Source organism: Eubalaena glacialis, chromosome 3, assembly GCF_028564815.1.
Source record: "Eubalaena glacialis isolate mEubGla1 chromosome 3, mEubGla1.1.hap2.+ XY, whole genome shotgun sequence".
NCBI lineage: Eukaryota > Metazoa > Chordata > Mammalia > Artiodactyla > Balaenidae > Eubalaena > Eubalaena glacialis.
The window spans coordinates 46,512,405-46,800,762 of NC_083718.1; the positions used below are offsets into that span (position 1 = coordinate 46,512,405).

General features: G+C 36.9%; 1 protein-coding gene across 1 annotated transcript; it reads left to right on the plus strand.

Moving 5' to 3' along the window:
• Nucleotides 1-17,407: 17,407 nt before the first annotated feature.
• KCNK2 (potassium two pore domain channel subfamily K member 2) lies at nucleotides 17,408-171,069 on the plus strand. The gene is made up of 7 exons (XM_061185607.1): nucleotides 17,408-17,456; nucleotides 20,348-20,658; nucleotides 61,517-61,634; nucleotides 97,463-97,623; nucleotides 99,849-100,035; nucleotides 114,910-115,049; nucleotides 170,752-171,069. The coding sequence occupies exons 1-7, from the start codon at nucleotides 17,408-17,410 to the stop codon at nucleotides 171,067-171,069; spliced, it is 1,284 nt and encodes a 427-aa protein (XP_061041590.1).
• Nucleotides 171,070-288,358: the final 117,289 nt, after the last annotated feature.

The following is a 288,358-nucleotide window of genomic DNA, read 5'->3' on the forward strand; positions in this document are numbered from 1 at the left end:
TATCTATCTATCTATCTCTGTCTATCATGTTATTAAGCATTTTTTTGGTAATCTAAGTAAGCTATGTAGATTCACATGTGCTCATGCAAAGAGAATTAGAGAAATGAGATTCTACATGAATCATTAGAGTCAAAATACCACATTTATCTGAAATACCTGAACTATCCTGATAAATGAGACAAAAAGTGTCAAATTTGCATTTTTAAAAGCTTATGTATGTATTTAATATGGATGGATCCAAACAAAGAAAATAAATAACTGGATTTCACATAGTTCAGAAAATTCAGAAACTGCCCAAGTCCTAGACACAGTACGTTTGGCTGCATCGCCTTGGTGATGAGGCTGCAGAATCCAATGTCTAGAACAGTGTTTGCTTCCCTGGGTGATTCCAACAGGCTTGGACTTGCTCACTATCTTCTAGGGACCTCACTGCTCAGATACTGAGCTGCTCCATAAAGGGGTGCAGGTAACTGGGAAAGCCATGGCTTGCTCTAGATACAACTGGAACTTGGGTCAGGGAAGACGAACAAAACTACTGCTGAGTCTGGTCTTCCAGGAGCTGGAAAACAGAGGCCACTTTGCTTTTCTTAAACATGAAGGCCAAGCTTCATTGGGGGCAGGGTTGTTTAATATTCAAGAGTTCAGGCTGAAGTCCATCTCTGGTAATTGTATTGCTTATATTTAAATTCCTTTGCAATTTCAAATAGAAAAGTTCTATCTTCCTCTTTCTGCTATTGCTCGCCCCCCATATACCCTCTTTATTTATTGTGTTTGTGGGTTGTCAGTATTGTGGTTCAGTGTTTAAATATTAGCTGTGTTTTATCAAACAGATTAGGTTATTATTTGATGTGGGGAAACTTTGGAAATGAAAGGTGATAAAGGATTACAAATTTGCGGGTATTGCAATATACCACTTATTTAAAGTAGTTTTAAATTAGGGGATTAGACATTATATTATCAAGGCTTTGCATTCTTACCCATAGAGATGTATCTAATGCTTTAAGCAAGTATTTTTAAAATTTTGTGTAAACAGAACTTTGAAAATGGAACAAGATTTTTAGAGGTACTCTAATTTGAAGAGGCGCTCAGATAAATCCTCTTACAAAGCCAGGGGCTGCCATTTATTTTATCTGTCTTCAAAGTTTGGATTTTGTACTTGGGTATCTTCAAGTACACATACCTATGAACCAGAAGTTACACAGAAACTTAGTGTGTCCTTTAAGTTTTTTCCAAAAGACTTTTTACTGGTCGTTAGGCATAGCTAGATTTTTAGGGGGAAAAAAAGAATGAAAAGTGAGAAATGAACTCAAGCATCTAATTCCTGAATTGAGATGTATTAAATATATTTATTGGAACGTTTAGGACCTCAAAACTAAAGTTCTTTCCTTAGCAGTAGTCATCTGGTTATTGACTAGAGGTAAATTATGACTCAATGTTTCAGTTTCATATTAAATGAGAATTAAGTACCCAGGAGCCAAATGATTAAAGGGACTTTGTCTAGAAAATGCTTTTAGGAAATAGTGCATGTAATTAACTAGCAAGTCTCTTCTAAGCCACTGCTTTGTCTTCACAAACTCTATACATCCTTATTTGATGGGAAAATTTGGACAGCTTGCATTAGCAACCCATGTCCTGTGTTAATAGCCATGTCTGGCTATTAATAAGTTATATGTCTTTGAAAGAAAAATTGAGAGGAAAGGAAAGAAAGATATCTCTTCTGAAATTTCAAGAGAGAAATCCCCACCTCCTTTTCTTGCCAGTGCTCTAAACTGGGTATGAATTTGGTGACTGCTGGGCAGTTTTTGGAGTGGATCTTTGGGTCAGTGTGCACAGTTCATGCTTTGCTTATTATTTCTAATCCCTGGCTCTTAACTCAGGATTTTTTGCTTTGACAAAGCAGTCAGTAGAGAGGGATGGCCAAGGTAGTCGGACAGAGTAAAAAGACGTCAAAGAGACTCTTTGCTTCATATTCATAGGACTTTCTTTCATTTTTATAACCTAAGGCAAATATTAGATTTTAAATGATAAAGAATTTTACTCTAAATTTGATCAGGGAAAATGGATCATTCTGAAAAAGCTCTGCATATCTCAACATGGATAAATCTCGTCAATGTAAGTTTTAAATGAAAAAAAAAAAAGCCAGTTGAAAAGAATTCATTTAATATGATACGAATTATGTAAATTTTAAAATACTTTATATTTTTATGGCTACATAGGCACATGAGAAGGATACACTTACAGTCACAAGAAGGATGAGCACCAACTCCAGGAAGGCAGTTATTTTAAGGGAAGGAGAAAGAAGAAAGGAACGGGGTGGGCTGGGGTGAATTGGGACTGTGGTTGTAATCTGTTTTTCTTCAAAAAAGGAGAAAAATATATCGGAAGCATATATGGCAAAATGTTAGTACTTTTAAAATCCAGGTTTATGCTATTTTAGGTTCTCTTGGAATATTTAATACTTAAAAATTTGCAAAATTTTTATAAGTAAAATGTCTCTGAGGTTGCTGAAGTACTGGAGTTCATTTTAACAAGCCTTTATTGAGAATCTACTATCTATTAGGCATTAGGGAGGGTGACATGAGGATGACTCAGTCCCTACCCTAAGGAACTCACTGGTAAGGGAGAAAGAGAGATGTAATAAATACCCACAAAAATCTGTGGTAATCACAATCATGTTAACATAATGGTTTCTAAATGGAATGACTGACTCTGAGATGACTTTACTAGCTGAACGTTGAGAAAATCTAGACCAGGTTAATGACGCCAAAAAAAAAATATCATTATGAATTGAATTTAAAAATAACTTATTTTCATATTTAATATTTCAAATGGATTGCTAACAAAATATTCTCAAAGAGAGGTCCTCAACTATAACTGGCATATGCTCCCATGTAATTTATTGGGTTGGCCAAAAAGTTCGTTCAGGTTTTTCCATAACATCTTATGGAAAACCTGAACGAACTTTTTGGCCAAGCCAATATTTAAATAAATATTTATTATGTACCTTAGCAGATGTTTCCTTTGTATTCCCTTCTAGGTCTGTCTTTATGATTCATTTTTTTTCACGGAAATGTTGTTTTCCTAGCTAGATAAATCTCTACAGAGAGGTTTTTGTATTTTTACCACCCAATCCCTAGAGCTTTAAGTATAACCCTATATAAACAATAACAATGGTTCAATTTTTATTGAATGCCTACTGTATGTTATAGGAGCATAGTAAAAGAGTACTTAACCCTGAACTCAGAATTCAGGGTCAAGGGTAGCAGGAAAGACATGGGGAGCTAAAATCTATATTGCCCAAAATATGTGGATACAGTATATGAAGACTGTAATGCCACATGTGAAGATGGTGCAAATGACATCCATCACTTCAGGCAAAGGAAACACTATAGTTAATTACCAAGAAGGTTGGCAAGGCATTTTGGAATCTGAACAGCGCACTATTGGTTCCCCTTCTTGAGAAAATATTAATGGAAAACAATAAAGTTTTTTTCTACCCAACTTTCATCCAAGGAAAAACTACCACAAAACAGCATTCTGCTGTTGGGGTAGATATAAAAACAGGAAAAAAGGCAGTTTGTTCTATTCATAGCTGTGCTTGGTGACTAACAGATTTTCATCAAAAATTGTTAAAAATAGAACAGTAAATATTTGACATCTCAATTTTAATTAAAATGAGCGTAACATGATACCAGGGTGAGAAAAATAAGAGAGATCCCTGATAAATTTGCAAAGAGGGAACAGGTACAATATCTGAGTCACAGGAGTAAATACACATGACACCTGTTGGCTCAATAGCAAACTCCATTCCTAGGACCCTTATTGTATTTATATGTTCTTTGCATACATTGGTCCCCTTAGCAACCAAACAACTTGGGGTTCCGAAAGTTGTACCTGAACCAAAAACCTGTTTGTGGAAAAGAAGAGTTTTATCTGTCCAGAAAACAACATTGATAACAATGAAAGGGAAAAAAAAATCAAGCAAACCTGGAAGCATTTAAAGCAATCATAGTTGCTAAGGAGATAGAAAGTAAAGTCAACACAATTTAAGGGCCAGTTTCAGATAGCAACAGTCCAAAACGTTGGGGCCATAGCCAAAGGGAGATCTGAGTATGTGCATGATAAAGAAAGTGGCAACACCACATCTATAACGATGAGAAGAGACCTTTAAGTCTGTTTCTGGGCTCCCAGTACAGCCTTGTGAACCCACCTACTATTCCCTTCCTAATCCAACTGGATCTCACTTATCCACCTTTGTTGGCTACATCCTGGTACGGACTTCTCTCCCATTAGGTGGAATGGGAAAGGCTTCCTGCCTGGGAAGAAGCTGCCTGAGTTGCAGAGTTCTCTTCTTTCTAGAACAGAAGTGCTGGAATTTGACTCCATCTTTTGCAGCTGTCTTTTCCTTCCTGAATCCCAGTTGCTCATTTGGTTCCTAAAAGCCAGCTTCCAGGTGTTTGCTGGCCAAGCCCCAGAAGATTAATGACCTCTTCCTTTTTGTTTCACTTCTTACCTCAGATCCATCTTCTTTCCCTCTCTCCATGATTTAGTGCTATCACTGGGAATAATACTATTAATAGCGATCATTGTTTACTGAGTTCTTACTCTATTTAGGGCACTGTTCTAAATACTTTTCAAGCATTAGCTCTTTTAGGTCTCATTAACAAGTTGAGGATGACTACTTTTCACCCCCATTTCACAGATGAGGAAATAAGGCACGGCTAATAAGTGGCTGGGCCTGGACTTGAAACTAGGCAGCTCACAGTCTTTACCAGTGACTATGCTGACCTTCATGTGAATCTGTGTGATAATAGAATTATATGGGATAATAAAGGACATGGAAGAAATACAGTGACTTTCAATGTACTGAAAATACCTTCATGTGAATTAAATGCTTTTTGATGATAAATGTCACAGTTATGAAATCCTTCTTTGAAAGTCATAAGAGCTGGTGATTTTGTGTGTGTTGGGATGGTGGTGGTCTTTTATTCATACCGATTCAAAAAACATTTGCATACCTACTGTGTGTTCTAAGAAATCAAAAAGAATTCAGATGAGATAGTTGTCTTCAGAGAACCTTTAGTCTAGTAGAGAAAGCAGGACATAGAGACAAATGTATACACAAGAGTAAAAGGTGCTATGAATTTATATAAGGATCCATAGGCAATTGTGATCAAATTTATCAGAGGTAAAGAACACGGAAGGTTTCACAGAGGAGAATAGTTAGGGTATATGATCAGGCAACTGTCCTGATCAAATTAAATTAATTGTCTAACTATATTTTTTATTTTCTAATATCTAAAGACCCAGATTTCACAGGAACTTGGGACTTCATCATATCTTGTTCTTATTCAAATTATAGTTACAGGGATTATGTAGTAGTGAAGTTTCTATGCTGGCTCCAATTGTTTTCCCAATGGGTGCTTTGACAGCTCATAAATATATTTGCATAATTGGCTGTGTTAGTCCTGGTGTGATGTTGACATGTGACTCTCAAGGTTTGAGAAAAGCTTTATAGAGATTGTGACAACCCGGAATTAACATTTTGCCCTCAGTTATTACCCAATTGTGCACATTAATTATCTCATGGAGGGGTTTGTGGTGATGATGGATGAGAAGGTCTGTATTTTGAGTGGCTGCTTAGGAAAGGTCACGGTGCTCTCTGTATTGTCTAGCTTTAAAACATTTCAGATGTGATTTCCAAGCTGAAAGCTGAACCAACATAAGAACATTCCATGGTAACTAACCTGCATCTGTTGGACTCCACTAGCAAGCTGTTGTAGGGCTAGAGCCAGATCCCCATCTGAAGCATCTAGCCATGTGGCAGAAGTAAACAGGTATTAAGCTGAAACCTGAGAGAAAAGTATAATTAAGGAAATTTCATCAGAAATGAGTTACACCATCTCAGAGGAGAAGAAACAACAGTGTTCAAGATACATTCTTTCAAAAGAGGGAGATAAACTTGAGAATCCACAGGAAGTGTAAGTTACTTCATCTTATGTGCAGTGCACTCATGCATGTTTGGGCACAGAATTGTGGGTGAGTGAGGGGTTGCTTCTTCTGTAATATAGCATAGTACCTGGAGCTCCAGGAAAGGGGAGCTTATGCAACAGAAGAGAATTCCCATGTGTGATCTAGCAGGGAGGGTAAGTATCAGTGAAACAAGGCAGCAGAGCCAGGACTAGGGTGAGGCTAGTGAGGCCAACTTGTGCCAGTGCAGGGTTGGATCCTCTTTATTTAAAATTTTGAACTTTTTGTTCACCATGAATTTTTCACATTAACATTGATTTTAAAAACTATTGTATTAAAATATTATTTAGCTGTGTTTTTGATGCCCCTTTAAATTTTGTGCCCCAGGGGAGTGCCTCACTAGCCTTACCCTAGTGCCAGCCCCACATGACTACAATTGAAGTGAGATGTTTCAGCACTTACCATAGCCTAGTAAGTGGAATCATTGCATTTCATTGCAGATATGACCTCACAGGGCATCTAATGTTACCTGAACCCAGAGGCTGAAATCAGACAGCCTCAGGACCATGTGCAGCCTACAGATATGTTTTATTTGTCATTATCATGTTTATTTTTGAAAATTGATTTAGTGGCCCCCATTTTGAAATTGAAAGGTTTCTTCTAAAACAATTTGGATATCTGACTTCTCTTGGAAAATTGGAAGGTCTAACACACTGGATCTATGTTCTTTCATGGCAGTAATCAACTAAAGATGAGTAGAATATCTCCTCCAGTTCACTGGTTCACTAGACCCACTTCGTGCATGTATGTTCCTGCCTGATGCTATAGGCATAGCGATTCTGAGCCCTAATTAACTGCAGGATTCTTTCAATAATACCTCTTAATAATGGGCTTTCATTCATTTAATCAGTATTGATTTTTGTGCCTACTATACGTAAGATATTGTGCTAAGGAATAAGATGACAAGATCCCTTCTCTCTTGGAACTTGTTTTAGTCTCATAGGCAATGTTATGGGTTGAATTGCGTCCCCACCAAAAGGTATATTGAAGTCCTAACCCCAGTACCTGAGAATGTGACATTATTGGGAAAAGGGGTCTTTACAGAGGTAATTAAGTTGAAATGAGGTTATTAGGATGGGCCCTAATCCAGTATGACAGGTGTCCTTTAAAAAAAGGAGAAATTGGGACAGAGAGACAGACACAAACAGGGAAAACAATGTGAAGACATACAAGGAGAAGATGGCCATGGGATTGGCGATGTATACACAAGCCAGGGAATGCCAAGGATCACCGGCAAATACCAGAAGCTAGAAGCAGCAAGGAAGGATTCTCCCCTAGTTCTGTCAGAGGGGGCATGGCCCTGCTGACACCTTGATTTCTGATTTCTAGCCTCAAGAACTGAGATCAAAATTTCTGGTGTTCTTAGCCACCCGAGTTTTTGGAACATTGTCACAGCAGCCCTAGAAAACTGATATAGGCAGTGACTAAATAATAATCTGAACAAGTAGTTTAATAACAATTGTGACCAGGACAATGAGGGGAGAGTACAGAGTGCTATGAGAGCGTATATGTTGGGGTAGTGGGCTGATCTTGTTAGGAGGTGAGGGAGCATTTTCTGAGGAAGGTATGCTTTAGCTGAGGTCTAGAGAAATAGTATAAGTTATTTTCTAGTAGTGAGGGAAACAGGCACAGTCTAGCGTAGAAGGACTGGTGTTAAGGCTCTAAGGAAAGAAGAAGTAGGGGATACTCAAGAAACTGGAAATGAGAAGAAAAGCTGGTGAGCTGGGCCCTATATAGTAGTTGTATTGATTTACCAGCTGTGTTACTGTGGGGAAGTTACTTTAACTTCTCTGAGGATAATAACCTCTTATGGTTGTTATGAGGAGTAAACGAAGTAGTAAATGAAATGGTCTTGAAAGAAGGGCTGGCACAAATGCCTCGTTAGATGTTACCTATTGTTATGATTCCTGTTCTTATTGTTACTGTTATTATTCACAGGGCAAGGATTTTTGAGGCCCTGGGAATGCCCTTGGCCTATTAGCCTCTATGGTGAAGGCAGTGGGAAGTTAGTGTATGCTTTTAATCAGGGCTTCAGTTTAACCAGATTTTATTTTAAAAGCTTCATCTGGCTGCAGTATGGAGAATGGAACAAAGATCAGTGGAGTTGAGGCCACTGGTGAAGGTCCTGGGGACGGGTGGTGGTGGTGGTAGTCTTCTCGCCTTGATCACTTTGTAGAATTTGGAGAGATCACACAGTCATCTTAACAATTTAAAAAATTCTACCAAAAGCTGCTTTCTTCTTTGTTTTAGAGCTTTCTTATAGAACAAACATGCCTTGGGTGATGCATGTGTTTTTAATCGCAATTCTTCCATAAACTTAGTAGATGGCCTTGAGCGAGGGGCTTGGATGTGCTCATTTAATCATAGACACAAAAAGGTATGAGGGAAAGCTAGATTCTATACATAAATGGTGAAATTAAGATCTTTGGTTATTGAACACATTAACAAATATCTTTAGGAGATTCCAAATCCTCACATTCTCTATTTCCTTTTTTATTGCCTTTATATCTTGTGACTTAATTTTAGAAGAGAAATTGAATTGATTTATTCTTCATTGGTGTCAGAATTTGTAGTCTCAGGTGAAGGCAAAATTCTGGATTGGCAAACCTTCACAACAAATATAAGTTTTAAATAAAGTACTGGATGTGCTGAAAATTCAGGAGGTAATGAAAGCCATCAATAAAAATTTTAATTCTAGTTCTCTCTGGATTTTATGCCTGATTTTAATAAAAAGCACCACATTTGATATAATTTGTTTGCCTAATACTGGCAGACTTAAAAAATTATCTAATGAATTCATTGTTAGTCTAGATACGTATTAGCAAAATGTTCATTTCCTAGTGATAGTTCGTGATACTCAGCTTTGAAAGGAGAAAGAAAATCTGGAGTAGAATTTCCTCTTTGTAAACTAAGTAAACTCTAATGTTTTCTGAATTTAATCTATTATAACAGAGTACCATTTTATAAGGATTTCTTTACTTTACAACACCCTTAGTCAATCTTATTCCCTGTTGAGCAAAATTATATATTAATATTAGCTTACTTTAATAATTAACACTTAAGTGTACACTGATTAAAGAACTGATGTTTATATGCAAAAGTTGGATGTTTTGACTTACATAAATTTTTAAAACTGAAAAGAAATCCCATGGGACTAAGAATTACCATTATAAAAGAGATTCTTATTTACATTTAAAAATCTTATCTTTCTTCATATTTTTGTGTATATGTGTTTACTTTAAAGTAAGCAAATATATAAAGCCATTAAAAAAGATATTGCTGAGTGTTATATATTTTAGAGTGACTTTAATTTTCACAAAATGAACCTCTTGAGTTTGATTGATTTTGCGAAGTTTTATGAAAAAAAATGACATTTAAAAAAATGTTTCAGGGTGAGGTACTTTAATCTGAAACCTCCTCAGTAACTCAATGATGTTTTACAAATAGACATGCACATGGTTTTACTAGTGTCATTCTTTCCTTATTTTAACTCCATGATTACAAAGATTTGGTGTGTCTTCTTTGCTACTGTATATCCCCAAAGGCTAGAAAAATGCCTGTCTGATACACAGAAGGTGCTTAATAGTGAGAGTGAATGGTGATATGTACCAGTGCCTGCTGTGATTGCCAACCACGGTGGCAGAGGGCCTGAGCTGTCATCTAGCCCAATCTCTTTACCACTGCAAAAACCGCCTCTGTGACTGTGAGCTATCAGAGCAGAGTGAACCCAAATTCTGCTTTTCCTCCAGGATTCGTAAAGTGTGCTCCCTGGACTAACAGCGTTAGCATCACCTGGGAACTTGCTATTCATGACAATTCTTAGGCCTCACCCCAGACATAATGCCTCAGAAACTCTGGCACTGGGCTCAACAACCTGTGTCCTATAAGCACGCCACACAATTCTGATGCACACTCAAGCTTGAGACCTACTGCTTGAGACAATGCTTGTATGGGCACTTCTAACACCTACCTCTTTGCTTCCTTTGCTATTCTTCTAATGATGTCCAACTTCCCTTCTGATGGACATATTCTAATTTTAGGTTGATGAATACTTCAGAATGAATGCATTTTGGCCTTTGAGGAATTGCCTTCTTAAAGTAACTTGCATAACTCAGGTCTGACTGACACTTTCTAAGCTTACTTGGAATTTAACTCTTAGAGGTTGTATTATTATCTATTGCTGCATAGCAAATTACCCCAAAACTTAGCACCTGAAAACAAGAAACATTTTTGGTCTCACAGTTTTTTTTTTTAATTTTTTTAAGTTGAAGTGCAGTTGATTTACAATGTTGCGTTAGTGTCTGGTGTACAGCAAAGTGATTCAGTTATTTTCAGATTCTTTTCTATTATAGGTTATTACAAGATATTGAATATAGTTCCCTGTGCTATACAATAGGTCCTTGTTGTTTATCATTTTATATATAGCAGTGTGTATCTGTTAATCCCAAACTCCTAATTTATTCCTCCTCACCTTTCCCCTTTGGTAACCATAAATTTGCTTTCTATGTCCGTGAGTCTATTTCTATTATATAAATAAATTCATTTGTATCACTTTTTTTGGATTCCATATATAAGTGATATCATATGATATTTGTCTTTCTCTGACTTACTTCACTTAGTATGATAACCTCTGGGTCCATCCATGTTGCTGCAAATGGCATTATTTCACTCTTTTTTATGGCTGAGTAGTATTCCATTGTGTATATATACACCACATTTTCTTTATCCATTCATCTGTTCATGGACATTTAAGTTGCTTCTCTAGCTTGGCTACTGTAAATAGTGCTGCAGTGAACACTGGGGTGTATGTAGTTTTTTGAATTAGAGTTTTCATCTTTTCCAGATATATGCCCAGGAATGGGATTGCTGGATCATATGGTAGCTCTATTTTTAGTCTTTTAAGGACCCTTCATACTGTTCTCCATAGTGGCTGCACCAGTTTATATTCCCGGGAACAGTGTAGGAGGGTTCCCTTTTCTCCACACCCTCTCCAGCATTTATTATTTGTAGACTTTTGATGATGGCCATTCTGACCAGAGTGAGGTGATACCTCATTGTAGTTTTGATTTGCATTTCTCTAATAATTAGCGATGTTGAGCATCTTTTCATGTGTTTGTTGGCCATATGTATGTCTTCCCTGGAGAAATGTCTATTTAGGTCTTCCGCCCATTTTTTGATTGGGTTGTTTGTTTTTTTTGATATTGAGTTGTATGAGCTGTCTGTATATTTTGGAAATTAATCCCTTGTTGGTTGCATTGTTTTGCAAATATTTTCTCCCATTCTGCAGGTTGTTTTTTCATTTTGTTTATGGTTTCCTTTGTTATTCAAAAGCTTTTAAGTTTAATTAGGTACCATTTGTTTATTTTTGTTTTTATTTCCGTTACTCTAGGAGATGGATCCAAAAAAATACTGCTACGATTTATGTCAAAGAGTGTTCTGCCTATGTTTTCCTCCAGGTGATTTCACAGTTTTTGAGGCTCAAGAATTTGGAAGGAACTTACTTGGGTGGCTTTGGCTCAGGGTCTCTCAAGAGGCTGCACTCAAGGTGTTATCTAGGACTATAGTGATCTCATGGCTCGAATGGGGAAGGAAGCCTCCAAGCTCACTTACATGGCTGTTAGAAGACCTCAGGAGATCCACTTCCAGGTTCACCTGGGCCTCTCCTCAAGGCTGCCTTATGACATGGCAGCTGGCTGCCACCAGAGCGAGAGATCCAAGAGAGAGTGAGAGAGCACACACAAGAGGGAAGCCACAGTCTTTTTATAACCTAACCTTGGAAGGGACATCCCATTGCTTGCGATGTATTCTGTTCATTAGCAGCTCACATTCAAGGGGGCTGGAGGGTTTCATAACACAGGGCATGAATACCAGGCGGCAGGAATCATTGGAGGTCAACTTAGAGACCCCATATAGGTAAATCATTTCTCACTTTCTCCAGTTCCTTGCTTTGTAATGTTTTGATTAGGACTTTCTAGTATCAGAAATCTCAAGACAAATTTGGCTTATACAAAAAGAAAATTTGCATGGCTTATGGTGTAGTTTGATACAGGTGATTGATAAAATGTAGTCACAAAGAACTGGTCATTTTGGTTCTATTTGCTCTGTACTGGCTCCATTCTCAGGTAGCTTCTCTTCTCTTATTGTCATAATAGTCTCCAAGACTTTCAGGTCTTGGCTGAGACCCAGGACACACATGACACCAACAATCAGGGATGAGTCCCACAAGAAACATAACAGCCATAAGAGGGGAAGGTAAGTGTCCCTGGAGGGACCACATCAGGCAGGCATTTCACTGAAGTACTGTCTATACTTTTGTCTTCTCTAAGTTTGCATGAACTAGAACCTCTTGGAAAATGCCCACCCTCTTCCTCAGCATTCACTCCCCACACCCGGTGCATCACAGAGGCCTGTTGATCTACTGCTGCCACCTCTCATATCCTCTCTTCCACTCCCATACAAGTCACCATGAATCTCTCACCTGGACTAAAGCAATAGCATCTAAACTCGCCGTCTACATGCTTTCATTTGTGTTCACCTTCTGTCTGTTCTCCATGTAGCAACAAAAGTGATTTCTTTTAAATGTCATCTGATGTAGTTAGTGCTCTGCTGAAAATTCATCAAAGTCCCATTAACTAAAATCCAAGGCCTTATGACCTGGTCTCTGCCTGCCTTTCTAGCTTGATCACTCTCTATCACCAATCCTCACTCTCTGAGCTCCCCAAATTCTCCAAGCTTCTTCCTGCTACACGTTCTTCCTTCTCCTGAGGAAGCTCTTTCCTTACATTATGCCTCTTCCTCTCCACCCACGCTCATCTTCAGGGCTCAACTGTAATGTCACTTCTTTTGACAGGCCTTCCGGACCCTCCAACATTATATACTCTTGTACTCTGTACCTTCTACTTATTGCATTGATCAGAATTTTAATTTTAGGTTTGTTTAGCACCTTCCCTCTCTAGACCATAAGCTGAATGAAGGCAGCAACCTTGCTATATCCACAGAGCTCCTGTTTGTTTGGTACTGGGTAGGCACTCAATAGATATTTGACAAAAGTGATTCATTCTTCCTCATCTTAGACCTGTGCAATTGTGTTATCCAGAAGATTAAATAAATGCCAAGATTTATTATAGAGTTGGAATTTGTTGGTGGTCTTGCTAGGCCGGGAGCCCCCTGGTTCGTTGGGTTAGGTCAAGCACAAGAGAGAATGAAATTCTTTTGAGGACCTACAATGTTAAACACATATATGTGTTTAATTCTTACAGCAATCTCTTGTGGGTTCAGTGTAGTATCCCTATTTTGTAGATGAGGAAACTGATGGTCAGAGAGACAAAGGGACTCCCTCAAACTCACATTGTCCACAAATGGCAGAATTAGGATACCCACGGAAGTCACCTTAACTCCAAAATTCTAGGTGTGAATGGAATTATGGAAAAGACAGTGGCATGCTCTTTTTTTCTTTACTTTTTGTTTTAACTATGAGTAGGCCAAGGTCAAAAAAGAAACTGAATATGCAAGTGAAGTCCTGTAGATTTCTTGCTGCTTGTTGGAGCATAACAGCAACTCTGAAAGCACTGGAAGGAGGGGAGTATAGAATTTGGGGGCGCTAAATCTTTTTATTACATATTTCAGGTTTTCCTGTCCATTAAAATAAGGTTAAAAGGTGTTGAGTAGCCTGGGTCTGGCAGCATGAAAGAAATAGAGTCCATCTAGTTTTTCTATGACAGTTTGGTGGGATTTATATGTATGAGAAATGCAGACATAAAATTAAACAGGATAAACCATCCCATTTCCTTGTTTCTCCAGTTGCAACGATACACAAACTAGTCTATCCCCTTTTTTCCCTCTTACTTCAAACACAGTGAGTAAGTGCAAGGTGGCTCTTAAAGGGGTAGGGGTCTTTAACTGAGGGGGCTGTGAGGGGCTGCAGTAGAAAGCAGGGCTAGAGTCAGTGTGGGGACTAGTTTCTTGGTTCTTTTGAATAATTTGTGAGGTTGAGGCTAGCTTGTTGGAATGATTCCTGCTAATGCTACAGTTTGGAATTTTGTTTGTTTCTTTTTCAAATCTTATTTTAATGTCTCTGTAAAGTAAATCCGTGGCCCCCTACCCTCAGCCCTCTACATATATGTGTGCCTAATGTGAGAATAATGCAAGGGGAACATGGAGGACCACTGCCGCATGTGACTTGATAGAGAAAAGGAGGGAAAATGGCAAATCAGCATTTGGGATTGGTGGTGAGTCTTACATCCCATGAGGAAGGGATGCACTACACAGGCATATTTAAACTATGAGTTAATCCCACACTTCAGTAAGTATTAGCCAGTTGGACAGAGGACCAGTGCTTAGCAAAGTGTGGCTAAATTTGCAAAAGACCCAGATGGAACAAAAAAGAATCACCGAGCAAAAGGGGAAAAGTAAAAAAAAAAAGAATACTCAAAGTGTTTGGGATCATTTTACTCAGAGAACAAAAAGCCTGTGATAGGGTAGAAAATGATTCTGTAAGTGGTGGATTTATCTCATTTCCTATAAATGTAAGATACCTAGTTCCAAATATCTAGAAGGAGTCCAGATAAATGATGTCTGCAATCGCACTTTCATTCAGATGTTTATCAAACATCTATCTAGCGCCAGTCACTGGTTACTGTGGATACTATGGGGAACAGAAAGACATGGTTTATGCCCTAACTGAGCTTACAGTCTAGTTTAAAGAAGCACAACACAATGTGACAAGTGCAAAAATAGAAGCATAAATTGTCCTGGGAAGCAAATAGTGAGACACCTGACTAGGATTCAGGAGAAACTTTAACTGCTGGGTGATCTGGAAGATAATACCTGTGATGGTTAGTTTGATGTGTCAACTTGGCTAGGCTATAGCACCCAATTATCTAATCAGACACTTACCTAGGTGTTGCTGTGGAGGTATTTTGTAGATGTGGTTAACATCTACAATCGGACTTGAAGGAAAGATCACCCTTGATGATGTGGGTAGGGCACATATAATCAGTTGAAGGTCTTATGAACAAAAACTGAGGTTTCCCAGAAAAGAAATTCAAGACTGAAGCATTAACTCTTGCCTGATTTTCCAGAACTACCCTAGGGATGGACTTGACAGCCCCTGTGGTTGTGTGAGCCTATTCCTTAAAATAAAATTTATATACACACGAATACATCTTATCTGTTCTGTTTCTCTGGAGAACGCTACTGATGCAGTGTCTTAGTCATGTAAAGTTGGGGAGAGGACTGCGGAAGGTGTGTGAGGGAAGATGACAGTAGCCAGGGAGGCCAGGAATGAAAAAGAGAAGCCAGATCAGGAAGCACATTACCTGTGACCCAGAGAGTCTAAAAGGGTTTTAAGTCAGCAAGTGAGAGAATCAGACTCACATTTTAGAAAGGACATCCGATTATACTATTATTGAGAGCAGAAGTCGAGAAAAACATGTTTCAATTCCAGCAGGAAGGAATTCCTAAGAAGGAGGACATTTTTAATAGGAGAAAGAAGGAGACAGCCGGCTGAATCTATTCTGGAATTTAAAAAGTAATTTGGCATTTCAAATCGTAGACGGCCACAGCCTCGCGAAAGGTTTACAACGTTCTTTTTACAATCGACAGTCTTTCTGTTCTACCTTACCTCCTTCACGTCTATAGCTTTCGCTACGAAATTCTCCTGGTAAGTGGGGAAATACTCCAATCTGACCGAGCAGCGGTTCTGGAAGATAAACTCACACAGCGGTGGAGGTGGGAGGGTGGAGGTCAGCAGGGGATTCCCGCTGCGAAAGTGGGAAGGAAGAAAAGAGTTTACAAACCAGCTGAAGTTCCACTACATCATGTGTGCGGTGAGAAGACTCGCTCATTACAGCTTCAGCCCGTCCTCTGTGCGCTTTCTCCCCTTCCTCTGAGGGTTCGGTTCCCGCACCGGGGTCGCCAGGAGTTCAGCTGTCCCCGCGCGGCCGTCTGCTAGTCTGGGCGGGGTCTGGTACCTGCCAAGCTGGGATCCTAATGCGGAGGTGTGCGGGGAGCGCCGAGTTCAGACTGAGGTCTGAGGTCTCCCACCCCGCTGCTTTACCGACCACCTTCGCAACCTCTGTTCCCAGCAAAAGGGGTCTTGCCCTGGGACCGAATAGATTTTTTCTTCCGTTCCCTTTGCCTCCCTAAATGTCTTCGCCCTGGCTCCCGGTGCTTTCCCCATTCGTGCAGCACTCTGCCCATCAGAGCTAGCTGCCTAGGTCGAGCACCCTTGGAGATGGGGTGGTGGTTGGTGGTGACTTGATAACCCTTATCCAAGCGCAGACTGGAAGAAATCAGCATCCTTATTACCGCCCCGCGGAGGGAGGGCAGGATGCCCACGTGCTGGGGTCCCCGCTCCCCAAAGCTCGGTCCCACACCCCCGCGACCCGACTTGGAAGGAGATGGGCTGGAGCCCGTTGTGCCCGATAACGTGAGTGAGGATCTAGGGAGGGGGCAGGGTTAGTGGAAGCGGCTGAAAGGAGGAGAGACTGCAGGTGAATCCAAGGGCTATGCCCCCAGGCGGGGAGACGGCTTGAGGGGTACTTTGGAAGAGGCGGGGGAGACGCAGGCGAGGGTTGGGCTCGCAGGGGGGTGCGGCGAGGAGGGCCCAGGCGGTGAGACGGGGTGGGGGGTGGGAGGGGTGCGAAGGGGAGGGAGTTCCAAAAGGAGGGAAAGGAACTAGCGAGGGGCGAGAGGAGCGAGCCTGGAAGGGAGAGCGGCGGGGGGCGGCCGAGCTGCGGGCTGGAGGGCGCCGGGCGCGCTGAGACCGTGCCACCTCCACCGCACCTCCACCCCCGGGGCACGGAGGGCTCTGCCTGGGAGACGCACAAAGACATGCGAAGAGGGGCTGAGCGAGGCTCGCGCACAAAGACGCCGGGGCGCACTGCGGCTCGGGCTGCACCCGCCACCCCCGCGCCGCGCAGCGCAGGGGCCCGGCCAGCGCGGAGCCCGGGGAGGACAGCGCTGCGGCGGCGGCGGCGGCTGCTGGCCGGCGCGGGACCCGGGTCGCCGGCGCTCTCCTGGTGACCCGGGCCCGGCCGCAGGCGCGCGCGGGGGCGGCGGCGCCCCAGCCCAACTTGGCCTCGGCCTCGCCCTCTGCCCGGCCCGCCGGTGTCCCCTCCTTCCCGCGATTCCGTTTCTTCTCACGCTCCCCCCACCCTCCCTCCCGCGTCCAGCCCCGCTCTCCCCACCTTGTAAAACAAAGCCGGGGAAAATGCCTGCCCGTGCAGCTCGGAGCGCGCAGCCCGTCTCTGAATAAGAAGTGAGTACAATGGCGTGTTTGTAAAAGCTTCAAGTCCGTCTTTTTCAAAAACCAAAAAACCAAAAAACAAAAACAAAAACAAAAAAAACCAAAAACATTGTGAATGCTGCATGCCTCATGCTTCCCAGCGCCTCGCGGGAGAGACCCGGCCATAGAGCAGGAGAAGGTGAGACCCCCAGGTACCCCCTTCCCCACCTCCCGCCGCGGGCTTTCAGCCCCAGCCAGTCCGGGGAGGGCTGCGAAAGCCCCGCCGGCGGCAAGCGGACGTTTTCCACCTTCGTTTACCGTCCAAGGTGTTGGGTCATAATCTGGGGTTGGAGGCAAATCTATCCCCGGATCCTCTCCTGGCTGCTTCTCCCCACTCTCCCGCTGGTGCCTGGGGGTTTTGCATCTGCCTTGGGTATGGGTTTGGGACACTTGGGGGAGTTTCCGAAGGAGGAGGAGGGTCAGCTCTTGGGAGTAGCCGACGGGCAGGACGCATGGTGACCCTGGTCACACTTGTTGCCCGTTGCGTGGTGGTATAGGCAGTGGTGCTGAAAAAAGCTCATTTCTCCTGGTATTGAGTCGTCAGTTGTGGCCGGGAGCGAAGAACACATACCTGGGTGAGGATGGGAGACCAGGATTAAGAGGACGCTGTGAGGTGCTGGGGGCAGAGAAGGGAGGTAGTGATGGTGCCGGGAGAGTGTGTGGAAGGGGTGAATCTTTGATTCCTTGTTCTAATGAGCTTCTCTTCATGATCATACATCAAACGACGTGGAGATGGAAACCCAGAGGGTTCCCCATATTAGACTGAGGGGAAAGGCTGTTGTTTTTTATTTTGGTATTTCACTAGTTTCTGCCCATTCTGCCTGCCAAATGTGCATTATATATATTTCTGCTAATTAAAAAATAAGGCAATAGCTTAAAAGAATTAAAATCCATCAGGAAATGTATTAGCTTAATAACACACAGACACAATCTTAAAAAAAAAAAAAATCTGTCCCCTTTCCCCCAAAGCATGTTAATACCTTAGTTTAGCACTGCAATCTAGGAGTAGGATTTGGGAGCATCAAGGTAAACAGTCTTGGTGTTTTCCAGTTCTGCGGACCAGAAACCAGTGATGTGAAAAATCAGAAATATGAGAGCCCAGAGAACTGGGGAGGAAAGACTTGGAAAGCTTCCTTCAGAGAGATAATATGGAGCTTCTCTGTGATTTTCTGTTATTTTTATTCCAAAGATGGCTTAATTTTAGATTATGACCTTTATTTTTCACTGAGACTCACTAAGCAGCTTGCAGGTGGGGTGGAGTGGCTAGACAGCAGATGACAGTGATTTTAGCTGTTATCAACATTTCTGTTAAAATGTTTCAAAAAATTAAAACATTAAACATGTATCCAGTGCTAATTTTTGGTGAAGTTGCCTTTATGAATATCACATGTTAAAGGCGTCCGCTAGTTTGTGTCTTTATTTGGAGCAGCTGACTGTATCAGGAGGAAAATGTGTACATACCTGTTATAGCAGGTTGAACCATTGGAAATTGCTGAAATGAGTTGTACGTATGTGGAATCTCCGCTTGGAGCCAGGGGTACAGTTAAGTCATCAGAGGTCCGACTTCTCCTCAAAGTCAGAACCATTCAGAGTTTTGCTGATTGAGGAGCCCTCTGTTATCTGTCATCATTATACAACACTGCTTACTTAGGTCTGGTGCTTCACATAGCTTTGCTTGCAAAGCTTCTTTCTGATGGGCAACAGATGATTTATTTTATGAACTCCAGCTGTGGTAGTCAAGAGGGCAGGGTATGTAGCCATGTGAAAATTGACACTTATTATTTTCGAGTAATTTCAGGTTCCTGTAGGGTATTTGGATGCAATTTCACAGATTATTTCTTATATGCTTACTTAAAAGTGTCTTTTAGATTAGGTTATCATTTTATTAAACCTGTATTATATACACTAAAGTAATTTTACTTATATCTCTAACAATTACGGATGTTAAGTTGATTATTATGGTTGAGTTGATTTTTTTTTTAAATCTCCCATCTTTCAGCCTATTCTATTACCCCTTTTGGTTCAGTGTTGCCTTTCCAATCAAATATTCTGTAGTAGATGGCTTATTTTCCCCTTAGCAAGTGGAAGTCTAGTATCTCTTGAATTTTCTAAAAGGAAATCCATTAATGATATTTTTGAACAGCTAAGATGAATAATAAATGGATTTAGAGTCACCTCAGAATATATGGGAATTTGTAAGAGAACACATAAATCCACTCTAATGGAGCAATTAGCTCTGTACAGAGCATGTAGGGTCTAAGGTGTGAGACAATGTTTTTAATTTTTTTTCTTAATAATGTTCACTGTTGAAGGAACTTGTCATCTCTTGGCTGCACCTATGATTGTGTGCCAGAATGGGTAGCAATACTTTTGTTTTTTTAAAAGATGTCCGAGATTGAATAACAAAATACAGAGAATGATTAATCATGAGCCCACTTTGGAGGACAGCAAAAAGAAATGATTGAGCTGTTGAGTGGTTTATTTGCCATCATGTTTTACCAGGTAATTACTAACGTTCTACTTCGAGCAACAATGTTTGGATCGCAAATTCACTTACAATTCCTTTATTATAATGAATTTTTAAATAAAAATAGATAACGTTCTTTACACTGATTGCTTGTGGTATAGAGTGTTAAGTTCTTGAGAACAGGAATAATCCATTAGCCTTCTTTATGAGCACTCAAATATCTAGCTTAGTACCATCAACTCTTAGGAGTTCTGTAAATGTGTTGACTAGCACGTTGGACAGATATAAAATTTGAAATTAATTAGGAAGTCCTCAGGCATTCTTTTTTTTTAAGGTTCTTAGTCCGCTTCCTGTTTTTTTCCTCCCATCGGAAACCCCAATAGCAGCAGAGAGCTAAGACCCAGCCCCTTTTCCTTGAACCCTTATATACTTCTGGTTTAGGCTCCGGAGCTTCCACCAGGAGAGCAAGCGGAGTTCAGTCCACCTTTGCTGACCCCTGAAAGAATCCGAGCCATCCCCCTCTAACCTCCTTCAACCTAACCTCCATTCTCTATTGTTGGCAGTGGCGGCCCCTGACTTGCTGGATCCTAAATCTGCCGCTCAGAACTCTAAACCGAGGCTCTCGTTCTCCACGAAACCCACCGTGCTTGCTTCCCGGGTGGAGACTGACACGACCATTAATGTTATGAAATGGAAGACGGTCTCCACGATTTTCCTGGTGGTCGTCCTCTATCTGATCATCGGAGCCACAGTGTTCAAAGCGTTGGAGCAGCCTCACGAGATTTCCCAGAGGACCACCATTGTGATCCAGAAGCAGACGTTCATTTCCCAGCACTCCTGTGTCAATTCGACTGAGCTGGACGAACTCATCCAGGTAACTGGCACCCAGGAGTTGTTATTCCGTTTCCTCTGTGGGCAAAGACAAGTAAGAATAAGAGGCAATAACTCAGTACTAGGCCCTCCGATGTGCCTGTGGGGTCGTCTCCCACTTTTCTCCTTAGTGTAGACCTCTTGGCCACGGTTTCTTTTTCTCTTTATTGCACTCCCTCCCTCTTTTATTACTTCTGCCATCTTTTCTTCTCCTTTTCCTTTATTTCTCCCGCTCCCTGCTCCTTCTCATCCTCTTCTGCTCTTGTGTTTCTCTATTTCTGTCCTGTTGTCACCCTGCTTTCTTTTCCTTTGTCTTGTCTTAGAACTGCCAGTGGACAGTTCTGTGAACACAGGGTTACCTTGCTGGGGGCCCTCAGGGTTAGAGGACCACTGCCGACTGAGAAACTTTGCTGTGGCAAATGAGGGGAAAATATAAGGCAGAAAAAGTGCAGTAATCATGGCAGTGGCTATCATAAGATAGAAAAGATGAGTTTGTGGTGGATGCATCTCATGGCTAACAAGCCATAGCTCACTTCTTTAATCTAGCCAAAGTATAACTCTGATAACTGCCTTTTTCAGGTGTCTGGGGAGAAGTGATTAATCATTGCTTCTCTAAACCCCAACTAAAAGCAATTTACTAGCAACACAGAAAAATGGAGTTTTTGAATAAAAACTAATTTAGTTTTAATTTACTCTATAATAGCAGAACAGTATCCTTATGGAAAAACGTTTTTTAAAAAAAATTTAATCCCAAAATGATTTAAAAATTTCAGTTAGGCTCCTTGGAGATGGCTATATTTTTGTTGTAGATTTCTTTTGTTTAAAACAAATCATTGGTCCAACCAAGAATCTTGGTCAAGAAGAAAGCCCTAGAATTTTCTTTCAAGGAGAGATCTGACTGATGAAAACATTTTAATTGTACATATATTCATTTTCCTATAGAGCCTATTTTTCTTACCAGGTTTATGTCAAATGGGATTGAAAACCATCTGTGAGTCATCAACTGAGCAGTTTCTTCCTCATCTTACGTTTGGTTTTACATCGTTTGAGTGAGTTGGAATAGTCGATTGAGGGAAGAAATTATTATTGATTTTTATCCAGTTTCTTGTTCTACGACCTTTTCTCTTTTATTCCCTCTTGCCATGGATCCCCAAATGCTACCTCTGTCCTCCATAGCCCTCTCTATTTATAGAATACAAGTTCTCGTTCAAGTTTTATTGAAAGCTATCAAAGCTAGTACTCTCTGATCCTCATTTAGCTCCTACCACATTCAGACACTTCTGCATCTCACCTGTTTGACTTAAATTTTGGAAAGGTTCTTCAGATAATTAGATACTGAATTCCCTACTATTTGTAGATGATGGTGCCATTTTCAGTATTGACAGTGAACCTGCCAAATAATATTATCAGTCCAGCCACCCCATTGTCTGTTCCTGCATAAGATCACTTCCACTTCACTCTTGATTTGTGCCCATCATCCTTAGAGGTCCTAAAAATCTTTAAAGAATCCCCACTTCCCTTGGGTTTTAGAAGAAGAGCTCTATGTTATTTTGGTGGAGGGAGCATGGAGTCGTGGTAAAAGCCTAAACTGTGGGATCGGATAGGACGTTTTAAATTCCATTTGAGTACTTTCCTAGAGGTGTCATCTTGAACAAGTAATTTTCCTCTCTAAGCTTTAGATCTATCTAGAGTGAGGGAAGAATACCTATCAAGTAAGGTTGCTGTAAGGAGTAAAGAGATAATCCATGGAAGGCATTTAGGTGCTCAAGAAGTGTTAGGTTTATTTGCTGTTTTTGTTATTTTTCCTTCTCTGCTTATCTCTTAATTGGGTGGAAGCATCTGATTCAGGTAATTGCATACTTACCATCTCAAGTGAGGTTGTTTGTCTTGGGCAGGAAAAAAAATGCTACATTGTTTTTGGAATGAACACAAACAGAGCTCAGTATATGACCTAATTATTTTTCTTTTTGCTCTACACAGGCAATCCATTTTAGCTTTATTAATATTCATTGCCGATTGAGTATCTTTGCTTCTTAAAAAATCTTAAGGATTTTGGTGCTTATTGAGTGTTTTTAAATGCAGAGGTTTGCCTGTTATTTATTGTCATATCACTCACCTTTATAACCCTATGGTTTTAATAAAATATTTTTTTCTCTTTGAACATAATTTCTTCTTGTAAAAGAAATCTTTATAGTGGCATGGCTCCAAGGATCAAGATCAGTGTCTAAATAGGGAGGAAAGCAAATGAGCCAGGATTCATATATTAGAATTACATTTCATTAGTATGGTTCTCATAAATTTCCAAGTGTTTTTCCCATGTTTATTTTCCCTTTTAATCCTCCCTTAAAACCTCATGAGCGGGTATATTAGGCAGAAATATCGCAGCATTAAGGATTAGGAGGCTAAGAAACCAAATGATTTACCCAGATAGTATCTTTAGGATGAGAGTTCAGGTCTTCAGAATCTTGGTCTGGCTTTATTCCTAGGAGTCTCCACTCTTCCAGGGCTTTCAGTGCTGAGGGGAAAACAGTTGGAGAAGTTAGAAGTTCAGTCCTCGTGTTGGTGGAGAAGGAATTCTGGATTCCTTTTGTGAATAGTGGGCAAAGAGGAGGAAGTGGGTAGTCAGGCAGAAAGGCCAGCGTCAGGTACAGTTAACCTAATCTGGCCTCCAGTTATTAATTACACCTCTGGGTGGGTGATGGTAACCTCATTCCATGCTGTGGTTGTATCACAGGGTAGCCTAGGTTTGGGGGCAGGGTGGGCGGGGTGTGGGGGGAGATTGGGAAATGGAGCATTAAGGCGCATGAGAGCAACTTCCTTTTCTGCTATCGAGTCCCATCGTGTGTGTTCGATCTAAGTGCTGTTTGGTTTTTTAAAATATTTATTTATTTATTTGGTTGCACCAGTCTTAGTTGCGGCACGCGGGATCTTTGTTGCGGCATGTGGGCTCTTAGTTGCGGCACATGGGATCTAGTTCCCTGACCAGGGATTGAACCCGGGCCCCCTGCTTTGGGAGCATGGAGTCTTAACCACTGGACTGCCAGGGAAGTCCCTAAGTGCTGTTTTTGACAAAGACCCTCTAAGGCAAGATTGAGGTGGTGGCAGAGATATCAAGACAAAGAGATCTTTTCTGGGATGAAATATTTTGAAAACTTTGACTTGTCAACTTCCATTACATTTGTTAGTGTGATGCCAGTACAGAAAAATATATGGAAACCTTTTTAAGTTTCAAGAGTCATGAATACCATTAACAATAGCCAAATTTTAATGAGCACTTACTATGTGCGAGGCACTATTTTAATCCCCTTTCCATGTATTAGCTCCTTTAATTCTCTTAAACAACCCTATGAGGTATGTGCCTTATTATCTATATTTAACTTAGGTGGAAACTGAGAGGGAGCTAATTTTCCAAGAGCTAATTTTCCAAAAGGTAGAGTGCACTGTTATTCAAAGCTAAATGGACAGACTCCAGAGCTTATGATTTTAGCTCCTATATTTACTGCCTCTAAAAAAATTTAATAAACATTAAAGTTTGCTGTCCAGTTCCCTGTTATTCTGTATATTAGAGTGTAATGAATATCAAATTATAGTCCTCTGTACATCGTGATTTACATTATATAACATATCTCTCTCTCCATATATATGGAGAGTATATAACCTGGATTTTAATATTCTTTTTGGACAACACTTCCTGGTTTTCTCCTGTTTGAATGTCGTAAACCAGTAGAGGCATGGTTATATTAGATATACCTGGTTTTAATCTAGTTATTTCCATGTTTGCTGAGTCAATTCTGAGATTAAAAAACGGGGCAAAAATCTATGATCTATACGTTGATAATAAAAACATCTTATGGGAGATTTGACTTTTGTTTTATCGTTTGAGCTCTACGCCCCTGTGAGGTAGGTAGGGAAGGTATTCTATCCACTTTTTGGGTGAAGAAACTGACACATTTCACAAGGTCATGTGGTGGCCTCAGGTCTAGATCTTTGGAGTCTTCCAGTTGAGGGGATTATATTCTCTGCACTGTTCCCTCGTCTCAGTTTTGTTCTTACTGCTTCATTCAGTGACATTTATTGAGCACTTCCAGTGTGTTGACCTTTGCGCTGGGTACTGAGCCAAGTAAAATGATGGGGAAAAACATGGCTTCTCTTAAGGTACTCTCTCCTTCAGAGTCAATGGAGGAGACTGCTATAAACGTAGTTATAATAGAACTACTTGCAGACTGGAGCTGGGCTACTGAGGACGAAATTAACCACCCAGTGAGAGTTGGGAAGACACAGAAGAAGAGGTGAAAGGGAAACTGGATTTTAAGTGTGGAATCAGTGCTCTCTGGAGGAAAAATTGGAATCAGTAGATGTTCTAGGCAGAGGGCATGGTGCAACTGAATTGTCTGGGTGTAACTGAATTGTCTGGGTGTGAGGGGCAGCGGCATGAGCAAGTCTAACAGAGTAGAGAAAGGCCTCTTATTCCACAGGAAGGAGGTGGGCTTTACCCTAGGCCTATTCCCCTCCAGCTGGAGTAGATGCACCGTTGAAGGCATTGGTTGTATACCATGGGATACTTGGAGCTACATGCCTTCCTAGAATGCCAATGAACTAGACTTAAAAAAAAAAAAAAGAAAAACATTGTTTTATACTAATTCTGTAAGCATGTATTCATTCATAGATATTTATTGAATTCTTGTTGAATTCCAGGTGCGTTGTCGCAGGCACTGAAATACAGTAGAGAATAAAACACATGAAAATTCTTGCCCTTGGCGAGCTTGCATTTTACTGGGGGAAGATGGTATGTTAGTGATAAGTCTCAGGAGAAAAAAATAAAGTAGTGAAGAGGGGTTGGAAATGTTGGATGGTCTTGGTGATTAATTTTCGATAAGGTCACTGATAAGGTGACTTTTAAGTGAAGGGCGTGAGGGAATTAGCCAAGGGGCTGTCTGGGGAATAACACTCAGCAGAGGGCCCAGCATATCCCAAAGATGAGAGCATTCCTGGCCTGCAGAGGAACAGCAAGGATGCTGGGAGGGCGTGGTAGAAGATGATGTCAGGCAGGTAATGAGGGCCAAGTCCTGTAGGGCCTTGTAAGTGAGAATCAGGAGTTTGGCTTTTTAGTACAGATGAGTGTTCTATTCTGGCTTATGTTTCACCAGGATCACTCTGGCTGCTGAGTTCAGAATAGACTGCAGGAGGCCATGGGCAGAAACAGAAGAAGCAGTTATGAGGCTGTTGTAATAATCCTGGTGATGGATAAGGGGAGCTTGAAGTAAGGTTGTTGTAGAGAAAGTTGTGAGATATGGTCAGATTCTGGATATATCTTGGAAGGAGAGCCAATGAGACTTATTGACGGACAGGATGGGCGGGGCAAAGGTGAGGAGTCAAAGATAACCCTGACATTTTTGTCCTAAGAAACTAATAAAAGAATACAGTTCCCATTTTTCTGAGATGAGGAGGAGTGCAGGGGGACCTGGATTGGGGGTGATGTCAGGAGCTTAGTTTGGGGCACTAATCGTGTCCATTAGACGGGCTTCGATTATTGAAGAAGATTCACAGGACCCCACATAACAGTGCTTACAGATCTATAGCGTAATGTAGGAACATGGTGCAGTACAACAACAGCACCCAAATAAGGATCTGCACCACAGGCAGGGGTCATATCGCAGCATGGGGTCTGGCGGGGCCAGGAGCCAGCTGGACTTGTCCTCCCTCTGTAAGGCCATGCCAGGCCATACTCCTCTCTTGGATCAAGAACCACCAGTGTGTGCACAGAACATCGTGGGCCAGGGAGACCAGAATGGCGTCTTGGCTGGAGTTTCTGGTCCCCCGCTGGTCACATAGGCATTTTCTTGCTATATAACCAGCCTCAGTGGCAGTGCTTTCCAGGAGTCTCTCTGAGACCAGGTGCAAATCATCCATCACAATGTTATCCATAAATAACGCTGACAAGCTGGTGCTAACCTCCCTGAAGCTCCTCAGGTCATGGTTATAAAACAATACTCTTGATCAGAGTGTCTCATGCCTTTACCAAGGGACAGTGTTGTGTGGGTACTTTAGCCCAACGGCTCAGGCCAATTCCAGGCCAGCACAGTCAAGTTAAATTTGAGATGCCTGTGAGGACATCCAAGGGTAGATGTTGAGTAGGATACTGGAAATGCGAGTTTGGTCTTTGGGGGAGGGGTCAGGCTAAAGATATACTTTTGGAAGTCATCATTAAACTGAAAGCATTTAAAGTCAAGACGTTGGATGAAATCACCTGGAGAATGAGTGCAGGTTGAGATGAGCAGAGATTCTAGTATGACCCCAGGAGCACTTCAACATGTAGAGGTTGCTGAGGAACAGATCCAAAGTCTGCATGAATGACTGATTTACAACCTAAGATTTCAAGGATGTTCCTCTTGTTTTAGCAAGCTGTATCACCCTATGCCCCCAGACCTCTTAAGGTTTCTTTTTTCTTTGCCTGTAGGAACCCTTTAAAAGAAACATTTAAAAAGTATGTCTCTAGGCATGGGAGCCACTGAAAGTGTTTGAATAGGGGAGCCCAATTATGTTTTGGATTATGGCTCTCTTAATGGCAAATGGGATGGTTTAGCATATGAAAAGCGTGCTTAGAACTGATTGTATATGGTGGTGAGTGATACTATCTGATTGTGTATACAATGGTTTGGTGGCTGTTATTCTAGTTTGTATAAGCATCCAGGTATATTAAATATTTGGCTTCACTTTTGGAAAGCGTATGTTCATCTTTGATCATTTTATTTATGGACACAAAATCATGTTGTCCAGAAAGCATCTAAAAGGGCTGTCTTATCAGTGATTTTACTTTTCCTGTTCAATATTTTGGATGAATTTAGACTTTAGGAACCCGATTCTAACAAAAAAATTGCCTGAAAAATATTTAAACATCCCATAAATACTTTACGTCCTTTGGGTTAATCTCTGGAAAAAGCATTTTTAGATGGCGTAATGTGTAAACTTCTAGTAGCTTGGATTATTTTAGCAGATTATCTAGGAGTCACTTAAAGGACTGGGCTTCAAGGGTGAGGATTACTCAAGAGTGCTGTTTTCATAGTTAGAAGAGGGAGTTAGGTATCAAGGGTGATACAGAAGTCTTAAAGAAAACCTTGGCAGTTTCCAGTTTTCCTGGGACTCTCCCATTTGCTACTTTCTTAGTAGGATAACTTATGTTTGCCTCCCATCCCAGCCCCTATTTTCATGCTATCTTGACTTTCAGAGTGAAAGAATGAAAAGGGAAACACTTTTTCCATGTGTTAAGTACATCCAGTAACAATTGAGATAGTTTCATTCACTCTTTTCTAATTATACTTAGGTTTTTATTATAAAACATAAAAGTAGTTGTCAGAAAATGATTTTATCTCCAAAGGATATATGAAACTTAACTAGTTAATATTGGTAAAAAAAATAGTAAAGTGCTATATGAATATTATATATCAATAAAATATCACCCAAACTGATATGATTAAAAAGGAATATTATTTTAAAATAATGGCTAGGACATTATTTGATAGCTGGAATGGTTATTGCAGAGTGAACAAAATTATTCTGCATATACATTGTAATACATTTAAAAATATTTTTTGGCTGACAATTTCTTTGGTCTAAACTTAAAACATGGCTTAAATGTAAAGCTCAATAAAATAGTATTAGAGTGAAGTTTGACTAGTATCGATCTGTCCATAGCAATTATGATGGTGGCTCTAAAATTCTTAGAGTTGTACATTCCATATTTTCATTTTATCATATATTTGAATACCGTTTTGCACGTTAAGGTATATTATATTATTTAATTCACACATCCCCTGACATGTATATATTAATTCACATTTGCAAAGTGAGGAAACTGAGGCACAGACAGATTAGGTGCTTTGCAGTTCAGAAAGAGACAAAATGGTACCTTGATTAGATTCTTCCTTGTGACTCCATCTCCAGGGCCTTTTGCTTAGATACTTAACACAGGAATGTGTGTACCACAATGTCTAGTGATAGTAAATACCCAATAAATATTTAGTTCAAGGCTATATCTCATTAAAAAGTACTTATGTATGTATTCTATTTTGTTTGGTCAGGAAACAGAGAGGTTATTCTTCATCATCCCCCTTTTGTAGATAAGGGAACTGAGGCACAGAACGTTTAACCCCAGGTCACTCAGCCTTTTTTGGCTTGAGATGCTGAAAGTGGCACAGCGAGCATTAGAGTTGCAGAGCTGTCGTTCAGGTGACTCTATAGCTCGTTTCCATTGTTCCAAAAGGCCTTTTTAGGAGTGATGTTATTTTGTTGTGTTTTCTCCCTGGGATCCCCTTTTATCTAACCCCACAAACTAAATCAGATTTCTGACTTGTGCACCTAGGGTACACTTGCTTCATTTTAAGTTGCTGGTGCATCTGGCACATCCATGCTGTAGTAGCAAAGACCAGCAGCAGAAGATGCAGCAGGTCTGTAAATGTGAAGGCAGAATATATACTTGTGGAAAATGAGAGTACAATTATAAGGCCACAATGAGCAACTAAACTATTATGCAGAAACGTGTGTGGTTGGGCACTAGTCATGCTGAAGCCTGAGCAGGGGAGGAAAGCCTGAGCAGGTGAGGTCAGGGAAGGTGATTTCAAGCTGGAGGATTCTTACCTGAATGGAAGAGGTGGACAGGAGTGGAAAGAGAAAGAGCGGAGGGAAATAGTTATAAGAACACACTAAGTTAACATTCTATCTATAGGATTATAGCACTTTTACTCCTTTCTTGGTTTCTAACATTCACAAAGTATTAATAGTGTCTTGTACAAAATCCAGGTGATACCAGAAGGTATCAAGAAGAAAGTACGATCTGAAATCCTTCCCTCCAGAGTTGGCCAAGACCTCTCTTTAGGCATTATACACAAATGGAATAGACTGAAGGGTGTGTGTGTGTGTTGGTGTATACACACACATATGCATCTGTCCACACAGAATTGTACACACATGGGATCACATATGCATGCCATTTTGCCATCTCCAGTTTTTGCTCACCATTGTGTAGGGGATGATTCAGGAATATTCCAAGTCTTCATGTTAGCTATTGTCTGAAGGGTTTTGACATAGAGGACCTGACACAGAGTACTACCACTCCCCACATCCCTTGTGGTGGGGGACTTAGATTCCCTTATGGTCCTTTGGTCGAAAAGCTTCATTCTCTTAATAAGTGATGAATAGAAGAAACCGAAGTATTGACTGAAGAGTTCAAGTATGGAGTATTGAAGAGTATAGAAGAATAGAACCTGTGGCATTGCAAAAGAGGAGAAGTACTCATCTACTTGTAGATCTTGTAGTAGTAGAACTGCTACATCCTGAAATGTTTTCATTTCAGGAAATAAATGATGGTTCCTTTCAGTCGTGCTATTGGGATCCTCCTATTTTGTTATTTATTAAGTATTCACATAGGTTAGGTAATATCCTTTTCAGTAAGGGAATGAGATGATGTTTTCTAACTTTTTCAGCTATTTCCCTGCCTTTCATTTTTATGAACATTTGAATATCTTGGCTGAATCAAGAATAGTAGTTCATCTAGCTTAGTATTTCTTACTCTTAACTATCTAAGGAACATATAAAAACAGTGCCTCAGTTCCCTTTATAAAGCCAGCTTTAAAAAGGACAACTGTACCCAGTGCCTCATGACATTATGAAAAATCTGTCATGGATCTAATATTCATAAGCTTAATTTATCTAAACGGTTTGAATATAACCACATTTCACCTTGTACCTTCTCTTGAGATAAGTGTCTTACGTTCTACTCAATAAAGTTTTTCTTTTTATTTGCTCTTTTATAAAATTACATCCTTTAAGTTTTAAGCCATTTGCTTAGCAAATTTAGCAAACAAAGTCATGAAATTCCCTTCTACGGAGAGGGACACTGTCTTTTTTATCTTCATCCCCTACCGCATGTAGAATTCATTCTTCCTCAACTCTGTATGCTTTTGTAATCCGTGATATTGTGTGTCTTGGGTCTTTGCCTTTCTGGTAGTCTTGTTTTTTCATCTCTTCCTTAGCACTTACAGTGTCTTCTTGATTATTTTACTTATCCTTTTTTGAACTGCTTTCTGCTCAGTTAACATTTTGAGAAGTGTCAATTAGAACTGTGGGCAGTATTCCAGAAGAGGAGGAATCATAATGTAGCACAAGAGTGGCTTTCTGTTTTAATTCTTTCCTTGTCCTTTTTTTTCCCTGTTTTATTTCTATTACCTCTCTGATGATGCCTAGTGTTTCTATGTTGTTGTTGTTGAATGATGTCCTCAGGCAAAGAATTGCAGTGACTTGAGGCTTCTTGTAGGTTACTGAAAACACTATTTGAAAAGGGTAGCCTGGGTTATTTTCTCCCAAATCCATTAGTTTTCACTTGACAAAGATGAGCCTCAGTTCTCATTTGTGTGCCTCTTTACCCAGGCATGTGAGATTTTAAAAATTTAATTGAACATCAGGCATTTCACAGATCATGGTAGTATTTCCACACTTTGATATTTCCATTTTTAGTGTAAAATTAAAACTGCAGAACAGATACTTGGATTTACATTTATCCCTTCAAATATATATTTATTATACCTACATTTTTTAAACTATTAAAACCTTTTCTTTTAGACCTGTAACCAAACATACCCATTTTTTTTTATTTTCCCATTTTTACAAAGAACATTTTTTCTCAGTCTTTAGTACATACTTTTCTATTTATGACTACTTACATTTTGCTAATTAATTTTTCTCTATGTCCTTACGTACTCCCTTATAATAGCTTTTGGATCGGCAAAGCATACTTTCTCTATGCAGTACTGCTTTATTTTTACCCCGTGATTAGTTGACTTGCATATGTGTTCAGAAATATTCTTTATGTGCTTTCACTCTGTTTTGCTTTTAGTTTTTCTCAGAAGACTCCAGTTTATTTAGAACTTACTGTTACGTATAAGTTAGAGAACTCCAATTAGTCTGTAATTAGTCCTCGGTTTATAGTAATGTTAAGTGAAAGTGCCAATATTTGCAGACTGTTAAAAGTATGTATTTTTTTAGGGGTACCTAAGGAATCAAAATTTACCAGAGGCTTGTAGAAGTAAAATGTGTTCTCTAGTGATGTAGCAATTCAGGGAACTTTGGGAAATAAGTAAAGCAATGAATGTGAGTACTGTGAAAAGGGAGAAGAATCTCAGTAGACACCGTTACATGGCCACATGGGTTGCAGTGATGCATATTTCAGGAAAAAGAGTCTTTAATTCTTAAATTTTCCATTTTTAGGGTCTCAAAATAGTTTCTTGGCTGTTGTAAAGTCCCTTTTCTACAGTTATGCATCTCTTCTTATTTTGCTAAAACTCACTTAGAGGAGTATGGGGAGTCATCAGAAACTCGTAATTGCTAAAACAGGACATGTTCCTTTTAGGCAAATGAAAAGTTCTCCTTTCCTATCACTGTTATTCATATACTATAGAGGGTGATTTGAAAACATTTGACTTAAGTGACAGGTACAATAAAATGAACTCCACTCTCCTTGGACATACGTGCGATCAGCACAAGAGTGAAACTAATGGTACCAGGGAAGCAGATTCTGAGATTTATGGGTGAAGAGACACTGGTTTGTGTCCATTTAGACGTTTTGGTGTTAACCCCGAGAGCAGAGGTACCTCACTTCTCCTCCATATTTGAAGGGGAGTCCTTAGGGAGGTTTTGTGTTAACCCAAGAGTCACCACCCCATGGGTCTGTGGTGCTGTGTGTTTCCCACAGAGTGATAGTGTGGTCAGGATTCACTAACAGATTTCCAAGCAAGGCAAGCCCAAATGGACTAGAAAGGAGAAACATCCTTATTAGATGGATTTAGGATTCTTATCTTTTATTTTGCAGGGGAAGTAAAGGGAAGGTCTTATTTTCCTTAAGATAGCCACGGAGATGCATACAAATTATGTTCTTTAGTGGGCAGCATATTTTCACATAGCAGCATCTCAGATGATCGGGACCCAGGTGTTTGTTGAGCAAAGAAGAAGCTAGTGAATATGGCAGAGGTCTTCTTAGCTTTGACTTTAAAGCTTGCTCTAGTGCTTGTGCTTTTTTCTGGTAAAGTAGAATTTACAATGTTAATTACCTACCAGTCTGTAAGGAAATTTAAATGTTGCTGGGTGCAGTTCTGAAGTTCCTGTTGCATGAGGGAGGGGTTAGTGAGGGTTTCTTTGAACACCTGTTTTTCTCTTGCTTCTCAGGAGGTAGGCAGGCTGCTGCTATTTTCCATTTGTCCTAGTCCATGAACAAATTATCAAATGATTTATTCCCAGTTTTTATTAAATAAAACTTTATAAGACAAAATTACATTTTGATAAGTCAAAGTAACTTATCACTCGTACAGGAAAACAAAATTGATTTGCAGCATAGTTTTGTGAATCTGAATTTTTTTTGACATTTGGTTGGACACACACTGGACATCCTGAGTTCTCTTTCTGCATCCTCACTCAGAAACATTTTTGCATTCATCTATCACATTCAGGTAGCATATCAGCTATTAGAGAGACCTGAGGTAAGATGGTGTAAAGACGTACTCATCTAAAGGAAGAGGTAGTTAAAATGCACATTCATTCATTTATTCATTCTGCATGTAATGTTTTTCAAGAGGTGTAGTTTTAAGCAAGGGGAGTCATCAACATAGAACTATACTGACAGAGTCCTGCTCTCATGAAGCTTCTATCCTAGTGGGAAGTGACTAAAAATAAACTAAGAAGTAGCTGAACAAGATAATTTCAGGAAGTACAAATGTTCTGAAGACTAAAGAATGACCCAGTGAGATGGAATGATGGGAGCGGGGCTCCTCTAGAAGGGCTGTGTTTTCTCTGAGCTGGTGACCTTGGGATGAGGTTTGAATGAGGGAGTCAGTCATGTAGAGATCTTGGGAGGAAGCATTTGAGGAGGACTAGGCAGCAAGTGCAAAGGTGGGAGCATTCTTGGTGTGTCCTAGGGCCTATGCAAACACCGGTGTGGTTGGCCCATCATTCGTGAGTTGAGGGAAACAGGCCAAAGCCTCATAGGTCTTCATTAGTGGTCTAGGTTTTACATGCAATGGAAATTGACAAATAGAAAGTTTAGAAAGAAACAAACATATCATAATTGTGCTAGGCAAATAATGTGGTGACTTAGGGGGATTAGAAAGATTAGTTGGAGAAATTTTAATGAAAGTTGATTTTGTGAAGAATTTTAAACAAGGGGGGACAAACAGGGTTTGGGCTAGTAGGATAGGAGCCCTTCAGGAAGATGTGCTCAAGGGCGATCCTAGAAATGTGTGTACTTTTGGGGGAAATATAAGGGAGAGGGGAGATGGCTGAGTGTTCTGAAGCTGATACTAGATATTCAACTTAATGTGTCTAAGATTCATTGAAAAGAAGATCATTTTAATGAGCATAGATAATTGCTAGATGATTTGCACAGGCTCTGTGTGGCAGAAGCCCTTTATTTTATTTTTATTTTATCAAAATACATTCTAGTATCCACTTTAGGATACAAGATGTATATTTTATTACCTTTAAAAATTATTTTTTATTTAAAATCTTCCACAATAGTGGTATTTCTAGGCATGTTACAGCTTACATGTTACCATAAATAATTGTGTAATTAGCTTTTCCTTGATAAATAACGATTTCCTTTTTTTTCCTCTCTGGTTAACAAGTTCCAAAGCTTCACAGCAGTGTTCATTTCTGGAAGATGTTTTATCAGATGATGACATTTGGCTCTTGATTTGAGCAGGCCTGAAAGATCTATTACATGAGGCTAGTTTTAAATAAGTTGGCTTAATTAAAATTGTAAATAATCTTATTTTATGATAATATCATTCCTGAGGCGTATTTTTCATGGACAGCTATATGGTGCTATTATGCAAAAAATAATGCAAAACTATTTTTTGATAGGACAAGACATCCTGCTTTATTCTCTTTAGTCAGTACCTCATAGCCTTATTTCTTGATCCATAGAGAACTTGTGTGTATGTTTGTGTGTTTGTGTCTGTGTTTTATCCTCTGTGATCCTTTCCTTATGCAGGATTAAATTGTTTCAGATAGCCTTCTTGTTAGGGACCTAATGAGATTCCTTTCTTGAGGGAAAAGAAAAAAATAAATTAATCTCATATATAAACTGAACTGGGATATGTGTCTTTGAGTCTCAAAGAAAATGCAAAGAGCAAGCAAAAGTGGTAACTATATCTGAAAGTCAGGGAATTTCTGAAAAGTGTCAGCAAAATTTTATCATAATGTATTTTGTATTAATTGCATGCAACATTTTAAGGAATAAACTAATTGACTTTGGAACTTGGAATCTACAGTGCCTAGTCAAACTCTGTCATTTTAGAGCTAAGAAAATAAACAGTTCAGTAATTTTTCTAAGAGCCTGCTACCAGTTAGTAAAAGAACACTATTGGATCCGTGAGTTCTAGCTCCCTACACTTTATCCCCCACCTCCCAATTTCTCCTTTTTCTTTCTCTTAAAAATATAAGCATCTTTCCAAGATCAGAGCTGCATTCTAACATTTTTTATTTTGTTGAAATAAGTAGTGCAGATATTTTGTTTTCTGCCCTCCAGAGCTGCAGTCTGTATACAGTCTGTATACCCATATAGATGACTCATTATTTTGCATCTGTCCATTGCTTGCTGCCTCTTATGGTGAATGAATGAATGGCTGGCTGGCTGGCTGGCTAGATGGATGGATGAATGAATGAATGAAAAATCTCAGAATTTTAGGATTAGGGAGAATCCTTCTGAATCTTGAGAAAAATTAAAGTGAGTAGTGTCCTTTTGAAGGTTCTTGCCACCAAAATTGCCAGATAAAGTTATAAATAGATTTTTAAAAAGATTAATCCTTTTAATTAGGGGATGATAAATCAAAATGAACTAGGAAGGAGAAGCGAGACAACTTAGAATTTAAAAAAATTTTATCTGATAAATGAAAGAAAATTCCATGAATGTTTACATGTTAAGTGAGTATTTATTGAATGCCTATTATGTACCTGGCACTGTATGAGACTATGGTTTCTTTTTCTCTCAAAACTGTACTTTATAATACATATTATTTTATATCCTAATTGTCTCACTTCACAATATATTATGAATCTATATCTATATCTTTAACTATAGATTTATGAAATCCTTTTTAATGGCTTTATAGTATGCCATTTTATGGATATACCATAGTCTTTTAAGACTATTCTCCTATGTCAGGGACTTAACCTTTTATTATTATTTTTTTATTGTGGTAAAAAGTGCATAGCATGAGATCAACCCTGTTAACAAATTCTTAGGTGTGAAGTGCAGTATTGTTAACTGTAAGCACAATGTTGTACAGCAGATCTCTTGAACTTTTGCATCTTGCATGACTGAGGCTCTATATCCATTGAGAAAGCAACTGCACTTCCTTGCCCCCACCCAAACCCTGGTAACCACCATTCTACTTTCTGCTTCTGTTGAGTTTGACCACTTTAGATACCACAGGTAAATGGAATCATGAAGTATTTGACCTTCTTTGACTAGCTTATTTCACTTAGCATAATGTCCTCAAGGTTCATTCAAGTTGTAGCATGTAACAAGGATGCCTTTTTTTTTAAGGCTGAATAATATTTCATTGTATGCATATACCGCTTTTTTCTCTATCCATTCCTCCATTGATTGACATTTAGATTGTTTTCACCTCTTGACTAATGTGAACAATGCTGCAATGATCATAGAATGTAGATATTTCTTTGAGAATCTGTTTTTGATTCTTTTGGTTAAATATTCAGAGATGGAATAGCTGGTTCTATCTTTGATTTTTGAGAACCATCCATACTATTTCCTATAGTGGCTGCACCATTTTACATCCCCACCAAAGTACCGAAGCGTTCAGATTTCTCCACATCATTGGCAACACTTGTTATGTTCTATTTTTTGTTTTTTTGTTTTGTTTTGTTTTTATAATGGCCATCCTAATGATGTGAGGTTATATTTCATTGTGGTTTTGATTTGCATTTCCATGATTAGTGATGGTGAGCATTTTTCATGTACCTGTTGGGCATTTGTATATCATTTTTGAATAAATGTCTATTTAAGTCTTTTGCTCATTTAAAAAATTTTTAATTTATTAATTTTTTTTGCTGTTGAGTTGTAGGAGTTCCTTATGTATTTTGGATATTAACCCCTTATCAGATATATGGTCTTCCGTTATTTTCTCCCATTCTGTAGGTTGCCTTTTCACTCTGTTGATTGTTTCCTTTGCTGTGGAGAAGATTTTTAGTTTGATGAAGTCCCACTTGTCTATTTTTGTTTTGTTGCCAGTGCTTTTGACAACATTTCCAAGAAATCATTGCCAAGACCAGGTTTATGAAGTTTGTCTCCTATGTTTTCTTCTAACAGTTTTATAGTTTCATATCTTATGTTTAAGTCTTTAATCCATTTCAACTTGATTTTTGTGTATGATGTAAGATAAGGGTTCACTTTCATTCCTTTGCATGTGGTTGTCGGTTTTCCACATCATTTGTTGAAGAGACTGTATTTTCCCTGTTTGTGGTCTTGACACTCTTGTTGAACATCATTTGATCATCTATGCATGGTTTTATTTCTGGGCTCCCTCTTCTCTTCCGTTGTCTATATGTCTGTCTAGGTACCAATACCATACTGTTTTGATTAATGCAGCTTTGTAATATGTTTTGAAGTTAGGAAGTGTGAGACCTCCAGCTTTGTTCTTTCTCAAAATTGTTTTGGCTATGCAGGGTCCTTTGTAGTTCCATACGAATTATTTTTTTATTGGAGTATAATTGCTTTACAATGTTGTGTTAGTTTCTGCTGTACAGTGAAGTGAATCAGCTGTATGTATACATATATCCCCTCCGTCTTGAGCCTCCCTCCCAACCCCCCATCCCACCCCTGTAGGTCATCACAGAGCACCGAGCTGAGCTCCTTGTGCTATACAGCAGCTTCCCACTAGCGATCTGTTTTACACATGGTAGTGTATATATGTCAATGCTACTCTCTCACTTTGTCCCACCCTCCCCTTCCCTCACGGTGTCCACAAGTATGTTCTCTATGTCTGTGTCTCTTTTCCTGCCCTGCAAATAGGTTCATCAGTACCATTTTTCTAGATTCCATATATATGCATTAATATACAATATTTGTTTTTCTCTTTCTGACTTACTTCATTCTGTATGACAGACTCTAGGTTCATCCACATCACTACAAATGACCCAATTTTGTTTCTTTTTATGGCTGAGTAATATTCCATTGTATATATGTACCACATCTTCTTTATCTATTCATCTGTCGATGGACATTTAGGTTGCTTCCATGTCCTGGCTATTATAAATTGTGCTGCAATAAACACTGGGGTGCACGTATCTTTTTGAATTATGTCTTTCTCAAGGTATATGCCCAGTAGTGGGATTGCTGGGTCATATGGTAGTTCTATTTTTAGTTTTTTAAGGAACCTCCATACTGTTCTCCAAAGTGGCTGTATCAATTTACATTCCCACCAACAGCGCAAGAGGGTTTCCTTTTGTCTGCACCCTCTCCAGCATTTATTGTTTGTAGACTTTTTGATGATGGCCATTCTGACCAGTGTGATGTGATACCTCACTGTAGTTTTGATTTGCATTTCTCTAATAATTAGTGATGTTGAGCATCTTTTCATGTGTTGTCGGTCATCTGTATGTCTTCACTGGAGAAATGTCTATTTAGGTCTTCTGCCCATTTTTTGATTGGATTGTTTGTTTTTTTGATATTGAGCTGCATGAGCTGCTTGTATATTTTGGAGATTAATCCTTTGTCAGTTGCTTCGTTTGCAAATATTTTCTCCCATTCTGAGGGTTGTCTTTTTGGCTTATTTATGGTTTCCTTTGCTGTACAAAAGCTTTTAAGTTTAATTAAGTCCCATTTATCTATTTTTGTTTTTATTTTCATTAGTCACCTTATCTTGGACAAAGGAGGCAAGAATATACACTGGGGAAATGACAGTCTCTTCAATAAGTGGTGCTGGCAAAACTGGACAGCTACATGTAAAAGAATGAAATTAGAACACTTCCTAACACCATACACAAAAATAAACTCAAAATGAATTAAAAACCTAAATGTAAGACCAGACACTGTAAAACTTAGAAGAAAACGTAGGCAGAACACTCTTTGACATAAATCGCAGCAAGATCATTTTTGACCCACCTCCTAGAGTAATAACATACGAATTTTAGAATTGTTTTTTATTTCTGCAAAGTATAACACTCAGAGTTCAATAGGGATTTCATTGACTCAGCAAATCATTTTGGGTAGTATGGACATTTCAATGATATGAAGTCTTCCAATATATGAACACAGGACATGTTTCCATTTATTTCTGTTTTCTTTAATTTCTTTCAGCAAATTTTGTATTTTTCATTATACAAGTCATTCACCTCCTTGGTTAAGTTTATTTCTAGGTATTTATTCATTTTTGATGCCATTATAAATGAGAATGTTTTCTTAATTTTTTTGATTGTTCACTGTTAGTGTAGAAACACAACTGTTTCTTCTGTTGATTTTGTATTCTGCCACTTTGTTGTATTTGTTTATTAGTACTAACAGTTTTTTTGTGTGTGTAATCTTTAGGATTTTCTACATATAAGTTCATGTAATCTGGACAGAAATACTTTTACTTCTTTCTTTTCAATTTGGATGCCTTTATTTCTCTTTGTTGCTTAATTGCTTTATTTAGGACTTCTAGTACTATGTTGAATAGAAGTGGTGAGAGTGAGCATCCTTGCCTTGTTCCTGATCTTTGAGGAAAAACTTTTTTTTCATTGTTGAATATGATGCTAGCAGTGGGTTTTTCATATATGACCTTTATTATGTTGAAGTAATTTCCTTCTATTTCTAGTTTGCTGAAAACTTTTTGTCATGACAGGGTGTTGAATTTTTTCAAATGGTTTTTCTTTATTGAGATGAATATATGATTTTTATTCCTTGTTCTCTTAATGTTATCATGTTGATTAATTTTTGTTTATTGAATCATCCTTGCATCCCAGGGATAAATCTCACTTGGTCATGTGCATGATCCATTTAATGTGCTATTAAATTCAGTTTGCTAGTATTTTGTTGATGATTTTTGCATCTATATTCATCACAGATATTGGCATATAATTTTCTTTTATTGTAGTATCTTTTTCTGGCTTTGGTATCAGGGTAATGCTGACTCTGTAAAATAAGTTTGGAAATGTCCTTTTCAATTTTTTGGAAGCGGTTGGGAAAGATTGGTGTTAATTCTTCTTTAAATGTTTGGTAGCATTCATCAGTGAATCCTCTGGACCTGGGCTTTTCTTTGTTGGGAGGTTTTCAATTACTGATTCAATCTCCTTAACTAGTTTAGGTATGTTTAATTTTCTGTTTTTTCATGACTCAGTCTTTGTAGATTGTTTCTAGGAATTTATTCATTTCTTCTAGGTTATCCAATTTGTTGGGTATAATTGTTTATCATAGTCTCTTATAATCATTTTTGTTTCTGTGGCATTGGTTGTAATGTCTCCTCTTTCATTTCTGATTTTATTTATTTGAGGCTTCTTACTTTTTTTCTTAGTCAATTAGCTAAAGGTTTGTCAATTTTGTTTATCTTTTCAAAACACCAACTCTTATTTTTGCTGATTTTTTCTGTTTTTCTGTTCTCTATTTTGCTTATTTCTGCTCTGATCTTTATTATTTCTGTCCTTCTGCTAATGTCGAGCTTAGTTTGTTTTTTCTAGTTCCTTGAGGTATAAAGTTAGGTTCTTTATTTGAGAGCTTTCTTTTTTAATAAAGGTGTTTACCACTATTGACTTCTCTCTTAGTACTGCTTTTGCTGCATTCCATGTGCTTTGTTATGTGTGTTTTCATTTTTATTTGGCTCAAGATATTTTCTGATTTCCCTTTTGATTCTTCCTTGAACCATTCGTTGTTCGAGAGTATGTTGTTTAATTTCCACAATTTGTGAATTTTCTAGTTTTTTTTCTGCTACTGATCTCTAGTTTCATTCCATTTTAGTTGGCAAAGATACTTGGTATGATTTCAGCCTTCTTAAATTTTGTTAAAACCTTTTTTGTGACCTAACATGTGATCTTTCCTGGAGAAGGTTCTGTGGGCGCTTGAGAAAAATATGTATTCTGCTGCAATTGAGGGGCATGTCTGTTAGGGTCTTTGGTTTATAGTGTTGTTCATGTCCTCTGTTTCCTTACTGATCTTCTGTCTGGATACTCAGTCAGTTATTGAAAGTGGGGCACTGAACTCTACTACTATAATTGTGGTTGCCGTTTATTTCTCCCTTTAGTTACGTCAGTGTTTGTTTCATGTATTTGGATGCTCTGATGTTAGATTCATACATACTTATAATTGTTATATCTTACTGGTGAATTAACCCTTTTTTCATTATATAATACCCTTATTTGTCTCTTGTGACAGTTTTTGACTTGAAGTCTATTTTTCTATGTAAGTATGGCCACCCCTACAATCTTTACCATTCACGCGAGAATATTTTTCTATTCTTTTATTTTTTAGTCTATGTATCACCTTAAATCTAAACTAGTTTCTTGTAGACAGCATATTGTTGAATCTCTTTTTAAAAAACAAACAATTCAGCCACTCTACATCTTAGGTGAGAACTTACTATTACTTTTTTTTTTTTTTTTTTTAAAGTAACTGTGTGGTGATGGATATCTTTTTTTTTTTAATTCTTGGTTTTTTCAGCACGTACTTTAAATTTATTTATTTATTTATTTATTTTTGGGTGTGTTGGGTCTTCGTTTCTGTGCGAGGGCTTTCTCTAGTTGCGGCAAGCGGGGGCCACTCTTCATCGCGGTGCACGGGCCTCTCACTGTCGTGGCCTCTTGTTGCAGAGCACAGGCTCCAGACGCGCAGGCTCAGTAGTTGTGGCTCACGGGCCCATTTGCTCCGCGGCATGTGGGATCTTCCCAGACCAGGGCTCGAACCCGTGTCCCCTGCATTGGCAGGCAGATTCTCAACCACTGCGCCACCAGGGAAGCCCTACTATTACGTTTTGTTCATTGCTTTCTGTTTGTCTTGTAGCTTTTTGTCACTCTTTCCTCTTTGCTGTCTTCTTTTTTTTTTGCTGGTTTTTTGTGATGATATGTTTTGATTTCTTTCTCTTTTTCTTTTGTATATCTTCTATACATATTTTCTTTGTAGTTTCTATGGGGCTTGTACAAAACATCTTATAGTTATAATAGTCTATTTCAGGGTGATAACAACTTAACCTCAATTATGTACCAGTACTCACACACACATGCTTTATATATTGATGTCACAAATTACATCTTTTTTATTTTGTGTGCGTTAATGTTTTTGTGGTTATAGTTATTTCTATACTCTTGTATTTTAACTTCTATATCAGAATTAAAATAATTATGCACCACCTTCAAATATTCTATATTTGTTTACATATTTACCTTTAAGAGTGAAGTTTTTACTTTTATATGCTTTCTTGTTGCTCTCTAACGTCCTTTCATTTCAACGTGAAAGACTCCCTTAACATTTCTTGTAAGGCAGCCTGAGTGGTAATGAACTCCATTAATTTTTGTTTAATCTGGCAAAGTCTTTATTTATCTTTCATTTTTGAAGGACAGTTTTACCAGATATAGTGTACCTGGGTGGCATTTTTTTCTTTTAGCACTTTGAATATATTTTTCTGCCCTGCAGGTTTTCTGCTGAGAAATCTACTAATAGTCTTATGTGTGCTCCCTTGTATGTGATGAGTTACTTTTCTCTTGCTGCTTTCAAAATTCTCCTTTTGTCTTTGACTTTTGACAATTGGATTATATGTCTGTGCATGGGGACTTCTTTGGATTCACCCTATTGCTAATCTTTTGGACTTCTTGAATCTGTGTGTTTATTGTCTTCCCCAGAATTGGGATGTTTCTGGCCATTATTTATTCAAATAAGCTCTCTGCCTCTTTCTTTCTTCTACTTCTGGGTCTTTGGATGTATACTGGTCTGCTTGATGGTGGTCCCTAAATCCCTTAGACTCTCTTTACTCTTTTTTTTTTTTTTTTTTTTTTTGCCACGTTGCACAGCTTGCAGGATCTTAGTTCCCTGACCAGGGATTGAACCCAGACCCCAGCAGTGAAAGCACCAAGTAGTAACCACTGGGCCACCAGAGAATTCCCTCTCTTTACTCTTTTTCATTGTTTTTCTTTTTGTTCCTCTGACTGGATAATTTCAAATCTCTTGTCTTTCTAGTCCCTGATTCTTTTTTTCTGCTTGATTGGGTCTGCTGTTGACTGCTTCTAGAGAATTTTCCATTCAGTTATTGTATTCTTCAGCTCCAAAATTTCTGTTTGGTTCTTTTTTTATACTTTCTTTTTGTGCACATTCTCATTTTGTTCATGCATTGTTTTCCTGAGCTCACTGATCATCTTTATGATAGCTATTTCGTATTCCTTGAGGTAATTCATATACATTTGTTTCTTTAGTGTTTGTTTCTGGGGATTTATGTTGTTCCGTTGATTGAGCCATGCTTCCCTGTTTCTTTGTGTGTGGTGTTACTTTGTGTTGTGATCTACACATTTGAAAAAACAGCCACCTCTCTCATTCTTTACAGACTGATTATGTACAGGAAAAAACTTTCACCAGTCTGCCCAGCATGAGATTTGGTGGGCCTCTCAAACCTTTTCTGTGGTTGCATAGTCTCTGGACTTGTGCATATAAATTTCCAATTAGATGGATTTGTCTGTTTGTAATCTCTTGCTACCTCTGGAGTCTAGTACTGCAGGTTTTCTAGAGCTATTGCAAGCCTTCCAGGTCTCTTTTATTCTCAGTGTTCCTAATGTTTCTAGAATATACTGCATCCCATCAGTGCTTTGAGTTGGATGAGATAGAAACCAGTCCTTTGGGTAGCCAGTCCCAAAAAGCTGGAGTGTCAGACACATGCTCCACTCTTTTCTGTCCGCTGAGGGAGAGAGCGTTAAGCTGTAATAGACTCTGTCACCTGTATCATGCATCCTTTGGGGGCAGAAGCAAGCTGCAAGCTGCCCAGCTCACTTTGGTTCTCAGTGTCCTCCAGGCATCTAGAGTGTACAGAGTCCTGTAAGTGCTCTAAGATAGGCAAGACAGAAACCTGTCCCTTGGGTGGTACCCCAAAATCCAGAACATTAGATGCATGTTCCAGTTTCTTTCCTCTCTAAGGAGAAGCCAGAGGCTGGGTTTTCTTCCAGTTGCACCACACTGAACTGGCAAGTGCCATGAATTTTTCTACGAGCTTTGATGTGGTTGGGTTCATGCTCATTTGAGGTTTAGGAGCCTCTTAACTGATTTCTGGGTTTCTCACTAAGGGAACTAGTCTGTGCATTGTTGAATTGGTACCTCTTTCTGGGGGAGGGGGAGAGGGTCTTGAGATTTCTATTTCACCATCTTGCTGATGTCACCCTACTTGAAGCCATGGACTTTAAAGCCATGAACAATTCAAGTAAGATTTTTATAATTATAGCAGCAATAAATAAGTAAACTAATAAACATATAAGGTAATTACAAATGAAAAACCACAATTCTAAGTGTTTTGAAAAAATAGAGAGTCACTGCCTGGGCTAATTAAATTGGCAGATCAGGGAACTCAGATATTTTAGCATGGACCTGGAAGGTAATAAATAGCTATACATAGACACATGAATAACTGGAGGAAGGCATTCCAGGTAGAGAGGAGAGCAAAAGCAAAGGCCCAGAGGTAGGCATATTCTTGGCAGAGAGGCCATCTGGTTACAGGGGATGAATGAAGGGGAAATTTATATTTAAAAAGGTTAGAGGAGTAACAGGGGCTCAGATCCAATTGGGCCTTGTAAATTGGTGTTTGGGATCTTAGATTTTACTCAGAGTGAGTTGCAGGACCATGAAAGGACTTGGAGCAGAGCAGGGACATGATCTGACTTGTAACTTAAAGGGATCACTGCAGTTGCCCTGTGAGGAGGAGAGTGTAAGTGGATGAAGTTGAGAATCCACTGCAAGAGCCCAGTAGGGAGATAGTGGTGGCCTGGGTGAGGACAGAAGCAGTGAATGTGATGAGATGTGGTCAAATTGGGATCTTTTGAGGGTAAAGCTAACAGAATTTGATGTGAGTTGTGAGAGAAAGAAGTCGAGAATGATTCATAGGTTTGGGGCCTGAAGAAGTAGAAAAATAAAGTTGCCAACTATTGAGATGGGAAGAACTCATGCGGAACAGTTTCAGGAAGGAGCTTAGGAGTTCAATTTGGCATATGATTGGTTTGAACTGCCTTCCAGACATCCAAGCAGGGAACAGTCCAGGATGAAGAATACCTTTGGGAGTTATCAGCATATTGACAATATTTAAAGCCTTGAGTTTAAATAAAATCACCTGAGAGTGTGGATGGATAGAGAACAGAACCATGGGCTCAAAGGTGAGGGGGATGAGACAGCAGTCAGGGCGACTGGAGGAAAGCTAGAGTGTGGTGTTCTGTGAGCTAAGACATGTTGCCAGTGGGGAGAGATTAGCTGTGTCAAATGCTACTGCAAAGTCTTACTCTCTTTACCGTGACCTGTAATGTGCAATTAGTACTCTAGTCAGTCAGCTCATGTTAGTGATTTTATATGTACTTAGAAATCAGTAAGCACAGCATATGCCACAAATAATTCTTGAGCAGTTAGCATTATGCTAGACATATAGGCCATATGTGACACAAAGATATAAGACAAGGCCTGATGATCATTTGGGATACATTATATACATGTGGACAAAATAAACAAGATGTTCACCCAGCTTCAAACTTATGAATGGACTATTTTTTTAAAAACTTCATTTATAAATATATTTACTACTTGGAACTTTCAAAGTGTTATCACATAGAAATAATATTATAAATGATAACTATGTCTAAAGCTAGGCAACCAAAGATGTAATACAGCTAAATGGTAACACCAAGACCTGTGACTGATTTTCCAGGTTATTTTATTATTGTTTTTACTTACTTTGAACTAGTGATCCATTTAGATTCTCTATGCCTCAGCTTTTGTGGAAGATAAATTATATGTATCTGATTCCTGTCAAATGATACCATTACTGATAGTGGTCACAGGGTTATTTTTGTGAGATGGTGAAGCATCTCAGGTCTTGCACTGCTGGTTCCCAATAGTTACTTAAGGAGAGGTAGCTGTCTAGAGGACATACAATAGATGCACAGCAGGTGATTAAAAATGAAAAAGTGAGTGAGGCTCAGGTGTATTCAGTCATCTCTTGATGCCAGCACTCTTGCCCCTCCAATGCCCCCTCTGGATCCTCAAGAGACTCTGTGTTGCTTTACTGTGACTTTTCACTCCTCTCTCTCTCTCTGCCCAGTTTAAACATAGCCTATCCTGCTCATTCTACCAGCATAAACACATTCTTGATTTGAGGGAGTTTGGGGGCAGGAGAAGTAAAGCTCACTAAGGATGTTTAGCCCAACTTGGTACCTTTCCAGGCATTAGACCCATCCTCCGGCAAAGACTGCCCTGCTAATGGCATCTTCACATTTTGGGCCTCTGAGCAGAGGAGATCCTCTAGTCTTGTGCTTATCATGTAGATTTTGGGGCATCTTTCCTTTCATAGGTTGCTGTGCTCTGAAATGCTCTTGGGATTGGTATCTTTGTGTGAATGAAGATGAACAATGCTGCATATGTGAATGACGAATGTAGAAAACATGAGGAGAGATGCCAGGCTCGTTTTCGGTGCTGAAGTGTGGTGTGACACTCTTAAGTCAGGCTGAGAGGTGCCCAAGGGAAGGATTTAATTGCATTTTTGTGCAGTAACTACGGGACAGGTGTCAAAGGGTAGCTCAGTCATTCCAGTTGGCTTGAAAAAGTATAAGAAATTCTATCAGGTTCCTATTTTTCAACAAAATGGATTTCAACCAGTTCAAATTTGCTGTTACTGGTAAGTATATGGGTGTGTAATTGAGAAAGATGGGGGAAACTTGGAGTTTTAAAAGCTAAGAAGCTAAGACAGGATGAGTACGAATCACTACATTTTGGGAAGTTATTCATATATTGTTTTTTCTGTCTTGATTCTGTGACCTTAAGAGCCAAGAAATATAAACATATTAAGCAGTTTTGCATGACTTCCTTTTCTCTGCATAATGTTAGCAAGTCATTAGTAAATTTACTCTGCAGTGTATTAAGAAATTTTACCTGGATCCCAAAAGCACAGACATTTCTTGTAGGTTTATTAATGGCAATGTGTCAATTCAGCTGCAGTGAGAAATACGTAAATTTTACAGGGCCTAAAACAGAGGAACTGTTTATCAGAATATTATTGGAATGTTTTAGTATTGTGATATTTTGCCTTTATTGGTGACTAATTTGGGGTGTGGGAAGTTTGGTTTACCTTCAATACAAGTTGGGTTAACAGCTTACTTTGTTGGTTGTGAGTGTGTATACAGACCTTAAGATTTTCAATCCTTGTCATGATCTTTTACTATATATTCAGGAAGGGCAGGAAAAAAAATTCACTTGTTTTCAAAACCTCTAATAAAAATGGGATTGCCTTTCTGTGGAAACCTGAATAGTTTCCCTAACTATTTCCCCTGTGATTAATTTTATATTGGTATAAAGCATATTTTTGTTTAAACTGGTATGTGTTATGGAAGTATACACTTAAGTGTATTGGAAAATCAAATGAGTAGAAACCAGTGACATTCTATTGAAAAGGCCAACAGAATCTCCAAATTTGGGAATTCTATGGATGCGTGTAATTGACACTGTAAAACTCCCTTTGTTCTGTTTTGGGCTATTTTGTTTTCTCATCAGTTTAGAACTTCAGGCCTTAAAAACAGAGCATGAATAAATGTTGGTTAGTGTGGTGTGCCTGGGCAAACTGGTGTAAAAATATTGCCTAGTGCTATGTCTCCTTGATCTCACTCTTCCAGCTACTCAAATCCTATTTTAAGGATAACTTCTTTCAAAAGAACTTCCTAGACGGAGTGACTATAACTCGCTAAGTTCCTATCTTATTCTTCCAGAACTGTCTCTTTGTTATCTAAACAGCCTTTATCTTTTTTCTCTTCTACTTGCCCTTTTGTTTCTTTCTGACTTCTTGTTCTATCTCCTTCTCTCTCCAAAGTTTCCTTTACTTTTATTAACCTCTCCCCACCCCCGACTTATGCTGAGATGAGGTGGAAGGGGGATGGATAGAAATTAACATTCTGATAGAATATTAATACACAATGTAATAATATGGAACTTAGGAAAATTCATGGAAAATAGCACAGCTGGGGGAGTGCAGGTTTCAGTCTGCTTGCTTTACATGTATTTTTTTTGGCTCCTTCTGAGCTGCAAGGACTCAGTGGTCTTGACCATGTTTTATCCTTTCTACAGCGCAGTGTCATTTCATACAGGCCTCAAAGAATAACAGAATTTCACTTTCCAGTTCGATCCTTGTCTGATGTATAAATCATCTTTATAATCACCTTGCAAATGGTCACTTGATCTTGGATTCTGTTATACAAATTCATTTAATGATAGAAGAGTGGTATGTAAACTATTTTACATGTAGCTACTCAGCGAGATATTGATGACTTCAAAATGCCTTAGAACATGCTTATGTTAGATGAAAATAGTTGAAAGCACATTTATTATGATAACTATTAAAACCAAAAATTGAATATATGCATGTTGTAAAAACTGTTTTAGGAACTGCGAGTGATTTTTTTAATTCTTATTTTTCCAAATGTTCAATAATATATATATATTACTTTTATGATTAATAAAAGCTTCCAGAGTGGATAAAACAAGGAAGATGACCCTCATACCTTGCGGTGTGTCTCTTGCTTCTGGCGCTGGTGATAACATCCACCTCCAGCTCTCTGTTGGTTCTGACTTTGGATTTTAAGCTTTTGTTTCTACTGATAGGAAATAAATTTACACTTTCAAAAGAGCAAGAAAAAAGCTGTACACTTCATTAGTCTGTATAAAAATAGCTTTGACATGTCATGGCATTATCCCTAAATAGAAGGGAAGTCTTGGGAAGGTAAGCGAGATGTTTACTTTTAGAGGTGCTTTCTAAAATCTGGTATGTGGAAACTGCTTCCTGTAGGTAATACTATCCTTTCTAAGCTATAAGAATTAAGCTTTTTGTGTTTTTTACAAAAAGGATTCTTCTTTATAAGAAGTTTCTAATTAATGTGTGGTTAAACTTAGGTCATGCATTATTTGGAAACACATTCTAAGGACTTTGAAAGCCTATTTAAGAAGATAAGAAATGTGTTTTCATTCAAATTGTTTCCAACAAAAACAAAACATTAAAAATGTACTGCATATTACCTTTCTGACTTAAAAGATATACTCTGGGGAAACCTTGAAAACTTCCTTCTTTACCAGACTCTAAATATAGAATGATGTAATCACCTGTGTTCTGTATAAAATATGCAAATGTACTGCTCCATCATTTTTCTACACATGAAATCAGAAATATATCTTTTAAAAAGGAAAAGATTATTGATGTTAGATTTAGAAATCTGACCTTTGTCAATACTTATTACAGTTCATTTAATTGTGGAATAAAATTTGGGGATTTATTTTTCTATTTTGGATTTACATAGGTGCCTCTAATTCTCCTAAACAAAAAAAAAAACCAAAAAAAAAAAAAAATGCCATCTCTGTATAACTATAGAATTTCTGAAAAACTAAGTTCATTTATCAAACTGGAGGCTAGAATGTATGAAATATTGGATATCAAATGATGAATATACAAATTTACTTCTACCAAATGTAATCATCTTAAATAGTAGATAATAGCCCTTGATTTCTGAGATACGTGCAAATGTTGGACATAACTTGAATTTCCCATAAGGATGCAGTGGTTAGTCCATGTTTTCTCACAAAAGCAATCTCAACCATACAGGGTTTTACTTAAACTAACACATATATATCCTTCACTGTAAGCAAGACCATAGTAGATTAATTTGCTATTAACAGTTTCCTGCTATGGGCATTAACTTTATTTTTTTAATTTTATTATTCTTTTTAACATCTTTATTGGAGTATAATCTCTTTACAATGTTGTGTTAGTTTCTGCTGTATAACAAAGTGAATCAGCTATACGTATACATATATCCCCATATCCCCTCCCTCTTGCGTCTCCCTCCCACCCTCCCTATCCCACCCCTCTAGGTGGTCACAAAGCACTGAGCTGATATCCCTGTGCTATGCAGCCGCTTCCCACTAGCTATCTGTTTTACATTTGGTAGTGTATATATGTCCATGCCACTCTCTCACTTCGTCCCAGCTTACCCTTGTCCCTCCCCATGTCCTCAAGTCCATTCGTTACGTCTGCGTCTTTATTCCTCTCTTGCCCCTAGGTTCTTCAGAACCGTTGTTTTCTTTTTTTAGATTCCATATATATGTGTTAGCATATGGCATTTGTTTTTCTCTTTCTGACTTACTTCACTCTGTATGACAGATTCTAGGTCCATCTACCTCACTACAAAAAACTCAATTTCATTTTTTTTTATGGCTGAGTAATATTCCATTGTATATATGTGCCACATCGTCTTTATCCATTCATCTGTCGATGGACACTTAGGTTGCTTCCATGTCCTGGCTATTGTAAATAGTGCTGCAATGAACATTGTGGTACATGACTATTTTTGAATTATGGTTTTCTCAGGGTATATGCCCAGTAGTGGGATTGCTGGGTCGTATGTTAGTTCTATTTTTAGTTTTTTAAAGAACCTCCATACTGTTCTCCATAGTGGCTGTATCAATTTACATTCCCACCAACAGTGCAAGAGGGTTCCCTTTTCTCCACACTCTCTCCAGCATTTGTTGTTTGTAGATTTCTTGATGATGGCCATTCTGACCAGTGTGAGGCGATACCTCATTGTAGTTTTGATTTGCATTTCTCTAATAATTAGTGATGTTGAGCATCCTTTCATGTGTTTGTTGGCAATCTGTATATCTTCTTTGGAGAAATGTCTATTTAGGTCTTCGGCCCATTTTTGGATTGGGTTGTTTGTTTTTCTGATATTGAGCTGCATGAGCTGCTTGTATATTTTGGAGATTAATCCTTTGTCAGTTGCTTCATTTGCAAATATTTTCTCCCATTCTGAGGGTTGTCTTTTTGTCTTGTTTATGGTTTCCTTTGCTGTGCAAAAGCTTTTAAGCTTCATTAGGTCCCATTTGTTTATTTTTGTTTTTAATTTCCATTTCTCTAGGAGGTGGGTCAAAAAGGATCTTGCTGTGATTTATGTCATAGAGTGTTCTACCTATGTTTTCCTCTCAGAGTATTATAGTGTCTGACCTCACATTTAGATCTTTAATCCATTTTGAGTTTCTTTTTGTGTATGGTGTTAGGGAGTGTTCTAATTTCATTCTTTTACATGTAGCTGTCCAGTTTCCCCAGCTCCACTTATTGAAGAAGCTGTCTTTCCTCCATTGTATATTCTTGCCTCCTTTATCAAAGATGAGGTGACCATATGTGCGTGGCTTTACCTCTGGGCTTTCTATCCTGTTCCATTGGTCTGTATTTCTGTTTTTGTGCCAGTACCATACTGTCTTGATTACTGTAGTTTTGTAGTATAGTCTGAAGTCAGGGAGCTGGAGGAATAGGGAGCCTAATTCCTCCAGCTCCATTTTTCTTTCTCAAGATTGCTTTGGTATTCGGGGTCTTTTGTGTTTGCATACAAATTGTGAAAAATTTTGTTCTAGTTCTGTGAAAAATGCCATTGGTAGTTTGATAAGGATTGCACTGAATCTGTAGATTCCTTTGGGTAGTATAGTCATTTTCACAATGTTGATTCGCCAATCCAGGAACATGGTATGTCTCTCCATCTGTTTGTATCATCTTTAATTTCTTTCATCAGTGTCTTATAGTTTTCTGCATACAGGTCTTTTGTCTCCTTAGGTAGGTTTATTCCTAGATATTTTATTCTTTTTGTTGCAATGGTAAATGGGAGTGTTTCCTTAATTTCACTTTCAGATTTTTCATCATTAGTGTATAGGAATGCTGGAGATTTCTGTGCATTAATTTTGTACCCTGCTACTTTACCAACTTCATTGATTAGCTCTATTAGTTTTCTGGTGGCATCTTTAGGATTCTCTATTTATAGTATCATGTCATCTGCAAACAGTGACAGCTTTACTTCTTCTTTTCCAATTTGAATTCCTTTTATTTCTTTCTCTTCTCTGATTGCTGTGGCTAAAACTTCCAAAACTATGTTGAATAATAGTGGTGAGAATGGACAACCTTGTCTTGTTCCTGATCTTAGAGGAAATGGTTTCAGTTTTTCACCATTGAGAACGATGTTGGCTGTGGGTTTGTCATATATGGCCTTTATTATGTTGAGGTAAGTTCCCTCTATGCCTACTTTCTGGAGGGTTTTTATCATAAATCGGTGTTGAATTTTGTCAAAAGCTTTTTCTGCATCTATTGAGATGATCATATGGTGTTTATCCTTCAATTTGTTAATATGGTTTATCACATTGATTGATTTGCATATATTGAAGAATCCTTGCATTCCTGGGATAAACCCCACTTGATCATGGTGTATGATCCTTTTAATATGCTGTTGGATTCTGTTTGCTAGTATTTTGTTGAGGATTTTTGCATCTATGTTCATCAGTGATATTGGCCTGTAGTTTTCTTTCCTTGTGACATCTTTGTCTGGTTTTGGTATCAGGGTGATGGTGGCCTTGTAGAATGAGTTTGGGAGTGTTCGTCTCTCTGCTATATTTTGAAAGAGCTTGAGAAGGATAGGTGTTAGCTCTTCTCTAAATGTTCGATAGAATTTGCCTGTGAAACCATCTGGTTCTGGGCTTTTGTTTGTTGGAAGATTTTTAATCACAGTTTCAATTTCAGTGCTTGTGATTGGTCTGTTTATATTTTCTATTTCTTCCAGGTTCAGTCTCAGAAGGTTGTGCTTTTCTAAGAATTTGTCCATTTCTTCCAGGTTGTCCATTTTATTGGCATATAGTTGCTTGTAATAATCTCTCATGAGCCTTTGTATTTCTGCAGTGTCAGTTGTTACTTCTCCTTTTTCATTTCTAATTCTGTTGATTTGAGTGTTCTCCTTTTTTTTTCTTGGTGAGTCTGGCTAGTGGTCTATCAATTTTGTTTTTCTTCTCATAGAACCAGCTTTTAGCGTTATTGATCTTTGCTATCATTTCCTTCATTTCTTTTTCACTTATTTCTGATCTGATCTTCATGATTTCTTCTGCTAACTTTGGGGGTTTTTTTTGTTCTTCTTTGTCTAATTGCTTGAGGTGTAAAGTTCAGTTGTTTATTTGCAATGTTTCTTGTTTCTTGAGGTAGGATTGTATTTCTATAAACTTCCCTCTTAGAACTGCTTTTGCTGCATCCCATAGGTTTTGGGTCATCGTGTTTTCACTGTCATTTGTTTCTAGGTATTTTCTGATTTCCTCTTTGATTTCTTCAGTGATCTCTTGGTTATTTAGTAACGTATTGTTTAGCCTCCATGTGTTTGTATTTTTTACAGTTTTTTTCCTGTAATTGATATCTAGTCTCATAGAATTGTGGTCAGAAAAGATACTTGATATAATTTCAGTTTTCTTAAATATACCAAGGCTTGTTTTGTGGCCTAATATGTGATTCCTCCTATGGAATGTTCCATGTGCACTTGAAAAGAATGTGTGGCTACATGGCTCAGGAGAAAATGGAGAAAAAGAAAGAAAGAAAAATAACTAAATAAAATAAAATAAAAAGTTATTAAAATATTAAAAAATTATTTAAATAAAAAATTAAAAAGTAATTAAGAAAAACAGAAGAGAGCAACTAAACCAATAAGCAAATACACCAATGATAAAACTATGATAAAACTATACTAATGATATAAACTATACTAAGATTAATATAAAAATCAAAACTAGTCAGTTGCATACAGCAAACCCCAAGTCTACAGTTGCTCCCAAAGTCCACCGCAGCAATTTTGGGATGATTCGTTGTCTCTTCAGGTATTCCACCGGTGCAGGGTACATCAAGTTGATTGTGGAGATTTAATCCACTGCTCCTGAAGCTGCAAAGAGAAATTTCCCTTTCTCTTATTTGTTTGTACATCTCCTGTGGTTCAGCTTTGGATTTGGCCCTGCCTCTGCATGTAGATTGCCCTCTGGCATCTGTTCTTCGCCCAGAAAGGATGGGGTTAAAGGAGCAGCTGATTAGGGGACTCTGGCTCACTCAGGCCGGGGGGAGGGAGGGGTACGGAATGCAGTGTGAGCCTGCGGCCACAGAGGCCAGCGTGACGTTGCAACAACCTGAGGTGCACCGTGTGTTCTCCCGGGGAAGTTGTCCCTGGATCACGGGACCCTGGCAGGGGTGGGCTGCACAGGCTCCTGGGAGGGGAGGTGTGGATAGTGACCTGTGCTTTCACACAGGCTTCTTGGTGGCTGCAGCAGCAGCCTTAGAGTCTCACGCCCGTTTCTGGTGTCTACGCTGATAGCTGCAGCTCGCGCCTGTCTCTGGAGCTCATTTAGGCGGTGCTCTGAATCCCCTCTCTTCACGCACCCTGAAACAATGGTCTCTTGCCTCTTAGGCAGTTCCAGACTTTTTCCCGGATTCCCTCCTGGCTAGCTGTGGCACACTAGCCCCCTTCAGGCTGTGTTCACCCAGCCAACCCCAGTCCTCTTCCTGGGCTCTGATCTCCGAAGCCCGAGCCTCAGCTCCCAGCCCCCACCCACCCCAGCTGGTGAGCAGACAGGCCTCTCAGGCTGGTGAGTGCTGGTTGGCACCGATCCTCTGTGCGGGAATCTCTCTGCTTTGCCCTCTGCACCCCTGTTGCTGCGCTCTCCTCCGTGGCTCCGAAGCTTCCCCCCTGCCAGCCCCCCATCTCCGCCAGTGAAGGGACTTCCTAGTGTGTGGAAACTTTTCCTCCTTCACAGCTCCCTCCCAGAGGTGCAGGTCCCGTCCCTATTCTTTTGTCCCTGTTTTTTCTTTTTTCTTTTGCCCTACCGAGGTACGTGGGGAGTTTCTTGCCTTTTGGGAGGTCTGAGGTCTTCTGCCAGCGTTCAGTAGGTGTTCTGTAGGAGTTGTTCCACATGTAGGTGTATTTCTGATGTATTTGTGGGGAGGAAGTTGATCTCCACGTCTTACTCCTCCGCCATCTTGAAGGTCCTCCTCGTATTAACTTTAATTCTGCAGTAATAAGTGTTACACTCAGTGAAAGTTAGCATGTTTTTACACACTGTTAATGAAAACATAAATAGCATTCTCTTGTATGCTAATATGGAATTGCTATTTTATAGGCCAAAAAGTGCTTGGTTATTGGCAATTTTATATGGTTCAACCAGTGTTATCATTAGCTGAGAGTTGCTACTGGAATATTTTTGTGGGGCAGTATGCTAATATGGTATGGTTTTTAGGAAGTTGTTTGCTTCCTCGTTGGATTGTCAACAGTCCCAGTTGATACTCTGACAGAAGTATTTGACAGAAATATTATCTCATGCAAGGAAGCCTATAGCACTGCTTTAGTCTCCAGAATACCAAGAAAGGACACAAATGTGAAGAAGATGGTTTTGGTTTCTGGGGATTTTTCTCAGTGCTACAAAGGATGTTATGGGCTGCCTTTGTATGTAAGTTTGCAGTGAAGCCCTATAATGCTACTTCTTGGCTGAACTTAATTTAATATGTATAATGGCCCAAGAAGCAGCCCCAGTGATTAGGACTACAGTATGTCACTGACATTAGAAGAGAAGCTTCTTATGCAAAAGATGTCTATAAATAACATTTAAGACAAATATGTTTGGCTAATAAAGATTTTCTGAAAAGCACCTAGGAAATGGATAAACAAATGTGACTACTCATTGATTCAAATATGCCGATCGAGGTTGCCTAGGATCTCCCAGTGCTGTATTTGAATTCTGAGCCTGTAAGAGTAAGGGCCATCTTGAGACACTCTCTGGTTTTATTAGCAGCACTTTTCAGAGCAGTTCACATCATCTGGCATTAGATAATCATGATGTTGCTGCATAGCCAGAAGGTTAAGGATAAGATGCATAAGGATCCTGCAGCCTTTACCAACAGTCCTCAAACATTGCTGCATATTATTGATGGTTGATGATGATTTTTTGTGGTGTAACAATAAATAACAATGATACCTACATAATATCTTCCCACAAAGTCATTTGGCAATAAGAGCATCATTATTTTGCTTTCCTTATTATGCATTCTTCACGTCAAGATAGTCTTGTGTATATGGTTGAAATGGTCAGATGCAGTGTTGTGAATGTGTGATTTGACTTCTTTCCGAAAGGCTAGCCTCCACTCAGGATGAAATTAGTTCTTCCACAAGGAAATAGTGACCAAAAAAGATATAAAATTGTGTCTTACAGAAATTTGGCAAGAGAATACTTGTTCCCCTTTGAGGAACTGTATAATTATACAGATATCAGTATAATTATAATTGGATTTAGCTACTATATCAATTTATTTGAAATAATGTCCTTTTTCAGAGGAGAAGAAGTGAGATCAATCTTAAATATCCAGTTAAAAGAAGTTGTCATTGAACCAGTTACACATACATCTTTGATGTAGCCCAGTTAGATGCCAGTGCCTTGTACCTGCAGTTTAGAATTCTTATATCACTTAAAATTTTCAAATTATTAATGTGACCCTACTTTTAGGATTATAGGTATGATAGCATATTTTAATGAAATCTTGGTTATGATGTTAACAGAGGAGGAATTCATGGAAGGCATTCAGAACAGTCTGTATTGTTCTGGTGAACATGAACATCTGAGCATCTGAGCAAAGGGAAAAAAAAACATGAAATCAGAACTTGTATTTTAAGATCCACAATATAACCTACTCTGAAAATAATATATTCTTCAGGCCTTCCCCAGGGTTACTTACTTTATAATATCTTTTCCTTCAATGAAAAAATAGCTAGTCAAGTACTTTATAACACATGCTAAAGTTGTTCCTAGGCATTGGACACACAGGGAAATTTTAATGATTGTCATTGATTGTCTTGAGTTCCAAGGCTACACTAGTCTCTTACAATTACAAATAAGTGTGTCTTATTGTTGTTCGGTGTTAAAACTCGATATAGTTCCAAAACACCAGATGACATCGAGACAGAAACTTCTTACAATTCAAGAATACACAAATTCACATTAGAACTCAGTGAACTTTGATTCTAAAGCCATCATTGTCATGGAAACCAAGATTTTTTATAATTACTTTTATGAGTAATTTATCCTTTATCCTCTCTAGAACTATAAGCCTCTCAGAGCTCTATTTCTTAAGTTTAAGCTCCTATTCTTGACTAGAATCGTGTATGCAATTGCCTTTCCTTAATGTACATTCTATGATTGTCAATTAACTGAAAAGCAAAAATTGAGTGTGAATCCAATCAAGGGTATTTTATACTATTTCTATTGTATGTTAAATTTGGAAGTCCTCCCTTAATCAATACTTCAGGATTAAATGCCTAGGATCCCACATTCTCTTTACCCTAACCTAAAAAATTCAACTTATTCATAAATTATGAACATGACTTGATTGTCCACAAAAGTTACAGTTAGTGGAAAAGTGCATTTTTATTACAGATGAAGTGATTGTTACTTTAATCACATAATATGGCACATACAGAAACAGTTCTCATGAAGACATTTTTTAAGTGCTCTGATGGCCTGAATTGACGTTGAAATTGTAGGGACTCTTAGATATGTCAGTGCACTTGTCAAGGGCATCCAATTTCCTGTGGATGTTGACCAGGGGACCTCGTACAAAAATATAAAATAGGGCTTCCCTGGTGGCACAGTGGTTAAGAATCCGCCTGCCAATGGATGGGACACAGGTTCGAGCCCTGGTCCGGGAAGATCCCACATGCCGCGGAGCAACTAAGCCCGTGTGCCACAACTACTGAGCCTGTGCTCTAGAGCCCGTGAGCCACAACTACTGAGCCCACGTGCCTCAACTACTGAAGCCCGCGTGCCTAGAGCCCGTGCTCCACAACAAGAGAAGCCACCGCAATGAGAAGCCCGTGCACCACAATGAAGAGTAGCCCCCGCTCTCCGCAACTAGAGAAAAACCTGCATACAGCAACGAAGACCCAACGCAGCCAAATAAATAAATAAATAAATAGATAGATAGATAGATAAATAAATAATCCTCTTTAAAAATAGAAATTTACAAGAATCTTCCAGAGAAAGGACCTCACGGTAGACTCATTCTCATAGTGATTTGACATATTCCTGGTTCCATCTCAAGCCTCTGTTGCAATAATCACAGCTCTGTGATAACTATTTACAACCCACACATTGCCAGACATTACTGTCTCTAAGTCTACATTTGCTTCTTTTGGGTTTAAATAATTTGTGGAACTTATCCAAATGTCTGGGTAATGCTGAACCTCATCACTGACGAGCAAAAGAATAGGCTAAAATGATGATGCTGGCTATGGAGGCTATATTAGGTCAATTGTTGGAGGAATTAGCTTGCTTCTACTAAATAAAATAATTTTACTTAATTGGGTGGAGTCTAAAGACATGCCTTATCTTTTCTCATCTGTACCACCCATGTTTTCACTTCTCTGTTGTTTCCCCATTGTCTAGCACCATAAAAAATTGATAAATTTTTTTTTGAATAAATGAATGTGTTGAAGAAATGCCTATAAAATATAAAAATATACTTTTTAATTAAAGTACAGTTGGCATACGGTATTATGTTATCTTCAGGTATACAACATAGTGATTCAACATTTAAATACATTACAGAATAATCGTCATGATAAATCTAGTAACCTTCTGTACCATACAAAATTATTACAGTGTTATTGACTATATTCCTTTTGCCATATATCACATCCCTGTGACTTATTTATTTTATGAGGAAGTTTGTACTCTTAATCTCCTTTATTTCACCCAGCTGCCTGCCCTTTCCCCTCTGACAACCACTAGTTTGTTCTCTGTATCTATGAGTTTATGTTTTGCTTTGTTTGTTTTGTTTTTTAGACTTCATATATAAGTGAAATCATATGGTTTTTGTCTTTTTCTGTCTGACTTATTTCATTTAACATAATACCCTTTAGGTCCATTCATGTTACAAATGGCAAGATTTCATTCTTTTTGATGGCTGAGCAATATTCCATTATATATGTATCCATCTGTTGATGGATCCTTAGGTTGCTTCCATGTCTTGGCTATTGTAAATAATGTAGCACTGAACATAGAGGTACGTATCTTTTTGAATTAATGTTTTTCATGTTCTTTGGATAAATACCAAGAAGTGGAGTTGCTGGATTGTATGGTAGTTCTGTTTTTAATTTTTTGAGGACTCGCCATACTGTTTTCCAGATTGGTTGCAGAAGCATATATTAGAATCTGTTTCCTATTAAGCCTGGCATTTAAGAGATTTATAAAATTCTAAAACAATGCCTCTCTTCTCACTAAATCTTTGCCTTGGAAACATAATTATTTTTCATAAAAGTATGTTAATTTATTTTAACATATAATGGGCTTATTGTAATTTTTACATGAATTAATCAAAACATTTTGAAAGTTAGAAATTCAAAAATATAAATATCAATAGTTATAACTCACATTCCAATGCTCCTTGATGTCTACAATAATTTTTGAGACCATAAAGTGGTTCTGAGATAAAAAAATTTGAAAGTTGCTGGCTCAAAGAATGGGCAATATATACTTGTGTATACAACAGCAATAACCAGTTATAATATAAAATGGAAAAAAAGTAAAATATCTAAAAATAACCTTACAGTTCTATGTGGAGTATAACAAAAAATGGTCTATTTCAGAATATGAAAGGAGACTCAGTAAATGGAGATTCACACCATGTTCTTTGATGGGAAGTTTCACTATTATAATAGTGCTCATTTTTCTTAATTAATTTATAGATTTCACATATATCCAAACAACAGAAATATATTAAACCTGTGAAAGTGAAAATTTCTATAAAATTTAACTAAATGATTCCTAAGTTTATGCAAGAATAATAGGTTAGTAACTGCAAAAAAACATTTTTCAAAGAAGGATAATCAGGGAGACCTGCCTTATCTGATATTATATTTACAGTAGAGAGTCAAATAATCAGTTATCTCAAAACCAGCTTCATTGTGTGTTGTACATATATGTGTATATATGTGTATTTGTGTGCATTTAATATATGATAAAGGAAACATTAGTGTTCAACTTCACTCACTAAAGGATACGTAAATGTAAACAATTCTTATCAGTTTAGTAAAGATAAAATATTAATATCAGAGGTAATAGTATTGCTAAGCATTTGTAAATTGCTGGGGGGCAATTATAAACTGTAACAACCTTCTTGGATAGCTACTTGCTAGTATACATCAAGTGCTTTAAAATATTCATAATCTTCAATGTGGCGAATTTATTTCTAGCAATCTCTCCCACAAAAATATTCAGAAATGAAAAAATATTTATATGCAAATGTGTTTATAGCAGCACTTTTTATAATAAGACAAATTTTAGAACAGCATTTATGTCTACATATTGGGCAATGATTAAGTAAATATGGTAATGACAAGGAAAACCGCATATAGAATAATATTAAATAAAAATAGAGAATACATTTCATATAGTTCATAAATCCAGCTATGTAAAATGTGTAGCAGAATGCCAGGAGCAGATACCTTAATACATGAAAAATTTTTATTATCCTCTTTATGCCTTGCTGTATTTGCCTAAGTTTTTAAAATAATGAATATATATCATTGTTAAAGTAAATAAAAACATTACAATTCAATTAACTATTGAAGTTTCAATTTATAGTTTAAGACGAGTCAGACAACAGATTTTATATTGCATTTCAGCTCTGGATTACCTGTTCTTTTACATCTGACAGTAACTTCAGATAGGTACTGTCATTAACTTGCATGTCATTTACATGTCATTAACTTCAGATAGTGCCTCCATTTTTACAGTGTAGTTTTTGTCCATTTGCTAATAAACTATATAACTTTAAACAAGTCACTTTACCTTTCTTGGTCTTTAATTTCCTTGCCTATCAAATGAAGGTCCTTCCAATTTTAAAATCTGGAAATTAAGTGGTAAAGATTTAAAAACTGTATTTCCAACAGAAATGTCTTTTGCCACCATCTATATGTCTCTCTTTTACTACACATTTTCTCCTAACTTATTCTCTTCTATGTTTGTGTTTCTGGAGCTCCCTCTTCCCTCCCTAACATCTGATGATTGAGAAGGGATTATAATATCATCTTTCTGCCTGTCTCCCAGTACTACTCAAAGCAGCATCCAGATTCTAGTGTTCCTATATGAATATTGTTGACTGTCATCTACAGGTCATTGATGATACTCATTGTCATAGAATTTATAAAAATCTGTAGAGATTCTAAGAATCTCGATATAAATGAACTGACTCAAGCTTGATGATGAAGTGCTGTTGTCTGTTCCTTGTCATTTTAGCCTGTTTTGTTGGACCTTACTGATATTATACTCTCCACTGCTATACACAACCCAGGCTTGGATACCTATGTTTACCATTCAAAATGACTAGCACTTTGGAAATACTTGTTTTTTTGTTGAAGCTATTATATAGTATTTAAATTGTAGTTTGCAATCTGATATTTTAACTCTGTGGTGCTTACTAAAAATTATTGCTATATTTAGTTGTTAATTCAAATAAGTTGCTAAATATGGTACTGGATGATGATATGAATGCATATCATAACACAATAGGATAAGCTTTATGCAGATTCATTCACTCGATATCAAATATAATTTTCTTATAATTTAATGTATTAAATTCTTTAGTGTAAAGTTTTAATCTATATTGTATACTTTAAATGGAAAAGCAAACCTCAGAATTGATGCTCTTTGTCTAATTGGTCATCTGGGGTGGAATATATGCTGTTTGATGCCTCCATGTGATTCATGTGTACTGATAAATTTCTTTTTAAACTTGCAGCAAATAGTGGCAGCAATAAATGCAGGGATTATACCTTTAGGAAACACCTCCAATCAAATCAGTCACTGGGATTTGGGAAGTTCCTTCTTCTTTGCTGGCACTGTTATTACAACCATAGGTAGGAGACAACTTATTTTGTTTTTTAATTTTGGTACAGCTTGTGAGCTAAAATTCACTTGTTTGAATTTTTTTTACAGTTGGTCAAAATGGTCTACTTAAGGTAGAAAACTAGATTTTAGTAAATTGATTTTGAAAAGAGAGTTTAAAGGTTTGAACAAAAGAATGATGGAAATGAATTAGTTATTGTTTCAGAATACTGAGTTGTTTAAAATCCATATGAAACTCGAGAGCAGTTCATTTGAGTCATTTGACTAAAGGATAAGAACATCAAGAAATAGCTTGAAATGATGATTTTTTGGGGGGACAAGTAGTTTAAAATTTTCCTGCATCTTTGATTCTTTAGCACAGAAAGAAACGATTTGAGTACAATTTTGACATTCTTTTCATGAAGTTCTTATTTGATATCACGTTCTTCAACTTGTAAAATTTAACATTTGAACAGATTGTTCCTATTCTTATATGCTTGTCTATTATGATTATTTCAGGCCTTTTTCATGCATTATGTTTTTCCAATAACACAAATGTATAAAAAATTAACACTGAAATATTAAGATTACAAAAAAATGAAAGTTTAAGCCCTTGCCCTTTTACCTTTTAATCACGTTGTATGTCATACTGTTAAAAAGGGTCACAGTGGAACATGGTCTCTTTGTTGGGATTGACTGTGCATCCACTCAGCACCCACTAGGCAGCAGAATGGGTACATGTAGATGACTTCTCTTCTGTTAGTTAGTCCTTCAGTGCCCAAGAAATAGCCAGAGGATATAAATGCAGACCCCATAGTGAAAGCCATGCTTGCCATGCCGTGAGGATTGGGAGGAATTACAGCTGTCTTGTTTCATGGAAGGAGGTGGGTTTAAAGCATAATTTTCAATGAAGAGAAGGAAATTGACTCATCACAATTATGAAGAAAATATGTGTGCAAAGGGAATTCTCCCCTTCCACACATGCTTGTGATGAGATTTCCTCTCATGGGCTTGACCTCTGATTTGGGTGTGTGAATTAAGATTCTAAAAGTTTTAATTTTATTCTTCGATGTCACTGATAGATTATGAAGTGTATACAGTTTTCAAATGAGTACCTTATATCTAAGTCCTAAATAAGTGAACATGGACAATTTATGGATGAACTCTTGCTTAGACTTTTCCTTTGAGAGGAATTTGTAGTGTCCTGTCATTATGTGAATCCACTGTAATGCCTCTTTGTGCTGGAACACTTGCCAGTGAAATAAATACCTTAGCATGTTGATTTTTGCCTTTGTTAAGAAGTCAAAGAGCTATGTTTACTCTTACATCTCCATCAGCTAGGTCAAAAGTTGTGTGGCTGCGAAAATCTGGAAGAATGGCAACCTTGATATCTAACCATAATAACAGGTTAACTTTGGAGCGTAGACATCTTGGCCATTTCTACTATGGAAATAACTGTTTATTGTGTAAACTACTTAGAGTCTGGAAGGAAAAAAAAGCTCACAGACTGAGTGAGAATGGTTTGTTTCTGCCCAATGAAAACTCAAATGTCCACGTTATAACTCATCATGACCACCACTAAATTATTCTCCAAGAGACTTATTATACAGACTTAGTGTTGCATCCTATGTTTATAAACAGTCTCATTTTTTGAATCCCAAATTCAGTAAGTTTTGCAGACATATACTTCAACACATGAAAAAAATAAACTTATTACCAGCCTTACCCCCAAATTACAGCCATTAAGCACAGTAGCTGATTATTTAGGTTGTTTAGGTAGCTGCCTGACAGCCCAAATCTCTTACTGTTCTATCTCAGTCTTAGGTGGATTAAGGCATTCTAGGTCACCGACATTTACTCCATGGTCTTCTACTCCTAGGTCAAGGCCATCTCCTCTGACCTTGGACTAGATTATGGTCTAGGGCAAGGTAAAAATTTTGGCCTCTTTCATATGTCTCCATCTGAGAGATATCCAAGTCTTATTTAATAAAATTCAAAGTGTAATTATTAATATTGCTAATGATAATAATTGTGTGATCTTTGAAGTGGTTTTTAGAAATCATAGAAATTGTAACCTCTAGCACTAAGCTACACTGTATTAGCTGTTTAAAAAATAGAACTTGAGACAGTCTGGGAGAAAAAGTTGCAGTTGCTCTTGTAGGGTGTCTGATACAGGCAGTGCTTCATGGAGCTGCATTGGCTGAACTGTCCCAGAATTTTCTACTCAGTGTTAACAATTTGTCTAAGAAGCCAAAGTGACCCTTATTATTCATTAGAAATATGCCCAAGAGAAGTTCAGTTATACAAAATAGAAAATTAAAATTTAAGACCTAATTTTAGAGAATCTCTTCATATATCTACACACTGTTTTCAACATCATACCCTTCCAAGCCCTTCACAAATTCCATTTCACAGTTGCACAGACTAACATCCATTCCTGACTATTCTTTTTCTCTCATTCCTTGCTTCCAGTTCATCAGTCAATCCTGTTGGCTCTGCCTTTAAAGTAGATCTATAATTTAACTACTGCTCACCATTCAAACTGCCACCATTTTGGTCCAAGCCAGCATCATCTCAGTGCCAGCATCCATGTAGAAAGAAACCTTCTGCTCAGAAATATTCTCTGGATTCCAACTCATTCAGAGCAAACACCATACCCCACTGCTTATCACACCTAATAAGATGCAAGTTCTGGGATTTTTATGTGTTTGAGTCTTTTCTGTATCCCCAGTGCCTGACACATAGTGGGTGCTTAATAATTATTTTTGGAATTAAAAACAAATGGGGATTCTAAATGATATGAACTGCACCTTGTTGGAAATTACATAACACTAAATTGATAACTTATTACACTAAATTCTTAGCTCTTTAAACAGGCTTCAGTACTAACTTTTTTTGTTTGTTCATTTACTTATTCAAAAAATAATAAAACATGATCAGTCTGCTACTATAAAGATAAAAGATAAATTACTTGAGCCCAGGTGGCACACAGACCGGTCAGGGAGGCCCGTGGGCAGATAGTCATTTACAATATAGCATGCCAGGTGCTATGGCTTAAGAGCATTCAGTGGGAATGTATAGGAGTGACGCTGTACATAGATACTGGGGTAGGTGGGTAGGTAAAAAGGGAGCAAGGAATACTTCCCTTTCCTTGATAAATGTCCTACTTGAGATTGGAAAAAGAATTAGGAATTTCCCAGATGAATAAAGGTAGAATGGGAGCATTCCAGGCATCAGGAGTTCATGTGGGAAAGATTAGGGGTAAGAGAGAATATGGTCTGTTTAGGAATTACAGGTCATCTAAAATTGTTGTTTGTAGTTGAAGGGATTCATCTTTAGAACCATGTAAATCATTAAGTCAACGTAGTAGCTCCTATTGGATCTATGCTACTTTTGCCACTGCTGGGAGTGTAAAAGGAAATAAGAACACAATTTGCAATCAAATTTGGGAGATAAAATTTACAATTAGGAAATAATGGAATAATAACAAAAATAGGTCTTGTATAATCAAATATTACATGGAACAATGGTTTCAGTGCTATAAGAATTGAGAAAAAGGAAAGAACATGTGGGCTGGAACGGGGAGGAAAGGCTTAATTAGAGAAGTTGGATTTGAACTATGCTTTGAAGAAATTGTTTTGGTTTAGATTGATGGAGGGGAAAAAGCCTCCCAGTCTGTGAGATAGCTAAGCAAAAACACCAAGAGAGAATGAGCCTGACTTATTTCAAGGATAGAAAAGTAAGTATTTGAGTAGACCAGAGGAATTGTTTAAAGGAGTAATGGGAAATATTATTGACTGATTCACATGGGAAGAATACAGTTGAATATAATTTGGTTTTTGAGAATTTTGGATCTACTGTACTAAGAACATGGATTTTTTGGAAAGCGAAGTGACAGGTTAAAAGTGACATTAGAAGATGCATCTGTCAGGAAGAGGATACGTGGAGACTGACAGTGAGGGAACAGTTAGGAGACCATTTCTGTGATCCACGGAAGGGGAGTGAGAGTGTTGACTGGGAGGATTGGAGTTGGTGTTGAAAGATGAGATTAGGACAAAAGGTTGAAATAATTAGATGCGGGAATCAACAGGCCTTGGTGACTAATACAACAAAGAGAGAGGCATCTAAATGTTGACTATTGAAATGAAATGAATATCTAGGCAGCAGGCTGGTAGTTCATAAGCAGTCCTAGTTGATCCTGTGAAGAAAAAGGAGTTTAAAAAAATGGCCAAGATTTTATACATGGTGTTATATTAGGAAGCTTCATTTTAGTCGTTTTCCCACCTCAATTTTTATTTGTTGGTTTATTCTTTAATTCAGACAGACTAGAAAGACAAGGTGGACAGGCTCCCTCCGGAGCTCACATTGGGGTTGAGGAGACCCAACAATCAGTCAGTGCACTTAAAAACAAGACCATTATCAATGGCAGTAAATGCTCTACAAGAAGTTCATGTGCGTGATCAAGAGTAGGTAGTGGAGCCGGAGCAGGGAGCGGCAGGTGCTCTAAAGCAGACTGATTCAAGAGCTCTCAGAGCAGGTGACAGTTAAGTGGAAGCCTAAAGGATGAAAAGAAATCAGCCAGGGAAAGAAGAGTGCAAAGATGAGTTCAGGCAGAGGGCACAGCATGGCAAAGAAGAAGCGAGATTAGCAAGATGAACAGGGGCCAGTGGATGTAGGACTTGGTAGGTCATGACAATAGCCTCAATTCAGTGAGAAACCACTGAAAGATTTAAGCAGAAGGGAGTCCTGATGTGACTCAGGCTGCAGTTCAGAGGGCAAAAGGGAAAGCAGGAAGGCGAATGAGAAGGTTATTGCATTACTCCATATGAGAGAAGATGTTCACTTGAACTACGGAGGTGGCAGTGAGGAGGATGAAAAGTGGACGGATGCATGATATTAAAAAGAGAGTTTATGGATGGAGATACACTTATCTCTGAGAATGGGGCCATGGGTGGGGGTGGGGTTAGTGTTTTAAATTTTATTTTAAAGAATAATAAGAAATCACTTAAACTCTAGGAAAGGCTGTTGGCAAAAATGATGTAATGGAAAACTGTATTCTATTTTGAGGTCAATTTAAAGATTAGAATAAGATGTAAGGTGATTTTATTCCCTGAAGGCATTAAAATATAATAAAATTTTCCCCAGTGGATAGTAAATTGGAATGCCAGGGACAGGATTTGCCCAAACTTATCACTGAATCATCCTGATCTCTGAGTGTCAGAATGCAAATAACAAGACACCGCTGTGGTCTACAGCAACTTTAAGATCCCAAAGCATCATGTTAGGTCTTATGGAAAACTTCCTTGGAGTAACATTTCTCGTATTTACAAAGCACTCTTGTTTTCCACCCCTTGAGTTATAGAGATTGGATTCAGGTATATAGTTTCTGTGTTTAGTTTTTCTGTATTTTGAACCAGCCACTGGGACTTTCAGTTTCCTTTTACCTAGATTGAATTATTGAATTGCTGAAACTGTTACGACAATGGTCACAGATTTTCTGCCAACTCTTATTTTACCTGTTTAGCATAATGCTTAATTATGCATTAGAAAACAGGGGAAAAAATTAAAGAAAGATTAGAAAAAAACAGGGAAAAAAATTAAAGAAAGTTTTAACAAACAGTTCCAGATAAAAAGAAGAGGTCAATTTTGGAAATGCCAAGACTGTACTGAAAACTGTAAAGCCTATGCATATCTTTAGCAGAGAGTCTAGGACCTTTCTGTTGGTAAAAAAGCTATAACTTAAAAGGTGAGGGAAAAGGTGTAAGATCTTTTTTGTTCAATTTTGTAATCTCATGAAACCACTGTCTGAACTTGGAAATGAACAGACTTGAAGCAGTGGTGTAGAATTTGACAGTCAGCATTTTCCCAGGGGATGATGTCATTGCAGCTTTGGGTATTGGGTGCTATCTTATTAATTTGGTACACTCATAATTCTGTGGCATTTCACTAGTCTCTTGGCTGTTCTCTGAGAACTGCATATTGGATTTTGGAAACACATTTTAAAGGAAAGTTGAGCTTCCTTCAGGCAGCTTAAAAGGCAGATAATCTTGCAAGGTGACTTCCAGCTCTGACTCCATAATCTCATTGCATTTTTCTTTATGCCAGTTTGTTAAAGTAGATAATTCTTTTTCCAAAATCTGTAATTCTGGTGTTGTGCAGTTGAAATACAGAAGTTGAAATTAAGAAATTGTTTTGGGTCTTTGATGCGCTGTTTCTCTTCCCATCCACTAAAATTAATGAAAATAAAACCTATCTCAGGATATTAACATAAATTCCTACCATTCAGAACCTTCACATAGGTTTATTTTCTAAGTTAAAATGCATTTATTCTTCAGAGAAAATGCCTTCTGAACGGTAGTTAAGATTGCAGAGTGCAAAATTATATTTGATAGGCAATAAAGCAGAATTATTGCATAAATAGTATTATAGACTCCAAATCTTTTCTCATTACGTATGTATGTTAATCAGCACAAAGAGGTTTAATTCAGAGCACCTAGTACTCAGAATCCTGTGCTAGTTGGACAGTGGTTTGGGAGCATTAAGGATGTAATCTTCCCAGGAGTGAGGCAGTGTTTTTATTATTATTATTATTATTATTTGGTAGTAGAACACAGAGCAAGAAAGTATAGATATAAAAGAAACCAGAAGTGCCAGTGAGAGGAGGGCTGGCTATGGTATCTGCCTAGTAGTCATCCACATCTTGGGTGTGTTCAAGGCAGGAATTGCTTGCATTCTGTAACAAAATATACTTTTATATATTTTTGCCTACTTTTGAAAAGTTTGCGATAACATATTTTCAGTCTTCGGGAAATCAGTCACTGTCAAATGATGTGATCATGAAATTACCCCAAAATTGGAAGCAAAGAATTGTCATGAAGTTCATGCCCTGAATAAATACAGAATCTATTTTTAATCTTGTCATTTCCCCCTTCCCAACCACTATATGAAATGTAGCACGCTTGTCATAGATTATAGATTTTATAGAGCATCTGATTGACCACTAGATATGCAAGTATTGCTCGGAATGTGATTAAAACTAGGTGAGATGATTATCAGAAAAATATTTTTGTAATTGTCTCAAGTATTGCATTTGATAGGGAACAAACGTAATAACATTTGTCTGGGCCTGTCTACTTTAATCTAGTAATTATGCTACATATTTGTTTTCTTCCCAATCCTTTAAAAAAAAATCTAGACTTGTGCAATCTTACTCTTGGAAAATTGGCATTGTTATTTATGTGGTACTGTAAAAATAACATGGTATTTACAAAAGAAGTACCTGTGCCAAATGAGGTTCATGTGTAAGTATTGTGGTTTGTGTGCACATAAGGTACGATGCAGATAATGACTAATTCTGAACACAAAGGAATTCCATGCAGCCATCTCTTGGTTCTAAAGTACCACTGGGGAAAATATTGATATTATGAACTTTTGAAAGTCACAAGTCATCAAAAAATGCAAGTTAATTACTAATCTTAAACTTCTTCCCCTTCTAACTTTATTTTTAAAGCAAAAACAGCAAACGTGGGCAAATTTGGTTGATGTGTTGTACCTCTCCTCTTTAAGCTTAAGTTTCCCTTACCGGAGATGCTAACAAAGAGTGAAATTCCCAAAGGCAAGCAGCAAGAGAAGGAAAAAGAAAGAAGGGGTATGGAATAAATCATAATCAGCCTAAGTAGCTCCTGTTTAAAGAGTGCAGGTTTTAATAGGTAATTTCAGTGGTACCTGTAGATAACTTAATGAAAACTCTGTTTTTTGTTCTTTGTTTGTTTTTTTGAATAAGAATTAGGTGATTTAATATATAACAAATGAGACTTAATCTAAAACATAGAAAAATGAAGGATTATTCAATTAATGATATTGAGGTAACTAGTTCCCAATATGGAAAAGATCACTTAGAACCATGCCTTATACATCAACATGAATTACAGTTGAATTCAAGAGTTAAGTTTTTCAAAAATCACTCCTTGGGAAAGTTAGAATAATTTGATTACTTAATATAGATAGAGATGAGTTATGATAAGCTACCCCTGGTAAGCTAAAAACCAACAGAAAAAAAAATCACAGAAGAAAATATGTATATGACCAGGTACAAAAATTGAACCCTCCGTATGCTTCCTGACACACATACACATGCAGTCACCAAGCTGAAACATCAAAGTAGACAAAGCAGTTTGTACTATGAAAAAAGATTAATATACATCACATATAATTCTAAATAGACTTATAAAAATATCAAATCATCATAGACAGTTAAAGGACAGATTAGAAATTGGAGGTGATTTAAACTATATGTTGCCTTAAAAATCTAAGAGATATATATATATATGTATATATTATTCTACAAAATTTACGAATCTAAAAGCTGTATGATGCCAAATACTTGTGAGAATATTATGAGAAGGGCACTTTCCTATATTGCTGGTGGCATTGTAAATTGATATAACCTTTTTTTGGAAAGCAATTTGGCAATGTGTTTCAAGAGTCATAAAAATGTTCATACCCTTTAACCTAGTAATTCTACTTCCGGGAATCTATCCTAAGGAAATCATCCAAAATATTAAAAAATACTATATACTTGACAATGTTTATCCCAGTTTAATTTATACTATATAAAAATGGAAACCACTCAAACTCTCCCACATAAAGGCTATGCTTTAGTAAATTATGGTCCATTCACTCAATGGAATGTACATGAATATAAAATAGTGAGTATTGTAATTCATTTGTACTAACAATTCTCATGGTAAATCCTTTTCTGTGAGATCAGCTCATGTCCTACTTACTTAATAAAACTAACAAAGATGTCATGCATCATCTTTTTAACTCTTGGGAAACTCTGTTTTAATATCATTTGATGCATAAAAAAATAGATGTAGACATGACCTCCTAATAAATATTATACTGCAAGTAAATAAAGTGCTGTACATATTCATGCAGACACTTAACCTAGTTGTACTTACATAGTACAGCTTAGAATGAAAATATTGCTCCCTATTTTTTTCAAAGGAGTGAGTCAGTAGAAGGAACATCAGATTTCATTTCACAAAATTTAAGTTTAGGTTTCTGCCTTTGCTACTAGCTAGGGTTATATTCTTGAGCAAATCACAGTTCTTCTATTATCCTTAATTTTCTTATTTGTCACATGGGGCTAGTGTTTCTCACAATCAGAACTGTTGTGAAGGTTAAATAATGTATGTAAAAAGAGCTTGTACACTGAATGGCAGTATACTAATTTAAAGTAAGCTAACTTTGTTACTAAAGTAATTTTTATTAAAATTTATACTACATTTATTTCTATTACTAATGTTAACAAAGAAAGAAAATACATTCTTTCCTAAAGCTTTAATCCACACATTTTAATTCTTATAATATATATAATGTTGCCTTCACATAATTAAGGTTTGCTCAAACCAGTTATTCTCACAATGCTAAGTGTTAGATTTGACTAGTTTCATCTAGTTAATTTGTTTTGATCTAATGAAACAAGTTGATTTTAATGATATCTAGATAATCCAAAATGTGATCATCAGAATGATATATAATGAAACAAGGTGTTACTCTTAGTTGAGTAGAATAAAGATTAATATTTTTGTAAATCTTTTTTCTATATGATTTTTTTAAAAATCTATGCCTCTATATTAGGATCTGCTAAGTTATTTTCTGTAGTAAACAATCCTCACATCTTGGTGACTTTACAAAATAAAAAGTTTATTTCCTGATCACATTGTACGTCCTGTGTGGGTCAACAGGAGGGCCCTGCCCATTGTTCTTGCTCATAAGAAGGAGACCATGGGAAACTGAACACTGGCTAATCATGCTTCATATACGTGCACACATTGTTTTTACTCACGTGACATTGGCCAGACCAACTTCAAGAGTGTAGGTGGGGAAATGCTATCCTACCTTATGCTCAGAAGAACCAGGATATTTTGTGACAGCTCTAATAACTTCCATAAACAAATATACTAATTAGGTACCTCCTTGAATGTTATTTGATATACAAAGTAATTAAACATTATAATAAAATAAGTAATTAACATTATAATAAAATATAATATTTTGTGGAATATATATATCTGTTAGATTTTTAAGGCAACATATAATTTATATTTTAAGGCAACATATAATATAAATTAAACATTATAATAAAATAAAATAGTTTATATTTTAATTTGCTTTCTCAGACTATGTCTCCTTAACTCCATCACTGCAATAGGATTTTCATTTTTCACATCTAATATTGTGCTAGTGAAGGAGATTGCTTTCCAAAATTATCTCCCTATACAGTGGTTTCATCAGTGAAACTATCTCAAAATGAAAATAAAAATCAATATATAAAATTCTAATTTTAGCTTCTTGGCAGAGATTTTGCTGTCACTGGTGATACTATATAGGGATTCCATTAGCATTTAGAGTACAGTCACCCCTTGATATCCAAGGGCGAATTGATTCCAGAACTCTCACAGATATCCAAATCCATGGTTGCTCAAGTCATATAAAATGACATAGTGGGAGGGAGACGCAAGAGGGAAGAGGTATGGGGATATATGTATATGTATAGCTGATTCACTTTGTTATAAAGCAGAAACTAACACACCATTGTAAAGCAATTATACTCCAATAAAGATGTTAAAAAAAAATAAAATGGCACAGTGATTGTATATAACCTACGAATGTCTTCCCATTTACTTTAAATCATCTCTAGATTAATTATAATACCTAATGCAATGTAAATGCTATGGAAATAATTGTAAACACAACGTAAATGGTATGGAAATAGTTGCCAGCATGCGGCAAATTCAAGTTTTGCTTTTTGGAACTTTCTGGAATTTTTCTTTTGAGTATTTTTGATCCATGGTTGGTTGAATCTACTGATATGGAACCCGAGGATATGGCGGGCCAACTGCATTTTAGTAGTGATCACTTATCATGATGATACAAAAACAGTCAAACCGTTTAGGAAAGTAAGTTAAACGACTGAGTTTACTTTTGATGTAGAAGCAAAATAATGCAGGGGTCAGCAAACTATGACCCTGTGGGCAAAATCCTGCCTTCTTTCTGTTGTATAATTATTAGAACACAGCTACGTCCATTTATTTTAGTATCGTCTTTGGCTACCTTCATGCTATAATGGCAGAGCTGAATAGTACAACAGAGGCAATATGGCATGCAAAGCTGAAATTTTTACTATCTGGCCCTTTACAGAAGAAGTTTGCCAACCACTGGACTAAAGAAAAGAGTGTAAAGCAAGGAAAAAAATACAATTTGTAAATAGAAGACCTGGATTTGTCTTGATTCTAACATTATTCACTGTGTGATTTTGACCAGATCATTGAACTTCTCTGAATTATTTCATGTGAATAGTCCAAATGACTTCCTAGTAGGTGAATAATAATAGTTGTGCTTGCCATCTCCCAGGATTTTATGAAAACTCAAAGGATAATATATTTCATAATGCTTAATTAACTACTGTGCAGTTAAAATTGATCATTTTAAAAGAATATTCTGTATTTCTCCATTTTTCCTCATTGTCCAATAAAGATTGAAGTGAGCTTTGTGACTCAATTCCTATGAACCTCTGGAAGGGTAACCCTCAAGGGCTTATAATCTTGTTTTCTGGAGAGAGGGCCCATAATGTATTTCGGATTCTCAAAATGGCCTGTCATTCTCAAAAGGGTTTAAAGCCATTGGCTTGAATAATTTCTGCTTTAATTTTCAGACTTATAGAAAGTAACATTTTGTAGCACTCCAAAAATTGAGAAAAAAATACCATATTAGAAACATCATAGCAATATGCTCATGTAGATGCTGGCCAACTAACTGCTTAGAGAATTGAGTATAGTGCTCAGAAAGAAACCATGTGAAAATACATTTCTAAAAATAAGAAAATCTTATGTTCCTGCTGAGCTCTGAGTGATATTATAGTGTCAAATATTTTCAGTTCTTCCAAACTCCTGCAGATTCTGAATTGTTTTCTGTAAACATGATAAGAAATGTTACGTTTTAGAAAACTAGAGTATTACCATCCCCATTCCTGACATTCTGGATTTTAAAAATTCAGTCTTCCTCCTATTATATAATTATTAGAATATAGCTACATCAATTTGTTTTAGTATTGTCTTTGGCTACCTTCACGCTATAATGTCAGAGTTGAATAGTACAACAGAGGCTATATGGCCTGCAAAGCCAGAATCTGGAAAAGACTATATATATGTACACACACACACACACACACACACATATATATATATACACACACATACACACACACACATATATGTATAACTGAGTCACTTTGCTGTATACCTGAAACCTTACTGTCTTGGCCTTACTGTCTTGATGTTGAGGATATGAAGCTTTTAAACATGAAAATGTACCTCCTTAATTTTCTTTTTTAGTGTATTTTTTAAAAACTAAGATACACAAATAAGTTAGTTTGAAGATACTTAATTTATCAAAATCAAAGAACACATGGAAATCTAATCTCATATCTGAGGTGAATCTTAAAAGATGTTGGATGTTAAATTCAAATTGAGTTTAACCAATGTCCCTTAATGGTTTGGGTGATGTATTCTTTCATCTAAATGACCCAACTTCAGCTGTTGTCACTCAAGTTCAGTATCTGGATAATTATACATCTTTCAGGTAGGTTGGCTGTCACATTCTCTCTCTTTTCCTTTCTGACACTGACAGTAGTTGATGAGTTTTGAATTACTGCCCCAAGGTAATAGCCAAGACAAGCATAGTTCCTTACACCATAATTTCATGTTAAATTGTATTAAATATGGACACTCAACACTTGAAAACTTTGCATTTTGTCTCTTCAATCTCTGCCACCTAATTACTACCAATACTTCAATTTTCTTAGTCTCAGCTTTCCATATTTGTGTAATGGTGGGGTTAGAATTCTATTGGCCATTTCAATTCTTACATTTTATGATTTTGTTTAAAAACTTCAGGTGCCTTTTCCCTCTCAATTTGTGGTTCTTTATATTGTGAATATAGAAAAATACTAGGCCATCTTGGACAAGATACTTTCCATCAGTCCTGTGAGAGATGTTGAAGTAGTTCCTCCAAAATAACAGGCTTTGCCATGATACAATTATTTTGTTTACCACTTGCTAATGAAGGATGAAATATCCGATAGCTGCCAATGCCTGCTTGGCTGTGACAGTAAACGGTGAATTGCAGTAACATAGAGTGCTTCGTCTATTATTTGATTGGTATCAAATAGCTGTTTTTGTTCCATGGCATAATCTGCACAGTGAAATGCGTGAAAAAGAATATTGGCTCAACTCCTCCTTACTCTAAACGTGTTTCGGTGGAAAAAGTAGTGTCAGCATGAGCATCACCATCTTTACCACCATTGTTTTCATCAACAGTGGACATTTCTTCAGAGCACCACTGACAGTACCCAAGCCATGCTTTATGGCCGGAAAAGTAACATTAGCCGGCTGATACTCACTGACTACTTGCCATGTGCCAAGCACCATACCATGTCCTTTATGTGTAGTATATCACATAATCCTCATTACTGTTTACAAATGGGGAAACTGAGGCACAGAGAGTTTTTTGTTTGGTTTTAGTAGTTTTCTCGGTGACAGAGTGGCAAAGCTAAGATTCAATCCCAGATATTTGGACTCTAGAGCCTACAGTTTTAGTCACTATGCTATACCACCCTCAGTATCCTTGAAGGTAGATTTGAGTAAGTCTGTTTGCAATTGAGGAAAATTATTGCATATCAAAGATAGTGTAGCTTTCTTGGCAATTCAGATTATGAATGTCCTCCAAGATCCAACTTTCTAAAATGAAAAAATTTTGCATTTATTATGTCTAATATATTCCTTTTAGAGGAATTGTATAGTTTTATCATTTGACTGTTTACAGTGTTAAAGAAAAAAATTAATGACACTCATTAAAGAATAGTAAGGCAGACTTTATTAAGGGCCACTGTGATAGGTGTAGGAACCACTGCAATAGAGTTTTGTAGTGGGGGAGAGAGATTGGACTTAACTCTGAATACAACAAGGCAAAGTAGGGATTTATAGCCAAGGAGCAGGGTGTGGAATCAGTGGATAGAAAATTACTAAAAGGAAACACAGGGAGTAAGGGGTGATTTTAGCCAAACCGACCTAACAGTATTCTTGCTAAAGGCCTATCAGAGGTAATCAGATATCACCTGGGCGACGATGATGGGAGGATGAGGAAACTGATCAGATATCGAGGGTGATCAAATACTGAGGATGGGGGATTCTGGCTAAACTGACTCAACAGGATTCTTACTAGGACTGGACTTTACAAAAAAAGACACGGGAACCCAAGGCTCAGTCAAAGCAAGAGCTCAGAAGAGCCGGACCAAAGTTTGGTCAAAGACAGAATGTTTTCCAGTAGGTAGTATGGTTTTCTTTATTGCTTTTCTTTATTGCTATTTTATTGTTTGATGTCATGTATGATCAGGAAGATAACATCAAATTATATTGAAGTTCTTATAGGAAGATTCTTTTAACAATAACCTTTAAGGTGTGATTTCCAGAAAATGCATTATCACAGTTCAGATCCCTGATTATAATCTCTCTCTCTATGTGGGAAAATGTAAGTTATCCAGATTTCTTGCTAAGAAATAGTTCCCTACTTCCTTGATGCTGTTGGATCATTTTTCTCCCCTCTTGGGATAAGAGGAGAACCAGATAATAAGAGGCAGTTAAATGGCACATGAATTTGCTGCCATTTATAGAAATATCATTTCATTACACCTTGAACAGATCTCTGTTTATTGGCTTGAGCTTCAGATGAAATAGTTGGCCAACATTTAGTGGTCATGTTTTATCAAAATGCACATCTTAAACACTTAGAATCCAGTCCAAAACAGTTAGATGCTCTCACTGTGAGAGGCATGTGGGGACTGAGAAGGACTTTGAAGTGAGCTGTTTTACCTTGTCCTGTGCACTCTAGGATGTTCTCACCAGTGGGATGGTGGGTGAAGCTCTAGTGCTACTTAAATGTGCTCTCTTACTCCTGCTTCCCTCACTGGATCTCTCTCCTTCCTCCCACACGTTTGCATAGGTGAAAAGAGGATAGGACGCAGTTCCAATGTATTAAATAAAAAGCTGGAAACAATATGCAGGTAGATTATTATTGTTGTTCTTTGGCACAATTCTTTTGTGAGAGAATTTTCCTTCAACATTTAGCTGCAGTTGTAGATTTTATAACTGTATCTTGTGAACAAAAAAAATCAAAAAGCAACTTAAGAAATATGTAACTTCCTATAGATTTGCCATTATTCAACCGTGATGTAGGATTTTATGATGTAAGTTGCAGCTAAAGATAGCAAGGGAGCCATCTTGTGAAATACTGTTTGAACTGCAGGCCAGTGGCTTCTGGGCCAAGAGGAAGGCTGGTGATGTTAATGGTGAAACAAAAGGTCAGAACAAACCTTTGATTTAATTCCTTTAACTGACGTATTTGTTTTGATGCACCTATACATTCTTTCCCAGCCTGACTAGGTACAACAGCAAGTACCTGCAGAATAGTATGTCCAGTGTATAGTTCATACTCAGGTTATTCAACAACTGAGCCCATAAGTTTGAGGAACGGTATTTGTAGCCTTGATCCCAAGTACGTGCTCTAAGTGATTGAGTTAACAGTTTAAATCTCAGCCTTAATGTTTAGTAAGTGTTTAACCTTGAACACATTGCTTCAATAAACAGTTTCGACATTCAGAGTGAAGATAATTAGTTGTACTTCATCTCATAGGGTTGTGAAAGTTGAATTAAGCATACATATGAAGGGACTAGCATTGTATCTGTCATGTAGTGAGAGAGAGACAGAGAGAGAGAATGTTCAATAAATAATAGTGTTGGCCATTATTTTTATTATTGGTAATGACGATTATCTTATTATTTTTTTTTTGGTAATGAAAATATAGTAATAAAGTAATACCATAGCTGGGATAAAAGAGGAACTCTAATCAAGGTCATCCTACATACAGTTTGCTTCCTAATTTTGCATTCTTTTCTCCTGAAGAGACTCTCCCCCCATATTGTATAGCTTTAGACCCATAAAACCCTACCTCTGTCACAGGGTGTAAATCAGAATCACTTCTGTAGATATTTCAAAATACATATGCACATTCCCCTCCTCTCCCAGTGAAAGACAATAATTTTGGTGTTCCGGGGTGGATTTTTAAAATTTCCTATGTGATTCTGATGTGTACCCTTGGTTTAAAACCAATGATCTAGAAGAACAATACACTACTTTGTGAAAGTTCTGAAATGGTTGCATCTTTTTATCAAGACATTGTTTAGTTGTCTCTTAATTAGAATCATACTTTTTTGGAACTATATTTCTTCTTCAGTGTTCGATTAGCTTCTTTGCTTATATGGCAGAGATGTGGGTTTGACTAGCTTTTTAAAAAAGACCAGGTGTGATTATCACTTCACTATGTTTTCTGAACAGCTGCCTCTTTTTCTTAGGTTGCTAACAGAGTACACTCTGAACTTATGTTTTTCTCCTCACCCCACCTCCAACATTTTATTCTTATGCCCTACAATATTAATGTTTTCCTGCCTCTAAAGTAATTTAAATTGTTTTATATTAAAATAATATTTTGATTGTTACTTTTAGGGTTTTTTTTAAAATAAAATTTGCACAAATCAATAACTTTCTTTTTTCTTGTCAATCCTGAATAAAATTAAAAGGAGTAAAAAAATTAGTATAGCAGAACCATTTAGATCTGAGCATGTCTATTAAATAAAATATAGGATATTAATAAAATCCGTAGGCATTTCTTTTTAATTCAACTTATTTTCTTGAACATCTGCTATGAGCAAAGCACCACACATCGTATGTAGAGGAAAGAAAAGTGACTAAAACAGTGTCTTTGCTCCCAAGAAGTTTGTCATCCAGAAGAGAGAAAAAAGCATGTAACCAAATGGTAAGAACTCATGTTAGAATCATACATAATCCCTCTAAAGGAAATAGAAAGTACTATGTGTGTTGAAAGAAGGCAAGATCACAGCTGGTTGAAAGGGAAAGGAATGACTGTGTGTTGAAAGTGGTGTATGGGGCGGGGTGGGGGCAGAAAGGACAGAAACGATTGCAAATGACAATTGAAGGGCCACATTTGTACCAGTTAGAAGGAGCAAACAACATAAAAAATGTAAGAGATTAACCAAGATGGCGGAGTAGAAGGACGTGCTCTCACTCCCTCTTGCGAGAACACCAGAATCACAACTGGCTGCTAGACAATCATCGACAGGAAGACACTGGACTTCACCAAGGAGGATACCCCACGTCCAAGGACAGAGGAGAAGCCACAGTGAGACGGTAGGAGGGGCGCAATCAGAGTAAAATCAAATCCCATAACTGCTGGGTGGGTGACTCACAGACTGGCGAGCACTTATACCACAGAAATCCACCCACTGGAGTGAACATTCTGAGCCCCACGTCAGGCTTCCCAACCTGGGGGTCCGGCAACGGGAGGAGGAATTCATAGAGAATCAGACTTTGAAGCCTAGTGGGAATTGATTGCAGGACTTCGACAGGACTGGGGGAAACAGAGAACCCACTCTTGGAGGGCGTACACAAAATAGTGTGTGCATTGGGAACCAGGGGAAGGAGCAGTGACCCTGGGGGAGACTGAACCAGACATAACTGCTGGTGTTGGGGGTTCTCCTGCAGAGGCGGGGGCTGGCTCTGTTTCACCGTGGGGACAAGGACACTGGCAGCGGAGGTTCTGGGAAGTACTCCTTGGCGTGAGCCCTCCCAGAGTCTGCCATTAGCCCCACCAAAGAGCCCGGGTAGGCTCCAGTGTTGGGTTGCCTCAGGCAAAACAACCAACAGGGAGGGAACCCAGCCCCACCCAGCAACAGTCAAGTGGATTAAAGTTTTACAGAGCTCTGACCGCCACAGCAACAGTCAGCTCTACCCACCTCCAGAGCCTCCCATCAAGCCTCTTAGATAGCCTCAACCACCAGAGGGCAGACAGCAGAAGCAAGAAAAACTACAGTCCTGCAGCCTGTGGAACAGAAACCAAATTTACAGAAAGATAGACAAGATGAAAAGGCAGAGGGCTATATACCAGATGAAGGAACAAGAAAAAACCCCAGAAAAACAACTAAATGAAGTGGAGATAGGCAACCTTCCAGAAAAAGAATTCAGAATAATGATAGTGAAGATGATCCAGGACCTTGGAATAAGAATGGAGGCAAAGATTGAGAAGATGCAAGAAATGATTAACAAAGACCTAGAAGAATTAAAGAACAAACAAACAGAGATGACCAATACAATAACTGAAATGAAAACTACACTAGAAGGAATCAATAGTAGAATAACTGAGGCAGAAGAACGGATAAGTGACCTGGAAGACAGAATGGTGGAATTCACTGCTGCGGAACAGACTAAAGAAAAAAGAATGAAAAGAAATGAAGACAGCCTAAGAGACCTCTGGGACAACATTAAACGCAACAACATTCGTATTATAGGGGTCCCAGAAGGAGAAGAGAGAGAGAAAGGACCAGAGAAAATATTTGAAGAGATTATAGTCGAAAACTTCCTTAACATGGGAAAGGAAATAGCCACCCAAGTTCAGGAAGCGCAGAGAGTCCCATACAGGATAAACCCAAGGAGAAGCACGCCGAGACACATAGTAATCAAAGTGGCAAAAATTAAAGACAAAGAAAAATTATTGAAAGCAGCAAGGGAAAAACGACAAATAACATACAAGGGAACTCCCATAAGGTTAACAGCTGATTTCTCAGCAGAAACTCTACAAGCCAGAAGGGAGTGGCATGATATACTTAAAGTGATGAAAGGGAAGAACCTACAACCAAGATTACTCTACCCGGCAAGGATCTCATTTAGATTTGATGGAGAAATCAAAAGCTTTACAGACAAGCAAAAGCTAAGAGAATTCAGCACCACCAAACCAGCTCTACAACAAATGTTAAAGGAACTTCTCTAAGTGGGGAACACAAGAGAAGAAAAGGACCTACAAAAACAAACCCAAAACAATTAAGAAAATGGTCATAGGAACATACATATCGATAATTACCTTAAACGTGAATGGATTAAATGCTCCAGCCAAAAGACACAGGCTTGCTGAATGGATACAAAAACAAGACCCATATATATGCTGTCTACAAGAGACCCACTTTAGACCTGGGGACACATACAGACTGAAAGTGAGGGGATGGAAAAAGATATTCCATGCAAATGGAAATCAAAAGAAAGCTGGAGTAGCTATACTCATATCAGATAAAATAGACTTTAAAATAAAGAATGTTACAAGAGACAAGGAAGGACACTACATAATGATCAAGGGATCAATCCAAGAAGAAGATATAACAATTATAAATATATATGCACCCAACATAGGAGCACCTCATTACATAAGGCAATTGCTAACAGCTATAAAAGAGGAAATTGATAGTAACACAATAATAGTGGGGGACTTTAACACCTCACTTACACCAATGGACAGATCATCCAAAATGAAAATAAATAAGGAAACAGAAGCTTTAAATGACACAAGAGACCAGATAGATTTAATTGATATTTATAGGACATTCCATCCAAAAACAGCAGATTACACGTTCTTCTCAAGTGCGCACGGAACATTCTCCAGGATAGATCACATCTTGGGTCACAAATCAAGCCTCAGTAAATTCAAGAAAATTGAAATCATATCAAGCATCTTTTCTGACCAAAACGCTATGAGATTAGAAATGAATTACAGGGGAAAAAGCGTAAAAAACACAAACACATGGAGGCTAAACAATACGTTACTAAATAACCAAGAGATTACTGAAGAAATCAAAGAGGAAATCAAAAAATACCTAGAGACAAATGACAATGAAAACACGACAACCCAAAACCTATGGGATGCTGCAAAAGCAGTTCTAAGAGGGAAGTTTATAGCTATACAAGCCTACCTCAAGAAACAAGAAAAATCTCAAGTAAACAATCTAACATTACACCTAAAGAAACTAGAGAAAGAAGAACAAACAAAACCCAAAGTTAGCAGAAGGAAAGAAATCATAAAGATCAGAGCGGAAATAAATGAAATAGAAACAAAGAAAACAATAGCAAAGATCAATAAAACTAAAAGCTGGTTCTTTGAGAAGGTAAACAAAATTGATAAGCCATTAGCCAGACTCATCAAGAAAAAGAGGGAGAGGACTCAAATCAATAAAATCAGAAATGAAAAAGGAGAAGTTACAACAGACACTGCAGAAATACAAAGCATCCTAAGAGACTACTACAAGCAACTTTATGCCAATAAAATGGACAACCTGGAAGAAATGGACAAATTCTTAGAAAGGTATAACCTTCCAAGACTGAACCAGGAAGAAGCAGAAAATATGAACAGACCAATCACAAGTAATGAAATTGAAACTGTGATTAAAAATCTTCCAACAAACAAAAGTCCAGGACCAGATGGCTTCACAGGTGAATTCTATCAAACATTTAGAGAAGAGCTAACACCTATCCTTCTCAAACTCTTCCAAAAAATTGCAGAGGAAGGAACACTCCCAAACTCATTCTATGAGGCCACCATCACCCTGATACCAAAACCAGACAAAGACACTACAAAAAAAGAAAATTACAGACCAATATCACTGATGAATATAGATGCAAAAATCCTCAACAAAATACTAGCAAACAGAATCCAACAACACATTAAAAGGATCATACACCACGATCAAGTGGGATTTATCCCAGGGATGCAAGGATTCTTCAATATACGCAAATCAATCAATGTGATACACCATATTAACAAATTGAAGAATAAAAACCATATGATCATCTCAATAGATGCAGAAAAAGCTTTTGACAAAATTCAACACCCATTTATGATAAAAACTCTCCAGAAAGTGGGCATAGAGGGAACCTACCTCAACATAATAAAGGCCATATATGACAAACCCACAGCAAACATCATTCTCAACGGTGAAAAACTGAAAGCATTTCCTCTAAGATCAGGAACGAGACAAGGATGTCCACTCTCACCACTATTATTCAACATAGTTCTGGAAGTCCTAGCCACGGCAATCAGAGAAGAAAAAGAAATAAAAGGAATACAAATTGGAAAAGAAGAAGTAAAACTGTCACTGTTTGCAGATGACATGATACTATACATAGAGAATCCTAAAACTGCCACCAGAAAACTGCTAGAGCTAATTAATGAATATGGTAAAGTTGCAGGATACAAAATTAATGCACAGAAATCTCTTGCATTCCTATACACTAATGGTGAAAAATCTGAAAGAGAAATTATGGAAACACTCCCATTTACCATTGCAACAAAAAGAATAAAATACCTAGGAATAAACCTACCTAGGGAGACAAAAGACCTGTATGCAGAAAACTATAAGATACTGATGAAAGAAATTAAAGATGATACAAACAGATGGAGAGATATACCATGTTCTTGGATTGGAAGAATCAACATTGTGAAAATGACTATACTACCCAAAGCAATCTACAGATTCAATGCAATCCCTATCAAATTACCAATGGCATTTTTTACGGAGCTAGAAAAAATCATCTTAAAATTTGTATGGAGACACAAAAGACCCCGAATAGCAAAAGCAGTCTTGAGGGAAAAAAACGGAGCTGGAGGAATCAGACTCCCTGACTTCAGACTATACTACAAAGCTACAGTAATCAAGACAATATGGTACTGGCACAAAAACAGAAACATAGATCAATGGAACAAGATAGAAAGCCCAGAGATAAACCCACGCACCTATGGTCAACTAATCTATGACAAAGGAGGCAAAGATATACGATGGAGAAAAGACAGTCTCTTCAATAAGTGGTGCTGGGAAAACTGGACAGCTACATGTAAAAGAATGAAATTAGAATACTCCCTAACACCATACACAAAAATAAACTCAAAATGGATTACAGACCTAAATGTAAGACTGGACACTATAAAACTCTTAGAGGAAAACATAGGAAGAACACTCTTTGACATAAATCACAGCAAGATCTTTTTTGATCCACCTCCTAGAGTAATGGAAATAAAAACAAAAATAAACAAATGGGACCTAATGAAACTTCAAAGCTTTTGCACAGCAAAGGAAACCATAAACAAGACGAAAAGACAACCCTCAGAATGGGAGAAAATATTTGCAAACGAATCAACGGACAAAGGATTAATCTCCAAAATATATAAACAGCTCATTCAGCTCAATATTAAAGAAACAAACACCCCAATCCAAAAATGGGCAGAAGACCTAAATAGACATTTCTCCAAAGAAGACATACAGACGGACAAGAAGCACATGAAAAGATGCTCAACATCACTAATTATTAGAGAAATGCAAATCAAAACTACAATGAGGTATCACCTCACACCAGTTAGAATGGGCATCATCAGAAAATCTGCAAACAACAAATGCTGGAGAGGGTGTGGAGAAAAGGGAACCCTCTTGCACTGTTGGTGGGAATGTAAATTGATACAGCCACTATGGAGAACAATATGGAGATTCCTTAAAAAACTAAAAATAGAATTACCATATGACCCAGCAATCCCACTACTGGGCATATACCCAGAGAAAACCTTAATTCAAAAAGACACTTGCACCCGAATGTTCATTGCAGCACTATTTACAATAGCCAGGTCATGGAAGCAACCTAAATGCCCGTCAACAGACGAATGGATAAAGAAGTTGTGGTACATATATACAATGGAATATTACTCAGCCATAAAAAGGAACGAAATTGAGTCATTTGTTGAGACGTGGATGGATCTAGAGACTGTCATACAGAGTGAAGTAAGTCAGAAAGAGAAAAACAAATATTGTATATTAACGCATGTATGTGGAACCTAGAAAAATGGTACAGATGAGCCGGTTTGCAGGGCAGAAGTTGAGACACAGATGTAGAGAACAGACATATGGACACCAAGGGGGGAAAACTGCGGTGGGGCGGGGCTAGTGGTGTGCTGAATTGGGCGATTGGGATTGACATGTATACACTGATGTGTATAAAATGGATGACTAATAAGAACCTGCAGTATAAACAAACAAACAAAACAACTAATACTAAACTTTCATTGGGTTATTTGTATGGAAATATGTTAATATAAATGTTTCAGACATTACATGAAATTTCTAAAAATCTTATATGTTCTGGTATAATGTTATAAGTCATAACCCTAGTTATTACTTTAAAATGTATATCTCAGAAATAACTAATTTTCTTGTCAACTGCATTATTATGAACTTTCATCAAATCTTTAACCGTGGTCATTTTTAAGTCTTTTGTCATTTACAGACAGTTCTGGTGTACTCTGATGCTTTTGTAAATATGTTCCTATAAAAGGGTTTCATCTTCAGGAAATTCATGGAAAAGACTCTGACAAGTACAGGTTTCTGGTACCTGACTGTACTGCTGAACTGAATGAATAAGCATTTTCAGAACTCTAATGAAAAACTGAGGAGCTCATAAAAGTGCTAACAAAAGATCAAGATGAAAAAAAAAATTAATTACATGGGACTGAGTGAACTGATGAGGATGAGTATAATTTTTGTGACTTTCTGGTTGAATTTAAAAAAAGAAAAAATCCCACAAGAACTCAGAGGCAAAGAATATACAAATCAATTTTCACTGCAAAGTAAAGGAGCTGTTACAGTGGAGGATTACTGGACTGAATGTCAATATTATGACATAGTATGAGTGTGTTTCATGTTTGGTAATTGCAATCATTGTTGCTTTTGTTGTGGTCATCCATGTACAATGCTTGGTGTCAGTCTATTTATCTCTTGTAAAAATAAAATACAGTGTGTGTGAAAAAAAAAAAAAATGTAAGGAATCAGAAGAGTCTAGCTTATTTTTTTCAGTGAGTAATGATGACTCTGGTGTTACCAGAAGGTATTGATAGAACAATTGCATAACGGAGTTTTTGGGAAATAGGAATGGTGGTTTGCAAGTAAAGGCCTTGGAACACCTAAGGGTTTTATAAACTATGGAGTATAAAGACTGAAACAGTGCTTTAGGGAGAATAGACTGTGATGAGATGGATTTGGGTGAGAAAAGACCACAGTCTATTTTGATGCCCTGAAGTATTGGCATTGTAACCACTGAGAAGCAGGGAAGGAGAATGGAAGGGTTGTGATGGAGAGGGGATCTGCTTCATTGCCTACAGAGCCATATGGCTTTGGGATCTGGGCTTGAGGAAGACTTGAGGACTCTGGCCCTTTGGTGACTGATTTAAATCTAACAAGATGGTGGTGAGGCCATACGTGTTGGGTCAGGGTATTGTCCCCATGACACAGAGTTCAGGAGCCTCCTCAGCACACCTGATATGGGGATGTCAGGGCTGGGGAAGGGGCAGGCTTCTGTGAAAAAATGCTCCTTAAAGAAAGTCTTTATCAGACAATCCATAAGTTATTCAAGAAAAAGGTCACTAAAAAAGAGTGGCAAGACAAAGTGAATTAACATGATAGTTATCTGCTAGTCTTCCACTAAGAACAAAATCCTGAATTACTGGATGGAGGAAGGTGAAATATGCTAATCTGATTATTTCAAAAGGAAAAGTACTATTCAGAAGTCAACACAATAAAGAGAAACCTCAAATTACAACCTGTGCACAGAAGAGATTTTTAAGGATAACAAGAGAGTTAGTAGAGGGATACCGTTATGAGCATCTTTCCGTAACCCCACGGTTTCACAAGAGCCACAGTGAACCAGCTGTTTGAAAACCATTTTAGGTCCAAGCTCTAAAAGAGAATCAGGTACTCTTGAAATCCTCAACACTTGAAAAATGAGAAACTGCCTCAGTAGAATGGAGAGAGGGCTGCAGTGAGGGGCAGAGAGTAGAAAGGGAGTTTCAGGAAGAATATATTTATTTAGATGTCCAATGGAAATGCACTAGGGCTACAGTGAGAACTAAAACATGGTCCCTCACAGAACTTCTAATTGCAGAACTGATGATTACAATCTAGTGAGGTAAGTCTTAGGTTAAAGGAAATGTGTACACAGGAGGGGGACCAAGCCCAATCTTGGGGGTATGTAGTGAGGGCTCAAGGAAGGCTTGTTGGAGAAATTAATTTCTAACCTAAGTAATGATGGAATTTTAGGGATCAGCCAGGTGAAGAGTGGTGGGAGGGGGAGGGTGTGCATTTGAGGTAAAGGATGAAACATAATCAGAGGGGATCAATAAGGAAGTAGTTTGGTTAATTTATTTGTATCTTTCATTTACATGGTACTTACTTTTCACATAGAGTGAATTTTTTTCTTCAAAATAGTAACCAATTTGCTCAGCATTATTAATTGCATAATTATTCAATTTCCAACTTATTCATGATGCTTTAAAAAAAAAAGAGTATTCTAGTCTTTCCTGTTCTTTTATGTTTTGTTACATCCCATTCTACACTAGCCCAAGCTGTTCTCTAAAGCTCTTCCATATGTCTTGATAAGATTACTTTTAGGTATTTCATATTTCCCTAAATATTGAAAATAAGGTATTTTTCCATTTCATTTAGCACATTTGAGATTGTGCTAAAATAGAATAATGCTGTTGGTTTCTGCATATTTATCATGCATTCAGCTATTTTGCCGAGCTTTTCTCTATTCGACAATTTTCAATATTCTCCTGTATTTACAAGAAATTTAATTCCATACACAATGAATATTTGTCTTCTTTATAATAATTATTCCTTTTATATGTTCACTGCCATTAAACCTGCTAGAACTTTCAGAATAATAAAAAATAATAGTTGTAAAATGGATATCTTTTTCCCCCTGATTTTAAGGGGATTCTTCTTGTTGACCTTTAATACTAAGTATGATATTAAATGTTTTGAGATAGATATTCTTTGTCATGATAAGACAGTAATTTTCTGTTTCTAGCTTTTAAAAACTATAATAAATGGTATAGATGGTTAATCAGATTGCTTTTTAATAGCTATAGTAAGTCTTGATATCATGTAGAGCAAATCTTCCCACCTCACTTTTTCCCCAAATATTCTTAGCTATTGTTCCTTTACTTTCTTTTATTACTTTTATAAAATTCCATCAACTTGCACTGAAAATCCTTCAAAATATTTATTGCAGTTGCATTATACTTAGCATACACTTGGTAAAGCTGATATCTGTAGCTCTCTTCATTTCTTCAGGCCTTTTATGTCATTCATTTTGTAACTTTTTTGATAATTTTATTTAGAAAATACTTATATATTAATTATTATATTTGTTCTTAGATATATTTATTAATACTGTTATTGAGATCTTTTGATTTTGTATTGCATTTGCTGGTTGGTTTTTCTGGGGGTATAGGAATGTTGTGTTGTGGATGATAAAAGGCCACACACTGGACCTAAAATACCTGGGTTTAAATCCCAGCTCCCCTACTTTATTAGCTGTGTAATCTTGGGAAAATTATTTAACCTCTCTGTGCTTCAGTTTCTCCATTTGAAAAATGAGAATAGGAGTACATATGTTATTTGGTTATTGTGAGAAGTAAACAAATCAATATGTTTAATTGATTGTAAGAGTGCCTGGCACATAATAAGCACATATGAGTATTTATTATTATTGGGTTGTTGTTTTCTTGACTTTGAATCCAGTATACCTGTTCTTGGCTTTATTACATAGACAAACATGTTGTACAAAAAATAGTAATAGCTTCAACTTGTACTTTCTCATTTTATACCTTTTTTTCCCTAATTCTATAGCATTGACTCACAATGCAATATAGTGGAGAAGTCATAATGATGATGTATTTTTCATGTTCCTGATCTTAAAGCCAATGCCTGAAAGTTTCACCTTAAGTATATGTTGGCTATTAGTTTTTTGATTAAAAACCAGGTTAAGGACTTCTCTGGCGGCCCAGTGGTTAAGACTTCATGCTTCCACTGCAGGGGGAGCTGGTTCGATCCCTGGTCGGGGAACTAAGATCCCGTATGCTGCGTGGTGTGGCCAAAAAATAAATGAGTTTAAAAACAAAAACCAGGTTAATAAATTTCCTTCCGTTTCTAGTTTCTACTTCTGTTTTAGAGTGATCAATTTTATCAAATGCTTTTCTGCATCCTTATACCTATGAGGCCTTCGAGGTTACACTATACCCCTATAATCAGTCCCTGGCAGGTCCTACCACCGTCCCCTGTCATTCAAGCCTCACTGGCCTCCTCAGTCTCCTTCACATGTGTCAGGCTCACTCCTGCCTCAGGTCCTTTGCACCAGCTCATTCCTCTCTTCCCCCAGATATTTCCATGGCCCTCTCCCTTCACCTCTTTCAAATCTTCCCTCAACTGTCACCTTCTCCGTGGAGCCCACTCTGACCACACCATTTAAAATTACAATCCTACATGTCATATTCCTAATAACTCCCATTCTTTTCTATTTGTTACACCATGTAATGATTTCTAACAATGACAATTTATTCTGTTTATTTTCTTTACTCTCCAAAGCTAGAGTAGCTCCATTTGAACAAAGAAGACTTTCTTCTTTTGTTCACTTATTGTATTTATAATGATTAACACATTGCAGTCAATAAATATTACTTGAATGAGTTGAATGAGTGAATTTGTTGAGATAGTCATATTGTTTTCCCTTTCAATCTGCAAATGTGGTATATTGCTTTAGCTGCTTTTCTGATGTTGAATGAATGTAGATTTGTCACTTTCTTATGATTTTGTCAGCTTTTGCTTAATAGTTTACAAAGTTATGGTGTTTGGCACATACAGAATCATGATTACTATAACATCTCTACTATTAGAGTACATAGTCACTCTCATTATTACTAGAAATATGTGTAGCCTTTAAATCTATTTGATCGATATTAATATTGCTATGCTGATTTTCTTTGGATAAGAATTTGCTAACAAATCTTTTTCTATCCCTTTGTTTTTATCTGAACTGTGATATTTTTATAAACTCTAATAATCCCTGTCTTTGCCTTTAGTCTATTTACATAAATTGTGATTGTTGATATATTTGGGTTTTCTTCTATTCGTGTTATTTTGTCATCCTCTTTCTTTGTTTCTTCTTTCCCTATTTTTTTACCTTTTGTTGTATTGATAGTGGTTGCTATTATTCTTTAACACATTTTTAGCTAATACTTTTAATTCTATATGTTAGCCAAACAACAGTTAACTTACTTATTGAACCTCTATTTTCCCATCCATTGTGTTTACTGTTGTCCATTGTTTACTTTTAGTGTTTGCATGTGTGTGTTTCTGTGTGTGCACATGTTTTGCAGTTAGTAGTTGATTAAATTTTTGACTTTTTTTCCCATTTCTCTGCCCACTTTTGTTTCTCCTATGCTATGTTTTCCTACTAGGCTCCTTTCTTTTTTCTGAAGTATGTAATTTCTCAAGCACACCTAGATAGTTATTTTAGTAGGAGTTCCCTGGATGGTAAGTTTTCTTGGATTTTGTATGTCTGAAAATTGCTAAAATAGGTCCCTCATTATTTTTTGATAGTTTAGCTAAATAGAAATTTTCAGGATGATGGTTATGTTTTATCAGCACTTTGAAGATGTTACTCCATTATTTTACAATGACTATTATTGCTCATGTATTGTTCCTTTTTAAGTAATCTTTTCCCTCCTTCTAGCTGATAGCTTTTTGGATTTTATCTTGATTCCTGTATTCTTTGGTTTCTCTATTATGTGGCTGATAGCTTTTTGGATTTTATCTTGATTCCTGTATTCTTTGGTTTCCCTATTATGTGGCTGATAGCTTTTTGGATTTTATCTTGATTCCTATATTCTTTGGTTTCTCTATTACATGTCTAGGTGTGGATTTTACATTTATTTACCATATTCAATACTGAGTGCACTTTCAATATGGATCCACAGATCTTCAATTCTTGAAAATTCTCAGTTTAAATACTGTTTCCGTCTTAGTCATTCCATTTTCTTCTTCTGGACTTACATGATTGTAATTCTCAGGTCTCTGTCTCTAAAGGCCTCCTTCATGTTTTTAATTTTCTGTCTCTAAAGGCCTCCTTCATGTTTTTAATTTTAAGTCCCCTTTCCTTTCTGAGTTGGGTTCTTCATGAATTATTGAACATAACCTTCAAATTCATTAATTCTTTCTTCACCTCTATCAGTCTATTTCATCTATTTTATTTCTTTAAAAATTAGTATGTTTCATTTCCAAGATTTCTTACACATCCCCTTTCTTATCTGTCTATTCATATCTTTATACCTTTTTATTGCATAATTTCACTAAAAATTTTGTTTTTATCTCTGGATATTCTAATATACCTCTTTCAAAATTTAAGTTCAGACTGTCCCATGAAATTATTCTCATTTAGATAAATTACTGCTTTAGTGGTTGTTTGTGTTTTTGTTTCTTAGCATTTGCATTATTCATAGACTTTTGTTTAGAGGCTTATGTTGAGTGGTTTATATTCTACTCTTTTTCACTCTCCTTTTACTTCTCACTCTTTATTTATCTATGGGTCCTTGCAGAATTTCCTGACACATGACATTAACATTTTACATCTCAGTATAGACTATTATGAGGCTTTTCTTGGGTCTGTCCTACTACCAGTGCTTAAATGCTGCATATTGGGAGTACCTGTGGCCTCTGAGTAGATTTAGTATTTGAATAGACCTAGCTTAGCCACTTCCTAGCTGGCTTGCTCTTATATTACAGAGATCCAAGTAAAATATGGCACCAAACTTATGCTAACCCAGCTTTTTAAGTGCAGTGTTTTAATGGGAGTATTCCTCACACACACATTGCTATTTTTGGTTTTCAGTGTAGCAAATCTTTTTCTATTTGTGTACCTTCATTAATGTTTAAAGACAAGTTGGTAGATATCATATTTAGTTGATTTTATTAATAACTTGGAATTTTTGGAAGCAGTGCTTTCTTCATCTTTGTGTCTGCAGCATCTTGCACAGTGTTTGGCATGTAATATTTATTGAATACTTTTTCATCAAACAGAATTAAATCATACTTACTGCTGTGGTGATATTTGATTTCTGTGTAGAGCTTGTTACCTTATGATATAAAATTGATCAAAAGTAAAATAATAGTAATGCATTTTTTCTTATCTAAATTTCTTCTCTGTGAGATTGGGGTAATAGAACCTACTTCCTAAATTTTTGGTCAGAATTACTTAGATGTGTATTTTAAGCTGGGTTTAACTTTAGAATGGACTATATGAATGCAATTTCAATTTATTGTTGCCTTTATCCTTGCTGTTGTCAATAAATGTAATCATAAACTACTGTTTCCACATTGGAAACTGGCTAAGAGATTAAAGATCTGCATGAACTGCCTATTAGTCACATAGTGCTCTTAAATCTAGAGTATGTATGCTGCAGCCAACAAGTCTAAATAGTTTAACTATGTTACTTAATTTCAGGCAGTCTGAGGCAGAGGGTAGAAAGGCTGCTATTATCCAATAGTGTTGCTTATTACAGGTTTAGTCTGACGTTTATCAATAGAAGTGAACTTGTTTGTGAAAGTTGGCCACTTGACAGCCTTTCAGTAAATATTCCAAGTACTCATAACCAATAATGTATTTGGGGTTTATCAATGTATCGTTATGGATATTTGATATTTCCCAGTCACAGGTATATTTGTAAGTAACAATCCAAGGTCTACATATTAAGGCTGGAGACGAAAGGCAGAAGTCTAAATTTGAACATCTCAGATCACAAATGCAGACACGTTAGGTTTAGGACAACTTCAGCCCTGAAAGTGAAGTGAAAGTTTGCCTGTTTGATCAAGAAGAGCCCTGGTAGGACCAGTAGCAGGGGCGATTGGGTCTTTTCTGCACTGCCTCTTGGTAAAAACACTTTGCCTCTACATAGAATTTGTGTTCTTCTTTTGACATACAGCATCGTTATATTGTTGTGTAGTTGTATTTATCCTTCATTTCTTTATGGTTCTGCCCTAGGAGTTATATTTAGAGAATCATTCTCCTGTCCTTTCATGTATATTTTATAGTCACATTTTCTTTATATTTGATTATTTAATCTATCTGGTAATATATAGTGTATACCATGAGGCAAGGACATAATTTATTTCTAAGTGGCTTACTATTTACCCCGTCATTGTTTACTTAATAATCAATTCTAATTGATTCTCTAACTCTACATTGATATGAAATGTCATATTTATCAAACAGTACATTCAGTTATATGCTGGGTCTTTTCTATGCTTTCTGTTCTTTTCATTCATTAATTTTCCACATAGTTTTAATTATTAAAACTATAGATAATGTAGTTTTAATTTGAAAGTAAATTTTGCCTCATATTAGTCATGCTTTTAAATATTTATTGACTGTTATTGTTAATTTTATCCCAGATGAATTTTAGGATCATTTCATTAGGTTGTAAAAATTTTAAAAACTATGGAATTTTGATTGCAAAGATAGTAAATTTAGTAACTAGTGGGAGAGAAATTTAGTTTTTTTATGAGTTTTCATACAGAAACATTGTATTTCTCTGTATGCTTTTATTTTTCTCTACCCTCTTTCTAAAGTTTTGTGAATTTTTAAGGTTTATATGTCAGTCAACCAGTCAAGAAATATTTATTGATTGTCAATTAATGCACTAATTAATAAGCCAGTAAGGTTTTGGAATTATAGTTTTAACAACATATAAGTAAACAATAAATCAATCTCTACACTCATGGGACTCACAGTCAAGTGAGGAATATAGGTATTAAATGAATTGTTGCAAATAATTAAATAATTGCAAGTGTGCACAGTGTTTGAAGGGGTATTATTTATTTGTAGTATTAATAAATTCTGGCAGAAAAGTGACCTGTCCGCTTGGGGCTGTTCAGATGGGGTGACATATATGGGCCTCCTGCTAGGTAATCCACTTACAATGGACCTGCAATAGCTTTCCGCAGAAAGCCCTTCCCTTAAAGTGATGTGAAGACGAGATGATAGCTATTCTGGTGCTGTACTTATATAAATGTCAGGGGTTGGCCTACAGGCTTCCATCCAGATGTCTAGCACAGACTATGTACGGTCTCTCAAATTTGACTCTGTCTTATTCTGTAGTGTATTGGTCAATATTAGGTAGCTGGGGGTGGGGGGGAGCCCTAAACTCTAGCGCTTGCCAATTTCTGAGGTGTAAGTATTCCTACTACAGTTGATTTCAAACTATCAATGTGAAGTCAGCTGACTTGCAGAATTCCTGAGAATTTAACCACTGATCTCTCAAGACAGCTTCAGGGTATCTTTGAAACCCCCTCCTCCTCCCAGGTCCTATCCTCTGGTTTCTGCCTCACCCCGCCTCTTCCAAGGTCAGGCCCCATCCATCTTCAGTCTTGTCTGTTCCCTTAAGCTCTTTGGAAGCTGGATTGACTGCCGCTCTTATAACTTTTTTGCCACGCATATGCGATGCTATAAACTGACAACTGCTCTCCTCAGGCAAAGCATTTTCAGTGTGAACACCTTAATTTAGGAGTTAAAAGAAAACAAAATTTAATATTGTTTCTTTTCCATTTTCTTCTTGCCAAAACAGTCTGTTTCACCCTGAGGCAAGGAAGGTGCTGCTGACTAACCACGGGAAAGGGTCAGGAAGTCCAGACAACCACTAAGATTAATATTTTAAAAGCTTGGCATACTGTATTGCTTAGAGTCAATGGATACTTTTTGTAAGTCCATTAATAATATCAAGTCATTTAACCAGGGTCTGTTCTTGGGTTAGACCCTGTGGTGTATCCGTGGAGAGAAGACCACTCTTATTTTACACAGGGAAGAGGAGAAAACGTGAGGAACATGCCCTGAACAACCACGTGATCCTCTCACCTGGGCAGATGTTTAGGGTGTCGTTGGCATGCCCTTTATGTCAGAAAATGGCTAGGTGACTTTGTGTGTGTGTGCTGGGTGACTGTGTGAGGGCAGCCACCTCTGAGGCACAGATTCAGCTGGAGAGCTCAGCGTAACGGTGTCGAGAGAAACATTTGGGAGGTGAAGCAGGAAGAGACTCAGAGAAGAATCATATCAGGATCCTTCAACCCTACTCCCTTCATTCTCCCTTCTGCTAACTTTGGAGATGATAAAGAGGAAGTACAGAGATGCCACAAGGAACTGGTCTCTGTTTTTTGATCCATGAAAGGTGATTGGCTTTCCTTACATCTAGAATTCTTTGGATTTGGGGCTATTTCATTTGTGATATAAACAGACTTTCTGAGGAAATCCTCTGTCCCCTTTTCTGAAGATGTTCCAGTGGCTTCTGGGCCGAATCTGAGTCAGTGATGGATGAAAAGTTGGAGCCCTTTTTTCCTATGCCCTTTTAACTTGTGTGGGGCAGATCAAATTGAGCCCTCTGATACTTAGGCTTTTATTTTTTAAACAAACTGCAGAGCCTATTTATAGCAATGCCACAGTCAGTATTAAAAAAAACGTTGTATCTTTTCTTTTTGATCCTTGACCCTTTCTGGAGTTAGGTTACTTCTTATGGATATAACTTTGAAGACATTCGTCCTCTTATGCAAAAAGAGAAAATGGGATGGTATGGGATAACTCAGATGCCTGCCCTACTTCAGGTCACATGGTTATTCATCTGGAGAGGCAATAAAATAGTGTTGGATCTTAGCAGGACTCTCTGGAATAATCAGAGAACCCAGGTCAAAACAGTCCACACTGGGGGCTTCCCTGGTGGCGCAGTGGTTGAGAATCTGCCTGCTAATGCAGGGGACATGGGTTCGAGCCCTGGTCTGGGAAGATCCCACATGCCGCGGAGCAACTAGGCCCGTGAGCCACAACTACTGAGCCTGCGCGTCTGGAGCCTGTGCTCCGCAACAAGAGAGGCCGCGATAGTGAGAGGCCCGCGCACCACGATGAAGAGTGGCCCTCGCTTGCCACAACTAGAGAAAGCCCTCGCACAGAAAAGAAGACCCAACGCAGCCAAAAATAAATTAATTAATTAATTAAAAAAAAAAACAACAGTACACACTGCTGATTTAGCAAGGCTCTCTTGTTATTGGTATTCTGCTTATTGATGCTAGAATAGAGGACAGGGTTGAAATTGTTGAGTTCCATCTTGGATAGTGTACAGAAATGGTGCACCATCCCAAGTAGTCCAGTTTAAGCATTCTGTCTAACCTTTGTGATGGGCTTTTTCTTCTTCAAGTTACCTTGATACAAGACTTCTCGGCCTTTTTCACACTTGCCCTGGATGGACCTTTGTACATATTGCCCTGATGTTCAGCGTTCCAAGGCATTAGTAGATAAGAGCAGATGGAAAGTAAATGAGTTAAATGTGTAGACAGCTTACATCATGTTCCCCAAGCAGTCAGCAGGTCTGAGAAGCAGAAAGGCAGCTGTGAACTGGAGGCTGCCATGAGGAATTAGGAAACCCTGCTATCAAGTTCTGTGAGGTGCACATCTATGTGAAAGCCCAATCAGATGCCAGCCCCCTTCTTTCCGGCCAACACTACTTGAACCACACTCCTTTGAAGAGAATCTTACATGCACCACCAGATCAACCACGATTCTCACTGAGGCTGGGAAATACATTTCAGCCACAAAAACTAACCAAACTACTATTATACTGTGCTTACAAGTATGAAAATATGACCAAGAATTCTCAGACACTTGAAGAAAGTCACCTAAATAAAGGAAGTATAGGATTTCTCTCAAGGAATAGAGTTAATATATGGTACAACATTGTTAAAACAAAGAAATGAATGTAATTATTATTTTCATGGCATAAGAACCAACTAATGAAAACAGGCAAAGTTCTTGAAAATTAGATACATTTGAAAAAAAACCACAGCCCTCAATAGATGAATTGACTAGCAATGAATACCAAATTGACTGAGTAGGAAGAAGAGAAAGATGGAAATATTATGGGGAGAAAAATGTATGCGCTAAAATAACCAAATATTAGCCCATCCCCTCCTCCCCCAGGGCAAGTTTTGTGAGGGAACCACATTAGGACTGGATTTGGGGGGATGATATGAATCCCTTTGATAATATATGCCCTTTTTGTTTCCAACAAATAGAACATCCAGATTATTTTCAAAAAACAATGAAACAAATACAAAAATTGGCCATTATAAGGCCACAAAGAAAATCTCAATAGAGTCCAAAAAGTAAAAATCATACAGGCCATACTCTTTGACAGTAGTAGTCGTAAAACTAGAAAGTAGCAACAAAATGCCAATCTTAAAATCCCGATCCACATTCTTGAGTAAAAGAGGAAATTAAAACTAAAATTCCAGATTAATTTAATGTGAAAGACAATGAGAGGATTACGTATCAAAAAAGATACTCTATGTACTTCTAGAGAACATGCATTCTTTACCTCAAACATGTTTGTAGACACTGCTTTTGTTCTTAAAAGGGGGGGAATAAAGTTGAGCTGATTTAATCATAACAAGTAGAGCCATCCTTGCACAAAATTGAAAAGCCTTCAGAATCCTCAGAACTTTAAAAAGGTTTGATAATTTTAAGTTTTTATTTATTGCTTTTTGGTAGGTACTTGAATGGAAACAAAATTTAAAAGTTGTTATTAAACTTTAAACTAAATAATTTAAGCATATTTGAATACTCTTAAATGAAGGCAATACACTCTTAGTAAATGGCAACGAAAACTTTGTAGTCAACAGGATTAGCAGTATAGAGAGGTAGAGGTAAATTTAATGAAAACATTGACTTTATTACATGTGTTACTCCCTCAGTTTTCATCATCTAGTTTAATTGGAGCATTAGCTATATTTTGTAGATTGTTAAAATATTTGTTTATAAGAGGATTTTACATTAAAAGCTTATGTGGTATAAAGCGATTCTTAATTAGTTGAAATCTAGGATTGATATCTTATAATATCTGGGAATTTCTGAATCAATCTTGAGGTCATATGTTTTAAACTATTACTCATTTATAAACAGCTGAATTCTTCTTCTTCTTTGTGTTTTTTAGGATTTGGAAACATCTCACCACGCACAGAAGGGGGAAAAATATTCTGTATCATCTATGCCTTACTGGGAATTCCCCTCTTTGGTTTTCTGTTGGCTGGAGTTGGAGATCAACTAGGAACCATATTTGGAAAAGGAATTGCAAAAGTGGAAGATACATTTATTGTGAGTACAATAGCCTTTTAACTACATATGTTAATCATTTAAATTTTAAAAATATTATAACTTTTCTATTCACCTCAGATACAGTTAAGATGTTCAGTTACTGGGTTTTCTATAACAATGTATATGTACCTCTATTTGTAAGTAACTCACTGTATAGTTATTTTTATACTTCTTCAAATGAATACATTAATGAATGAGAAAAAGCAAAATATATGGAAAAGAAGTAGAAATCTGGCAGTCCTGGGTTCAAATTCCAGATGTATTGTCTCCTAGCTATATTCACTTAAGCTAGTTATTTTACCCTTAAATCTCCATTTTGCCATTTACATAATGTGAACAATGGTACTGATGATGAGGCATTACTCTGAGAGTTAGAGATATTATAAGTGAAAGCCTAACATAGCTAGTAAACTTCAAATAGCCCTTTTGTGAAGGATCAAATAATACATAGCAAACACGATAAAGGGGATCATATAACTTAATTTAGTAATGTTATTGATAGAGATTTAACTAAGGGATGTAATTTAGTAGAACCAAAAGTAATACACATGAAGATGTTCAGGGGTATATTATATTCAATAGAAAAAATAAAATGAAAATGCTCTAATTAGATTTTAAGTGAAAAATAATATCATGATGACAGGCTTCTACTCTTGAAAAAAAATTATGAATAAAGAAAATAATTGTGTTAGAGAGTGAGATTATAAATGGTTTGTTAGTACTGTCACTACTATTACAATACATTTTATTTATTATTCAATAATTTATCTTTTCATAAAAAATTCGACAAAGTATTTAACTCTATTGATGAAATAAGACCACTGAGTATTAGTTTTTCAATTTAAATTATAACTCCAGTTTTAGCATTAGATATGTTTCATATTAAGTTCAAAGTTCATTCTCAAATATTTTTACTGTTAGAGTAAAGAAGGCATGGTTCTTCCAAACTAGTTGTTTTATCCTTTTTTGGGTGTTATACTTTTCTTATATTGATATTAAAAGTATCTTGTATTACATTAACTTAGAGGGCAGGTTAGTGGCATGAACTTGATAATGCTGAATTGTTCTTCATTCATTCATTCAACAGATGTTTGAGTGACTACAGGATGCTGGAGAATGTTTTTCATGCTGTATCCACATCAGTGCATAAAATAAATCCCATGCTCTGGTAGTGAATACATCCCAGTAGTCAAGATTCAACATTTAGTACTAAGCTCTGTTCTGAGAACTTTACAAACATGAATTCATTTAACTCTCATGTATATAATAAGGGTGATAGACTAGAGAAACTTTTATTTCCACTTTCCATTTGATGGTTTTATAGATCTTTATCTCTAGAAAATGTTTAAGCTCTAAAATTCAGTGATTTTTATATGGTGGGGATGTGACGTATAATTGTCATGGTAGATAAGACAGATCCAGGGAGATGAAAATATATAGTGATAATGACAAAAAGAGATATGGCGATAAATGGCTATATGTACATACTTCACTTACTATGTTATGCTGTAGAGATTTCTGAGAAGGGAAGGAGTGAAAAAATATGGGTCCTCTGAGGGCAGCTGTAGCTTAGGGATGCTGAAGACTTATCCTTGCCTACATACCATGTCTGGTATATTTAGTTGTACAGCTTAAGGCCATAGAACAGAGAGGTAGTTCATCTGGTTCACATGGGAATCAACTGTGGACTTTAAGTCTGTTAGTATTTCACTTTAACCAATTGAAGAATGATAGGAAAATGTGGTAGGAGTGAGAGGGAAAAGTCTTCATGAAATTAATAATTTTATCAGTTATCAACAGTAGATATTTAATTCATGGTTCAGTTTTCTCCATTTCATATATTTCTAGATTATCTTTGGCATGCAATGATTTGTATGCCTATAGAATAGAAATATTTCAAAAGTAGTTCAGGTAAACAAAGAACAATGTAAATCTGAAATTTTATTCTCAGAGCAAATGTAATTTACTTTAGAAAGTAATTTACCTGTTGTAAAGCTATGTAAGGGTAAAGTAGCATCATTATTAGCATTGGTTGTTTTCAGTTATTCATGTTATACCCAATATTTGTAAGTAAAGACAATTAAAATTAATTATAAGAGGGAATAAAATACCATTCTCATTTACTAATTTGCTAATAACAGTGTATTGATATATAGGTCAACTTCACAGGTACATTGATAATCTATCTCAATCGATTTCTCCCTCTCTCTGTCTCTCATCCTTAGAAGTGGAATGTTAGTCAAACCAAGATTCGAATCATCTCAACAATCATATTTATACTGTTTGGCTGTGTACTCTTTGTTGCTCTGCCTGCAATCATATTCAAGCACATAGAAGGCTGGAGTGCCCTGGACGCCATTTATTTTGTGGTTATCACTTTAACAACGATTGGCTTTGGCGACTACGTTGCAGGTAAGTTTTTGCTGGTACTGACACTGCTCTCCTAACCCTTCTCCTTTAGTTAGACTTTTCTCTTGGGTTTGCAGGACAACACAGTGACTGTCTTTGTTTCCCAGGGCTGTCATAACAAAGTACCACAAACTGGGTGGCTTTAAACAAAAGAAAGTCATTCTCTCATAGAAGTTCAAAATCAAGATGCCAGCAGGGGCAGGATCCTTCTGAGACTGGTAGAATCCTTCCTTGCTTCTTCCCAGCTTCTGGAGGAGAAGACCATCAGTCCTTGCTGGTCGTTGGCTTGCAGCTGCGTCATTCCCATCTCTGCTTCTGTCATCACATGGCATTCTCCCTGTGTTCCTGTCGCTGTGCCCAAATTTCCCTCTTCTTATAAAGACACCAGTCATATTGAATTAAAAGCCCATTCTACTCCAGTATGAATTCATCTTAACTAATTACATCTGCAAGGGCCTTATTTCCAAATAAGGTCATGTTCCAAGGTACCAGGGACTTCGACCCATATTTTTGGAAAACACAATTTCATCCATAACAGTGACAGAGCCAAAAAGAAAAAAAAAGAGGGGTAGTCATTCCATGACAGTGAAGGTAAGCAAAAAGGTACAGTTGAATATTTATTTTTCATTCTATGAAAGAAATTTAAATTGCTGGTTGTTCAGAATTTATAGTCCCACCCTAATTTCAGACCATTTATCTGCCTCTTATTTATTTATTTTTTAGTAGTACAAGAATTCAAGTTTAAACCATCTTTGCTCTTTTTACTAGGCCTTTTCATGTCTTAGTTTTTTTTCCCCCAGTTTTATTGAGAAATAATTGACATACATCACTGCATAGGTTTAAGGTGTACAGCAGGATGGTTTGATCATGAAATGAAATGATTACCATAATAGGTTCAGGTAACATCCATTCTTCTAATGCAGTCTGCCTTGATCTCTGGGTTGCCGAGGGTGCTTCAGCCTCACTTCCATGTCCTAGGATTCTCTCAGTGGTGTCTTGTTCTCGAATAGTTGTTAGTTGTTCTTCTCATGAGGGGGAGCAAAGTCAGGAACAAGCTATGTCACCATCTTGGTGACATCACTCTCTTATGCTTTAGTTTTAGAAACACGTGCAAACTTTAGAAGATGTTCTTAGCTACTTAAAACCTTCTTCTCTAAGATACTTCTCTCCTTTAATTTTCAATTCTAATGTCAGTGTTCTGACCTTTTTAATATTTTGTCCACATTTTTAAATATATGGTTTTTAAAAAATTTTTCCTTCTCTATATATGTTATTTCAGTTGCTGTTTGCTTTATTGTTGTATCTCTTAGGTCTTACATTCCTGTCATTTCACCTCTCTCTTTTCTGGTTATGTTATCCAATTATTATTACTGTTCTAACTCCAATATTAAACAAATTGTGGTAATAGTGGTAAAAGTAATATAATAGTGCTCTAACATGAATCAGTTTGACCAGCTCCTGAAAATCTAAACCATTCTTTTTTAAAAAAAAGAAAATCAGTTTGAAGTGTTAGAAAAACATGCTAATGAACATTATAGTAGGAATGTGCTATTAAACTTCCCAGAATAAACTCACTAGGCTAATTCAGTTTTGAGGGTTTTATACTTTCTGGTTGTTTACTGTTCTTTCTTGACTCAAACTTCTTACTTAAATATTATCAGAAAAGAAAGTTTGTTGTGTAGTTTTATAAAAATCTCAGAGAAGGCATCTGTTTTTATTATTTGTTAATTACAGTTTAACCTGGCAAAGCCCTTCTTTCTGGGGAATGTATAATACCCTTGAAGATGGGGATATTTTTACAAGCAAAGCTTTGCTTTTGGTCAAAAACACTACGTACACATCTCTGTGCTGGATGGAGGCCCTGAGAAAGGAGGGTACATCATGCTGATGGAGATTTTTTAGTTTTCTAATTAGCAAAATGCAGAGAGAAGAATCTCAGAGATTTGCAGCTCCATGTAGTACGATAAGCTTCTGTCCTAAAATACCCATTTTTCTACCTTTCATTGACGACATAGATATAATTCGCTTAAGTAGAAGTTGAAAGTGCTTTAATGTAGCAGAAAGTGAGACACAGTGATGATAACAAAATTTATACTGTGGCACGTTAATCTTAGGCTGTTGTACCACTTTATAAATACAATTAACAAGGTCTTATAATTACTATGGAATATATAGGTATTAAGTGACGAGTCTTCCATTTTCAGGCCAACAGCCTTGTATTACACATGTTACTGTATTCAATTTAATTTTTAATGTTTTATGGTAATGCATAGGTATGTTTATTTATTAATGTATTTATTTTTCAGCTTTATTGAGGTACAGTTGACAAAATTGTAAGATACTTAAAGTGCACACTGTGGTGTTTTCATATGCATATACATTGTGAAAGGATCCAATTAATTAATACATCCCTTACCTCACTTTATTCATTTATTTGTTTGTTTAGTGAGAACATTTAAGTTCTTTTATCTTAGCAAATTTCAATGATATAATACAGGGCATGTGATTTTAAATACGTGTCAGTCTAGTGTGTGACCCTCATAATCTGAGACGCTCTAAAAAAACAAAAATTATAAATTAAAAAAAAGTGGGTGGAACCTTAAAATAGTGTTTATTTTTGACCACAGTATAAACTGGCTTAGAAAAAAACGAACAAATAGTTTTACTTATGGTTTTGTAGATGAAGAAAAAAAATTTCTCTTTTAATTTCCTTTAGGAGATCCACAGTCTGACACTGGTTAGATTATGTGAGTCTATTAGTAGCCACTCTCAGCTGGCTGAGCAGTTAAGTTCAATGAAAACATCTTGTATATCAGTAGGGACCCTCAGCACAGAGTCACGGCCACAGTACTGCAGGGGCACAGGGAAACAAAATATTTGCGTGGCATTAAGTGTAGTCTAATAAACATCTTTATTATTACTAGGATTTTATTTTTATTATACCCCTCTTTAAACCCATTATTTTAACTGTATTTGTGTTTTACAGAGGAATAATGAAAAATGGTAGAAATACACTTGGCTAATAACTTGCAAAGGAATTTGATGTGTTCAAAGCGACAAATGCTGAGAAAATTAGAGAAGCAGATGGATACCACTTTTGTTGACTCATCTTTCTCTCCTTAATTTATGCATTTTGTAGCTGTTTTGGTCTTTGTGAAACTGTAGAACCCTATTCCTAGTACGATAGTCTTTACCTGCTAGATCTTTGTGGCCAGGGAGCATTTTTGGAATGAAAATGTGGACAAGGGGGCAGATGTGGCAAAGGCTGGCTAGGAAATGCATGCCCTTTGCAAGAGTCTTTGGAAAAACAAAAATTATGAGGTTTTTTTTTTTAAGGATCTTAGAAAATAACTGCTTCTTATAGTTAAGTAGAGTACATAAAAGTAGTCTTTCCCTCGGGGTACCTTGTGACAATAAAGTAAAAATTAGCCACTAAGTTAAGACGACTACCCCATCTGGGAAATATCAGTTGTTTATTTTTTAGAACTTTCTCTCTTGCTATTAGATGTCCTGACAGATAGTATTCTCACTTAATTTTGATATTTTTGCCAGGGAAAAGCAAGAGGCACTGCTCTAGCTTCAACTTTCTCATCTTTCTATTAGGCTATAAATCTCCAAAGAAAAGAGAGATGTACTTCCCATAATAGACACTCATTGTCTGATGCCATTCTCAAGCCTGCAAGCCCTACTCTGAATGGGATTAGAGTTCAGTTACACTGCTGTACTGAACTTCTTTGAAGACAAATTAAAAAACATGTTCTTCAAACTGTGGTGTTATTAAAGGAAAAGGAGTAAATTTTGGAAAGTGATATATAAATGTTTAGGACACAGGTTGTAACCTTGGTGTAATTATTAGGAGCATCTCAAAAGCAGCAAGTGATGATGTGGTAGTTTAGACCAGAACTCTGAAGCAGTGTGCTCATCCCCAGGGAATGAGCAAGACAATCCATGCAGGTAGACCTTCTGCCATAGGAGGAAAACAGGACAACCCTTGTTGCTTTGTATTTTTAAACCTCATTTCTTACTTTTTATTTTCATATGTCATAATGTTCATGATATAATATATTAGAGCATAATAGATTTCTAACTCATAAATAAATATAAATTTACATTTGCATAAGCAAATCCTTTTCACTGTTGGCAATATTGGATCAAAAGCATTTAGAGACAGATTTGTAAAGACAAATAGGTACAAGGGTTCAGGTTTCTCTGTGTATGTGACTGAACATAAGAATTCAACATTTAGTAGTTTTTTGGCAGGAAGAGCTCTCCCAGCAAATTTTAATTTTTTATTTATATTTATGCAAAGGATATATTTTACTGGCTGGTTGGTTACCTTAGTAATTCTTATGTACTCCTTCCTGATGGCCCTTTTTGTTCTTTTACCAGTGCTCAGTGTTCTAGAGCTAAAAAAGGCCTGGGAGACACAGGTCCACTGGAGCACTTCTGTTTTACATATGAATAAACAGACCCCCTATTGCTAACTGTGGTTCACACAGAGGTGAGAAGAGAAAGCAAACCATTTAGCAAAGTTCATTTACTTGATTTTAGCAATGCCTATAATAATTTATAGTCAAATTTGTAGAGGTAAGTTAAAGTTAATGGTAAAAGTTATATTTGACAATTTACTGCTGGCTTCCTATGTTTTGTTTCTTAACTTTTGTCATTTTATTTTTTATTTGATGAGAAGTCTGACTTGATAAATTGTTATATCATGCTTGCTATTATAGGCTGAGAGCTAGATCAGCCCTTCTTCATTAAAATCTAAGAAGCTATATTAATTATATGGAAGTGTGTGAAAGATTGAGTTCTACTTATTTAGGCTTGCTTTTAAAACTAGTCTTCTAAATCCATGCTTTAAAAAAATTACTAGGGGTTGGGGGGATGGGCAAAATAGGTGAAGGGGATTGAGGCACAAACCTCCAGTTATAAAATAAATAAGTCATGGGGATATAATGTACAGAATAGGGAATATAGTCATTAATATTTTATAACTTTAAATAGTGACAGATGGTAACTAGACTTACTGTGGTGATCATCTTGTAATATATATAAATGTCGAATCACTATATTGTACACCTGAAACTAATGTTACATATGTCAGTTATACATCAATAAAAAGAATTAGTTGATGATTCTTCAGAAGTGAAGTCAAATAATTACCTAATTTAACACAGTTTAACATTATTTTTCAAAGTTAATGTCCTCTTTAATATATACTGTTAGGAGAGGGCAGACATCAGAAGCAAGAAGAACTACAATACTGCAGCCTGTGGAACAAAAACCACATTCACAGAAAGATAGACAAGATGAAAAGGCAGAGGGCTATGTACCAGATGAAGGAACAAGATAAAACCCCAGAAAAACAACCAAATGAAGTGGAGATAGGCAAACTTCCAGAAAAAGAATTCAGAATAATGATGGTGAAGATGATCCAGGACCTCGGAAAAAGAATGGAGGCAAAGATCTAGAAGATGCAAGAAATGTTTAACAAAGACCTAGAAGAATTAAAGAACAAACAAACAGAGATGAACAATACAATAACTGAAATGAAAAATACACTAGAAGGAATCAATAGCAGAAGAACGGATAAGTGACCTGGAAGACAGAATGGTGGAATTCACTGCTGTGGAACAGAATAAAGAGAAAAGAATGAAAATAAATGAAGACAGCCTAAGAGACCTCTGGGACAACATTAAACGCAACAACATTCGCATTATAGGGGTCCCAGGAGGAGAAGAGACACAGAAAGGACCCGAGAAAATATTTGAAGAGATTATAGTCGAAAACTTCCCTAACATGGGAAAGGAAATAGCCACCCAAGTCCAGGAAGCACAGAGAGTCCCATACAGGATAAACCCAAGGAGACACACGATGAGACACATAGTAATCAAATTGCAAAAATTAAAGACAAGGAAAAATTATTGAAAACAGTAAGGGAAAAATGACAAGTAACATACAAGGGAACTCCCATAAGGTTAACAGCTGATTTCTCAGCAGAAACTCTACAAGCCAGAAGGGAGTGGCATGATATACTTAAAGTGATGAAAGGGAAGAACCTACAACCAAGATTACTCTACCCAGGAAGGATCTCATTCAGATTCGATGGAGAAATCAAAAGCTTTACAGACAAGCAAAAGCTAAGAGAATTCAGCACCACCAAACCAGCTCTACAACAAATGCTGAAGGAACTTCTCCAAGTGGGAAACACAAGAGAAGAAAAGGGCCTACAAAAACGAACCCAAAACAGTTAAGAAAATGGTCTTAGGAACATAGATATCGATAATTACCTTAAACGTGAATGGATTAAATGCTCCAACCAAAAGACATAGACTGGCTGAATGGATACAAAAACAAGACCCATATATATGCTGTCTACAAGAGACCCATTTCAGACCGAGGGACACATACAAACTGGAAGTGAGGGGATGGAAAAAGATATTCCATGCAAATGGAAATCAAAAGAAAGCTGGAGTAGCAATACTCATATCAGATAAAATAGACTTTAAAATAAAGAAAGTTACAAGAGACAAGGAAGGACACTACATAATGATCAAGGGATCAATCCAAGAAGAAGATATAACAATTATAAATATATATGCACCCAACATAGGAGCACCTCAATACATAAGGCAACTGCTAACAGCTATAAAAGAGGAAATCGATAGTAACACAATAATAGTGGGGGACTTTAACACCTCACTTACACCACTGGACAGATCATCCAAACAGAAAATTAATAAGGAAACAGAAGCTTTAAATGACACAAGAGACCAGATAGATTTAATTGATATTTATAGGACATTCCATCCAAAAACAGCAGATTACCCTTTCTTCTCAAGTGTGCATGGAACGTTCTCCAGGATAGATCACATCTTGGGTCACAAATCAAGCCTCAGTAAATTTAAGAAAATTGAAATCATATCAAGAATCTTTTTTGACCACAATGCTATGAGATTAGAAATGAATTACAAGGAAAAAAACATAAAAAGCACAAACACATGGAGGCTAAACAATACATTATTAAATAACCAAGAGATCACTGAAGAAATCAAAGAGGAAATCAAAAAATACCTAGAGACAAATGACAATGAAAACACGACGATCCAAAACCTATGGGATGCAGCAAAAGCAGTTCTAAGAGGGAAGTTTATAGCTATACAAGCCTACCTCAAGAAACAAAAAAACCTCAAATAAACAATCTAACGTTACACCTAAAGGAACTAGAGAAAGAAGAACAAACAAAACCCAAAGTTAGCAGAAGGAAAGAAATCATAAAGATCAGAGCAGAAATAAATGAAATAGAACAAAGAAAACAATAGCAAAGATCAAGAAAACTAAAAGCTGGTTCTTTGAGAAGATAAACAAAATTGATAAACTATTAGCCAGACTCATAAAGAAAAAGAAGGAGAGGACTCACATCAATAAAATTAGAAATGAAAAAGGAAAAGTTACAACAGACACCACAGAAATACAAAGCATACTAAGAGACTACTACAAGAAACTTTGTGCCAATAAAATGGGCAACCTGGAAGAAATGGACAAATTCTTAGAAAGGTATAACCTTCCAAGACTGAACCAGGAAGAAATAGAAAATATGAACAGATCAATCACAAGTAATGAAATTGAAACTGTGATTAAAAATCTTCCAACAAACAAAAGCCCAGGACCAGATGGCTTCACAGGTGAATTCTATCAAACATTTAGAGAAGAGCTAACACCCATCATTCTCAAACTCTTCCAAAAAATTGCGGAGGAAGGAACACTCCCAAACTCATTCTATGAGGCCACCATCACCCTGATACCAAAACCAGACAAAGATACTACAAAAAAAGAAAATTACAGACCAATATCACTGATGAATATAGATGCAAAAATCCTCAACAAAATACTAGCAAACAGAATCCAACAACACATTAAAAGGATAAATATATATATATATATATATACACACACACACATATATATATATATGTGTGTGTGTATATATATATATATATATATATATATATATATATATATACTGTTAGGATTACAGTGAGTCATTGTTTAGAAGCTGCCCAAAGAAGTCTTTAGAAACACTCCTTTTTGTAAACCAGGTTAGTTCATAAGAGATAATATGATTGAGTGAAAGCCAGATACAAATATATAGTTTCACAAAGCAGTGTTCTCACATTGCCTACTTTTTTAATAAAAACCAAAAATTTTAGCCAAAAGTTTGGATGTATTCTAAGAAACCCTTATGATTGATATTATGAAAACACATTTTCCTTCTGAGCATAAATTTACTTTGCCATCCAAATATATCTTCTTGGAATTTCGATCAGTGAAATTTAGTATATTTAGTTCAATAATGAAATTTTCTTCATCTCACATGTAATTTTGAATACTTACTGGGTTAGTCAGGCTTTACGCTTAATGCCTTACGCTCCTCTATATAGAAAATATAAATTGGGACTTTGAACAGATAAAATTCCCCTTCTGGTATGTTTACTAAACTTTTACGGTTTTCACACTTGTGGAATCATTTGTCTTCACAATTTTTGACTTGAGAAAAAACATTTTTGTATATCTCATATTAAGAATTAAGTTTTCGGGTTTCCCTGGTGGTGCAGTGGTTAAGAATCCGCCTGCCAATGCAGGGGACATGGGTTCGAGCCCTGGTCCAGGAAGATCCCACATGCTGTGGAGCAACTAAGCCCGTGCGCCACAACTACTGAGACTGCACTCTAGAGCCTGCGAGCCACAACTACTGAAGCCGGCACACCTAGAGCCCATGCTCTGCAACAAGAGAAGCCATGACAATAAGAAGCCCGTGCACCGCAACGAAGAGTAGCCCCCGCTCGCCGCAACTAGAGGAAGCCCGCACGCAGCAACAAAGACCCCACTCAGCCAAAAATAAATAAATAAATAAATTAATTAATTTTTAAAAAGGAATTAAGTTTTCTTGGAGTTATGTTTTCATAGTCATTAATGGAAATGCAGTTTTTAGTAACCAAACTGTTGCTTTCTCTTATAACCAAAGCCCTGACTCATTTAGTCATGGAGTGCTCAGAGCTTGCTTAATAGAAGGAGATTTTATCATGAAAACATATAAATCTCCATTGAAATACCATGGCAAGTTTTTTTGTTCAAAACAATTTGTCCTTATAGAGCACGTGGAGAAAACAGTTCCTGATGTGGCCTAAATTTTGCAACTATGTCAAAGGCCAGGTATTAAAATTGCTATTATTGAGCTGATCACTGTGCAAAAACTTGCCAGGAATTTAACAAATAACAAGGAAACTACCTGATGAGAAAGAAGTGAGGTCAACTGAAGAACAGTCAGTACCACCACCACCACAATGGCTCAGAAAAATTGCTTTGATTGAGAAGAGAGGGTTTATGTGACTGTTAGGGAGATGTCTTATATTCATCATTCATATGTTCATTCATTCTGTTGTTTAGTGAGCACATATTTTATAATACATACTGTGCTTAGCACTTAGTGATAATGATTGCTCTAGTTCCTGTTCCTATGGGACAGAATGTTTGAAATCCAGGAGTAACAATTAAATTAAATAGGAAATTGTCTTCTCTTCTTGGTGGTTCTGTGTTAATATGGGAAAATTCTGCAAGGCATCTGGTCACCCCCTGATTCAGCTGGTGACTCTCAGAGAACTCATCAGAGAACTGAGAGTTATCTGTGTAATTAATTAAATGGGATTTGACCCAAACTGTTCAGAAGTCCTAGGGACTGAGGGCAAACCAAGAAGTTATTTAAATTCTAGGATTCAGAATGGATATATAGAAGAATTGTAGAAGCACGTGGAGAAAAAAATGACAAGGAAAACATTTAGTGATTGACAGTTAAGTCAGTGAGGCAGGCAGTAAATTGTACTAAGTTTAATGAAAAAGACTCTGAATTACTCTATATTGAGACTTAAAGGTAATTTCTAAGGGTAACAATAATGTACAGCCTATATCCTGTAGATTTCCATCCTTGTAAAGGATGAGCAAGACAATGTGTTGATCTTTCTTTCTTTATGATCATTGAGACTGCCGTTCTTCTAATGGCAGTTTTCCTAATCTTAGACCAAGTACCTGGCAGGAAGTGGACAACTACTTCTTTTTTTTTTTTTTAAACATCTTTATTGGAGTATAATTGCTTTACAATGTTGTGTTAGTTTCTGCAGCACTCTTCACAATAGGCAGGACATGGAAGCAACCTAAGTGTCCATCGACAGATGAATGGATAAAGAAGATGTGGCACATATATACAATGGAATATTACTCAGCCATAAAAAGGAATAAAACTGAGTTATTTGTAGTGAGGTGGATGGACCTAGAGTCTGTCATACAGAGTGAAGTAAGTCAGAAACAGAAAAAAAAATACCGTATGCTAACACATATATATGGAATCTAAAAAAAAAAAATGGTACTGATGAACCTAGGGGAAGGACAGGAATAAAGATGCAGACCTACTAGAGAATGGACTTGAGGACCCGGGGAGGGGGAAGGGTAAGCTGGGACAAAGTGAGAGAGTGGCATGTACATATATACACTACCAAATGTAAAACCGATAGCTAGTGGGAAGCAGCCGCATAGCACAGGGAGATCAGCTTGGTGCTTTGTGACTACCTAGAGGGGTGGGATAAGGAGGGTGGGAGGGAGGGAGATGCAAGAGGGAAGAGATATGGGGATATATGTATATGTATAGCTGATTCACTTTGTTATAAAGCAGAAACTAACACACCATTGTAAAGCAATTATACTCCAATAAAGGTGTTAAAAAAAACCCAAAACACTTCATTCAGTTAAATTGCTTTACTATAAAAAAAGAAAAATATACTAAAGCAAAATATATTTTTCCCCATCACATTAAGACAGAATAGCTTTCATTAATAAAAAGAAAGTCAAACAAACGAAAAAAATTGAAATCCACATTTGATATCTAAACTAAAATAGTTACAGACCCATGTAAAGAAATGACATTTATTTTCTTTAGAACAAAGTTGTATGTGTATACACATTTATGTATATGTGTATTCTATAATACACATTTTAGAAAACCAGAAGAGGGACATGGAGTTGGTAAGTTTAGTCCAAAATGGCTAGATGATTCTTTAAATCCAGGTTATATCTTTTTTTTTTCTTTATAAATATTCTGTGGTTCAGCAGCATCAAGAGAAAGAAAATTAAATTTAAGGAGGAGAGGGCATTGTATATTCAAGTTCTATAGAGCAGAATAGGGCCAACTTCTGGAAACTGTTGGAATGAGGACATAAGCAAGGTAAGGAGGCTCCTGGTAAAACAGTGCTGACCTTCAGACCCACCTGATTTCTAGGTAGGAACCTTGAAGGGAAGAGGAACACTTTGTTTGACTTAGTGTTTCCAGCCCTAGCTAAGTGTCTACCATACAGTATGGACAAAAAATGGATAGTGGATAAATGATGGGAAGGACATCAGCTGAGATCATAGGTGACATAGACAACCTGGTTCAATGAAAAGAGCCTGTGATCTGAAGCTAGGCAGGCCTGGCTTTGAATTCTAGCTCTGATGCCCTCTTTCCTGTGTAACCTGACAACTGTTATTTTACCTACTGAGAGTATGGTTTCTCTATTGTAAAATGGGGATATTTACTCTTGGGATTTCAGGGAGCCAATACCAGTCTTTCACCCATGAGTTCTGAACGGGCTGTAAGAATGATGGCAATTGAAATGTCAGCTTAAAAGGCATCTGATAAAGGCAGCTGGAGATATGGCTTAACTCTATGACCAAATGGTCTTGCTAATAGTCTTGTCCTAAATCAATGGAAATATGAGGAGTAGGAATACAACTCCCCTCAACACCTATCCCCTCAGGGCTTTAGGATGGCATGATTTCATTTAGGTAGGCCATCAGTAAGTCTTAGCTTTCACTCTTCTCTCTCCATCAGAGTTTGAATATTTTGTAAATCAGCTGCAATGAGTATAAAGCCTGGTATGGGGTTAGAGGGCATATAGGGAGGGAATCCAGGACAGAGAAATTGCCCTAGGTTTTTAACAAGTAAGAGACCCATGCACAGGTTTCTTGAATGTGCTAGACTAAGAGTAATGCTTATAATAACCAATACATTTAAAAAATATTTCCTAATTTAAAAATAAAACTAATAACTTTTTAGTAAGTTATCTTAACATTACAGATATTTTAATTTGGTTAAGACTCTTGAATCAAATGAATAATGTGAAAATTAATTCATAAATCTTAGACATCAGAAAGTGAAAAGAATTTGTGAGTTGTTGGATAATACTTCTATTTATACACATTAGCTTTTCCTGGATCACTTGACTGCCAGTATTTCATCTTAAGAGTGGCAATTAAGAATGGGAAAACATCCCCCATCCCACCCCTCCCCAGGCTTAGAATCCACTAAAACTTGTGGGATGAACATTTTACCCAAATATAGACCTTTTTGTGATTAAGTTAATTTACTCTTTTCAAACTGTGACATCCTGTTTACAAGAAAGAAGACTTATAAAAAGTCATCTTGAGCATGAACTAACTTCTAAAATCAACATTTTGGTGAACTTATGTGTTAAGTGAGTCACAACTATTTGGATGAGGATTTTCTGGTTTTGAAAGAGAAAGTACTTGGGAAAAAATGTCATTTTGGTTTCATTGAAATGGAAACATTTTAAAAATGGAATTCGCTAGTGAGCCTATCATATAACAAATTTCCACACACATTTCTTAAGTCACTTTGTGAATTTGTAGAGCTGCATCCCCCATGGGCCAAGTCTTAACCATCACAAGATGCATTTAACCTTTGTAATCCTTCCCAGAAATTACATTTTAATAAATGCTGCACAAGGTAAAAATTTTTACAGTATTTTGAGGGTAATATTATTGACTTTATAAACTGAATCTTGAAAATTATTCTTTGTCCCAAAAGCAAGCTGAACTTGTATCTGTTCATATTATTTGCCTGATAGAAAAAGGTTCTCTTTTTACTCTGACCCTTTAGTATTTGAAAATGTCATTGTGGGCAACTCACAGTCTAATTTATAATTAGAGAGTAATGTTACATTCAAAATTTTATATTTGATTTTTAATGTGTATTTGCTGTTTATTAGCTGTTCTTCTGAATGTACAGGTTAAATTTTGTGAATTGAGTGTGTCCACCACCCCTGTTTAAGCAGCCCTAGTCTCTGTGCTGTTGATCCTAAAATCTTTATCTCCTGCTCTGCCCTATTAAGTGTTAGATTAGTATTTAAGGATCCTGCTGGCTATCTTGCCTGTCGGTACCTCAAGCACTTCAAATTTATGATGTCCCAGTTTGAATGACTTTTCCTTTTGTTGTCACTGTTCCTTCCCCTGTGTTTCCTGTTCAGTTGCTGGTACCATCTCCCAATGAGGGTCTGTGGTCTCTGGTCATCCTAGACCCCTTCCTTTCACTTATCACACCAACTATCTAGTCGTCAATCCCTGACAATTCTGCCTCAAATGTCTCTTCTCTCCATCCCAGTCTAACTCAGGCACAATCATTGCTTAGCTAGTTCAGAACAAAGTTTCTCATGGGACTTCTCTGTCAATTCGCTGCCACTAGATCTTTCTGTGCATATAGTCAAACACGAATCTGCCTATAAACTTTTACCTACTCCCCATTACTTCAGGAGCAAGTCTTTACAACCTGATACAACTGATTTTTTCTAGATTCCCCTCTTCTACCTGTCTGCTCCCTTGACCTCCTTCCAAATGTAGCTTTAGTCGATACTAACAGTCCTTAGAATATATCAAATATTTTCACACTGAACTTTTCTGTTTTGATCCTCATTACTTAAGATTCACCTTCTGTCTTCTCATTTTCACCCTTCCAGAAGTAAAAACCATTTCTTCTATGTCCTCTCATAGAACTTTTTATTATTTTTCCCTATCACTTGATATACCCCATTGTGGTTAATTGTCTATGTAAGGCTTTCTCAGGCTAAATTATGAATTTCTCAAGAGAGAGACATGCTTTCCTCTATTGTGAAAAAAAAAACAACTGTTTCAGTGTTTGAAACTTAATTTAAGTGCCCTATTAATATGTGCTAAAGTTGGGATGTATTGAAATGTATTCAGATTCTCGTAGGTGCAGTTACTATACCAAACGAATGGAGAAGTAACATAGATTAAAGCAAAAGAACTCCTTTACCAATTTTTTCTTGAGAGCTAGGGATTTAAATTTATGACAAACATGGGAATTCCTCTGAAAAGTCAGAGAATAATGAATGGCAATATCACCTGCAAGTTACTATTTATTCAAAGTAGACCCACCAAGGCATTGTCTCTGGCATTTGTTATCAATCCATTGTATTGATGTTTTAAAATAAGAACTACTTTCTGTCCAAGTTGACTTCGAATTGATTGGTTTGCATGTATTGATTGGTTAGCATGAATTGATGGGCAATAAGATAAAGATACAAAGTTAAATGCATACCAAAAAAAGTGTCATCTCTGTTTCCCATTTGTTGCAATAGAGGTGGAAAGAGAAACTAATACACATGGAATAATTAAGTGCTACACTAGTTGAGATCAATTATAATAAAAAAGAAACATGGGACAAGGAAAAATTGTTATTATCTGGAGAAGTAATGAAAGGTCTTATTAAGAACTTACTAATACCTGAAACTAATAAAATATTGTAAATCAACTGTACTTCAATTTAAAAAAGAATTAACTGGTTCTTGAAAAATAGATAAGGATTAATTGAGTGAAAACAAGGAATTCCATATGAACAAAATAACATGGATCAACTGACAAGAAGATTTCTGTGTTTAGGAAGCCAAAATTTAGTTGATAATTTTAACAGGAATCTGTGTTATTTACTTTTATGAATATGAAGTTATTTTGTCCTACTTTGTTTTTCTCTCACAGGTGGATCAGATATTGAATATCTAGACTTCTATAAGCCTGTCGTATGGTTTTGGATCCTTGTAGGGCTTGCTTACTTTGCTGCTGTCCTGAGCATGATTGGAGACTGGCTCCGAGTGATATCAAAAAAGACAAAAGAAGAGGTGAGAAATAAGAAGTGTGCAAAAACAATGTTATTTAGCTAATTCAGTAAAGGTTATTTTTAAACGTTTTTTTTAACATTTATTTTTTAAAATATTTAAACATTACTTAAAATTTTTAATGTTTATGTTTGGCATGAATTTGCTGTATGAGGCTATCAGTCATATGAGGTATAATTTATTGATTTAACCAAAGCTTACTAAGTATCTCTACATGCCAGATGATATCTTGGGTAATTTGTAATTTCTGAGGGTAATTTGTAACGAAAAAAGATGCAATTAAAAACATTTTCTTCATTATTTCTTTTACTTTTTTTCTTTTATTTCTTTATTTCCTCAAGGACACAGAGTAAGTTTTATTCCGTAAAGAGACAAGAGGAAATATTTGTATCAAGATACCAATAGCATGAAAAAGTGAATGTATTATATAATATTGAATTTTTATTATATTCAATTATTTCCTTTTTTCTTAGGTCTGTATAAGTGTGTGCAAGTGCACAAGTATACACACGCATGTATTCCCCAAAGCTAGTTTGCATTATGACCAATTTCCCTGTATACTGACTTCGGCTGTTCAAAAAGATATCTTGTTATCTATTTTGTGCAACTGTATACACAGAAATGACCATTAGAATTTTGACTCACGAAATTTTGGAAAGTTTGAAATTTAAATCTTGATTTTGACATTTTTTATAGTTTAGAAATTAACTTCTGATTTTATATAGAAGGGTCCAGAAGTACTTTTAGTTTGAGTGTGACAAAGTAGTGTTTTATTATGATTTCTGTGTTTTTTGCTTCTGGGTGTTAGCCAACTTTACTAATTTTTTTCAGAGCACAACAAATCTGTAAGACCTGCAACTATAGTTCCCACTGTCTTCCTTTAATTATCCCTCCATTTCATTATCTGGCGTTCATACACCAAGAGACATCAGTGTCAAAATCTTTGATTGATACAACAAGCATGATTCTTTAAACATACACCCAAAAGAAATAGAATAAGATAGGAAATGATAAAATTAATTTCTCTCTACAAACAAATATTTTCTTTGAAACACATCAAGCCATATAATTTCTTATTAATACCCAAGATGCCTATGGTAATTAGGAGTGTAAGTTATCCAACATTTCTCTTCATCGATACCCTATTTCTCAACTAGTAATTCATATATTCAGTTTGTGTGTATTAATCTATATCTTAGTCATACCATAAAACCAAAATCATTATTATAAACAAATCAGCAAGACAATGTGCTTGACATTCTAGTTTAAATCATGTGAAAAGTACTGCTTTGAATAGGACTTCAACTGATTTGCCCCAGTCTTAGGCTCATTTTGTGTGTGTGTTTGTGTGTGTGTGTGTGTGTGTGTGTGTGTGTGTGACAGAGACAGAGACAGGGAGAGAATGAGGTAGGGGAGGGAGAGAATTATGGTTATTTTAACTTCAGTGTACTTTTAAGGGTCTTGAGATGCTAAGGGAAACAAAGGAAATTGTAACTAGGAAATATTCTGGATAACATAGCTAAAAAGGGAACTTCTCAAACTTCCAGCCATAAACTGGCATTGAAATGCATGTTAAAAACACACACAGACCATTTTTTTTTTAAGTAAAATAGAATTGAACAAAGCACATCGCTGTTAGATAGTTTAAAAAGTGTTGTTTTGTGGAAATATATATATATTTCCACCCACATATATACAATAAATATATATTATATACATATGTGCATATATATACTAATATTATTATGGGTCACAGTCCAAAAGTTTGAAAGCGACCAAGGCATATATAGAACAGGGGGAAATTTTATCTTTATGCCATTGATACAATATATTTGATTAAAGTTTAAAAACTTGTATTGTTAAAAACCAGTGCTTTTTTGATAGGATTAACTTGTACAAAGCACTAGCACATTTTTTCCAGAGTAGTGAGAGAATCATCTGTCTGCTTGGACTGCCATAACAAAATACCATAGACTGGGTGACTTAAACAACAGGAATTTATTTTCTCACAATTCAGGAAGCTGGAAGTACCAGATTAAGGCACTGGTTTCTGATGAGGTCTCTCTCTTTGGCTTATAGATGGTGCCTTCTTGCTCTGTCTTCACAGGGCCTTGTATCTGCACATGTGCCTGGAGAGAGAGGGAGCTCTAGGCCCTTCCTCTTATAGGGACACTGGTCCTATTGGATTAGGGCTTGACTCTTATGACTTCATTTAACCTTAATTATCTCCTTAAAGGCTCTATCTCCAAATAAAGTCATAATGGGGATTAGGGCTTCAACATATGACTTGTTGGAGGACCCAATGCAGGCTATAATTGAATCCTTTCAAAAATTTAAATTTCTACATTAACTGGCTTATTTAATATGAAAAACAAGTTTGTTTGCCTACTTATGAGTGATCTTCGTGATTCTTAGCCAAATATGAGATGTATCATTGTGTTTTCAACACTGAAAAGTAGAAAGCTATTCTTTTTTCCTAACATAAGTCTTTCGGCTTCTCCCTAGCCCATTTTTTTTTTTTGACATCTTTATTGGAGTATAATTGCTTTACAAAGGTGTGTTAGTTTCTGCTGTATAACAAAGTGAGTCAGCTATACGTATACGTATATCCCCATATACCCTCCCTCTTGCATCTCCCTCCCACCCTCCCTATCCCACCCCTCTAGGTGGTCACAAAGCATGGAGCTGATCTCCCTATGCTATGCGGCTGCTTCCCACTAGCTATCTATTTTATATTTGGTAGTGTATATAAGTCCATGCCACTATCTCACTTTGTCCCAGCTGATGCTTCCCCCTCCCCATGTCCTCAAGTCCATTCTCTACGTCTGCATCTTTATTCCGGTCCTGCCCCTAGGTTCTTCAGAACCTTTTTTTTTTTTTTTTTTTTTTAGATTCCATATATATGTGTTAGCATATGGTATTTCTTTTTCTCTTTCTGACTTACTTCACTCTGTATGACAGTCTGTAGGTCCATCCACCTCACTACAAATAACGCAATTTCGTTTCTTTTTATGGCTGAGTAATACTCTGTTGTATATATGTGCCACATCTTCTTTATCCATTCATCTGTAGATGGACAATTACGTTGCTTCCATGTCCTGGCTATTGTAAATAGAGCTGCAATGAACATTGTGGTGCATGGCTCTTTTTGAATTATGGTTTTCTCAGGGTATATGCCCAGTAGTGGGATTGCTGGGCCATATGGTACTTCTATTTTTAGTTCTTTAAGGAACCTCCATACTGTTCTCCATAGTGGCTGTATCACTTTACATTTCCACCAACAGTGCAGGAGGGTTCTCTTTTCTCCACACCCTCTCCAGCATTTTTTGTTTGTAGATTTTTTGATGATGGCCATTCTGACCAGTGTGAGGTGATACCTCATTGTAGTTTTGATTTGCATTTCTCTAATGATTAGTGATGTTGAGCATCCTTTCATGTGTTTGTTGGCAATGTGTATATCTTCTTGGGAGAAATGTCTATTTAGGTCTTCTGCCCATTTTGGATTGGGTTGTTTGTTTTTTTGATATTGAGCTGCATGAGCTGCTTGTAAATTTTGGAGATTAATCCCTTGTCAGTTGCTTCATTTGCAAATATTTTCTCCCATTCTGAGGGTTGTCTTTTCGTCTTGCTTATGGTTTCCTTTGCTGTGCAAAAGCTTTTAAGTTATATTAGGTCCCATTTGTTTATTTTTGTTTTTATTTCCATTTCTCTACGAGGTGGGTCAAAAAGGATCTTGCTGTGATTTATGTCATAGAGTGTTCTGCATATGTTTTCCTCTAAGAGTTTTATAGTGTCTGGCCTTACATTTAGGTCTTTAATCCATTTTGAGTTTATTTTTGTGTATGGTATTAGGGAGTGTTCTAATTTCATTCTTTTACATGTAGCTGTCCAGTTTTCCCAGCTCCACTTATTGAAGAGGCTGTCTTTTCTCCATTGTATATTCTTGCCTCCTTTGTCAAAGATGAGGTCACCATATGTGCATGGGTTTATCTCTGGGCTTTCTATCCTGTTCCATTGATCTATATTTCTGTTTTTGTGCCAGTACCATACTGTCTTGATTGCTGTAGCTTTGTAGTAGAGTCTGAAATCAGGGAGCCTGATTCCTCCAGCTCCATTTTTCTTTCTTGAGATTGCTTTGGTTATTTGGGGTCTTTCATTTTTCCATACAAACTGTGAAATATTTTGTTCTAGTTCTGTGAAAAATGCCATTGGTAGTTTGATAGGGATTGCACTGAATCTGTAGATTGCTTTGGGTAGTACAGTCATTTTCACAATGTTGATTCTTCCAATCCTAGAAAATGGTATATCTCTCCATCTGTTTGTATCATCTTTAATTTCTTTCATCATTGTCTTATAGTTTTCTGAATACAGGTCTTTGGTCTCCTTAGGTAGGTTTATTCCTAGGTATTTTATTCTTTTTGTTGCAATGGTAAATGGGAGTGTTTCCTTATTTTCTCTTTCCGATTTATCATCATTAGTGCATAGGAATGCAAGAGATTTCTGTGCATTAATTTTGTATCCTGCTACTTTACCAAATTCATTGATTAGCTCTAGTAGTTTTCTGGTAGCATCTTTAGGGTTCTCTATGTATAGTATCATGTTATCTGCAAACAGTGACAGCTTTACTTCTTCTTTTCCCATTTGTATTCCTTTTATTTCTTTTTCTTCTCTGATTGCTGTGGCTAAAACTTCCAAAACTATGTTGAATAATAGTGGTGAGAGTGGACACCCTTGTCTTGTTCCTGATCTTAGAGGAAATGGTTTCAGTTTTTCACCACTGAGAAGGATTTTGGCTGTGGGTTTGTCATATATGGCCTTTATTATGTTGAGGTATGTTCCCTCTATGCCTACTTTCTGGAGGGTTTTTATCATAAGTGGGTGTTGAATTTTGTCAAACGCTTTTTCTACATCTATTGAGATGATCATAAGGTTTATCTCCTTCATTTGTTAATATTGTTTATCACATTGATTGATTTGCATATATTTAAGAATCCTTGCCTTCCTGGGATAAACCCTACTTGATCATGGTGTATGACCCTTTTAATGTGCTGTTGGATTCTGTTTGCTAGTATTTTGTTGAGGATTTTTGCATCTATGTTCATCAGTGATATTGGCCTGTAGTTTTCTTTCTCTGTGACATCTTTGTCTGGTTTTGGTATCAGGGTGATCATGGCCTCGTAGAATGAGTTTGGGAGTGTTCCTCCCTCTGGTATATTTTGGAAGAGTTTGAGAAGGATGGGTGTTAGCTTTTCTCTAAATGTTTGATAGAATTCACCTGTGAAGCCATCTGGTCCTGGGTTTTTTTTTTTGGAAGATTTTTAATCACAGTCTCAATTTCAGTGCTTGTGATTGATCAGTTATATTTTCTATTTCTTCCTGCTTTGGTCTCGGAAGGTTGTGCTTTTCTAAAAATTTGTCCATTTCTTCCAGGTTGTCCATTTTATTGGCATGTAGTTGCTTGTAGTAATCTCTCATGATCCTTTGTATTTCTGCAGTCAGTTGTTACTTCTTTTTCATTTCTAATTCTGTTGATTTGAGTCTTCTCCCTCTTTTTCTTGATGAGTCTGGCTAAGGATTTATCAATTTTGTTTATCTTCTCAAAGAACCAGCTTTTAGTTTTATTGACTTTTGCTATTGTTTCCTTCATTTCTTTTTCATTTATTTCTGATCTGATCTTTATGATTTCTTTCCTTCTGCTAACTTGGGAGTTTTTTTTTCTTCTTTCTCTAATTGCTTTAGGTGTAAGGTTAGGTGGTTTATTTGAGTTGTTTCTTGTTTCTTGAGGTAGGATTGTATTGCTATAAACTTCCCTCTTAGAACTGTTTACTGCATCCTATAGGTTTTGGGTCGTCGTGTTTTCATTGTCATTTGTTTCATTGTCATTTGTTTCTAGGTATTTTTTGATTTCTTCAGTGGTCTCTTGGTTATTAAGTAGTATATTGTTTACCTCCATGTGTTCATATTTGTTACAGATTTTTTCCTGTAATTGATATCTAGTCTCATAGTGTTGTGGTCGGAGAAGATACTTGATACGATCTCAATTTTCTTAAATTTACCAAGGCTTGATTTGTGACCCAAGATATGATCTATCCTGGAGAATGTTCCATGAGCACTTGAGAAGAAAGTGTATTCTGTTGTTTTTGGATGGAATGTCCTATAAATATCGATTAAGTCCATCTTGTTTAATGTATCATTTAAAGCTTGTGTTTCCTTATTTATTTTCATTTTGGATGATCTGTCCATTGGTGAAAGTGGGGTGTTAAAGTCCCCTACTATGATTGTGTTACTGTCGATTTCCCCTTTTATGGCTGTTAGCATTTGCCTTATGTATTGAGGTGCTCCTATGTTGGGTGCATAAATATTTACAATTGTTATATCTTCTTCTTGGATTGATCCCTTGATCATTATGAAGTGTCCTTCTTTGTCTCTTGTAATAGTCTTTGTTTTAAAGTCTATTTTTTCTGGTATGAGAATTGCTACTCCAGCTTTCTTTTGATTTCCATTTGCATGGAATATCTTTTTCCATCCCCTCACTTCCAGTCTGTGTGTGTCCCTAGGTCTGAAGTGGGTCTCTTGTAGACAGCATATGTATGGGTCTTGTTTTTGTATCCATTCAGCCAGTCTTTGTCTTTTGGTGGGAGCATTTAATCCATTAACATATAAGGTAATTATCGATATGTATGTTCCTATTACCATTTTCTTAATTGTTTTGGATTTGTTATTGTAGGTCTTTTCCTTCTCTTGTGTTTCCTGCCTAGAGAAGTTCCTTTAGCATTTTTTGTAAAGCTGGTTTGGTGGTGCTGAATTCTCTTAGCTTTTGCTTCTCTGTAAAGGTGTTAATTTCTCTGTCGAATCTGAATGAGATCCTTGCTGGGTAGAGTAATCTTGGTTGTAGGTTTTTCCCTTTCATCACTTTAAATATGTCTTGCCACTCCCTTCTGGCTTGCAGAGTTTCTGCTGAAGGATCAGCTGTTAACCTTGTGGGGATTCCCTTGTATGTTATTTGTTGTTTTTCCCTTGCTTCTTTTAATATTTTTTGCTTCTATTTAATTTTTGATAGTTTGATTAATATGTGTCTTGGCGTGTTTCTCCTTGGATTTATCCTGTATCGGACTCTCTGTGCTTCCTGGACTTGATTGACCTTTTCCTTTCCCATATTAGGGAAGTTTTCAACTATAATCTCTTCAAATACTTTCTCAGTCCCTTTCTTTTTCTCTTCTTCTTCTGGGACCCCTATAATTCGAATGTTGGTGCGTTTAATGTTGTCCCAGAGGGCTCTAAGACTGTCCTCAATTCTTTTCATTTTTTTTTCTTTATTCTGCTCTGCCATCATTATTTCTACTATTTTATCTTCCAGGTCACTTATCCATTCTTCTGCCTCAGTTATTCTGCTATTGATTCCTTCTCGAGAATTCTAAATTTCATTCATTGTGTTGTTCATCATTGTTTGTTTGCTCTTTAGTTCTTCTAGGTCCTTGTTAAACGTTTCTTATATTTTCTCCATTCTATTTCCAAGATTTTGGATCATCTTTACTATCATTACTCTGAGTTCTGTTTCAGGTAGACTGCCTATTTCCTCTTCATTTGTTTGGTCTGATGGGTTTTTACCTTGCTCCTTCATCTGCTGTGTGTTTCTCTGTCTTCTCATTTTGCTTAACTTACTGTGTTTGGCATGTCCTTTTTGCAGGCTGAAGGTTCATAGTTCCCATTGTTTTTGCTGTCTACCCCCAGTGCCTAAGGTTGGTTTAGTGGGTTGTGTAGGCTTCCTGGTCAATGGGACTAGTGCCTGTGTTCTGGTGGATGAGGCTGGATCTTGTCTTTCCAGTGGGCAGGACTGCGTCCGGTGGTGTGTGTTGGGGTGTCTCTGACCTTATTATGATTTTAGGCAGCCTCTCTGCTAATGGGTGGGTTGTGTTCCTGTCTTGCTAGTTGTTTGGCATAGGGTGTCCAGCACTGTTGCTTGCTGGTCGTTGAGTGGAGCTGGGTCTTAGCGTTGAGATGGAGATCTCTGGGAGAGCTTTTGCCATTTGATATTATGTGGAGCTGGGAGGTCTCTGGTGGACCAATGTCCTGAACTCGGCTCTCCCACCTCCGACGCACAGGCCTGACACCTAGCTGTAACACCAAGACCCTGTCAGCCACATGGCTTTCTGTTGTGTGTCATAGTCCAGAGGAAGATGGTGTGACAGTAGATGTCATTATGGTGTTCCAGTTCCCCTCTGCTGAGTCAAGGGCAGTGAGAAAGAGGAAAATCTGTAGCATCCGTGGTGTCGCTGGCAAAGCCCCCGGGGTCCCCGGGAAAAATACAATGGAATCTAGGTGATAAGGTCTACCTTCTTTTGTGCTTAGTCTAGTTTCACTTGTCTGTAGAAGCCGCGTGCAGAAGTCTTGCACCTAACATGTTGGATTAGCGTTCCCAGCATAGAAACGCTGTGCTGGATACTTTGGCGGCTGTGTCCTCCCTAGCCTTTTGTGTGACATGTACTTTCTGGTGACTGCATCTGGGGAAAGCTCATGTGAGTAAAGGCCATGAGCAAGTTTATGGGAACCCTCTGGAGCTGCAGCTGCTCCAGACAGTTGAGCCAGTTACAATGGAACTGTCACTTTGAGCAGATGTGTATTTTCTAATTTATAATGCAGTTTAGGGAAATGACAAAATTGGGTCACAAATTCAACAGAGAACGTGAAGAAAGAAAGGGAAAGACAATTTGTAATTTATCTATAGATTAATAGGGCCAAAATTTTTATAAATGAAATTCTACTAACATTTCTACAGCAGTGGGAAAAAAAATTATTTGATAATTTTAGTCTTGAAATAACTTACTAAAGGACATAATTAAATAAAAACCAACTAAATACATTCTGGTTGTCATCTTTACACACATGAACCATGGTGTGTGACTGTTCACAATATATTCCTTACCTTTTGTACCTAAACCATTCCAGATACTCCAACTTTTAAAAACTACCTGAATGTTCAGAAGCAACAAGAATATTTCTAGTTCTCAATTCCATAAAAATGCTAAATTTTTTTGATAACTTGGAATTCTCACTATTAAAAGTGTAAGTAGTACAAAATATAAAAAATACAAAGTAATATATAGTATCAAATTTCCAAGTGATGATACAAAAACACAAGATTTCCCCCAAAGAAAAGATCCTGGCTAATAGTAAGTTCCAGTCTTACATTATTTTTTCAAAAACAAATCTTCTTAAATGATATTGGTTAAGTGTAAACATAGAGCTCTAATCATATGTGGCCTTATTTCTGTTTTTCATGTTAAAGTCTATTCTGTTTCCAATGAAGACTAATTTCAATGAAAATATTATGTTTTGGAGTAAGAAGAATAGTTTTTGATGAACATGCTGAAATAAAACATGGTATAGCTAATCTATCTGAAATATTTGAAAGGGAAGGGTTAGTTGGAGCAACACTGCATAGTTTCAGAAATGTCACATATAATTAGAGTTGATCTGCATCCCTCAAGGAAAAGAATAATGACCTCAATAATTTTTCCATGGAGACATATGAGCTTCTGTAAAAGCATTTATTTGTTTCATTATTTTTTAAGCTCTAATGGAGAATAACACATGTTCAATATTAAGAATTGATATGACTAATTATCTTTTTCTATGAAGCCACGTACCCTCTTCTGAGGAAATGATGTTTCCATTTAGAAAATAAATATTATTTATGTATTCTAAATAATACAATAATACTGATATCTGAGGCAGGTAGAATAAAAATAAGATGTGACCACAGAATTCAGAAAGTAAATTCCTAAGCAAGCAGGGAGTAGTGCATCCTTATTATGTATAGACATAGTTCATTTTGCTATTGTTGACATTCCTTGAGTTTGAAAGACCTGTGATTTCTATATAGTTCTTGTATCAATGTACATGTACCACAGTGTTTGGGATGTTCCTGTCCATATGTGAGACAAACACTACCTCAGCCCCTACATCAGCATCCCAGTGTTCTCAGGCCATGTGGCACTACAGCTGACCACAATGAGTGGATAACCAAGCATCACTGCTTTACCAGTATAATTTCTTTAGCCTCTGAAGGTATTCATGCAAATGGAGATGCTCACTTTAGTAAGTTGGCCTTACATCCTATTAAGAAAACTCCCTTTGATTTCTAGTGTCTAGAAACCTTGAAAGATTGTCCCTGGAACTTGTATTTGGCCCCAGCATTGTGCAGGGACCTGAGAATATGGAGATACATAGTTTTCTTCTGCTGATGACCTGGCAAGAGCATTTGTTCTTCTCTGAACTTCACTCAGGGTGGCAATGCCTCCCTTTAGTGAAAAGAGCTGGGACTAAATGGCTCTTTATCTTGTCTGGAGATGGGGCATTAAAGAGCAGTTGCAGCCTGAGCCCTGGAAAGGTTACAGTAGAGTATCATTAATAATGAGTACATTATCATTATTTCTTAAGGGAGAAGTACTTTTAATATGAAAGGTTTTATATTCCCTTTGAAACAGTTTAGCCTTTATTCTGAAAACCTCAGGGAGCCATTGAAGAGTTTTTAAAAAGTGGAATGAAATATCTTGTCAACAGTGAGGAAGATGGATTAGAAACAAAGCCTGATGCTGGGAAATCAGTTGGGAGAGATTATTGCAGGAATCCAGGTAATACAGAATGAAGTCTATGGTGGCAGTGGGCTAGAGTTCAAAGTATGGATTTCAAAATGATTTGGGGCATAGAAGAGATAGGTAACCCTTTAGCCATGGGCAGTAAAGAGAAAGAGAGGATGACATTCATGATTCTAGCTTTGGATGGGATTACAAAATACAGGAGAATGAGAGATTCTGAGTTGACAGAAGGAATGAGAATGTCATTTTGGACATATTGTGATTGAGGGCTGTGTTGGATATCCAGGTGGCTAATTCAAGTGTAGATAATTGGATATGCAAGCCTGGAATTTAGGAAGGATGGGAGCTGGAGAGAGAGTGGTGGGGTGGGGGGGTGCGCATCACAACATACATGACAATGGAAGTTGTGAGTATAGATGAATTCACCTAGTGAAGATTTGTAAAGTAAGCCAACAATAAAGCTAACAATGGAACCCAGAGTAACACATTTTAGGGGGTGGACATAGAGACTGTAAAGGACTGGAAAGCAAATAATATAGTCAAAGAAACTGATTCATGGAAGGGCAAAGACATTGAGGTTTTGAAGAGAGGATGGTCCAAATTATGGATAAACAAGATGAAAAGAAAACCCTCAGAATAGGAGAAAATATTTGCAAATGAAGCAACTGACATAGGATTAATCTCCAAAATATACAAACAGCTCATGCAGCTCAATATCTAAAAAACAGACAACCCAATCAAAAGATGGGCAGAAGACCTAAATAGACATTTCTCCAAAGAAGACATACAGATGACCAACAAACACATGAAAAGATGCTCAACATCACTTATTATTAGATAAATGCAAATCAAAACTACAATGAGGTATCACCTCACACTGGTCAGAATGGCCATCATCAAAAAATCTACAAATAAATGCTGGAGAGGGTATGGAGAAAAGGGAACCCTCATGCACTGTTGGTAGGAATGTAAACTGATACAGCCACTATGGAGAACAGTATGGAGGTTCCTTAAAAAACTAAAAATAGAAGTACCATATGACCCAGCAATCCCACTACTGGGCATATACCCAGAGAAAACTATAATCCAAAAAGACACATGCACCCCAATGTTCATTGCAGCACTATTTACAATAGCCAAGACATGGAAGCGACCTAAATGTCCATCAGCAGAGGAATGGATAAAGAAGATGTGGTACCTATATACAATGGAATATTACTCAGCCATAAAAAGGAACAAAATTGGGTCATTTGTAGAGATGTGGATGGACCTAGAGAGTGTCATACAGAGTGAAGTAAGTCAGAAAGAGAAAAACAAATATCGTATATTAATGCATATATGTGGAATCTAGAAGAATGGTACAGATGATCTTATTTGCAAAGCAGAAATAGAGACACAGACGTAGAGAACAAATGTGTGGATACCAAGGGGGAAGTGATGGGTGGGAAGAATTGGGAGATTGGGATTGATATATATACACTATTGGTACTATGTATAAAATAGATAACTAATGAGGACATGCTGTATAGCACAGGGAACTCTACCTAATGCACCGTGGTGACCTAAATGGGAAGGAAATCCAAAAAGGAGGGGATATATGTATATGTATAGCAGATGCATTTTGCTGTACAGTAGAAACTAACGCAACATCATAAAGCAACTATACTCCAATAAAAATTAATTTAAAAACTCAAATGAAAATAATAAATTCAATAATAAATAAAATTTTCTATGGCTGTTCAATAGAACCTATAAAGAAATAAATATTTTTTTTAAAAGGTAAAAAAAAAAACAAAACCAAATGATGGATCAGACAGGCTAAAGACAACGGGGAAGAAAAGGAATCCAAGGAAAGATTGACACACTAACATAAAATAGATAAATAAATTAACTAGAATTCTCTATAAGGTTGTGCTCCAAGGGTGCCACTCCTGTAGCAAAAAATGTAAATATTGCCCCCTGGAATTGTGCAATACACTGGGTATATCCTAAGATAGTTCTTTGGGCACATCAAGCACAATTCCAAAGGGTAATAGTCACAGAATATTTTATGAAAATGGGACCCTTGGGGCACAAGTAATAAAAAAAAAAAAAAAAACCTATATGAATAGTGTCCCCGGAGCTTGAGCAGTGTGCAGCCCCGATCCTGGGTGCTGCTGGGCATGCATACATGGTAAATATGGACAGTGGTGGCGTGGCAGGTGAGCTGCGGAATGACGGTGTCAGATGGCAGGAAAAGGAAAGCTGATCTCACGGAGGCCAGTTAGGAGATTATTTACTGTCTAATTCACTCCTAAATCATTCATTCATGAAAAAAAAAGATTTACTAAGTACTATCTGATGAGCACTATATTAGGTTCTGGGAGTAACTTTCCATCTGTGGGAGTTTGAGGCTGATCTCTTTATTGGGAAGATTCCATAGGTGGTGCATTTCCTTATTGATCTTTATAATGTTTCCTTATAATGCTTTTTATATTGTTTCTTTATAATGCTTTTACTTTTCTTCTTCTAGAGATGGAAAAAGGAATTTTGAAAAAGGAGGCACTTAGTCTTTGATTAATTCTCAAAATAGCCTACTTTTACATTTTTTCTTTTCTCTTCCTCCTTCCCTTCTTCTCTCCTTTCCTTCCTTTAATCCTCAGACAGCCTATCCGACTTGGTAGTTGTTGCTTTGATTTCTAACATATTTGGGGGAGGGGTGGTATATTTTTGTTTTCCTCTGTTGAGATGCTAAAGTAGTTATGAATGACTGAAGTTGGACTATGGGCACAGTATACAATGATCATAAGACTTCTCAGGTTTATTTTTTTAATGCATATAACTCTTCTTTGACTAAAGGGTAGGAATAGAATAAAATAGAAGCAGTATCACAATGTGTTGTTAAAATAAGGCATATTTAAAGGGCCCTTGTTTTCTGTCCCATGGGGAAGGCAGTGTCCCTCGCTATTGCTTTGGGGAAAAGATCAGAGCAGACTTCGAGCTTTGTCTGCTGGTTTATATTTCACTTTGCCTAGTAGTGCCAAGGAGAAAGGAAGTTCCTTCTCTTTTTTAGTCCCACCCTCAGCTCAGCAAATTATTACCTATTTAGTAAATAGGCAATTGGAAAGGAGAAGAAAAGAACGAATAACAATATGACTTAAATTATGCTCTGAGACAGTAGTAACTCTCACACAACGGGGTATGTCTAGTTTCTAAATCAATTTTATGGACAGTCATTTCTGTAGAACCCAGACCCCAAATTGTGTCTGTGTATCATCTCAGTATTGTGTTGCATACCGTGAACCTTTGTGAGTCTTAATGTTAGGAAGTTCTTAGAAGGCAAAATATATGTTAAAACCAAAACAGGGTTTGAGAGTGGTGAAAATGGAAATACTTTGCTTCTAGAATATGCTTTATTTCTTTTTTAAATCTTAAATGAGATAAAGTGTCCAGCTATCAAATAAGAATTGCTAATAAGGAAACTGAAACACAGGGAGGTAAGGTGACTTACTTAAGGTTATACAGCTAGTATGTGATAGAATCAGTAGTCAACCCAGATGGCTTGACTGCATGGTCCACCCAGCCTTTTTGTTAAACTAACTTTTTTTCCTATGCTGCCTCCCAAGTGTTCAGGAGTTGGTTATATATTTTTGTTACTTTTCTTTTTTTCTTATTATTTTATATGTAGGTAATAGCGACACATTAGAAATAAGTACCCAAATCTGACCCTTCTGTTACTACAAAGAACAGATACCCATCTGTAGCTACAAAGAAGAGCTTTGTGAATTTACTTTGGTCACTGGTTGTGTTATGGTATAGATCAATGAAATCTTGAAATCTAAAGTTTTGACATGCTTTTAAATGAGTGGAAATGATTTGTATCATTTCTAAAAAGTTCATGGGCTTTGGAACCCTTAAAACTGAGATTTAATTCTATCTTAACTATTTACTAGCTCTGCAGACTTCGCCAAAATACCTCATCTCTGAGTCTCCATTTTCTTATAAAGTGAGATTTAACCTCCTTTATGAGGCTGCTGTAAAGATTCAGTGGGTAGTGTGGGATGTGGCTAAATGCTTACTGAATGCTTGTTCTTTTCCTCATGGGTTTTCGGAAGGAATTAGTATCAAAGTATTGTCCCAAATCAAATGACCTGTAAAGTTCTAAGACTATCATCTATATGTCATCATATATTGTTCTACATAGAATATAAAATGCTGTGCGTGCTTATATGTCTAAACATCTTATCTGGTTGAAATGATAAATAAACACAAAAGAAAAGATAAACAAGAAAACATTAAGATTATGTACATTGCTAGAATTTGATCATAAACCCAGGGTCCAAAATAGCCTAGGAAAAAAAGTGGGTTCAAGGATTTCAGGTATGTTGGATGTTCTATGGATTTGAAAACTAGTTTTTGCATTAAATGTTCCTTTAATATACCTAGATCACTGTTATCTTAATTCCTCTCTTGATTTAGAGCCACAGATTTTCTGGTGTCCTGATGTGTGGACTGAGGTAGAATCCACCTTTATTTTTCCTTTTATTAAACTGAGAGTGAGTAGCTCAACTGTTACATTAAAAAATAAAAACATGAAGGAAGATTCCTCTTTTTCTGTTTTAGATTTTAGATTGAACCCTCACTATTTCTGTAACTTCTTTTTGCTTCAGGTATTTCACAGAATGTCATCTGGTAATGGAAATTCAGAGTACTTTTTTCTATTCATTTGTACACAATAGGAAAATAACTTAAGATAATAGTTTTTGCCTCAAAGCACTTTATAAGTAATTTAGTATTCTTTAGTTAGAGAGCACATTATGGGGATTTAATGCATCAAGATGTAATATTATCTATCTTTTTTGACTGTTTTGATAATGTCATCTGTTCTGAGAATTTGTGTTAGGAAAAGTGACCGCCATGAACTTGGCTTTCAAAAGTGTTTTCGGACTTTCTTCATCAAACCAAAGTATTGTGCTCGCCTGTATTCAGGGCTAAAATCAATCACATTTTACAAAAAATCAAACCTGTGTTTTCTGAAAACACAAGCAAGTGTGTTTTCAAAGATGGATCGACACAAATAATTTTTAAAATTTCCTCTGTAGATGGCTTTCTGAAAGAATATTAGTTTGTGGTCAGTCAGAGTTGAGAGTAGGTAGAACACTTTGAAGTTTAATCAGGGATTATTTAATTATCTTTAGCAACAAAATATGGTGAATTGTTCAGTGTTTAGTGGATGGCACCCTAATTTTAGTAAGGGAATTTCATCTTCCTGCCTCAATCTTGATTTGAACCAATAGAATGGTTTCCAATTAATGGTATGTGTGCGTGTGTGCGTATGTGCGTACACAGATGCACAAAATCTCCTGTTTCTGAACAAGGAAGAACCCCTGTTTTTCCTCCAGTAAAAGGGTTAGTCATCAGTGCTATTCATTTATTACACAAATATTATACATTATTTATTATACAAATATTTTCATTTGTCTCTCCATCCAGACATATGGTAGGATTGCACTTTCTCTTTCCCTTGTGGGTGGCGAGCCATAGGAATAGTTCTGGCCAACAGTTGTGGGCAGAATGGGAAGAAGATTTAATTGCACCTGTGAACCCCTCAAGTGCTTACTTGCCTCTGGCTCAGTGACCATAATGATCACGGTGCTGTGTGAGCCTGGGTCCCTGAGTAACCGCTATGAGCAGAGCCTGCTGCTGACGTGTCATGGACATTCAGCACGAGTGAGGCATTAACCTTTGTTGCTTTAAGCCACTGATATTAAGGAGCTGTTTGTTCTAGGTTATAACCTCCTCTGTCCTGACTAATCCAGTAAAATACACTTGCTCTAACTTGAGGAAAGAGTTAAAGTAACAATAATAATTTAGAAGATTTAAATGTTATGTGCCATACTCGTATTTGGTGAGTTTTGTATTAGTTTCCAAATCTCAGATAGGATTAGATTTATTATCTGCATTTATATTATTTAAGATATATTATCTGTATTTATCTTATTTAAGATTCGCTAATGGTTTTATTAAAATACAAGCATCAAGGTAAGAGTTGAAGTAAAATAGAGCAACCTGCTTTTTAAAGAAAGTATAGATGGGCTTTAAATTGTCCAGAGACCAAATATTCCTGTTCCTATAAAAAAGCAGTCTCTCTGCTCATTCAGGATTATATACCCATTCAAAATTGGGTCCAATGATATTAAATCTGTTGTATATGTAAACTTTCTGAAATAAAGAAATTTGAACTGATGTTAAGTTTCATAAAACCAATGCATAATACCAGAGTAATCACAGATATAAAAGAGTAGGGTCTCCTTATATAATATTATATTTGCAATTTATTAGGTTGAACTGTATGAAATTGTTGACATTCAACTATTTTTGACCTTAAGAATTACAATTTCATATGGTTGAACCTAATATTCTAATATTCAACTATATTTATAAACCAGTTTCTACAAATAATATAATTTTCATATTATAATCTATCATTAGATTATGACCTGTGCATTATGCAAAATCATATATGGCTAGACATTTCTGGTATACTTTCTTTATTCAGTACTTGGCTAAAACTTTTCCAAATTCTATTTTATTATGTATAGACTGTAGACTGATTATCTCATCTCAACTCAAAGACAGACTAATTTGTTGTACTTGCGTGTTTCACAAATCTATCCCTGTCACTTGTCACTTGTCACTCCAAACTGTAGCTCTGGATTTCCCTCTTTTCTCACCCGGCCATGTCGTAACTGTGGAAGCTCTCACTGGGGCTACTTAACTGCATTCATAGTTATAAACTCCTCAATTTATTTCCCATAAGGCAGCTAATATGAGGCTGAAACAATTTATAAAACTTTGAGGAAAGCTTGAGGATAACTTAAGGGAATTACAGAGCAGAAAAGGGAAAAATTTATGCTTGGGCAATTAGACAATATTGCTCATAGAATTCATTGGTCATCTTCTCAAAGGGTCCCCTCTTGGTGATCTTACTCCTCAACCCCTGGCTCTGTAGCGTATTGCTGGGGTCTGCTTATCACTCTAGACCCGTTCATTCTATTGGGTGTTCTTTATCCTGAGTGCAGGGACCAAACCAGCAGAAGACAAGTTGACACAATAATAATACAATATATGCTATATACATATAGATGTATAGATGTATAGATATATAGACATATACATGCACACACACAATATATGCAAATATACTCTCCCACAAATGGAGATGGCTGTTTAAATTCTTAAACGTGATACTGGATATCTCAGTCTAAAGCAACTCCATTTGGATTGCCTCTGCAGGTAAGGTTGTTCTTAGTAACTGTGGATATGTACTTGACTTACATTTCTGTGATTGAACAAACAAAACAAATAAACAGACATGGTCACCAAAATAGTCACGTGTATAATGAAGGGGGTCCCACTACAAGGATAAACTCTAGCTCCAGAATATCAGGCTGCACATGATCTCTGAAATGTCTGTTTTTTCACCTTTAGAATTAAAACAAAACAAAAAGCTTCTCACATCTTATAGCTGTTTATCACTACTACACCTAGTTGTTCATAACCACTCTGGTTTTACTGTTTCATAATCTCTCCATATCAACAAGCACTTAGTTTTCTTTCTAGGTAGAAAATCAATCATGTTGGGAAATCTTACTATACAAAGCAATTTATTTCCAAAATTGGAAGCTATGTGTATAAATATGACGACTTTTTCATGGTCTTTCTCATAATTGCCACAACTTGGAATATGTTGATGGCCCCTTCAGTTTCCTGGTGCCTATGTGTGAGAAGCTGAAACATTTCTATTAGTGAGGGTATTTTTATGTTATCCAGTGCTTTATATATACACGTCTGTATTCATCTTTATACAAAGATATATGGATACAATATATATATTATATATTCATCTTTACTCCAATTTGTGCCATTTCTACCGTGCTTTCAGAGCCTGCTGGACAGATTTTGCCTAAATATAAGTTCAGTTTAAGGACTACTGTTTTGCATTCCATACGCATTTCCAAAGGAGCAATAAAGTCTGCAAGGACATATATAAGCAGGGCAGGATAAAAATTACTTTCCTATTTTGAAGCCACATGGACAGCAACATGCAAACTTTGTCATAAAGGTGAAGTGATCAAAAGGCAGTAGAGTCTGAGTAGAGGGGAAATAAGGATCTCACTGAGTACTGCTTCTAATATGCAAGTTGGGGACTGTTATGCCACCCCACAAAAGATGCGTACCACAAGTGACTTCGTTCCACAGGGACTCATTGACTAGTTTGTTCATCAAACATGTTTTGATTGTCCGTGGTGTGGGTATTGGGAATAGAGGCATAAAAAAGAGATAGCATTTGCCCTCAAGGAGAAATTTCCAGGTAAGTGGGGGTATATCACTACTAATAATTACTCCAGGGTAGGAACTATGATAGAGATATAAAAAAGATGCTTTGTGTTCAATGGTGTACAGAAATAGAATTACTAAATCTAATTGGGTGAATTGGAGAAAATTACATAAGGAAGGTGATATCCTTGACCTCTCTTTCTTTCCCATTTTACATTCAGTCCTATGGGATTGATCTGAAAACATATCCAGACTCAAACCACTTCTCACTTTCTCATCATCCTTTCCTGGGCCATCATTAGCTCACACCTGGATTATTCCAGAAGCCTCCTAACCAGTCTCCCTGCTTCCACCTTTGCTCTCTGTAAAGTTTATACTCAACCAAAATGCCAGAGTAATCCTTTCAAACAAGTCATATGGTAATTTCTCTGCTTAGAAGTTTCCCAGTGTCTCCCCATTGTTCTCAGAGTAAAAATTAAAGTCTGTAAAATAGCAGAAAAGGTTCTATATGATCTAGTCCCCGTTATCCTGACCTCTTCTCTTACTATTCCTCCCCACACTAGGCACACCCGTTCCAGTGCCTTTGCACTGATCGTTCCCTGCATCAGGAATACTCTTTTGCAGGGTATCTATCTGCCTGACTCACTTCCTAATATCTTCTAGACTTTTTTTTAAAAACAATTTTAATTTTCAATAATGAAAATGATTTGCCATTTCAGAAACAACTTTAGGGGAGAAAACTCTTCTCTATAAAAACAAACTCATCAAAATTATAAATAGTATAAGTTTTTACTTCAGTTTAAAATGCTCCCCTGCAGTTCTACCCCTCCATTCAATATCTTTCCTGTACCATCACATATTGAAGAGAAACAGTATTACAGCAGAGCTTGACAGTTTAATTTAACCATAAGAATTTGTGCAATGATTTTTAAAAAATCTTTGGCCTTAGTGGCTTTCCTTCTTTTACATTAAAAGTGCTGCTGCAGTGACCCGTGTGGAGGAGAACATCCTCAGCACCTGCCATTTCGTCAATGAGGCCACATCTGACCATCCTATTTAAAGCTGAAACCCCTCTCCCCACAGCGGTTTTATTCTCCTTGCCCTGCTCTAGTTTTTCATCATATCTGCCAACTTCTAACATTCTGTGTGGTTTATTCATTGATCGTTTCATTGTTTATTGTCTATTTCTCTTTCCAGAAGGTATTGTTCATAGGGAATGGATTTTTGCTATTTTACTCTATCAAAATGAAGTAAAACAGTCCTTGGCATATAATAGACACTCAATAAATGCTTGCTGAGCTGAATGAATGAAAAAGTGTAGAGATAAAATGATTCAGAATTCAGAGGAAGGGGTATAATTTGGAATTTGGAAAAATTTGGAGAGATCTAAAATAACATAGGGAGTTACTTTTCATGCTTATTTTCAATTTTAGCGTATCTTGTACTTCTTCGGTGATAAAAGAGGAAAGAAAGGGGTAGTTTTCCTCTCTGTCAAATCAGAGAGATGATTTTAATTTTGTTCATTTTTTTAACGTTTTCAGTAGAACCCAAGGGTACTTACTTTGGTGGCTTTTATTCATTCTATTATTGCTTACAGAAACAAAATAATTTATAATTAATATTTAAGAGGTGACTAATTTCATAATGAAATAGGTTGACATTTAAGCTGGTTAGAATTTTCCATAGGCTAAAACAATTCATGTTTCAATTAAAAAAACTTGAGTCATTACTGTAAGATGTAGTATGAAATTTGATACCATCAAGCTAGAAGCTAATTCAAAAGTTAGTCTCTCACAACCAAATGTCAGGAAATTTTCATTTTTATTTCTGATGTGCTGATTTCTTGACAATTTTAATATTTTTGTTTGTTTTGTTTTATTTAAAAAATAAAATAATTGGTTCTTATTATTCCTTGCTGCTATGTTAAAGAGTATACCCCCACGCCCCATGTGAAATATTGTTTGTGGCAGCTGATACTATTTTAAGCATTGAGAACATTTTCCAGAAGGTTTTAATGCTTTTAATCTTTCTAGGCTCTGTAAAATTGCACATTTTCTAATTTGAAGGGCACTCATTTGATTTGAAAAGTAGAATGTTTGCATGAGAGAAGAAAAATGCAGGCAGGAAGGGTGACTTGTATATAACTGACCTGTTTCTAAAGAACAGTACACATAATAATAGTATTGGGTAAAGTAAAGAAGGGGGTTTAGAGAAGTTGTTTTCTTAATGTGAAATTAAATCAGTATGAAATTCCAAATGAAGAGTCAGTATTTTTCCAAGATCTCCAAGTAGAAAATATAGTTACCTCCAACACAGAATGCTGGATAATCTGCTGCTTGTTTTGTTAATTAGAGATCTTTTGCTCAGAAATGCTGATTTCACAATAGTTGTTAATTTCAAATAGTACAGGTTTTCTTCTCCCTCTGGCGCTTAGCAGGAGTGTCCTTTATTGGGAATGGTGTGTCTGAGATTCAGTTAGATCTCCTTGCGAATTCTGAATGAGCAGTTTAGGGAAAGAAGTTGTACTATCTTCCCTCCCCTTGACCAATTTACACACTAAAGATCCTCGGAACATTTAGCACTTAAATGCTAAATTAGATCATCTATATTTGTGCTACATTAATGACTATATATGAAATAAAGTCTCTATGCTTTTCATAATTTGAGGGGGAAACATATGGGGATGCTTATGCTTGGCTGGAAGAAAAGTATTCCTGGCTTGAGATGTCTTGTAGTTTAAAGCCTATCAAAAGTGAAAATATTTTATATAGTCTTATATCCAAGATAGACAAAAGTTTTGTTTTCCTACATTTGACCAATGGGAAAGCTCACATGCTTCATGGAGTTCTTTTTTTTTTTTTTTTTTTTTTTTGATGTGGACCATTTTTAAAGTCTTTATTGAATTTGTTACAATATTGCTTTTGTTTTGGTTTTTTGGCCGCAAGGTATGTGGGATCTTAGCTCCCCGACCAGGGATTGAACCCGCACCCCCGTATTGGAAGGCAAAGTCTTAACCGCTGGACCGCCAGGGAAGTCCCCGTTCGTGGAGTTCTTTTCATGTAGTGGAGGGAGATGCCATCATCCATGTTTTATTGAAGGAGGCTTAATGAAATGAAATATGAACAAGTTAGAACACTCTTATTTTAAATAAGCAGATTTAAGCTTATAAAAAAGTTCTCCCCAATTTTACAATCATCTTAAGGTATAGAATTATTAGAAATGATGGCTATTGTTAAATAGTAATACACTAAAGCTGGATCTCATAAAGCAGTACTTCCTTAAAATAAACAGAAGAAGTGTTAGGAATACAAATGTGAAGTTGCCTCTAGAACCCCTACCTGCCAAATAATCCCTAGGTTCTAATGATCAAAAGTGTAAGTTCCATAGTTGAAAGCATAAAACTCAAAAGTGTTATTTCAGAAGTTCTTGGAAAATGTCGAAGTTCTAGAATTTAATATTTGATAAATATTCTGTATTCCACCCATCTCTCCTGTTGTCTGTCTGGGGCTCTTTGCATGCATCCCTAGTTTGACACTACCAGCTGAGCCAGAACAACTTTAAATGTATATGTCTATATTATCACCTCTTTGAACCTGTTATTACAGATGTGCTGTATTTGTCCACATTTGGCATCCACGAATAGCAGGACATTCTTGTATTTAAAAGCTCTCAGATAGCTGGGTGTTTTCTCTCGCAAAGCAGTCATATGTGTGGCTTGTCCCTGTTGGACAGTCTGACAATTTAAAGAGATTTTTTTAACTACAGAAAAATGAAATGGTTATTTCCCTCTTCTTTTCTCTTTCCCTGGAAGTTTCCACCTGCCATTATTCAAAATGCACAAGCAACCAAATTTTACATCTGAAGGAAAAGAAGATAAGGAGGCTAGTGAGAGGGGAACTTGGGAATAGTTAAAGCTTTTGAGAGCTTTGTCATGAGCCCAGAACATGTTAAATAAAATCAGACCCAGGCAAAAGTTGCATCTCACTCCACCCTCTCTAACTATTGGTTTAATGTGAAAGATAATGAATCTGGGTTTATTTAGTCAGTATCAAACCAAAAACAATAGGTAACTCTGGCATGATACCTGGAGAGACATTTGGATTTGTCCTTGCTTCTTCCTGCCTTTTCTCACATTCCTGAATATTCCTTGCCCCTTTAGGACTTGATGTAATACAAGCTTCATAAAATAACCAGACCAAAGTATAATAGAGACCCACTATAACACAGCTCTCTGTTAAATGGATACAAGCAAAAATAGGTCAAATCGTGTTCTCAAAAGCATGAAGTGATATCATACGTGCTATACAGGAAAGTCAGCCTGGAGGAGGTTAGCGGCGAAAGTGAAGAGGTTCCATTTCATTCTCTCTCGGTAGAATTCTTTACTATTTGTGTGGTATGAGTTAGATGCTTTGGACGCTCTGACTGCCACAGGCAAGGAGTGTGCGTGTCCATCGTGCTGCCTTTCCAGATATTATTTAGAAGCATCTATTGAAGGGAGATTGATATATAGCTTGTTGGTTTTTCTTTCACAATGGAGGCTTCCTATGTTTTATCCTTACGTTCAGTAGCATTGTTTTTCCCTAAATTCTAAATCCATAAGCCATCAGTAGACACAGATGGGGACATAGGTTCATGGCATTTCTGATGTAGATACATCACCCAGGGAAATCCCCTGCACTCTTCTGGGGCAGAAAACTAGCTGTGTCTTGCTGTCCCATCCTCAGTATTTCCATTGCCCCGTCTTTAATTTTCTGTATTTCCTTCCTGTTTCTTAGGCAGCCTCATCACAGTTTGGCCAACTTAATCAGAATACAGTGGTATGCTTGTAAGACAGGGCCTGTCCCACCCAGTGAGCAGCCTTTCCGTAGGACTATCTTGGCAGCGCTACAGTCGGTTTAGGAAAAGCAGCTGTGAACACTGGTTTCGTGTGCAGTGAACACTGCATTATCAGACCTTCTCTGCTACTTTTACTTGTTGTAAAAGAGTGGGGGGACATTTCTGATTTTGTATTATTTTCTAAAAGTACATGACCAATTTTACTTTTTTTCTGAAAGTTTTTTTATACATTCATAAAAGAATAAAAGCATGATTTTTTGAGTCCAATTTAAAGATGGCAGTGGAAGGGCATTCTGTGAACCAGTGCTGCCATATAGAAATATAATGCAAAGCACAAATGCAAGCCACATATGTAACTTTAAATTTTCTCATAACCTCTTTACAAAAGTAAAAAGAAACAGATGAAATTAATTTTAATAATACATTTTAGTTAACCTAATATATTCAACTGCTGTCATTTTGATATGTAAGTGTTGAAAATAGAAAACTTAAAAGTGAGATACTTTATAGTCTTTGTAATAAAATTTCATTATCTGGCATGTATTTTATACTTACAGTGTATCTCAAATCAGACTGACCACGTTTAAAGTGTCCAATAGCCAGAATGACAGTTGCCACTGAAGTGGACAGCACAGCTATAGAGTAAGATGAGAATATAGACTGTAGCCTATATTATAGAATATAGACTAAGAATCTCTGGCAATAACCTGTTTTAAAACAGAGCTGCCTCTTCTGTGCTAATGATATAGATTGTGTTTTTCCTTCCAGAAATTTTATTGTCCTTAATTGATATCATTTCAAGGAGTTAGAAAGGAGAAGGGGAAAAGGCAATTTGCAAAGGCAGTGACGTAAACGTGTCAATTCACCTTACTTGCTCTTGTCCCTATTTGAAGCAGTTCTCGGAGAATATCTTTAGCTTAGTATTAGGATTACTGTTGCCGCCTCTGCATTTTCATCTAATGTGTCAAGGTGAACAGCTACACGTGGATCACCAGTTATTTCAAAGGATTGCTGTAAATGTCGACCACCCACACCCATGCAGTTGTACATGGGAGAGTTTACTTTGCAAGAGTGATTTTCTGGAAGCAATTTCCCCTTTGAAAATGAAGTTGGAAATGTGATTTTCCTGGATCTATCTGCTTAGACCATATTGTCTATTGTCTTCACATTCCTTTATGAAAAGTTTAAATATGACAAAGCTATTTTTAAACTGATAGAGCCTGTATTCAGAAATAAAGGCATTAACCTCTGAAAATAAGAGCAACAGACAACAGCAAAATGAAGACTTGTTCTTCTCTCCTCACTTCTTTGTTACTCACTTCTCATCTTCTTTTTCATACCCTGAAACCCTCCAGCTCCTCATCTATAACTTGCACTGACACTGATTCTGGAAATGCACCTGATCAGACACTGGTTTATCCCTGGAAGCCTAAATAACTTCTTTTTTTAACTTTCATAGAGAAAAATAGAATACATAGCTGGTAGTGCTTGGAATAGAATTTCCAGTATGCTTAAATTTCATGAATACAAACTGGATTTAATGGCTTTAAAATTTAAAACAATCACCTTTAGTTTATCGACTGAACTGGATTTTTGATTTAACTGGATTAACTGATTTAACTATTTTGATAGATTTAAGGTAAAATGGTTGAAAGAAAAAGCAGTTAATTTTATCTGCACAGTTCAGTTGTTTTAAAGCTCTATGGGGCAGCCTCTGTGTTTCAGGCAATGAGGTTGATGCTGGAGATAAAAAGATGACACAGTTAGACACAGTCTCAGGCCTCGGTGATGTGTCCAATAGGAAACGTAATAGAAGTAAACCAGTAGCCAAGATACAATATATGACTATCAAAGTATGTACGCAAATAGTGTTAGAGGGAATTTATGGGGTGCTGGGAGTGTATAGAGGTGATGCTTCGTGGGGAGTAGCTAGAATAGTGAAGGAAGGAGTCGAGAGGGACCAGTGGACTAAGACACTAATGGACCAAGTGCCTACGAGCTCAGTGCAGTCACTGTATAGGATATTGGTGGTAAGAGTAAAAGAGCTAGAGAGAATGGAGTTACGGTCAGAGATTAAGACCAGGATTGGGACATGCGAGTGGGTGCTGACCTACAGCAAAGGTTAAAGTTCTGGAGATGCTAGAGGTAGAGGCTGGTGGGGCTCTTGTGCTCAGTGGAGGTGGAAATTCCCCCAAGATGATGGCAGGAGCTGCTGTGCAGGGGATACTTTATAATCAACCACCTATTTATCGTCTCTAACTTAACATGACCCGCATGGGATGGTGATAGCCCCACCCCCCAAATATTCTCCTCCTCTCAGTCTCCAGTCCTCAGTAAATGTCACTTAAAGCACGTTTAAATGCTATCCTGTACACTCTGTCTCCATACCCCAAAACTACTGTATTATTCTGCCTGATCCATCACAATTAGCATCCTAACTAGATGTCTTCCTTCCCTCCTCACCTCCCACCAATTCCTTTCCTTTCTTTAGTGGTCTCCAAAATTTTTACTGTGAATCATTATTAGTAAAAACATTTTGAGCATGTGCCTCTACAGTATGCGTATTTAGTTATAAATTACATACACACACTACTGTGTTCCTGTACCAATATACTAGATATATATTTAAAACATATGCAAAGGGAAAAATGTTAAAAGATGAAAATGAAATCGTTTTAAATGTTTTAATTGTGCCTACTGATAATACAAAACCTTTTTGCTGTCACTAAAAGTTATTAATAATGAGAACAGTACGATTTGTATGTCCCATTACTTTTCCAGATCTGGATTTAACATTCCATGTTATGGTAATTCCCAATTCTACTTCACAGTGCAGTTTATTTTGATTCTTCATCTGATGGCTGTCATGTCAGAAAAAGGTAACTCATGTAGACACAAATGAAAGAAGTACATGTTTAAATTTTGTCTTTTAAACATCGTACTCATTTTTACATAGTATTCACTAGTTGTGAAAATTATTTTCTTGAGTTAGGAAGTATCCATCTTCTCTAATGCCAAGCCATTGTTTTTAAGGTTAGCCCACGTTCAGTATCCACCGAAACCCTTTGTTTGGGGGACTTTTCTACAGTTGGTAAAATCCTTCTTCCAAGTTTGCTAAGTATTAAGACATGTGACATGTGATAAGTGGCACCCCATTTGGGGGAACATATATAACAGTGACAATACCTGCAAACACCCATTTACAATTTTTCTTCCATTGTACGCATTAAAAAACTTTTTTTGAACAGCAGTTGCCATCTTATATATCTTCTATCCTTTAAAGGGGAAGACTAAATGAGTTTGTTTGTTTCAAATATCTGCCAAGTAGCATCCTACAGCAAACCTTTCTCATCACGAAGCAGGTCATCAAACTTTAAAACAGAAAAATGCACAGATGATCTTTAAGTATTACACCATGCAGCCTGTGCCACCAGTATGTTGGTGCCTAAGATTTTCATGGCCACACTCCATCTTATTACTTACTTTTACAAAAACTCTACAATTTAAAGATCTTGGTTTTATAAAACTAATCACATTGCTGATATCCAATAGCCCCATAAATTCTAATGCACCAGAATATGCTGACAGCAATGGAACGAGGGAGCCCCGGTCCTCCTGCCCATCGTGGAGATCGTGTTCTTCCCTCAGTATTCCTCTAGAGAACAGGGACCAAGTGAAGGCACTAGGGTCATTCCAGACAGTAAGTGTTAGTAGCAGTTTAATAAAAATAAATGAAACTAGAATTGCATTTCTTTTCTCTGCATTCCCAGGAGTTTTTTGTCAACATATGTAGTGCATGCACAGAAATTAAAACCCAAATCTGGTAGTTATTCTCTGCTGCCCATTCTTCATTTGCCTCCCATTGCTCTGAGAATAAAGTTTAAAATCTTTTAATTACCATGATTTCTGTATTCATGCATAATTTGGACCCTGCCTACCTCTCAAACTCATCTTGTGGATTCACTAGAATCATGCTACATGGGCCTTCTTTCAGGTCCCTGATTGCACCAAGCTCTTTTTCACACCGGTCCCTTCCCTTCCCATGCTCTATGCCCTGGCCTTGACTGTTCTTCTCCATACCCATCACCTTGCTGACCACAGAGATCCTTCGGATCTCAGATCAAATGTCACGTCTCTCCAGACATCCCATCTGACCCCTTCAATCTAAATTATTCCTCCTCCTTATTTGCGCTCATCGCATATCTTACTTTGGCTTAACTGCACTTAATCATGATTTGTAATTCTGTGTTTATTCATGAAGTTATTTGTCTGTCTCACTCAGGAAGCACCAAGAGGGCAGTAGCTTTTCTCCCAACCCATTCCAATGGGCCTTTATATCATGACACTCCTTGTTTGAAATGTATGGCATTCTCCATAATACTCTTTACCATCCTCTTCTCTGTTATCTACCCACCTCCTTGTGACACCCTAAAATTCATTTGGCTTCTGGGACGTTTATTCAACAAAGATTTATAAGTGTCAACAGTGTGCCTGTACTGTGCTAGGCAGTTGAGATAAAACAGTACACACCGTGAAACTTAGAAATATATTGCTTTGAATGGTCTTCCACTTTTAAAAAGGAAGACTCCACTTATAAACATCAGTGTTGCATTCACTTAATATAGCAGGAGTTCATGACCTTTACTGGGTCTCATCCTCTTTGAGTTTGTTAAGAGCTCTGATCCCCTTTCACAGTGAAAAATGCACAAATCCTAACAGCGTATATACAGTTTTAAGAGGTTCATGTAGCCCCTGAAGCTCACAGTTGGGTGACACTTCTTAAATCAATCATCTTCTTGGGAACCAAAATATTTACATTCTCTTCCTAAAACTCTGGGATAGAGAAAGACAAAAAGGTGAAATGGAGAATAAAGAAGTGTGCCACAACTTCTGTCTCTGGAGGAAGGGAAGGGAGTGGATTATAGGAGAAAACCTTTTCTTGTTGCTGCCTGATACCATAGTTACAAAACACTGGTCCAGAACAGCGGTCTCCACAATTGTGTGTGTGAATTCCCTGAAAGTATTTTGAAAAGTGAGGTCTGTCCATGCATATTTTTAAGTTAAAACCTAAAATATTCCATTTTAGGTTAAATAATCACAAAGGATATAATTATCAGTGAACAGGAACACTGACACTTAACTATGACTATTATATATCTTTTTAAATGTGCCAGTGAAATAGGAATATCACAGTGATTGATACCCACCATAAATCTAAATAACACATGAAAAACTTCTCCTCATTGCATCCTCTTAGATGGTACACAATTACATAAAGTAGTGGTTGCCAGGCTTCTCCACTGTAAAGTTACTCTTTTTGCTACATAATTAATATATATATTGTAGGGAGGTATTGTGAGAGTTTATGATTGTGTCTTTCATCATCAAACTCTCAATTATTTATTTATTTATTTATTTATTATCAGTACAGTTTCATGGATTTCTGCTCTAATCAGTGAATTACAGACCATTACAACTATCATTTATTTTTATCGTCAAGTTGTCCCAGTCTTGGGACAAACTGTCTTCTGTGTCTTTTGGCATATCCCCATGAATCTTTGAGAAATTCTTTACTTATGGCACAGTAAGATGTTGCAGGATCAATGTGTAATTGGTATTTTTTGCACAGTTATCCCTACATCACCCCCCCCCCATCATAGAGGTTCCACATTGTACTGACAGACAAATATCTAGTTACTATAACTCAGTCCTATAGAAATGTGGAGAATTTTATTTTATTAAAAAGTATATAATTTATTTTGCTTCATGAATTTTAATACCCCCATCCTTACAACACAGTAAAATGTTGTATAAGTTGGATAAGCTCCATAATACGGATTGTTAAAGTGACCCCAGACCAAGGGGAGAAGTTCAAAGGTGCTCAGTGACACAAAGCCAATATGTCACTACAATGACAAAAATTAAGAAGCTGCGTTTACTCTACAAGCGAATGTCTGATTTTGCAGCCCCACCTCATTATTAGTGTAGTTAATATTATATATTATCCTTTTGTAATTTTAGATGAAAGATATTTAAAATCATGGTATTGATATTATCTTTCTTGACATTGTTTTTATTGACATATCGTACTTAATCTTTACACAGTTATGTTAATATGTGTGGTATTAAGAAGTGAAGAAATTGCTAACTAAAAAAAGTAGTTTAGATTAAGGAGACCTTATGAATATTACATATACTTTCCTGAAAATCAGAGAAAAACATCATGTACTGTTCTGTCAAGATAATGTGACACTTTGTAATCCTTTTAGTTGTTTTTTTTTTTTTAACCTGGTCGGTAAAGAGAATAATTTGAATTGTTCTTTTAATAGTACAGTTCAACAATACAACAAAATGGCAATACTTCAGAAAATGAATTAATGATAATTGTCAGGAATTACAGTCTAGGCAACCTCTGAAATTGGAATGCAAAGTAGGCTTCAAATTATTTTCACAAATTTAACCAGAGGGATGATTTCAACTAAGCTACCTGCTTTTTTTTTTTTTTTTCAGCTACCTGCTTTTAATATTTAACTTTCCTCAAGTCATTAAGGTAGATAAGCATCTGAGTATTGAGAAGAGTAAATTAAAATCCCACTGTCAAAAGGGGCAGGAAAAAGCAGTGGTCAAAGACAAGAACCTCAGTAGTCCTATGCCTGGTGAAGAAAGTTACTTAATGGCCATTAAATCCTAAATGTTCAGCTTTGCTTTAGATCCTTGGGGAAATGTTCTCTATCCATGTTACTCTGCTCACACTGGAAACAATGATTAGATCGGCACGTAAATAGAATATTTACTTTAAAGAAAAGTTGAGGCTCTTCTAAGTATTATCCAATACTTGAGTTGGCTGTTGGTAATTGTGAAAACATTACAAAAACCTTACAGCGTTTCAGGTAAAAATTCCTCATCCCGTTATGACTCCATGAAAGGGACTGGCTTACCTGTAACGAGTGATTATTATCTATAGTTAATTGAGTGAACAAGAAAAGAACAAATAAAGCCTATTAGAATAGAAAATATGGGTAAGGCAGGGTAAGATCTGTAGGGAAAAATCACTAGAAAAGACTGTAGCTCTGCAAAAAAAAATGGCCTTGTACATGAAGTAAGAATGGGGAGGGAGTGATTCAAGGAAAATGATTGGTGGGAGGGGCTTTGAGAGAAAGAAAATCCAAATTATCTTACCATGGAGGACCAGCAGAGTTGCTGTTGCCAGATTTCCAAATTATACCACAAATTTCCACTCTGAAGTAGCTTCCTGCAAATAATTGCTGAGATATTCATCTTTGGAAATGGACAATTAAGATATTAGCAAATTTTGATTATTATTCATCTATTAATGATCAAAACCCAAAACTCTATAAACAGTATCGTAGAATTTCAAAGCTAATAAGTAGTTAGGGAAAGTGGGGTAGTCATGATCTTGGGTGGAAAGCTGAAGCAGAAAATACAGAGTTTTCCAATTTAATGGAAGTGTACAGAGGGCTAAAGACTTGTTCAAGAGGACAAAGTTTTGGGTGGTTCTGAAGGTCATAGTGAACTAGAGAGTTAATGTAAATGAACAAATAATTTGGGTTAGAATTGTTCTAAATTTGAGGAATTTCACAGGCTCATCTAGATAAATTAAGCAACAGATCTAAAATGAAATAATGTTCAGCCTCTTGGTGATTGTTGAATTTTATAGAAAACAGGGCTCATGGGATAGCATGGCTTAAAATTGTAGAGCCTTTTTTACATTAGCTAATATTCAACCATGATATTTCAGGTAACCCCAGCTGGTGGGGAGACAGTGCCTTTTGCATGTGGAGAGAACGATTTTAGATGACATGCATCTGGATTCTGTTCTCTTATCAAGAGTCAGAGGAGGATTATGACTTCCTGTCACAGAAGCATGGCTCAGAAACAGATCAGAGGGAAAAAAGAAAGTATAAGGAAGTACTGCTCCTCACAAATCAGCTTTACTCTCTTGGAAAAACATGTCGCTGACATTTTGTAGAGTTGTTTGGAGGGAAATAATCTTAGAAATGCAGTTGATAAAGACCAAGCATTTAAAAGACCTGCAATTTAAAATATACTTTTCAAACTGAGAACGCTGAAAATTCTCTTAAGTTCATGTTGTATTGGATTGGCCAAAAAATTCATTCGGGTTTTTCCGGAACATGAAAAACCCGAATGAACTTTTTGGCTAACCCAATACTTTCCGTTACTAAGAATGACTACTCCAATGAAGACTGACCAAGCGTAAAGACAAGGATACTTTCAGAAGTGGAATCATTAACAAATATGAAAAACAGGGCAGAGAATTATCCTTCATCACACCGCGGTGTATAGTAAGGTATAAAAAATTATACTTTAGTAAACAGAGTTATGGTTCAGAACTATTGACTCAAACATTCTCAATCATTTTTTATTTTCTTTATAACATTAAAAATTAGAGTCCTTCGAGATATTTTTTACTTTGATATTTAAATAATATTTAGAAAGATCCCCGCTGGCAATTGCTGTCCAATTTTGACATGTGTGTTTATCAAATAAATAGCAATCCTGAGAGATCTCTGCCCTCACAAAGTTTATTCAAGGCTGGTATGCTATATGCTGAATCTATGCAGGCAATGTTATAACATCAGTAAGGGGAGAGTTAAAAGGAAAAAAACTACTCAAAATTTCTGCACATCCAGAAAGTTAGCACTAAGCTCAAGGTCTGGTACATGGTAGATATTCAGTAGGTGATTGTTGAAATCCACAGTTTCCATAATTTTACCTTTAATATCCTTGCCTATATATATTCATTATTTTATATAGTTGTAATCAGAATAAAGACAACTTTGTTTTCTCTTTCACTTAACAAAATCATAATAGTAGAGTTGACTGACTTCACATAAACACTGACTTCTTAAATGACATTTATTTATCTCAATATTGTGCTATTCAAAATATGGTTCAGAAAATATCTTCTTTCATACTGACTTTTTCCTTTGCTAGAAATTCTTGCCCAGGTTAAATTTCTTATTTTTTTTCATTTTTTAACATCTTTATTAGAGTATAATTGCTTTACAACGGTGTGTCAGTTTCTGCTCTACAACAAAGCGAATCAGCCATACATACACACACGTCCCCATATCTCCTCCCTCCCGCATCTCCCTCCCTCGCACCCTCCCCATCCCACCCCTCCAGGCAGTCACAAAGCACCGAGCTGATCTCCCTGTGCTATGTGGCTGCTTCCCACTAGCTAGCTATTTTACCTTTGGTAGTGTATATATGTCCATGCCACTCTCTCACTTTATCCCAGCTTACTCTTCCCCCTCCCCATATCCTCAAATCCATTCTCTAGTAGGTCTGCATCTTTATTCCCATCTTGCCCCTAGGTTCTTCTGACCATTTTCTTTTCTTTTTTTTTTTTAGATTCCATATATGTGTGTTAGCATACGGTATTTGTTTTTCTCTTTCTGACTTACTTCACTCTGTATGACAGTCTTTAGGTCCATCCACCTCACTACAAATAACTCAGTTTTATTCCTTTTTATGGCTGAGTAATATTCCATTGTATATATGTGCCACATCTTCTTTATCCATTCATCTGTCGATGGGCATTTAGGTTGCTTCCATGCCCTGGCTATTGTAAATAGAGCTGCAATGAACATTGGAGTACATGTATCTTTTTGAATTATGGTTTTCTCAGGGTATATGCCCATAGTGGGATTGATGGGTCATATGGTAGTTCTATCTTTAGTGTTTTAAGGACCCTCCATACTGTTCTCCATAGCAGCTGTATCAATTTACATTCCCACCAACAGTGCAAGAGGGTTCCCTTTTCTTCACACCCTCTCCAGCATTTATTGTTTGTAGATTTTTTGATGATGGCCATTCTGACCGGTGTGAGATGATATCTCATTGTAGTTTTGATTTGCATTTCTCTAATGATTAATGATGTTGAGCATTCTTTCATGTGTTTGTTGGCAATCTGTATATCTTCTTTGGAGAAATGTGTATTTAGGTCTTCTGCCCATTTTTGGATTGGGTTGTTTGTTTTTTTGATATTGAGCATACAAACTACCTGAAAAAGAATTCAGAATAATAAGAGTAAAGGTGATCCAAAATCATGGAAATAGAATGGAGAAAATACAAGAAACGTTTAACAAGGACCTAGAAGAACTAAAGAGCAAACAAACAGAGATGAACAACACAATAAATGAAATTAAAAATTCTCTAGAAGGGATCAATAGCAGAATAACTGAGGCAGAAGAACGGGTAAGTGACCTGGAAGATAAAATAGTGGAAATAATGACTGCAGAGCACAGTAAAGAAAAAAAGATGAAAAGAATTGAGGACAGTCTCAGAGACCTCTGGGACAACATTAAATGAAGCAACATTCGAATTATAGGGGTCCCAGAAGAAGAAGAGAAAAAGAAAATGACTGAGAAAATATTTGAAGAGATTAGAGTTGAAAACTTCCATAATATGGGAAAGGAAATAGTTAATCAAGTCCAGGAAGCACAGGGAGTCCCATACAGGATAAATCCAAGGAGAAACACACCAAGACACATATTAATCAAACTATCAAAAATTAAATACAAAGAAAAAATATTAAAAGCAGCAAGGGAAAGAAAATAATAATATACAAGAGAATCCCCATAAGGTTAACAGCTGATCTTTCAACAGAAACTCTGCAAGCCAGAAGGGAGTGGCAGGACATATTTAAAGTGATGAAAGAGAAAAACCTACAACCAAGATTACTCTACCCAGCAAGGATCTCATTCAGATTTGAGGGAGAAAGTAAAAGCTTTACAGACAAGCAAAAGCTAAGAAAATTCAGCACCACCAAACCAGCTTTACAACAAATGCTAAAGGAACTTCTCTAGGCAGGAAACACAAGAGAAGGAAAAGACCTACAATAGTAAACCCAAAACAATTAAGAAAGTGGTAATAGGAACATACATATCTATAATTACCTTAAATGTAAATGGACTAAATGCTCTCACCAAAAGACATAGACTGGCTGAATGGATACAAAAACAAGACCCATATATATGCTGTCTACAAGAGACCCACTTCCCACCTAGGGACACATACAGACTGAAAGTGAGGGGATGGAAAAAGATATTCCATGCAAATGGAAATCAAAAGAAAGCTGGAGTAGCAATTCTCATATCAGACAAAATAGACTTTAAAACAAAGACTATTACAAGAGACAAAGAAGGACACTACATAATGATGAAGGGATCAATCCAAGAAGAAGATATAACAACTGTAAATATTTATACACCCAACATAGGAGCACCTCAATACATAAGGCAAATACTAACAGCCATAAAAGGGGAAATCGACAGTAACACAATCATAGTAGGGGACTATAACACCTCACTTTCACCAATGAGCAGATCATCCAAAATGAAAATAAATAAGGAAACACAAGCTTTAAATGATACATTAAACAAGATGGACTTAATCGATATTTATAGGACATTCCATCCCAAAACAACAGAATACACATTCTTCTCAAGTGCTCATGGAACATTCTCCAGGATAGATCATATCTTGGGTCACATATCAAGCCTTGGTAAATTTAAGAAAATTTAAATCATATCAAGTATCTTTTCCAACCACAACGCTGAGACTAGATATCGATTACAGGAAAAAATCTGTAAGAAATACAAACACATGGAGGCTAAACAACACACTACTTAATAACGAAGAGATGACTGAAGAAATCAAAGAGGAAATCAAAAAATACCTAGAAACAAATGACAATGAAAACACAAGGACCCAAAACCTATGGGATGCAGCAAAAGCAGTTCTAAGAGGGACGTTTATAGCTATACAAGCTTACCTTAAGAAACAAGAAACATCTCAAATAAACAACCTAACCTTACACCTAAAGCAATTAGAGAAAGAAGAACAAAAAAACCCCAAAGTTAGCAGAAGGAAAGAAATCATAAAGATCAGATCAGAAATAAATGAAAAAGAAATGAAGGAAACAATAGCAAAGGTCAATAAAACTAAAAGCTGGTTCTTTGAGAAGATAAACAAAATTGATAAACCATTAGCCAGACTCAACAAGAAAAAAAGGGAGAAGACTCAAATCAATAGAATTAGAAATGAAAAAGGAGAAGTAACACCGGACACGGCAGAAATACAAAGGATCATGAGAGATTACTACAAGCAACTCTATGCCAATAAAATGGACAACCTGGAAGAAATGGACAAATTCTTAGAAATGCACAACCTTCTGAGACTGAACCAGGAAGAAATAGAAAATGTGAACAGACCTATCACAAGCACTGAAATTGAAACTGTGATTAAAAATCTTCTAACAAACAAAAGCCCAGGACCAGATTGCTTCACAGGCGAATTCTATCAAACATTTAGAGAAGAACTAACACCTATCCTTCTCAAACTCTTCCAAAATATAGCAAAGGGAGGAACACTCCCAAACTCATTGTTCGAGGCCACCATCATCCTGAAACCAAATCCAGACAAAGATGTCACAAAGAAAGAAAACTACAGGCCAATATCACTGATGAACATAGATGCAAAAATCCTCAACAGAACACTAGCAAACAGAATCCAACAGCACATTAAAAGGATCATACACTATGATCAAGTGGGGTTTATCCCAGGAATGCAAGGATTCTTGAATATACACAAATCAATCAACGTGATACACCATATTAACAAATTGAAGGAGAAAAACCATATGATCATCTCAATAGATGCAGAGAAAGCTTTCGAAAAAATTCAACACCCATTTATGATAAAAACCCTCCAGAAAGTAGGCATAGAGGGAACTTACCTCAACATAATAAAGGCCATATATGACAAACCCACAGCCAACATCGTTCTCAATGGTGAAAGACTGAAACCATTTCCACTAAGATCCGGAACAAGACAAGGTTGCCCACTCTCACCACTATTATTCAACATAGTTTTGGAACTTTTAGCCACAGCAATCAGAGAAGAAAAAGAAATAAAAGGAATACAAATCGGAAAAGAAGAAGTAAAGCTGTCACTGTTTGCAGATGACATGATACTATACATAGAGAATCCTAAAGATGCTACCAGAAAACTACTAGAGCTAATCAATGAATTTGGTAAAGTAGCAGGATACAAAATTAATGCACAGAAATCTCTTACATTCCTATACACTAATGATGAAAAATCTGAAAGCGAAATTAAGAAAACACTCCCATTTACCATTGCAACAAAAAGAATAAAATATCTGGGAAAAAACCTACCTAAGGAGACAAAGGACCTGTATGCAGAAAACTATAAGACACTGATGAAAGAAATTAAAGATGATACAAACAGATGGAGAGATATACCATGTTCTTGGATTGGAAGAATCAACATTGTGAAAATGAGTCTTCTACCCAAAGCAATCTACAGATTCAATGCAATCCCTATCAAACTACCACTGTCATTTTTCACAGAACTAGAACAAAAAAATTCACAATTTGTATGGAAACACAAAAGACCCCGAAGAGCCAAAGCAATCTTGAGACAGAAAAAGAGAGCTGGAGGAATCAGGCTCCCTGAATTCAGACTATACTACAAAGCTACAGTAATCAAGACAGTATGGTACTGGCACAAAACAGAAATATAGATCAATGGAACAGGATAGAAAGCCCAGAGATAAACCCACGCACCTATGGTCACCTAATCTTTGATAAAGGAGGCAAGAATATACAGTGGAGAAAAGACAGTCTCTTCAATAAGTGGTGCTGGGAAAAGTGGACAGCTACATGTAAAAGAATGAAATTAGAACACTCCCTAACACCATACACAAAAATAAACTCAAAATGGATTAGAGACCTAAATGTAAGGCCAGACACCATCAAACTCTCAGAAGAAAACATAGGCAAAACACTATGACATAAATCACAGCAAGATCCTTTTTGACCCACCTCCTAGAGAAATGGAAATAAAAACAAAAATAAACAAATGGGACCTAATGAAACTTAAAAGCTTTTGCACCGCAAAGGTAACCATAAACAAGACGAAAAGACAAACCTCAGGATGGGAGAAAATATTTTCAAATGAAGCAACTGACAAAGGATTAATCTCCAAAACATACAAGAGATTGTATGCAGGCAGTAGACTGCCTATTTCCTCTTCATTTTTTATGTCTGGTGGGTTTTTGCCTTGCCACTTCATCTGCTGTGTGTTTCTCTGTCTTCTCATTTTGCTTAACTTACTGTGTTTGGGGTCTCCTTTTTGCAGGCTGCAGATTCGTACCTTCCGTTGTTTTTGGTGTCTGTCCCCAGTGGCTAACGTTGGTTCAGGGGGTTGTGTAGGCTTCCCGGTAGAGGAGACTCGTGCCTGTGTTCTGGTGGATCTTGTCTTTCTGGTGGGCAGGACTGCGTCTTACTCTTCCGCCATCTTGAAGCTCCTCCTCTCCCAGGTGAAATTTCTATGAATTATTGACTTTTATCTAAGGATATGAACGTTTTAGTGATTATTAAAATCAATTTATAAGTTGCTTTCTCTTCAGGCTATACCAAAACACACTGAAATAGAACTTAGGCAAATATCAGCTTCATATAAAGGCCCTGAGAGTGTTTGTGCAGGGAGAGTGCTGTCAGTCAGTGGTAACAGATTTCTCATTAGTTAGTCAGAAAGGATGTGGGAATCTACATTATTCAAATTACCATGTTGGGTACTTTAATGAGAAGAAATAAATAGGATGCATAGTCTCTGTCATTACCACCTCGTTGGGAAGACCAAACTTATTTTATTAAATGACTCTACTTAAAGCACTGTCCAAGATTGTGCAATGTGGAGTGGGTGGGAAGTAAGGGTGAGCTTGATAAGAAATCGGGCAGTGATCCTTAGCCATAAGGAATCTGCCATGTAGTTGGTTAAGTGGATCAATGGAGTGATAAATACTCCTTATGGTTACAAATGAGCTTCCTGTAAACTTCCTAAATTGCAAGTTTCCAAGATAGTGAACTTTCATCTTTCGTAGGCCATCCTATTGATTTTATCTGATTAAGGAAAATTGCCTTAAATTTGGGTTTGGAATCACTATTGGTGAGGAAAATACTGGGCCTCTGTAACCATGAGATTTTGCTTCGTTGAAAAGCTATCAGATGCTTAATAAGTGTTCCTAGTTGGTGATGAAGATGTTAGTGATTCTTCTAAAGTGAAAGGGTTAAACCTTCTTTAAGTTTTAAAAGGTTACATCCAGTAAGGATGGGGAAGCCCAGGTTCTGGGATAGCCTATTCAGGTATTGTCATGCAGAGTTGTAAGAACAATGGCAAAGGTTAAGGAGCTGGTAAGGAGAAGGGAAAGAAAAGGAAGTTTGATTTAAGGGGTCTATACAAGAGGCATGATGTTCTTCACCATGAGATGAGGCATTAGTAGCATCATAGGCTTCTTAGGATGCTGAGGAGGCTCTGCAAAGACTAAAAACCTTGAGGAAACATACTTTGAACCTTTACTATAAATAGGCCTGGCCAAGTCTCCCTCCAGAGAGAAACAAGATTATCCCAGCAGAGTCAACTAAGAAGCAGACTCTTTTTACTGGAGTATGTACCCAAAACATGATTGATTTGCCTGCCATTCATTCATTTGTCTAACAAATGCTTATTGAATTCCCACACGTACACTCTTCTAGGTTCTGAGAATACCGAATGGGACATGGCAGACAAACCCTTTCTATTACCATGATGACATTTAAACTAATCGTTGTAATAAGTTTGTGATGAGAGTAATGCTAGGGAAGTACAGGATGATGTAGCTACAAATATCAAGTGATCCTGATGTTGTCTAGGGGATCAGGAAATGGCTCCATAAGGATGTCTAATTTAGGATGAGTAAAAAATATCCCAGAGAAGGACAGGGAATCAGTATCCTGGACAGAGCAAATAATAACTAATGAATGAAGGAAGGAAAAGAAAAAGTGGCGTATTTGAGGAAATAAAAGAAATGTTCAGGATGGGCCCAAAGAGTAGACTTTGAGAGGGTTGGGGGTTAGAAATGAAGCTGAAACAGTACGTAAGCCCTAGAACATATGAGCCACTTTAAAGAGTTCGGACTAAGTGAAATGGGAATCAATTGAATAGTTTTATGCAGTGGAAAATACTTGATTGATTTATGTTTATTAAGGGGCACTCTGGCTGCTGTGTGAATGCATTTAAGGGAGATGGACTTAAGTCAGCAAGACTGGTTAGGAAGCTGCTGAAATAATATAGATGAGACAAAATGGTGGACTGGACTATAGTTTTAGCAATGGGAATGGAGAGAAGTGAAAGGAATTGAGAGAAAAAAGGTAAATCAGCAAGACTTTGGGTTGATTTGATAAGACTGGGTGAGAGGAAGAATAAAGGATTATACTGAAGTTCCACTTGGGAAACTTAGTGGTTAATGGTGTTATTCACTGTGATAAAAAAAATTAAGTAAGAATAGGTTTAAGAAGTTAAAAGATTTCATTTGGAGAAGTGCTGAGCTTGAGATGGCCAGGAGTCATCTTAAGTGAAGATGTTTCATAAGCAGTCAGTTGTATAGATACAGAATTCAGTAGGGAGACTTGACCTAGAAATATGTATTTGAGACTCATCAGCAAATAGACAGTAATAGAAATAATTGAAGGGATATGGTTATCTAGGGAAAATGAGAAGAATAGAAGCCTGAGGGACAAAGGTAGTGAAGAGGAGGGTGAAAGAAAATGATCCCATGAGGTTGATGGAAAAGAATTAACTTGAATGGTTAAAAAAAAAAAGCCACCATGAAAATGTACTGATTTGGAAATTAAGAGCAAAGACTGATTGGGAGTCATCATCAATGCCATTTGCAGCTGTAAAGATCAGGCAAAAGAAGGACAGAGAATGGTGCACTGAATTTAGTGACAAGGATGAGAGCATTTCCAGTAGCATTTAGAAGGCAAGCGGCTGTTTGTAGCACTCCATTTTCTTCCTTTTCTTGTAAATCAGATCACTGGGCTGTGAGAATTATGTGAAAGTTAAGAATACATGGAATACAGAGGAAGACCTCTTTTTTGAGTCAAGTGCATGAGCTATCACCATCACATTCATGGTGATCCTTTAGGAGCTATTTCTGCTCACTTTGGAGTCCTCAGCTTTGTTATTGCTAAGTGGTGTAGATTTGCTTAGTTTTAGGGAGATGACATACTATTTGAATAAACTGTTGAAAGATTTTTTTTTTAAATCCAACAAAACAAACATGTTTTAATGCATAAGGATTCATTTTAATTATCCACAAGCATTAATGTTTCAATTGAGAAAAATATTTACTTATATAAATTTGATGTTCTCTGGACCTTATTTTTTAATGTCTTAGAAAACAAGAAAGCACCTTCAGAGTTTGAATATACAGTTTTATCACCATTCAAAGATACGAGTCTGTGCTTTAGGATACTATGTGCTATTTGATGAATAATGACTACATTGGTATAGGCAATTCTCTAAGGTCATGAATTTTTTTAAGAAAAGGGAATAAATAATTCTTCTTTACTTTGATGGCCTTGGTTTAGTTTTTGAGGGACTCTATTTTTCTCTTTTTTTTCTTTTTTTTTTCAAGCTTTGAGTTTGAGTGGCTATGTTCTTGAAGTCTTGTATCATGAAGAATAGTAGAAAAATAAGGCACAATAGAGAGGGAATAGATAGCATTATTGATTTAGATAAGTAGTCCTAGTGCATATTTTTATGAGTAAATTTTCATTCTTTCCAGTATGTTTAGGAAATTATGGCAGTGGATCCTCACCCTAATATAACCTGCTATAGAGTGGATTTCCACATAATGTGAATTTGCCTTGAACTCCTCCTAAAGATATTTAGTCTTTAGAGTTAATAAGATTTTACTGGTGAGGAAAAATAATATGTCGTAGTTAAACCTCCAAGTTTGAATCCTGGCTCCTGGCTCTACCACATGTGCATTGTGTGTCTTAAGTTTTTTAACCTCTCTAGTCTAAGCTTCTTCTGTGAAAAATAGAATCTTCCCCAGAGAGTTGTTGTAAAGATTAAGTAAGTTAATATTTTTAAAAGAGCAATGCCTAGAACATAGTAGGCACTATCTATGCATACAAGATTTTACTCAGTCTCATTACATAGACCTGTATTAATAATGAGAATCCTTTTTATTATGAGTTATATATGTTTATTGAGTGGTACAATGAATTCATTATTATATTTTACAGTATTATTCCAGTTGTAATAATGAGTAAACATGAACACTGTCTTGCGTTGACCTTCATTTGACTGATGAAATACATCATTCAATGTATCTGGCCAGGATGATTGTTCAGCTGTATTTTTTATGTATGTCTTCAACATTCTCAAAACACCTCATGCTTTAAAGATCTCCAGAACTCTGAGTTTAGGCAATCTGTAGCACTTCTGGTGAGAATTTCAGAGACCTCAGGCCATGCTGCCACTGGGTGCCTAGAACCTGTGAGTAATATTCCAGGGAGAAGTGTCCCATTTTTTCAATTTTATATCACTTATTCTGTATCTGGTATTCTCCTGTAAGCTCTTTAAGTACCTTTGGCAAGCCATATCATCGTCACCAGCCTCATCATCATAATTACTAATTGTGTAGTCCTTTATATTTTAAGAACACAGACCCCCACACATGTACACACACACACGCACACACACACATGCACACACACAATACTTGTTTCTCCTGTGAAATAGATTGTTATGACCTTATTTTATAGATAAGGAATCTGAAACTCAAAAAAGGTTAAATTGCTTGCTTGTAGGCACACAGGTAAGTGACAGAGCTGGAACTGGAGGCTTCTTCCCACCTCCTGCTAACCCCTCTTCCCTCTGTTTTCTGACATTTTCAGCTGCAGCCCTATGACCTCCAGAGATTGCCTTTCCACCCTTGGAAACTCCAGAGAAATTAGAAAAAAAAATGTCCCCAAAAGTGGTATTCTACCAGCCTCTGCCAGAGCTTGAGTGCAATTAAAGATAAGAAAGTAGAGTTATGGATTAAGACAAGTCTGAGCTTTCCTTGCATTTAGCCTTTTCCTAATTTGCAGGAATCACTAATTTGTGGAAACACCTGGCTCTACAGAAAGCTGTGTGTGTGTCATTAGTGCAACCTGAGAGATCATGGTGACTTCGTGAAACCTGCGTCTGGAGAAAAATCAGATCAAGTCTAAGGAAGGTTTTCATTCTTCCTCCAATTTATCATGACCAGTTAAATTTCAAATTGCAATAGAGAGATGATTAAAATTTCTAAAGAATTTTCTATGCAGGTGCCATGATCTAGTGCTTTTTGCTGTGAAAGACAGAGGTTCCCTAAGTGTGCAGAAAGAGGAAATAGTGGGGTGACTGGGAGCCCAGAATCTGAAAACAGTAGGGGTTAGATGGAAATTTCACAGTGTCCTCAAAATCTGAAAATATACATGTCTTTTGACCCGGTGTTTCCACTTCTAGTAATACTTGAACACATCAGCAAGGGTATGGTTATAAGAATGTTCACTGAAGTATTATTTTCCGTAGCAAAAACAAACAAACAAACAAACAAAAACCAAATCCATATTCATCAATAGGGGCATGCCACATCCCTTATCCTGTGGAATGCTAGGCAGCTGGTAGAAACTACGAGGTAGTATAATGAGTACTAAATGGGAAAAATGACTAAAATTGGTTAAGTGGGAAAAAAAGCCATTTGCAAAACAATGTGGTTAATGTAAGACCATTTTTGCAAAAATATTAGTGATCATCAAAATGGAGGAGGAATAAAGTAAGGTTAGCATAGAGAAGAAAAACAAGTGGTAGTATGTGTGCTACACTGTGCCTCATTGTTATCATTGAGATGTGAGATTACAGAGAACATGAATTTGGGGGCATATATTCATTCATTTTACAGGTATTTCTTAGAAGTCAGCTACATACCACGTACTGTCTAGGTGCTGAGGATATTCATAGAACTTACATCCTAATTGGAGGAGATAGAAAATTAGCAAATAAATGTATTAACATTTGAATTTTGGATAAGCAAAGTCTATTATTATTAACAATAAGAAGATTTTTTATTGAAGTATAGTTGATTTACAATGTTTGTGTTAGTTTCAGGTGTACAGCAAAGTGATCCAGTTATACATATATATATATCTATTCTTTTTCAGATTCTTTTCTTTTATAGGTTATTATAAAATATTGAGTATAATTCCCTGTGCTATATAATAAGTCCTTGTTGGTTATCTATTTCATATATAGTAGTGTGTATCTGTTAATCCCAAACTCCTAATTTATCCTTCCCACCTTCTTGTTTTCTATGTCTGTGGATCTATTTCTGTTTTGTAAATAAGTTCATTTGTATCATTTTTTAAGATTTCACTTATAAGCAATATCATATGATATTTGTCTTTGGCTTACTTAGCATAATAACCTCTAGGTCCATTCATATTGCTGAAAATAGCATTATTTAGTTCATTTTTATGGCTGAGTAATATTCCATTGTATATATGTGTGTATATATGTATATACATGTACACATATATGTGTGTATATATGTATATGTGTATATACACACACACACACCACATCTAATAAGATATTTTTAAGATAAAAATATGAGAAGACCATTACCAAAGAAAAGGGGAGGCAGATCCTATGAAGGTCAGTGGCCTTTCTGGAGGTAAAAGTTTGGTAACCAAAACAAAGCTAATGGAAGCAATTCAACAAGTGGTTGATCTCCAAAATATACAAACAGCTCATGCACTCAATATCAAAAAAGCAAACAACACAATCAAAAATGGGCAGAAGACCTAAAGAAACATTTCTCCAAAGAAGATATACAGATAGCTAAAAAGCACATGAAAAGAGGCTCAACTTCACTAATTATTAGAGAAAGGCAAATCAAAACTACAATGAGGTATCACCTCACACCAGTCAGAATGGCCATCATCAAAAAATCTACAAACAATAAATGCTGGAGAGGGTGTGGATAAAAGGGAACCCTCCTACACTGTTGGTGGGAATGTAAATTGGTGCAGCCACTATGGAGAACAGTATGGAGGTTCCTTGAAAAACTAAAAATAGAGTTACCATATGATCCAGCAATCCCACTCCTGGGCATATATGTGGAGAAAACCATAATTCAAAAAAATACATGACCCCAGTGTTCGTTGCAGCACTATTTACAATAGCCAAGACATGGAAGCAACCTAAATGTCCATCAACAGAGGAATGGATAAAGAAGATGTGGTACATATATTCAATGGAATATTACTCAGCCATAAAAAAGAATGAAATAATGCCATTTGCAGCAACATGGATGGACCTAGAGATTGTCGTACTGAGTGAAGTAAGTCAACAGAGAAAGACAAATATCATATGATTTCGCTTATATGTGGAATCTTAAAGAAATGGTACAAATGAACTTATTAACAAAACAGAAAGAGAGTCACAGATGTAGAAAACAAACTTATGGTTACCAAGGGGGAAGGGGAGGAGGGATAAATTGGGAGTTTGCGATTGACATATACACACTATGATATATAAAACAGATAACTAATAAGAACCTACTGTGTAGCACAGGGAACTCTACTCAGTACTCTGTAATGACCTATATGGGAAAAGAATCTAAAAAAGACTGGATATATGTATATGTATAACTGATTCACTTTGCTGTACAGCAGAAACTAACACAACATTGTAAATCAACTATACCAATAAAAATCAATTAAAAAAAAAATAGACCTAATTTTAGGTCCATCAGTTCTGACAGTGCCTCCAGAATTGAGGCATGATTGAGGGGCTTACTCAGATGGATGTCCTTTAAGTAAGTGATTATTTCTCATTACCCACTTGTATATAGGAGGAAATTGAATATAGTAGTTGATTCTTATACTTTTCACAGACATTTATTTAAACAAAAATGTAGATTCTTAGCTGTTCCCTTTATACTATTAACCTTACTACTAAGATAAGCTCATCATAGAAAACAGTATATTAGTATTTGTCCTTTTTACACTTAGAAAATTATGAATTCTCAAATGGAACAGATTAATTCCTCTTTAATAAAATCATTGGTAAAGTGGGAATAAAACTCAGAGGAAATGTTTAGTTTTTCATCAATAATTACTGTTTTATTTTATTTTATTTTTTTAACATCTTTATTGGAGTATAATTGCTTTACAATGGTGTGTTAGTTTCTGCTTTATAACAAAGTGAATCAGCTATACATATACATATATCCCCATATCTCCTCCCTATCCCACCCCTCTAGGTGGTCACAAAGCACCGAGCTGATCTCCCTGTGCTATGCGGCTGCTTCCCACTAGCTACCTATTTTACATTTGGTAGTGTATATATGTCCACGCCACACTCTCACTTCGTCCCAACTTACCCTTCCCACTCCCTGTGTGCTAAAGTCCATTCTTCACGTCTGCGTCTTTATTCCGGTCCTGCCCCTAGGTTCTTCTGAACCTTTTTTTTTTTTTTTAGATTGATATACATGTGGTAGCATACAGTATTTGTTTTTCTCTTTCAGACTTAGTTCACTCTGTATGACAGACTGTATGTCCATCCATCTCACTATAAATAACTCAATTTCGTTTCTTTTTATGGCTGAGTAATATTCCATTGTATATATGTGCCACATCTTTATCCATTCATCTGTTGATGAACACTTAGGTTGCTTCCATGTCCTGGCTATTGTAAATAGAGCTGCAATGAACATTATGGTACAGAACTCTTTTTGAATTATGGTTTTCTTAGGGTATATGCCCAGGAGTGGGATTGCTGGGTCATATGGTAGGTCTATTTTTAGTTTTCTAAGGAACCTCCATACTGTTCTCTATAGTGGCTGTATCAATTTACATTCCCACCAACAGTGCAAGAGGGTTCCCTTTTCTCCACACCCTCTCCAGCATATATTGTTTGTAGATTTTTTGAGGATGGCCATTCTGACTGGTGTGAGGTGATACCTCATTGTAGTTTTGATTTGCATTTCTCTGATGATTAGTGATGTTTAGCGTCCTTTCATGTGTTTGTTGGCAATGTGTATATCTTCTTTGGAGAAATGTCTATTTAGCTCTTCTGCCCATTTTTGGATTGGGTTGTTTGTTTTTTTTGATATTGAGCTGCATGAGCTGCTTGTAAATTTTGGAGATTAATCCTTTGTCACTTGCTTCATTTGTAAATATTTTCTCCCATTCTGAGGGTTGTCTTTTTGTCTCATTTATGGTTTCCTTTGCTGTGCAAAAGCTTTAAGTTTCATTAGGTCCCATTTGTTTATTTTTGGTTTTATTTCCATTTCTCTACGAGGTAGGTCAAAAAGGATCTTGCTGTGATTTATGTCATAGAGTATTCTGCCTGTGTTTTCCTCTAAAAGTTTTATACTGTCTGGCCTTAAATTTAGGTCCTTAATCCATTCTGAGTTTCTTTTTGTGTATGGTGTTAGGGAGTGTTCTAATTTCATTCTTTTACATGTAGCTGTCCAGTTTTCCCAGCACCACTCATTGAAGAGGCTGTCTTTTCTCCATGGTATATTCTTGCCTCCTTTATCAAAAATAAGGTGACCATATGTGTGTGGGTTTATCTCTGGGCTTTCTTTCCTGTTCCATTGATCTATATTTCTGTTTTTGTGCCAGTACCATACTATCTTGATTACTGTAGCTTTGTGTTATAGTCTGAAGTCTGGGAGCCTGATTCCTCCAGCTCCATTTTTCTTTGTCAAGATTTCTTTGGCTCTTCGGGGTCTTTTGTGTTTCCATACAAATTGCAAAATATTTTGTTCTAGTTCTGTGAAAAATGCCATTGGTAGTTTGATAGGGATTGCATTGAATCTGTAGATTGCTTTTGGTAGTATAGTCATTTTCACAATGTTGATTCTTCCAATCCAAGAACATGGTATATCTCTCCATCTGTTTGTATCATCTTTAATTTCTTTCATCAGTGTCTTATAGTTTTCTGCATACAGGTCTTTTGTCTCCTTAGGTAGATTTATTCCTAGATATTTTATTCTTTCTGTTGCAATGGTAAATGGGAGTGTTTCCTTAATTTCTCTTTCAGATTTTTCATCATTAGTGTATAGGAATGCAAGAGATTTCTGTGCATTAATTTTGTACCCTGCTACTTTACCAAATTCATTGATTAGCTCTAGTAGTTTTCTGGTAGCATCTTTAGGATCCTCTATGTATAGTATCATGTTATCTGCAAACAGTGACAGCTTTACTTCTTTTCCGATTTGTATTCCTTTTATTTCTTTTTCTTCTCTGATTGCTCTGGCTAAAACTTCCAAAACAATGTTGAATATTAGTGGTGAGAGTGGACAACCTTGTCTTGTTCCTGATCTTAGAGGAAATGGTTTCAGTTTTTCACCACTGAGAATGATGTTGGCTGTGGGTTTGCCATATATGGCCTTTATTATGTTGAGGTAAGTTCCCTCTATGTGTACTTTCTGGAGGGTTTTTATCATAAATGGGTGTTGAATTTTGTCGAAAGCTTTTTCTCCATCTATTGAGATGATCATATGGTTTTTCTCCTTCATTTGTTAATTGATTGATTTGCGTATGTTGATTGATTTGCGTATATTGAAGAATCCTTGCATTCCTGGGATAAACCCCACTTGATCATGGTGTATGATCCTTTTAATGTGCTGTTGGATTCTGTTTGCTAGTATTTTGTTGAGGATTTTTGCATCTATGTTCATCAGTGATATTGGCCTATAGTTTTCTTTCTTTGTGACATCTTTGTCTGGTTTTGGTATCAGGGTGATGGTGGCCTCGTAGATTGAGTTTGGGAGTGATCCTCCCTCTGCTATATTTTGGAAGAGTTTGAGAAGGATAGGTGTTAGCTCTTCTGTAAATGTTTGATAGAATTCGCCTATGAAGCCATCTGGTCCTGGGCTTTTGTTTGTTGGAAGATTTTTAATCACAATCTCAATTTCAGTGCTTGTGATTGGTCTGTTTATATTTTCTATTTCTTCCTGGTTCAGTCTCGGAAGGTTGTGCTTTTCTAAGAATGTGTCCATTTCTTACAGGTTGTCCATTTTACTGGCATATAGTTGCTTGTAGTAATCTCTCATGATCCTTTGTATTTCTGCAGTGTCAGTTGTTACTTCTCCTTTTTCATTTCTAATTCTATTGATTTGAGTCTTCTCCCTTTTTTTCTTGATGAGTCTGGCTAATGGTTTATCAATTTTGTTTATCTTCTCAAAGAACCAGCTTTTAGTTTTATTGACCTTTGCTAATGTTTCCTTCATTTCTTTTTCATTTATTCCTGATCTGATCTTTATGATTTCTTTCCTTAACTTTGGGGTTTTTTTGGTTCTTCTTTCTCTAATTGATTTAGGTGTAAGGTTAGGTTGTTTATTTGAGTTGTTTCTTGTCTCTTGAGGTAGGATTGTTTTGCTATAAACTTCCCTTTTATAACTGCTTTTGTAGCATCCCATAGGTTTTCGGTCATCCTGTTTTCATTTTCATTTGTTTCTAGGTATTTTTTGATTTCCTCTTTGATTTCTTCAGTGATCTCTTGGCTATTTAGTACTGTGTTGTTTAGTCTCCATGTGTTTGTATTTTTTACAGATTTTTTCCTGTAATTGATACTTAGTCTCATAGCATTGTGGTTGGAAAAGATACTTGATATGATTTAAATTTTCTTATATTTACCAAGGCTTGATTTGTGACCCAAGATATGATCTATCCTGGAGAATGTTCCATGAGCACTTGGGAAGAAAGTGTATTCTGTTGTTTTTGGATGGAATGTCCTATAAATATCAATTAAGTCCATCTTGTTTAATGTATCATTTAAAGCTTGTGTTTCCTTATTTATTTTCATTTGGATGATCTGTCCATAGGGGAAAGTGGGGTGTTAAAGTCCCCTACTGTGATTGTGTTACTGTCGATTTCCCCTTTTATGACTCTTAGCATTTGCCTTAGGTATTGAGGTGCTCCTATGTTGGGTGCATAAATATTTAAAATTGTTATATCTTCTTCTTGGATTGATCCCTTCATCATTATGTAGTGTTCTTCTTTGTCTCTTGTAATAGTCTTTGTTTTAAAGTCTATTTTGTCTGATATGAGAATTGCTACTCCAGTTTTCTTTTGATTTCCATTTGCATGGAATATCTTTTTCCATCCCCTCACTTTCAGTCTGTATGTGTCCCTAGGTCTGAAGTGGGTCTCTTGTAGACAGCATATGTATGGGTCTTGTTTTTGTATCCATTCAGCCAGTCTATGTCTTTTGGTTGGAGCATTTAATCCATTTACATTTAAGGTAGTAATCGATATGTATGTTCCTATTACCATTTTCTTAATTGTTTTGGGTTTGTTATGGTAGGTCTTTTCCTTCTCTTGTGTTTCCTGCCTAGAGAAGTTCCTTTAGCATTTGTTGTAAGCTGGTTTGGTGGTGCTGAATTCTCTTAGCTTTTGCTTGTCTGTAAAGATTTTAATTTCTCTGTCGAATCTGAATGAGATCCTTGCTGGGTAGAGTAATCTTGGTTGTAGGTTTTTCCCTTTCATCCCTTTAAATATGTCCTGCCACTCCCTTTTGGCTTGCAGAGTTTCTGCTGAAAGATCAGCTGTTAACCTTATGGGAATTCCCTTGTATGTTATTATTTTCTTTTCCCTTGCTGCTTTTAATATTTTTTCTTTGTATTTAATTTTTGATAGTTTGATTAATATGTGTCTTGGCGTGTTTCTCCTTGGATTTATCCTGTATGGAACTCTCTGCGCTTCCTGGGCTTGATTATCTCCTTTCCCATATTATGGAAGTTTTCAACTATAATCTCTTCAAATATCTTCTCAGTCCCTTTCTTTTTCTCTTCTTCTTCTGGGACCCCTATAATTCGAATGTTGGTGCGTTTAATGTTGTCCCAGAGGTCTCTGAGCTGTCCTGAATTCTTTTCATTCTTTTTTCTTTATTCTGCTCTGCAGGAGTTATTTCCACTATTTTATCTTCCAGGTCACTTATCCGTTCTTCTGCCTCAGTTATTCTGCTATTGATTCCTTCTAGAGAATTTAAAATTTCATTTATTGTGTTATTCATCATTGTTTGTTTGCTTTTTAATTCTTGTAGGTCCTTGTTAAACATTTCTTGCGTTTTCTCCATTCTATTTCCAAGATTTTGGATCATCTTTACTCTCATTACTCTGAATTCTTTTTCAAGTGGACTGCCTATTTCCTCTTCATTTGTTTTGGTCTGATGGGTTTTTACCTTGCTCCTTCATCTGTTGTGTTTTTCTCTGTCTTCTCATTTTGCTTAACTTACTGTGTTTGGGGTCTCCTTTTTGCAGGCTGCCGTTTTGTAGTTCCCATTGTTTATGGTGTCTGCCCTCAGTGCCTAAGATTGGTTTAATGGGTTGTGTAGGCTTCCTGGTGGAGGGAACTGGGGCCTGTGTTCTGGTGGATGAGGCTGGGTCTTTTCTTTCTGGTGGGCAGGACTGCATCCGGTGGTGTGTTTTGGGGTGCCTGTGACCTTATTATGATTTCAGGCAGCCTCTCTGCTAATGGGTGGGTTTGTGTTCCTGTCTTGCTAGTTGTTTGGCATAGGGTGTCCAGCACTGTTGCTTGCTGGTCGTTGAGTGGAGCTGGGTCTTAACGTTGAGATGGAGATCTCTGGGAGAGCTTTTGCCATTTGATATTATGTGGAGCTGGGAGGTCTTTGGTGGACCAGTGTCCTGAACTCGGCTCTCCCACCTCAGTGGCACAGGCCTGACACCTGGCTGGAGCACCAAGACCCTGTCAGCCACACAGCTCAGAAGAAAAGTGAGAAAAAATGAATGAAAAAATGAAAGAAAAAAATAAAATAAAGTTATTAAATTAAAAAAATTATTAAAAGTAAAAACAAATTAAAAAGTAATAAAAAAAAAAGAAAGAAGAGAGCAACCAAACCAAAAACAAATCCACCAATGATAACGAGTGCTAAAAAGTATACTAAAAAACAAAAACAAAAACAAAAACGGACAGACAGAATCCTAGGACAAATGGTAAAAGCAAAGCTATACAGGCAAAATCACACAAAGAAGCATACATAAACACACTCACAAAAAGAGAAAAGGGAAAAAAATATATATATATCTATATATATAAAAGGAAGGGAGCAACCAAATCAATAAACAAATCTACCAAGGATAATAAACTCTAAATAGTAAACTAAGATAAACATAAAACCAAAAAACAAATTAGATACAGAAAGCAAACCCCAAGTCTACAGTGCTCCCAAAGTCCACCACCTCAATTTTGGGATAATTTGTTGTCTATTCAGGTATTCCAGTGATGCAGAGTACATCAAGTTGATTGTGGAGATTTAATCCTCTGCTCCTGAGTCTGCTGGGAGAAATTTCCATTTCTCTTCTTTGTTCGCACAGCTCCCGGGGTTCAGCTTTGGATTTGGACCTGCCTCTGCATGTAGGTCGCGTGAGGGCATCTGTTCTTCACTCAAACAGGATGGGGTTAAAGTAACAGCTGATTAGGGGGCTCTGGCTCACTCAGGCCACGGGGGAGGGAGGGGTACGGAATGTGGGGTGAGCCTGCAGCAGCCGAGGCTGGCGTGATGTTGCAACAGCCTGAGGCACGCCGTGTGTTCTCCCGGGGAAGTTGTCTCTGGATCATGGGACCCTGGCAGTGGCGAGTTGCACAGGCTCCCGGGAGGGGAGGTGTGGATAGTGACCTGTGCTTGCACACAGGTTTCTTGGTGGCTGCAGGAGCAGCCTTAGCGTCTCATGCCCGTCTCTGGTGTCCGCGCGGATAGTTGTGGCTCGTGCCCATCTCTGGAGCTCGTTTAGGCAGCGCTCTGAATCCCCTCTCCTCGCACACCCCGAAACAATGGTCTCTTGCCTCTTAGGCATGTCCATACTTTTTCTGGACTCCCTCCTGGCTAGCTGTGGCGCACTAGCCCCCTTCAGGCTGTGTTCACGCAGCCAACTCCAGTCCTCTCCCTGGGATCTGACCTCTGAAGCCCGAGCCTCAGCTCCCAGCCCCCACCTGTCCCAGCGGGTGAGCAGACAAGCCTCTCAGGCTGGTGAGTGGTGGTCAACACCAATCCTCTGTGCGGGAATCTCTCCAATTTGCCCTCTGCACCCCTGTTGCTGTGCTCTCCTCTGTGGCTCCGAAGCTCCCCCCACCACCCCCTGTCTCCGCCAGTGAAGGGGCTTCCTAGTGTGTGGAAACTTTTCCTCCTTCACAGCTCCCTCCCACTGGTGCAGGTCCTGTCCCTATTCTTTTGTCTCTGTTTTTTCTTTTTTCTTTTGCCCTACCGAGGTACGTGGGGCGTTTCTTGCCTTTTGGGAAGTCTGAGGTCTTGTGCCAGTGTTCAGTAGGTGTTCTGTAGGAGTTGTTCCACATGTAGATGTATTTCTGATGTACTTGTGGGGAAGAAGATGATCTCCACATCGTACTCCTCTGCCATCTTGAAGATCTCCTACTGTTTTACTTTAAACAGCAAATTTAACACGGCTCAGGGTTATCTGTTTGTACTATAAACTAGAAGAATTTAATAACATGTTGGACAATGATTAACTGTATTGTTCAAAACCATATTAATCAGGTTTTCTCTTTGTGTTTGTGCACCACCTTTAAGCAGGCTGCAATTTTCCGTCTTTAAAATTAAATTGGAACTGGTAGAGAAACAACTGAATCTCTTAACTGTTTATGTTAAAATATTATTTCGAAACTTTCTTGATAGTATTTACTTATTAATTCAATGCAATTCATCAAGTTTCTACTCAGTGCCTTCTCTATTCCAGACGCTACATGTTTTATATACACCAATAAATGTAGTATAGACTCCGAACTCAAGAATGCTTAGTCTAATCAAAAAGACAGCTAGGTAAATAGAAAAAGAATATCAACAGTTGGAGGGTTTATTTATAAGTGCATTTGGAGTGATTTAGCATTTTTTACCACTGATTGATACTGCCTATACTTTTCCAACCAGAGAGTCCCCCCAAAGCAGAATTAAAAATTCAATAATTGCTTTTAGAGCTAAGTACAGTAGACACAGTCCCTTATGGGAACAGAAAGAATCTTCAGGCTGAATCACTATAAATTTAGCTCTTCTTTCCCTGCGAGTTCCCTTTAAGTTGCCTCAGTGATTAAGGAATGCTTGATCTTGCCAGTTATGCATGCCACAAAGTTCTCATTTTTCCAGTTTGCTTTTTTCAGAACCAGACCCAGAAAACAAGCAATTATTTCTTGCTAGGTCAATACAAGTGGGAAGTAAAAGACCTTTATAAAATAAAAGTAGATCATCAAATGTGTGCATGTATGTGATTATGGATGGATGAGGATGAGTTGGTCTGCCATGTGCCGCCTTCTAAGGATATTTGAACAGTTTCCATACACACACATACACACACACACAAATTTATATCTATGACCGTCCGAGTGCATGTATACATCATGTTGAAGTAGATGTACATACATATGCTCTCTTATAAGTCAGATTTTTAGTATAAATATTTAGAACCTGACTTTGTCCGATCAAGCTGCTATAACAAAATACCACACACTGGGGATCTTATAAACAGCATTTATTTCTCACAGTTCTAGAGATTCAAGATCACAGTGCCAGCATGACAGAGTGAGGACTCTCTTCCTGGTTTGTAGACAGAACCTTCTTACTGTGTCCTCACATGGTGGAAGGGGTGAGGGATCTCTCTGGAACCTCTTTTGTAAGAGTGCTGATCTCATTCATGAAGGCTTTACTTCATGACTTAAGCACCTCCCTAAGGCCCCACCTACTAATATAATCACCTTTGCAGTTAGTATTTCAACATATGAATTTTCAGGAGACACCAACGTTCAGACTATAGCAGAAACCATCAGTTATATTTCGCACATCAAAATTTAAAACAAAAAGCAACAGAGGTAAAATAAAACAAAACAAAGCAGTAGTTATTTGCTTGCCAGGTTAAAAGGAGCCCATGTCACTTAAAAATTGAGTTCCGTGGAGCTCCCTAATCCGAGAGCAGAAGTGCTAGCAATAGGGAATGGGGGAGTTGTTCCACGTTAGGAGATTATTCTAAGAGATATCCTAGATTATTAAATTCTAGTTGGTTAAGAAAAAGATTATAAAGTTTCCCGTGGGATGGGTCATTATTCTATTTTAGGTCACTAAAGTGCAGATATAATTTTAAAGAGGTCGAAGAAAACATTATGCACATGCTTAGCACTTGGCAATGTCTTTTTCTTCAACCTCAAACAAAGGCCACAATGATAACTATACAGTGATAGGCTCTTGCAGTTGAAGTGCATTACCCAGCCATCCTGCTAGGTGTGTGCTGTGAAGATGCCTGTTCCACAGCTGAGGAAATGGCAGCTCAGACAGGTTAACTTCACTAATTCCACAAACATTCGTTGAGAAACTATTCCTTGGACTTAATCATTCTCCAAATGGGCCTCAAAATGAACTTGCCAGGCCTTGTTTATTTGCTTTCCCTGGAATCAGAAACAAAATATTTTATTGCTTATTTAGTAAATAGAGAATTCCTAAATGGCCAGTGTGGGGTTGGAGTCAAAGTTCTTGCACACACCATTTCTGCTCTCTAAAATCTCTGTTTATATCCTGAGCAAACAGCATCACTGCTATGAGAACCAACCAGGTCACCTGGGTTCACACTCCAGGCTCTTTTACTCTGTCTTGCTGCTTCTCCTATGTCTTACTGCCTTCTCTACATTCAAATACTTCTTTAAATTACAGATTAAAAAAGAAACAGAGCTTTAAAAAGTTAGAGATTGCCTTTTGGTCAGAACTTTCAATGACAGGATTTGTCTCCAAAAACAAGGGCATCTAGTACCTCTAATATAATTTGGTTAATAGAGTTTAAGCTCACAGATTCATTTTTAGAGTCATATCTATATAAAATGGAAGCTTGTTCCTCACAACTTGCCTAAGTACCTCAATTCTCAGACCTCTCATATTACAAAAGGCTACAATCTTCTTTTTAGAACCCCCAAATACAGTGATCAGAAGATAAAGCACACAAAACATTGACTGTCCTGTTGGTGTCTCTCTGTCTTTTCTCTGCGTGCACGTTCCAGGTGGGAGAGTTCAGAGCCCATGCTGCTGAGTGGACAGCCAATGTCACGGCCGAATTCAAGGAAACCAGGAGGCGGCTGAGCGTGGAGATTTACGACAAGTTCCAGCGTGCCACCTCCATAAAGCGGAAGCTGTCCGCAGAACTGGCTGGGAACCACAACCAGGAGCTGACTCCCTGTAGGAGGACCCTGTCAGTGAACCACCTCGCCAGCGAGAGGGATGTCTTGCCTCCCTTACTGAAAACTGAAAGTATCTATTTGAACGGATTGACGCCACACTGTGCAGGCGAGGAAATTGCTGTTATTGAGAACATTAAGTAGCCCTCTCTTTGAAGAGCCCTAGGCATAGCCATAGGTGAGGACTTCTATATGCTCTTTTTGACTGTTGTTGGTAGCGTTTTTTAAATTGTGCATGAGCTCCAAAAAGGAAAAAAAAAAAAAAAAATAGATACACCTATCATGGTCATCTACCATCAAGAGAATTTGAATTCTGAGCCAGCACTGTCTTTTTGATGATTCTTGTTGAATGGTCCACTTTCTTTGACCGGTGGAATAAAACAAGCAATGTCCGATGCCTTTTTGTGCCCAGACTGTTTTCCTCTCTCTTTTCCAAGTGTGCCAAAAGGCCTCAGAATGAATTATAAGTGTTTCCGGTGATAATGTAGCTTTGAGGGATCAGTCCTTAACTTTTCAGGGTCTACCTAACTGAGCCTAGATTATGGACCATTTATGGATGACAACATTTCTTTTTGTAAATGGCAAGAAATTCTTATGCAGCCTTTTACCTAAGAAATTTTCTGTCAGTGCCTTATCTTACGAAGAAACAGAACCTCTCTAGCTAATGTGTGGTTTCTCCTTCCCCGCCCCACCCCTAGGCTCAACTCCGCAGTCCTTTACCCCACAACTCCTGTTTGAATACCATACCTTGCTGGAAACAGTGTGTAAAATGACCGAAGTGATGATGCCCGAAGAAGGAATAGATGCCACATTAGATGGACATTGAAGCAACACTCAGAAACCCTAGCGTTAAAGGCACTGCAGAGAAATGAGGTGCAAAGACGGCCCCTCTGAGTATTTATTTGACTCAGGTACCAGTGGTACACATATACAGTGTAATTATTACCAGGCCAGTAAAATTGACTGCTCTCAATCAGTCCCTTTTTTCCTGGCAGTATTTAAAATTTATCATTTTTGACTAACTATATATACATCTTTTAACAGTGGAAGAAGAAAAGCCATATATATATATATATATATATATATATATCCATATATATACATAAATGATCTGACAAAACTATGAAAATGGATATTCTTGAAGGTGAATTTAGACAGTTGGTGTGAATTGCCATTTGGATGAAAAGAAGATAGTAAAACAATGTGTTACAAGCATTTGCTAATAAACATTGTACTGCCAGCATCTATTTGCTTTTTGATGTATGAAAAGCTCATATGATTTTCTTTCCTTGGGTGACTTTCGCCAGATGAGGGGAGGGAATGTAGGAGGCAGAGCTGGGCACAGTCCTAGCCTTCTGTGGGTGTACCTCTGGAGTTGTGGCTGGGTGTGAGAGCGGAGTTGAAACTGGGACCACTGTGATTTTGCACATGGAAAAATGCAGATTGCAGGCATAATTCATCTCTGACATTAGAGAAAAAGCTGTTATAGCACAATTTAAATCTTGAGAGTTTTTTTTTTTTTTTAAAGATAGTAAAGGCTGTTAATCCTCTTTAGTTTAATTTTATATCTTGCAACTCTTTGGATGTTTTCAAGATTCAGAAGAAATTCAGTAAAGGCACCTAGTAGATTGCTACTCTTTCTTTTATTTTCATACACAGATCTGCTGTACATTGTAAATATAATTTGTAAAATGCAGAAAGAAAATGATTTCCCTAAATATAATTGCAAAACATTACTTTTATTCTTGGGGGTCGGGGTGTATCTGAATAAGTGGCATTCAGATTAGGGTCTTAAAAAATAAACCCAGGATCTTAAAAAAAAAAACTTAATAGATGCTTATTTTCCAAAATTTAAATTTAAGCTAGAAATGTAAATATTCAGTTAACTTGTTGAAGGTACTTTTATAAAATTAAAAAATTCTAACCAAAATTTTAGAAAGTCAGGCTCTTTTAGAAGGAAAGCTACACCCATTTCCTCAATAACTGTTCTGAAAGTTCATATGGTGGAATGCACCATGTATAAACTGTGAATTGTATTGACAAATAAAGTTTGTAATTAAAGTCGGCATTTTCTGAGTCTCCTGCTTGCCGCTGAGGATTTAGAAGTGATTCTGGCTGCGCAGAACTCCAGAACTTCACTTTTCATGCTGAGTTTTTGTGGCTCCTTTGTTCACAGTATTCAAGAAATATTTTTGATGCAGTATTACTACCCTTGTTAAATACATGCAGATGTTCTTCTTGGTGGCTGTTAATCAAAAGTAAAATCCTGAAATTTCACTTTTAAAATATGATATTTTAAAGAGCACATAAATTCAAGATGGTTTCTATTAAATTATGTTATATCAATCAATATCTTAAATCATTGTTAGACCTTGTCTTGACACTGAAGTAATTGGAATGCTGAACATGGGCGCCTGAATATTTTTTGTAGGAAAAGTCAAACATCCTGGCAGTGTTGAAGCCTAAAGAAGGTAGTTGCCAACTAATCTTCTAAACCTCGTACCCCAAATATTTGGACTACATACCTTGTCAGTATCTTACATAAATTTATTTATTCATTCCCAGGCACCTTGATACTCAGTAAATATCCTAAAACTGATCCCCAGCATTATCCTTAAGATTGGGGAAAATCTAAGGAAACGTGCATGTATTATATCAATTTTATTTTTTCAAGTTTCATTTTGTTTACCTCTTGTGGAGAGAATATTGACAAAGGTTTGACATAGTCTATGAGTTTATTTTTTCAATGGACCAGTTTAAGAATGAGTAGTTTTGCCCTGAAGGCTATTTGGGAAAATAAAAAGTACCAAGCCCAGCAAGGATGAGGAACTGTCTGATCTGGAATCTTAGACATGGGTTCTAGACAAGGCTTTCTATCCACCTTACAACTAGTACATTTAAAATGACTGTTTTGGAGTTCTATTAATTTATTACATAAATCTATGTACTTTGCTACCATAGTTCATGTCACACTGCCTTTTTTTTCAATAATATTTCACTCTTGCAATACAGGAAAAAGTGAAACTTCTAAAGCCAAGAAGGAATTGAATAATTTGTCTTGGCTGTCAAAAAAAATGAGAGAAGGGTGTAAGGCTTGGTCTTTTTCTCAAATTCTAAGGAACATATGACATAAAAGGAGGACTAAATCCCACCTCACTTTGTATCAAAAAATCTGTTCTGTAGAATTCACTGATTCTGAAGGCCAGAAGTTCAGACTAAGAGAAATTTTACATGGAACACCAGAAAAAAATATTTAGACATTCTGAAGACTTGAGATAGCTATTTATGCCTAAGGACTATTTTTGTTTTCCTTTAAAAAAAAAGTTTGCTGTTCTAGTGAAATCATAACTTATTTGTGGTTTGCGTTCCTTATCAAAGTGTGAGTATAAATTTGCTTTTGTGTAAAGTAAAAGATGTCTCTATTTGAATACTCATAACTGCATTAAAATTAATATATGATTCTTGCTTCAGCATGACTTTACTTAAATGTTCTTTTCCAGAGAAACTTACTGGTCTTGCACATGTTCATCTGTTGGTTCTGAGATGGCATGGAGTAACCTGGTTACTTTTGGTAGAAACTTTTGGCAGTAACTTACTGTGGCTATCTTAATAAGGGGAAATCTTCATAACTCCACGGGCCTCCTTCATCCCACCCCACCTCAAAGGATTATACAGCTTTTGTTTCACACATGATACTTCCCCTCCCAGATCTCAGCTACCCCTTCCTAAAAGGGATTAGTTCCAATAACCAGGACTTTTGACTCTGCTCTTTTGTTTGACTCAACACCATTTGTTCACTAAGCCCCAGTTTTTACTATTTCTAATATTCATAAAACCATTTGTTATTTTCCTAGGATTAGCATTATAAAATATGTTCACTGTGTTATGCTTGTTTTCTTTTTATCTGTCATTCTTTTCCAAAGTACTTCTGTACATTCACCAAAGACTCACTGCCTGGTCTTTATTCTTTTTCTTTTGCCCTCTCAGATTGGATTTCTCTCTGAGCTTCATATTCATCTAGCTAACTCCAGTTGGATATCTCCATTTCTCAAAGGCACCTCAGCATAACTAAAAGACTCATTATCTTTCCCCAGACCTGGGTGGGCCTCCTTAGGTGTCACCTATTTCAGCAAATGGCATCACCATCCATTTGGTTGGGCAAGTCATCTTTGATGTCATCGACTCTCCTTCAACGCCATACCCACCTATCACCAAGACATATTGCCTTGCACCCTGAATGTGTCTTGAGTTTATACACAGCCATAACCTTTATCCAAGCCACCACCATAGCTCCCCCTTCTACTAACTGCTTTTGTTTCATTCTCTGCTCCAGATGAAAGAGTGGTCTTTTTCATATGCAAATCTGATGGTGTTACTGTCCAGTTTAAATCCACTAATTGTCCTTCATTTCTTTAGGAATAAGACCAGAATCCTTCAAATGGGCCTTCTTTTGGCCTCCCTTATACCATCCTCTCTGAGCTCATAGTGTATCACTCTCTACCTCTCTGTATCCCAGCCCCAGTGGATTTGTCTTTTTCCATGAAGTTATGCCTGGAATGCTTGCTCTCTTTTTCCTCCTCAACTTTTTTTCACCTAACAAAATCCTCCTCATTCTTCATAACTCAGCTTAAGTATCACTTTCTCTGATAAGCTTTCCCTGACTCCAATTCAGGTAACTTTATAATACACTCTATAAAACCCTGTTTATGATTAGATTCATCACTATTCCTCTTTATTATCTATCTTTCCCACTAGAATCTAACTCATTTGTTTTTGCTTACTAAAGTACTTTTATTTCCAAATACTAGCAAAGTACATATAGTAGGTGCTCAAAAAATACATGATGAATAAATGAATGGCGATAAAAACAGGGACTTAACTATTGTAACCATCTGAAGTATTGTAACCATCTGAAGTATAAATACCCCACATTTTCTCAGCTCTGCAAACATTTATCATGTGTCCTCTTCTACTGGCTTAGTAGTAAATAGGGTACAAATATTTCTCTTATTAACTGACAAGCTGGTACTAGTTACTCATTGTATATAAAAAAATCAAAACCAATTCTTCAACTAAGGAGACTTGCAGTTTGTCATTATACACTCTTACTTGTTCTAAACAAGGGTTTCATTATTTTCACTTTCAAATTTTGGCTTCCAGTAGATACTATCAAAGCTTTTCAATTATAATTTAATCCTGAAAATTTGTTTAGAAATTAAGTGTAAATCCTATTTACTAATACTAGGAAATGGGTGCCTTTTATTAGTAGAAAGCTAAATGCACATTTATTATCCTTACCAAATAAAATTCAGCTTTTTCATGCTTAAATTTATAAGCAGTCTGGGAAGAAATCCATTATTGGGTACATCTTGAACTGTATCCAACTGAGAGTATTAGTCACTTAACATGGTATAATTTTGAAATCAACTCTAGAGTAAACATTAGTTTTTATCCCATTGATGCCTGACTTTCGTAGATGGTATCTGTTTCTACACTATGCAATTAAGAAAGAGTATTGTGTAGACAATTTTTATCATACTACCTATTTTGTTTAAAAAACATTTTAGACTTTTAAATGTTATTGATATTAGACTGTATGTTTTTGGAGTTTTATTAAAAATTCTAAATGAGCATTAGTAAGTGGTACTGTCTGGTACAGATTCAAATTTTATCATTACCCAAGTATTTTAGAGTTGGAAAGATAGCATCAAGATACTATTAGGGTATCTATCTAACCCATTTTGTCTCTCAGGTGCAACAATTAAGAGTTTATGCATGCATTGAGAAAGTTTAATATTGCCAAGGTCTAGATATATGCAAACAGATTAGCCAAGTGTATGAATCTCTTCAGTGATTACTTTGTATGTGCAAAGAAAATATTACTCTGTTCATGGTTTACCAAGTTAACATTTTTCAAGAGCTTTTAATGTGCCAATCACTAGAAATACTAAGCCAATTAAATGTCTGCATTCTAGGAGATGGGAGGACACGGACATGCAGCACAGATGGAGGGAATGTCTCAGTACAGAGGAGCCCTGAACAAAAAGGCTCTTGCCTGTTTATGGTCCTGGAAGGCTGAGGCAGAAGGGAAGGGAGAAGGGCTAGCAGTGGAAAGTTACTGAATCAGAGTGGAGAAAAGTCCCTCAGTTGAGGCCCCAATAAGGAGGCCTCTGAATAGAGGTGCCTGAATCTGAGTGTTTGACTACAACTCTCTGCAGAAGATTCCAGTGCTCTGGCTGTGGGAAGGGCAGCTTCCACGACGACAACTGCCAGACAAAACCATGAAATTGCCTATGCTGGGGGCTGAAAGATCACACATAGCATTTTGGCCTGGAGCCAGACTCCTCAGAAAGAACTGTGATCCCTTTAGGAGTATTTTGCATTTGGCCGTAGGAAAGTCATTTCAAACCTTAAAATAGGGAGCGGTGTGAATAGATGTGTACTTCTAGAACAATCACTCTGGCAAAAGTGTGGAATAGATGCTGAGGGGAATGAGATGAGGAGTGTGGCAGGAAGTCCCTGAGAGAGAGATTTGGGTCTGAACCACACGAGGGTACTGGCTAGATGCGGGCTAGGAGGAAGGGGAGAAGGTTTTGAATTGAAGGCACCTGCTGGGTCACCGAAATGAAAACCCTCCATGGGCAGTTAGAATACTCAAATGAGTTCACGTCAGGGATCCTGGGAAGAGAAATGAATGTGGGAATCACTGACGTTAGAAGTCTGCACGTTGAAAATGAGAAGTTGATGTCACCACAGTCAATATTGTTAAATAAATTCCCCTTCTAAATATTAACCCAGTTTTAAATGTTATGTAGGTTAGGTGTATTTCAATGCAAGTCAGAACAATCCTCTCATATGAGTTAAATTAGAAGATCTGAGAACATGTTTTAGAAGATCTGAGAACATTTTCAACCTAAATGTTAATCAAGCATTACTTGTGGGCTGGTATTCTAGTAATTACTGTGTACATTTTCTTTGTGGTAAACAGTTTTTATCAGCAAAGCATATATATATATATATATATATATATATATATGTTTGTGTCTGTACTTTATTTTAGCCCTGCTTACACTACTTCATTTGGTTCTGTTAATTTTAACGTATGTTCCCAGGACATCTTCTCTTGTTAGAAAGGAGAAGTATAACTAAGTCGTCCATTAAAATAGAAAAACAGAAACGAAAACATACATGACAACTCTAGTGGACACTGTTGGTGTTAGTGGGCCAGTGGCCCCATCCCCAGCTCCTCTGAGTGTTGGATGATCCAGTTCACAGCCACCCACTTCTCTAGAAAGCAACCCTATGCAGATTAGAAGACACCTCAACCTTATGCAGCTCCAGCCCTTCCCCAATATGGGTGACCCACAGCCAGTAATTGACATGGGGATAACAAAACACAGACATCTTAGCCCTAGGTGGCACTTAACTCTGTGCTGCAACTTACACTCCAGAGCTCTCTGTGGAGCCAGGCTGAGGCCAGATTCCAGCTGAGACCACATCCTTGCTTAGCACCTTCCTCCATTCTCTCCCATTTTCCTCGCTCCCTTTCTCCTGAGTGCAAGTCTCCAAATATCACATGCACCCAAATACTTGCCTCAGGTTCTTTTTTGAAGACAACTATAGAAGTTATATATTGGAGTAGAAGGTAAGGGCAGGATGGGGAGAAATAAATTTTTTAATACAGAGATGATAACTCTAAGCACTTATTCCACTTCTATTTTCTAGGCAGCCACATTGAAAAGTGAAACATTTATCATTAAACCAATGACTTGTTTCCCATTGTCCATGATGAGAAAGTGTATCCACATCTCATGAAAACAAAGTCTTTCCAGCGCTGAGTTCTAAAAGTAGACATTTTATATGGGCCTTCACGTAGGTAACAGAGAGAGATGCAGGAGAAACAGAACACAATATTCAAACCAAAAAAGTTGCAGGGGATTCTACGACTGTTTTCATATTGGTTCTAGATATAAGATAATGGAATATCACCAATTTTAGTTTAGTGAAAGCATTTCTTCTCCATGAGTCAAAATTATATGATTCAAGTTCACATCTTTCTGATACCTGTCTTGGGGATATTTTGAATTTCCATAGCAGTGTTTTACAAATTTCAGTGTCTCTAAGAATAACCAGAAAGTTGGATTAAAGGGCAATTTTCTGAGTCCCATCACTAGGGAAGCTTGTAAAGTAGGTCTAAAGTGAAGCCCAGAAAATTGCACTTTCATAGGTATGCTCATTGTTCAGAATGCACACTTCGAGAAACTAATGTAGAAGACTAGGTAGAAATGGTTTCCCAAACTTTTATTTATTTCCGCACAGTTTTTAATAAGCATTGGATAGCAGAAATTTCATGGTGTTATTCTCTGATAATTTGACCAAAGTACTGGCATGTGTCATTGTAAATTGAGTATGGATTGATAAACTTTATTGATTGAATATGCAGATGAAGGTATAGAATTTCTTTGAGAACAATGAAGTCAGCCAAGTTTGACATAGCCCACATGGAGGCTGGTCATGAGATAATCCTCTGTGGAGGTGTGGTCAGGAAAAAGCAGTGAATATATTTACAATTCATGTAGGAATTTTAAAAATCTTCCTTATTAATAGTTTATAATTAATAGTGAACTTTTCCCTAGAGCCAGTTTCACCTTCATGTTTGATCACTTTTCTGCATCCCATTTGGAATATTTTTTCAGGATTCTGAAAAGGATAGTTATAAAATGGCAACATAAGACACACAGTATTATCAGATGTGTTGAAGTGATATAGCTGTGGTATAGGCTGGAGAGATTTAAAGTTTTTCTTTTAGCTTCAACAGAGTTTGAAAAGTGAAGCAAGCTGGGTAAGCCAGTCATAAAATAGCTAAATTAGTGAAGTTCAACCACATATTAACTGTGATTGAGGGAGAGAGATTAACAGCTAAATACCACAACAACTTAGAAAAATAAAACAATATGGCTTCTAATTGATCAGAGTTTCTCAACTCTGTGCTATTGATATTTTAGACTGAATGCTTCTTTGTTGTGGGAGCTATTCTGTACATTGTAGGATGTTTGGCAGCATCAGTGGCCTCTGCCCACGAGATACCAGTAGTATCCCCAAAATTGTGACAACCAAAAATGTCCTTGAACATTGCCATATTGTTACCAAACCAAACTTGGGTCCACTCTCTGGGTTGTGGTGAAGGAAAGTGCAGCCTTTATTACAAGGCCAAGCAAGGAGTACGGGGGGGGCAAATGCTCAAAAGACCTGAAATCTCCGATGGCTTTCAGGGAAAGGTTTTTAAAGACAAGGTGAGGTAGAGGGTTACAGGTACATGATCAGCTAGTGGACATTCTTCTGATTGGTTAGTGGTGAGGTAATCGGAGTCAACATTATCAACCTTCTGGTTCCAACCATTCTGGGGTCTACTTGCTTGTGGTCAGCATGCAGTTAACTTCTTCCACCTGCTGGGTGTTTCAGTGTCTGCAAAATAGCTCAAGGATATGGCTGAGAATATTATCTATAGCCCCTGAGAAGGAACTAAAAGTCCTTGACTTTGTTTAATGGCTAAACTATTATTATTTTGTCTTGCTTGACTGTTTTCCTTTGTTTCTTCATTTTCTCATTTGTCTCATTAAAATTGTTCTTTGGAACTCAGGGAAGGCCTAGGAGGCTAAAGTTTTTCTACAAACAAGAGGCAGGTGGAAGACTTGGGGTGGGGGGTGGGTGGTCTGTCCTGGAAAGGTCCCATAGGTTCCTACCCAGTTACAGGGTGTCCCCTTGGGGGCAAAATTACTCCTAATTGAGAATCACTGAACTACACAGTTGTATATGTTATAGTAAGGAGTTTAGTAACATCAACCAAGAGGAAAAGAAGTACTCTAGCAAAAGAAATAGGTGGACAGCTAATTAAATATATGCAGTTGAGATACAAACTAAGGAATGTTGTTAGAGAACTGGTTCAGACTGAAAATTTGTTCAAACCAATGAATGAAGGGGGCTAGCCAAGTTGCCTGCAATTCCTTCTGATTCTACTTGACTCAAGTGCTAAACAGAAAGTTCCATTGATTAGGTTTAGATTAAGTGGAATTAAAACCATTTTGACATTGTGGTCTGAAATTCTCACATTGCCCATCCATGGGCAGCCATTATAACCAAGGGAAGTGGTCCGATAAGTGGTAAGCAGTTCCATCTGCTGTGCTTGCCAAAGCCTGCTTAAGCTAGGTCTGCATTTTGGAGGTTAGTAGCCTGGGAATAAGCCCTTCTCAAAACCCTTTTCCCCCGAGAGTCATGTAAATCCTCTTTGAACATTTCCTCCACATGTTGTCTAAGGAAGTCCACTGCAGTGGTGTAGACTCCCTTGTAAAGGTCTTACTCTCATCTGAATCCCAGTAGCAATTTCCTTCAGCAAAACAAGGATCTTTGAGTTTCAGTGTAGGAATTAAAAAATGCATTTCCTACTCGTGTGTGAATGCTCTCCCCATGGCAGAGCTGAATTTTAAAGGTTTAACATTTGCAGTTTGCTTATTTCTTATGATCAGCTATGGAACATGACCAACATTACAACAAGGGACTCTAATTTTTGTGAATTATTTTGGCAATGGTTCTTAGCAGAAAGATAGCTATTTAATCAGATCGTGATAAACTTCTGCCAATTAAGTGTTGCAATGCCCTCTGCACAGGAAATGCACCAAAGAGCAGAGATTTGGAATGCTTTGACTTCTGTGCCCTACTTAGCCAAGTGCATCTGGGCTTTTCCAAATTTCCCTTCATTGACTGCTCTGAAAATGTTACCTAATTAGGTGGATCTGATCTCTTGTTAATGTGACTGTGAAGAATCAAGGCTCTATGACAACCTTCCCCAAAATAACTAGCGAAACACTACCCTTCAGGATTTTCAGGGAAAAAAAGAATATTTTGTGGTCAAAAAATTGGGGATACACTGTATAGTATATCCTATTCCTTACAGATCCACAACTAACATCAGCAAGCTAAAGGCTTTGGGAAATCCTGTAGTAACAAATCAGTATTAGTTAATTACCTCCAAATGTAGCTACTTAAAACAGACGTTTATTATCTCACAAAGTTTTAAAAGATCAGGAATCCTGGAATGACTTAGCTGGGTGGTCTGGCTCAGGGTCTTTTGTGAGGTTGCAGTCAAGCTGTTGGCCAGGGCTGCAGCCATATGAAGGCTTGACTGGGGCAGGGAGATCTATGTCAAAGATGACTCACTCAAATGGCTGTTGGCAGAAGGTCTCAGTTCTTTACCATGTATACCTCTCCACAGCACTTCTGAGTGTCCTCCTGACATGGCAGCTTTTCCCACAGAATGAAAAAGAGAGAGCAAGCAGGAAGCCACAGTACTTTTTATGACCTAGTTTTTGAAATCATACATGGTCACTTCCATTTTTATTCTATAGGTTAGAAGTGAGTCACTAAGTCAAGCTAACATGCTAAGAAAAGGGAATTAGGGAGCACTTTGAAGGGAGCATCAAAGAATTCATGGACTTATTTTGAACCACCACCTAATCAAATGGTTTGATCCATCATTTTCTTAATTTATTTGATCACAGAAGTCTCTTTGACCATAATACCTACTAACATGGTTAATAATTCTGTAGAATTGAACATAATTGAGGGTATGCTATATTATACTTTTTATTTTCACTCACAGAAATGTGGACCAAAAAAAAAAGATATATATATATATTTATATATATAAATTATGTACATAAAATGGTAATTTGACAAAGTATCATCTTTGCTTTTTCGTTTCTAATTTTGCAAATATATCTCGCACATTTTTAGAGAGAAGTTAATTAATATTACTGAAAAAAATTACACAATACAAAAACAATCCTTTTCCTCACATACACTTGTAATGCTCATTCTACGTATGGTTGGAGGCACTTTTGTTGTTTAAACAACACTCTGAACCAAAGGATTTCCCCAGCTTCAACACAGAATAACTGTTTCAGGAAGGATAAGTGATGATTATGGCCTATGGGAGCGTTCTTTTGAAGAGTTGTTGAGACTTTGTAAGTACATGAATCTTCACAATGAAAGTAGAAGGTTCACATATGCACAGATCTGTTAGATACTGATACTTTTGATTAAACCAGCTGAAGCTCATTCTATTTTTAAGAAAATCATTTTTGGTTTTGCATAGGAATTCAAGCTTTTTGACAATGTGAGGTAATAACATAATTTTTGGATAGATCATTATTTCTCAGATAATTCATAATCCATTCTGCATACTTAAAAATGTAAATCTTGAAAAAAAAAGAAAAACTGGTTATTAGAGATATAGGTTATACTGGTTCTCCATATGTGAAGTACATTCCGTCTTGATGCACAATTAAGTATGCCTTTATTACATTACATAAATATGCCTTTATTACATGCTTATATATATGTGGTATATAATATGTCTATATGGTATATGGTAATATATACAAATACTTTATTAGCAGAAAATATTTTTCATATGAAAAATATTTCTAACAAGAAACGGGGTATCAATTGCCCTGTGAGAGTTGGACGACATTAGTATGCGTCTTAAGTGAAAACCCTGACAAATCTATTGTAGATCCAAATAGTAGTATATGTTACAGGTGAATATGTGACAATGGCTTTTAAGAGAGAAGAAAATCAAGGATGATTAGCCTAATTTTTGTTTGGGTGAATTTGCTCACTTGCAAAGCATACTAATGATGACAATGCAAATGTCCCTAATTGCCAAAGAATTGTCCTCTATTTCATGGGCACAGTTCAGTGTTCCTCACCAGTCATTTTAAAGATGTTTGCCTGAAGTAATTAAGAAATGACGTGAGAGAATGTAGATAGCTCAATAAAAAACCACAAGTCATAACTGGACTGGATAAGAGAGAAACATTAATTTTATGTATTCCTTATGCTTTATTTTAAAGAATCTATAAATTTATCACCCCATATCCTAATGTATCTAATGCACCACATCATACCACAAATTAAAATAGATTGTTCCAAGATCTCACAACTCATCATCCCAGAATCTCAGAACCCCGTATTAATGCCATTCTCATTTATTTGAAAACAGATTAAACTAGCTTTTGCTGGATGTCACACATTAAGTTCTAGAGCAAATATTTTAAAGAATCAGATCTACTGATTCACATAAGTACATAATATCACTTTTGAAATAATACGTACAAAGTTTTGAATTGGAATTTCATTAAGATATGTACAAAAAAATTCAAGATATAAAATGGTGTATGCCTCCAGAGTTATAAAGACACTGGCTAGATTTGGTGGAGGTAAGATCTCATTCATCTCAAGGTTCACAGAAGACCTCATGGAAGAACAAGTTTTGACATTAAGAAGAAGTGAAAATCTTTGGAGTCTTTTCACTTCTCCCCCTTACCTCTCCCCCAACTTCCATGGGTCTTCATGTCAGATTGTTTCTATCCCCTAACAATATATGTGTCACAGTTAGGGAACCCCAGGAATCAGATATAGCCCCCAAATAGGGCTAGATATGCAAGACATTTATTTGGGGGGAAATACTTGTGTTAGTTTCCTAGGACTCCCATAATGAAGTATCACAAACTGGGTGGCTTAAAACAACATATTCATTGTCTCACAGCTCTGAAGACTAGAAGTCTGAAATCAAGGCATTGGTAAGGCCATGCTTCCTCCAAGGCCTTCAGGGGAGAATCCTTCCTCATCTCTTCCTGCTTCGGGTAGCCCCAGTCTTTCCTTAGCTTGTGGTATCATAACTCCAATCCCTGCTTCTGTCTTTATGTGACTTTCTTCCCTCTTTGTCTTCCAAATTTCCCTCTTCTTATAAGGACAGCAGTCTTATTGGATTAAGGACCCACCCTAATGACCTCATCCTAACTTGATTATATCTTCAAAGACCCAATTTCAAAATAAGATCATATTTACAGGTACCAGGAGTTAGAACTCCAACATATCTTTTGAGGGGACACAATTCAACCTATAACAACACTTATGAAATATAAATGGAGAGGGAGAAAGAGTGTTCAAAGAGTGTCTTCTGATTTCAATGTGAGTCTGATACCTATGAAAGGAGGGAGGAAGGACAAATTGGGTACGAAGAACCTCAAATCACAATACAGTTTTTAAAACATTCTGGCCACGCTGATGGGGAATTCCCAAAGTTTGCTATTAAAAAATCCCACCTCAGGCAGAAATGACCTTGTTCTAGTAACCCCACTATGTACAGCTATTGGCTGGGAATATTTGTAGGAGTAGGAAACCCTGGACCATTGCTACCATTGGAGGAATCCACTTCAGGCAGGAATGGTCTGGTCCTAATATCCCTATTGTCTTCAGCTCCTGGCTGGGAGCAGCCCTACAAAAGCAAAGCCTGGAGTGAACTATGTGGTAGATCCAAAAATGTGTAAACTAGAAGCTGTCAATCAGCTATACACTGTGCAGCAGGTTTTCTTGAAGTGAGATCCGAATGGGGCACCTCCATGACAGACACAGGTAGTTTACAAACCCTGTGGGGAACTGGGAGAGTGGGAAAGTGGGCAAGAGGACAAGCACCAATAAAGATATCAAATGGTTCCTTGTTCCTTGGTTTTGTCCAGATCTTCGCTGACTTATTGAATTGAATGTAGTTAATATGGTGACAAGAACTTGTGTTCTCATTCTTAGAAAATTCAGACTCTCCCACTTTTATTTTGACATGGCCTTAGTCTTGATCCCATATAGACTCTTGTCTTGACATCTATGATCCAAAATGTATTTGTGACAAAGGGAATAATTTGATATGAAGGAAAAAAGTGAGTAAGTTTTAAAGATAACTGTGGCTAGATCATGGACACCTTAAGACTGTGGTTCTTGGACTTTCATTCTGTTTACAAATTGTTATGGAATATTAATTATGGTTTCAGTGAAAAGGAGTCCTTTTACTACAGGCAAGAAATCATAACTGCTTCTCACTGTGGAAGTAAAAGTACAAATGATGTCTACTGTTTTTTAAAAGAACACTAAATATGAAAGAAAATATAAATATTTTCATTACTTACTGTTTTTTAAAGTGCATCTGGGTGAAAAGCTCTGTGTGTTATTCGTAGTTTTGCTTCTGGTGCCAAAAATCATTTCTCCAGGTAAACATATTCTATTCAATCTCATTGCCCAGTTGCAAGAAAGGAATTGTTTACCTTTCAGATCTTAAGGAAGTAGATTATTAGATAAGGAAAAACAAACAAACAAACAACTATACAAGTCAGGACTGACCCAGAGGCAGGAAAGTTTCTGGAATATCCCAAGGATGATGCTGACCATAAGCCAAATATACCAGGAAATCTTCCTTTACCTTTTAAACAAATCTATATGTCTAATGACTCTGAAACTAGATTAGGTGTAATCATGTCAAATTGGTTGGTATAATTACAGCATATCCAATTACATCTATTCGGAAGCAGTATTTCTTTCTTTGATCAATTAAAGTTACTAAGGGGAGACTTTTATTAGTGCCAGCCCTCTGAGAATGAAGAATATGAAGATTAATATAGCCTGGAGTATTAGGGATTTCAGAAGTCTCATTTGCCCCCAAATATATTTCCCATTAGTCACCTAAAGGAACTGTCTCTTGAAAACCCCATTAGAAATAAAATGTAATTTCAAAAGAGATATAAATATTACCCAGTATTTACAAATCCTTCTCACTTCTGGGATATTGTCCTGAGGAAGTAAGTTTAGGGAGGAAAAAAAATCTATAAATTCGAAGATGTTTTAGAAGTGTTGATTATACAACTAGATTCCCCAGTTATCATTAGATCACAAGAACTGATGGGGTCACACTGTTAGTAAGAACTTGAAGTTCTTGGGTCTTTTTCTCACCTTCTGGCAAATGCTCTTCCCCCAAGTATTCCTAGGAGTCCCCAGAAGGGTCTCCCATATGCCCACAAACAAGTCTCCTGGTGAGCATCATTCTTGCTTTGTGTCTCCCCCCAGGCACTGCCTCTCCCGTCAGCTGTTACCTCTACTGCTCTTATGAAACACTCCACCTGAGAAATCTGTGACTCTTCCATTGCTTAAGCTCGGCCACTGATGGTGGCAAAATAAAGAGTATCCCAAAGCAATTTTGCTTCATGACCTCAATAGTACTCAATTCAATACTGAGAAACTGAATTTTAAAAAAATTATGTTAGTTTCTACTTACAGCCCTTTACCTCCCATATATAGAAATGAGTCCATGTGGCTGAACTGCGTATGGATTTTGAGTGGCAGCCACCATGCTGAACTGAAAATCAGTATTCCTTTCTGATCCTGGTGTATTGTTGCTATGCTAAAATCATCGCTGTCCCTCTTTTCCAGGTTCCCATCCAGACAGGCTTCTGTTGGGCATGGGATATCAGTTAGCAAGACATGACTAGATCTATCTAAATTTCAATTGAGGCTCAAATTTAAATCTTTGCTACATTTCCATTATCAAAAAACTAGAAACAAAGTGAATTCTCAGTAGATTATAAATTGAAAAATTCAGTCAAATGTGAATATTATAAATGCTAAATATTAAAGCATTGCAAATATATGGGAAAATATGGAAATGTATAGACTCTAATGTTAGTTATAAAAAAATTACTTAGCAATCCCATTTTATATACCCAAAGATGATAGTAATAAGCATATGTGAAAAAACAAGCCATACAAAAGCATATATAGTGCATTGTACATATGTATTATATATATAGTACATATATATTATACTATATTATATATATAAGAAAAATTATGCACTTCTCAAAATTATTTTGTGGAGCAGAGAGAAACGTATAGTAACCCACCAACACTTGAACAGTTCACTAAAGTTCAGTAAGATCCCAAGAGAAAGGGAGGGCAGATAGAAATGGTCTCAGAGCCTGGAAAGTAATTCCGGTCCAGAGAATGGGGGGCACAGTGGCCAAGGTGGGAGACCACACTGGGGTATGACCCTGGGGCGGCTGAAATCTTGACTCATGGAAAGAGGGTGCCAGGGGTACATTAGTTCCCTTTTGCTTTTGCTTTGGGTTGACTCGAGCTTCAATATTTGTTTCTTCCTAGAGTGTCATAATGAAGTGTCCAGGGGCTTTATTCAGAAGCTAAAGCAAACTTATAAAACTACATGGACTTTTGTGCTTGCTCTGAACTCATTTAAACTCTCAGAGCTTCTCAATTCTTTAACTCTTCTCCCTTAAAACACCTGTATGCTCATATGCTCAGCTGTACAGCATACGGCAATTATGCATTTATATTTAATAAACAACATTAGAGTAAACCACAAAGGTATGACTTAGGTCACAATCTCCAATGAATGTTCAGAGAGGAAAAGTAAGAGAAAAATCCCTAAGCGTACTTCTGATTAACTGCAACAACCCGTCTTCGTTCATGGATTATCAGGGTTACAAGACTTCCTAAAATCTTTTCGAAAATTTAGGGAGAAACCTAAAGCTGGTCCAAGGTTGTTGAACGGAAAAGTTGGTAAGCTAAAAATAAGTACAGCAATTACGTGTTAGTGACCCCATCTTCAAGTGAAAGAGATGTGCTTATCAGAATGCCCTGGACTCAGCCTTAAGATCTGAGTATACTTAGTAGTGACTCCTCAAACCTTGTCCAAAAACAGTCAAAAGACTGTTTGTGTTTCCTGTGTGTAAGCCATTGATCGCTGGGAATAAGAGATATTTCTATTCGAGGTATACAAAGAGGAAAGGAAAAAAAAGATCTGAGACAATAGTGGTCTACTGATATATATCCTGTGATGGCCTGAGATAGGAATATCTTCTAATCTTTTCATAGAAAACATATTTTTCTCTACTTGGGAGTTCATATATCATTTTTATAATACATATTTTCTTAGGGTGTGGAATTATTGTACCTTGAAGACAGGTACATTTTTGTTTTATTTTACTCTGTTCATCTACAATGCACAGTGGCTTAAGCTTTTACATGTGGAAAGTACGTTTGTGGGGGGCGGGGAAGAGAGGGAGGCAGGCAGGTGGAGGAAGTAGAGGAGGGAGGGAGGAGCAGACTTTGAAAAATAATGCGGCAGGAGAAGGTTGTGACACAAGTTTGTAATTTTGTTATACTTAAGAGGCTTTGGAAGGGGTCTGCACCATGTTGTCCTCAAGTGCCTGCCAGGTTTAGTATTTTCTCAGAAACTCCAGTTTACAAATGAGCATCAGATTCTACAGGTGAGGTTCCTTGGTAAGCCATACCTGGGTGAAGACTATCTTGCCTCTCTTCACCCAGGACTACATTCTATCATTAGACTAGCTACCATCATATTCATAACAGCCATTGAATGCTTAAAATATACCAGGAGAACCACATACCACAGTCAGATCTGTCAGACTCCACAGCAGCTGGTTTTCCCACTATGTAAACTATATCCTAGGAAGCCCTATTGCCTAGAGTCACAGGGCTGCCGTGGTAAGTTACAGTCTCAGTGGATGCCAGCAATACTTTTCTTACAAAAATGCCTCAGAGGAACTATCCTGGGGAAACACCCAGCTCCTTTCTGAGCCAAGATTTCTTCTATGTTAGCATACTGTGTACTACCTGACATTGGAGGGTAGCTCTGGCTTTTCCAGATATGTAAGGACCACTCAACACAGATCATGTGGCTTTACTGCCACTTTCTAATCCTGCCCTAGGTCAAGGAAGAAGCCCAATTTTCAACTCAGCCTTGAACTCTAAGATCATCCTTTCTTTTAATCCCAGATCCATCTCATCACCTATCATCAGCCAGGGTACCAGACATAGTAGTAACCAGGACGTGTATCTGGGGAGCAGCAAAGTGTGACCTTCCTCCTGCAAACTCATCATCACCCACAACCCAGCTTCTGACGCGCCCCCCCCCCCACCCCGCAAACAGAAATACACTCTGGCAAATATATTGGAGGCCAGAATAGGTAGACCCTTGAATTTCTGTAAAAAAAAAAATGACTGAGCTTTCTCCTCAAATTAAAAGGCTGTTGAAGTAATATCTAAATTATATAGCAGTTTCTTCTTTGCTCTATTTTTGTGCAAACTCTTTATTTTGTGCAGGTACAAGGCATATCTGTGGTGGCTCAGCAAGCTGACACCTATACAGCTTTTGACTGATGATTGTTTCTGAACACTAAAGAGCTAGGAGAGGCTTCTGACCTAGGAAGTATTTTGACTGCTTGAAGGAGTCAAATATAATAGCATGTCATCACCATTTTAAGACACAGAATGGAGGCTAACACATGTTCTGGCCCTTTGCACACAATAAACCAACCCCCAGGCCTTTTAACTGGCCAAAGACAATCTGTTATCTTATGTGGCTCTAGTCAAAGATAATTAAGGTAATCATTTCTAAACCAGACTCTGTATGTTATGCCTGATATATTGGTCTTTAAACGATGTTTATTAAACTGAATTGAATTAAGGGCCCTTTAGAACGTTACTATTTCTTTTAATCTAGGAAATTTGTCTAGTGATAGTCTTTGCTGAAATTTGTCACATGGGATATTGGCACAGAAAAATGGGTACTTAAGTTAAACTTAAGAAGAATGATTCATGGTGGAATGGAAAGTGTCCTAGTCTCGGTTCTAGTCTTAATCCTGCCACTGCCTGACTATGTGATGACAAGCAAGGTGAGCTTCAGTTTCCCCATCCTGCAAATACAGGGCTGTGACTGACTAATCCCTTTAAGATTAAAGTTTCTGATATTATAATGCCTTCAAGGTCAAAGTGCCTTCTTTTGTAAACTCCTGAGTCATTAAGATCTACCTTTCATGATGAGAATTAGAAATGCAAATGGAAAAGGACCAAAGGCAGACCAATTCAGCCATTCAGAGATGAAAAGTAGCATGGACTCCTATCACCCATGGAAGGAATGAATGCTTAGTTCATCCTGACATCAGAGAACTCAGTTATTTTCATTTCCAACCTTATTTCAGGCCAGCAAGATCCTTCCATTCAAGGCTGTGAGAGAAAAATCCAGGGCACTCTGATCATTAATATTTGGGACAAAAGGTGTCATGACTTTTGTTCTATTTTGAGTGGCATTCCATTCAGTAGAAATTGTAAACATGTTTGACATGTCTTAGTTGTCACTTTCCTATAGAAGAGCTTTAGAAAGCATGCTGGCATGCTGCCAAGTGGGACATTTGTTCCTTTAATTTCCCATACAGTAGTTATTTATCTGTCTCCAAGGCAATTCTAACCATAGTGTCTCAGAAGCAGATTAGAAGTTTAGAGTCAAGAAAGACTGCAGGCCCTACTGGACCCAAGTAATCAAATGGTTGTCAGAGAATAAATATGAGTGAAAACAAAACAGATGAAAGATTTTAACAACTACTGAATAGAGGTGAAGTGACTAGTTACCTCTTAATTATTAAAATATATTTTTTCAAGAGTATACATACTAAGCTACACGTTGTTTAACCTCGATAGTGAGGCATTTGCTTTGCTTACAGTAATTGTTACATGAAAGTTGCTTGAATTTTGAAACTTTGCATTTCCAGCAGGTCCCAGTCTCAGCAATTACACTAAGGAGGGATAACAATTTTGTAGAAAATGCATTTTGATTGTCATTTTCCCCGTGTTTTAATTTATACTCAAATTTAAATTACGTTCCAAAAATATTGAGGAAGCTCACATGTAATAGAAGAATTAGATTATAGCCAAGACTCAAATTTACATAGAGTTTTCACAGTGAGTTGGCAGACATATACAATCTTACTCCTTTGACCAACTGCAAAAATTTGTGAATAGGCTGCCTGGAAAGATTGGGACATGTTAGATTTATTTGTTTCCCTCTGTACCCAGAGAGAGGCAGTAAATTTTATTGGGCACTTATGTATTAGGCACTATCAGAGGCTTTATGAATATTGACATTTAAGCATCCCGAGAATTCAAGAAGGTGGATTTAATTTTTCTCCTTTTGCATATAAAGAAACTATGTCTCTTAGTCACCCTAATTAATTTACTTAAGGTAATATACATAATAAATGAAAGAACTGAGATTCTATCCCAGTGCCCTTGGACTGTAAGATGTGTGCTCCTTTCACTACCCCCGGTGTTTCAAACAAAATATAGTTTGAGCATTGGTCGAGATAAGAATCAACTTTATGCCCACTAACTACCCATAGGCTAATAAGAATTTTATTTCACGGGGCTTCCTTGGTGGCGCAGTGGTTGAGAGTCTGCCTGCCAATGCAGGGGACACGGGTTCGAGCCCTGGTCTAGGAAGATCCCACATGCCGCGGAGCAACTGGGCCCGTGAGCCACAACTACTGAGCCTGCGCGTCTGGAGCCTGTGCTCCGCAACAAGAGAGGCCGCGATGGTGAGAGGCCCGCGCACCGCGATGAAGAGTGGCCCCCACTTGCCGCAACTAGAGAAAGCCCTCGCACAGAAACGAAGACCCAACACAGCCAAAAATAAATAAGTAAATTAAAAAAAAAAAAAAAAAAAGAATTGTATTTCACTAAGGAGGTGGAGGAAGAAAAAAGCCATGGTATTCGGGGTAAGTAGAACGTCCTTGTGGAGCCTTAGGAATGATAGCTGTTGGGAATTGAGCCAGAGAAGGCGCAGAAGGAACATGTTTCTTTGGGGACCCATGGAGAGTGAATAGATATAAGGAGATGATGACAATGAAGACGGTTGGTGCAGCCAGAAGAGCTGAGCCTCATTATTTCCATTTGTACATTTTTAAGTGGTACATTTTAAAGGTGTAAAATTTGTACATCTGAAAGGTTAATCTGGCTCCGTGAGTTCACACTTCTTATCTACTTTGCATTAGCTTCTTGTGACTTCTCGGTTAATGGCTTTCCCCCATTTATCTGTTGGAGTTTTAGTGTTTCTACTTACTGTATAAGTAATCTCTGTTTTAGAATTGTTCAACTTTTCTCTGCTAAAAAGAAAAGAATTGTATTTCTCCATTTTTATTCCTTATTAATTTTGTGTATGCATATATATTATATATTTATCTGAAATTTAGACTTTTTAAGTATCACAATCTGGAAGAAGAAATGTAGAGTGAAGCATTAATGTGATACTTTTTTTTTAAGGTCTGGTCCTTCCCTGGTTCTATTATGATGTCAATGTTCCAGTTTTCTGTAATTGATCCTGTCATAGGTTGTCCTCAATTTCTCCTTATTACACTGATATATGTGACTTCAAACTCACCCTTCTGATCACCTTGGAGCCAATCTATTTTTGCATATCCAAATACTTTGACTCACCCAGAAGCTAAGCGTATTTTGTGAACCAAGCTAAATGTGACTTTTTGGGAGCTAGAATTGCAGATACTTCCAAGTGCTCCATGTCCAGGATTGCTATGTGCCACCATTGGCAACTGCATGGGATTCTTTGGAGGAAAGCACATCAGTTTCCATGGGTGTAGTAGGAGGTCAATATCATCATTTTGTTCCCTAGGATTATACTTAGTGACCACTGTTGGTGGCAACTGTAGCAACCTTAAGTGAAGTATAAGTTTTAAGACAAGTTGTGGGTAGTATGTTTGGGATAGGGGAATGTATGCAGAAGACAGGAGCTCCCTTTCTCATGACTCATTTTTAGCATTTTTTTCTTTTTTTAAAATTTTATTTTATTGAAATACAGTTGATTTACAATGTTGTGTTAGTTTCTGGTGTACAGCAAAGTGATTCAGTTATACATATACATAATAGTTTGCATCTGCTAATCCCAAACTCCCAATCCATCCCTCCCGTGCTCCCCCTCCTCTTTGGCAACCATAAGTCTGTTGTCTATGCTCATGACTCATTTTTCTTTTTACAAATAAGGCCTTCAGTTAAGGAAGAATGTACTGCAAACTCTGATTAGAGAAAGACTTAAGAATAAATAGCCAACCAGGAGTTCCTCCAAAGGAGGGTAGTTTCTGAAGAATGGAGAGACTTTGTTAATGAGGGTCTCCCCATGGGGTGGACCCCAGTTTGGGCTCAGTAGACAATGTTTGATATTTAATGGTATTTTGGCCATCATTGTTTTCTTAATATAGCACTTCAAGGAGAAAGGAAATCAATTTTATACACATGACCTGTCTGAATGTATGATTATAACTTAATTAAAGACCATTCAGTTACACATTCAATAGAGACTCGAAATGAACTATTAAACTCTGATACCAGTATTACATTCTTCTCTCACCTTAATGTATTTACAAATAATCATTTATTTCCTGCATCTTGGAGCACCTCAGAAGTCTTATGGTTAGCATGTGTGCAGACATCCAGATTTCCAGACAAATTCTCTTTCCAAATTATGTTTAGCTTGAGGTCTGAGTCTGGAAAGTGAGCAGGCTACTACTGGCACCTTGTTTCCTCTTTAATTTGTTTTACAGTTACTCTCTCCAAAGGTGTCTGGATACTTAAGGGTTATCACTAGTGGATATTTTCTGCCCTGCCGGGTGTCCTGCAGTTGGGTTAGAGTACCTCCTCACAGAAACTGATGTTAGGGAATCTTTAACCACTCTGTTTACAAGTTTAATCTTAGAAGGTCTCAAGGAGTGTGAATTTTTAAAAACTGTTGCTGTAAGTCAATGTATAAACAAAATTCTAATAATCAGATTTCTTCTTGTTTGTTCCAAAGGTTACACCTGAAAACTCTGAATTACTAGTTACAGTTAACTCTAGGCTAGGTTCTGTTGGGCCTAAGAGGGTTACTTTGGTAATACACTCTTTATTCAGAAAATGTCAGAACAATTAAGAATACAGTAAAACAAGTATATTTTTAAATATACAGCACTGAGTTAAGAAATATTCCAGAAATTACTCTTCTCTAATGACTTATCAAACAAATAAATAAAAAAGCTTACAAACCTATAATATACGACTTTTCTTTGTTGCTTGTATGAAAAAGTCAGCTGCAAGGCAACTGGGAATCTTTTATAATTGCTTTAATGCAATTTTGTGGGCGCGATCCATTATTTTGTCTGCTCTGCAACTCTCCCACCCTTCCTCTCATGACAGCACCCCAACTTTCTTTGGAGAAATATTCCTCCCCCATTCCATGTGATTGTGTTTGTGCCTCCAATCAGAATATTCCATCGATGTGGCCATGTTACACAATGCTGGCCATCATGACTGGCTTCCTGTTACATGTGCCTCTCCAAAATTCCTTTATGCTGGAAGAAATTTGTAGACCATGTCTGTCTTTTTCAACGTGTAATTATGAACTCTCTACTCAGCGCTAGGCTCTTCCAAAGACAGTCACACCAGCCACCACAAACATAGGGATTTTTATGGCTTTGAAGGCTCAGATAATTCCTAATGCTGGACACTGAAACACTCCACTGAAGTGCTGTGGTAATAGAACCTCATGGTTCTAGTACCATTATGTAACTTTTCAATCTTTTGCTTACATCTCATGTTGTATCCCTCCCACATTTGTCAGGTGTTGGTAACCGGTATCCTCTACCAGTGAATCCAAAGTTTGATCCATAGCATGCTCTAAACCAGCTGCACAAATCAAGGGGATACATTTTCAGTTGGTAGAAAAAGGAAAAAATAATCTCAAAATTACTTAATTGAAACATGTTTGCCACAAACCTTCTCTTCCCATCCAGAGAGGACTGATTTCTTAAGGAATTGATAAATCTGTTGAACCTGGGTGAAAAAACTAACCACAAAATTTATACCAGACTTTTGAAAGTTGATTAATTTCCTGAATTCACACATAACACGAAACAAGTCAAATTCTCTGTACACCCTTACTGGGTCATGTAACCGCTGACTTGCAATAATTCAGCCTTTACAATGTGCCTCTAGCATTTAGAGGACCATACCATTTTATGCCGAGTCAATTCTTGATTCCGTACACCAAAAGGCAAGGAGCCAGAGAGTCATAGTGAAAGTTAAAGTTCCCTCTTGGCTCAGTTCTGCAGTCATTGTTGTGCCTGGGATGCTACAGACACTAGACTTGGGGTCCAACTTCCACGTAGTAGCTCCAAAATATAACCAGTATAAAGCTGTGCCTTCTGTTCAGTCTCAGCTAAGTGTTGCATTCAGAGGAAGTATACATCCAAATGTCCAAAATGAATGTAAAGCAATTTAAATCTTATGTGACAGGGAAAGGAGAGGAATTTCATGTCATGCCATTCAGCAAAACCACATAAATTCACCCACTTCCTCAAAGGTCTTTTTATCACAGTATGACATCCACCACCCCCCATGCCTACAATTCTTTCTCTCTTCCAACTATCCTAATTTCTCCCAATACATTTCTTCCTCTCTCTCTGCTTCTCCTATCTTATTTCCTTTTTCTTTTTTTGTCTTCCAGTGGTTCCCTGCCCTTCTTAATAGAATTCACTGCAGACTTTTTAAAGTTTTGTATTAGTAGAGGTCCACTCAAGAGAAAAAAACAAGAGCAAAAAGAATTTAAATTGTTAACTAGGAAAAAATGAAAGGGTAAAAAGAGAACTTTAGGATATTGTAGAGATAGCAACCACAAAAATTCACTCTTCCTCCAGCACTGACATAGAAAAGGAATCATGGTGGAATTATTAAAATTTAGAAACCCAGGGAAGGAGCTCCATGCAGTTGAAACTCTGACCTCTGAGGAGGAACTGCTGGTTGGCAGGTGCTAGAGTTTAATGACCAGTTCTGCAGGCCTCGAGAAAACTGAAAACTGCGTTCAGCTACTGCTCTAGGAAGGAACTCCCTCTCTGAAATAAGGAATTTTGCTGCAGTGACTCTCACAGAAATGGCAAGCAGAGAAATAGCCCACAGGAAGCAGATGGGAAGGAGCAAGTCTCTTCCATCTCGTTATCCAATTGTATAATCTACCTCCAGTGCCCTCTATTGGCAGAGCTTAGCAGAGAGCCAGGTGGCAAAGCCAAAATGGGGTTCACAGAAGCCCATGCCCAGCATCACAAAACAGATTACACAAGTGTGTATTTGGAGTTGGGAGCAGTAATGTAATAACTGGCAGAGTCTGCCCCTTTGGCTACTTAACATCCACGCAGGGTCTCCTACTCATATTTTTACTTTCGTACAACAAAATATGCTGTTTCCGCCTAAGATGATGCAACTATCCTCACAAATGAAGACGTTATCACCCTCTCTCCAAAAAGGAGGAGTTACAAAGTCTAATAACCAGTGTATACATCTTGGGGCTATATATAGTACTCCTTAAATTCAGTCACAATCATGTCCAAATATTCTGTTACTTAAAGACTAAATAGTAAAGCTAACCTCCAACAAGACTTCTATAAATTAATGACGAAGGAGAGAGAAGAAAATAGTTAATCTGTACAAACACATAAACACACAAAGATATATATATATATATATATATATATATATATATATATATATATATATATATATATATATATATATATATATATATATATAAAGATACACACACACACACAAAGTAAAGCAAAGAAGAAAATATGCATGTTGGCTACTATTTTTAATTTTGTAACTGGTCAAAAGCCACAGAAGATATATATGTAACTTTCTTCTTGCAATACCCATTCCATATTTTTTTGTTTGTTTCGGCTCATTTGGTCAAGGTTATTTACCTGGTTAGGGCCCTCAAATTCATTCCTGAAGGATCTGAATCCTTAGTGAGTTTGTCTTTTGTTGTTGTTGCAGTAATTTTCCATTAACTTTTATTTCTGTAGAAATGCTGTATGAAATATGATGACAGATGAAAAAAATAAAAACCCTTTTGCAAGTCCATGAAATGTGGTTCGGGGAAAAACATGATGTGCAGCAAAGAAAATCAATGTTCAGAATATGCATCTGTTCCAGTGAGGACAAATCTGTAGCCATGTAGGAAGAAGTAAAATGTCATGAGTCTGTTATCAGGTAGCTAGATAGTCCTTCTGGTCTCTGCTTCGGGCAGGTTAGGCATCTAGCCTTGGTGAGGAGAAGTCCATGTTGTTGAGGCCATGCATTGTCTCCATCCCTATCACCATTGCCATAATTGGCTAATTGGCTGCTGTGCGCATCCATGGACGTCCTTGGGATAGAGGCTGAATGACATCCATAGAATGTATCATTTTGTTCACCTTTGTTATAGATGTTCTGTGGTGAGTAGTCACACGTAACATGAATATTTTTATACTCTGTGCCCATTCTGAGAAGTTCATCTACAGACCTCTTTCCCAGACTTGTCATTCATATTCCAATTTTATGGGTTTTTTTCCCTCAATGCTGTGACCATACAACTCAACCATTAGCAACTGTCCGTGAATCAGTGTAGATCCATCCTTCTGATTATCTCTAAGTCCAGAGAAAGTGGACAACCAAATATACCACTCAGTGTTTGACCGCTATGTGGTTTATGCTTTGTCAGTTTTTCAGGGCTCCTCTTGAATGATGCTATAATGCTGCATCTGTCCACTTTCAGTGGGGTCTGCACATTGTGTAGAACTATCTGTAGACTAGGACTAAGTGTTTTTTTTTCCTCACTCACCTGTTATAAAATTATGGGACCTTAAATGAGAAGACAATGCAGCAGAAATCAGTGTCAAAGAAGCATGAAGCACCTGCTCATGCAACTTGCTTGTCTTTTGGACCCGCTCAAGAACAATCTCATATACGCCATCACCAACTGATTGCTTCACTTATGTCTTAGTGAGTCAAGTAGCACCTCATTATAATGGAGATTTCAGGTTGCATGGCCACTCAGAGTCCTGTGGTTCCATGTTCAGTCTCTACCACTGGTTCAGTAGTAAGTCAGAAGCTGTTTCTCAAAAGAAAAATAGTTATCAGCAAAAGAGGGTATAGATTTTCTACAAAATCCTTAAGGTGAACACTGCAATTATCCTATTGGTGTTTATCAGAGGCTCTATACAGCATCCCTATTTGCCCTGATTCTTCAAGTATCATTGGATCTGCTGGGTCATGAGGTAAAAGTGGAAGAGCTGGTTTGCACTGCACAGCACCAAGGCTTCTCTTAACTCTGGTCCCTTCTCCAAAAAAGGCACCCTTTTAAGCTTCAAACTAACACACTCAAATTTGATATATGTTGCTTCAAAAACAAAACAAACAAACAAGGTCATCAAGCATTGTGCCTTTTAATTTTTACTGGTAGGTGTACAAAGAGCAGCAACTTGATTTTCATGGTCGAGAGCTAACCTGATAGTCTCCAGACCACTTCACTTGAGGTGGCAGATACCGATACGTGCCACCTCCGATATTTCACTTTGTTTATCTGCCACTCTCACATTCACATATGAGTAAGCATCTCAAATTCTTGTTACTTATGCAAATTAGATCCAATCAGCAAAATGCCATCAGTGGCAATGAAATCAGAAATTCCATCTCAAACTTGGTATTTCCTACTTTCATACCGGGTTTACAGAAGAGAGTCATCACAGAGCTTTACAAAGTTACAGGTACTTTACACATGCATGTGTTTCTCAATAGCTTAGTGAAGGGATTGTCTTCTGAGCCCTGTTGTGAGATGTTGTTAAAGTAATGATGTACAGTTTGCATATGATATAATTTCTCCAACATTCATATCTCCCTAAGCCTTTGAATTCCTTCCACTACATCTTTGTAGTGGAAGCCTTTGAATTCCTTCACTACATATTGCCATGAAAGTTTTGCCATTTCCACCTAATTATATATGACACTGTTAAGTTCAAATTCAGTCAACAAACCAAAAAAACTGCTAGAATCAGTTCTAGCTTTATGGCTTAACACACTAAATCCAGAATCTTTTAAAATTGTACCCATATCAAGCCCAGAAATAAACCCATGCCCTTATGGTCAATTAATCTACAACAAAGAAAGCAAGAATATACAATGGAGAAAAGACAGTCTCTTCAATAAGTGGTGTTGGGAAAACTGGACAGCTACATGGAAAAGAATGAAATTAGAACATCCTCTAAAACCATATACAAAATAAACTCAAAATAGATTAAAGACTTAAATGTAAGACCATATACTATAAAACTCCTAGAGAAAACATAGGCAGAACACTCTGTCATAAATCACAGCAATATTTTTTTGGGTCCATCCCTAAAGTAAAGGAAATAAAGGCAAAAATAAACAAATGGGACCTAATTAAACTTAAAAGCTTTTGCACATCAAAGGAAACCATCAAGAAAATGAAAAGACAACCTACTGAATGGGATAAAATACGATATGACCGATAAATGATATGACCGATAAGGGATTAATATTCAACATATATAAACAGCTCATATAACTCAACATCAAAAAAATAAACAACCCAATTTAAAAATGGGTGGAAGAACTGAATAGAACTGAATAGACATTTTTTTCCAAAGAGGAAATGAAGATGGCCAACAGGCACATGAAAAAATGCTCAACATCACTAATCATCAGGGAAATGCAAATCAAAACTATAATACAATGAGATATCACCTCACACCTGTCAGAATGACTATCATCAAAAAGAACACAAATAATAAATGTTGGGGAGCATGTGGAGAAAAGGGAACCGTCGTACACTGTTGGTGGGAATGTAAATTGGTGCAGCCACTGTGGAAAACTGTATGGAGTTTTGTAAAAAACTAAAAATAGCACTACCATATGACCCAGAAATTCCACTCCTGGGTATATACCCAAAAAACCCAAAAATACTCATTTGAAAAGATACATGCCTCCCAATGTTCACAGCAGCATTATTTACAACTGCCAAGATATGGAAGCAACCTCAGTGTCCATCAACAGATGAATGAATAAAGAAGCTGTGGTATATATACAATAGAATACTACTCAGTCATAAAAAAAGAATGAAATTTTGCCATTTGCAACAACATGGATGGACTTGGAGGGCATTATGCTAAGTGAAATTAGTCACACAGAGAAAGACGAATACTGTATGATATCACTTATACGTGGAACTTAAAAGAGTCAAGAAACTAGTGAATATAACAAAAAAGAAGCAGACTCAGAGATATAGAGAACAAACTAGTGGTTACCAGTGCGGGGGGCAATAGAGGGGTGGTGGAGTGGGAGGTACAAACTATTGGGTGTAAGATAAGCTACAGGGATGTATTGTACAACACGGGGAATATAGCCAATATTTTATAATAACTGTAAATGGAGTGTAACCTTTAAAAATCATATTAACAATTTAAAAAAACTAAATGTAAGATTGTGTTCATATCAGTAAGTTAGGTCTGATATTGTTTTATATCCCATTTTCCTTATTCTAACTCCCCCTTAGAACTGACTTCCACACATATTGCCTAGGTTTCTATCAATAGATTTTTTGCAAAATCTTACAATTATTTTGGTGTATAAACTATTTCCCTCTGGGTCAGATTTTGTACTTGACCTATGGAGCGTGCTGAGATCTGACCCTAGTTTAAGTCTAGTGGCAACAAGAGATGGTGGAGATTAATCGTGAGCAAAGTGAACTCCACTTGCAAAGCAACAGCCCCTGGCTAGATGTCTGCAAGGTTTGCAAGCAAAGGAAGGCTTATCTTTTCAGACACAGATAGGCAATCAGCTCCTACTGACAAGGGATACTCATAGTGACTTGGGTCTAAGACTCTCAGCTTCATCTGCCTTTAACTTGGTGTGTCCATTTCAAATATCTGAGCCCTTCTTCTTCCTAAAGGCCCCAACTTTCTTGTGATACATTTGGTGAGGCTGTGAATTCAACACATATTGTAATTCTGCAACACACAATATTTTGAGTTTAGCTTTTTGAAATAGTGGTGCTGTGCCTACAAAAAAAAAAAAAAGAGAGAGAGAGAGAGAGAGACTCATTTAGGGTAGGCATGGAAGCTTCATGGTTCTCTACATGAGACCATGACTTGAACTGGAAATTTAAAGATGTGTATTTGTCATTTCCATTCTATAAGCATTCCAATGCACTCATGAAAACCCAACCCATATCACAGTCTTTATAGGCATCCTTATTCCCACAACAGTCAAGTGCAGTAAGCACTTGAGTCCCTAAGACCCTTGATTCAGTAAATACTTCATAACGGTTGATTGTAAGTAGTAACTTGATTAATTGTAATGAGACTACTTGCCACGGGTTATTAGAATCTCATTTCCCATTGGCAAGGAGCTCAAGAACATGACCAAACTAATCCCAAAATAACTTTGAAGATCTGTGTCATAAAATGACCCCTGGAACTAGTAATTTCTGTGTAAGTAAGTAAGGGCTCAGTTTCAAAATGGACACGACACTACCTATTTGAACAAAAATTTTAATATAAATAATGATTAACTAGTTATAAAGTTCTTAAATAGATAAAGAAAAGCATCACAGTGTAATGCTAAGATATCTAAGACACCAGCTGCAGAAAGTAGCTGCCACCCTTAGGGCTGAGGTGGTGGCAATGAGAAGAGGTTGGAATTATTAAAACTTAAAACTTAGATAGGGGCTCTGTGGAGCTGAAATGCAGACATTTGAGGAGATGTTGTTCAGCTAGAGCTGGTGTACCTGAGCTCAGAGAAAGGGACCTGTGGGCTTGGGAGCCAGGTCTCTGGAGGGGAGGTGCATCAGACAGTTCTTGCTGGTGTTTCTGGATGGAGGACATGATGAAGCTGCTTCTGCAAGTGTAAGAAAAACTACGAATTGGTTTCAGTTGCTGCCACGGGAAAGAAAGAAACTTGCTACGGGCTGAAAAAAACAAGTCTGAAGTGATGTTCATAGCTACTGCCCTCAGGAGCAATAAAGAGTGTTGCTTGTTCCTCCTGCAGCCTTGCAGTCTCCCACTAGCACCCCTTCTTGGCAGGGTTTAATAGGGAGCAGCTGGCAAAGCCAGTGTGGTTTGCAGAGTTCAGCCCTGGCATCACAAAGCAGAGTAGAGAAGGGTGAGTCTGGAGCTGAGGACAATGACATAACTGACACTGGATTCTTCTAGTTCTGCTCTTATGTCCATTGGCTTTATAAATCCAAAGCAGGGATCTGTTTAGAAGGTAGATAAATCACGTGGCTCCCTATTCCAGAGGCATTTGGTACTACTGACAACTTGCTCCTCTCCTCCTGACTTTTGTGGTATGACTGTCCCCTGGTTTTTCTAAGGCTTCTCTGACTTCTATCAAACCTCATTCACAGCCTTTTGGCTTCACTGTATCTTTCCCAAACCTGCCCTTCCTCCTGTATTTGCCTCAATAAATGGCATTAGCTTCTATATCGTCACCCAAGCTAGAAACTGAAGTCATTCCCCATCTTTTCCAGCCTGAGCATCCAGAAGGATAACAAAATCTGTGTATTCTACTTCCTCCCTAATCATTCTCTCTCACATACCTTCCCTCACTTTCTTTCGTTTTGCCCCTAACGTTATTTAGATGATCATCATTACTCAATACCCCCTTCTAACTCACTTCCCTGCCTCTGCCCTAATCCATCTACCCCACTTCCCTGCGTAAAGTCCCTCAATGTTTCCTTCAGCTTGGTGGTTTTCACCCAAAACTGTGCTAGGATCACCAGAGGAACTTTTAAAAATACAGATGCCTGACCCCTACCTCTAAAGGCTTCATTTAAACTGGTCTGGACAGGTGTCCAGGCTTTGATATGTTTCAAAAATTCCCCAGCTGATTCTAATGTTCAGTCAAGGGGAGCTACTGCCCAAGTATCCAGTGCTTCTTATAAACTGTCTCGTTTCTATTTCTCTAACCACATGTTCAACACCTTTCTCATAATATACCACGTGCCCTAGTCTTAATAAATACTTGCTTTCTTGCCTCTAATGTTCTCCCCACCACTTCTCTTCCTTACAAATCCAAAATCATTTTCTAAGACTCAACATAGACACCAATTTGGGAAGTGACTATAGTTGACCCTGGAACAACGTGGGTTTGAACTGTGCGGGTCCACTTATACGTGGATATTTTCCAATCGTAAATACTACTGTACTACACAATCCGTACTTGGTTAAATCCATAGATGTGGAGGAGCCCCAGTTACTGAGGCCGACTATAAATTATATGTGAATTAATCCCCACATTGTTCAAGGGTCAACTGTACTGCCAACCCCTAAAGTTGTGTAATAAACAGATAACAGCACAGGTTCTGGAGTCTGAACATTTTAATCTCAGCTCTAACACTTACAACAACTATGAAGCCTCGGGCAAGTTACTTATCCTATCTAAGCTTTAAATCCTCAACTGTAAAATGGAGATAATATCTGCCCAAGAGGGTGGGTGCACCAAATAAATAATGCATTAGCCCTCACTGCCCATCATAGTGCCTGGCAGTAGATATTATCTAAAAATCATCAGCAGCATATGCCTTGTATTTGCTATCTTTCTCCCCCATCAATTGTAAGCACAGCATTGGCAGGGACCATATCTTTCATTTTTGTACCACAATACTTAACACAGCAGCTGACACATCGTAGGTATCAAATAAAATACGTATTAAATGAATAAAGATATGGTTCTCATTCTAGATGTCTCAGAGTCTATTAAGAGATAGTCAGAAAACTAACTTTACTCTTTGAATTTTTGTTCATTCTTTTACCTCTCCTGAAGTTATACAATGTGTGGTTCATATAGACACTCATAAATTTTTAAAATTGACTTCCATGTAATAAGTGATATAGCACAAAATTGTTTCCCTAATCTGCAAATTAGAATTGTTTGCCTATCTGAGCTCCCATTTGTACACAATATACCCAATTTTTTTCAATAATATTTATCAAGTATCACATGCATCAGGCATTGCCCCTCATACTGGGGGAGGATTTGTGAACCTCTACTCTGGACTATTACCTATTTAGTGGTGGATAGCTGTTGGAAGGAAGAAAGAAAGGAAGGAAAGAAGGGAGGGAGGGAGGGAGAAAAGAAGGAAGAAAGACCACTGAGCTGGCTGCTTTCTCCCCACAACATCCTCTGCCATCTCCACCTTTACGAATTTCTTCCTTACTCTTCGTGGTGTTTTTAAAGAAATTCTACAATCTCTCAAGACCTATTTCAAATACCACCCTTCCACAAGGTTCTAAGGATCCTCCAGGTGGAATTAATCATATGCCAGTAAATGTGTGATCATTGTATTTTGTGTCTATTTCACACTGCCTTCATCCCCTGCTGGAGACATTTGGTCTACCTCTGACACTTCCAACAGACTGTATTCTTTGAGGCAGGGATGAGGCCATATATTGTCATACCCCTCATGATATGTAGCATAGCTCAATACCCATAGTGGTTATCCAACAACTATTTTTTGGCTGCAATTTTATATATTATCCAGGGTTTTTTTTTTTCACCCTCTTCATACCCTCACTTACTGGAATATTTGTACCACAGTCAGCAGGATTTTCATCACTATCATCACAATTGTCACATAAGCATAATGCTATTATGATTAGAGAAATTATAAAAAATAGTTGAAAAGTAGTGAGTTTCTTTCTTTAAACTTAATGGGAAAAAACACAACCACAAAATCACTTATCTTTAAAACTTCTGCAGTGAAGGTAGAGAAATGCCATAAAAAACACAACATATTTCTGAAACCTCAATTTCCTGTGAGTCATCCTTAGGGAAATACAATATGAAAAGAATCAGCACAGATTCCAGATGGGAAGGTTCCTTGAAATACCTTTGGAATTGCATGAAGATGTTCTCTGAATTGTTTGTGATTTATTAATCTGTACTGGGTCTGGACAAGAAATGTGTGATCCAGTCTGGTCCTTCTCTCTCTCCAAGTTCTCTTATCTCAATGGTTCGCTGTAAACTTGCCTAAGTAAGAAGGATTTGTTTTTGAGTTTACACAATTTAATACCAATTACTGAGAACCTTCTTAGAGCCCCTTCTTTAAGTCACTTGCTTTAAGAGCAGTAAATGTTCAGCCTTATTTTTTTATTCCATGAATCAATTATACACTCTAAAAAAAAGCAATACGTCATGGAGATTAAGAGCATAGAATCTGGACTTAAATTTCCTGGGTTTGAAGCCTAACTCCACTATTACGAGCTTTGTGGCCATGAACGAGTTATTTAACCTCTTTGTCCCAGTTTCCCAATCTTACCTACCTCTTAATATGTATTTGCACTAGTAGATTAACACACATCAATTTCTTAGGACAGGACATAGAGTAAGCACTCAATAAGTCTTAGATATTATTATCAAAAGTATTAAAATTTTTATCTTTCCAACCTTACCCCAAGTATGCTTCTTCCTCCTTCCCTTCCTTCCTTCCTCCCTCCCTCCCTTATTCCCTTCCTTCTTTCCTTGTCCTCCTTCCTTCCTTTTTTGCTTTCTTATTAACAAATATTATTGAGGAACTATTGTGTGCCAAGCACTCCTCTATGTGCTAGAGAAAAAGACATGAACAACATAGTCAACCTTCCTTGCATGAAGACGAGGCCTTGTTCATGAGGAGTAACCTGACAATAAGCAAACAGATCTACAGCATAATACCAGAGAGCAAAGATGGATTAGTATTATGAAGGGAAAACAAGACAAGATAAAGTGAATATGTGACTGTTCCAAGTACAAAGGGGGACAATGATACATAGAAATCTGAACTGAACTGAGTAGTTCAGATAGTTTCAGATTTCACAGTATATGACATCTGCTTGCTGTCTTAAACTCACAACAAGAAGTGTTCATCTAAATTTCAGTACTTTGCTTTGTCAATTTGTATTTGTTCCTGGGGTATTTGGAAGCCCAGATTGTCATAAAATAGAGCTGACCAGGAAGAAAGGGGACCTGGAGCCTTGACACATACTTCAGGGTCTGTAGGGAATCCACAAAGCCAGAAAAGCAATGATGGAGGGCAGTTCAATTTCTGGTCAATATCAGAGAGGCCCTGGTTAAGTAATAATAGTAATGGTCGCATTTTATGAATTTTGAAGCTGAGACTTCAGGAGGTTAAGTGACTTGCCTTGGTTTTATAATTTATAAAATGGGAATTGAAAAAATGACTTCATGGAGTAGTTGCAGAGATTAAAGTTAATGGCTAAAAGTGAAGAATGAGTGTTTCAGACCCATCACGGTCAGACTTCAAAGTCCATGGTATCTCCACCAGGCAGCCCTCCTGATCCCAGAAGGCAGACTAACGTCAGTATTGAGAAAGTGTTGCTACAAGAGTGAAAGTTCTTGGGCATGGGGTGATGAGTGCTGTTTGAAGCAATAAGACCTATCAGGACAGGAAAAATCCTTCAAACCAAAGGAACCAAAGTGCCTGGCATTGAATTAAGACAGAAACTGAGGCAAGAGGGAAGAGATTTGGAACATGGGTTAGGAATGGAATTTATTAAGAAGCCCAGTTATCAGAAATGAGTGGCAGGTTGATATGAGATTAACAGCAAATTTTGCCTCCTGATTCACCATAAAATCTATAGGCTATTATATTTCCTATATGGGGATGGAGCCAGCCCCTGTGCTTAAAGTATAGTGAAGACATGTAGAGGTCAAAAAACAGTTATGACGATGTTGAAAAAATATGTATCTCACAGATGCACCACTACTGTTGATTATAAATTAATATGCATAATCCTTAATACTTCAGATTCCTGATCCTTAATCTTTAAATAGCAGTAGATACCATGTGTTAATCTACCTGAATGTTTCTATTAGGTGCAAAGGTTCAGAGGTAGACGCTGTAGTGCAGAAAGCACATGGGGCTTGAAATTGAAATCTGAATTTTGATTTTAATTCCCAATCCATGTGACCTTATACTTATTTAATTTCTCTCAGGTTCTACAACTACAAAATTGACACCATTCTTGTTCTATATTGTTTATAAAATTGTTATTAAGATAATATGAATCAATACGTGGAGTGTATGAAATACTGACACAAAAATGATATTTTTGGGTTCCTGTGCAGTTGCAGGTAAAACAAGTTCTATATACTAGTACATTTAATACTGGGAACTGTCATTATCTAGGGTAACTGTGATAATCCTTTGGCCAAATTTTCAACTCATAAAAATGAATAGTTTCTCAAATGCATCTATTTATAATTTTAAATTTTGTATGTTGGCTTTTCTTAAATTTAAAAAGCCAACATCTTAAGCCCAGGTTATTAAAACATTTTAGCCTAGTCACATGCAAGTGGAAGGCCACTTCTGTCAGAATGGTGATGAAAGCTCCTAAGACAGGTGTTCAGGGGTGACACCTGATAGTTGAGTGTTGAATGCTCCTCAGACTCTTCCTCTAGTGGTAATCTGAACTGAGTAGACTTCAGAGGTGGTCCTAACCGCAGATGGAAACTATCAAGAGTCCATTGTGACAACAGAACAGAAGGCAGCTGTATGATGCAGCTGACCATGTCCTACTCAGGGGAGAAGTAGGAAAGATTGAGAGCATGATAAAAAGAATCTGACTTTTGTATAGGTTCCCTTATGCAACATCATGAAAGTTATTCACTCTTCCTTACCTGTGCTTACAAAGATTCTCCAATGAGTCCTGTCATTACAAATATGCTTATTTTAAAAAAAGATTGGGATGAAAAGAGATACTTGGTTCTCTGATATTACTGCCTAGAAACACTGGATTTATATGGACCTCAGTAATATCGGAAATAAGAGAAGGATTGGGTAGACAACTCCAAATGCTCTGAGTAAGTAAAGGTATAAGAGGACCTTGACCATTTTGATGATGATTGGTGCCCCTTTCTAAGAGTGGGAAACTCACCATAGTCCTGTGAGACACGAGAAACTGTTTAGTGGTTTTCACTATTCACTATTTAGTGCTATTTTGATAGTATGAATCTTGAAATTCCAAGCCTATAATATGATAATGAATGCCCAGGTTGCTGGTCCATGAGACAAAGCCTTCAGACACTCCTTGACTTCACTCAAAGTGCTAGTTTTATTTACCAGAATCTTCTATGTTTGGCAGCTCATAGCATAGAAACATCAGAAATGCCCACAATAGGATTCTTTCCCTCATCAAAATTCCATCCAAATTAAAACCAGGGGCACAGTTTTCTTCCAACCAAAATTAACCTTGCAACTGTGTTGTCCAGATGTACAAGGTCCTTGACAGTTTGTTTATGGATCGTATACATGTACTGCTTTGGAAAACAGAGAAGCTGTTGTTTTGGCAGTTGACTGTCAATGAACTTGAGGTAGTTGTTTGTGGGACCTTTACTGGAAATCTGAACATCTGACTGACTCAGAGGATGGCTTTGTTTGGTTCTCTACCAATCAGTATCCTCTTCAGCCCTCAAAATCTTTTATACAACTTAGCCTGCTATCATGTTCTATTAAGATTCAGTTGTAGTTCAAGAGGGTGCATGTGACATTTCAAATTATATACCCCAGGAATGGCATGTTCAAGTTAATTAGTTATGATTCTGGGCATTGTTCTGAATGTCAATGATATTCTTGCAAAAGAAAGGAGAAAGGCATATTTTTCCACTGTTTTTTTCATAGCTGATGAGTTTGTACACTGCATCAAAAGTCATTTAAGAGTCATCTTGTTATTTTCTAACAGGTTATATCTTCAATAATATACAATGAAAATTAACAATCAGGTCATGTCTTTGTAATGTTCAAAGTTCCAGTACAATTAGTCTTTAAAAACTCCAACTAAGTCTGTTTCATTTGCAGACTAATTCTGAGTGTCATTAGTGGAGATGGTTTAATTCATTTAAAAGTTTCATTTAAAACACTGTGTGTCTTAGTCAACTTGGGCTGCCATAACAAAATATCACAGACTGGGTGGCTTAAACAACAGAAGTTTGAATTCTCATAGTTCCGGAGGCTAGAAGCCTATGATCGAGGTGCCAGCTTGGTCAGGTTTTAGTGAGAGCTCCCTTTCTGGCTTGTAGACATCCATCTTCTTTTTTTTTTTTTTTTTTTTTTTTAAAATAAATTTTACACTTTATTTATTTATTTATTTATTTATTTATTTATTTATTTTTGGCTGTGTTGGGTCTTCGTTTCTGTGCGTGGGCTTTCTCTAGTTGTGGAGAGTGGGTGCCACTCTTCATCGCGGTGCGCGGGCCTCTCACTATCGCGGCCTCTCTTGTTGCGGAGCACAGGCTCCAGACACGCAGGCTCAGTAATTGTGGCTCATGGGCCCAGTTGCTCCGCGGCATGTGGGATCTTCCCAGACCAGGGCTCGAACCCGTGTCCCCTGCATTGGCAGGCAGATTCTCAACCACTGCGCCACCAGGGAAGCCCAACAGCCATCTTCTTGCTGTGTCCTCACTTGACGAGGAGAGGGAAAGAGGAAACCCTTTGGTGTCTCCATTTATAAAAGGATTAATCTCATCATGAGGACCACCCCCCTACTGCCTCATGAACTTCTCTAAACCTAATTATCTTCCAAAGACCCCATCTCCAAATACCACCATATTGGGGATAGGACTTCAACATATGAATTTAGAAGGAACATAATTCAGTCCATAGCAGCCTGCTTTGTCACTGTGCATATAAACCATTACTTTCCCCTCTGAATGTATTGAACCATCCAGACACTTTAAATTGTCTCAGTTAGTGGTGTAAAATTCTCAACATAAAATCGATTGCAGTTCACTTTAATTTAAATAATATAAAATATGAAGCCTCCATCCTTGTGGAAATTAATGACTAACATGGTAGGTAAATACCTATAAAATAATAGAGTAGGAGCTATTCGTGGACTCAAAATAGGCAAAGACTAAAACAAACACAAACATGATATTTCTACCTCAAAAAGTTTGGAGTCATTGACACAATGAAAGCTAAACCATTTGGGTGTTTGAGAGCTGAACTATCCATCTGATGAGCTTTTAAATGCTAAAAATGTTGACAGTGTGTAGGCAGGTTTTAGTTCAGTAGTAAGCATGATTTATACATTATTAGATTTATTCCCAGAACAGCACAAGGGATGGCTCAAACAAACCATTGTAGTGGGTCTATGGTGTAGTTATCACTTTGGAATCAGGGCACCTGGATACAGGCTATAGGAAGAGCCCTGTATTACAACCTTTGAAAGTCACGATCCATCTCTTCAATGCCCTATTCCAGCTGGGCATTCGGCACACATTTCAACTGGGGCAAACAGGTCCCATGAGGCTTCATATTTTATATTATTTAGACTAAAGTGAACTGCAATCGATTTTATGTTGAGTATTTTACACCACTAACTGAGACAATTTAAAGTGTCTGGATGGTTCAATACATTCAGAGGGGAAATACATTCAATAGGCAAATAGGTCCCAGCCCTTGAATTTTCCTTAAAGTCAGTCTGCCAGATCACAGCTGTTAACAGTATAGTTTGTACAATTCTTTGGCTTTCTTCCAGGAAAGAGTTAAGGATCTGTGATTAGGGGAGATTCCCAAGAGATTCAGACAAATCATTGTCCAAATCTCACAAGATGCCTAAGCATAATCACACATGAAAATAAGTGCTCAAACTTTAGACAACTCATATATTTATCTGGGATTGACATTGACTTAGAAATAAGCTTTTACTGCTCTAAATATACTGTTGACTCTGTTCCCCTTTGGAGATCTGAGTTCAAGTCCAGATTCTGCCACTTATTTATGGATCACTTACCTGAAAAATCTCTTAACATTGTGATCATCATTTATTCATTCATTCATAGTTATATTAATAGAACGTTAGAAATTTACTAGTTTCTGAACAAAATACCTGGGAGAATATTATTTAATATAATGTAATAGTAACTATTTTAAAAACGGACTCTGAGTATGATATTAAATATTTTATTTCAATTGAATTAACTGAGTAATTTATAAAAGAGCAGCTTGATTTTCTACTACTATGCTCTTTACTCATCCCCCAAATATTGGATAATCTCTTTTACCATAATTAATTGTCAACCTATTGTTTTGTTATATTTACAAGCAACATATAAAATAAAATAAATCTTGGAGTATTCTATAGGCAAGGATCTAGCCTCAGTCCTGTGAACTCATATTTGCATATAATTAAGTCCTTAGCATTTAAATGTGTGTCTCTCCTTATAAGAGTGATTCTCAAAGTGTGGGCCCTGGACAGCAGCATCAGCACCATCTAGGAACTTGTTAGAAATGCAAAATCTCTCCCATGCCACACATACACCAGACCTATTAAGTCAGAAACTTTGGGGTTGGAGACCATTAAAATAATCTGTATCTTAAGAAGCCCTCCCGGTTATTCTGATGTATGCTAAATTTGGAAAACCACTGCCCTAGAATATAAGCTTCATCTCCAGCACCTAGAATAAGTGCTTGCATTTATTAGATGCTCAATTAATAGTCATTGAATAAATGAATGAATTGATACTTTTATCAATACATGGAAGAAAGAACTATGAAGACATTATCATAATTAGCAAAGAAAAAGTAGGAGGGATAACAAAAATAATGGATGATAGTATCAGAATCCCAGATGATCTCAAAGTACAGTTTGATAGGTTCAGCAAGAATAAATTATGTTTACTGGATAAACATTATTCTTATATTTAGATAAGGAAAAGAAATGTACTGCACCAATACTTGCTAGGAAGATATGATTTGGATGTAATATGTAAAAAATTTTGAGTTTAATTTAAAATGCATTTGATATGAGTCAATAGTGTATATAGTTGAGGGAAAAAAAGATGCTAATGTAATCTCAAGCTGCATTATAGGAGGTATGATATTCCATTTGAACAAGTATGGCTTTAATCCTCTCTATATTAATCAGACCAAAAATTCAGCTATTAAGCAGGACTCAGATGTAAGGTTTGGAAATTAAAGTTGGGAGAAGGCAATACATGACACATTGACAAACAAGATTCATCAAGACTTGTTAACTGACTGCAACTGCAATGAAAGAAAGAAAGGATGAAAAATTATAGCACAATTTGAAGTGTGTGGGACTAAGAGAATGATGGTGTCATTGATAGAATAGGAGCATTAGAAACGAGCTTTAAGGAGAAATGATTCTCACTCCAGTTCTGATCAGGGGTGTTCCCCACACCACCGAGATTTCTCTGACAGCACCTGGGAGACCTACAATTCAACTCCATTCTGACACTATCTACCTGGAGGTTCTGCCAGGTTAAGGGCTCAGTCCCACAAGCCTGCCCTCTACTTCAGATGCCACTTGAAAGCCCAGGCTATCACCTATGCTTCTGACCCACCAGCTATAAACCAAAGGTTCCCACAGCCCCTCTTTGGGTTCAATTAATTTGCTACAGTGGTTTACAGGACTCAAGAAACCAATTGACTCACTAGATTACTGGTTTATTATAAAAGGGTATAACTTGGGAACAGCCAGATGGACATGATGCATAAGGCAAAGTACTGGGAAAGGACACAGAGCTTCCATGCTCTCTCTGAGTGCACCACTCTTCCCAAATCTCCACATGTTCATCAACCCAGAAGCTCTCTGAACCCCTCCCTTTTGGATTTTTGTAGAGGCTTCATTACACAGACAAAATTGATTAGATCATCATCCATTTGTGACTGAACTTGATCTTCACCCCTTCTCCTCTCCCCGGAGATCAGGACGTGGGACTGAAAGTTCCAGCCCTCTAATCACAAGCTTTTTCCTCCTGGCAACTGGCACCCATCCTGAGGTGCTTCGCAAAAGTCACCTCATTAACATAACACACCTTGATTGCTCTCATCACTTGCAAATTCCAAAGGTTTTAGGAGTTCTGTGCCAGAAATGGGAAAAGACTACATAAATATTCTGTATTATAAATCACAATGTCACAAAGAGTCTAGATGGAAACATCCTGGAGACATTTAAAAAGTTTTCAGATCATTTCCTCAGCTCATGATTTCCTCTTATATCAGGAGAGAGCCTTACCTGACAAGAATGATTCAGTTATGTACAGAGTTATAGCTTTAGTGAGAAAAAAGTTTTTCTTCCATTTAAGATTTATTGTTTGAATAGAAGATAATTAAATTACTATTGGTTCCATGTCACTTTACTTTTTGTTAACTTTCTATTAATTTTTTTACATCAATAACAAAACAATTATTTTTTTTTTACATTTTTAGAATTTGTCATTATTTCCATGTAAAATGGATTGCAGCAGTGACCATTGCTGCTGGGACAGCTGCAGTTGGTTATCTAACTTACAAAAGATTTTATGTTAAATATCATCACAGCAAATCTATGGTAAACCTTCACATCCAGAAAGACAACCCAAACATAATACATGCTTTTGACATGGAGGATTTGGGAGATAAAGCTTTGTACTAACATTGTTGGAGGTCCAAAGTTCTCATTCTGTGATGGATTTCATGCAAAACACAATGAAAAGACTGAAGACAACATGGAACCTAAGTGAGAGAGTGGCATGGACATATATACATTACCAAATGTAAAACCGATAGCTAGTGGGAAGCAGCCACATAGCACAGGGAGATCAGCTCAGTGCTTTGTGAACACCTAGAGGGGTGGGATAGGGAGGGTGGGAGACACAAGAGGGAAGAGATATGGGGATATATGTATATGTATAGCTGATTCACTTTGTTATAAAGCAGAAACTAACACACCATTGTAAAGCAATTATATTCCAATAAAGATGTTAAAAAAATTTTTTTAAAGAAAAAAAAACAAAAAAAGAAACTTAAATGGACAGTTCTGTTGCTGCAAACCAACTTGTCAGGATTGTGTAGTTGAATGACTACCACTTTTGTCTAATTCATCTTCCCTAGGTTCTAGATGTGATATATTGCAAACTGCAGCTTTCATATTCATGGCATTTGCCTTACTTGTTGAACCATTGTGGTGCACATAGAAGACAAGTCATGTACTGGTTTTCTAAGGAAGGGAGCAAATTCTCTTCCTACAAGGTCATTAAAATTACAATGTAATACTGTTTTGATAGAATACAATCTAACTGTATATTAAATTATTACTTTATTAAAAAAATACTCTGTGTTGAAGAGCATATGGTATAACAGTATTTCTCTTATATGACTAATCATTTCTTTTTTATAAAACATTTTATTATAGAGAATGTCTTCCATATATAAAAGTAGAGAGAATAGTATCAACTTATGGCCAATCTTCTTTTATCTCTTCCCCACCACAAATTAAAGAAAATCTTAGACACCATATTATTTTATCTCTAAATACTTCAGTATGCATCTCTAAAAAATATGGACTTAAAAAAATTTTTTTTTCACACACACACACACTGTATTTATTTTTACAAGAGATAAATAAACTGACACCAAGCATTGTAAACGGATGACCACAACAAAAGCAACAATGATTGCAATTACCAAACACGAAACACACTCATACTATGTCATAATATTGACATTCAGTCCAGTAATCCTCCACTGTAACAGCTCCTTTACTTTGCAGTGAAAATTGATTTGTAAATATTTTGCCTCTGAGTCCTTGTGGGATTTTTTTATTTTTATTTTTTTATTATTGTTTTTAATTAAAAAAAGTATGGACTTTTAAAAAATATATAATCACAATGCTATTACTGCATCTAACAAAATTAATTAATTAATCCTTATTATCCTTATATACCCAATTATCTTATAATTTTATTATAGTTTCCTTTTTGCTTTGTTTACCTATAACAAATAGACTGCCAGTTATTTCTCCAGCAAGAAAGGGTTTATTCAGAATGAGCAAAGAATTGCAATTTGGGGTCTGCAGCCATGAAGAGTCATGTGCCATTCCTTCTGCAGACAGGAGTGGATAAATCTTTTAAAGAGGAGAAAAGATAATAGGAAGGGGTATAGTAAACAAAGAGTCCATTGGAGGAATTAAGAGTTTGAAGTATACTGGTTTTCTATTGACTGAGTTGTGACAGTCTCTCATTGGCTGAGTGTCTGCCAAGAAAGAAGAAGAGTCTTTCTACTTCCCGTTGGGCTCTGCTATCATCAAAGAGTGTGAGAGATTGCCCTTCTGTTTTCTCAATTCTATGTAAGGGAGGTTTCTGCTTATTAATATTTTACATTTTCCCCTTTTGATCAAGATCTTTCTCTGAAAGCATCACTGATCAAGAGTCAGGTTTTCTAGTTGCAGTTGTTTTTTGTACCTCCACATCAGAAAGGACCTCTCCTGTGTGTAGTGTCTCATGTTGGAGGGAAAGTGCACAGATTGGGAAATGAAACATAAGAGGTCAGCGTTACCCAAAGCTATTTCCTACAGATCATTATGAGGAGTCAGGAGGTGATCTGTCAGCCTTAAGCAGTCATGAGGGACTTCATTGGAGATGGAGGGGGGAAGGGTAGCAGGTTTAAGTCTATTACAACATAAAAAAGTTATGTGAAGAGCAGTTAACAAAAGAACTTCATAGGATGTGAGGTGGCTGACTGAGAAATGACGAATGGGATGAGAATTCAGGAGGGCTTTTATTTCATGAGGTACAAAAATGGTTAAAGAGGATCCCACAAAGATTTTCTTGATGGTCTTAACCAAAAGGTCAGTGACAGTAATGGCTCTAAGGCAAGGGGGATCTAGTTGCTGGCTGTAATAACCTATGGGTCAACGGTGGTTCCAATGTTTTGGATGAGTACCCCAAGGGCATTCCCTTCTTTTTTATATACAAAAAGGAAAAAGAGAATCCAATCATTGCGATGCCCAAGGGTAGGTGGGTTTATCAAAGTCTTCTTTAAGGCCTTATTAAAAGCTGTGTCGTCCAGTTCTTCCCATAAAATTGTGTTGGGGTCGTTGTTCTTTAGTCAAACATACAAAACTTTGGCCATAAGAGAGAAATTTGGAATCCAATGCTGGCAATATCCAGCTAGCTTGAGAAAACCTCACAGTTGATGCTTAGTTTTGGGTTTTGGGAAACTTAGAACACCATGAAGCCTATATGAATATAGATGTAGCCCTTGGTCTAATATCAGATGCCCTAAATACTGAAGCTGTGTTTGAGGAAACTCCTATTTTTCTGTGGTGACCCTATATTTCTAAAAGTTTTAGCAAGTGGATGCTGTCTTCCTATGAGGAGGCTTGAGAAGGAGAGCAAAGAAGCAAACGATCCATATATTATGACAAAGTAGGGAACTTTACATCATGAGATCAGCCTTCAGGATTTGTGAGAAATAAGAACTCTCAGTAAAATCCTGAGGCAGTACTGTCCAGGTGATTTTTCTTCACAAGTGAAGGCAGAAGGTATTGGCTAGCTTCATCAACTGGAATACTAAAGAATGCACTGCATAAATCAGTTACAATAAAGAATTTGCTTCTGGTGAAAATGGATGTTAGTGGCACATGAGGGTTGGAAACAACAGGGTGTTGAGGGATAAAAATGTTGTTTATTGCTCAGAGGCCCAGGACAAACCTCCACCCTAAGACCTTAGGTTTTTCTCACCAGTAAAATAGGAGTATTACAGGGACTAGTACAAGGGATAACAAAGCCTTGAGCCTTGTAATCTTCTATTATGGGCTTTATACCTTGAAGGGCTCCATTACTTATAGGTCATTGATTAATTCCAGGAAGATGCTTTCAGGGGTCTATTTGAATCTTGATGGGAGGTATGCTGTGAATTTTGCCAATATCAATTGGAGACTTTGCCTGTAAGGAATGTGGTACCTGATTCAATATGGACAAATGTTCACTGTTTCCAGAATCGGTTCTAGTATCATCAGAGATGTAGCAAATAAAAGATGTCAAAGTGTCATTTAGTTCACCAGGTTGGCTGTTTTGATATTTACAGTCAAATTCTAGAATTATTTATTTTTAGGAGAAAGAATCTCTGACATGATACTTTTCGAAGAAGTCTCAACCTAGTAAATGAACAGGGGCAGAGGAACTAGGGACAAAGGTGTCTCTCTCAAAGGGCATAAACAAAAGGGAATATTTGAACTGTTTCAGTACTCTGAGTCAGGGGCTGCTTTATGGTAGTGGGGTTGACCACTGAGAGTGTGGCTCCAGTGTCAATTAGGACTGGAAGAGATTCATCCCCAATCTGGAGAAATGTTTCTCCAGCTGATTAAGAGGGAGGATTGGGAAGAGCCTCTGTAGTTGAGAATTGGGAGGACGTTGGAAAGGCTGGTTAGAGCACTGGAGGCACCTGAAGCACTTAAATTTGTAACAACCTCTTTTCCAATGTCCTGAATCTTTGCAATAATAGCAGAAAATAGGAGGGTTTTGGTTTCATTTAGGGGCCTTCATTTGGTAGAGTTGAAGATTAAGAATTTTAGCGGTCTTCCTTTTAGGTAGCTCATCTAGAGTATGAGAGAGCTGGTTTACTAGATTAACCAAACCTGGAGTGGACATAGTTTCCCATTCCATTTTGGTCCTTTTTACTAGAAAAGAAAGGTCTCAGATTAGCGCATTAATAAACACAGAGTTAAAAGCTACCCGGGTGAAATCAATATCCAAAGAAGACCAGAATTTTCTTTTAAAATAATCTGAAGTTGATTGTAATAGTCATGAACAGGTTCATCAGATTTTTGTGTGAAGGCTAAATTTTGTTCCAATCAACAGGCCGTGGAAAAGCCCTAGGAATTGCCTGATGAAGTCACCTAGTGATTCCCGGATCTTGATCATATAATAGGGTGTCGGGCTGGCCAGTTGTAATCCTAGAAAACTTGTCAGGTTTTTCCCAATTAGTGATTTCCATCCAGTGTTGGGCCTGGTCTTCACCAATAAGCATGTGAATTAGCTGATGTAAGTCAGAGAAACCAAGTTGATAAATCTGAATGACTACATTCAATTCCTCAGAAAATCTGTGAGGATCTTCAGTTAGTTTGGGAAAATCTTTGACTGTGGCTCACAGTTCAGTCCAGGGAATATAAGAAATTAAGAGTTTAGCCTCTGGACCCTCAGAAAGCTTAATTTTAAAGGACAAGGTTCTGATAGAAGAAAAGGAGGTGGGGAGAGTTTCAGGCAAAAAGGGAAGTTTGGTGAGAGAATTAGTATGGGGGAACTGAGGGTACAAAGAAGGTGTAGGTGGCATCTAAGGAAACAATGAAGATGGCACCAGAGGCAGAGCCTGAGACAAAGAAGACAGGCAAGAGGAGCGTGAGGTTTCAGAAGCCATTTTATCTTTCTTTAATCATTTGTTTGCCTCAGTTAATCTTAAAATCTTATTTTGCAGAGAGGTAATTTTAAGCTCCTGACAACATTTGGAAACTTCAAAATACCAATTGAAATAGGTGCTTCATTCAGTTTGGGAAATTTTAAAGCTATGATTTTCCAATTCAGTTTATTATTTTTTAAATTTAATTTTATTTATTTTTTTATACAGCAGGTTCTTATTATCCATTTTATACATATTAGTGTACATATTTCAATCCCAATCTCCCAACTCATCACACTACCACCCCCCTGCCACTTTCCCCCCTTGGTGTCCATACGTTTGTTCTCTACATCTGTGTCTCTGTTTCTGCCCTGCAAACCGGTTCATCTGTACCATTTTTCTAGGTTCCACATACATGCGTTAATATACGATATTTGTTTTTCTCTTTCTGACTTACTTCACTCTGTATGACAGTCTCTAGATCCATCCACGTCTCTACAAATGACCCAATTTCGTTCCTTTTTATGGCTGAGTAATATTCCATTGTATATATGTACTACATCTTCTTCATCCATTCATCTGTCAATGGGCATTTAGGGTGCTTCCATGACCTGGCTATTGTAAATAGTGCTGCAATGAACATTGGGGTGCATGTGTCTTTTTGAATTCTGGTTTTCTCTGGGTATATGCCCAGTAGTGGGATTGCTGGGTCGTATGGTAGTTCTATTTTTAGTTTTTTAAGGAACCTCCATACTGTTCTCCATAGTGGCTGTACCAATTTACATTCCCACCAACAGTGCAAGAGGGTTCCCTTTTCTCCACCCCCTCTCCAGCATTTGTTGTTTGTAGGTTTTCTGATGATGCCCATTCTAACTGGTGTGAGGTGACACCTCATTGTAGTTTTGATTTGCATTTCCCTAACGATTAGTGATGTTGAGCATCTTTTCATGTGCCTTTTGGCCATCTGTATGTCTTCTTTGGAGAAATGTCTATTTAGGTCTTCTGCCAATTCAGTTTTAAGAAAAGTAAAATTTGGGGGATTTCAAAAGTTCCCCATAATGGCCATTGATGTTCTAAATTGCCTTTGGTGAGGTTGGTCCATTTAGTTAGAAATGCTCATGAGGAATGACTGTCATCCTTACACAATAAAATCTGCTAGGGTCCCTGTGGGGAGGGGGGATATGGGGGGAGTCACCCTCAAAATGTTTAGATAAGTGTGATCCCATTTCTTAGAGATTTTTCTCTAGTGTAAAAGAAAAAAATTTAAACAGCTTAAACAGCTCAAACAGCTTAAACAGCTCAAACAGCTTAAACAGCCTACAAGTCTAACACCAGTCAGTTCTAAGAAATGGTTTTGTCCAAGTTATATATACATTCTTTTTCAAGTTATATATACATTCTTTTACATTATAGGTTATTACAAAACATTGAATATAGTTTCCTGTGCTATACAGTAGGACCTTTTTCTTTATCTATTTTACATATAGTAGTTTGTATCTGCTAATCCCAAACTCTTAATTTATCCCTCCCCATCCCTTTCTGCTTTGGTAACCATAAGTTTGTTTTCTATGTCTGTAAGTCTGTTTCTGTTTTGTAAATAAGCTCATTTGTATCATAGTTTAGATTCCACATATAAGTGATATCATATGTTATTTGTCTTTGTCTGACTTACTTCACTTAGTATGATAATTTCTAAGTCCATCCATGTTGCTGCAAATGGCATTATTTCATTCTTTTTTATGGCTGAGTAGTATTCCATTATATATATATATATATATATATATATATATATATATATACACACACACACATATATATATACATATATATATATATAAATATATATGTATATATACACCACATCTTCTTTATCCATTCGTCTTTTGATGGACATTTAGGTTGCTTCCATGTCTTGGCTATTTTAAATAGTGTTGCAATGAACACTGGGGTGCATGTATCTTTTCAAATTAGAGTTTTCTCCAGATATATGTCCAGGAGTGGGATTGCAGGATCATATGGTAACTCTATTTTTAGTTTTTTAAGGAACCTCTGTACTGTTTTCCACAGTGGCTGCACCAATTTACATTCCCACCAACAGCGCAGGATGGTTTCCTTTTCTCCACACTCTCTTCAGTATTTATTATTTGTAGACTTTTTGAGCATCTTTCCATGTGCCTATTGGCCATCTGTATGTCTTCTTCGGAGAAATGTCTATTTAAGTCTTCTGCCCATTTTTTTGATTGGGTTGTTTGCTTTTTTGATATTGAGCTGTATGAGCTGTTTGTTTATTTTGGAAATTAAGCCCTTGCTGGTCGCATCACTTACAAATATTTTCTCCCAGTCTGCTTGTTGTCTTTTTCTTTTGTTTATGGTTGCCTTTGCTGTGCAAAAGCTTATACATTTGATTAGGTCCCATTTGTTTATTTTTGCTTTTATTTCTATTGCCTTGGGAGACTGACCTAAGAAAACATTACTGTGATTTATGTCAGAGAATGATTTGCCTATAGAGAATAAATGTTCTTATTTACATTTTTTTTTTTTTTACAATATCAAGCTATCCTGCTGCATTTTCTAGGTCATTGATAGACTCAGTCCTTACTTTGGAAATTACAAATTCTTATTCCATATTCAATATTTTTCTTTCCAATATAATTTTGCCTAAAATTTATACATGAATTTAATATCAAAGTTAATAATTTATATATTTATAATAAGGTAATTATAAAAATGTGAATTACATTTTTTTCTACATTTCTTGACTACCAATATACTCATTACATATTTGGCTCACATAATGCAAAGTGCCACTTCCTTATACCTTTCTGAATTTTTAAAATTTACGTCTTATACCTGAATTAGAAAAGGGTGCATATTTTTAGGCTCCTATGCTGCTCATGGATGGATGTATTTTAAAGCAAACACATTTATTCTCCTCTTTTTTTCCCCCATGATTATATTGTTCTGACTAAAAATGCTGGTAAGAAAAGCATGGGCTAGCATGATAAACCCTGGAAAAATAAAGCTGTTGTTTCTTAATCATTTGTGAAGTGGCCAAAGCTTCTAAAATTAAAGAAACAATAAATCAAACAAATAAATCCCAGAAAATATTTATATTTGGAAGAAATTTATTTTTAAAATATTAATGTAGCATTATTGTTTTTAAATTCATCTTTCTTTCTAATCAGACTACATTTTATAGTAAAAAGAGAGAAGAAAATAACTAGGCCAAGCTGTGACCTTTAGAAAGATCTATTCACTCCCTGTAAACTTTTTCATTTGTTAGTTTACTTCTTTTTTTTTAATTTTTGGTTTTTCTTTGCAGGGGTGTTGGTTCATGAGGTGTGAGAGAAGGAAAAGCTCTCTCTGAAGAAATCAAGCAGATTGAAGACAATAAATTATTATGTCAGAAACAGAGCCCAAATAAGAAACACCATCAGTAAAATGGCCAGATGGTCTGGATAATAACACTGTATATACCCAAAGAAAACCACAGCTGTTTATAAATGCATCTGTTGACAAATGTTCATTTTGAATGGAAACCTACTCCAATGAACCGATGAGACTATTTAACTGAAGTTTAATATGAAAGCAGAAGAAATTTAATAATAGAACAGAACTTTAAAGAACTATCAGCCTTCTGCTCAGCATGTACCCTAGTTTTTTTGAATGTATTTTTATCGTATACTAGCTGGGGCTAATCATAACCAAATGTTGGAGTGTGCATTCCATATCCTTGGTCTCAACATCATATTTTCATCCCATGTGGTAAAAAGTTTTCCACTCAAAACCTTAATTACTCCTATGCATGTGCATGAGTGGACAGGATGTATATATCTATGGAAATTAACAGGGCTCTGAGTTACATCCTGATTCTCAAGGAATAACTTATACCCACAGGAAGTCATCAACTTTTGCCTTCCCTCTAAAATAATAAAATACCCTCATCAGCCTCTAAGAAGCAGAGCCACATATTGTTTCCTAGAATTTACAAAATTCTTCAAGACTGTCAAGGCTGTCATGATTTAAAAAACAAGGATTCTGTTCCCATGAAGCCTAGCTCTTTCCTATATATTGACTAGACACCTCTGACAATTCTCCATCATATTATGCAATTCTAGAGCTGAAGGAATATCGAAAGGTCCTTTGTTATTAGCCAGGTGAATGCCAAAAGATAGATGACTGATGTTGCTACAAATTCAATTGGTGCAATGAATACACAAGATATTTTTGCTCAACCAATTTTCCTATGAGAGAAATAAATATTAATTTCATTTAAACAATACAATAGTGTGACTTACTACACAACCTAACAAGATAAAGCATTTATACAGTAGAAAAAATATAATGAGTTACCACTTTTCTGCTTAGATTATATTCTGCTTTGAGATGAGGTTTTTTTGGTTGTTGTTGCTATTATCATTGCTGTTCAACTATAATATAGGTTCTTCTGGTCATGTTTGCTGATCTTCAACACTATGTGCATCACTAATCTCCTACCTTGAAAATTTTCCCATCAATTTGCTGCTTGACAAAAATAATCTCTCCATGAACTTCAACCAACCGGTGATAAATTTTGCAATGTAAATTTTTCATATTTAAACATTGAGTAATTGCACACACATTGCCTGGAGAGCATCTAAGACAGTAGCCATTTTTAAACCAAGGGTTCTCCAGGTCACAAATGGTTACAACTGATTCCCTTATGAGTGTGTATTTGCCTAGATAAAATTAAATCACTAACAAATATCTATAGTATGTCCAACAGACTTTGTAAACTTAAATTTTAAATGAACTTTATTTTTAATAGATTCAGACACAAATTCTAAACTGTCTTCATTGGTTTTCCTTGGGGTTGTTCACATTTAACTTTTCAGTGTTTTCTGGGCTAGATAAATTCACTTGATACAATTTTTAAGCCTCTTCCCTACAATACTCAGAGTAATGGAAGCACATTCTCTTGTTTTACTATTAATTTGATAGGTAAATTAAATCATTGCTTATTTTTCTTCTTCAATTGACTGAAAAACCTATATAATTAATTATGCCATTAGATTAGTTTTTCTTCCATTCTTCAAGTTGTCTTGGCTCTGAGGTACACCTTCAGAAATGTTAGCTTCAGTCACAAAAACCCTTAATATAATGCTAATTCTTTCAGGTAACTAAATAGGCCTGTACACAAAAGGCACTCAAGTCATTTTAGAGTAATATATGTGGACTCATGCCTAATGCACATCAGAGTATCTGTGGAAGTTCTTGATATGGAAGCAAGCCATTGCCACAGTTAAAGTTGGAAGCATCAGGTAATAACAAGGTAGATTATTGTTAACAACAATTTGCAACAATTCAAACGATTTTATTGTCCTTAGAGTCTTTCAAGTGCAATAACCACGGCCCTCACTCCTCCTTTGTCTTTTGGTGTTTTTAATTCCACCTGGAACTCATTTTCTCAGGAAAGTCACTTGGGCATGTTTGCCCCTTTGATAACTACTGGAGACCAAAACATACTCTAAGTGGAAGAGTGAAAATTTCTTTTTGAATCATCTGACTATTTTGTCTACATGATGCCAAACATCTGGGTATTTGGGATGCCTCCAGATGATTGACTGAATTTTTCATTTTCAACCAACATGGTTTCTGGCATCATGGAAAAAAAGCATCAGGCTTTGTTTACACAGTGGCCTCAAGCCAATTGCTATAAAGTAAACTGGTGTCTACCCACATGAGCTGCCCTGTCTGATAAGAGGAAAATCTGCTATTAGTTAATTCTTTGTTTTGTATCCTAAGAGGGGTAGAGGGGTGGAGGGGTGGAGGGATTGGCAACTGATAGCAAGAGGTGAGATCAGAGATAAAAACAGGGGCTAGATCTTGAAAGGCCTTCAAAACAATTTTAAAGGAGTAGAGAACCACTGAAGTGCTATAAGCAGGGAAATAATGAGTTCACACTTGATTTTAGAAACAATCACTCTGGCAACATATTACCAACTTGATTAGAGGCAGGGTAACTGGAATGGTAAATAGTTTCTCAAAAGTCTATTGCAGTAATCCAGGTGAGAAATTGATGATGGCCTGGACTACAGTATTGGCAATGGTTATGGAGAAACAGTGAAGGTTTTTGAACAGTAGTGGAAATGAACAGAAATATACTTTAGGAAATTTAATATCATAGTACTGTATAGGACAGAATGGAAAGGAAAGCAAATGGAAGCTGAAATAGTAGACTACATGAGAAGTAAGGGCCAGAATAAGGATAATGGTCATGGGAATGGAGGAGGAAATGGATGTGGAAAACGGAAAAAGTTAGAATGTCTAGAATTTAGCAGGATCTCGTGAAGAGTAAGGATAAAGGTATATTCCAAAACTAGTGAGGTTTCAAGATACAGTGTCTGAGATGGCAATACCCACAAAAGAAAAGGGAAATCAGGAAGTTTAGCTCTGACAAAGAAGGGGGGTTCACCTTGAGATGCTGGTGACATCTAGATACAGTTCAGTGGAGGTATTTGACAAGTGGTTTAGGAGCTTAGGTGTGAGGTTGGGAACAGAGATGTAGATCTGAAATCAGACAAGTGAGTGAAATTGCCAAGGAGAGAAGATGGGAAAAGACCTACTGTTATGTCATAGAAGAGAGAAGGTGAGATAAATCAGGAGATAGAAAATGAATAATCCTCAAGAAAGGTAAGAAGAGTAAAATAGGAGAGGCCAGTATCCCATGACCCCTGTGGCACAACTCCTATGCCTGTTCCCCTCCATCAGTTATGCTTCCCAGGAAGAGGACTCTTCAGATCTTTCCTACTCACCTGAGCTATCAATTTTATAAACAGAAAGGACACTCTTGGACTGTCATGGAAGATTTTCTTTCTTTCAAACACCAGACTGGCTCTGGCTCTTGAAAATTAATTATTATGATGATTAAATGGCCTATGACCATAATTCCCCAATGTCTCTTTCTAGCTGTGTTGCATGGGGAGAGCTCTCTATTTTTACTGATTACCCTCTAGTTCCCCTGGTTCATCTACTTTCCTCATCCTTCTTGTGTCTTCACATATGGCTTTTAGCATAACTTGTGCCATCTTGGGTCCTAGCAGTTTCTCCTGTTCTTTCACTGACCCTACCCAGGACAATATACTGGACAATGAATTGCTTCTCTGTCATCAGGGGCTTTGTAGTTAATAGATATTGCTTAATAATCAGTAGGACCAGGTAGCTTATATGCCCTGTTAGTCTCCAATGATGAAAATCTTCCCTGATGTATTCCTGGCACTCACTAGACTAGTTACCCATTTGTACATCTTGATTTAGGAATGCACATCCTGTTTCCAAGCACCTACCCCCCCATACACTAAGGTAACTATAAAATTGTCCCAGTGGCCCCTCAGAAGTGTGGAGTGCAGCTGCAAATGATTCTGGATCATTGTCTGCCCAATATCCATCCCACCCTGTAAGTTACCCTATAATAAACTGATCCATTGATTATATGGAGCTGCCTGCCTTGTTTTTCGGTCTCAAGATGCCTTCTCAGTTTGGTGGACACTGTTCGTTCCCTCACTCCTCCAACCCTTCACTCTGGTGACTTGATCCATACATTGATCCATTTGTTTCTCTCTGGATTGAGCCCAACAAAACTCCAGACCAGCTGCCTAGACCTCTGAGCTAACAGAGTCTGTCGCTTAGGACCGTGGACACAATGACAGACTCACATTATTTATGCTTATATGTAAATTAACAATTACCCCTTATTTCTGCCCCTCTACTCGCTTCTGGTGGCCACTGGCTCCAGCACTTCATTTAGAATGCAGAGTTGACATTTTTAGTTTGAATATATTTAGTCTGGATCCCAAGAGGGGAGAATAGTTAACAAATGGAATGAGTAAATCAAATACCACAGAGAGGTTGAGAAAGATAATAGGGAAAGGATTATTACATTTGGTAATGAATAATGGATGTTTAGAGACACTAGAGTGTTGATAGCAGAAGAAAAGTTACAGTAGGTAAGGAAGAATGAGTTTCTCCTTTTACAGAATTTAAGTCCATGTAAGCAAGTATTAAGTATCAATACCCACTACTCAATACTTCACTATTAAGTATTCAAACTCACTTATTTGAGGTGGGTTTTCTTCAGCATCTTTGTTAACACCTTTTGTAAAAGATTCTATAATGGAAATTTCAACTGGAGGTTCTCTCTCACTTGCTAAATCTGTCCTTGTGGCCAGTGCATGGTCAGTGCTGATGGTACAGTTTGTACTTTCAGTAAGAAGAGTTCCCTGCTGTTTAATTTTTAACTTTTTCACTGCTCCTACATTCAACTACTTTTTTAGAAAGTGATTCCTGTTGGTATCAAATCCTTGCCAGCTGGTCCTGCCACACATTTATTTGAGGCATCAACACAGATGAAAATCAAACACACCTATGAGGAAAATAAAATAAGTTTATGGCAGGCTGTATTCAATAAACAAGGAGCAAAGCTAGCATTTTCCTGCCCTCTTAAAGCAGTAACAGTATTACTACAAACACAAAAAGGACAAGCTTCAGAACAAATTCTCCCTTCTACATTGGCCATCCCACATTCCACTGGCATCCTGGAATGTGGAAACTTGGTTTGAGGGCAAAATTCAACTCAACTGGCAATAAGAAAGTCTCTGACCCAGAACTCTTGAAATGTTCATGGGAGACTTTTTGCAACTTCTGGTTGTCTTTGAGTATGTAAAAAGACAAGGTTGTTTTGAAAATATCCAAGGCTTGGAAACCATCTCTTATGTAATAGTCTGGGGTGAGAAACATGAGTGTAGCTACTGCCCAAGCAGTCAGTCAGTCCTTAGAACTCATAAAAACAGACGATCTAAGCATGAGTGCATTTTAGAGGATAGTACAAGTAGTTTTGCGTGGTTTGCGGGTTATTTATAGCAGACATTGTTGTCAACCCTGCAACCTATTCTCCTTTCTTCTTTGTGGGCAGCGTCCTGGTTTTGTTCTGGGGTTCACAACTTCCCCATAGAACTCAGTGGAGAATAACCCTACCCTTACCTCAGAGGTAAATCCTGGTTGGTATAAACCAGTCAAGGTGGGCCCTTTCCTTTTGCTAGTGTTGAGTTTATAAGAGGGCATATGACCTGGTTCCAGCCAATGAGATGTAAAGGAAAGTCTGTTGGGGACTTCTGAGATATATTTCCCAGCTATGTTTTTTGCCTCTGGACATTGCCTGGCCTAGATATGACACCTCTTCTAACCATGAGGATAACTGACCTGAGGGCAAATCTGACAAAAACTCAAGTGGAGCAGAGAAGGACCCTGAATCTCTGATAATTTCCTTAGCTAGAGAATACAGTAATGCTGAACCCCATCTCCCCTGTGGATGGCCAATTTGGGGAGGGTAATAGCTTTTTAATTGAAACAGATATTTTAAAATTGCAAACAAATGTTTTGGGGGTCACCATGTCAACATATATGTTATTAAAAGGGGACAACGGACCATGGTGAGGTTTGTAGAATCTAGTATTTAATCATATTCAAAAGCAGAAATCATAAGTCAGAAGAACTTTACTGTTGTATATGGAGCCACAAGAACCATGTCCTGAATATCAGTCTCTAAAAAAGCACCTCAAATAATAACAATTTCAGTATTACCATTACCATTATGTGTCAGGTACTATGCTAGGTATTTTACATATTTCTTTTGTTTCTCTTAAGACTATTGTAATGTAGGTATCAATAATTCTTTATTTTCAGATGAGGGTCATAGACACAGTAATTTCTATAGGCACAGAGTGAGTATAATAAGAGTAATAACTAATATTTATTTTGTGCTTACTGTATTTCAGGCATTTCCTAAGCACTTTATATATATAGCATTAGCTCATTAATCATTACATTAAGTCTGTGAAGAAAATACTTTTATTTTCCATGTTTTGCCAGTAGGGAAGCTAGAGCACAGAGCATGTAAGCAGTGCTCCCAAAGTCACATAAAGCAAGCAGCAGTGTGTAACTGCAGATCCTGCACACTTACTGCCTCCCCACACACCAGGGCCATGATTCAGAACTACAGCCTATGTCTGTCTAAATTCTAAGCCTACGTTTTTCCCTCTAGGTTGGGTAGGGATGTCAAAATATGTTTTGGCTACCTGCTCTGTTTCAGAGACCCAGAATGAAATTAAAACTCAAAAACCAACTTTGATTCCATGAAGGAAACAGGCAAACACTCTGGTTTAGGCAAGGGGACAGCTTGCTCTCTCTTTGACCCCAGAGAGATTTTGCTGTGTCCTAGAGAACAACAAGGAATAATGGGCTCAAACAACAAGACAGTGTCAAGCACATATACATGGAAATAGAGTCCAAGCTCTTCTATAGCAAATCGGTCAGAGGAGTACAGATGAAATCTGCGTCCTTCTGTTGTAGCTGATAGAATAAGTAATGTGACTATTCAGACAAGGAAAATTACTAGAAATATAAAAGGAGCAAAAACATATTCAAAATAAAATAGCTAGTGGGAAGCAGTCGCATAGCACAGGGAGATCAGCTCGGTGCTTTGTGTCCACCTAGAGGGGTGGGATAGGGAGGGTGGGAGGGAGAAGCAAGAGGGAGGGGATATGGGAATAGATGTATATGTATAGCTGATTCACTTTGTTATAAAGCAGAAACTAACACACCATTGTAAAGCAATTATACTCCAATAAAGATGTTAAAAAAAATAGATGCAGAGGATTTAGGGCAATGAATGAGATATTGTAATCATATTCATTTTGTTTTGCTAAAGTCTTTGTTGATTGTTGAATTGAATACAGTGTGTAATTAAGTTTTTCATCTTTTTTTTCATTCAACAAACATTTACCATGAGGCTGACTCTGCTAGGCTCTGCCAGGCTCTAGGGATGGAGCCCCCAATATCTTCCCATCACACTTAGGAACAATCCAAGTCCTTACTTTGATCTAAAAGAATCTCACCACTGCTGCCTCTTTTATTACCACCTTTACCCCTGTTCACTCTGCTGCAACCTCACTGCTCTCCTGGCCTCTGCTGGAACAGGTTGGACAAGCTTCTGTTTTAGGGCATTTATTCTGCACTCTCTCCCCTTCTCCATCCAGATCACACTTCTACCAGATAGTTGCATGACTGGCTCACTCCCTCACTTGATTCAGAGGTGTACTCAGAAGTCACCCTACCTGTCACTATCCTCTCACTCTATTTTGATTCACATTACTTCTTTATTATATATTTATCTGTTCATGTATTTTTTATCGTCTCTACCCACTCCTATTCATTTTTTATAAGGGCTTTCTTCTATTCATGGCTATATTCTTCGCACTTACTACAGTGACTGACATATAGTTAGTCCTCGATAAATATTTGTGAAAAAAGAGAAGATGACACTAATGGATACGGCAGGACTCTAGAATATGACAGAACCTCTCCTCCAGAGACTCAAGTTCAGTGCCATAATATAGTATAATCCAAAGGTTTAATAATGTTAGGGTTTGTGTGAACAATTGTCTATTATAGCATAAACCCAAAATGTTGCCTATTCCATGTTTACCTCTGAACACAGGTCAACAATAACAACTTTAAAACTTAGCTGCTGCTGCAATTTTTTAAATCTGTAGGTATTCTCTTGATTGTTGATGTGGAAATTACTGGTTAGCCCTTATTTGATATTGTTGGTAAACTAGGTCTTCCCCTTAACACGGAAACTTGTAACACAATGATTTATATGGGATAGTAGCACTAGCAAAACTCTAGAGCAAGCAAGGAGTGTTTTTCTTGATTCCATGTCATACCTAAAATCAACTTAAATGAATTTTGCAATAGCTTTGGCATTTGGAAATGTGGGTTGCGTGAGCACCTTCTACCCAAGCAAATCCAGTACATTCCATTTTTGTGCTGAGCATGGAGCTGGCTTGAAAACTGGTGCCAAAACCAGATGTTTGACTCTGGAAAAAGGGCATTCCACACATGCATCAAGAACACTTCTTGGCAAATCCAAGCCTATGGTATAGGACACATATGTGTCTCCATGGTGGATAGTGCAGAAACCACATTGGTTATTTACAGGAAGCACTGTAAAAATTGGATGTATTTATAGAAATGCCTATGAAACACGCAGTTATTTTTAACAAGAAAGAGTTGAAGTTGTTTAGCGCAGATGCATAAATGGCCTTACAAATGAAATGACTGATTGTAACACAACCCACACTTTCAGATATTATCTGATAGCTTCACCATCCACTGCTTATTGTATGTGGCAAAGGAGTAGGAATTGCACAAAAAGATCTTTTACACTTGGTTTCTGAAAAAGTCCATGCTCTCAAAGAAAAATGAGAGACTCATGCTTGTGGAGAAATCAAATGTGTTTGAGAAGTTGGCTACACCCTTTTATGCCCATCAGCATGCAGCATAGATCCTACTAGATCAAGTATTTGCTCTCGTTTTTGGTCTTTTTGTGTTGTAGTGATGCATGTGACTGAATTCTTCAGTAGTACTCCATCGTGTCCTCTGTACTAATGAAAGCTGTCAACTGATAAATGAACAAGGAACAAGACAACCAGGTTCTTGCATCCTAATTGCTTACAAATTATGTGAAAACTGAAATATAGGTGATGTTAAAAAAAGGTAACTTCCAATTCAAGGTATTATGTTATTAAGCCATCAACAAACATCCCTCTACCTTGCCCCCACTGATGTGCTTAAAATAAACACAAAGTGGTAAGAATTCAATGGGGGAAAATGTCACTACAGGTATACTTCAGAGATACTGTGGATTTGGTTCCAGACCCCTGCAATAAAGCAAATATCACAATAAATTTTTTGGTTTTCCAGTGCACATAAAAGTCATATTTCCATGATACTGTAGTCTATTAAGTGTGCAATAGCATTATGTTGAAAAAAAAACCAAGATACATTCCTTAACTTAAAAAATGCCTTATTGCTAAAAAATGCTAACCATCATCTGACAACACAGGACTGCCACAAACTTTCAATTTATAAAACACATTATACCTGCAAAGTGCAATAAAGTGAAGTGCAATAAAACAGGCATGCCTGTATAAATAGAAAAATTCTGTTTTCTTGGAGAATGTAGGTTTTGAATTGCGTACCAAGGGCTGTGTGGAATGATTATAGGAAAGGAACTTCTGTGGTGGAGGGAGATTATAGGAACAAGTGATATATTTTTGTGACAGTGTGGCAAGATCTTAACCTGAAGGAGCTGGTAGAGAGCAGGGCTATGTAAGAATTCTAACTGAAAGGAAAAATAGATGATCTCACCTGTTTGTTCACACTGTATCTCCATAACCTAGTACAGTGCCTGGAATGCAGTAGATATTCAGTAAATACTTACTGGGGGAAAAAAAAAGCAAACCTGCGTTGGACTGACTATAGTATTATTACTGAAGAGGGATCACAAAAGACTGAAACACTAAACTGAGAACAAGGGGAGGGAGCGAGCCCTCCAAGCTCTATTGACATGGTATTCTCATTTACCAAGTTCTGACACATCAATAGCTTGGAAGTTGTCACTCCTGTCCCTACAACTAGTAAAAAATTAACAAGCCAAAAATCAATGTCTTTTCTTGTACCTACTAGAGAATAGAGATCACAGCACAAACTGCCATCCTGAAATCTGGGGAGACAGAATAGAAAGGATCACAGCTGAGATCTGTATACTTGGAGCAAAATCTACAGGAGGTATAAACTGGTAGAAATATCTTAACGGTAATTTTACTGAACTGTTAGAGGCTGAGAATGAGAAGCTGGTGTGAGAATGAGAAACTCCTGGGGGCCACAGTTGTAGGGGCCTTACATATTTTCATGGGTTTTACATACAGGAATCCCATTAGGAGCTCATGATGAAGATCCAAGAAAAATTCTCTTGTGTTTCTGGCAAGGGGAGGGGAAAATCAATCCCATATTTGAAATATACCCATAGCATTTGCCATAATCAAGGCCTACCATGCAGGGGAAAAGACTTTATGAGAGTCTTATCCCACCTGGGGGAAGGGTAGTTACCCAACTCCAGCTCCCTGTGGCCTTCATGTTTCTTCTAAGGAAGAGGGGGAGATAAAAAAAAAAAAAGCTTCTGGAGGTCACAGCCCAGGGACACAGGCCCACTGAAAGACTGAGGTTGAATTACAAGATTATAGACCAGAACACTTCCCCTTCCCCACACCTTATACCACATCAATAAGGCTCTACTATAATAATAGTGGATTACAGCTAAAAGAGCATCAAGACATTACCTAAGGAGGAGTTTTTAGAGAAACTCAAAAACAACAGGGGAAATAAAACACAAGAACACCAGAACAATTTGAAGTCTCAGACATCTACAGCTGCAACAAAAATTAAACAGCCCAATTCCTGGCCAGATTATCATAAAACTTCACAGTAAAGGACTGTTTACCTCAGTTACTATATTACCTGATCAATCATGTCCAGCTTTCAGTAAAAAATTACAAAGCATACTAAAAGGCAAGTAAAAATACAGTATGAAGAGACAAAGGAAGCATCAGATCCAGATGTAGATATGACAAAAATTTGGAATTATTGGACAGGAAATGTAAGGTAACTATAATTAACATGTCAAGGGCTCTAATGGAAAAAGTAGACAACATGCAAGATCAGATAGGTAATGGAAGCAGAGAAATGGAAACTCTAAGAAAGAATAAAAAGGAAATGCTGGAATTTAAAAACATTATAACTGAAATGAAGAATGCTTTTAATGGGCTCATCTTTACGCTAGCCATGGCCAAAGAATTAGCAAGTCTAAAGATATGTTAGTAGAAACTTCTTAAACTGAAATGCAAAGGGAAAAAAGAATGAAAAAAACCCCAATATCCAAGATGAGGGGGCTAAATAAGACAGGGGTAGATGGATAGATAGAGGATAGACAGGTACACACATATGCACATCTATGTATATATACATAGATGTGTGTGTATGCATATATGATTTTTTATAATTTTTACATGTAGTTAATATTTATATAGCACTCTATAGCAAGCAACTTTCTAAGAATTTTACATATATTGACTCATTTAATCCTCAAAACAATTTTATGAGATAGATGGTATTATTGTCCCCATTTTACTGATGAAGCTACAGAGGTTGCAGTGGCTTTGCCAAGATACATGGCTAGTAAATGGTAGTCTGAGAAGTGCCAAGATAAAGAAAGTAGGTGGAAGAGGAGTAACACGTCACAGATCCAAATCTAAGAGAAGTCAAGAAATGACCAGAGAATTCAATGAACACATTTTAAATTCAAATCAAGTGGGTAATAAAAGCTGTAGCAGGTTATATAGGTCAGGACTGTGAACTTCCTCCACTGTGGCCCATTTAATGAGTTAGAGAGTTTATAATGGAAAGTAGAAGATCAAATTGAAAATGTTAAGTGGGTGAGAAAGTAGAAAGGCATGACTAACAGGATGAGCAACAGGCAGTAGGAACTATTAAATACGTTCTGATAGAAAGGGAGTAGATGGGATAGAGGGATGGGCAAGCATTATTAGGCTTTCACTGGACTAGAGACATAATTGTGAACTAATTTGTGCTAAGGACTTAAAGGTGTCTGAAATTCCTTTGCCGGGTGGAGATGAATGATCCTCACAAAAACCTCAACACGAGGAGGGGAAAGCACATAATAGAGAAAACATGAGGAGTCAGCACAGTCACTTGAACTATCTAGGAGTCCTCAAGTGTAAGTCCAAGAACTATCTCTCTACTCAACCTGCCATCCTTATCAACTCTGTCATTATTTATTAAAAAACCATTACATTCCTGGTGAAATTCTAGGCGTCTTGAGAATTCTCATAGCCGAAGAAGATGGCCTAATCTTTGCCTTCAGTGAGAACACATATTAATGAAAACATTTCCTTTTGATTTGGAGCCAGTTACTGAAGTTGTCTGTTTGAACACATGGATGTCTTCTTTTTACAAGCAAAGCACAAAACCAGAGGCTAAGCAACACTTTCGTAACCACAAAATCTGTGATCTTTATCTAGCTTTCCAGAAACATCTGGGATTTGAGTTTCTGTTTTCATTACTCTGGAAAGCAATCCTTCCTCCTGACATTCATCTCCAGTTGACCTTATTGTAACAATGATTAAAAGTAGCCCCAGATTTGTCTATGGAAGTAACATTTAAGACATTGCCTGAATCATCTCATGATCCATGTTGTCCAGAATAATTTTTCCTTGGGAGTAAGATGGGAAAGACTGTTAAGTATAACCATGTTTTACTTACTAAATGTTTTGTTTAACTCACCTTCTGTATTCCTTTTTAACTTATTTTTATAAGACCAAGCTGTTCAAAATTTCAGATAGTTTATAAATGTTTATTTTAAAATTATTTGATCCCATTGCTGCTATTAAATAGTTCAGGGTAAATAAATAAAAATATCTTATAATTAGATTAAATTTTCACCTTTTCATTTTTGATTAAATTTAAGAATAGCACTCTAAGTTTAGCAATTTAGCCCCTCTATATTTGTGAAAATCCCATTGATCAAGTGGACACCTCAGAAAGTAGCTGGATTAAACAGAGGGAAGAGATATGGGAACATATGTATATGTATAACTGATTCACTTTGTTATAAAGCAGAAACTAACACACCATTGTAAAGCAATTATACTTCAATAAAGATGTTTAAAAAAAAAAAAAACAATTATTATAGTAACTTACCCAAGAGTCTTGACTGCCAGATCAGCTTCCCAATTACTCAAAGTATTACTATTGTAACATGAGATGAAATGCAAATAGAGAGAAGAGTGCAAGAAGAACTAATGACTGTGGCATGTATGTACCTTCTATGGCAACAGATTTTGGAGTAACCTATCTTCCACTCAAGGCCCTAATGGTTGTGCACAGGGGAAAGAAGGAGAAATTAAAAACTATGAACATGCAATTAAAAATAAAGATAAAAGAATACATAAATAACACTAAAGAAAATCATCAAATCACAAGGGAAGAGAAGAAGAAAGGAACAGAGAAGAAGTACAAAAACAACCATAAAACAATTAACAAAGTCACAAGAAGGGCATATCTGTCAATAATCTCTTTAAGTGTAAGTGGACTAAATATTCCAATCAAAGACATAGTGTAACTAAATGGATTTTTAAAAAAAGACTCATTATATTCTGCCTACAAGAGACTCATTTCAGATCTAAAGACACACAGACTGAGAGTACATATTTCATGAAAATGGTAATGAAAAGAAAGCTGGGGAAGTGATACTTATACCAGACAAAATAGACTTTAAAATAAAGTCTATAAAAAAGACAAAGAAGGTCATTATAGAATGATAAAGGGATCAATCTAATAAATATCTATGCACCCAACATAGTAGAACCTAAACACATAAAGGAAATACTAACAAACATAAAGGGAGAATTGACATTGACAGTAATACAATAATAGTAGGGGACTTTAACACCCTACTTACATCAATGGTTAAGAAAATTAATAAGTTTTTTTTTTAAAGAAAATCAATAAGAAAACATTGGCCTTAAACAACACATTAGACCAGACAGACTTAGTAGATTATTACAGAACATTCCATCCAAAAGCAGCAGAATACACATTCATTTCAAATGCACATGGAATATTCTCCAGAATAGATCACAAGTTAGGACACAACATATCAGGACACAAAACAAGTCTCAATAAATTTAAGATGATTTAAGTGATATCAAGCATCTTTTTCAACTTCAATGGTATGAAAGCTAAAAATCAATTACAAGATGAAAACTGAAAACACCCACAAATACATGGAGGCTAAATAACATGCTAGTGAACAATTAATGGATCATTGAAGAAATCTAAGAGAAAATTAAAAAAATACCTTGAGACAAATGAAAATGAAAACAACGTCCAAAATCTATAGGTTGCAGCAAGAGCACTTCTAAGGGGGAATTTGGTAGCAATACAGGCCTACCTCAAGAAATAAGAAAAATCTTAAATAAACAATCTAAGGTTACATCTAAAAAAACTAGAAAAAGAGGAACAAATTAAGCCCAAATTTAGTAGAAGTAAGGAAATAACAAAGATCAGAGTGGAAATAAATAAAATAGAGACTTTTTTAAAATAGAAAAGATCAATAAAACTAGAGCTCATTCTTTGAAAAGATAAACAAAATCTATAAATTTTTAGCCAGACTCATTAAGAAAAAAAGAGTGGGCCCAAATAAATAAAATCAAAAATGAAAAAAGGAGAAGTTAAACTGCCACCACAGAAATAACAAAGGATCATAAGCAATTAATATGAAGAATTATATGCCAACAAATTGGACAACCAAGAAAAAATGGATAAATTCCTAGAAACATACAATCATCCAAGACTGAATTATGAAGAAATAGCAAATCAGAACAGGCCTATCACCAGTAATGAGCTTGAATCAGTAATCAAAAAGTGTCCGACAAACAAAAGTTCAGGGCCAGATAGAGTCACAGGAAAATTCCACCAAACATTTAAGAAGAGCTAATACCTATCCTTCTCAAACTCCAAAAAATTTAAGAGGAAGGAACACCTTTAAACTCATTCTATGAGGACAGCAGTACTCTGATAGGAAAACCAGATCAACACTACAAAAAAAAAAAAAGAGAGAGAGAGAGAAAATTACAGACCAATATCTTTGATGAATATAGATACAAAAATCCTCAGCAAAATATTAGCAAACAGAATTCAACAATACATTAAAAAGTTTGCATACTATAATCAAATGACATTTATTCCAGGGATGCAAGGATGGTTCAATATCATTAATCCTTCAACACAATCACCACATGAACAAAATGAAGGTTAAAAATATATGATCATCTTAATAGATACAAAAAAAAATTGACAAAATTCAACATCCATTTATGATAAAAACTGTCCACAGAGTGGGTATAGAGAGAACATACCTCAACATAATAAAGGTCATATATGACAAGCCTACAGCTAACATCATATTCAATGGAGAAAATCTGGAAGCATTTCCTCTAAGATCAGGAAAAAGACAAGGATGCCCACTCTCACCGCTTCTATTTAACACAGTATTTGGAATTTCTAGCCACAGCCATCAGAGAAGAAAAAAAAGGCATCCAAATTGGAAGGGAAGAAGTAAAGCTGTCACTATTTGCAGATAACGTGATATTATATATAGAAAATCCTAAAGACTTCATCAAAAAACTATTAGAACTAATAAATGAATTCAGTAATGTTTCAGAATACAAAGTCAATACACAGAAATCTGTAGTGTTTCTATACACTAATAATGAACTATCAGAAAGAGAAATAAGAAAACAATCCCATTTATAATTGCATTAAAAAGAATAAAATAGCTATGAATAAATTTAACCAAGGAGTTGAAAGACTTGTACTCTGAAAACTATAAGACACTGATGAAAGAAATTGAAAATGACACAAATAAATGGAAAGATATACCATATACCATGCTCATGGACTGAACAAATTAATATTGTTAAAATGTCCATTCTACACAAAGAAATCTACAAATTTAATGTAATCCCTATCAAAATACCAATGGTATTTTTCACAGAACTGTAACAAATAATTCTAAAATTTGTATGGAACCACAAAGACCCTGACTAGCTAAAGCAATCTTAAAAGAGAACTAAACTGGAGGTATCATGTTCCCTGATTTCAAAGTATACTACAAAACTAAAGTGATCAAAACTGTATTATACTGGCACAAAAACAGGCACATAGATCAATGGAAAAAAGATAGAGAGCTCTAAAATAAACTCACACTTATATACAACAAAGGGGCTAAAAATATGCAGTAGGGAAAAAGCCTCTTCAATAAATGGCGTTGGCAGAACTGGACACAGCTACATGCAAAAGAATGAAACTGGACCACCTTTGGCACCATATACAAAAATAAATCAAAATGGATTGAAGACTTAAATGTAAAACATGAAATTATAAAACTCCTAGAAGAAAATACAGGCAGTAATGTTCTTTGACATTACTCTTAGCAATACCCTTTGCACATAGTTCTCCTCAGGAAAGGGCAACAAAAGCAAAAAATAAACAAATGGTGCTACATCAAACTAAAAAGCTTTTGCACAGTGAAGGAAATCATCAGCAAAATAAAGAGGCAACTTACTGAATGGGAGAAGATATTTACAAATGATATATCTGAAAAAGGTTTAATATTCAAAATATAAAGAACTCAAACAACTCGATATCAAAAAAATAAAAAAACCAAATTAAAAAAATGGGTAGAGGATTTCAACAGACATCTTTTCCAAGGAAGACATATGGATGGCCAACAGACACATGAAAAGATGTTCAGCATCACTAATCAGTAGGGAAATGCAATTCAGAAACAAAATGAGATGTCACCTCACACCTGTCAGAATGGTTATTCTCAAAAAGACAACAAATAACAAGTGCTGGTAAGTATGTGGTGAAAAAGGAACCCTTATGCACTGTTGGTGGGAATGTAAACTGGTGCAACCACTATGAAAAAGAGTATGGAGCTTCCTCAAAAAATTAAATTAGAACTACCGTATGTCCCAGCAATTCCACACTTGGGTATTTATCTGAAGAAAATGAAAACACGCATTTTAAAAGATACAAGCACACCAATGTTTATAGCGGCATTATTAACAATAGCCAAGATACAGAAACAACCTAAGTATCCATCAAAATGAATGGATAAAGATGTGGTGTGTATCTATATATCTATATATCTATATATATAGATATATAGATATATAAAATGAAATATTAGTCAGCCATAAAAAAAATAAAATTCTGCCATTTCCAACAATGTAGATGGACCTAGAGGATATTATCCTTAGTGAAATAAATCAGCCAGAGAAAGGCAAATACTCTGTTATCACTTATATGTGGGATCTAAAAAATAAAACAAACAAATGTATACAACAAAACAGAAACAGACTCACAGATACAGAGAGCAATCTAGTGGTTACCAGTAGAGAGAGGGAAAGGGTGAGAGGCACATAGGGGTATGGGATTAAGATATACAAACTACTATGTATAAAATAAATAAGCAACAGGATATATTGTACAGCACATGGAAATATAGCCATTACATTGTAATAACTTTAAATTGAGTATAGTCTATAAAAAAATTGAATCACTATGTTGTTCACCTGAAATAAATACACTATTGTAAATCAACTATATTTCAATTTTAAAAAGTTTTAATAACTCACTGGAACATGAAAAAAATTTTTTTAAGCAGCCAGCGAAGAGATAGATCATGTGCAGAGGAACAATGATAAGGATGACAGCAGACTTTTCATTAGAAACAAAGCAAACTCGAAGAAGACACAAGAAAAAAAACTGTAAATCTAGAATTCCTTACCCAGCAAAAAATGTCTTTCAAAAACAAAGGTGAAATAAATACTGTGAGACATACAAAAGCTGAAAGAATTTACTATCAGCATGTCTTCCTTAGCCTTGGGTAGTTTCCTTATCCGCATATGTTGATCCCTACTAAACTGATTTTAGTTTAATTCAAGGAGGCCTTTGTAGACTTCCAGAGTTATTTCTCTATGTAGCTCTCTCCTCTCTGGTACTCTGCTCTTGTGTACTCTGGCTGACTTGTTCTTCTGTGCTCCTAGCTCCTCTTCTAATCTCTGAGAGGCCACTAGGCTCTTCCTGGGGTCTTTTCCCACACATCTGGGCTGGAAACATTCTCTAGGCAATACATTGGGCAATCATAGGACTGACTTTACTTGTTTCTCATCTCAACAATCCCAGTTGCTTTCTGATGTACAATATCTTGAAAACCATGGTTTCATAATTTTGTCCAGTTTTTTAGCTGGTGGATAAATACAATCACTGTTACCCCATCATGACCAGAAGTTGAGACTGAGAACTTTGAACTTCAAAATTTCTCTTAATATCCTTTGCCAGTAAAGAAATTCTCTCCCAACTGTCCTCTTCTGAAAAAAATAATATCTGAATGGTTGACTCTCAAGTTGATGCCTATTCTTGTCTGGGCACATCTTAACACCTTTCATTGCCTCTAATCTATAAGACATAGCCCAGACTGAGTGATAGGCCTATTTTAGAAGGAAACAATCTTTACATCAATATGACTACAAGACATTACCAATCTATGTCAGCAAGTATCTGATGAGCATGTGTGAAAGTGGATTCCAATTTCAATGGGGTTAAGCCAGTGGAGACAGAACATAAGACTTGACTGGGGCAAATTCACTGCCATATATTCCTTCTTATCTGAGATTAGGAATTAATTTGTTTTGTGCTCCAGGGAGTATGTTAATAGTTTACTGGGTTAAATAATCAAATTATAAACTCAATCAGGGCCTACAGTTATTGAGAGAAAGAGAGAGAGAGAGAGGGCTTTAGATCTAATCCAGTAAGCAAACAAGGATAAGCACTACTGTTTTCTATCCTCTTTTTGTCCATTCTCTCTATTCTGCATTATTAAAACAAAACAAAACAAAAGACAGCAAAAGTAAACAACAACAACTGAGAAATTGTTTGGAAAAATAAAACTCACCTAAAGAAAAAGGGATACTAAAAATGAAATGCTCAGTGGTTAACAGTGTGGATGGCATCGCTCTTTAAAGTGTATTATTCGCTTCACACATGAGGCGTAAAACAACACCTAAACAAATGGTATGAACCCAATGAATCCTAGTGATTTTTTATGCCCTGCAAGAAGGATAGACATGATTTGCATCATTATGGTATCTCTGAAACTGAAGCTTTTCAACATAAAAGTCTGGATTTGAAGAATCATTCCATAGAAAGGTTGACTATAAGATAGTTGCACTATTTCCTGTATCATATTACTCACCGTCTAGACAGTTGCCAGATAGAATAATTAATGAATTTCCTAACACATTTTTCTTTTATCCAGTCAGTGTATGCAGATGTGGATGAAAAGGCTCATGGGCTCACATACGTTTAGTTCTGTGTTTTGTACAGCAGATGCTATTGCAGTGCCTTCTGCTATTTTGATCTTCTCTTAGGCTCTGTTTTGGGGTTAATGGATACTACCTGTCACTTCTGGATTACCTTCTATGCACTGTGTAAAGTGTATGCTGTACAGCATCTTATGTCTCCAACATCTCTCTTGGGTGTGACGCCATTAAATGAATTTTACAACTCTTTTAAAACTTTTTATTATATTTTATTCCACTGGAAAACAAAATAACTATTGTGGCTCGCCCAAAGTGCTTCCTCAGGAATATTATTTCCTTTTTGTGGGATTCCTTTTTATTGCGTGCCAGGCTGATCTGTCAGCCCGTTTTCTCCCAGCAGTCCTTACTCTGCTGTGTTGTTAGAAGGCATGCTTCAAGGTACTTGCAATTTCAAAAAGGCAATAAGATTTTCTTTCTAGGCTCCAGTTATCTTCATAACCTCATACCTGGCTTCTTGAACTTAAAAAAATGTGATGGCCCTTGGTAAATACTGCAGCAAATTCTAAGCTATGATTCAACAATTCCTCTTCTCAGTAGAGGCCATCTCTGCAATCTGTAGTGGGTCTCCTAGGGAGTCTTTCTAATACTGTTATGGAAAATAAGCCACACAAGAATTACACCACAATGAAAACAGCCTGGTGGTAAACAGCCTTCCACTAAACTTCAAAAGAACAAAGACACTTTAATTAAAAACAGCCTTGAAATTATCCTGCTCCTTTGCATCAGGCACAGTCAATAACAGGTGTTTAGTGAGCACTCCTGCAGAAGGAAGTACAATAATACCCAAGCACTGAAATGTTCCTAAAGACAAATCTGGTTCCCAACTCACAGGATGGCTACTAATCTGACAGTTTGCAATAATAGATGAAACATTCTATGGATCTTGGTTTCTTTTCCTCTCCTTAGAATGAATCTGTTATCTTTACCTTAGTGTAATAGTTAGTTTTTGCTACATAACAAACCACCCCCAGATTAAATAGAAACAGCTAAACCATCTATTTATCATCATCAGCACAGTTCTACAGATCAACAATTTGGGATGGGGTCAGCTCTGCAATTTTGCCGATCTAAGTCACTCATGTGTTTGCAGTCAGCTGTTAGTTTCTGGTTAGGCTGGAGGCTGGCTAATTGTTGGCTAGGGCACTTAGAATCTCCTTCACAAGATCTCTTGATCTCCAGGAAGCTAACCTGGGCATGCTCATATGGTGGCAGGATTTAAGAACAGCAAGGCTGTGTTTTTCAAGTCTATTTTTGTGTCATACTTTCTACTGTCCCATTGGTCAAAACAAGTCACATGAGTCATTATAGGAGGGCGCTGCCAAAGGGCAAGGTTACATGGGGGAGTTAAAAAATTGGAGCCTTTATTGCAATCCGTTCACCACACTTAGTTTTTTTCCGCTTCAATCTCCTATAACAGCATCTCCTGGATAATGAACTGCCCCTAAATGACACTTTACTTATGTCACAACACAAAAAGTGAATAATTCGACCAAACTGTCTTCTGCTTTATGACATATTGACCTATCACTCTTGAACTTGTAAAGAAGTAAATCACAGCTAAAAGCTCTCACAAAATCCCAGAGATCTAAGCGAATCTAACAGAGCCACTACAAATACTAAGAACACCAAAAATAAAACATTTAGTCTAATAAATATTTTGACAGCTACATTTGCCAGAAAACAAAAAACACACAAGTTGATGGTGCCTCTACCTTCCCTTTTCTCTCTCCTCCTCAGCTAACCTTAACACTCAACTGAAGTTACTTGCTCTTTTGATCAAATCAAACCCAGAAGAATTTGGCACCAAGTGAAAATGGGAAATCAACTGCCACCTACACTCTCTAACTTGGGCTTTCAATGGTAGTAATACAACACCCACCCCCACCACCCTGTCCTATCCAAAATCCCAAAAGAGACAGCAGAAAAAGCTATTCTACTGGTTACCTCACATAACCCCAAATTGCTATTCATACATATAAAAATGGCTATTTTAGAATATTACTTCAAAGTCTTGAGTTCAATCTAATGGATTTACTTTGTATAATTTTATTTTGTTTAATCTTCTGAGAGCTAGTTAGTACCTTCTTACACTCAAAATGAATTACTTCTCCATAGGGAATGTTCACTAAATAAGACAGGATCATAAGCCTGAGAGAGAGAATATCTGATTAATGTTGTTAAAGGATCTCTCTGGCTGCTGTGTTGAGAATTGTAGGAAATACAAGAGTGGAAACTGGAAGACTAGTGAGAAGACTAAGAGTCAAGTCAAGAGATGGTGGCTTAAAACAGGTCATCGCAGTGGAGATGGATGAATGTGGATGCATTTTGCAGATAGATTCAAATCACTTATGGCTGAATTAATGTAGCGGTGGTGGTGAAATGAAGAGGTGAATCAAGGACACTTACATTTTGGGCTCCAAAACTTGTAAGTGGTGGTGAATGCTAAGATAGGTAAGGGCAAGAATGGTGGGGGTAATGGTGGTAGGAGGACTCAAGTGTTTAGTCTTGAACATAGCAAGTTTGAAACATCTCTAGGATATCCACATGTACTTCACAGGCCAGCAGTCAGATATAATGTCTAGTGCTCAGAGGAAAAGCCAGATATAAATATGGGAATTTACTTATATATAAACATATATATATACATAAATTTATGTATGTATACATCCTCATTATATAGATGGTAATAAAGATATATTAATAGAGAACATACCTTAGAGATGCATATTAGATACAGAAAATTACTCAATTCTGAACCCAGGAAAACATGAAAATCTGGCCAGTCTTTTCTTTCTTAACAAATTCTCTCTTTAGTTTATTTTTAACTCATTAGTATTTTCATTTCCTCAATATTTTTGGAGGGTCATTTCTTCCTCTTCTTTAAGGGATCCACTTCATTACCATCCCTATACCTAGGGATAGTCTTGTGTACTTTCATTGTGTACTTTTAAAAATTATAGTTATTTTGGAAATCCCCTCCACATTTGTAGCTGTCCTATAAGTGGGTCTTGTAGTCTGCTTGGGACACTGATCCAAACCAGACATGTTCTGGGTATCCATGCTTACAGTGCTAGCTCCTTGCTGGTGATGCAATTCTGGGTCCTACACCTGCACCTATAGCACAGCCCTGAGTCCCGCTTAGGCATAGGTGATACAGCTCCTGCTTCCTGCAGTACAATGGAGCCTTATATCTTGCTACAAACTTGAGTAGCTGGGTGTGGTTGTTCCCAGGTAACTACTGCTGGCTCCTTTCCACATGGTGTTACAAATTCACACTTCAACTGATTCTCAGCCTAGAAAGAGTGACTCCTGATGTTACATGATTGGCATTCATCAAGTATAGGTTCCTGCTGGCTTTGAACCACTGTCCCTGTCGGTTGATTACCATTATGGGTTCCCAGCTGTTTCTGTCCTGGTTTTATTTGTCTGTTGTTTAGATTTCTCCATTTCTAGTATAAGAAGACTCTCTTTTCTTGTTTTTGAACTTCACTTTTTGTTTTTAACTGTGAATGAGGTTTCAGTATGTGTTTAGCCACCTATTTTATCACTTCAAATTCAATTTTATTGGGGTATAATTTCCATACAATAAACTGAATCCATTTAAATTGTACAGTCAGATAAGTTTTGAAAGATGTATGCACCCATGAAATCACTGACAGTCAAAATATATATCCAGCAGATTGGTTCAAGATGGCAGAGTAGAAGGACGTGCTCTCACTCCCTCCTGCGAGAACACTGGAATCACAACTAACTGCTGAACAATCATCGACAGGAAGACACTGGAACTCATCAAAAAAGATATCCCACATCCAAAGACAAAGGAGAAGACACAATGAGAAGGTAGGAGGAGCCCAATCACAATAAAATCAAATCCCGTAACTGCTGGGTGGGTGACACAAACTGGAGAACACTTATACCACAGAAGTCCACCCACTGGAGTGAAGGCTCTGAGCCCCATGTCAGGCTTCCTAACCTGGAGGTCCAGCAATGGGAGGAGGAATTCCTAGAGAATCAGACTTTGAAGGCTAGTGGGATTTGATTGTAGGATTTCGACAGGACTGGGGGAAACAGAGACTCCACTCTTGGAGGGCACACACAAAGTAGTGTGCACACTGGGACCCAGGGGAAGGAGCAGTGACCCCAAAGAGGACTGAACCAGACGTACCTGCTAGTGTTGGATGGTCTCCTGAAGAGGCGGGGGGTGGTTGTGTCTCACCGTGAGGACAAGGACACTGGCAGCAGAAGTTCTGGGAAGTACTCCTTGGCATGAGCCCTCCCAGAGTCTGCCATTAGCCCCACCAAACAGCCCAGGTAGGCTCCAGTGTTGGGTCACTTCAGGCCAAACAACCAACAGGGAGGGAACCCAGCCCAACCTATCAGCAGAGAAGTGGATCAAAGTTTTACTGAGCTCTGCCCACCAGAGCAACAGCCAACTCTACCCACCACCAGTCCCTCCCATCAGGAAACTTGCACAAGCCTCTTAGATAGCCTCATCCACCAGAGGGCAGACAGCAGAAGCAAGAAGAACTACAATCCTGCAGGCTGTGGAACAAAAACCACATTCACAGAAAGATAGACAAGAGGAAAAGGCAGAGGGCTATGTACCAGATGAAAGAACAAGAAAAACCCCCCAAAAAACAACCAAATGAAGTGGAGGTAGGTAACCTTCCAGAAAAAGAATTCAGAATAATGATAGTGAAGATGATCCAGGACCTCAGAAAAAGAATGGAGGCAAAGATTGAGAAGATGCAAGAACTGTTTAACACAGAACTAGAAGAATCAAAGAACAACCAAACAGAGATGAACAATACAATAACTGAAATGAAAAATACACTACAAGGAATCAATAGCAGAAAAACTGAGGCAGAAGAACAGATAAGTGACCTGGAAGACAGAGTGGTGGAAGTCACTGCTTTGGAACAGAATAAAGAAAAAAGAATGAAAAGAAATGAAGACAGCCTAAGAGACTTCTGGGACAACATTAAACGCAACAACATTCGCATTATAGGGGTCCCAGAAGGAGAAGAGAGAGAGAAAGTACTTAAGGAAATATTTGAAGTGATTCTACTTGAAAACTTCCCTAACATTGGAAAGGAAATAGCCACCCAAGTCCAGGAAGCACAGAGAGTCCCATGCAGGATAAACCCAAGGAGAAAAACGCCAAGACACACAGTAATCAAATTGGCAAAAATTAAAGAAAATACTTATTGAAAGCAGCAAGGGAAAAATGACAAATAACATACAAGGGAACGTCCATAAGGTTAACAGCTGATTTCTCAGTGAAATTCTACAAGCCAGAAGAGAGTGGCATGATATACTTAAAGTGATGAAAGGGAAGAACCTACAACCAAGATTACTCTACCCGACAAGGATCTCATTCAGATTCGATGGAGAAATTAAAACCTTTACTAACAAGAAAAGCTAAGAGAATTCAGCACCACCAAACCAGCTCTACAACAAATGCTAAAGGAACTTCTCTAAGTGGGAAACACAAGAGAAGAAAAGGACCTACAAAAACAACCCCAAAACAATTAAGAAAATGGTAATGTTAACATACATATTGATAACTATCTTAAACATGAATGGATTAAATGCTCCAAACAAAAGACACAGGCTTGCTAAATGGATACAAAAACAAGACCCATATATATGCTGTCTACAAGAGACCCACTTCAGACCTAGGGACACATACAGACTGAAAGTGAGGGGATGGAAAAAGATATTCCATGCAAATGGAAATCAAAAGAAAGGTGGATTAGCAGTACTCATATCAGATAAAATAGACTTTAAAATAAAGAATGTTACAAGTGACAAGGAAGGACACTACATAATGATCAAGGGATCAATCCAAGAAGAAGATATAACAATTATAAATATATATGCACCCAACATAGGAGCACCTCCATACATAAGGCAACTGTTAACAGCTATGAAAGAGGAAGTCGACAGTAACACAATAATAGTGGGGGACTTTAACACCTCACTTACACCAATCGACAGATCATCCAAAAAGAAAATTAATAAGGAAACACTAGCTTTAAATGACACAATAGACCAGATACATTAATTGATATTTATAGGACATTCCATCCAAAAACAGCAGATTACACTTTCTTCTCAAGTGCGCATGGAATATTCTCCAGCATACATCACATGCTGGGTCACAAATCAAGCCTCAGGAAATTTAAGAAAACTGAAATCATATCAAGCATCTTTTCTGACCACAACGCTATGAGATTAGAAATCAATTACAGGGAAAAAAACGTATAAAACACAAACACATGGAGGCTAAGAAATACGTTACTAAATAACCAGAGATCACTGAAGAAATCAAAGAGGAAATCAAAAAATACCTAGAGACAGATGACAATGAAAACACGATGATCCAAAACCTATGGGATGTAGCAAAAGCAGTTCTAAGAGGGAAGTTTATAGTTATACAAGCCTACCTCAAGAAACAAGAAAAATCTCAAATAAACAATCTAACCTTACACCTAAAGGAACTAGAGAAAGAAGAACGAACAAAATCCAAAGTTAGCAGAAGGAAAGAAATCATAAAGATCAGAGCAGAAATAAATGAAGTAGAAACAAAGAAAACAATAGCAAAGATCAATAAAACTAAAAGCTGGTTCTTTGAGAATATAAACAAAGTTGATAAACCATTAGCCAGACTCATCAAGAAAAAGAGGGAGAGGACTCAAAACAATAAAATTAGAAATGAAAAAGGAGAAGTTACAACAGACACTGCAGAAATGCAAAGCATCCTAAGAGACTACTACAAGCAACTCTATGCCAATAAAATGGACAACCTGGAAGAAATGGACAAATTCATAGAAAGGTATATCCTTCCAGGACTGAACTAGAAAGAAATAGAAAATATGAACAGACCAATCACAAGTAATGAAATTGAAACTGTGATTAAAAATCTTCCAACAAACAAAAGTCCAGGACCAGATGGCTTCACAGGTGAATTCTATGAAACATTTAGAGAAGAGCTAACACCCATCTGTCTCAAACTCTTCCAAAAAATTGCAGAGGAAGGAACACTCCCAAACTCATTCTATGAGGTCCCCATCACCCTGATACCAAAACCAGACAAAGACACTAGAAAAAAAGAAAATTACAGACCAATATCACTGATGAATATACATGCAAAAATCCTCAACTACATACTAGCAAACAGAATCCAACAACACATTAAAAGATCATACACCATGATCAAGTGGGATTTATCCCAGGGATGCAAGGATTCTTCAATATATGCCAATCAATCAATGTGATACACCATATTAACAAATTGAAGAATAAAAACAATATGATCATCTCAATAGATGCAGAAAAAGCTTTTGACAAAATTCAAAACCCATTTATGATAAAAACTCTCCAGAAGTGGGCATAGAGGGAACCTTCCTCAATAATACAGGCCATATACGACAAACCCACAGCAAACATCATTCTCAATGGTGAAAAACTGAAAGCATTTCCTCTACGATCAGGAACAAGACAAGGATGTCCACTCTCACCACTATTATTCAACATAGTTTTGGAAGTCCTAGCCATGGCAATCAGAGAAGAAAACGAAATAAAAGGAATACAAATTGGAAAAGAAGAAGTAAAACTGTCACTGTTTGCAGATGACATGATACTATACATAGAGAATCCTAAAGATGCTACCAGAAAACTACTAGAGGTAATCAATGAATTTGGTAAAGTTGCAGGATACAAAATTAATGGCCAGAAATCTCTTGCATTCCTATATACTAATGATGAAAACTCTGAAAGAGAAATTAAGGAAACACTCCCATTTACCATTGCAACAAAAAGAATAAAATACCTAGGAATAAACCTACCTAGGGAGACAAAAGACCTCTATGCAGAAAACTATAAGACACTCATGAAAGAAATTAAAGATGATACCAACAGATGGAGAGATATACCATGTTCTTGGATTGGAAGAATCAATATTGTGAAAATGACAATACTACCCAAAGCAATCTACAGATTCAATGCAATCCCCATCAAATTACCAACGGCCTTTTGTACAGAACTAGAACAAAAAATCTTAAAATTTGTGTGGAGACACAAAAGACCCCGAACAGCCAAAGCAGTCTTGAGGGAAAAAAGTGGAGCTGGAGGAATCAGACTCCCTGACTTCAGACTATACTACAAAGCTACAGTAATCAAGACAATATGGTACTGGCACAAAAACAGAAATATAGATCAATGGAACAAGATAGAAAGCCCAGGCACCTATGGTCAACTAATCTATGACAAAGGAGGCAAGGATATACAATGGAGAAAAGACAGTCTCTTCAATAAGTGCTGCTGGGAAAACTGGACAGCTACATGTAAAAGAATGAAATTAGAACACTCCCTAACACCATACAGAAAAATAAACTCAAAATGAATTAGAGACCTAAATGTAAGACTGGACACTATAAAACTCTTAGAGGAAAACATAGGAAGAACACTTTTTGACATAAATCACAGTAAGATCTTTTTTGATCCACTTCCTAGAGTAATGGAAATAAAAACAAAAATAACAAATGGGACCTAATGAAACTTAAATGCTTTTGCACAGCAAAGGAAACCATAAACAAGATGAAAAGACAATCCTCAGAATGGTAGAAAATATTTGCAAATGAATCAACGGACAAAGGATTAATCTCCAAAATATATAAACAGCTCATGCAGCTCAATATTAAAAAACAAACAACCCAATCCAAAAATGGGCAGAAGACCTAAATAGACATTTCTCCAAAGAAGACATACAGATGACCAAGAAGCACATGAAAAGCTGCTCAACATCATTAATTATTAGAGAAATGCAAATTAAAACTACAATGAGGTATCACCTCACACCAGTTAGAATGGGCATCATCAGAAAATATACAAACAACAAATGCTGGAGAGGGTGTGGAGAACAGGGAACCCTCTTGCACTTTTGGTAGGAATGTAAATTGATACAGCCACTATGGAGAACAGTATGGAGGTTCCTTTAAAAACTAAAAATAGAACTACCATACGACCCAGCAATCCCACTACTGGACGTATACCCAGAGAAAACCATAATTCAAAAAGACACATGCACCCCAATATTCATTGCAGCACTATTTACAATAGCCAGGTCATGGAAGCACCTTAAATGCCCATCGACAGATGAATGGATAAAGAAGATGTGGTACATATATACAATGGAATATTACTCCGCCATAAAAAGAAATGAAATTGGGTCATTTATAGAGACATGGATGGATCTAGAGACTGTCATACTGAGTGAAGTTAAGTCAGAAAGAGAAAAACAAATATCGTATATTAACGCATATATGTGGAACCTGGAAAAATGGTACAGATGAACCGGTTTGCAGGGCAGGAACTGAGACACAGATGTAGAGAACAAACGTATGGACACCAAGCGGGGGAAGCAGCGGGGGGGCGGGGCTGGTGTTGTGATTAATTGGGAGATTGGGATTGACATGTATACACTGATGTTTATAAAATGGATGACTAATAAGAACCTGCTGTATAAAAAAATAAAATATAATTCAAAAATTCAAAATAAATAAATAAATAAAATAAAATAAACAAAAAAACCCCAAAATATATATCCATAACGCATACGAGATTCCTCATGGCCCTCTGTAGCCATCCCTTCCTGTTTTATCTCCTTCCCAGGCAATCACTGACCTGCTTTCTGTCACTATTAATTAGTTTGAATTCTCTAGAATTTTGTATAAACAGAATCATGTACTATGTACTCTTTTGTGTCGTATTACTTTCACTTCTTTTCCTCTTCACTGCTGAGTAGTGTTTGCATTTTGTTTATTCATTCAGCCATTGATGGACATTTAAGTCATTTCCATTTGGGGACTATTATGAATAAAACTGTTAGGAACAGTCATGTTCAAGTCTTTACGTGAACATCCACTGTTTTTCCTCTTGAGTAAATGCTGAGGAGTGGAACGCCTGTTTTGCATGGTAGGTGTATGTTTAATTCTTATGTACATTTAATGCCAAACAATTTTCTAAAGTGCTTATACCATTTTACATTTCCACCAGCAGTGTATGAAAGTTCCAACTGCTCAACACCCTCACCTTGGTATTGTCTTTTTAATTTTATCTCTTCTAATGGGTGTGTAAGTAGTATCTCATGGTTCTAATTTTCATTTTTATGACTAATGAGGTTGAGGAACTTTGCTCTTTTTTTTCTAATTGATTTATCTAATCTAGAGCTTTTGTGTTTCCAGGTAAATTTAAGTAATTACTTATCAATTTCTTTAAAACAAAAACAACAACAAAACCTGCTGGGGTTTTGCTTGGGATTTTCCTGAATCAGCAGATAAATCTGAAGAAAATTGTCACCTTAATATTAAGTCCATAAATATGATGTATCTCTTTAATTATGTGGGTTTCCTATGTTTTATCCCAGGACTATTCTGTAGTTTTTAGTGTATACATCTTGCAAGTTTTTGTTAATTATTTTCCAGATATTTTAGGAGTTCGTTAGGCATTGTTTTAACTGGAATTATTTTAAAAATTTTATTTTCTAATTGTTTGTTGCTATTATATAAAATACAATTGAGTTTTGTATTACAGTTTTGAATCTTATGACTTTGCTAAATTTGCCTATTACTTTAAGTAGTTTTATAAGTTTTAACAAGGATTTTCTTGGAAATGGAATGATCATGATATACATGATCATAATCACTTTATCTACCAAGCAAGACAGTTTTACTTCTTCCTTTCAAATCTGGATGCATTTGATTTTTCTTAACCTATTGTAAAGACGTCAGTTTCTAGTGTATTGTTGAGTAGAACTGGTGAAAGTAATAATCCTTGCCTTGTTCTCTATCTATAGAGGAAAACGTTCAATATTTTATCATTAATTAAGATTATAGCTATAGATTTTTTTTTTGTAAACACTCATCATCCAATTGTGAAAATTCTTCTTTAGTCATTAGTTGCTGAGAGTTTTTTATCACTGATGGGTTTGTGTCAAAGTTTGTTTTGTGTTGTTTTGGCATCTATTGAAATGATCATATGGTCTTTCCACTTTATTCTGTTAAATGGTGAGTTAAGTTGGTTGATTTTTAAATATCAAGCTAAATTTGCCTTCCAGAGATAAACTCTGTTGATTATGGTAATTTACCCTTTTTATACAGTTAGATTTTATTAGTAGTATTCTTAAGCATTTTTGTTTACATTAACAGAAATATTGCTCTTTTTTTATGTAAAAAATGTGATTCTTAGGTTTGTGTACTAAGGTTTTGCTGGCCTTATGAAATTAGTTGGGAAGGTCCTTCTTCCTATATTTTCTGAAAAAGTTTGGATAAAATTGTTGTTACTTTTTTTTGAATGCTTAATAGAATTTACCAATAAAATCATTCAGCCTGGAATTTCCTTGGTTGAAATTTTTTTAACAGGTACACTGCCCTTGATAGATTCAGAGAAATACAGATTTTCTGTTTTGTATTGTGTCAACTTTGGTAAATTATATTTTTCAAGAAATCTCACCATTTAATCTAAGTTGTTAAATTTGCTGGCATAAATTTTATTGCTTTATTCTTTTAATATGCTTGCAATGTCTACAAGATTTATAATAATAATCCCCTTCCCACTTATGATTATGGTGATTTTGTTGTCCATATGTTTTTTCATCATTGGTCTCTAGGGGTTTAGAAATTTGTTGATATTTTCAGAGAATGAGTTTTCACTATTTGTGTATTTTATATTTGATTGATTTCTGTTATTATTTCTTCTTCATTTTGTGTGTAATTTTACCTTTTTTTCTATCGTTTTGAGGTTGAAATTTAGGTCACTAATTTGAGACCTTTCTTTTTTGTTTCTAATAAGCATTTAATGATATAAATTTCCTCTAAACATTGTTTTATCTGTTTACACAAAATTGGTTATATTGTATTTTTATTATCATTCTGTATGTAATATTTGGTGACATATGTATATATTTGGTGACATATATATATATATATATATTTTACATTAATCTGTTTTGGAGAGAGAATTTACCCTGTTTGATCTGAATCCCAGCATATAGTCTATCTTAGTAAATCTGTCACATGTACTTGAAAAAAATCTGTATTCTATTGTTATAGAGCTATATAAATATCAATTTAAAAAATATCAATTAGATCAAAGTGGTTAATACTACTGTAAAAATCATCTATGCCTTTACAAATTTTTGTCTAGCTGTCTCATTCATTTCAGGCCAATGACATTAAACTTCAATACTATAATTGTAGAGTTGCCTACTTGTCCATTTAACTTTGTCAATTTTTGCTTCATGTATTTTGAAGTTGTCTTATTTGGTGTATACAGGTTTATGACTTTTATGTCTTTTTGATAAATTGACATTTTTATCATTCTGAAATGTCCCTATTTATCTCTAGTAATGATTTTTGTCTTAAAACCAATTTTTAAAGATATTAACATAGCCACTCAAGCCTTCTTATGCTTAATATTTGTATAGCATATTGTTTTTCTAATCATTTACTTTCACTCTGTGGGGTTTTTCAGTTTTAACTAATCTGATTATATCTGCCTTTGAGTATTTAGTCTATTAATATTTAATGTAATACATTGAAAAGTTTGGAATTATGTCCACCATTTTATTATTTGTTTTGTGTTTGTCCCTCTGTTTTTTCTTTCTCTGTTCCCCATTTCCTTCCTTGTTTTGGTATATTTGAATATGTTATTTTATTTTAAATTTATTCATTGGCTTTTTAGTAGCATTTTTTTAATTGGAGTATAGTTGCTTTACAATAGTGTGTTAGTTTATACTGTACAGCAAAGTGAATCAGCTATACATATACATATATCCCCCATTTTTTGGATTTCCTTTTCATTTAGGTCACCGCAGAGCACTGAGTAGAGTTCCCTGTGTGTAGGTTCTCATTAGTTATCTATTTTATACATAGTATCAATAGTGTATATATGTCAATCCCAATCTCCCAATACATCCCACCCCCCCCTTCCCCTTTGGTTTCCATACGTTTGTTCTCTATGTCTGTGTCTCTATTTCTGCTTTGTAAATAAGATCGTCTATACCAATTTTTTCAGATTCCACATATATGCGTTAATATATGATATTTGTTTTTCTCTCCGACTTACTTCACTCTATATGACAGTCTCTAGCATATATTTTTTTAAATGAGAGGAACTAGGTTTTATAGTAGTAATAGGAAACAAAACCAAATATTTATTTCTCCTTATGCTTTACAATATGGAACAAGATTTGAAGTACCGCAGCCTTGGCATCTAAGCTTAAGAAAGGAGACTAAAAGGGCATTTAACACTTGAAGCTTGTGTATTTTTTCTCATAGTAAGAACTTTTTATTTTGTGTTTTTGTTTTAATAGTGTTTGTTCAGCTTGACTAACAATTTTATTCTCTATGAAGTCCAGGTATATACCTTCACTGCAGGTTAAGTCATTAGCAGCAAAAAATGCTATACTATAAGTAAAAATACAGTGTAGGTAAGCACAAATGTCTTTGCTAATTAACGAGAACATCAGGATAAACAATGTAAAAGGTGAATGAGTGTATGTTATTATTCCCAGGAAGAGCATTTTCATTCAACTCAAGAAAAGAATTTCTTAAAAGCCATTTAACTACTTTAAAAATAAAAGATACACATACTGGAAGCACTAGAGACTTTTTCAAATTAATTTAGTGCCAGAAAACAAATATGTCTATGCTGGAGGAGTAATAGAAGTTAAGATGAATTTGCTTAGGCCCAATTAATTTTCTGGTTTTCTCCTTGCCATAACAATGAGCTCATTTCTCTGTCAATGATTTAGTTTCAAGTAGAACTTATGAGTTAACACTTTTGGACTCCTATTTATTGTTATCAGAAAGAATGATGTTTTTACATTTTCCTGTAGTCCTATTTTTCACATTTTCATGTAATAAAAGGAGTAAACTACTGACATACACCATAGCATGAATGACTATCAAAATCATGGTGCTCAGTGAAAGAATCCAATGATAAAATGCCCCATACCATATGATTCCATTTATATAAAATTCTAGAAAAGGCAAAACTATAATGATAGAAAGTAAATTAGTGGTTACAGGGAGGTTGAGGGGCTGGAGAAGATTGACTGAAAAGGGCAATGAGGAAAGTTTTTGAGATGATAGATGTGTTTTATATAATAAATGTGGTGGTAGTTACACAACTGTATACATTTGTTAAAAATCATCAATTTGTATGCTCACATTGGTAAATTTTACTGTATGTAAATAAAAATTTTCAAGACTGACAAAAATGTTAAAAACAAACAAAAAAATCCAACTTCAAATTGTTTCTAAAACAAATATTCTATAAAGCTAGCAATAAAATTCCCATTACAATAAACGTTTGGACTGTCAAAGTCCAAGCTGAATGTACTGTATACTCTATATATTTATTTCATTGCTGTACTACGAGAATCTAAAAAATATGCTAAGCATTTTATTTACCGTATAAAAAAAAAAAACCCTGACCCTTGAGAAACTAAGGTTATGTGTATATGTTAAACTGGCCTCTTTCAACATTTGACTTACTTGCTAATTACATTTTGCACACATATTAATCAATTAATCAATCACATTTTGCATAGATTTCAAGTGATTTATACGCTATTTAATTGTAGCTCCTTAGTCTTCAAACAAATGTAAACAGAAGGCTCAATTCACCTTTATTCTCATTATTTTTAAAGGTTTAATTGTTCTTAAGAGTTGTCTTTGTGTCAGACTCTAGAGAGACTCATGACTTTTTTAAGCTTTCCAAGATGATTCCAACCTTCATAGATTTTTTTCCCGTTTTTTATTTTTTTAATATCTACAGCAAATGTGATATTTTATTACATGTGGTAGTATCTGATTACATAATGTCTTCAAATTGACAATAATTAGAAAAATAGGGAAATGGAAGATGGAAATGTAAAAAGGAGGCAACATTTATAAAAGAGCAATATTAAGATATTTTTGCAGTAAAGACTTAGAAAAGAGAAAATGAGGCAAAGTATTCCAGTTGAAGTTTTGGGAACTGTATTCCTTCATGTCAGAGAGGCTCCAGAGGAGAAGTGGGGCAGAGCTGATAAGTCCAGACCAGAGTGCTTGCTGGGGTACAGAGTCATTACCAGGGTTAATGACTCTGACCACTGGGAAAATATAGACATGGATATCTCTCACTTATTTCTGGTCAATTTTGTAGTTTAATAAAAATAATTGAAAAGCTAACCAGAACTTTTCCTACATCAAGCATACAAGCACCTCTGTATCTTCAGAGTTGCAAAACTGAGAATGCTGAGTGCACATTGCACTTTCTTAATTTTTTCTGTGTACTATTATCATCTGATAATTGAAAACTTTTCAGAATCAAAATTCCTCTTGGTCTGTATGCATTACCACATTGCCTTGACTATGTTCAATACCTAACAACTCTCAATGATTGATTTTGTATTAATATAGCCTTCACAGAGCGAGGATTCCTGGTCCCTGCATGTGAGTTTCATTGGTGATAAACACAGATGCTGCCAACCAAACTAGTAAAAATCAATTGCTAGAAATTTCAAAAAGTTGACCTTTTTTTGGCCCAGTAATTTCACTCCTAGAAATATATCCTAAGTACAGTAAAGGGTAGACAAAAATATTTAGCTATATAGAAGAGGAAGGAGGAAGAGGAGATGAAAAAAGTGGGAAGAAAGAAATAGGGGAAAAGGAGGAAGAAGGAGAGGGTAAGTTAAGGGTATCAAGGCAGAGAGATTTACAGTTTCACGATGCCTTTGATTTTTTTTCCATTTCCATGCTACTACCATATTTTGTTTCAACTAACTTACTCAATATATGGAATTCTATGTTCCTTCTCTCTCACAGTTCTCATTTCATGAAAAATATTTTTATCATTAAATAAATGACATAGGAAATAAATGTTTCTTTTCAGATTGAAGTACTTTAAAACTCACCATGCTAGCTGCTGTAGAATATGCCTTTTGGAAATAACTAGGTCTCTACACAACTATGTCCTTCATTCCTAATTACCATGTTAAAGAGGTATATACAAATATTTGGTTGCTGAGAAAAACTCAAAATATTATGTCTGAGTTAACGTCTCACATAGAAAAGTCTTGGCTACCTGACCTGGCCACCCCTGCATTTTGGCTAATGTCCATCTGACCACTGTTCATCAAATAGAAATTGAGCGAATGGTTTCGTGCAAGTCACACTGTTTATATGTAACTTTCATATGTATATGCTCTTCTAACAGGTATTTGAAGCAAGATATTTATAAATTGTTATCGTTGAGATAAAAAATTCAATATGTTATGCAGAGAAAAACTTTCCAAATTCATACATCTTAGAGGTAGCCAAGAGGGTAGCGGCAGCTCTGGATATAGAACGTATTTGGATTTAGGATCAGCTATTATGTGTTGGGGCTCTGTGTTATCTCTTCTCAGAGGCTGCAACAAAATTAGTTCTTTTAGTCAATCAATGAGCACAGTGGCAGACAATGAAATAGCCATTGAAAGCTGATACTCTTCTGTCTTTGGAGTAGAATCATTACTAAAGTTTTGTTCCAGGAGAAGATTAACTTAGAGCAGAAAATATCTTCTTTTGTATTCTTCTCCAGAAAGCATATTCAGAATCTCTACTTAGACAGACTTCATTGTATAGAATTGTCAAGAAAAGCAAGCAAACAAAAATTCTAGAGGGTATGTTTAGAAACTAAGCTCTTTTATTAAACCTGAATTGTTGTAAAAGTAAATAAATTAGGAATATAATTCAAATGTGCCTTCTTTTGAACTCATGAGAGTGTTAGTAATATTGTCATCACCATATACCCATTAGAAATGTTCTCTCTGGCAGAGTGTGGTTGTGCAAATCAAAACCCCACTTTCAGCCCAATGGAGTCTCTGACTCAGGTTATTAAATGAGACCAAAACTATATGAAATATTCTCAGAAACCAATTGACAAAGTAGAAAATAGAGTTGATGACCATCTTCAGAAAGAACCAATTTTTAAGGAAAAAAAGATTGTTTTCCCAAAATTGTATTGAAACTTAGAACTTTCCACTTAATTCACTAATTTAGCCATAGTACAAGGCTTTAGTCAAGAGTATAATGGATGTTTTTATTTACAAATTTTGTCTCTTTGACAAAAACGTGGTCTAGAACCTATTGGAAGCTGAAGTAAAAGAGTCTTCTAGACAGAAAAATTACTCAGCAATCAACCCCCTCACTGACAAATGGAGAAACATAAACCGAGAGGTTAGTTGTGGCACCCAAGGTCACATAGCTAGTTAGTGGCAAAGGACTAGGATCTAGGTCAACTAACCCCCAATTCATACTTTTTCTCCTACTTGGTCACTCATTCCTTCAACAAATATTTATTGAATGTTACTAAGGTCCTATTAATGAGATATGTACAGGAGATAAAATAGTTAAAGACATGGTTATAGTTTGTGTTCTCATGGATTTTATATTCTGTTGGAATGGAATGGTGTAAGAATAAAAACAAGCAAGTAAAACAATTAATACAAAAAAAAGATAATTTCAGAAAGTCAAAATTTTAACAAAGCAAATAAAACAGGGTGATGGAATAACAAGTGACTTGTGAGGAGTTATTACTAACTCGTGGCTATTATTTATTTATTTATTTATTTATTTATTTATTTATTTATTTTTTTTTTTTTTTCTCCTTTTAAAAATTTTATTATGAGATGCATCATACATACAGCAGAGGGCATAAAACAGAGAGTACATTTTTAAGAAAAATCAGAAAATGAAGACCTGTAAAATGCCACCCAAGTCAAGAAACAGAACATTGCTGACCCCCAAGAAGCCCTCCAATTGTCCCTTCCTGATTATAATTTCCTTTCTTCCCCTACAGAGGCAATCACTATCCTGACTTTGGTGATAACGATTTCCTTGCTTTTCTTTATAGTTTTGCCTCCTATGTCTGATCCCTGAATTATGTAATGTAGTTGATCTGTTTTTGAACTTTATATAAAGGGAGTAATCAGCTCTATTTACTTTGTGTCTTGCTTCTGTGTCCGAAACGATGTTTGTGAGAGTCATCCATGTTGTTTCATGTAGGGCTAGTTAGTTCATTTTCATTGCTGTAGAGCAGTCCTTTCTGTGACTATACTGCATTTAACTTATTCATTCTAGTGTTGAAGGACATTTGACTATGGTAAACATCACTTTTATGAACATTTTTCCCCATGTATCCTGGTGCAGATGAGCATGAGTTTCTCTAAGGTACACACCTGAAGAGTGAAATTGCTAGGATATGGAATGTGCCTGTCTTTAATTTGACTGGATAATTCCATTCTGTCTTGCACAGTGCACGCATTAGTGGTATATGAAAGGTCCCCTTGTCCCTCATCTAAGCCAACATTTGACATTGTCAAACTTTGAATTTTTTTGTCAATCTGATAGGCGTTTCATTGTGGTTTTAATTTGAAATTTTCATCATCAATAAGGTTGAACACCTCTTTATATGTTTATTGACCATTTAGATTTCTCTTCATGTGAAGCGCTTAATTTAAGTCTTTTAAGTCTTTGACTAGTTTCTTTTTTTTTCTTTTTTTTTTTTTTAAACATCTTTATTGAAGTATAATTGCTTTACAATGGTGTGCTAGCTTCTGCTTTACAACAAAGTGAATCAGTTACACATATACATATGTTGCCATATCTCTTCCCTCTTGCATCTCCCTCCCTCCCACCCTCCCTATCCCACCCCTCTAGGTGGTCACAAAGCACTGAGCTGATCTCCCTGTGCTATGCGGCTGCTTCCCACTAGTTATCTATTTTACATTTGGTAGTGTATATATGTCCATGACACTCTCTCACCCTGTCACATCTCACCCCTCCCCCTCCCCATATCCTCAAGTCCATTCTCTAGTAGGTCTGTGTCTTTATTCCCATCTTGCCACTAGGTTCTTCATGACCTCTTTTTTTTTTTTCCCCTTAGATTCCATATATATGTGTTAGCATACTGTATTTGTTTTTCTCTTTCTGACTTACTTCACTCTGTATGACAGACTCTAACTCCATCCACCTCATTACAAACACCTCCATTTCATTTCTTTTTATGGCTGAGTAATATTCCATTGTATATATGTGCCACATCTTCTTTATCCATTCATCCGATGATGGACACCTAGGTTGCTTCCATGTCCTGGCTATTGTAAACAGAGCTGCAATGAATATTTTGGTACATGACTCTTTCTGAATTATGGTTTTCTCAGGGTATATGCCCAGTAGTGGGATTGCTGGGTCATATGGTAGTTCTATTTTTAGTTTTTTAAGGAACCTCCATACTGTTCTCCATAGTGGCTGTATCAATTTACATTCCCACCAACAGTGCAAGAGTGTTCCCTTTTCTCTACACCCTCTCCAGCATTTATTGTTTCTAGATCTTTTGATGATGGCCATTCTGACCGGTGTGAGATGATACCTCATTGTAGTTTTGATTTGCATTTCTCTAATGATTAATGATGTTGAGCATTCTTTCATGTGTCTGTTGGCAATCTGTATCTCTTCTTTGGAGAAATGTCTATTTAGGTCTTCTGCCCATTTTTGGATTGGGTTGTTTGTTTTTTTGTTATTGAGCTGCATGAGCTGCTTGTAAATCTTGGAGATTAATCCTGTGTCCGTTGCTTCATTTGCAAATATTTTCTCCCATTCTGAGGGTTGTCTTTTGGTCTTGTTTATGGTTTCCTTTGCTGTGCAAAAGCTTTTAAGTTTCATTAGGTCCCATTTGTTTATTTGTGTTTTTATTTCCATTTCTCTAGGACCTGGGTCAGAAAGGATCTTGCTGTGACTTATGTCATACAGTGTTCTGCCTATGTTTTCCTCTAAGAGTTTGATAGTGTCTGGCCTTACACTTAGGTCTTTAATCCATTTTGAGTTTATTTTTGTGTATGGTGTTAGGGAGTGTTCTAATTTCATACTTTTACATGTACCTGTCCAATTTTCCCAGCACCACTTATTGAAGAGGCTGTCTTTTCTCCACTGTATATGCTTGCCTCCTTTATCAAAGATAAGGTGACCATATGTGCGTGGGCTTATCTCTGGGCTTTCTATCCTGTTCCATTGATCTATATTTCTGTTTTTGTGCCAGTACCAAACTGTCTTGATTACTGTAGCTTTGTAATATAGTCTGAAGTCAGGGAGCCTGATTCCTCCAGCTCCATTTTTCGTTCTCAAGATTGCTTTGGCTATTCGGGGTCTTTTGTGTTTCCATACAAATTGTGAAATTTTTTGTTCTAGTTCTGTGAAAAATGCCAGTGGTAGTTTGATAGGGATTGCATTGAATCTGTAGATTGCTTTGGGTAGCAGAGTCATTTTCACAATGTTGATTCTTCCAATCCAAGAACATGGTATATCTCTCCATCTATTTGTATCATCTTTAATTTCTTTCATCAGTGTCCTATAATTTTCTGCATACAGGTCTTTTGTCTCCTTAGGTAGGTTTATTCCTAGGTATTTTATTCTTTTTGTTGCAATGGTAAACGGGAGTGTTTTCTTAATTTCACTTTCAGATTTTTCATCATTAGTATACAGGAATGCAAGAGATTTCTGTGCATTAATTTTGTATCCTGCTACTTTACCAAATTCATTGATTAGCTCTAGTAGTTTTCTGGTAGCATCTTTTGGATTCTCTATGTATAGTATCATGTCATCTGCAAACAGTGACAGCTTTACTTCTTCTTTTCCGATTTGGATTCCTTTTATTTCTTTTTCGTCTCTGATTGCTGTGGCTAACACTTCCAAAACTATGTTGAATAATAGTGGTGAGAGTGGGCAACCTTGTCTTGTTCCTGATCTTAGTGGAAATGGTTTCAGTTTTTCACCATTGAGGACAATGTTGGCTGTGGGTTTGTCATATACGGCCTTTATTATGTTGAGGAAAGTTCCCTCTATGCCTACTTTCTGCAGGACTTTTATCATAAATGGGTGTTGAATTTTGTCGAAAGCTTTCTCTGCATCTATTGAGATGATCATATGGTTTTTCTCCTTCAATTTGTTAATATGATGTATCACGTTGATTGATTTGCGTATATTGAAGAATCCTTGCATTCCTGGAATAAACCCCACTTGATCATGGTGTATGATCCTTTTAATGTGCTGTTGGATTCTGTTTGCTAGTATTTTGTTGAGGATTTTTGCATCTATGTTCATCAGTGATATTGGCCTGTAGTTTTCTTTCTTTGTGACATCTTTGCCTGGTTTTGGTATCAGGGTGATGGTGGCCTCGTAGAATGAGTTGGGGAGTGTTCCTCCCTCTGCAATATTTTGGAAGAGTTTGAGAAGGATAGGTGTTAGCTCTTCTCTAAATGTTTGATAGAATTCGCCTGTGAAGCCATCTGGTCCTGGGCTTTTGTGTGTTGGAAGATTTTTAATCACAGTTTCAATTTCAGTGCTTGTGATTGGTCTGTTCACATTTTCTATTTCTTCCTGGTTCAGTCTCGGCAGGTTGTGCATTTCTAAGAATCTGTCCATTTCTTCCAGGTTGTCCATTTTATTAGCATAGAGTTGCTTGTAGTAATCTCTTATGATCGTTTGTATTTCTGCAGTGTCAGTGGTTACTTCTCCTTTTTCATTTCTAATTCTATTAATTTGAGTCTTCTCCTTTTTTCTCTTGATGAGTCTGGCTAATGGTTTATCAATTTTGTTTATCTTCTCAAAGAACCAGCTTTTAGTTTCATTGATTTTTGCTATTGTTTCCTTCATTTCTTTTTCATTTATTTCTGATCTGATCTTTATGATTTCTTTCCTTCTGCTAGCTTTGGGGTTTTTTTGTTCTTCTTTCTCTAATTGCTTTAGGTGCAAGGTTAGGTTGTTTATTCGAGATGTTTCCTGTTTCTTGATGTAGGCTTGTATTGCTATAAACTTCCCTCTTAGAACTGCTTTTGCTGCATCCCATAGGTTTTGGATCGTCGTGTCTCCATTGTCATTTGTTTCTAGGTATTTTTTGATTTCCCCTTTGATTTCTTCAGTGATCACTTCGTTATTAAGTAGTGTATTGTGTAGCCTCCATGTGTTTGTATTTTTTACAGATCTTTTCCTGTAATTGATATCTAGTCTCATAGCGTTGTGGTCGGAAAAGATACTTGATACGATTTCAATTTTTTTAAATTTACCAAGGCTTGATTTGTGACCCAAGATATGATCTATCCTGGAGAATGTTCCATGAGCACTTGAGAAAAATGTGTATTCTGTTGTTTTTGGGTGGAATGTCCTATAAATATCAATTAAGTCCATCTTGTTTAATGTATCATTTAAAGCTTGTGTTTCCTTATTTATTTTCATTTTGGATGATCTGTCCATTGGTGAAAGTGGGGTGTTAAAGTCCCCTACTATGATTGTGTTACTGTCGATTTCCCCTTTTATGGCTGTTAGTATTTGCCTTATGTATTGAGGTGCTCCTATGTTGGGTGCATAAATATTTACAATTGTTATACCTTCCTCTTGGATCGATCCCTTGATCATTATATAGTGTCCATCTTTGTCTCTTGTAATTGTCTTTATTTTAAAGTCTATTTTGTCTGATATGAGAATTGCTACTCCAGCTTTCTTTTGATTTCCATTTGCATGGAATATCTTTTTCCATCCCCTCACTTTCAGTCTGTATGTGTCTCTAGGTCTGAAGTGGGTCTCTTGTAGACAGCATATATATGGGTCTTGTTTTTGTATCCATTCAGCCAGTCTGTGTCTTTTGGTGGGAGCATTTAATCCATTTACATTTAAGGTAATTATCGATATGTATCTTCCTATTCCCATTTTCTTAAATGTTTTGGGTTTGTTATTGTAGGTGTTTTCCTTCTCTTGTGTTTCTTGCCTAGAGAAGTTCCTTTAGCATTTGTTGTAAAGCTGGTTTGGTGGTGCTGAACTCTCTCAGCTTTTGCTTGTCTGTAAAGGTTTTAATTTCTCCATCAAATCTGAATGAGATCCTTGCTGGGTAGAGTAATCTTGGTTGTAGGTTTTTCTCCTTCATCACTTTAAGTATATCCTGCCACTCCCTTCTGGCTTGCAGCGTTTCTGCTGAAAGATCAGCTGTTAACCTTATGGGGATGCCCTTGTGTGTTATCTGTTGTTTTTCCCTTGCTGCTTTTAATATGTTTTCTTTATATTTAATTTTTGATAGTTTGATTAATATGTGTCTTGGTGTGTTTCTCCTTGGATTTATCCTGTATGGGACTCTCTGTGCTTCCAGGACTTGATTAACTATTTCCTTTCCCATATTAGGGAAGTTTTCAACTATAATCTCTTCAAATATTTTCTCAGTCCCTTTCTTTTTCTCTTCTTCTTCTGGGACCCCTATAATTCGAATGTTGGTGCGTTTAATGTTGTCCCAGAGGTCTCTGAGACTGTCCTCAGTTCTTTTCATTCTTTTTTCTTTATTCTGGTCTGCAGTAGTTATTTCCACCATTTTATCTTCCAGGTCACTTATCCGTTCTTCTGCCTCAGTTATTCTGCTATTGATCCCATCTAGAGTATTTTTAATTTCATTTATTGTGCTTGTCATCGTTTCTTGGTTCCTCTTTAGTTCTTCTATGTCCTTGTTAAATGTTTCTTGCATTTTGTCTATTCTATTTCCAAGACTTTGGATCATCCTTACTATCATTATTCTGAATTCTTTTTCAGGTAGACTACCTATTTCCTCTTCATTTGTTAGGTCTGGTGTGTTTTGACCCTGCTCCTTCATCTGCTGTGTGTTTTTCTGTCTTCTCATTTTGCTTATCTTACTGTGTTTGGGGTCTCCTTTTCACAGGCTGCAGGTTCGTAGTTCCCGTTGTTTTTGGTATCTGTCCCCAGTGGCTAAGGTTGGTTCAGTGGGTTGTGTAGGTTTCCTGGTGGAGGGAACTAGTGCCTGTGTTCTGGTGGATGAGGCTGGATGTTGTCTTTCTGGTGGGTTCGTCCACGTCTGGTGGTGTGTTTTGGGGTGTCTGTGGCCTTATTATGATTTTAGGCAGCCTCTCTGTTAATGGATGGGGCTGTGTTCCTCTCTTGCTAGTTGTTTGGCATAGGATGTCCAGCACTGTAGCTTGCTGGTCGTTGAGTGAAGCTGGGTCTTGATGTTGAGATGGAGATCTGTGAGAGATTTTCGCCGTTTAGTATTACGTGGAGCTGGGAGGTCTCTTGTGGACCAGTGTCCTGAAGTTGGCTCTCCCACCTCAGAGGCACAGCCCTGATGCCTGGCTGGAGCACCAAGAGCCTTTCATCCACACGGCTCAGAATAAAAGGGAGAAAAAATGGAAAGAAAGAAAAAAAGAGGATAAAATAAAATAAAATAAAGCAATTATAATAAAAAATAAGAAAAAAAAATTATTAAGAGTAAATTTATTAAGAAAAAAAAATTTTTTTTAATTTTTAAAATTAGATTTATTAATTTTTTATACTAAAAATAAGAAAAAATTATTTAGAAAAAATTTATTAAGAAAAAAATTTTTTAATTTTTTAAAATAAAAAATGTGAAAAAACTTATTAAAAATTTTTTTAAAAATAGAAAATAAGGAAAAAATTATTAAGAAAACATTTATTAGGGAAAAAAAAATTTTTAAGCCAAAAAAAAAAAAAAAAAAAACGGACGGACCTAACCCTAGGACTAACGGTGAGAGTAAAGCTATACAGACAAAATCTCACCCAGAAGCATACACATCTACACTCACAAAAGAAAGGAAAAGGGGAAAAGTTAATATATCCTGCTCCCAAAGTCCATCTCCTAAATTTGGGATGATTCGTTGTCTAGTCAGGTATTCAACAGATGCAGGCACATCAAGTTGTTTGTGGAGCTTTAATCCGCTGCTTCTGAGGCTGCTGGGAGAGATTGCCCTTTCTCTTCTTTGTTCGTACAGCTCCCGGGGTTCAGCTTTGGATTTGGACCCGCCTCTGCATGTAGGTCCCCTGAGGGCGTCTGTTCCCCGCCCAGACAGAACGGGGTTAAAGGAGCAGCTGATTCGGGGGCTCTGGCTCAGTCAGGCCGGGGGGAGGGAGCGGTACGGAGGAGGCGGGGCGAGCCTGCGGCGGCAGAAGCCGGCGTGACGTTGCAGCAGCCTGAGGCGCGCCGTGCGCTCTCCCGGGGAAGTTGTCCCCGGATTACGGGAGCCTGGCCGTGGCGGGCTGCACAGGCTCCCGGGAGGGGCGGTGTGGAGAATGACCTGTGCTCGCCCACAGGCTGTTTGGTGGCGGCAGCAGCAGCCTTAGCGTCTCATGCCCGTCTCTGGGGTCCGCGCTGATAGCCGCGGCTCGCGCCCGTCTCTGGAGTTCGTTTAAGTGGCGCTCTGAATCCCCTCTCCTTGCACGCCGCGAAACAAAGAGGCAAGAAAAAGTCTCCTGCCTCTTCGGCAGCTGCAGACTTTTTCTCGTGCACCCTCCCGGCTAGTTGTGGTGCGCTAGACCCTTCAGGCTGTGTTCACGCAGCCAACCCCAGTCCTCTCCCTGGGATCCGACCGAAGCCCGCGCCTCAGCTCCCAGCCCCCGCCCGCCCCGGCGGGTGAGCAGACAAGCCTCTCGGGCTGGTGAGTGCTGCTCGGCGCCGAGCCTCTGTGCGGGAATCTCTCCGTTTTTCCCTCTGCGTCCCTGTTGCTGTGGGATCCGGGCTGATAGCCGCGGCTCGCGCCCGTCTCTGGAGCTCGTTTAGGCGGCGCTCTGAATCCCCTCTCCTTGTGCGCCGCGAAACAAAGAGGCAAGAAAAAGTCTCTTGCCTCTTTGGCAGCCGCAGTCTTTTTCCCGGACTCCCTCCCAGCTAGCACCGAAGCCCGAGCCTCAGCTCCCAGCCCCAGCCCGCCCGGCGGCTGAGCAGACAAGCCTCTCGGGCTGGTGAGTGCTGGTCGGCACCGCTCCTCTGTGCGGGAATCTCTCCGCTTTGCCCTCCGCACCACTGTGGCTGCGCTCTCCTCCGTGGCTCTGAAGCTTCCCCCCTCTGCTACCCGCAGTCTCTGCCCCCGAAGGGGCTTCCTAGTGTGTGGAAACCTTCCCTCCTCCACGGCTCCCTCCCACTGTTGCAGGTCCCGTCCCTATTCTTTTGTCTCTGTTATTTCTTTTTTCTTTTGCCCTACCCAAGTACGTGGGGATTTTCTTGCCTTTTGGGAGGTCTGACGTCTTCTGCCAGCGTTCAGTGGGTGTTCTGTAGGAGCAGTTCCACGTGTAGATGTATTTCTCATGTATCTGTGGGGAGGAAGGTGATCTCCGCGTCTTACTCTTCCGCCATCTTGCCCCTCCCTTCGTGGCTATTATTTAAATAGTTAAGGGCAAGGGGTGATATTTAAGTTGAATAATAAGGTGCTAGTCATGCAAAATTCAGGGAGGAGAAAGATGCTCCAGGAGGAGGAAAGGGGAAATACAGAAGCCCTAGGGAATGACTGAGGTGGGTAGGTCAAGGTGGCTAGAATGTAATGACTGAAAGGGAGCATGCCACAGATTGTAGTGGATTGAATAGTCCCTCCCCACCAAATTCAGGTCTACCTGTAGTCTCAGAATGTGCAGATATAATTAAAGATTGAAAAGAGACCATACTGAATTAGAATGGTCCCTACATCCATGAGAGTGAACTTACAAGAGACAGAAAAGGACACACACACATACACACACAGAAAAAGGCCACATGAAGATGGAGGTAGGCAAAGACTGGAGTTATGTTGCCACAAGCCAAGGAATGGGTAGGGTCACAAGGTGGTGAAAGATGCAAGAAAGGACTCTTCCTAGAGCCTTCAGATGGAGTGTGGCCTTGCTGATATCTTGATTTGGACATGTAGCCTTCAGAATTGTAAGAGAATATATTTCTGTTGTTTTCGGCCACCAAGTTTGTGGCCATTTGTTTTGGCAGCCCCAGAAAATGAATAAAGATGAAGACAGAGAATGAAAGAGAAGGCAGATCATGTAAGGCTCTGTTATTGCCATGGCAAAAAGTTGGAATTTTATTCTAAGTACAATGAAAATCCTGTGTCGGATAAATGATTTATGGCTTGCAAACAGCATTGTGGATATTGTGTTGAAGAACAGATTTCAAAGTAGGCAAGAGTGGAAGAAAGGAAACCAGGTAGGATGCTACAATTAGGATGTTCCAAGTGAGAGACTATGGTTATTTGGTCTAGTGCTCTATTAGAGAGTACAGAGGAAAGTGGAGAGATCTGGAATAGGTTTTGTGGGTAGAATATACAGAACATGCTGATAGATTGAACGCGAGACTCATCATTGTTATAAAATATTTGCTGCCAAGTTTGAAAATAACAACTGTTTTACATTTTGCCATAAGTACAGCAAATGTCCCATTCCCACATAGTTATTGGTTTTTTCATTCAGTAAATCATGACTTCATTATTACAATGAATTATTTATTGTCAAGATTGCCATTGATGAGAAAAAATGGAAATAACTAACTCTAAGTGTATTTGATATGACAGGAAACACATATAAGTAACTCAACTAATTACAGCAGCCTTGAATAGCAGATATTCTTATTTACAGATGAAAAAAACTGCAATTCAGTTAGTGTGAATAACATGACCAAAGATGCACAGCTAGTAGTTAGAAACAAGACATTGAAGTCAGGTGCATCTGACCTTGGAAATCTATAAGCTTACTGGTAAGTCTGACTATCTCTCAAAAGGTTGACCCTCAAAACACATAATTTAATTTGCTCACCTAGCTGCCCAAATGACAAAATATAATGCACAAGCTGAGGGACAGGATTTACGATCCAAATATTTGCTCTGTATTAGAAATCAGGAGACCTTGGGTATGATATTTACCATTTTTAACACTGTTATCTCTGATAAGGGCATTTGTATGGACTTGGCCAGAGCTTCTATTATTTGGTAGGTATTGGTGGTTCCTTTTTGTACCTTTATCGCCACAATTGTGTCCTCTGAGTAAATATGAAAAACTCAATAGAAAGTTTTGATAACTGGTTCATCTGGCATACAAATGGACCTTTCTTGAAATGTGCAGGAGAAAATACTGGACTGGAAAGCTGTTTTTAAAGTTTTTATGAAGCAAAAAAGAGTGAAAAGGCACTGGGTACCTATCCAATTATTTGACGATTACTTTTGCATTTTTTTTCAACCGTATTGATTGAGCACCTATTCTGTGCCAGATGCTGTCTATTTAGGGAAAAATTTTTTTAATTTCCTGACTCTCCACTCAGATGATTTCATGATTAAGCCTTGAAGTTTGGGGTCTTATTTATCCAGTTTTGTGTGTGTGTATGTGTGTGTGTGTATATATATATATATATATATATATATATATACACACACACACATACACACACACTGAATTCACAGGACAGTGTTTTGATTCTTTGCTTTGATAAGAATGGCACACAGAGTAGAAAGGAATTAGGAAAAAAACTTTGGTATTACTCTTGGAAACACTGTTTCTTCTAAGGTCTTTGGAGCCTGCATCTTTCACTCTAAAATAGGCCCCCTTAGAGAAAACAGTATAGACAAAGAATATAAAAAATACAAAAACAGATTCAGTCACTCCCACATCAAGCCAAGGGTCTGTTCTTTAAACATTTTGGTGATTTCCTCATACAGGGATTACACTGACATGACTGGAGTACTATGTTCCAACTACCAAAATGACTATAATGCTTCCAAATGATTGTTAATGATACAGGATAAAGGTTAACAGCTCACCAATATAAGATTTCCAGTTGAAAAGCCAGAATTTTCCAAAGAAAATGATTAATTATTGTTCATTTGCTTAGTCCTAAGAGGCAAAAATCTCTTGCAAACAAATTAAATTTATAATTAGCAGTGCCAGCTAAGATTGTTATTCTTTCAGTAAGCTCTAGTGTTAACTTCGATTTAAAATAAAGTAAAATTAAATTAAATTTTAGTTTAAAAAATTCAAGGGAAATCCTAAATGGGCCTGTTCTATAAGCAATGGTGGGAAAAATAAAGTCATCTGACATTTCACATTTCAAAACACAATATTTTACAAACACTGGTGTTGGAGTAATTTGAATTACTGTTCCTTAAGTTAGTCATCAAATATAGACATTATTTTCCAAATGAGTGGTTTCAAATTTTTCCAGACTTTCAAACTTTACAGACAACTATAACTTTTTTTTCCAAAGGGAGCACCAATAAAATACTTCCAGATTTTTAATTTGTTAACTGAGAGCATTTTTTAAAACCTTATTATTTTCTAGCGTTGCCTTTTTATAAAGGAAATTATATTTGAACCCTCCAAAGTAGGAAGTACATAATTACAGAAAAATGGAATAAACCTTCTGAAGAACTTTGAAAAATACTCATAAGTTAAAAATTCTGCCATGGGCTACTAGAAGAATCCCATGTCTAGAAATTATGAATAACTTACTCAAAATCTAATTAAATAACTTACCCAAGCTAGTTAATACAGGTTAGAGACTGGCACAGGTAGGCACTCATTAGGTGTTAGTTGCTGAAGAGAACCCAGGACTCTGCCTTCTAACCCAGTGCCTAATGGCTTTATGTATTACGCAGAGATATTCAGAGTGTGGTTTGTTTTTGGTTTTTTGTTGTTTTGTTTTGTTTTACTTTTTTTTTCTAGTTCAGCCTGAAAACCTGGAGTTTCTATGGCCCTTTGCTGCAACGTACCCCTTCCTCCCCATACTCCAGGAAAGGATCTCCTGCAAGGGCAGTAGACCTTCCAGTGTTGGAGTTTTCCAGAAATTTTTGTAAGGACACATGGGGTAGCAGGGTGCTTCAGTACATGCTTTATGCTAGTGGGATTTTTTCCCTGACTGCATTTCATAATCACCTGGGAAGGAATCTTTCAATAATACAAAAGCCTGGTTCCTATTCCCAGAGATTCTGACATAATAGCTCTGGGGAGGAGACTAGGTATGAATATTTGTTAGACTCTCTAGAATATTCTAAGACATTACCAGGTTTGAGATGCACTGCTTTAAGTAGTTGTTGCAACTTCCATGCTTGTTCTCTTAGTTTCTCATTTTCCTGCTTAAAAGCTGCTAAAGTTACAATGGCAAAATATGTACAGCCATCTTTGATACAGTTCTTTTTGTTTGAAGGATTTTAAAAAAATTTTTACACAAACAGAGTGACACCTTTAAAGATTCATTTTTTAATGTGGAGAGATTATTTGAAAATGGGTTTGAGCAAGTGATTTAGTATTAAATCAGGATAGGGGCTCTATATTATAAAGCCAGTGTTCTATGTGGTAGAGAGATAGCAACAGAAACTCTGCTTGATGCCCTGGCTAGTGGGTCAGGGGTAATCTCAGCAGAAAGTAAAAGCAGCTGGATCTTACACGGTAACTGAGACATGTTAGGGAAAAAATTAACACCTTCCATCTTCATGGCTTTGGGCCAGAAATCAGCTGAAGATCTCCAGGCAACACTAGAGTTAAAAGAAAGTTATTAATCTCTTTTCTAGGTACGGAGAAAAATTAATACTTAAATTGGTAGTTCACAGTTGGTGAACCATGCCAACTGTGCTTAGAAGGCAGGCTGATATTCAGCTGTAAAATACTGCACAGCCAAACAAGTGTTAAAATATTTTGTTTAAATAAACTTTTTGGGGTAATATCACTGGGATTAGTAGAGTTCAAAAATTTTCTACTCCATAAAAGCCATGAGATCACTGGCCAACATTATCAGAACCAACATATTCAAAATTCTGGAAATTAATCAAAGTCTTGATGGAACCTGGGAATATTTATTTTAAAAAGAAAACCTAGATATTGGTCATTTTAATTTCCCTTTTACTATCTTGCCCTCCACAACTCAGAGGTATCTTTGAAAATCAAAACCTTGAAATCACAATAAAAATCAGCAGCCTGGCAGCCACTGCAGGGGGAAACATGGAGTTTGAGCTCTTTGAAAGCCTCATTTCCAGAGAATAGTTATTATTTGACCTATCTGATCATTCCCTGGGAGAACCCTCTTTCAAAGGTTGTCTTTATCGGGCTGGACTTGGAACTTTCCTAATGCAGCAGCCCTGGGGCATCTGCTGAAAATAATCAGTGAAAATTATTTAACATTGCTACTGTCTAGGGTGGTGGATAACAGTCGGGGAAATTTTTAAAAGGCTAACCAAAAAGGAGAAGTACAATGAGCTGTCCATATGGGCCTTTAAAAAAACTCTGACATATTCTGGGGAAACTAGAAGACTTAACTCTCACTTCTAGCTGAACTTGAGGCTCTGAAAAAGCAGGATATGAAGGCTATGGCAGAGTTTTCAACTGCCTGCCTGACTGTTGATGGCATGCTCAAACACGTATACAGAGACCCTCGACAACGCCTGCAAGACTTATTGATTCCAGGTATTTCAGGATCCATGTCAAATCATTAGCTGACTAGTAATTTAATATTTTAACACTGACTCCTTGGATAAATGGCTGATTTTAGGACTGGAGCACATAAGATAATGCCTGGAGCATCTTCTACTGCCAGAGAGTCAAAAGTGTTAAAATATTAAATACTCAGATATTCACTGGGAAATAGCTGCTACTCTGCGTCCCCCAGATGCTCCCCTCCTTTCCTTTCACACCTGCCCCCTTCTATGACCTAATAACTAAAAGGTGAATGCCCTTCACAGTAGAAGGCCCTAGCACCCAGAATCCTGCCCCAGTACAAAAGGTTGCATCCAGCATCTGTTGCAATTGGGCCATGCGAGTGCCAGACAAACTGTTGAATACTTTGACTCTCATTCCTGTTTTGAAGCTAGTGATTATTTTAATATTTGCCTTTTTAACTTATTCTATTAGAAAAAGAAAACAGATGTTGAAGTTACTATGTGCTATTTTCTTCCTTTAAAAAATTGTCTTTTTTGTAGTCCAGACATACAGAGTAGACAGAGTTACTTGACAGTAGTCAAGTAACAGAGTAGATTTTTTTTAAAGTTTTTTGATGTAGACCATTTTTTAAAAGTCTTTATTGAATTTGTTGCAATATTGCTTCTGTTTTATGTTTTGGTTTTTTGGCCATGAGGTATGTGGGATCTTAGCTCCCCGACCAGGGATCGAACCTGCACCCCCTTCATTGGAAGGCGAAGTCTTAACCACTGGACTGCCAGGAAAGTCCCACAGAGAGTAGATTTTATTATAGGGTTGCTTCTTTTGGATGGTCCTATGTAAGGAAAGCTGACCTAAGTTCCACTAAGAAGAAAAAGCCATCTTGTTACAGACATCCCTTAAGAAGACATAACTTGAAAGGACCTATTTCACTTAGATCTTTTGTCCCAATTATATCACACTGTTGAACAGACCACAGGTACATTTATTCATTCTTCAGCTATGCACATTACAGCATTCTGTGCTGCATTTAATTGCTTTCACTGATTTAAATTTGGTCATGATGTTGTCAGCTTATCCAGCATGAAGTTAGTCCTGGGCTGCAGGAAGCCATTTTGCTATTATACGGAATGTTAAGGATGCTGTCACTGAGGACGCTGACTACTATGTCATACAGGCGCTTTCTAATGATAAGGTAATTTGTTCTTGTGATAGTGTCATAAATACTTATGCTTCTTCTGAATAACTGGGCACTTGGAATGGTATAATGAATTCCATTTCTCTTTTTTCCTAGGCTTCTAGGAGTCTGTGAGTCTAATTTGTGGTTCTGTTGTAGCCAGTGCATGGAGTTTTATAGGATTAAATACTAGTCTGACCTTGTCTTCCTTGTATTATTTTCTGTTTCATTATATATATATAATATTATGGTATATATACTATATATATTATGTATATGAAATATATATTATATATATATGAAATATATATTATATATATATCCACATCTCAAATAAGAGAGAGTATGCTAATTAACATTCTGGCTAAAGTGTACCCTAATCATCAGTCACATAAATATTAGTTAAGTGGTATTACTTTTATTAGATAAGCAAAGTGAATCTGACATAATTGTCTTTCATGCATTCCTTTCTCTAATTTTGTATCCATTCTTGCACCATTTCTTTCTCATATTTAGCCCTCTGTATGCTATATGTCAAACTCCTTTGCCAGTGAATCAAGAGGGAAGCCTGATATCAGGTGATTTATATATTTAAAATTTATTCTCTTTTCTTTGTTTACATTCAGTAGAGCTCTGCAAGATGAAAACTGCATTCTTTCAAGGAGTGAAATATTTGTCTTGTTATCACTGACCTGATGGTGCTTCAATTTTTTCTCCCTCAGTTTCATTTCAAGCCACTTGAAATCTATCTTATATATCAATGGACACGAATGACTTGAAAACTTAGAATCATAAAATCAGCCCACTTGAATTTTATCTCTAACTTTTGGCCAACTATCACAGTACGTAGCAAATATGTGTTATTTTTGCCCATCCACTAACCCCTCTCCTTCCTCAGCTAATAGTAACCATATTTCCTCTGGGGGACACATTCCACATGGTCTGGTTAGAGCAGTTCCTGATCTCTAGGTCTAGAAAATCTGCTATGTCCTGACTCTGTTCACAGTAATTTGTTGAAGGATGGGCAAGTGACCCAAGCTGGACCTATCTGAGTCTTCCCTAGAGCATGCATGTCAAAGTGATTAAATAAAAAATGTTGTTCTTTCCACTGAGAAAGAAAGTTGGCATGAGTAAGTCTTTTAAGTCTTGGCTACAAGCAGCTATTTTGCATTCACATGGAGATAGCTTGTTCTATGGGTAGAAAGAGATTTGGTATCTTGGTGACATTGTCTTGAGTCCTTGCTTTTAGCCATACCCGGAATTGGCACCATCCATCGACTTTTTGGTTCTGTATGGCCAACAGAATACCGTTTTTGTTTAAGTCAGACTGAACAGAGTCTCTGTCTTCTGCAAATGAAAGAGTCCTGACTAATCACAGTATATTTTATTAGGTGATAATAAAGGTATAAACCAAGTGTCACTGGAATACAAAGGAAAGTGTAATTGAGCTTGAAGGGGCCAAGGAAGGCTGATTAGAGGATGTAGCAGGTGAACTCAATCTTAAACAAATTGAGTTTTCAGAAGAGAGGGAGATAGGTTGAGCAGATCAAGCAGATAAAACAATGTGCTTAAAAACACAGGAGTATGAAAGAACACAGCATGCCAGATTCTGGAATCCAGAATGTATTATAGTTAGGTGTAGATGGAATTATTGTGGGAAACAGAGGCTGAGATGAAGTTTGGCATACAGGGTATTTGTTAGGCATCAATACCTATAGATGGGAGAAGTTAAGAATGAGGATTGTGTAGAAAAGTTGAACCTCAAAGTTTTGACCAGACCCACGGGAAGCTTTGGCTGAAAAGCCTAGGCTTTTATACTCCCACTGCAGTTATTCATTGGATAAGGGCCACTGTGGGAAGGGTATATCCTTGGGCAAGAGTATATTCTGCAGCTGAGGTAAATCCTGAAGGAGCTGACAGCCTCCCTAGACATATCGTCAACAAACTCTTCCTTGAATGGGGATCTGGGTAATACACATTTGTGTCTTTCAAAGGAACAAAGAGATGACAATAAAAAATAAAGAGAGAACATTTCTCTTCATAAGGTACCTCATTTATTATGCTATGGATCTTGGCCTTTATTCTGCATGTATTAGAAATCCATTGAAAGAGTTCAGCTGGGAAGTACAAAGATTATATATATATATTTTTTAGAGAAGTACTTTTTGTAACTATGAAAGGAGAGAATCTGGAAGTGGGAAGACCATTGGGAAACTCACGACAATCCAGGAAGGAAAGGATGTGAATGTGAACTAATAGAATAGCAAAGAAAATGAGTGGGAAAGAATTATTTCAGGAATAGGGGCAAAATCCACAGGTTTTACAATCTATGCCTTTAGTATATGGCATATACATCCAAGTAAAATGCATGGACTTGGTAAAATAAGTAGATTTGAAGAAATGGAAGGGGCCAAGGATGCATGGATAGAAAATCATATTGTTAACTGAGAAAAGAAACAGAGAAAAAGATATGATGTTTAATTTCATGTGTCAAGTAGACTAAGCCACAGTAGTCAGATTTTGATCAAATATGTCTGGATGTTGCTGTGAAGATATTTTTAGATGGAATTAACATTGAAATATTTGAGTAAAGCAGATTACATTCCATAATGTGTTTGGGCCTCATCCAATCACCCAATCAGTTAAAGGTCCGGGAAAAGGGAATTATTCTAGACAGTGGCCTTCAGACTCGAATTGCAATGTAAACTCTTCTCTGGGTCTTCAGTCAGCCTGCCTACCTGCAGATTTTGGAGTTGCCAGCCTCCACAACTGGGGAAGCCAATTCCTTAAAATAAATATCCATTTATTTCATTTTTATGTAAATCTTATTATAATTAATTCCTCGAAATAAATATCTTTATCTTTCTATCTACATCCCTATATACACACACATTCTATTGGCTCTGTTTCTCTGGAGAACCCTGGATTATACACAATAGATACAGATTTGGGTAGAAAATCATTTATTCAGTCACTGAGAACCTCCTATACCTGGCACTATTCTAGGTATTTGAGATAAATCACTGAAAACAAACAAATAAAAATTCTCTTTCTCCTGAAGTTTATATTTTAGAAAAAGAAGATGAACAATAAATAATCATAACACATCAGCAAATTATAGACTATATTAGACTGATCAGGGCTATGGAAAAAAATAGAGCAAAGCAAGAAGAATGAAAAGTGCTGAGGAAAAAGTTACAGATTGCAGTTTTAAATAGGATGATTTAAACAGGAGTGAGCCATGTGAGTATCTGGGGGCAAGCACACCAGGTAGGAAAGAATAGCCAGTGAAAGAGCCCTAAGGCAAATGCTTATCTGGAAGAATGGGGAGAGAGGTCAGAAGTACCTCCAGAAAAATGTCAAACGGACAAGAGCAGTGTTTCTTAAATTTTTTCCTTCATTTTCATACTCCTCCCCTCGCAGAATCAAATTTTGTTGCCTGGAGCAATATCACCCCCACTGAGAAAGTATGAACTAGAGAAATGTAGCATCATTGCCAGGCAGGCAGCATTTATGAATGTCCTTTCTGTCATTAGGTTCATGGTCATGAATTTAAAGGATAACCAATCAGGGGTGGTTACATGTTTTTTCCACTCAATTTCAGCTGTGTGGAGCAAGACATGAGTAGGCAGAGAGTTCTTTTTAACCCATGTTGTTGTTTTACCAAACAAGCAAAACAAAGTTGAGAGGAACAAAAGAATTGAAGCTACAGGCAAAGAAGGGATTATAATGATTGGCCATGAAATACAAGCTGGATGAGCAAGAAGAAAGAATGTCTAGGGGATGAAAGTGTTTGAATCAATCAATTGAAGGCACTGGTAGGGCAAAGGATATCTGGGGTTTTCCTTCTAGAAGGGTTGAGAGGAGTGGTCTACTCTATTCTCTGGTGGTCTGAGAATAGAATATATGAAATTGAATGTAAGGACAGGTTACAGGATTGACAACATCAAGGTTTGGGGCATGACCAGAGTGCTAAGAAACAGAGGCAAAGACAGGGACAGGTCAATCCGCATCACTGGGCCCCCTCTGACATCAACCCAGGGAAGGGAGGGAGAGGAGACACTGTTACTTGGGGGTGAAGGTGGATGTCCAGGCTCCCCACATGGTCTCCACTGACACCTTGGGGTTGAGACTTGTTAGCGCTCTGTGAGGATTAGAGTCCTGCTCCCCACTCAGCCTTTAATGACACCACCCCAGGGGCAGGGAAAGTGTGGTTTGGAGTGTCTTTTTACAGCCTGGTGAGTGTGGAAGTCCAGGTTCCCCACTTGGTTTTTACTGATCTGGGTAGGGATAAGACCACAGTTTTTTTCTGATATGTAGGCTGGAGTACAATGGTTATTTTCTAAAAGCTCTAACTTGCGAAGCTGCCCATTTTCTATTCCTTTGGTTAGTGCTAGAAGGCTTTGTTGGGCTGATTTTTTTGGAGGGGTGGGTGGTTGTACCCACTGGCATTTTCTGATTGCCATCTTCTACACTACCTATTCTGGGATACATGAGTCAAAAAGAAAACCTAGGGAACTCATCACTGTGTCGTTCCTTGGGTCCCAAATTTCCTCAACTGTCTGCCTTTTCTCCACCTGTGTTTGTTTTATATATAATGTCCAGGGGTTTTAGTTGTACTTAGTGGGAGGAATAAGAAAAAGTATTTTTATTTCATTTTTCCAGAATTAGGTGTCTACTAGATTTTTTAAAACATAAAATGCATTACAAAAGAGAGAAAACACAAAGAAAAGAAAAAAATGCATATAAGAAATATCATCACATGTAATGATAGTTTGTCATTACTATTTAAACTTTTTATTATAGAAAATTTCAAACACATGTAAAAGTAGACAAAGTAGTTGAGTGAACAACTGTGTATGCCTCAACCAGCTACAACAATCAACTCATGCTTCCAGTTTACCCCCTCCCTTTTCCCCTTGGTAACCATAAGTTTGTTTTCTATGTCTGTGACTCCATTTCTGTTTTGTAAATAAGTTCATTTGTATCATTTTTTTAGATTTCACATAAAAGTGATATCATATGATATTTGGGATTGACATATACACACTACTATATATAAAATAGGTAACTAATAAGGATCTACTGTATAGCACAGGGAACTCTACTCAATACTCTGTTAATGAACTATATGGGAAAAGAATCTAAAAAAGAGTGGATATATGTGCATGTATAACTGATTCACTTTGCTGTACAGTAGAAACTAACACAATATTGTAAATCAACTGTACTCCAATAAAAATTAATTTAAAAAAAATCATCAACTCATGTACAATCTTATTTCATCTATACTGTCACCCCATCTCCTCACACCAAACTATTTTGATGAAAATCTCAGACATCTTATCATTTTCATAAGATTTTAGTAATAACATTAAGCTAATTATTTTAATAAAGTCATAACCAGATAATGAAATCCTTAATATAATGCTTCATTTATTTATTACTTAATAAGATTAGAACCACATTTTCTATCACAGTGTATTTTTCAGAAATGCCTGCAACACGGTCTCCCAACTTACATGCTCTTATGATTCTATAACTTTGACACTCCTCCTATGGAGAAGTAGGCTTTGTATTCTCTCCATTTATACCTGAGTGACACAGAAGTCAAACTGTGAAACTTCCAAGGATAAATGATACAAAGCAATACAGCTTAAGGCTGGTTCTCTTGGGGTGTTTTCTCATGGAATTTAGCTGCCATGCTTTGAGAATCCCAGGCTTTTTGAGGAAAGGTTACATGTAGGTGTTCCTGTTAACAGCCCCAGCTAAGATCCCAGCTGACAGCATCAACTGTCAGATGTGTGAACGGCTGAGCCTTCAGATGATTCTAGCCCCCAGCCATTCAGTCACACCCAGCTTTTGCGTTTTCCCAACTGAGGTCCCAAATATTGTGGAGCAGAGACAAGCTATCCTCACTGAGCTCTGCCCAAATTGCAGTTTCACATGCTAAATAATTGATTGTTGTTTTAACTTTTTGGATGGTTTGTTAAACAGCAATAGATAACTGCTACACTGCTCTTAGAACATCTATTTTAGAGGTTATCTTCTATTTCTTCTCTTCAGATAATCCCAGAATATCCTTTTGTTTGGTCAGTTAGATACATTTTTATTTCCTCATTTATTACTAAAACAAAACTTCTAAGTTTAGTAGATAACATAGTTAGCTGGGTAGAAGAGAATTGCTGGGAGAGATAATGGCAACAAAGCTGTATATGGGTGACCATTTGAGCAGACACCTGTGGTTCTGAACTAAAGTGAATAATAGGATCAGAAGGGAGAGCTTATCTGTCAGCAAAGTCTAGAAATTAAAGTATAATGGTTGAGGGACTTCCCTGGTGGTCCAGTGGTTAAGAATCTGCCTTCCAATGCAGGGGACGCAGGTTCAAACCCTGGTCAGGGAACTAAGATCCCACATGCCGCAGGGCAACTAAGCCCGCGCTCTACAACTAGAGAGAAGCCTGCGCACCACAACGAAGAGCCCGCGCGCCGCAGCTAAGACCTGACGCAGGCAAAAATAATAAATAAATAAATAAACATTTTTTAAAAAGTACAATGGTTGAATATGTCATAAATCTGTCATATAGACTAACGATCTAGTTACATTAAAGTATTCATGGCACAACAGTAATTGTTTTTATTCCGAGGAAGAAATAATGTGGAATTAACTACATGGTAATCATTTAACTGCAACAAATAATTTCCCTCAAAATAGACACGACTCAAATTAAGACAATTGATTTCTCCCAGGTCTACACCACCACCACCACCTGTCCTGCCTGACACACACCACTGTCTATTAACTGGTTGAGACTTTCTACCCCACCACAATCTATCATTGGATGTGGGCTGCTCCAGGCAGGATGAGAATCTGGTCATGTGACTCTCTTCAGGTGAGATAAACCCAATGAGTTGACAGCTGGGCCAATAAGTCCTTTCTTGAATGGGATTGGGGCAGTGAATTTATCTCTATTTTCACCAAAACAGGATATTTAATAAAGGCTGGTTGAATGAATGAAACTAGTAAAATATCAAATAACTCTGTGACAGTTCAAGCAAAATATTTGGCTTTGTTTCAGTGTTTGTTAATTTTTCAGGAAACATTACCAAATATTTGTAAAATACCCATTTTCCTCAGTTCAATTATTTTATCTTTCCATAGACAACTAACATTGCTTATTAATCACTTTGTTCATAAGTGTTAAGAACTATGGGAAATATTGAATACAAAGAGAAATAGAGAATGTGGTCTTACCATTCAAGCATGTTAAAGTCTTATTTATTTGACAGACTATATCCAGACTGTATATACATATCACAGAATGTTAGAACCTTATGGTCTAAAAATCTTAGAACAGAGACATCACTAACTTGGATTAGGACACTTTTATCTTACTACTAAGGGAATAGAGTATCCAGATATAAAGTACTAATTTACTAAAACACCAAGGTTAATAGTCATGTTGGCTCAAAATTATATCTGAATTGATTCATAGCTCTTTATGAGTTGAGTATCAAAGGAGAAATCTATGATTTACAATTTCATAAGGTATAGCAACTCAGGAAACATGGCTACCTAAACATAAAGTGACATGCTAATATTAAATGTTAAACTGATTTTAGGTGGTAAAACTGAAATTAGAATTCAATTCTCTTTATTTTCCATTGTTATATATTTTTACTTGTCTCTATTCCCTACCATTATATAGTAACTTTGAGCTATTTATGTTGATTCTTTATGTTCACTTTCTTCCGTGACTTTAGTTAATATATACTACTACACAAAAATCTTCAGTTAATATGACTTATGAGAACAGGATAACACCTCACTTATCCAAGACTTCTTGGTAATAGAATAAAAAGAGCATCAGGAGAACTATATTCTTGCTCCCAGATCTTTCAGGAACTGGGTTACGCTGAACAAGACCCACCATTTTTTCAATTTTTTTCACCTGTTGGACTAAAGGAACATTAAAACTCCTGTGAATTCCCACTTGTCTTCTTTTGCTTTTGTTGCCTGTGCTTTGATGCCATATACCAAAAAATCATTGCCGAGGCCAATATCAAGAAGCTTTCCCCCTGTTTTCTTCCAGGAGTTTTACAGTTCAGGTTTTACATTTAAATCTTTAATCCATTTTGAGTTTATTTTTGTATGGTATAAGATAAGGATCCAATTTCATTCTTTTGCATATGCATATCCAGCTTTCCCAACACTATTTGCTGAAAAGGCTATCCTTTCCACATTGTGTATTCTTGGCACCCTTGTCAGAGATCAGTTTACCATATATGACACATGTATTTATTTGGGGTCTCTCTATTCTGTCCCATCAGTCTATATGTCTATATTTATGCCAGTACCATACTGTTTTACTTACTGTAGTTTTGTAATATATTTTGAAATCAGGAAGTGTGTCCGGTTTCTTTTGTATATCAATTATACCTTAATAAAGTTGTTTACAAAACTCCTGTGCAGTACAACTTTTTGGAACTCTAAGAAATATTTGATGGGCTTTCATTTACAAAACAGTTTAAACAATCTGTGCACTTCTAAGGGACAGAGTTAGGATCAAAGTTATAAGAAGGCTGGTTTTAGCTCATTAAAGGAAAAATTTTCTAATATATAAAATTGTCCAACAGTAGGCCTTTCTATGGAAAGTAAATTGTTCCCTGTAGAGAAATTTACATTACCTACCCCTCACCTAGTAAATCTTTTCTGAGATATTAACTGAATGTTGGAACTTGTCACCTTCTTCATTACCTATAACAGGCTATTCTCTCCCAGTAAGTCAATCTGAGGAACTTCAAAGCCTCTGAGGGATACCCACAGTATGGGACAGATGCTAGCAGGGGAATATCAAGGACGCACAATCAGTTTTATTCCAAAAAAGATGAGTCTCCAGGGATGTCTATCCTTGCCATTATTATTGTCTTTTCTTTCCCTTGGCAAATGGAATAGTAGTTTCTCTACTGATTTCACAGGACTTTTGTCAGAGTGAGATAAATATTTTTATAAGTAAAAGGTGCTATATAAATATAATATTATTACTCAACATCATTATTAAATTATATCCAAATAAGTATCATCTTTGACACTAGAGATTTCAGTCTGATGAACATAAGAAAACTAATTAATCCATAGAGCTCTTTGACATTTATTAACAGCAGATTATTGGAGCCATCTATCATTAAAGCCTCCATTTGAGAAAAATCATTTTAAGGAACTAGGAATGAAGTGATATTTCATTAAGCATTCTTTAAAGAAAGTCACATAATTAAAATAAGGTGTAAATTACTTAAACTTATACAAAGTATTAGAATCATAGAGACAAAGATAATGTCCTAATATATATAGCAATCAGTTTCATTTAGCTCATTCAACCCATCTATTTTATTTACATGCTGGCAAATTACCAAATGAGTTTTCACTTTCTAGACAATTATTTCATGTGAAATTCTACTCTAGTTAGCATGACTGGGATGAGAATGAGGCTTGCACTTACTTCTCTATCAAATTTTCTGTATCTTATTAAGATGAGGGAGAAAGAACATAGGTACCAACAAAACAGTGTTTCAATGATTTCCTCTTAGATAAAGAAGAGTGAAAGACACAACAATTATATTTAATGTTAGATGTTGAGTATATTTTGATTTAAAATGTATTATAGTAGCTCCAGTGGTGCAATTGGTTAGCGCACGGTACTTATAAAATGCATCATAAATCAAAGATAACTTTGTATCGGTTACCTAGATTCCTGAGAATTATTAATTCTGTTACCATGAGTAAGAGAAAATGCTTGAGACAATAATAATTAGACCCTCACTCTTCTGACTGAACCATGGGGGAAAGTAAGAAAATGATGAAATATACTGAGAGGCTTCTTATGGATAAAATAGCTTGGGGGAATGAGTAGTGGTGCTAAGGGGCAAGAAAGCACCATAAGAAGAATGATCTTCAGGCAGGCAGTGAATAATTTGTTAAAATGTTTTGGAAACCCAATTTCACCCTCATGACTTCCCAAGTAAGAACAAGCCAAGCAGCACAGTATGGAAAGGGAGCAATGGTCAAGGGTTAGTCCCAGATAGGCTATGAAGATCATATCTATCCTCAGCCATAGCCATTCTAAATGAAAGTACCTAGACAGTGAGGGTATCTAAAACTAGCAGAAGGAAAGCAGGTAACAAGACTTTGGTAATTGAAATAATTATGTTTTTTTGTTGTTGTTCATGACACCCAGATTTTCTTTTTCTTTCTCCCTCACCCTCTTTTTCCCTTTTTTCTTTTCTTCCTTCCTTTTTTTCTTTCTTCCTTCCTTCCTTTCTTCCTTTCTTCCTTCCTTCCTCCCTCCCTTTTCTTTCTTTCTCTTTCTTTCTTTCTTTCTTTTCTTTCTTTCTTTCTTTCCTCCCTTCCTTCCTCCTTCCCTTCCTTCCTTCCTTTTCTTCTTTCTTTCCTTTTTACTTTCTTCTTCCTACCTCTCTTTTCTCCTCCTCCTCTTCCTCCTCTTTCTTAACATGATATTGAATGTATAACAGACAGATGAGACAACTTGTTGAGCTGGTCCTTATTTTTAAAAATTTGTCCTTAAGCCATTCTTCAATACCTCCATTAAAAGTTATCTACATAGTTTTCATGGCTGTGTGAAAAATAGTATTTTTCTTGTGGGAAATCCTTAAATATTATAATTTTGACAACAGTGCAACCATTTTTTCCTACTTGAAAGTGCTAGTGCACAATCCCATAGACAAGGCTTACTTTAAGTAAAATAGATTTTTATGATAAGCTCAAATTATTCAGGTGACTCCATATGTTAAAATATTTCCAGAACTGAATTTTTTTTTTCCAGCTTGACTAATGGTACCAAGTAAACCAGCACTATACCAAAAATGATTATTTAAAGAAAATTTCATTTTGGGCTGCATAACTTTTTTTAACTTCCAAGTGCTCAATGACTTCAAATAGATATTTTTTGAGAACTGAATCTAAAAAGTGAGACTACATATACCTACTGAGTTAGACTGATTAGTTGTTAGGCTGAATATAATGGGCAATTAGACAAAACAATAATTTTAGATTGTCAGTGCAGTGCCAAATGTGGAATGACAGAAAAGAAGTCCCTACTTTTCATTTTCTGCTTAATTATCAAAGAAACTATTAAAATTAAGTAAGTACAATTAACTAAGCAAGTCTACTAGAAAAATAAATGGTAAAATCAAAAGATATAAACCAAGATAAAAGTGCAAAGTAAACAACAGAAAAATAAATATAGTGTGAAAAATAAAATAAAAATTAGAATAGCAAATAACAATGAAGAAGAATTTTTAATAACAAAGTATTTATATACAAGATAAAAAAGCAAGGAAACTGCATTATCAATAAAGGTTAACTAAAAGAATGTAGAAGAATAAAGAAATTCTAAGGATAAATGGTCAATAAAATTTAAGAATAAATGTAGACCAAAGCAAAAATAAACTAAAAGATTTTACTTTTGTGAGGAAGTAATTTAAAGTGACCTTCCAAAGTAGAATAAACAAGAGGTGTAACATTCAAACAGACCCTGATCAAACCCATTTTCTTGGCCTGAGGCAGAAGCAGGAACAAGGCAGGCTTTTTATTTAATTTCAAAACTGTCATCAGGATTTCTCTCAAATGATTCCTAAGAATGAAAGTCCCCAGCAGATAACTCCATTGTAGAGAAGAACCCTATTCCTCTGGTTCATGAATTTGAACTTGAAGACGTATTTTTATCTAAAAATAAGGCAAAGGCAATCTCTAATTGTCATAGATTCTCCAGAATCATGCAAGAGGTACATCCAGAGAGACAGTTTGGACTATTTCTCTCATCAAACTGGTAGACTACATTGTTGCCTACTTCAAAACAAATGCAGTAGAAACAGTTTTTACAGAACCTAAACCATCCATGTTACAAATGCATTACACCACACCATACCCATAAAACCATGCTTAGCCCAAATCTTTTAGAGTTCAAAGACACAGCCCTATTCCTTATCAAGACTAATATAATTTCCAGTGTGCGTTTTTTAAACCATAGAGTAGAGAAGGAGTAGCCAAGATGGCAGAATAGGAAGACCCTGAGCTCACCTCCTCCCATGGGCACACCAAAATTGCAACTATTTACAGAGTAACTGTCTATAAGAACAACCTGAAGACTAGCAGAAAGGATCTTCTATAACTAAAGTTATATAGAAGAAACCACACAAGATACACAGGAGGGGTGGAGATGATGTATACTCTAACCCATATCCCCAGAAAGGCAACCCACAAACAGGATGATAATTACAATTGCAAAGGTTCTCCCCAAGAAGCAAGGGGTCCAGGAGCCTGTAGGTCCTGCAACAGGAAGAAGAGCCCCCAGAATGTTTGGCTTTGAAGGCCAATGGGGCTTACTTTCAGGAGAGCTAGAGGGCTGTGGGAAATAGAGACTCCACTGTTAAAGGATGCACACATAATTTCATATGCTCTGAGATGCAGGGCAGAAGCAGTAATTTGAAAAGAGCTTGGGTCAAACCCACCTGCTGATATTGGAGAGCCTCCTGGAGAGGTAGGAGAAAAATGGGACTCGGCCTGGGGACACAGATGCTGGCAGTAGCCAAAACAATCTTAAGAAAGAAGAACAAAGCTGGAGGTACCACAGTCCCTGATTTCAAACTATACTACAAAGCTACAGTAATCAAAGCAGAATGATACTGGCATAAAAATAGAGGCATAGACCAATGGAACAGAAATGAGAGCCCAGAAGTGAACCCATGCTTATATGGGTAATTAATCTAAGACAAAGGAGGCAAGAATATATAATGGAGAAAAGACAGCCTCTTCAATAAATTGTGCTGGGAAAACTGGACAGCAACATGTAAAAGAATGAAATTATAATATTGTCTCATACCATATACAAAAGTAAACTCAAAATGAATTCAAAACTTAAATGTAAGACCTGAAACCATACAAATTCTAGAAGAAAACATAGGCTGTATACACTTTGACATCTGTCTTCATAATATGTTTTTAGATACCTTTCCTAAGGCAAGGAAAACAAAATCAAAAATAAACAAATGGAACTATATTAAACTAAGAAGCTTTTGCACAGTGAAGAAAATTATCAACAAAACAAAAAGACTGCCTACCAAATGGGAGAAGATATTTGCAAATGATATATCTGATAAGAAGTTAATATCCAAAATATACAAGGAACACATACAACTCAACATCAAAAAACAAAAACAAAACAAAATAACAACCCAATTTAAAAATGGGCAGAAGACCTGAATAGATATTTTTCCAGAGAAGACATACTAATAGCCAACATGCATGTGCAAAGATGCTCAACATTACTAATCATCAGGAAAATGCAAATCAAAACCAGAATGAGATATCTCCTCATACCTGTCAGAACGGCTATTATCAAAAAGACAACAAATAACAAATCTTGATGAGGATATGGAGAAAAGGGAACACTTGTGCACTGTTGACAGGAATGTAAATTGGTGTTGTCACTATGGAAGACAGAATGGAGGTTCCTTAAAATACTAAAAATAGAACTACCATATGATCTAGTAATTCCAATTCTAAATACTAACTTAAAAAGATATATGCACCCCTATGTTCATTGCAGCATTATTTACAACAACCAAGGTATGGAAGCAACCTAATTGCCCTTCAGTAGATGAATGGATAAAGAAGATGTGGTATATCTATACAATAGAATATTACCCAGTCATAAAAAATGAATGAAATCTTGCCATTTGCAACAACATGGACGGACCTGAGGGTATTACAAAAAGTGAATTAAGTCAGGCGGAGAAAGACAAACACTGTATGATTTCATTTATATGTGGAATTAAAAAACAAAATAAATGAACAAATATAACTAAACAGAAATAGAGTCATAGATACAGAGAATAGGTGGTTTTCAGAGGAGGGGGTTTGGGGGGGAAGGGGAGAACTAGATAAGGGAGATTAAGAGGTACTAACTTTCAGTTACAAAATGAGTCATGGTATGAAATGTATAGTGTGGAAAATATAGACAATAATTATGTAATATTTTTATATGGTGATACATGACAACCAGACTTACCATGTTGATCATTTGTAAATGTAGAGAAATATCGAATCACTATGTTGTGTATCAGGAACTAACATAGTGTTGTAGGTCAATTATACTTCAAAAGCAAATAAATGAACAAACTCATAGAAAAATAGGTCAGATTTATGGTTAACAGATGTAGGGGATGATGAGAGGGGGAACTGGATGAAGGTAGTCAAAAGGTACAAACTTGCAGTTGTAAGATAAATAAGTACTGGGGCTGCAATATACAACATGATAAATATAATTAATAC

Coding starts and splice junctions, on each gene's coding strand:
- KCNK2 (XM_061185607.1), top strand. CDS start 17,408: ATGCTTCCCAGCGCCTCGCGGGAGAGACCCGGCCATAGAGCAGGAGAA. Junction 17,457..20,347: donor CGGCCATAGAGCAGGAGAAG/GTGAGACCCCCA, acceptor TATTGTTGGCAG/TGGCGGCCCCTGACTTGCTG. Junction 20,659..61,516: donor AGCTGGACGAACTCATCCAG/GTAACTGGCACC, acceptor TTAAACTTGCAG/CAAATAGTGGCAGCAATAAA.